General features: G+C 43.5%; 9 protein-coding genes across 30 annotated transcripts; 2 read left to right on the forward strand and 7 right to left on the reverse strand.

Annotated features, from left to right (window-relative positions):
• Nucleotides 1–82,865: 82,865 nt before the first annotated feature.
• On the forward strand, nucleotides 82,866–112,852 carry ERGIC3 (ERGIC and golgi 3). 4 transcript variants are annotated; one of them, XM_042800769.1, is made up of 14 exons: nucleotides 82,866–83,000; nucleotides 83,179–83,249; nucleotides 83,832–83,919; nucleotides 85,150–85,269; nucleotides 88,056–88,149; nucleotides 89,316–89,481; nucleotides 90,810–90,867; nucleotides 100,033–100,047; nucleotides 103,730–103,761; nucleotides 104,394–104,490; nucleotides 106,192–106,256; nucleotides 108,808–108,944; nucleotides 109,918–109,973; nucleotides 111,845–112,852. In XM_042800769.1, the coding sequence occupies exons 1-14, from the start codon at nucleotides 82,913–82,915 to the stop codon at nucleotides 111,922–111,924; spliced, it is 1,167 nt and encodes a 388-aa protein (XP_042656703.1). In that variant the 5' UTR covers nucleotides 82,866–82,912; the 3' UTR covers nucleotides 111,925–112,852. The 4 variants fall into 4 exon arrangements, with proteins under 4 accessions (XP_042656703.1, XP_042656704.1, XP_042656705.1 ...); XM_042800770.1 differs by lacking the exon at nucleotides 100,033–100,047 and having other exon boundaries at nucleotides 82,867–83,000; XM_042800771.1 differs by lacking the exon at nucleotides 83,179–83,249 and having other exon boundaries at nucleotides 82,882–83,000.
• Nucleotides 112,853–113,843: 991 nt separating this feature from the next.
• Nucleotides 113,844–118,854, reverse strand: LOC104368326 (CMP-N-acetylneuraminate-beta-galactosamide-alpha-2,3-sialyltransferase 2-like). 5 transcript variants are annotated; one of them, XM_032992915.2, is made up of 8 exons: nucleotides 118,769–118,854; nucleotides 116,886–117,028; nucleotides 116,506–116,769; nucleotides 116,034–116,224; nucleotides 115,595–115,774; nucleotides 115,098–115,143; nucleotides 114,753–114,872; nucleotides 113,844–114,634 (listed from the first exon to the last, which is right to left on the reverse strand). In XM_032992915.2, exons 3-8 carry the CDS (start codon nucleotides 116,755–116,757, stop codon nucleotides 114,467–114,469), a joined length of 957 nt encoding a protein of 318 aa, XP_032848806.1. In that variant the 5' UTR covers nucleotides 116,758–116,769; nucleotides 116,886–117,028; nucleotides 118,769–118,854; the 3' UTR covers nucleotides 113,844–114,466. The 5 variants fall into 5 exon arrangements, with proteins under 5 accessions (XP_032848806.1, XP_032848807.1, XP_042656700.1 ...); XM_032992916.2 differs by lacking the exon at nucleotides 115,595–115,774; XM_042800766.1 differs by having other exon boundaries at nucleotides 114,753–115,143.
• A 2,238-nt stretch (nucleotides 118,855–121,092) lies between these two features.
• Nucleotides 121,093–128,272, reverse strand: LOC116961554 (arf-GAP with SH3 domain, ANK repeat and PH domain-containing protein 1-like). The gene is given in 8 exon segments (XM_032992961.2): nucleotides 121,093–121,167; nucleotides 122,512–122,619; nucleotides 123,128–123,195; nucleotides 126,205–126,320; nucleotides 126,657–126,712; nucleotides 126,714–126,743; nucleotides 127,648–127,839; nucleotides 127,920–128,272. Coding segments are annotated over 8 exon segments (669 nt in total). The 5' UTR covers nucleotides 127,944–128,272.
• A 5,118-nt stretch (nucleotides 128,273–133,390) lies between these two features.
• On the reverse strand, nucleotides 133,391–175,489 carry LOC104368264 (fer-1-like protein 4). The gene is made up of 45 exons (XM_042801072.1): nucleotides 175,376–175,489; nucleotides 175,193–175,248; nucleotides 174,379–174,467; nucleotides 172,178–172,277; nucleotides 169,873–169,964; nucleotides 169,222–169,263; nucleotides 168,955–169,116; nucleotides 168,627–168,687; nucleotides 167,263–167,394; nucleotides 167,038–167,100; nucleotides 165,943–166,024; nucleotides 165,425–165,584; nucleotides 165,023–165,206; nucleotides 164,051–164,237; nucleotides 163,479–163,843; nucleotides 162,735–162,843; nucleotides 161,767–161,965; nucleotides 160,882–161,002; nucleotides 160,136–160,236; nucleotides 159,480–159,567; nucleotides 158,078–158,194; nucleotides 155,902–156,054; nucleotides 155,465–155,648; nucleotides 154,788–154,912; nucleotides 154,264–154,398; nucleotides 152,874–153,047; nucleotides 152,518–152,634; nucleotides 152,001–152,162; nucleotides 151,522–151,681; nucleotides 150,338–150,441; nucleotides 149,818–149,949; nucleotides 149,161–149,209; nucleotides 147,979–148,085; nucleotides 147,491–147,622; nucleotides 146,652–146,762; nucleotides 146,072–146,199; nucleotides 145,396–145,566; nucleotides 143,407–143,561; nucleotides 141,483–141,661; nucleotides 140,337–140,422; nucleotides 139,270–139,368; nucleotides 138,769–139,010; nucleotides 136,578–136,858; nucleotides 135,770–135,870; nucleotides 133,391–135,249 (listed from the first exon to the last, which is right to left on the reverse strand). Exons 1-45 carry the CDS (start codon nucleotides 175,452–175,454, stop codon nucleotides 135,069–135,071), a joined length of 6,057 nt encoding a protein of 2,018 aa, XP_042657006.1. The 5' UTR covers nucleotides 175,455–175,489; the 3' UTR covers nucleotides 133,391–135,068.
• A 3,558-nt stretch (nucleotides 175,490–179,047) lies between these two features.
• CPNE1 (copine 1) lies at nucleotides 179,048–222,351 on the reverse strand. Of its 3 annotated transcripts, XM_042800919.1 has the most exons (17): nucleotides 222,245–222,290; nucleotides 219,294–219,344; nucleotides 194,499–194,627; nucleotides 193,761–193,940; nucleotides 192,918–192,992; nucleotides 192,623–192,694; nucleotides 191,885–191,968; nucleotides 191,323–191,412; nucleotides 187,295–187,393; nucleotides 186,033–186,119; nucleotides 185,874–185,933; nucleotides 185,302–185,435; nucleotides 184,610–184,664; nucleotides 184,480–184,531; nucleotides 182,975–183,108; nucleotides 180,989–181,225; nucleotides 179,048–180,243 (listed from the first exon to the last, which is right to left on the reverse strand). In XM_042800919.1, exons 3-17 carry the CDS (start codon nucleotides 194,625–194,627, stop codon nucleotides 180,127–180,129), a joined length of 1,605 nt encoding a protein of 534 aa, XP_042656853.1. In that variant the 5' UTR covers nucleotides 219,294–219,344; nucleotides 222,245–222,290; the 3' UTR covers nucleotides 179,048–180,126. The 3 variants fall into 3 exon arrangements, with proteins under 3 accessions (XP_042656853.1, XP_042656852.1, XP_032848828.2); XM_042800918.1 differs by lacking the exon at nucleotides 219,294–219,344 and having other exon boundaries at nucleotides 222,245–222,351; XM_032992937.2 differs by lacking the exons at nucleotides 219,294–219,344; nucleotides 222,245–222,290 and adding an exon at nucleotides 214,627–214,727.
• On the reverse strand, nucleotides 210,141–222,303 carry RBM12 (RNA binding motif protein 12). Of its 5 annotated transcripts, XM_042800916.1 has the most exons (4): nucleotides 222,245–222,288; nucleotides 219,294–219,344; nucleotides 216,534–216,639; nucleotides 210,141–214,769 (listed from the first exon to the last, which is right to left on the reverse strand). In XM_042800916.1, exon 4 carries the CDS (start codon nucleotides 214,745–214,747, stop codon nucleotides 212,105–212,107), a length of 2,643 nt encoding a protein of 880 aa, XP_042656850.1. In that variant the 5' UTR covers nucleotides 214,748–214,769; nucleotides 216,534–216,639; nucleotides 219,294–219,344; nucleotides 222,245–222,288; the 3' UTR covers nucleotides 210,141–212,104. The 5 variants fall into 5 exon arrangements, with proteins under 5 accessions (XP_042656850.1, XP_042656849.1, XP_042656848.1 ...); XM_042800915.1 differs by lacking the exon at nucleotides 216,534–216,639 and having other exon boundaries at nucleotides 222,245–222,303; XM_042800914.1 differs by lacking the exon at nucleotides 216,534–216,639 and having other exon boundaries at nucleotides 219,294–219,376; nucleotides 222,245–222,279.
• Nucleotides 222,352–224,399: 2,048 nt separating the features above from the next.
• On the reverse strand, nucleotides 224,400–241,008 carry NFS1 (NFS1 cysteine desulfurase). The gene is made up of 13 exons (XM_032992934.2): nucleotides 240,859–241,008; nucleotides 240,655–240,722; nucleotides 239,745–239,861; nucleotides 237,974–238,057; nucleotides 237,164–237,316; nucleotides 236,033–236,126; nucleotides 233,925–234,059; nucleotides 232,351–232,508; nucleotides 230,815–230,920; nucleotides 230,551–230,632; nucleotides 229,011–229,094; nucleotides 228,795–228,884; nucleotides 224,400–228,171 (listed from the first exon to the last, which is right to left on the reverse strand). The coding sequence occupies exons 1-13, from the start codon at nucleotides 240,965–240,967 to the stop codon at nucleotides 228,108–228,110; spliced, it is 1,344 nt and encodes a 447-aa protein (XP_032848825.2). The 5' UTR covers nucleotides 240,968–241,008; the 3' UTR covers nucleotides 224,400–228,107.
• A 25-nt stretch (nucleotides 241,009–241,033) lies between these two features.
• Nucleotides 241,034–243,558, forward strand: ROMO1 (reactive oxygen species modulator 1). Its single transcript, XM_032992935.2, has 3 exons — nucleotides 241,034–241,084; nucleotides 241,549–241,679; nucleotides 243,367–243,558. Exons 2-3 carry the CDS (start codon nucleotides 241,549–241,551, stop codon nucleotides 243,473–243,475), a joined length of 240 nt encoding a protein of 79 aa, XP_032848826.1. The 5' UTR covers nucleotides 241,034–241,084; the 3' UTR covers nucleotides 243,476–243,558.
• A 2,073-nt stretch (nucleotides 243,559–245,631) lies between these two features.
• Nucleotides 245,632–276,872, reverse strand: RBM39 (RNA binding motif protein 39). 9 transcript variants are annotated; one of them, XM_042800775.1, is made up of 20 exons: nucleotides 276,537–276,871; nucleotides 273,251–273,313; nucleotides 272,956–273,028; nucleotides 272,449–272,519; nucleotides 271,566–271,936; nucleotides 271,264–271,313; nucleotides 267,824–268,018; nucleotides 262,303–262,368; nucleotides 262,143–262,196; nucleotides 260,661–260,778; nucleotides 259,902–260,054; nucleotides 259,209–259,346; nucleotides 257,922–257,987; nucleotides 256,800–257,004; nucleotides 256,624–256,701; nucleotides 251,073–251,105; nucleotides 249,860–249,935; nucleotides 249,594–249,699; nucleotides 246,720–246,798; nucleotides 245,632–246,629 (listed from the first exon to the last, which is right to left on the reverse strand). In XM_042800775.1, exons 10-20 carry the CDS (start codon nucleotides 260,721–260,723, stop codon nucleotides 246,529–246,531), a joined length of 1,098 nt encoding a protein of 365 aa, XP_042656709.1. In that variant the 5' UTR covers nucleotides 260,724–260,778; nucleotides 262,143–262,196; nucleotides 262,303–262,368; nucleotides 267,824–268,018; nucleotides 271,264–271,313; nucleotides 271,566–271,936; nucleotides 272,449–272,519; nucleotides 272,956–273,028; nucleotides 273,251–273,313; nucleotides 276,537–276,871; the 3' UTR covers nucleotides 245,632–246,528. The 9 variants fall into 9 exon arrangements, 8 of the variants coding, with proteins under 8 accessions (XP_042656709.1, XP_042656710.1, XP_042656708.1 ...); XM_042800776.1 differs by lacking the exon at nucleotides 272,449–272,519 and having other exon boundaries at nucleotides 271,566–271,837; XM_042800774.1 differs by lacking the exon at nucleotides 272,449–272,519.
• Nucleotides 276,873–277,740: the final 868 nt, after the last annotated feature.

The raw sequence follows: 277,740 nt of genomic DNA on the forward strand, positions 1-277,740 counted from the left end.
GTGCACAAGCAAAGAGCGAGAGAGAAGAAAAATACAGCTGCAGTGACAATCTACACGAAAGCTGGCAGACAAAAAATACAGCTGAAGTGAACAACTCTCTCTGTAGCTGGGAGGCAGAGAAAATGCAACCAAGATGTGCTGGTGGATAAGCAGCAGAAGAAACAACAATAAGATGGAAAGGGACATCAGAGAGGTATGAAGGAGGTGATGAATTTATTCAAGAAAACAGTAAAGAGCGTTACCTATTTCTACCCATAAGAATTTGCTGTGGGCCCATCACTTTGAATCTGTGTGCTTCTCCCCACCCTTTGAATCAAGAACTACCTCCCTCATCATGGGCCCACAGCAGGGCTCTGACTTCCTGTGGGCCTGCAATGTTTTGATAACACTGAGTAAAAAATAAAGAAATTCTGGCATATACAATGCAAGTCCAGAGTTATGATCCAAAGTGATAGCACAGAATAACACCATTTTAGTCAGTGGAAGGACAGTTAGGGAGCTAAACCATCACATAATGTAAAACCCCATGAGCATGAAATCAGTTGAGTTCATTAGAAACATCGTGTTTCACCAGTCTTTTCTGATGATAAATTATCTGCTGCCTGTCAATAGCCAGAGACCAAGCTGGATAACAGAATCCATGACAGAGTAATTTTTCTTATCACCTGACAGTTCATCTAGATTTGAGGAAACAATTCCAATAATATGTGGATCTTCATACATACTGAAATATTCAGTTAAGGGTTTCAATCTTTAGCCATCATGGAGAATTCTTTTATTTTCTACCCTACAGCCAATAGTTACATTTATATCACATGAGACAGAATATCAAAATCAGTCTAGCTTAAAATTATAAGATTCACAGTTAGGATTATCACAAACCAGACTCTTCCCTGATCAAAAAAAAAATCCATTTATTTAAAAAAACAGGTTCACACCATGTCAGGATGTTCACTGGTGATTATTTTTATGTTACTTGAAACCCTGAAAATATCACTGAAAACATTCTCAGAAAGGATGTTTTGGTGTCTTCAGGAAAAGACAATTTATGTTAGAGGAGACTGAATTGGTCAGAAAATTGATTTATTTTTCCTACAATGTTGAGATTATTTTTTTACATTTCCCATAGCACAGTGATTTTTTTTGTATAAACTATCCCAAAAGGATTTCAGTCTTCTAAGAGAAAAGAAAAACTTCTTAAATGAAATATGTGCATTCTGAAAACACATCATATTTTTTAAAAAACTTCTTCCCCTTAAAAAAGTTTATAAGAATTTTTCAAACCAATCCTACTACTATGTAAAGAGAGCTAGTATTTGGTAGCTTCTTAGAGTTTTTTCTATAAACAGTGCAGTATGTAAATGATCAAAAAGAATTGTAAGAGGGATGCAATTCATGATTAGCTTACTGTAACACAAATTGATGATAGATGAAAGAAGGAAGAAGTATGGTATAAGTAATAGGGGCCATAAAAAGAGTAAAAAAATAATAATAAATAAAGACACTGAATTTCAGCAGAGATAATTTGTGTAGACATGCAAGAAGTGTTCACTGAAATCAGTGGAATGAGGCAATAGAGGTAAAGGACTCAGAGGAAAAATGGAAACTGTTCCTCTGTAAATTAAAGTATACCCAAAAGGCTGTGAGCTACCTAGCAATAAATATGTTTGGAGGGGGGGGGGGGGAAAGCAAATGGATGACCTATGTAGTGAAAAGAGTAATCAAATGTAAAGAAGAGGCACATGCAAAGAGTAAAATAACAGGTCCAGAGGAAGGAGATGATTATAAATGTTCAGGACTTCTTCTCACTAAGATTATTAAAAGATGCTGGGAAGGTGCTGACTGTTACATATGCATAGTCAGGTAGGAAAGGGGAAACAGGGAAGAGGAGGAGGAGAAAAGCATTGATCTGAGTGAGAAAAATGGTGTCAAGTGACTGAAATGTGCCCAGGGTTTGCTGCCAGCTTATTACTGCTGCAGTATTTTGCTTTATAATACTGCTGATGGTGTAAAAGCCAGAATTCAATCCCTACTGAAACTGAACTTGCTTAGAACAGATTTAAAGTGATAAACTGTTATTTCATCCTCTAAGATATTAAAGATCCTGAAGAACATACCACAGACATAGGCATGCTGTTAGCAACAATTTAAGCAGGAGGACATTTCTACACATCCCTTTTCTGCTCTCGCATTCCTGTGCTGTTTCAGCAATGACAGCAAGGCAAGGCTGCAAGGGAAATCAATGGGAAAAGTCATAACATTTTCAGTGAGGTCAAGGGTTGTAAACACCAACAACTAGTAACTTCTAGTCATGCCAGACTATGCTAAGGTTTTTGATGCTAAAATTGTAAAGACGTTTCTGCATAGAAAAGATCTGCTATACCAAATGTATGGGCTGTGGGAGCCATATAGCTCTCACGTGAGGACAGGAGTCTTAGCTTAGTTGGATGGTACCTTAGAGGGATATATTTTCTATCTCTGTTAGCAGGTTAACTGAGCTTGCAGGCCCAGAAGCAGAGCAGAAACTCATCTGAAAGGCATTTCTGTAAGCAGCTTGATGTCAGTGTTTATGAAATGTGTTATTTTTTTTCTTTAGCACCTTAGGAATCTAAGCTTTCTGTGTTAGGAACTAAAAAAAGAAAACAAAAACAAACAAACAAAAAACAAACAAACAAACAAAAAACACAAAAACAAACAAACCCCCAAAAAATTCTAAGCCCTTTAGGAGAAATTAAATTATGGGAAATAAAAAAAAAAAAATAAAATAATTTCTGGATGTGTTAAGAGATACAAATAATTTGGGACCAAAAAGAATCAGTAGAAATTATTCTACTTCTTTGTTAAAAATTAATACCATGTTAAGGTTACATTGTGAAGAGCTGGATAGCTTATTACAGAAAAAGAGTACTGGTAGACAAAGAGGAAGTGACATTAATAGGAATCAAAATGAAAGGAGATCAAGCCTTTTATTTATTTTACAAAAAGTTAGGCAAATATTATCTGAATTCTCCTGTCAAGTCACAAGTGTTTGGCGGTTTTATTCAGAAAACAAATGATAGCAGAGATTATAACTTAGATAAATGATAGAAGTTTACCAAACTGAACATGATTCAGAATTAGAGAGGACATTTCTGAGCTAAACAAATAAGTGTGAGATTGAACACCATGTGTGTTCATAACAAATGATGTTTAATTCAACTAAGTACAGTCTCTAAAAGCTGGGTATACACTGCAGGTTTTGTGATATATCTAATAAGTTTGCACAAACTATCAGTGGTATAACAGCAAACATTCTCCTTCTCTGCATCCTGTTAGCCACGGGTCCAACAAGCAGCTTACACAGCTTTTGGGTCACCCTCTTACCAGTATCACACACATCCCAGAGCATTTCAAGGCACAGTATGTGACCTGCTACCCTATGAACAACTCTCCTGCTCTGACTTCACCTATCCAGCAAGCCTTTGCTTTTTTTCTCATCTGCTCACTCTCATTGTTCCTGGTCACTCAGTGCTATGGAGGAGATGATAGATATCTACTCCACAGATCCTGCCCTTAAAACCAGATTTTTAATGTCACTTTCACATCTCCCACCTCATCTTTTCCATAATGGTATCTGAAACCACTCATCCCTCTGATTGGATCCCAGGCTGTTCATCCATCTGTGTTTATTTCAATATTTTTAAAGTTGTAGGGTATTTAGTGATGATTTTTAGAAGTTGTTTGCAGTTTCACAGAGTTTCTTTCTTTCTTTCTCACATTTAAATCAATGTTTTGGATTGTCTCCCAAGGGGAATTTGTCTACATTGTTTATTTATTTATTTATTTCCTCATTTATCTTTTAGGAAAAAAATAAATAGCTTTGGCTTTTAGGGGAAGAATAATCCCTTGATTTATGACCTGGATTAAGAGATATCTTGTAAGCAATATGTGTTGCATAAAGTCATAAGGGAGAAAAAAAGTGTGAATACTTGCAAATATATATTAACAATGCTCTTCAAAGCATTGAATACTTTGATTTTTGCAGGCTCCAGTGTCCAATGGCTTGAAGAAAGGATTGAAGAAGGTAATAAAATGAGAGGAAGGAAATAGATCCAACTGCCACTTTGGCAATTATTTTCAATCTTCATTAGAAAACAAAAAGAAAATAAACCAAAAAAAAAGCAAAATTATTAAAAGGTCAAAAGTCTCCAACGTGCCAAGTGAAGGTAACCACAACCCAGGTTAGCTTGCAGAAAGACAGATACCATATCTTGAAGATAAAAATATTCCCGTTCAGTTAAGTGGAAGATTCCAGAAATCAGTGATAATATCTACTAATCCTTCCTTCATCAAAGCAGGGACAGAAAGAGAGGTTGTTTCATATCATTTAAATTAATGTTTTCCTATGTTTCTCAAAGTTGAGAGTAAGAAGATGGAAATTAGACATGTTAGAGTACAACCGACCGGTAAAGCAGGATGTGAAAGCTCATAAGAAACTGCACTGTAGCTAAAGGAAAATCAACTTAGATTTCATACTCCTAAGCAAGATATTTAATTTGAATAAAGTGTTGTGCACCCTGATTCTGTTTCACACAAAAGATCATGTATTCATACCTATTGCCCTACTGCAGAAGGCCTTGCTATGTAGCTCTCATCGTGCCATAAGACCTCTCTCTTATATGGAAAATTAGTTTTGCCCCCTCTGTTGATAATAAGGAATATAATACTTACATTATTTAATTCATGTTTTTGGAGGAATTTAATGTCTTGCTGAAGAGTTCCCTAGAACTTCATAATTGTATGAAGAGATCAATCATTCATTCTTTTCAAGCTCTGGGTAGGGTTCAGGGGGGAAAAAAAGAAAATAAAAGACAAAATCAACATTCACTGATTCAACAGCTGGGAAAAATATTGATCAGTTGGGTCATTCTCTAAGCTCATTTCATTCTCTGTGTGAAAGAAAACAGCAGTCCTCTAGGAAAAAAAGATACTCTAAAAGCAGCATCTTAATGCATTTCCACAAAGGGGCATGCTTTAAATCCTTAAGGAGCACATTAAGTCTTCATTTTTTAAGCCATCATTTTAATACAGCTTTTGCATGGGCACATAATTATTGCTTTATACTGCAGTAACAGCTAGAAGCAAGAAATATAGTTCATCTGGGATAGGCGCTGTGCTAAAATTAAGCCACATCCTGGCTTCCCACTGAGGGGTTGTCAGTCTAAATAGACAAAACAGGATAAAAAGAGAGAACATACTTGGGAAGCCATTTCACAGACATGGAGCAATCCCACTGAGAGGCTGAATGACCTCCCCAGGGTAACACTAGGGACTTGATTCTAGAAAAGAATATAGTGCAGATTTCCCAAGACAATGTCTAACACAGAAAATATCCCTCCTTTCCATTGCAGCTATGCTCACTTTTCCAGTAACACCTCAAAAAATGCAAAGTTTTAGTGGCAGGCACTTCTGTTTCTCAGGAGTCAGTGGCAAGTTAGAATTATAAATACCAGGCTGGGCCATAAAAGTCCTGTGTCTCCTACATTTCTCAGAAAAACCAGACATCGTTAGTCCAGCTGTAATGTGTCATTTTGTCAGATTGTGTCACTTGGCACTCTGGAGCAGGCAGAGACTGCGTGACTCAGCATTGAAGCAAAGAGCATCCATCTGGCAGCTCATGAGAAGAGAGGAATCTGGAGAGGAGACACTTCACTTGAAAAGGACTTTAATACAAGCTTTTGCCTCTGGAAGAACACATCACATCCACAAAAGCCATCCAACTCCTTCCATCCCCACCAAAGCACCCTTCTGTGCAGCTGGAGTGCTAATTAGCTTAGTGCTTTCAGGTCCTAACTAACCACATGTGCCCCAGGAATGAGATATAATCAAGAGCTAACTAATGCTTTTGAAATGTTACAGACTAAATTAACAAGACTGAGCCATTAAGCATAAGCAAGAAGAGTAAGATTTAGCTTTGGGTCATGAAGTTGCTTTCAGAGGAAAGCTTTCCTGGCCTTCAGGCAAATCCTGACCTGCTTGATCATTTTGGCCTGGGAACATGAATGGGGAAACGTGACAGTGAGATATCTCTATTTCCAGTGGTGCCTCACAGAGTTTTTAGCGGCACCATGGTATAATATAAGTGATGAACTGGAACATGAGCTCTGTGGTCATACTGTGCACACTTTTAATGTGGAAAGACAGGAAGCAACATTTGTTAATAGTGTGTGGGAGGAAACCCTTCCTGACAGTAATGGGCTCTCAGCTCTTCCTATTAAAAGCTGAGCAGTGTATGAAATAAACTTCAAAGCACCAAGTGCAGGGAAGGACATCCACTTCACAGAAGAGGAGAGGAAACAGGAGGAAACAGAACAAATGTGAAATTCCCCTTCCCTCTCAAGCTCTTCTCTTGTTGGTGCTCCATACAGCCATTAGTAGGGACAGGAACTTGAAACCAATCTCTCTTTCACATCCTTTTTAGGCAAGATCACTGCTCCTTGCTTGACTTTGAGAAACTATCTTTTAAAATCACAGCTAGAGAGAAAATCCTTTATGTGATCTGTCCATCATAACAAATCACTCAAGAAAGAACTGCAGCTTTTCACATTTCAACCACTGGTTACATATTCTTCTGCCTTGTGGCTCATGCTGGTTGGTCAAAAGATTTCGAGATAGTACATTTTGGGTGGGTTTCTTGGCTATTCAGTCCATCCACAACCCTAAATGTCTGGTTCTTACTGAAATAGAGGAATGCCATCACTCATAGGCTCTGACAGGGAGAGAGAGAAGTAGGTGTCTACCTATGCTGCACTTAATAATTGCAATAAGCATTGCAATTACAGGAGACATAAGTTTTCATCATTTAGTTTGTAGCAGTAGCTATGACAATACCTCAGTGCAGGCTGTGGTGTGGTAGCAAGCCAAGAGGGTACCCAGAATCCCAGTGTTGACTTTCAGACTCTGCAGTTCTTTCATTTTTGTTGCTACCTGCACTTGCTAAATTAGATCTAGAGCAAATATAACTACATGATCTGCAAACATACCTTGGGAATGTGGAACGAGCATACCCTCAGGCAGGAGAATGTTGGGAATGAGAACAACCTTTGGTAGCAATGTTCATTTCTAAAAATAAGTGCATCACAGCTGACAATAAGCATTTTTGTAAAGTATTGCTTTCAGAACTTAGATTGGAACAGCTGGATGCTCACTCTTTTCACTTGCAGAGTAAGTCTTTGGATTTCCAGAAACACCTAACCCAAAACTTATCAGCTACTGGAAAACTGACTGTTAAAGTTTTTAATGTTTGGAAGAAATGTTTGCAAATTCATTCATTTCAAAAGATTTTTATCCCTCCAAACAGAAATAGGTAAACATTATTTGGAATGCTTTTGTGGACATCTATTCTGATTAAACCTGTGAAATCTTGCAAATCTGGCATTTTTTGCTTGCTTGTTTCCTTTTGAGGTTTTCAGTGTTTGCTGCTTTTTTTTTCCTGAACCACTTGGAAATATAGAAAAAGTGAGAAAACATAAGAAACTTTTCCAGCCATGGATAATAATGCATTTCAGGCCTGGGGTGAAAATTTAGGTCAGTTCTAATTTCACCCGAACCAGTTCACCCACCTCTATCACCAACCAAGGGCATGATAAGCTGCAATAGCCAGTATACACAGGAAAGGGAAATGACTATTGTTACAAATAAGGATTGTATCACAGAAACCCTGGATTTATAGCTAAGAGAGTGACAGTGTTTCTCTGTCTATGTGCTTGCACAGATGCACTTCTGATTGGGAAGAGAATTACGTCTATAGTCCTTGTTTACGTGGTGCTGGATTGTGGGTTTCTTATTATTTCTCCAGCTTTGCTTGCACTCACAGACCACAGTTCAGATTCCAGTGATGATTAGCCTTATCCACTTACAGGAGAGCTAAAGTGTTACAGACAAAACTAAAATCTGTGTTACGAAGTAAAGAAAACTATGATTCTTGTTACTGCTATGAGTTGGCTTATCTCTTTCAGTTCATTTACCTTTTTATTTTGGTGAGAAAAAGAATGTTTAAGAAGTTAAAAACAAGAGGAAAAAAAATAAGTAAAAAATTTAAAATAAAAACTGAAATTCTGTGCTTATAGATAAACATAACTAGAGGCACACATATATTTCTTAAATATGCAAATATCCTTGGCATGCCTACATATGGTATTTTGGAGATACTATCTTTATACATTCAGAAATAGAAGGAAATTAATTTTTCTGGCTATTCTTTTTTAATCTGTGGTGTTAACTAAGATACTTTACTTACATTTTTCTAAAATCCTTTGTTTCTCTGTTCTCACACCAATTCTACATGTAGCAATACTAGGCAGAGATTTTCAACAGTGGTCTCAGAGCAAAGCCCCAGCACAGCTAATGAACTAAGACTTTGTTTCTATGTAGAGGTTGCTGCTGGGGCAAGCCATGCAGGCTGAGCCATCACTTCTGTAGGCAGAGAAGTTCTACTCCCTAGTAGGATAGGAAGGATTTCAACAACACAGTCTGTGGAAAGCATGTCCTCTGTTGTGGTTCAGACTTTGATCTGCAATGCTGACAGCTGAGAGTTTGTGTAAACAATAGTCTATAATTTAAAATCCTAATTTTTGTGCAGTGGTGGAAATGTGATAATCTGTGATAGCCCACCATGCTAGCACTTTGCCAGACATCAGACACATGTTCTGGTACATGTGTAATGTCTGCAGAACAAAGAGGTTTCAACCTGGAATCCTACAGTTTGATTTCAAGCAGTGTGCATGTGTATACCTGTATAATTAACCTTGTTATTGTTCTTATTAGGGGGCAATTTTTCTTTGAGCAAAACAAACTAAAAAGCAACATCCTTGCACAAAATTTCACTGCTGCTTTCAAGCCAAGAGGTTTTCCTTGACATATTGTGTATCTACCTCAGAAATAAAATTTTCTTTGATTTTAAGAAGCACAGATTATGCCACTATAGATTCACTATAGATGGGTGAGAAGAATCTGGTCCTTGATTTGTTCAAGTTTGGCTGCAGGTAAGATGATACACTACTTTGGATGAGTGGTGTTGATAGAAGAAAAAAAGATTTCACATTGTGCATGATGCATGTGAGTGCTGGAAGAGCACTCACAGTCCATTTGTCACAGAATAGAACAAGACAGGCAGTGTCTGGATCTGTGACTCCAGCCCTTACTGTGGCCACCGCATCTACAGCATGGAAGGAATCAGAAAGATTTTCACAGCCATTAAAAGCATGTACAAACCTCCGCTTTCTCCTAAGCTTCCAGCAGTTACTGAAGGAATTTTGCTTAGTGTCTCCATGTTCTTCATAAGAAAGCACAGTTCTTGCGATAAAATTATTTTTCTTAAAGATCTAGTGTGCTGTTCATACCTTCAGTTCTCAGCACATCAATGTCAGGGAGATAATACAGGAAATTATTAAGGTTTTCCATAGGATCAGAATGATAAAGCAAGACAATGCCCATTTATTTTGATAATTATCTCTTGATTGGTGTCCAAATATTTATAAAGCATCTGAATTTTCGTAGGCAGAGGTCCCTGACAAAGCTTACTTCCATGAGTCAAACCAATGTTGTGCTCATGTCTTCTGTCACTTTTTTGTTGTTTTGATTGACAGCTCTGAATCTTTGAGTCACTGCACAATTATTCAACTATGTCTGACAACAACAAGATGTCTACTACTCCCATGCCATCTTAGTTCTCCAGTAACAGTTGGATGTTCAAATGGTGCAGTGGGTGAAACACGTATCCAGTGAGTCCATTCTGACTATATACATATATTTTCTGAAATAAAAATTTCTGAAAAAGCATACATGGCATTACTTTATTCTGCTTTCTTTACATTGTCACGATGCAGTTTAATACTTCAAGGATAGGAAATTGCAATAATGACGCGTCATGATTTCTGCGTTAAATAAATTGGCATCCCAATTGTAGTAATTTAAAACATGCATATATCACCCAGTAGGACTCACTTATGATACTAAACTTTTGTTGTCCTTTTGTTTCAAGTTATCAATTTTGAAAGAAGACTGCGTTTCTGTACAACTTAAAGACATCCCAGGCTTATGAATTTGTGAAGGTTGATGCATGGACATGTGGACTGAAAGCCCAATAGAAATAGTAAGAACTTCTTTATTGTTATTCATGGACTTTGGATCAGTTACAACTTGGGTTTCACAGGATGTTCTTTTGTTCAGAAACATTCTAGTGCAATACACAGTTAGAGGCAAAAATGTCCATTATGAACCAATGTAAAGTCACCAAATTGATTTCCTGCTGTATTTTTAATGACATCTTTTGCAATTGCAGTCGGTAACCTGAGTCACAGGGGCCATTGGTGTCCTACGTATTAAGCAGAGGCACGGAAACAGCATATGCTAAAATACTCAAGCTCTAAATAAACAAGGCAGACATAAAGCGAGGAAGCTTAAAAAGTATATTCTGGGTTCTTTAACCTCAAGCAATGAATACATAATAGCGACTCAATGATTTCAGACCCTGAACATTCTTACTGTGAAAGTGGATTCTTAAATTCTATTAATGTCTTAAATGCTTTTTCAAAGTTTTACTCTAGCAGGTTTGTATAAATTCACATTAAAATTTAGCTCCAGATGGGAGCTGTAAACAGACCTAGAGACAATATCCTTGATAATTTCAAAAAGCTACTGGGATACTGGTAAAACAAAATACGGGTCCTGTGTCTTAGAGCACAAACAATAAATTAATTCAGGAAAGGTGCCACTATTTTATAAACTATGTATGTATGTATTTGAGGTCTTTCAGTATTAACTTGTACCTAACACTAGCACAGAGACCTGTAAAACTTCCTCTCAAATAACAATTGAAAGACATTTTAATTCAAAACAATTTTTAAAAGATCATTACTGCCTTAATAATGTTATTTATATACACTAGATTTTTTAAACATGGGTTTGTATTTAAGATTTAAAAACATTAGAGTGCACTATACAAATAAATATATATTTACCTCTACCTTGAAATAATGGGTCATTTTGTTTTAGTATAAAGCACCATGAAAGTGCTAGGAGAACAACATGAATAAAATTGCTATTTGCACTTCTTTGGCTATCATGATAATTTATTTTAGCAAGTTTTCATGTGAGATGTAGATTAGACTACTCCCCATCCCTTGCTAGATCAGTAAAATGAAATATAGTGATATGTAGTTACTATGAAGAAGGATATCACAACCAAACTGAACTGTTTCCTGGTAGAGTTCTGTCTTAGGCATCTCTCTATCATGGTGACTGACTCAACAGTCCAGATTCCCTTTAGGAAAGGGGTTGGTGTGCCATTACTGTGACTGACCAAATGTAGTGACCAAAGAATTTTCCTGAAAAAATGCAGGAATTTTTTAAATCATTATTTTCTTCTCAAAAGGAAAAAGTCAGTATCAAATATACATACGCACACGTATATATATGCATATTCACATAATTATATGTATGTTAAATGTGAAAACCTGAGACTAAAATTAAATCTTTCAAATTATGTTTTGAAATGTTGAAAGTATAGCTATTTCAAAATGAAATATTTGTTCTTCATTTCAGCATTTGTGAAGAAATATTACCATGACAATTGCTGATATATAAATCTTTCTCATCTCATTTTAGGAAGAATACGTATGTCAAAATATCAACATTACCCATGGGACAGGGATCTTGAACAGCTCTAATCAGTGTCCTTTTCAGTAGCTTTTGCTCTGATGCTTATACCTGTCTTCAAAACAACTGCTGTTGGTTTTCTGTCATTCAGTAAAAAACAAAAAAAAAAGCATGGAATCAGGAGATAAAGAAAGGACCTCATGAGTTGATCTAATCTGTTCTCAGCGTCATGTAAACCTGATATATGTGTTTTGTTATCAAAAATTACTCTTCATAACAATCTGTTTTTTCTGAGACTAGGAATAGTCATAGTGTATAATCCTAAATTTATACTTACTCTTTCATCACCAAGGAAGGATTCACCTCACCTAATCTGTCATTATCCGAAAGTTAGGCACCTAGTTAAAACTAATCAGTCATTCTCGGTCAATAACCGCAACAGAGAAAGAGTTGTATATCTTCCCTCAGTGTCAACAGCCACTGACAGAGAAAGATTTATCCATTGCAGAACACACAGGACTCATCTTCCCAATGCTAGTTCTCTGATTATCATGGGAAAAGTAGATGTGATTTGGTGCTTACCTTGAGACTAATTCTCACTTAGTTCTTCACCTGGACATGCTCATTTTATGTACTAAAGAATTATGTGACTTTTGCTGTGGGGTTCAGTATTAGCATCTTTTACCTTTCTGTATGTCCTTTCACCTGAGAACATCTTAGTGCTTCTTAACCCCTAACAGAGAGTAAAATAAGACTTATTTTATAGTTAGTCAGACCAAATAATAAATATAAATGGCATCACAAAATTTAACATTCAGCCTTTTGCTACTGATGTTATCAGACTAAGGGATAATTAAGGGAGAAGGACACAACAAAATTAATATATCTTGCATCACCTTTTGCATAAGAAGATATTAGTAGGATGTCCATCCACAAGCAAGTGTCCTCAAATAATAGAATTAACACTTTAAAAGCGAATGTTCATGAAAGCTAAAGGCAAACAAGTGAGCAGGATCAGTCAATATTAAACAGTGAAAATCAGTACTTTAGGACATGTATTTTCAGTATACTACAGAAGAGTCTGAACTGTAGGAAAAGCATGAATTAATCAACCTTTTTTTTCAGATGAAGCAGAAGAAAGAAAGGAAAAAAAAAAAAAAAGTGGAGACATTCCAGAGCACTGAATTATATGAGTAGACAGTTTAGTGAGATTCAGTGTCAAGGACCTGTATAAGAAGGATCAATCCTTGTTTACCACGTGGATCCAAAATTCCAGCTACACTAGCTATAGCATATGAGAAAGCATGAAGAACAGAGTACTGTAATTTTATAAAGAAGTGGTGCAGATTCACCTCTGAATCTGAGAATCATTGCAGTTGCTGTATCTCTCAAGCAAAATATTAATTTCTAGATACTGGCAGTGAAGATTCCTAAATGTTTTATTTTATCAGGGAAAGATGGACAAAGTGACTACTGGAAAGCTAAAGATAAGAGGAAAAGACAGAACAGATTTCTATGTCCTAATAAGTGGTGTGCCCAGATTTCATTGAGCTGGTTTTTTTTTTTTTTTTTTTCCTTTTTAGTATCATAAACATGAGTGGAAAATGAGTAAATATGAGAAATTACATATTTTAAAACTGTTAAATTTGGGTTAATCCTCCATGCTAAAATTAATCTGCATACACTTCTGCAGTATGAAAACATCTGTGTACATGATTTTTTTCAAGATTCAGGCAACATTTGGTCATTTATTTGGTCAATGAAACAGCAACAGTTAGAGATGTTGAGAGAAACAAAGATCTGTGTTTCATGGCCTAAGTCAAACACTAATGAAGTCTTAAAGGAAAAAAGAAAAGAATGATATTTTAAAACAGTTGGAGATGCTTAGATTCCTATATATGTTACACATGTACCACCCTATAATATTTGAATAAGTATCTTGATGATGGTGAATTTATAAATTTATTCTCTATGTCAACCTGAAAGTTAGGAGAAAATGTTTAAGAGGAACTCTATTTAAGAGTACACCCCTTTGAAGAATTTCACTCAAGTGCTGTTGATGGAAAGACTTGCACTTTGTTTTTTCTGGGAAGTCAAGATGCTTTTTGTTTGTTTGTATCTTTTTTAAGCCAGCAAATTTAATTGTTTGCTTCCCTGGCTGTAATGAAATAAGCAGATAATTAGTTTTTCATTGTTCACTAATTGTATACTAAAGATGAGGCACAGTCAGCCAACTGTAAATTGCTGCTTTACTGTAATGTTTGGATATTTCAGTGCAAATAGTCACAAATACATCTGTTCCTGCATAAAGTAAAATGTCTGTGTTATGAAAACAAGCTGATGTAGAGAGCAATCAAAAAATAACTATGATGACTTCTGTTGATTAGGATTTGGTATAGTTTGAGTTGCTTTTGACATCTCAGAAACATGCTTGTCTGTTTCAGCACCATAAAGACAGGCGATATTTCATCAGCTTTTCTTGCTGTATAGTATTTAGAATTGCAAACCTGGAACTGATATTCACAGATAATATAAATCCTAAGACCTAAGTAACTTTGCAATGCAAAATGAAAACCTGTTAGGGCTCAACAGGCACCATCTTCTCCTTATCTTGGTTGTTTCTAAAAATCAAGTTTCCCAAGGTGAGTTAAGCATCCAAGTTATGTTAACTTTGAATTTCCTGGAATGTGTGTCTTCTCATTTTTTTTCTGTCTGTTTTGGGAATGGGACAGATTTAAAATTCTAATCTGATCCAAAGTTCCCTGAAGGATCCAGATAGAAATTTTAACCCTATTGAGTTTAATGGCAGCTTTAGTATTGATATAAAAGTGACTAGGATTTCATGTTAAAACTTTCAATCAGATCATCCATAATGTATAAGTTTCAGTTCAGAGGAAAAAATGACTGCTTAATCAGTAAGCCCATTTCTCTGTGGAACAGGAAGGTGTCAGTAGACAATGTTTCATAATGGACTTGATCCAAAACTCACAGAAGAAAAATAACAGACTCATGTAAGAAAAATGACAGGCTCTTGTAGACTTTTGGTGACTTTGACAGTATTCAGTGTGACCACTGTTCAGAATTATAGCACTTCTTGCTAACAGCTCATCTCCCTTTAATAAAATACACAACCTACTTCATTCTACAGATAAACAAGTTTAGTAGTTATTTAATGACCACAAGATATTGTAGCATGATTTCATAGTTATAAAAAAAGGTATCTCATTTTAATTATGAACTTTTCAGACATTATTCGCTCTGTCCAGCTTCTTCCTTGGGAAATAATAAAAAGGACTGAATTTAAAAATTATAAATTCTGCATATATTGTACCATGGGAAGGCATTAATCTTGGCTCCAGAGGTGCGTACATCTATATACAGCAGTTGCATTTGTCTTGCCATTAACCATGCTGCAACGCAGCCCAGCACGGCTGGTGACGCAGCCTGGCAGCTCGCGAGGCTGGAGGCAGAACTGACACCTGGCTGCCCCACGCCCAAGATAAACCACCCCATGTGCTCTCTGCCTTCAGCTGTGAGCTTGGGTCTGCTCCCAGAGCCTCTGAGACCAGCAGAACAATTACTGGGGAACACCTTGTGAGGATGTGGTCAAAAAGCTGATTTAAAAAACAAATTGTTTTAGGGAAACTGGAAGTATAGTACATTTCACTCAAATTGGGCTGTGAACATTTTGGCTTGGCTGATTTTTAAAATTATTATGATTTAACTGTATTTTGAGTTCTGGCTATCTAACCTCATGCAGATCAATGCGGGCTTTTTATGGGTCTCAAAATTTGCACAAAACTCTGGGTGATTTGGCAATGCCTTACATGTTGTTTTTTATATATTTGCTGAGCCCTTCCAACATTTTTCCATTTCATTAAGAAGAAAAAGGAAAGCAGAGATAGTTCACAGTTTGGAAACAACCATGTGATAAGTCCATGCTGGCAGGACCATTTTTATATTTATTATTATTTTATATTTGTATATATTCATAGACATTTTCTATATATATGTATCTTTTATATACGTATTTATAGGCCAAATTTGTAGTCACTGGCATCTAGTGCATTGCATTGGTGAAGAAGGGACTCATGAAGGTCCAACTGACAAGGAAGGCTAACTAGTTGACTGAGAATTAGAAATCTGCATAAAGAGCAGGTGCCTAAATGTTTTTAAGAATCAGAACAAGCTAGGGGAGCAGGTGATCACTGCTGTGTTTATTACTATCCCCAACTTACTAGTTCATCAAGGCCTTTCCTTTGAGACCTTTTGAACTAATGAACATTCAGCTTATAGCAGTCCTTTTTGACTTAAGTCCACAGTTGCAGGTCTTATCCTCAGCATTGAGGAAGCAAAGCTTCTCCAGCAGAAGCACCAAACAGAACAGATCCCGGTTCCAGAACCAAACGCCCCAGTTCTCTGAGAGAGGCTGCCTGTGACTGAAGAAAGAGTGAACAAAATATTGTATTGGTGCTGATGATTATAACTTTGGAGCAGGCAGAAAAATTAAATTAATAAGCTCAACACCATGAAGAAGGAAAACAAACATAAAGTCTCAAGAAAAAAAAAAAATGGAAGTGACATTAATTCCAAATCCACACCCACGTAACTCTCTTTCTTGTGCTTGGCGTGGGGGCTGAGAGGAAGAACACACATCCATCCATATTTCTCCCTAAATGAAAGCTTTACAAAGACCATTCCAAATAATACAGGAATCTCCAGAATATAGAATACATGTTACAGAGGGTAAAGCTCAAGAAGCTCTCAGAAGGAAACTTCTCAGAATTAAACTGCACAACTATTTTAGTTGCTTCCTTATTATTTGTGGCTTTAATAAGTGGTGCTTATGCATTGTGTTTCTTCTAAATATGTGTGCATTTGGTACTTGTAGTGGTTATTCCAGTTGCTCATAGTAAAACAGATCAACACTTTTTATTCACCAGTTTTCATCTAGCTTATATGCATTTCTTGTTAAGATTCTTCAGTGACTAGAACTAGTATTTTCTGAATTCCTTCTACAGAGAACCTATAACACAATCAGTGAGTTAAACTCTTCCAATGACTTTGTCACTTGTCTACTTGAAAAATGCAATGAGAAGAATACCAGGATAAACGTGGATGTGTGTAGGTGGGCATTACTATTTGCCTAATGGTGAATAGTCTATTTGAGTTTATGCTCAGAACTTATTACCAGGTAAACACTACTAGTCATGATAGTGTTTTCTGTCTGGCTCAAATAGGAAACCCACTAAGACAAATCCTTGCTAAACTTGGTAAAATTCAGCTATCTTCAGCCTTGTGGTGAAATAGAATTTTTTGCCATTGATTTCACAATAGAAAGGACTGCTTCACTACCAAGATCTAGTTGCTTCCAGAGGATCTGGTTGTGTTTGCTGTCAAGGCTCGATCTTTTCTATCTCATCTTGTCTGGGCTGTTTGCAGCTCTGTGGAGATTCTAATTTTAAGGCCCACCAAAGGAGCACCACAGCAGCCCTACTAGCAGAGGCTGCTGGAGGCATGTTTTGAATTAATATATCTCTATCAACAAACCACAAGCCCTACCCAACTACTGCCAGTGAAGATCTCAGCAAAATTCCAGGACACTCTTCTAATTATAGTTTTTTGTGTCCTGCATCTTGAGTTAAATTTAACTTAGACTAATTAATTCCTGAAGGTGACTTCTTAGAAAATAACAAAAGAAAATAAATACTAAACAAATCAGAAAAGCTGTAATTAGATTTCTTCATATAAGGTAAGAGAAAAAAATTCAATTCGCTATGAAAAAACATATAATGTTGTTTCTTCTAACCCTTTTCATTCCCTCTGGGACCTTTATTTATTGCATATTTCAGCAGTTACTATCAGGTGATGAGTCTATCAATTGATAATGTAACTGCTGACTTCATCTATTAAACTTCACAAGGGCCAGGCATGAAGTGTAAATAGAAAAATCACTATCTCTGGATGCCAACAATGATAATTGCAGCTACAGTTACTGTGAAGGCAGTAGAGTGCTTTGCAGAGTAAAGGAGAGGCAGGTTTTTCTTCATTAGATAAATGTCCTGTTATAGTTCTGAGCGAGTGGAGAGATAACACAAACAACACAACTGTTAAGCTAATGCACTGCTTATTATCATTTGGCTAGGTGAAGGGAAAAGATAGGAATGATAAAGTCAAGTAAAAATATAAGAATGAGTACTGAACCCTGATCAAGAGAGAGATATATGGCCTAACATATCTCCAGGTCAACACTATAGAAAGAATGAATTTTCAAATTACATCTCTGCATTATTCAAATAATAACTACCTGTTTCCAGCACAGCATTCTCCTTCTGCCTCCCCAGGGGCATCTTCAGTGTGTTCCCAGTGGTATCATCCAGCAGTTACGACTCTCATATATCACTCTGCTTTGAAGGGCTAAACTCAATGCAACACAATATTTAGCAGTGTTTCAGCAGGGAATGATAGAGGGAAGATGGGCAATTCACTACAAAGAAAACAGCTTTGGGCACAAGCTGTAGAGGTCTTGTTTTCATGCACAAAGACAAGGCTCAGATGCAAGCTTTGAGGGATTTATTATGAGAACACTGAATGACTAAAAATGCAAAGTTTGGGGTGTTACCAAGGTAGCAGAAAGGAAATTGCACCCCCCGTTTGCAGGCTCATTCGTGGGTATCTCTTTCATTTCGTAAGAGTGAACATTCCTGTCATTATGCCATGAGCTGGAAAGTCAGGAGGCACAGTGTCTCAGTTCACCACTCCACTCAAGGTCAGTGCTAGGAAGAGATAAGTGAAATAGCCAGTGATGGGTTCTCCAGACCTTTCTCAGCATGTTCTTTCTTGGTTTTGCAGGAGAGACAAAGGAGGTAGTGAGTTCAACCAGCAGTAGAGAAAGCGTCAGAGAGGGCAGGGTTCAATGACTGGCTATGCTTTGTCTCTGAATGACTTCTGCAGCCCCAAAGATTAAGAAGAAAGTTTAATTCTTTCTCTAACATCAATGATAAGCTTGGAAGCAGTCTTAATTTTACCACCATCCTTTTGACTAACGTCAGCTGAATCAGACTGTTCATCTGCACTTCCATTTCTGAAGCAACAACATGGCAATAGTACTATTTCCCCATTGTGTATCTCAGAAAACATTTTAGTAGCACACAGATGCTGTTTTGTTATTATACACCTTATGGTAGGAAGAAAGGCTGGAAGAGTTGTTACTTCTGAGTATATTTAAAGGCAGAAATTATTACTATTTTTTTTTACCAGCAGTGAAAAAAACAAGAGCAGATTTCAGGGCAGGTGGTAAAGAACCAGATGCCATTGACAAATTAATAAATCTTCAAATAATAACAAGAGTAACTTCTCAAGTGAACTCAGACTGAAGTTTTTTTGGTAGTGGGTCAAGCTAACATAAGGTCGGCTTAGACAGTGAGATGACAGACAGAATCTGAAAAGAAGCAATCAAAACAAAATCTGTTAAGGAACAGACAGCAAAAATATGATCAGTGGAGGCAGGAAAATTAGACTGACAGCTGAGAGAAGCAGATAAATGATAAATAAGCAATTTGGCCTTTTTTTGGTAACAAGAGTTCAAGCAATTGTCCCCTCTGCTATATTATTTCATAAACTTTGGATATCTTAACAGGTTGAAAATATGAAAGTCATTTACAAGTAAATAACCTGTTTTCATAGGGAGTGAAACACAAATCATCACTGATCCTGCTTCCAAAATGGGCATACTTTCCTAGTTGCCTGAACTTAATCTCTTATTTGCATGGATACAAAGTAGATCTAGATACACTTCTATGCCCACTTCTGCCAGAGTTTCAGCCATGTTAGACATTACTGAACATATGGAGGAACTGAAAAATCCAGACAAACCACCGACAGGCAACTGCAGCAAGAAGGTCTCAGCTTTGGCTTTCTTGGTTTGTTAATTGCTCCTGCAACACAGTTTCGGAAAAGGTCAGACAAGATATCTGAAGCAACACAGGTGTTATCCTTCACCGTCCATTCCCCTGGTGCTGTCCACTGCAACCTCTCAAACCAAAACACACCAAGCAGAACTGAAATAGCAAAATAGATCTTATTAGCACTTTTCATTTGCTCCAGTGCAAACTCAGCCAGCTATGTTCAAACACCCTTTTGAAGCAAATCATCTGCACAAGTCCATTGTCTAGATCTGGCAATATGTAGCAAAACATGGGTAAAAACTATAGCTCCAACAGAATCAATGGAAAACTTTCATCTGCCAGTAGAATTAAAATATGTAGCAAACACAAAAACTGAAAAACCTGTTTTTGCCATGAGTAAATTACAGCCAATGCATAATCTTACTTCAGACTCCTCTTGAATCCTTGAATTCTTATCTAGAACAGTCAGTGTGTGGAAGGGGAAGATTTAGTTGAAGAACTAGTTAAAGTTTCAGTTTTGAGATATCCGTGCTTGCACAGGTGGATATATATATTTATTTAGCATCATGCCATGAACTCAAAGAATTTTGACAGAGTTCCTAGCAATTGGCCAAAGTAACTATGAAATCTCTTCATCCCATTTTGCTTTCTACCTTCTAATTCATAAAAGAATAATAAACCCTTGTGAGATATTTAGCTAACTGATGTGACCACTCCACAGTTGCCAGCTACAGCATGGTTTCATTAGTTGCATTTACCGAATAGCAGAGTTTCTATGAGCTCACACGCATGATTTCAGAACTGCAAGAGTAATAATAAAAAACAAAAAAAAAAAAGTTAATCTTTGCTGATTACACTCTAAGCAGTTGCATATTCATGTTTTACAGGAATTGTAAATTTCTTTATGGACAAATATTTATTTATAACTATATATTATATGTAAAACTTATAATTTACCTTTAAGTGTCTATCAGAAAAGCCTAAAACAAATTGGCAATGCAAGAAAGTCAGAGGAGATTGAGAGGCTATGTAAAAAAATATATCTATTCCAGAAAGTTAACTAAAAGCTGACCATGTCCAGGGGAGTTGAAAACTCAGTGTTCAGTAAAAGGAGCTGCACCAGGACTATGACTTTACAGGTGACACTTCAGCACTGCTGATTTCCTGACTGACAGTAGATAAGACGAGGTCAGCCCTGGGTCCTGGCTCTTAAATGAGAAAAGTATGTCTTGTGTTTGGTGTGCTGAGCCAGAACTAGAACCAAATCCCACTCTCTAAGCGAGCATCCCTCTCACAGCCTCTCCTGTGGCTCAGCAAGGCTTGATTTCCTTCTTTGCACAGTGTCACAGTCTGAACGTGAGGGACAGAAAATGTATCTGCTTGAGACTGGTTTGCACTCAGGTGCTTAGGGTCCTTCCTGCAGATGCAGTTTTTTAAAGGAAGTCTTTAGCTGTGCAGGTGCAGCGGTGTCTTTTGAGCCATATATCCTCACATGATTTAGGTGCCTAATCCCCACAAAGGGAACAGGCTTTAGGATTCTCCATCCTTTCCAACATTTGTTTGGCTATTCAAGCTGACTTCCTAGTACAAAGGAATCAGACTGTCATGCTGTGATCAGTCCATGCCATTGTCCTCACCAGGACAGAGTTCCCACTCATTGACCAACAGCTGGGGAGTCACAGCTAGATTCCTGGGGATCCATCAATGAAACACTGGAAATGGAAGTGCCAACAATGAGCAGTGTAACAGGGAAACCCCTTAGTGAACAGAACCCTCTATTGGTAAAAAAGGGATACTACTCTCTGTTCTTATAAGGATGCATTCATTGCTATGACTAAGTGCTCAAATTAACTAGACTGGTGATAGTTATTCAAAAATTAGTACAAAAATTAGCCCAATACACAATGGGAAGGGGATGCATCTAATGAAGGCTTTTCTCCCTCAGTGAACAAACTTGTTTGCCAGATAAAGTCTTATAAAAGATTACATTAATAAAACCTCTCTCTATTTTGTATTCTGCAGGCAATTCCAAGTTGTATATTTGAATTTCAACTTAATTTCTATTTGTGGGTTTCTACACTTTTATCAATAAGAAGTTGGATTCCAGAAAGAGAATGCTGGGCTATTATCCAAGGCATGAAATGTCAGGATGTATATATTTACATTTCCTAAAAAACAAACTACCTATTCGCAAAAAGATAATAGAGAAAATATAATGCATGTGAAAGATGATCGTATGAAATGCACAGAATTTTTAAGCCCTCTGAAACACCAATAGAAAAGATTTTCTGCCTAGGGATACAGAAAACAATTTGTAAAATAGTAGAACAGTGGGATGTGATGAAGTCTGTATTGAGTCATCTTCAAGTGTTATCAAATGGATGAAAAAATCCATAAAATCCACACAGATTGAATGAGTTAACTATGTTCAGATTATGATTTGCACTGCAAAGAGGATTATCCCTGCATTGCTACTGTGGATCGTACAATCAAGGCAGGAGTTGCTTTTCAACCAGCTGAAATGAAAACAACTTAGACTGGACAGACTGGTTCATGTAAGGTAGAGGTGAAATTAGAAAAAGGCTGAGCTGAAAGACAGAAGCTCTAAGGTCTGTGAAATAGTGTTTTTCAGACTGATGACTGTAATGTTATGTTTCTAGTATGTCACACTATAATATGATCCAAGATACATTAGATTGTTTCCTTTTGTGGAACCACAATGTTAGGAGATGTTTCTGATTTGGAACTTGAAACATACACCTCACTTAAATATGTCACTCTGATGAGGTTCAAGAGCTTCACTGAATCAAAGCCTTTTCTAGTAAAATATATGCTTTGTGATAAGCACACAGAAATATAAGGTTGCCATTCCTCATCTGAGCTGCAATAAGCATACATCTATAGATGTCTGCTACAATATAAAGTCAAATAGCTGAAACTTTCTGTTGATCACTTTTTTTTTTAATACTGCTTCAATTAGATCATTTGCAGCTATCAAAACATACACTTAGCCTCTCACCCAAGTTGACAAAAAAAAAAAACCACATTTGTTTGACTTCTTTGGAGTTATGGTAGATACCAAAAGTCCCAATTGCAGTGATGCAGGGAAAGGTATAAGATTTCTATTAGTCCTCACAGCACGCTGGCTAAGAAGTCCATTTCTTTCAGTGGCAACCTCCTTGGGACTCAAGCTGTCTTTCTGCAGAAGTGAGACACTATACAATTCAATTTTTGCCATTTGAGAACTGCAAAGCACTTGTAAATATTTTACTATCCATTTTATGATTTTTTGTAAATGAAGTGCATAAAGGAGCTAAAGAGATTATAGCATTTTCTGTATTTCTGTTCGTTCTTTACGACCCCCCAAACGTTAGGTGAAAATCTGTAAGTTTATCCATAATGTGCAATGACATAGCACATAGATTCTAATAGATGGTATTACAGTGCATAGATCTCCCAAAGCAGAGGCTGATGAAAATGGATTTCACTGCATGTGGAGTTGGAAACATACTTGTCAGCTAAGCATTTCAACAATATTAAATTCATAATAAAGAACAAATAGTCATTATTATTCTTGGTGTAGTTCCATGCGATTGCTAACATATCCAGCTGTCAGTCTGATACAAAAGGCATCTTTAAATATGATGGTTTGTCCAGACCACGGACTGCATAGAAAGAACTGCAGTGCTGCTCTACTGACAGTTAACTTTAACACTATATTCATTAACATGAACATTTGACAGAGGGATTTTTAAAACAATTGATAAATGCCCATTCCATGTTGAGCGAATATAAAAAGATACTTTATGGAATTATTTTTTAAATCCTTTTTTTTTAATCACTTCTTGTATCTCTTTGTCCTCCCTAATTAGTTAGCCAATACCTATGGTGTTGAACTGTTTTTGCCAGAGAAAGCAATCAATGATATGACTAGAATGATGCTCAATCTGACCTTACTTGCTTGGATTTAGATTTCAGGTTGGCTAAGCCACTCTCTAGAAGTAAGGTGGCTGTTATTTTCAGTTCACCTTAGAGACAGTCACGGGAAAATTCAATAATGAAATATGATGAAGCATTGTTTTCAAATAACTTCAGCAGCAGTAAGGATATCATAGCTCAGAAATGACCGCAAATAATATTTTTGAGCTATTTGATTACATTAAAAAAGTAATTTTCAACAGAATTAAACCATAAAATTTGTGCCACAGAAAAAAGACAAGAAATCAAAATACTTGCCTTGCTGATAAACACACCATATATTTAGGAAGTCTTGGCTCTTGTGTTGGAATTAGCAAAGCATGATTAAGACACCATCAGATGACCTGGCCACCACAATCTTTCAGAAAATCCTAGGATTGTAAAACATTGAGCTAATGAAATTTCAGACTGTTGGGGGGTTAAGTGAATAATGGGGAAATGGCTTCTTAGGAAGTTGAGACATGACACAGTCTGGACTAAATTTCAGTTTGCCATTTCACTAAGGCTGATTTTGGGGTGAGCACAGTGGCTATATCACTCAGATACTAGTAGTTCTCTAGTGACTTCTTACAGATCTGCTATCAAGCTTGGAGAACCAAGCGAGATCACCCAAAATATAGTGAGGAAAAAAAATAGCAGTTTAAGTAACTGTGTTGTTTCTCTCCTCTCTTCAAAGTCCCTGAAAGACCTAGGAGTACTACTAGCAAAACCTGAGTGGCCCAGAGCAGGCATTAGAGTCTGCCTAATCTACACCAAAAATATATATTGCATGTCTTATTTTTCTTTAAGTTCCTTTACCCTGGACTGAGTATTGCAGTAGCAAAGCCACAGTGGCTGATGCAGACACGTAGGATCCTATAACCATAGGGTAGGATCACAGGACCTTGGAATGATCATCTGGAATGAAGAGAACCTCAGGAGGTCTCAAAGCAGGATCAGCTATGTAACCTCTCCTTTCACCCTCTCTTTTCCTCTGGTGCTTTAGAATTTGATATCTGTCCTCCTCTAGCTCAGTTTAATATTTTATTTGGGTGGTAAAAGGAAAATATACAGATTTTAAATAAGAAAAGCTGTCTACAGGCTTTAGACTTCCTTTGATTTCCAAGCAGTACTGCATAAAGCAATGAAGCTTACTGAAAATATAAAACACCCTTTGCCTTGGACATATCACTTCCATTTAAAGTAGTTCTGCACCTGGCAATGAGGTCACGATTAAAAGCGTATTCAAACTGGCTTTTACAGAGTGCTGTCACAACTCAGTAATAATTCTCCCCAGTCAAGCAAATAAATTCATATGATGATTCCTTTTTTTTTAAGTAGAAATTTTGAAATGGTGTAATAGGTTACGTTATTTAATCTCTCAGACTTGCAGCTCATTACCACCCAAAATATCTTCATTGTTTTTCCATTATTTTTCCATTCCATTTATTGCACCTTCTGAGACTTAGGTAATAAACATGTCCCTCTAAGAATTTGTTGAATGCTTATCAGATATCACGTAAAGTTGCAGCTCTACCCTTTCTATCTCAGACGTCTGATCCAGACCTTTTGGAAGACAGTAGGAGGAAAACATACCTGGGGGTTTTAAAGGTGGGACACAGTAGAGGAAGGACCCTTAACTCTCTGACAAGACACTTTGAGCATAGCCATAGCTAAACAGTCTCATTTGTTTGGTATACTTAGAAGTATTGGACTACAGATCTCTCATCCTGAAGAACTGACCCCGCCCTGTGAAAGGGAGAACAGTGATGTACCACATCATTCCACAAAAAACTGGTCTCATAAGTGGAAACAAGCATCTCTGTCCTTTTGACAGGCTGGAGGGCCTTTGGATAATTATCAGTATCCTCCCATGAAAAATGGAAATAAATGAACTGATGAATAAGGACATTTGCAGTAGAAGAATTTTAACAGGCTTTCTATTTCTTATCATCATATCAGATGATTCCTTTTCTTTACTGAAAACATGCATACATAATTTTTCACCTGACCAGCACATTTTCCTTTTCTAGCCTCTGGTAAACATAATTGTGAACCTGTAAAATCCCTCTTCCTTTGTCTTTTATGGGGATGCAGCAGTAGTTTGAGCAGCTCTGCACATTTTCAAATCAGTAAAAACAGCACTTATTCTAATGTAGTAATCTTAGAAACTGCATTTATTTAAGCAGTTAATGACTCTTGCTACAGTAAGTTTTCATTAGCTAGTTTTTTATTTTCACTTTATTTTCAAGTCCCCTCTTGTGCAGGGAATAATGAAACTTGGTATCACGGCAGAAGTTTTTGCTTCACTTTCAAGCAGCAGCAGTTCTCTGAACCTCTGATTCAGTGGATCTTCTGCACCACACTCCATTTTCCATAATACCGTGAATACCTCTGATATTAACTAGGCACATCCAACATAAAGAACCCAGTGGACTCACATAAAGTCACTCACTTTGCAGTTCTTTGGGAGATGTTCACATTCAAAAGCTTTGCCCATTGAAGCATGCCCTTTCCCTTCATCACAAATGTATGGCACTGCAAATAAAATTTGATCTTTTTGCTCTTTGTTACTCAAATTACTTTAGCTGTAATACTTAGAGATTTCAAGTGTCTTCTGCAAAGGCTGTTTTGGTGACCCCCCTTTTCAGTTGTCTTCTTATGCTTGGCAGTGGCAGGCTGTAAATCAGTCATATGACAGTTGTCTATGTCACCTTTCTTACCAACAATTTTAGATGACTTTTGTGCCATTGGTTTGAAGGCATGTTTATCACCAATAGGTAAAACAAGGAAATAAAATACAGCAAATATATAACTAGATAGATGTATCACCAAGGATACATCTTTTTTTTATGAGATGTACAAGTCAGCTGACTGTGACTCTTCTGCATCTACATTACCCTCCCATTCCCTGGAAAAGGATTTCAACCAGTCTTTTTCTACATGACTGCAACAATTACTATAATGTCACTTTCCACTTTCTATGCAAGTATATCTTTAGTTGCTACTTTTCTATATGAAACTCCATATACTTCAGGACATTCTGACAATTCAAAACAAGGCATTCTTCATTAACTACTCTCTGCACTGAAACTATCTTCCAAGCCACTTGGATTTTGTGTTTTTCAGAAATGTTTATGCATTTCTCTGTGCCTTTGTGAGGTTAGAAAGCCCAGCTAGCATAGACTACAGGATATAACTATGTAACATTAAACATTTAAAAATATTTAGAATGGTTTGGGTTGGAAGGGACCATAAAGACCAACTAGTTCCAAAGCCCCTGCCATGGGCAGGGAGACCTTCCACTGAACCAGGTTGCTCAAAGCCCCGTCCAACATGTCCTGGAATGCTTCCGAGGAGGACACAGCCACCACTGCTCTGGGAAACCTGTACCAGTGCCTCACCAGCCTCACAGGGAAGAATTTCTTATATCTAATCTAAACCTACCTTCTTTCAGTTCAAAACTGTTACCATTCATCCTATCCCTAAACCCACTGATAAAGATTCCCTCCCCATCTTTCCTGTAGCCCCCTTTAAGCACTGGAAGGCTTCTAGAAGGTCTCCCTGGAGCCTTCTCTTCCCCAGGCTGAACCCCCCCAACTCTCTCAGCCTGGCCTCCCAGGGGACCTGCTCCAGACCCCCAGCATCTTCGTGGCCTCCTCTGGCCCCGCTCGAGCAGCTTCGTGTCCTTCTGTTGTTGGGGGCCCCCGAGCTGGATGCAGCACTGCAGGTGGGGTCTCATGAGAGTGGAGTAGAGGGGGAGAACCCCCCTCCCTTGGACAGCTGGCCATCCTTCTCTTGATGCACCCTAGGACACAGTTGGCTTTCTAGGCTGTGAGCTCACATTGCTGGGTCACAGTCAGTTTTCCATTCACTAACACCTCTAAGTCCACCTCCACAGGGCTGCTCTCAATCCACTCATCGTCCAGCCTGGATTTGTGCTTGGGATTGGCCTGACCCATGTGCAGGACCTTGCACTTGGCCTTGTTGAACTCCATGAGGTTTGCAGGGGCTCACCTCTCCAGCCTTGTCTAGGTCCCTCTGGATGCCATCCCTGCCCTCCAGTGTGTTGAATGTGTCACATAGCTTGGTGTTGTCAATGAATATGCTGAGGGTGCAATCAATACCACTGTCCATGTCTTTGACAAAGATGTTAAAGAGCACCGGTCCCAACACCAACCCCTGAGGAACGCCACTTGTCACTTCTCTCCACTTGGACATTCTGCCATTGACCACAACTCTTTGAGTATGACCATTCTTATACATCAAGTGATCCACCCATCAAATCCATGTCTCTCCAATTTCAAAACAAAGATGTTGTGTGGGACATTATCAAAAGCTTTGCATGAGTCCAGGTAGATGATGTCAGTTGCTCTTCCTTTATCCATCAATGCTGTAACCCACTCGTAGAAGGCCACCAACTTTGTCAGGCATGATTTGCCCTTAATGAAGCCATGTTCACTGTTACCAATCATCTCCTTCTTTTCCATATACCCTAGCGTAATTTCCAGGAGGATCAACTCCATGATCTTGCTAGGCACAGAGGTGAGACTGACTGACCTGTAGTTCCACTGTTCCTCTTTATTTCCCTTTTTAAAAATAGGGGCTATATTTCCTCCTTTCCAGTCAGTGGGAACTTCCCTGGACTGGCATGACTTCTCAAATACGATGGATAGTGGCTTAGCCACTCCATCCGTCAGTTCCCTCAGGACCTGTGGATGCATCTCAGCATGTGCCATGGACTTGTGCACCTTCAGTTTCCTTAGGCGTTCCCTAACATTCATCTTCCTCTACAGTGGGCAGTTCTCCCATCTCCCGGTCCCTGCCTTTGCCTTCTACATCTTCTTTAGTTCCCAGATGTAACAGCAGGGTATTTTTTTTTAACAAAATAGGTAATGAACAGTAGATATAATAAGAAATCAAAGCCTGTTTTCTGCAGTTATAGCCAGTAATCATATAAATGTATCTACTCTTAGAAAATATTATGTGAGATGCAGTGCAAGGCCTCACTTTCAATTTAAGCCATACTGTGTTTTCTCATTAAAACAAAGGGCAAGAAGTAAGTTCTGAACCAAAGACAGTGTTTCCTGAGTTCACCTCGTCTTTGGTGTCAGAATAGAACTTGTTATTAAACCACTGAGTGTCATTTCTCTTAACATGCCCAGCTGGGCCATGTCTTTTTAGGCACTTATGCTATTTGCATCACCATGGCAGGACATATGAAAAAAGTCCTGGGGCCACGCAGCTGCCATTTCTTTAAACTATTGCCGCTCAAGCACACTTAAGAAGTTAAACAAAATGTGTTTTAATAACTTCCCCCTGTGTTCAGATCAAGGAATGTAAGCTGAGACATTAGACTCAAGCGTAGAAGGCCCCTGTGTACCTGCTGAGATGGAAGCATTCGAAATGGAAGCAGCAAAGGAAGCACTGACTGCCTGGGCAAAGGGCAGCCGAGCTGTGGCTCCAGGGGAAAGTGTGCAGCCTGCACAGCCCGTGGCTCCTGTGTGCCAGCAGGGAGGACCTGCTCCCTGAAGGGCAGAAGAAAGGGTCATTGTTTTTCTTGGAGAGAAAATGTAATCTCTAGTGGGCTAGATGCTCTGAAGAAAACTGCTGTCTGAGGCACCAGAAATTTGTTACAAATCTGTACAATTCAGCATCTCACTCAGTGTGGGCTGGTGAATAAAGTTACCAATAAGCCAAATTACAGCAGCATGGTTGGTACAAATCAATAGGATTGAACTATTGCTCTAATAGTTGTGAACACTTCAGTCATTTCTTATTATATAGAGAAAAAGTGTTTATATCGTTGAAAAAAACCCATCTATAGAAATAATCACACATGACTGGGAGACATACGACCCATAATCTGTTCTAGTGTCTTGGCCAAAAGGCCAAGAATTGTTAAAGGAAAGGGAATTGAGGCCCAAAGCCTGGATCACTTCCCATTCATGAAGTTTGTTTTCCTTTCAACTTTAGATGGAGAAACGATTCTTCAGTTCCTTCCCTGTGTCTGACTGTGCTGCCATGAACTGTTAAATGCCTCTCATATTTCACATCAGCAGTAGTTCCACTCCAGTAGTGGATGAAGTGATTCATCTGTGGAGCCTGTATATATGTTAAAGTTTGCCTAAGAGCTTAATGCTATTTTGGAGTTAAAAAGGCACTACATAAATGAAAATTGTCATTCCATATTAATCAAAGTCAAAACGTTTCTTTAGTTGCTTTATTCTCAGTGGAGGAAAACAGAAAGTCAAACAGTGAAACCTTTGAATAATGTCCTTTCTGAGTCAAAATAATAGTGGCTGTGTCAAGGTGTTCTTTTTTTCTTTTTGTCTCTTTTCTTCACATTTCAGTGTACCATCCCATAATAGCATCATCACTGCCTGTGTCATTAAATTAGCTTGAGTCAAAACCAGGCAATCAGTAAAGGATGGTTCCCTCCCCCTTCCTAGTACATTAAGAAAAAACATTAGGAAAAAAAAAAATGCTGATTGTATTAAAAAATAAAAATGAAAATCATTTTAGTTTGTAGTATAGATTAACTAAGATAGTAACAGGGTTATAAGCTTAAATTGTCCCTAGTATGAAAAGGGAGAGAAGAAGCTTTTGATACTTCAAATTAACAAAGCAGAGAGAGATGTATTTTTCCTTTTTTTTAGGCATTAGACTGGAGACTTTTCCTCCTTTTCCTTTTCCTTTTCCTTTCATTTTCATTTTTTCCTCTTCCTCTTCCTCTTCCTTTTCCTTTTCCTTTTTCTTTCCTTTTTCCCTTTTCCCTTTTAATGTCAACACAGGACAAAATGTTGTATCTTGGGTGTTGTTATAGTATTTGCAGTATAGCTTGTAGTATGTGAAGAATATCTCATTATTCAGGTTAAAGAAGACCACACAAGCCAAGAAATGAATGCATGGCTTCCATGGACTACCTCACGCCCTATGATAAACTCACCTCAGAGATCAAAATATTCATTAACAGCAAAGAAGTAAATGCTTTTTATTGTTATTATTCAAACATACATCAGAAAAGAGGTCAGGTTTATAATTTATCCAAGCTAATAAAAGAAAATTAGTCCCAGAGGAAGAATAGGAAAAGAGAAGGAAATCAGGTGAGTGCTCTGGCTCCTGCTGCCCTGGTAAATGACACACTGAGCTGCAGCAGTGAGGCACTGGGCTCCACGCTGGATAGGCCAAAATTGTTGATGAAGGATGCTGACTAACCTGCTGAAAGAAATATTTTTGCCCTACCTTTCTGCTCCACAGTTGCACTTCTGCTGCTTGCTCTGTATGATTTGAGCAGTTCTGCAATGTCACAGTCAGCCACACTAAGCAGGAGAAGCCAAGGCATCCCTTCCCCCTTTTCTGGAAACAACCTAAGCTTAACCAGTCTCACTCAGTCTCAGCAAAGATTTCTAGATGTTCCTGCAATGAAAACAAATAAAATGTTTGCATTTATTCAGTAGGAAAGAGTGCCTATGAATGTTTGGTCTGGCTTCCTGGGTAATACAGTCATTCAATAATTTCTGCACTGATCCCTTAGATACTTCAGATATTTTCAGTGATGCCACATGACAGCATATGTTCATCCAGCTGTGGATACCAGTTTCAGTGGGATCAGGGAATTTACAAGAATATTTTGGAATATCTGTTTTTTAAGCACCTACCTGAGGATATTCTCAGGAGTATTTTGTGTGGTCCTGCAGTATTTCAGAAAACTTGGGACTTATCTTTATGCAAATGAGTATCTTTGGCTTATTGGCTGAACTTTCAAATGGTTGGTTGTTTTTCTTTTTCTAAAAGGAAATTCAGTCAGGTGCTTCCAAAATTCTATATTAACACATTTTATGTTGACTTCAAGACAGCAACAATTTCAATACTTGTTAATATTGATAGTTTTGTTCCTTCTGGTATCATCTTTCTATAACAACCACTACCAGCACAGTTCAACTATAGGTAGGAGAAGTGTCCATTATTTACTTGAAATAAAACACCTTTAGAAGACCGAACTTACAAAAACTGTACATGATTTTATTAAAATAAAGGACATTGTTATACATGTTTGTTCAATATTTAGGTTCATTCAATTTCATCAAAATAAGAACTCTGTTGGTCTGTGAAACTAATATATACCACACACAATTAATTATAAAACTTTCCGCTGTTTTATTCAATTCAGAGAAAAATTAATTTCAGGGACAAAGTATTAAACCTAATGTTATTGATCAGCAGATGTATTTTCCTTCTTGGTTTTGGTTTAGAAACTGGTTTTGATTTAGGTATATTAAAAAAAGAAGAAAACACATCTTTTTCCTCTTTATTGTTCCAGTAAAATCACCATACCTGAATATGACATTGTATACTACTGTAGGACAAATTGTAGCTGTGACAAAACCATATGATTGCAGTGACAACTCTTCATAGGAATGGAAATTTTTTTAGATAAAAGGAGGTTGAAGAAATGGTATAATATACACCTATAGTATACTATACAAAATGTATTCCTGTAATATAAAACAAAGGATAGAAATTAGTGAACAATGGACAGTAGGAATATGAAATACAAAAACTGGAGAGACTGTTTCACCTTTTTCATTTAATTGCATTGTATTTTTAATCCCTTCATCCTCTGTTATATTTCTGTTATTTTTATGGTTTAATCTCTCTCCCTATAGTAATTAATGGCTGATATTATTGAACTAGAGTATTTAACAAAAAAAACCATAGGTTTATTATTTAAAATGTGCTCATAAGAGAAAACAATTAGGTTTTTTTATGAAACAAATTCAAAAGCTTCTGGGTTTGGTGTTTATGGATATATAGATGTTACAACTTGGAAAGAGATTTAGCAGTCAGAAAACCTATGCAAAAAATTCATTATCAGCTAAATCCATGTTATTGAAAATAATTATATTTTAATTGTACTCTCCTTGGTGAAGTAATTTTTTATTTGCAGAAAATAAATTATATTCTTTGAAGTATAATCTTTAAATATCCAGTATTGGTACTGGTGCAAAACAAGTTTTTGACATGTTATGGTAGTCTTTGGGGCAACATTTTTTGATACAAATGTCTTTCCACAGTTTGTGTGACCTTAGTAATAAACTCACGGAGCTTAACTAAATTTTGAAATCATAGCAGATACTATTCTATACACCATGTTGCGTAGCCTGTCATTTGCACTGGATGAAAGATAACTCCTTGTTTTGGTACTGAAGACCTCTGAAAATTAGCTGAATTACACCTTTGGAAATGAAGAGCCTGTGCTAGCATTTTTGGACTAATTACAGCAACATATTTCTATTAAGGGAAATTAAGGTACAGCAGAATACAGTAAAAATGGAATTAGATTTGGAAATGTCTTGGGGCTTCAGGGAGGGAAGGGCTGGAAGTGGTGACACATCAAGTCCTCCTGTACCAGACATCTGAATCGTACTTTGTCTTTGCCAATAAATGTCTGAGCTATGTTTGGTTCTCTGTGGTAGAAAGGTATGAAACACACATAGTAGTTCTCTGTAGCAGCGAACCTCTTCTGCCACATGCTATTATGTGGTGTTGTAGCACTATGCATTAAAGTGATATTTGATGAACTCATTAGGACTGAATTCAACTTCTAGAACCTGTACTGTAGAAGCAGTGAATGCCTCAGAGTACAAGCATTTTGTTTGAGTGAATTATAGAGGAGTTTTCAGGGAACAGAACAAAGTCAGAAATGCTTTCATCAGAAAAACCTCTGGTAACAAATATTCTCTTCCTCTGAAATACTAGGCTTTGGTTAGGGAGAACTAATGGATTAATTTTGAAGGGCTTTCCTTCCTTCTGCTTTTGGACTGCTGTGTAAAACCTCCAGCACAGTAATCAGTGATGAGTGCTAGCACTGAGACTGCACAGCTCATCACCACGGGTTCGATTTTTGTGCACTCAGGTGACAACATAAACTTGAGTGGTGTTCCGTTAATACAGAAGTCCTTCTTGAATGCATATTATATTTTCCATGAGCCAAGCATAGTAATTACCATACCATCTAAAAAGCCAATGTTTCTCAATGAATATTTTTATATTTAGAAACAGGACTTTCTCATACACTTCTCTGCATTAATGCTTGTGTCGTGGTTTAGGCCTGATTGACAGCCAACCACAATGCAGCACCTCTCTCTCCCTTCCCCTCCGGCAATGAGAAGGGACAGAGAGCCAGGCTTGGGGTTCAAGATAGGACTGGGATGGGGGAAAATCCCCCTTTTATGATCACGAGCAAAAGGCAGACTCGTTAGGGGAAGAAAAAAAGAACATACATTTATTACAGACACTAACAACACATAACAGAGTAGGACAGTGAGAAGCATTGCCACATCTTGAGAACACCTTCCCCCCACCCCTCCCTTCTTCCCGGGCTCAGCTCTGCTTCCGATATCTCTACCTCCTCCCCCAGTGGCGCAGGGGCAGGGAATGGGGGGTGCAGGCAGCTGCTGCCACTTCCTTCATGTTCGGTGAGGGGAGTGTCCAAAACCTGTTCCCCCCTGCTCCATCGTGGTCCCCCTCTCACAGGAGACAGTCCTCCACAAACTTTCTCCGACTTGAATTCCTCCCATGGCCCGCAGCGTTCCCCACACTGCTCCGTCATGGGTCACTAACTTCCTCCAACTGTATTCTCTCCCACAGCTGCAGCCCTTCCCGAGCTGCTCCGGCGTGGGACTCCCCCGCATGCTGCAATCCTCCCAGCACTGAATTACAGCAGCGGGGCTGCCTTTTCCCATGAGACCCCGGCCTTCTTCGGGCACAGAACCTTGATTATACCGAGCAGGAAGCAACAGGCTGTAAATCAATGTCTGCTCCACCGTAGATCTCCATGGGTGGCAGGGGGAGGCCGCCCTGCTGTCTCACCACAGGATACAGGGGGGTCTCTGCTCTGGCACACCTCCCCCCTCCTTTCTTCCTCCGTTCCTCCACTGACCTTGGTGTTCATGCAGCTGCAGCAACTCCTCCTCACCAGTCCCACTGCTCATCACCACGTCCCTTCTTAAATACGTTATCGCAGAGGCGCAGCCGATTGGCTCAATTTCCCAAACAGAAGTGGAGCTGACTTGGAGCTGGGGGAGCTTCGAGAAGCTTCTCACAGGGGCCGCCCCAATAGCCCCCTTCCCTGCCACCAAAAAACTCCACCACTCACTCAACCCGGGACAGCTTGATTACAAATTTCTTTGGTATGCCTTTAGATTTCCAATGATACATTAAAACACATTTTGGATATTTTAGTGTGAAGATTAATTCTAAAGATTTTATTATTATTATTTTTGAGATAGATTTCAATGTTTTCTTTTACTAGGGGCTATCATGTTTTATTTTTAAAGTCCAGAGTCCATAAGATCATGTTGGTGATTCAGGTCAAGAATAATTAATACTACTGTTATTTCTAGAAAGAATATTATTAAGTAACTTTCCTATCTACCTTTTTTTTTTTTCTTAATTAGGAAACTTTTTTCTATACATGAATACTGTGTTTCATGCTGCTGCACCTGTAAGTAGAATGACATCTGGTGTCTATGAATGATAGCCAAGACTAAGCTCTTCCTAATGGCTCCTGATGATGATGATTATTTTTCTTTTGTTTTATTCCCACCTCCTCTCTTTGTGTTATGCTTTTATAAAAGAAAAAATGAGATGAATCCTTAGGGGTGAGAAAGCTAGGGCAGAGTTGCTTTCAGAGGGAGAAAACAAGTGAGTTAGAGTGGGAATCTAGAAGCACGAAGGAGATAATCAGACTGTGGAGATGAGGGAGATCCCTTGTATGTCCTGGGAAATTTCTGAAGGGGTAGGCTCAGGACTTCAATGTATACCTGTTGAACTGGTAAAATTGAAGCCAGGAGCAGACAGATAGAAAACAATACATTAATTAATTTTAAATTTCTATCTTACCTTTTCCAATTGCTTTGAGTTTTGTGTATTTTAAAAGTTGGAGGGGTTAATGTTATTTACTAATTTCTTAAGTCTTTATCTGTCTATTAGGAGCAGAACTTTGGGTCTTTTGGGGTAGTTCATATGAAGACGAAGTCAATGCAGATCAAACTCAAATATCTGTTCAGCTTCAGGTCTCATGATGCTCAATTAATACCTCAAGCAACTGCTTAGTCTCCTGCATTGCAGGGATTCTGTTTTGTTGGCAAGTGGAGCTAACATTGCTTTTTCAATTTGAACAATATCACAATGTGTACTTGTGTAGGCTGGACTGACATGGTATTCTTAATGCTAAAATAATAAAAAGTGCAAAGCCATCCTGTAGGAAATTCAGTCAGAAGATAGATAAGCACTATTCAACTATTTCCAAGGTTTTAAAGTAGTACCCAATCTACTTGTGTCATAGTGCAATAAAGAGGAGGATTCTCAATGAATGGACATTAGTCTCATTATTTAAACTAGTTATCTTTTTCTGCATATACTTCTCCTGGTTGCCAGACAACAAACTAATTTTTCACAAGAAGCATTGATGGTAGTAAGCTTTTATTTCAACATCAGGACCTGTACTAGCTCCTTATCACTTTTTAAAGTAATTTTTGTTTTGATAAATTAATAAACACTAGTCCCCCAGTAGTTAATTTTCATCTCTTTGAGGGAGGTATTGCAGATAACTGCAGCTTAGCAGGTTCTCTCTCTCCTTTTCTGTGTCTGTAATGACACAGTGGTACTTTCCAGTGCTTATCATGAAAAGTTTTAATTTTTTCTATGAATACAAGATCTGTGGATATTTATTGCTGTTAAATAGTTTTTGGAGGACATTCCTCTCTTTTTGCTTTCTGCCTGCATGAACTGTAAATATACTTAGCAGAGCTGAAGCTCTCTAGAGCCCTTGTTTTCCCTAAGTATTTATTTATTTACAGCAGCTGATCTACTTTTAGAACATACTTTTCATTTTTATAACTTAATCTGATAGTTATATAGTTTCACAAACATTTCCAATGATTTTGCTGACCACTCTTCATAACAAATAATTATTCTTTTTCATGGACTCATTTGGAAAGAATTTCTTACTTTCTATAAATTTTTCACTGGATAATTATTTCAGTTATTAAGATAATGTCTCTGGCTACAACAAGTAGGACCACTGAATTCTTTTGATTCATCATATGACTGGAAATTTGTCTGGAAAAAATGGTTTTCTTCACAGCCTTGCAATAATTCAGGAATCTTAAAGCAGATAAAACTGTTATCTCCATTCTTGATGTTTTTCACCACTCATCTGGATAATGGTCTGACTAGCCTGGTCTGACCCCAGGGCTGCCCCTGTTTTGGGCAGGAGTTTGGACTAGAGATATCCTGACGTCCCTTATAGCCTGTGATCCTATCATCCTACCAACACAGTCAGCATCTGTTCATAAAAAAATATTGTGGGTTTATTTTTTATTTTTTTTATTTTTTGTTAATACACTATCCTCTCAGGAAAAAAAAAAAAAAAAAAAAAAAAGAAAAAAAAAGAAATCATAAACACTTAGCAAGAGTTTAACACTTTATGTTAGTTTTCAGTAGTGAAGTCTCTGAATATTTTCACATTTATTTAATATTGCCAATTATTTCTATTTTTTTTTTTGTAGGTATATACTTTCTTTCCAATTTTTGTAGACTGCACATCAGGTCCTTAATTTTTCTCAGGTATTTTCTTCAGTCTTTCATTCATGGACTATCCGCAGTGCTGGTCACACCTCTATAGAAGGAGGGAAGCCTCTCTGATTCACCTATATGTAATGAATTTTGCATTAAGCTTTCATGACAAATATGTTAGCGGGTGCATAGTTTGTTGCTGACCTCCCATTAGGTTTTCATATTCAAAATGGTGGCCAACTCTTGAAAAATCTTTCAACTGAAAAAATTTACATTACACAGAGAAATTAAAACTGACTTAATTGAAAAAATAAAATATTGATTGCAAATATCACTGTAAAGGCAGTGTTGTCATGTACCAACACTGTATTCGTTTAGAGGTTTTGTCATCAGAAGATGGCTTGAAGTGTCCCAGAGTCTTGGACAGGGTAGTCTCAGGTAGTCTCTGAAGCTTGGGTAAGCTAGTCGGGATTTTCCTTTCATAGCTTGTCCACCTACAGTTGATTGTTTGGAGGTAGGATTCAGAATTTAAGTGTAAAATAGCTTTTGCTTTACAAGGTTCAGAAGTTTTATAATGTGCTTATCAATTACTTTTTAAATGTTTGTATTTTGTTTTTTGGTTTTGTTTTTTTTTTCCATTAATAGAATTTATTTTAAAAATTTAGTTCTTGTGTTTTATGCTTAGTATTTTGGATATATCTTTTTCCATCTGGGCTTCTGAGTGTCTGGTTCCTCAAATTCTCTGTTTCCCTCTTATGGTTGCGTGGTAAGGGTCTGAGCACCTGGCAGCCACGTGGTGTCCTGTTGTTAGAAATGCTTTTGTATCCTGGTTTGAAAAGTGTAACTTTCAGTATCATTAAATATACATGCCATTTATCTGCATGAAATTTTAAAGAAATCTACCATTTGAGAAACATGTACTTATCTCCTGTGACACTGCCATTTCAAGATATTCATTAAGAGGAGATATATCTCTGGAAGAAATTGCATTTTCTCAGCTGCGTCTACCATCTTTGATGCTCAAGCCATGACCAGTGTGTAATTCAGAGTCAGAAAACAAGTTCTATCAGATGATGATTTACTTCCCAGCACCTACCTTAGTAAGACTGCTGTGGCTTTGTGTTTGAACATGTCTACATTTCACAACTGGAATATGGAGGAAAGACAACTATTTATTTACACCTAGCTAAAAAAAGTGGAACTCAGATTTACAGTATGAAAGGCTCGAACTTGGGAAAAGTCAAATGTTGAGTTCCTCAGTTTGGGATGTGACTCAAATAGAATTACACTTATGTTCTCAAGCTTCTGCTGTTTGTGTTTTGTTGTGGAAAAAAGACTTCAGCAAATAGACAAGCATTACAATAGCATCAGGCTTACACAGGATGTATTACATTTTCATAAATAAGATAATATTTAAAACACTTGTAGCTAAGTGCCATTGTATAAAAAGTACCAAAGATCACTTAAAATGGATGAACCTGCAACCATCATGTCCTAAACATTCTAAAAATCCACTGTGGTCTAGAGTGTAGTTATATACACTATGAATGTATCTTGCTGCTTCATTTCCAAAGGGACAAATATACCATCTAATACTTTGTTAAAAGTCAGACATCCAGAAAGAAATAGAATGACTCTAAGTCATTTCTTAGAATTGTTTAAAAACCCCTGTGCACAGATTTAAAGTGTTTCATTAAGGTATCATTCGAGCATACATTTCCCATTTGAATGGTTTCAGAGTTTATTAATTACAACACATTTATTTTTTAAACAAAATTAATAAATATATTATTTTAGAAAATATTTTTTGAGCCATAAGGTGATTAGGTAACTGATGTTATAATAATAAGCTTACAAAAAATCCAAACTTTATAATGTAATATATAACATAAGTCAAGTTATGAGATAGATCAAATGAAAGACAACAAGAGACAAATAAAAGACAGATAAATCCAAGACAATGGGGCACCAAAGTCTGGATCATTGTCTTCAATGTAGCTGTCTGAAGAAGTTCATGCCACCATGAAAAATAGAAAACAGAAAAATAGTCAGTCCACTTTTATGAAACAGCTGAGGCTGTTAGTGAGAAACCATTTTCCTTGTTTCCCACATGTCAAAGTGGAAACAATTATCTCAATTAATAGTCCTTTAGACTTGAATGTCCATACAATTACTGTTACTCTCTTTTTGCTTTTGATGATGAGCTGAGAAATCAGTCTCGTCTATCACCTAAAACAGGTGATACTGTTCACAAATGTGACTGTATGATTTAAGTAATTAAGGCTAGCTAGATACTTGCCAGATGGACTTGCAAGAACAACCATTTCAGAACATGAAGCACAACATTATGTGTAATATATGTAAATTGCTGTTAGATAGTAAGTCTGACTAGGTTTTCACATAAAAAAAAAACCGATTCCAAGTAGAACTAAGGTGGTTAAGTTGATGAAAGCTGAAGCAGCAACCATTAGGAGGGCTGGGCTCGTAGTTTTTAGCTGATCTCTGCTTCTTAATATGCTTCTAGTTAGTACTTTAACCATCATCCATCACTCTGATACAGCAGGTAAATACTGTTTTATTACCTCTGAAATTAAAGAATTGTAACTTTTGATCCATATTTTACCAAAGCAGCAGATTGCATGTTCAGGATTTTTTTTTACCGTCAATTTTATATACTTTCTAGTATCTGGGGATTTAATATAATGAGTTTGAGAATCTGTTATTATAAATACAACAAATTATCCATGGGATAATGGATGGAAAGTGACCAGAACATAAATCTGTAACATTCACTCATGGTTAGTAGTAACAGAAGAATGGCAAGGCTGATTTATTACTTGCTACTGTATCTATTCCTATTCGTGACTTTTTAAATTATATTACATAGAAAAATTTAATTCAAGTTATTAAAATGAGAAAACTATTTTCTGTTTTCTATTCTGTAACAACCAGGTTTTCCATTTTCTCATAAATTTAAGAGTAACCATAACATTCATCAAAGTGTAAAGAACAATGGTAGACATATTAGTTTGTTTTAAATCTCATATTTCATCAATAGAAAGGATACCATGTGTCAGAGAGTCCAAGAAGTCTGAGCTTTAGAAAGACTACCATTGAAAGAAATACTTTCATAAATATCTGAAAATGCTCATACAGCAAAACAGATTAAATACATTTAGATGTCAAAATAATACATATAATATTCGTGTAATGGTTTTATTTCCTGTTTGAGCCATGCCTCTTCAGTACATTGGAGAAGTCTCCTTGTGATAAATTGCAGAACCTCTGTCTCTACTGTGCTTTAAATTCTCCCCAAAAGGAAGAAAAACAGTGTTTACTGCTGGTCACAGTCCTGTAAGTAACCATACCTGAGAGGGAACAAGATATCAGAAAAAAAAAAAAAGATCAACTTTTAGTCTTACTCTCCTACTGTTGACAGCTTTTTCTAGTTATGGAAACATTGATTGCTAGCCAGAAGCTAGAAACCAGTGATCTGCAGCATAGAATGACAAACATCATTAGAAAATTGATGAGACTTGGGATATTCCCTCATCAGTGGTTAGAAATTACTGGGGGATTGTTGCCTTCAGCTGTGTGTCTGTGTGTGTTCCCAGGCAAAACAAGCACAGAGTCATAGTTTGATTAGTGCACTGAAGTAGTTGCAAAGGGAGAATGATGTCCAGCAACCAGCTTCTATGCTAGCCCTTCTGTGTGATGTTCCCACATGCTGCATTTCAGAATGTGCATAAATCCCATCCGATTAATAAAGCTTGATAATTTTTAAAATAGTATGGTTCGTCCCATATCAAAGACCATCCATTTCCCTGTGCTATCTCAGATATAGTAAGTGAATAGTAAACTTAATATTTGCAATAGAATGTATATCAGGACTATTTTGACCTGAGTATTGTCTGGACATCTGTACCATTCACCTAAACTTACAGCACAAGAGAGAAAATGGGAGAAAGTGAAAAACAAAACACACACACAGAAAAAAATCCTGCCTAGAAAGTGCATGCTATATGATTTAAAAAAAAAAAATCTTTGCCCTGAAGGTTTGAATCAGTACTTGAGACAAATGGTAATACCCCAAACCTTTGATTTCCCCCCATCTATATAAGAAACTATCAGAGTATTAACATTTTCCTTAATACTGATCATCAATTTAACAGCATCAAGCAGGATATATGACAGTCTCAAAAGTGGTTAGTAGTTTTGTCACTGAGATCTTGTTAGTTTAACTGGGCTGGACAGATGGGGCTCTCTGCAAACAGGCTCTCATACCAACTTCTACTTGATCTAGTGTTATTTCAGTTTTTATATTCTTCTTCCTCTCGAAGTTCTCCTCTGTGGCTGTGATCCAAACTCTAGTGCTAGAAACACTAGAACACTTAGCTCCTCCCACCACTCTCCTAGACAGAGACAAAACCATGAATAACCTTGTCCTGTCAAAACAGGTCCCCAGTCATGTTTTAGAGAGATCCCAAGCCAACAACTTTTGAAAGCCATGGAAATCCCTCTCTAAACATTACAGTGATTTACACTAGCCCTCAAATCTAAAAGATGTTAAGAAAGAATTAAGGTTGGAAAACTTTGGCACCCTGATTAAGAAGTTACACATTAACAACACGCTGAAGAGCTGACATGGAGGCAATTAAAAAAGCTCATTTAGGAAGCTACGATGCTGAAGAGCAGCTAGGTGGACAACTGACAGTGGATACCTCTGTTGCTTTAAGACTTTCACAATCAATCAGCTGCTGCCTCCATATTGAGTCAGAACCCCTGGTATGTCTAAGTTAGCTGAGCCTTGAAGCATCCTGTTATTAGAAGATTATTTATAAGCAACAACTCCTTACTCCAACTTCTGTCTAGGCTTTCTTTGGCTCTAAACTATGCCTCCTGATCACTTTATGCAGCTATTATGAAATTCTGCAGTAATACAGCACATCCTAATCTTGTCTAGTTAAGGGAAATTGTGGCTAATAAACAGCAGTATTTTTTATAAAAAATTACTAATTAATTTTTCCTTTTAATAACAAAATGTTATTGATGCGAACAACAAAACAGGTGAACAAAAAGGCAGCCAGGCTTTTGTGCTTCAGATACATGCAGTATTAGAATACAATACAGAAGGGCAAGATGGACTAACAGGTTCATTTTGATCCACTGCATCTCTGAGAGATAATACCCCACACCTCTCCATCTGCGACCCTCCCACATCATATCATCACCATGACAGCATGGACAACACTGGAATCAGGGTACTCATTCCCACCTCTCAGCTTGCAAACAGAAGGGAAAAACCCTTTTACAAGTGTCCTGCAACTGTAGCTCCCTTTGGAAACTCCTTTGAAAAGGATTCAGGGCCTACTGCTTTTCAAGTTAATTCACCTCAGAGTAATACCATCTGGAAGTAAAAAGCCTCAGTTGTTATGAATTGAGAAGGCTCTTTGTACCAAAGAGCACCTATGGCAATACTTCATGGGTGGAGCTGACCCTTTAGCAGATAGTCTGTGCAGAGCCGCATGTATCCTCACTACAGAGAGTGGAACCACCAGGATTTCCATGTGCATCTCTATGTAGCTATCAGGCATTCTGGATTAGCCGAGGCAGGCAGATACAGGCTGCACTGATCCCAGCAAATGAGACCATTGTTTTGGGAAAGGTTATACCTTCTCTTCATTGCTGATGATCCAGGTGGAAGTTCTCCAAGTGATGGAAGGGATTGGGTCCCCAGATGCCTCATAGGTCAGTGTAATCTGATCTTCCAGCTCCATGGTTGTTTTGCTCTCCACATAGGTGATTTTGGGTTTTGCTGAAAAGAAAATGCAACCTTCACACAGCTGGTGCTCAGAATAAAGCTTGGCTCTCAACAGCAATGTTTGAAACATGCAACACTGTGGGGAAAAGGCTTCTGAACTGGCACAAATTTACTGCTATATGGGGAAGAGAGTAGAATGACATTTGAGAAGAGGGTACCTCCTGGCAGAACTAGATCTTTTCTACACACGCTTACAAGCTGAGGCTTGTAAGAGAGAACTAGAAGAGAGTATATCTGTAGTAGAACACATTTAATAGTGTACAAATGATCAGTTCCTGGGATTATCAGCTAAGTCTTCCACTTGATGTCTCATTTCTCTGCCCCAAATTAGCCTTTTGATAAGCAGCTTTGTCGAGTGGCTGAAGAGGGATGAGGCAGGGAGTATTATACTCCTTAATACTCACAGATTCATAGAAGGTAGGAAAGCTGCCAATTCATTCCTGTAAGCTTGAGGCCATTCACACAGTGGTGAGGTGGAGTTCATCTCCCTGTCCAGGTTACAGCAAGTCCCACTAAAGTGCTAAAGCCCTTTTAATAGCAGCTTTGGTTGGATTAGGATTCAGCCCTCTGGGCCTGGAAGATATTTCAAGTAGCATGTGAATCTCACACCATCCCTGCACAGGACTGAATTTCTTTTATCAGAGAGGAAGCAGAAAGGAGTTGGCATCTGTTCGACACATACACAGAATCTGGTTTGCTGTGCATAACGGCAGATGTGCACAGCATTACTTGGGAAAGAAGCAGCTCTGGGTAAGCCACATCAGGCATTAACTGAGATAAGTAGGTTACTCCCAGCTTGCACTAGTGAGCTACCAATAGCCAGCTGGATTGGAAAGGAGGGACAGTAACAGCATGTTTGCCAAACACTTTGAGAGGAATGGTGGCATCCTGCTCACCGGCCTTGTTCTTAGCAATGCAGATGAATTCTGCTTCATCACTCTTACCCACCTTCTTGTTGATGAGCTTGAGCCACCACAATTAAAACTGTATTTTTCTTCATCATCGGCCTCTTCATTGGCTCTCCATCCCTACAGGGCACAAAGCACACTGGCTGTGTTGGGGAGCAGAAGCAGTCAAAGGCTATTTGTTTTAGCGTGCTTTTTAATGCTAGAACGGTGTTGCTACACTGAAACTCCTCAGGTTGAGAGGGACCACCACCTTTTCCTTTCCCTTTTCCTATGGGCTATCAAGCTTACATTTTGATCCATTCATAAACCCTCCTGCCTGAGGGCTCTTGGCAGATGAACTTTTCACCTCCTGACACACATCATAGCCTACATGCAAGAGCTATAAACACCACTGAAGGTGGCTCCTGTCCTTGCATATCAAGGCAGTATTCCAGGTTTTCATCAGCTTTTTCAACATTACAACCTGTCCTCATAATCTTCACCAAAGGCTACACAACTTCAAGAACAGTATACCTCAAGTCCATATCACTGCCTGAAGGTTAAACTTAGAAGTGATGAAATGAAGAGAAAGACTTTAGATGCAGATCTCGTGGCATGACAAATGCAAGTTACAGTATCCATTTTTGCCCAAGTTTCCTCACCAGTACAACAGATAATAACAAACTGACCCACAGGACAGATGTGCTCAGCATGAAGCTCCATCTCTATTTGCAGCTTGACAATGGATGGCAGCAGGACAGTGAAAAAAAATGCTATTTTTACTGCTATTCTTGTTTTTCCAAGAAGCTGTAGTGGTTTTGGCTGGGATAGAGTTAATTTTCTTCTTAGTACCTCATATAGTGCTACGTTCTGTGCTTTTGACCAAAGCACCATTGATAACACAATGATATTTTAGCTATTTCTGAACAGTGCACACACAATATCAAAGGGGTTTCTGTTTCTTACCCTGTCCTGCCAGCAAGTAGGCTGGGGGTGCACAAGAAGTTGGGAGGGGATATAGCTGGAACAGCCAACTGGCTAAACACCTGCCTGCCAACAGGAAGAAGTAAATTAATTCCTTATTTTGCTTTGCTTGCATGCACAGCTTTTGCTTTATCTATTAAACCATCTTTATCTCAAACAGTGAGTTTTTGGACTTTACCCTTCTGATTCTCTTCCTCATCCCACATGGGAGGCATGCAGTGAGTGGCTCTGCAGTACTTAGCTGCCTGCTGGGATTAACCCACAACAGAACCTAACTGCAACTCCATTATGAGGCCATTCTTTCTCTTGTGAGAAAAAAAGAATTAATCTTATTCCAGTTAAAATGTTGCTTTCCCTCCACCCTGGTTTTCCAGGCCTCGGTGAAAATATTAATGCTCACAGAGAAATAGGACACTGCACACAGCATCTTACTTTGTCCATGTCCTGGGTTGAGTGAGTGGTGGAGTTTTTTTGGTGGCAGGGAAGGGGGCTATCAGGGCGGCGCCCTGTGAGAAGCTTCTCGAAGCTCCCCCGGCTCTAAGTCAGCTCCACTTTTGTTTGGAAAACTGGTTCAATCAGCTGTGCCTCTGTGATAACGTATTTAAGAAGGGACGTGGTGACGGGCAGTGGGGTTTGTGAGGAGGAGTTGCTGCAGCTGCGTGAACACCAAGGTCAGTGGGGGAACGGAGGAAGAAAGGAGGGGGGAGGTGTGCCGGAGCAGAGACCCCCCTGTATCCTGTGGGGAGACAACAGGGCACACCCCCCCCACCACCCATGAAGATCTACGGTGGAGCAGACATTGATTTATGGCCTGTGGCTTCTGCTTGGTATAATCAAGGTGCTGTGCCCGAAGAAGGCCAGGGTCTTGTGGGAAAAGGCAGCCCCGCTGCTGTAATTCAGTGCTGGGAGGATTGCAGAATGCGGGGGCGTCCCACGCCGGAGCAGCTCGGGAAGGGCTGCAGCCGTGGGAGGGAATCCAGTCGGAGAAAGTTGGTGACCCATGACGGAGCAGTGTGGGGAACGCTGCGGGCCATGGGAGGAATTCAAGTCGGAGAAAGTTTGTGGAGGACTGTCTCCTGTGAGAGGGGGACCACGATGGAGCAGGGGGAATAAGTTCCGGACACTCCCCTCACTGAAGATAAGGGAAGTGGCGGCACTGCCTGCACCCCCCATTCCCTGCCCCTGCGCCACTGGGGGAGGAGGTAGAGATATCGGGAGCAGAGCTGAGCCCGGGAAGAAGGGGGGGGGGTGGGGGGAAGGTGTTCTCAAGATGTGGCAATGCTTCTCACTGTCCTACTCTGTTATGTGTTGTTAGTGTCTGTAATAAATGTATGTTCTTTTTTTTTCTTCCCCTATTGAGTCTGCCTTTTGCTCATGATCATAAAGGGGAATTTTTCCCCATCCAAGTCCTATCTCGAACCCCAAACCTGGCTCTCTGTCCCTTCTTATTGCTGGAGGAGAAGGGAGAGAGAGCTGCTGTGTTGTGGTTGGCTGCCAACCAGGCCCAAACCACAACAGTCCACATCATGGCTGGCTCAGGAAAGCCATCAGCATCACATGCTAAAGTGACAGACTGGTTGAGGTTGGCAGAGGCATTCATAGTGCTCTGTCTGGAGCACACAGAAGGAGGTACTAGAAAAGAAGGAATCTACATTCAGGTTAGAAAGGACAGAAGATGTGAGCAAGAGTGAGCCAGGGCTCACTGTAAGTCTTTGCAGTACACATAGATGTCACTAGTAATTCGAACCCTTATGCAGTGTCCTGCAGGTTTCAAACAACAGGTTTGATGCATGATATCTCCAAAGCAATCAGCACAGGGAAGGAAGGGCAGGGGGTGGGGAGAGGCACAGAAAATCAGTATTGTAGACAAAGCCACTTGAGTCCCAACAATATCAAGACCTCAGTCTTAAGTCATGAGGTTTCTCTTAAGGTTTCTCTTGACATGATAATTTCCTGTAAACACTTGGTAAACAGTCAATTTCATGGACATTTTTATTTGACACAGCAGAAAAGGTTAGTAAACTGATGGCAAATGCTGAGTGTGAATCTAAAGTAACATTGCCATCAGCAGCCTGGAGTGCAGATGCTATGTACCCTGTAAATCAAACTAGCAAAGACAAAAGGAAGGTTCATTCAAGGATCCTCAGGAAGGCTCACTGTAGGTAACAGGTTCTCCTCTCCTTGCTCTTTCTCAGCTGAGACAAGGCCTACTATAATACAGTTTCCCTTCCCATCATTTAATGGAGATGCTGCTGTAACTGGATCTGACATTGCCAAGAAAGAAACCAGATGTGGGTAGCAGGCAAACTGCTCTGGTGCTTTATACCGTAAGTACATACAAAGGGATAAACAGATAAATATACACACACAAACACAATTACATTTAATTAGTAGCAGACAACAAGCAATTTGAAACTTGCTCCTCTTGCCCGAGGGTGGCAGAGTTCAAGTCTTGCTACAGTTCCCTTGTGCCTGTAAAAAGCAGATGTGGGAAACACATCTGAAGCATGAATGCTCAAGTGGAGTCAGGGCTCTGGAGTTCCCTCTGCCAGTAAAATGCCCCTCTGGGCATGACAGTCTTCAGCATTTTGAAAGAAAGGGACAGGTTATCATCCAGGAGATTTTAGCTCCTTTTCCTTAGAAAGACTGAAGAGTATCACAAAATGCAGCATTTCTGTCTGATGGCATTTATTTTATCTGAAGATATTTTCCAGCATTCCTTGGCCTATTCCAGTGTCAAAGACTGATGGCCAATTCTGTGGAAACATTATTGTCCTGCCATTGCCAAACCACAGCTCCTTGAATAACTAACTTCACATCCTAAGATCTAGTGTTAGGTATAAACTGCTTCTCTGATCCCTTGTGACCACCACCATTTGGTTCTCCTGAACCCCTTGTATGAGCCTGATTTGAGTCCCGATGGGAGATGGATATCTGACCCCTGAGTGGACAAGCACGAAGACACCTCTTGTGCCTTACCAACTTTTTTAGGATAACATCCCTGCCTTTGTGCTTCCAGGTGATGGCAGGAGGCAGTGAGCTGACCATATCACACACAATCACAGCATCATCCCCTTCCTTGAATTCCTGAGGAGCGGGAGCATTCTTGGTGGCATCATTTGAGCCTGTGCTCAGCAGCTAAATGCCACGTAGTCACTCACCCACCCTACCCCCCACGTGGGAATGGGGAGGAAATCGGAGGGGCAAAGGGAGACTCGCGGGCTGAGATAAAAACAGTTTAATAACAGTAACAGAATAATACGGTGTCAGCAGTATAAACGGGTAATGTACAATACAGCTGCTCACCTCCAGCCGACCAACACCCGCCTGCTCCACGTTAGCGATCCTGAATACAAAGGCACCATGGCCACACTCCCAGAAGTGAGAGCCCCTCCCACCTCACTCCTTCCTTTATACAGTGATCATAATGTCACATGACATGGAATATCAGCCAATCCCAGCTCAGCCCTCCAGCTGTGCTCCCCCCCGCCACCACACACAGGCAAGGGCTCTCGGACCTAGAGAGCCTCTGGAATCTCAGTGTGCTTCAGCACTCCTCCAGCTACCAAAACGAACATGAACTCTATTCCAGCCCGAACCAGGACACTTGGACATCAGCTTTTCTGAAAACAATGGAAGGAGAAAGTCACTGCTGCTTTCTCGGCACACCTTAAGCTGTGCTCCTAACTCAAGCCTGAGGAAAGCAAAGAAACCCCAGAGGTCATGTTCTCTAGAAATCTTCTTGTTCCCAAGGGGAGGATAAAGGTGTGCTTGACTCAGCGCACTGCAACACAGGAACCCCATTTTCCAGCATGCCTCCCAGGCATATCAGTGGGCCAAACCAATACTCTACTTAGCTCACCAATTTGTCCACACTGCAGAGAGAAAATGTGAACCCAGAAGTGCTCAGCTTCCCATCAGGAAGGGGAGGAGCAGCTATCATGGCTCTGCAGGACAACATTCTAATGGCTTATTATAGCCCTTCTGGATGCATGATCCTCTCTACTGACTGCTAGACTAATCTTGAGGAGACATTTTACATCAGTGAAGGCCATGATGCTCTTGAAGGCTTTTGAATAACAGAAAGATAAGGTCACAACAGACCTTGAAGGTTTGTGAATAACAGAAAAATAAGGTTTGGGGATAACAGAAAAATCAGAACGTTATCAGTGAACAACAGAGGACTTTGGAAGAATGCCTGGAGCAAAAAAGTTATTGTGACAAAGGAAAAAAAAAGACATGCATAGTTAAGCTAGCCAATTAAATGTTAGAATAGGTGTGTGAGTAATGTATGTTAACCAATAAGCACTTATGTTGGGGATATTGACAACTTCGTAGGGGGATAAAAATGCAGCTTTCTGAATAATAAAGGGTCTTTGATTTTAACATTGGAGTCCGTGTTGTCAAACTCCTCATAATCTCATAGCATGTCTGCCATCCACAAAAGCTGCTCTCTCTGCTTACTCCTCCAAGACATTTATGATGCCCTAGAATATTCTCCTTCTACCCCTTTCTCTCCTGTCTTTCAGAAGAATTTAAGCAGTAGACATGCTGGTAATGCCCTGAGAAGCCACAGTCCTTGTTCTCACTTACCCCTCAAAACCAAGAAAGGAGAAGGATGCATCTTCTTAACATCCCCTTCCTTTTCACCCTCCTTCTTCCCCTTTAAAAATACCCTTTTCTAGGAAGGTAAAAGAGTTGCCTCCCTAATCTTGCCTCATACATGTGCAAGGCAGACCAGGAAATAGCCTCAGAGCCACTCTCTTATGGAAAATTCTCACACTGATGGTGGCCTTGGAATCTCCCTCCTCCATGCTACTGACAACACATTTATAGATGCCAGCAATAATGCTGGCGTTGTAGATGGTGAGAGTGGAAGAGAACTCATCATTTCACACAACTGAGATGTGCTGTTGGTTTGGCACCAGCTTCTCACCGTTTGGGGAAAACTAGGAAATGTCTTTGTATTTGGCCTCCCCTACCACAAGGGACAACAAAAGAAAACAGAGCAAACTGAAATGTGTTCCCAACAAATCTGCACAGAAAGAATTAAATACAACTAGTAGCACTGATCCAGGGGAAAGGCTCCTGGTACCTGAGAAGCAAGCAAAGAAAATTCTCTTTCACAGCACTGTGAATGTTCAGCTGCTGTCCTGTAAAAACGATATTAGGTTGATTTTATAATCTAATGGGGTACAGTCTTTTTAGCCCAGAATGGCTTTCTATGCATCCTGGGATCCAGTGTCCCTGTCCCTCCACTATGCAGATCAGTCAGAGAAATAAAATGGTCTTCCTGCTTCAGGTCCATCATGTTTTCAATAAATACCTGTATTTGCAGGCTGGGCTACTTTGCATACCAAAATGATGACATTGCTTACCAGCATTTCTGCAGTGCTGGAACTGACCAGCTTAAATATCCTATCATATCCAGTGTAAATCAGAATTATGATTAATGGTTTCAGGATGTCTCTTTCTTGCAGCTCGCAACCACATCTCTCAGTGTGGCTTTGTTATTTGGGACAAACTTCTATTGTTGGAGGGGCTTTCATTAATCCCACAATCTTCTGAATGCAAATATCATCACAACAGCACTTGCTCAGAGTATTCCATTTTTTAAAAGCACTGACATTAACAAATTACTCTGCAGTTAAGCACTTCTGGATCAGACAGACCCATTACTTGTCCCAGTCAGTATGCTTCTGAGGAAGTGTGGTCCTCTGATGGCATTTTGCTCCCAGATCTCACTGCAGCACCTATTTGCTCTGTGTCATGTTTTAGGATGCTATCATGTTAGTGCTTCCACATTAGAAACATTCCTCCCATTAGAAACAAGGCCAGCTGCTTTCAGGAGAACCTCTGAGAAGGACACATAGAGGCTAATCTGGAAAATGCCATAAAATTGTAACACCTGCTTTGGGGCCTGTGAATTGTGTCAGCACTGCGCCACATTGTGCAGAACAGCCTGGGGCAGTCTGGGGGCCTGAACAAACAGTAACGTGTCACAAAAAGTGCAGGTTTTCAGCAACGTTAAAATCCTTAGTTGCAGAGATAACAACTCTCAAGTTGCCTAGCACTTAAATTACTGCTGTTAGTAGTTGTCTAGAGAAATAACTTTCAAAAATAACAGGCTTAATTCTAAATTCAAAAGATCAAAGAGCTGTAGAATGATGCTATGGCATGATGCAAGGTGCCATTGTTGTGGCTATTGCTCAAGCTTAGAGACAACACTTCAGTACCTGGTTTTTCATTTTAAAATCTGTTTGTTGGAGCTGTTTTCTGTTGCTAGACCTCAAGGTAGAATGTATTTACTGTAGAATGCATTTACTATTTACAGCTTATGTTGCTTTTTGCTACTCAGACTTGAGAAAGAAAGAGGCCTATGAGAAAGAAAGAGCAAGATATCCTGCAGCTAGACCTGGCACTGGAGATTTTATCCCAGAGTAAATACACTGATTGACCTTCCCAGCAAATCCAGATAGAGACAACTGATGCCATAAGCCATCATTCACCTTGACATAAGAAGAAGAAAGATTCTCCAGCGCTGATCTCCCCCTGGCTTGGAACAATGTACACTTGCGGGGAGGCTGGAAAAGAAATGAACATGCAGAAGATGGTTAGAAAATAGGAATGGTCTTCAGCAAAAAAGCTTTTCCAGCCTTTCAATCCCCATGGCTCCTTTACTTGTTCAGTGGAAGAACATAGGGTAGAGCATTCTTAGCTTCATAAGTGTTGCTCTTTATCAGTATTTATCTGAATGTACAGTGCCATGGACCTCTGAGGACCCAAAAGAAGCTGCTAACATCGAATTTCTTCCAATCCTTTATAAAACTACATGGAATGATATAGAAAGGGCTGATTTATGTTCATATCTCTTACCATACTGCAATACTAGGGAGCACGTTTTGTGTGCACAGCAGAACATCAAGCAGGCTGTAAGGACTCCTCTGAATTCAAACTGGAACAAGCTCAAAGGCCTATCCTGGCAGCAAATACAAATTATGTTTGTTTTGGAGACTTCTTGCTGCTCTATATGATGCCATATTCATACAAGCCCCAGTTACCAATCCTCACAAATGCAGAGTGGAAGTCACTGGCATACTCTGGGTCCTTGATCTTCCTTGATCTCCTACTCTGATCTTCCAGTCAGAAACCTAGTCCAAACAGCCAGAAAACTGCAGATATTTATGGTAGACAGAGCATACCTGGATTAGGAAAGACATTTCCTCCAGTATATAAGGACTACTGACATTTTGTGATTTCTGCCTTCACAGTACTGGCTGAGACTTGCTTCCAAGTTCATCCAAACACTTTCCACCTAAATTGTTCCTACTGCAGAAACAAAAAGATTAGCAATATTTTAGTCTCTTCCACAGTCTTCTCATGGAATATCATCATTGCTTTGGCTTTGCTGTTAGTGGTTATTAGTTGTTGTTTTCTTGATTTTTTGTTTATTTTATTTTATTTTTAAATAAAAGACTAAAGGTGCTTTGGCAGCAGAGATGGAGTGGATGTTCCACAGACCTGAGTGAAGCATCTATTACATGCTTGTCTGGAATTGAGGGAGCCTAGAGTCAGTGAAAGATACTGTACCTTCTGTGCTCCCTACCACTGAATCCACCACAGCCTCAAAATGAATTATTTAAAAATAATCCAAGTTAGATAATAATTCCAGAGACAATATTTGAGGATACTGTTGCTGAAAGAAAACAAAATGATTCTCAGATGTTTTCAATCTCCCTTTGGACATCTTGATTTAACTCACGTGTCTCGTCTGAGGTACCCTCTAGCCATCCTTGTAATTTTCAATGAAGTACACACTGCCCTTCTAGCGCCTGCATTCAGCCTGTTTTATTTCTGGGTTATCTGATTTCTCTTAACTTTACTTCTTTAATGTCATTCAATCCCAAACAGAACTGCAAGTACAAAGAGCCAAATATAATAAAAGGCTAAAGGTTTATTAGATTCAGTGCAGCAAGGACTAAATAGCCTACTTTTATATGCACATTTTAGTTGTTGCTTTTCTACAAATCTTTCCAACATCTGAATTTTACATTTGGAATCATATTCTGGGGTGGTCTTCCTGGGAAAGTCTCTGCTGTATGGAAGGAGAGATCTTAAATCCTCAATTCCAGATCTCTGAGTTCCTCTGGACAAGATTTCTGCTTTGCAGTACTATCTAAAACATTTACCCTTCTGCATTACAATGGAACTAGATTTGAGCATACACAACATTACAAGCTCAGTTAATGTATTTGGGCAGAAGCTGCAGCAATGTGCAGTGATACAAATACTCCAGAATGACCTTACAGTGGTTTCCAGTATGAACACTCCAGAAGCTGGGTGCATCAGCAACAGACAGGCACTTTTTAATAGTGGGACCTTGTAGGAGACTGTGTAGGACTTTGTCTCAACATCGCTGCTGCACCACTACCACTTTCTGGCCCCCGCATCCTGTTGGTGCGACAGAGTACGCCTTGAAGGAGATGGGTAGTCCCCGAAGAAACCACGACGTCTGCCCGAAGCACAAATAACAACGTCCCTGGCAGTGCCAGCCAGACTGCACCTGCGCGCGAGCCGGGTCGGGAGGAAATCGAGGCAAGGAAGATGTGCAGAGGCTGAAGGCACCGCGGGCCGACCCTTGCCAGCGACACCACCATGAACACCTGGGCATGCGCGCATGGAGGTCCACGGGGCGGCACATATTACAACGAGCTCCGTGGAAATGGGCGGACTTTTCCGGGAAATCGTGGGGACTGAGGCGATAAAAGGACTGCGTACTCTGTACTGGTGTGCGTGTGCATCGTTGTGAGTTGTTGTGTGCTGTCGCTGCGTACATGTGTGTTGGTGAGTGCAGTGTGTTGCTGTGTGCGCGTGCATGTGTGTGCGTGCGGGCTCCCAAAACATCTCTCTTGTGGACTTCGGCGGAGCTTGGAGCTTGGACCATCATCAATTGCACCGAGACTGAACCAACGGGACATCGCGGGCTCGTGGTGGTGGTGATTAATCTTGCCGCATCTCTACCGCTTTCTAGCTTAGGGATTCTGACTTTCTCTTCCTTTTTCTCCCTGTCCTATCGCTCTTATCAGCTGCTTGTTTAATAAAGATCACAAGGTTGTCCGGCATCTGACCTCGTTTGTGTCTTAATCTCACTCTTGGGATCATTTAAGAACCCTCCCTGATGTCAGATCGGAACATCCCCGATACCGGATCAGGACAGACCTTTCTACAGTGTTTTCAAATTATCAATTAAACTGTCTTTTAGGATCTTGACTTTAGCATGTGAGTGACAGCTCCTGTTTAGAAATTAATTTTACAGAACCAGGAATCCTTAGTCTCACCCAAATGAGAACAATTTCTTAAGGAACATTTAGAGCTCTCGGGTGAACAGCTAAATGTCTGTTAAAGTTCAGAGGCTCCCATAATTGCTGCTGTAAAAGTCTTATCACCTTCACTCAAAAAGTGAAAAAGAAAGGCCAGCACTGACAACAGAAGTCCAAAGTTCGGGTTTTTAAATCTGTATTCAGATATTTAAATTAAAAGTTGGGCTTTCAAGAATAACCAACCTCTCTGAGCAGCTCTCTAAGAAGCAGGGCAAGTCTCCTACCTCTATACCTCAGCACATCTTAGGAGCCTACATTTGGAGTCCCACTACTGAAAAAAAAAAAAAAAAAACAACACTTTTTTTCCTCATTTATTTATGAAAGTGAAACTGATTGGCATTTAATGGACAAAGGAGAAGAAATATACCATTTTGGAAAGCTCACCAGAAACCAAAAGCAAAAAGTCAAAAATGCTGACTTCATTAAACTATCTTGTTTCAGTACAGTAGGGGACAATGAACAATCCCAGCAAAGCAAGTTAGCCAAGATGAAAGCTAAGGAGGTTTCTGGCCTGTGCTGTGTATAGACCAGTATGACTGCTTATTTTCTGATTTGAATTACATTGGTACTAAACAAGTGAGAAAGTAAAGCACACCTCTCAATTTTCATGTTCATATACAGCCTTCCACAATGCATATCCAAGCATGCCCAATGCCTTTTTCTCCTAGCAACACCACTGCCTTCTTCATAGCATAAATTATGACCCATTAGACAGAAAACATAATTGGAATCCAGCTTTCCTCCAGCTATAGCTTAATGCTGCAGCAGGTCTGGAGACTAACAAGTCCAGGTCAAGTATGAATTTCAAGAGGCCAACAGAAATAGGTTTTATTTTGAAACTGCAGCCATTAGCTTACAGAAAACAATCGTCCTGGTCTATTCCTCTACCCCATGTAGCCAGAGCACTTCTCAGCAACTGCAAATGCTTCATCTGTCACCCTCTGTGTTTTCATGCTGTAGTGCATGAAAATCCTTCTCCCACAGCAGCTAATTCTACCTCCAGACCACAGAGGCATTAGTCTTAGTTGTCAAACACACCTGGGTTTTTAAGAAACATGCATTACTTCAGAAATCAAAACCTAGTTTGTATGCACCAATGGCAACATTCCTTACAGTACTTTGGAAACAGACATATGGACTACGCAGGTTAGACATGAATTATATAGCTAGACACAGCATGAAGGAGTGCTGCCTGTTATCATTAAAAAGGACATAAGCAGTAGGATTTCTCATAAGATGTCTGAGCACATTTCTTTAGCCAACAACCATTCTGACACAGCACTTCATAAGTAAACTGGAAGCAATTAACTGGAGCCAGTGGAGCTCCACAAAGGATATAGAGCAAGGTCCATGCCACTTTCCTAGTTTTACTCACACCAGATTTTAGCAGGCTGTGCTGATAATTGCTAGTATTCCATCTCAAAAGACTGGGATACAGCAGTAAACAGAAACACCCAGCCAAGATTAAATTGAAATCAGAGCTTGCAAGAACTCTGTGCTCTAGTTCTGGCTAACATTTGTATGTATGGCTATGTATCTCGCCTAGCCAAGAGGGTTTCAGAAGCAGGGGACATTAAAGCATCCTTTGACCTCTTGAGTAACATCAAAGAGCTTATTACAGCCCCTCCTGACCTGTCCAAGACACTCTTGTGAGCCCTGTGCTTTTTATCAACTGGGAACACGATGAAGTTGTGATTGAATTCCCCCACAGCACTGCCTTAGAAAACCAGACCAGACCAAGGAAGGCCGTTTAGATTTGTCATCAATTTTCTTTCTACTCATCCAAGCACCATTAGCAAACATTGGGGTGCTAGTAAAATGGCTTTGAGCTAATTGAGATCTAATACAAATTCATACCTTTTTATTTTTCCCTTTTTTTTTTTTTTGCCACACTACACCATATAAATATATAAATGGACCTCTTCAACACTTTTGAAAGTTGCTGCATGCTGGGAAGGCAGTGGCAAAGGCGGGGATTATCATGCCTTTCATTCCATTCTCAGGTGCTTTCTGTTATAGCTAGAAATGAGAAAAAAGGCTCTGTGTAAAGCATTGAACTTTTCATCACCCCAGAATGCAGCATCTGTGCTCTACCCTACATCTTTTTTATGTACATCAGTGCCACAGCAGATGCAAAGAATAGGAGGAAATCACACAACCGGGAAACATCTTACTGTAAATATAGCTGACAGGACCAGCAAGAGATCTGAGCCCAGGCAACCATGTCCAGATCTCAAGAATCTCCTTTATTTTTTTTATAAGGGCTCAACTCCTGTGCAATTAAATGATAGGAAAGTTTTCAAGAGAATGAAACCTAGAAACCACCCTTGGGACACAGGAAGGCAAAACTCTTTGGAGTCTTAGAAATGAGAGAAGAAATTACATCCTTGCCTATGCCTCATTCAGTCAGTGCTCCCTCTGCTCTACCAGGTGCAAAGTTATCATCAAGTCTCCTAATTACTGGCTTAGGTAATAGAATTTCTGGAAAGGGCAGTAATTCCTTCACCAATAGTCCTGTGTGTCAGCACAGTCCCTTCAACCATGACATGAAGAAGGCAGAAAAGAAACCTCCTGGTATAATTACTAATACTGTAAATGCACTTTTCAAACCTAGCAATTACCATGACACAGAAACTGTGACCTTGTGAGTAGTAGAAATGAGAGAGCCACTATTAACTAATCTACTTCACACTACACTTCAGGTTTTTTTAATCTAATACCAGGAACAAGATGCTGAAGTACCATGTGAGAGGATCAGGTAAGTCAGATGTGCACTGTGTATCTTGTGACTTTTCTTGAAGAAGACTGCTGAAACATATAGCAATGTCTCTGCATCACTGACAGCTTAACACCTAATTAATCTTTTTTACAAGAAAATACTAACCTAAGAACAGACACTTCCTACTAAGCAGACCTCATGAGCCAACTTGAGCAGGTTTCATCACAGAAACCTCTGACACAAACAGAAAAGTGGTGTGATTGGTGCCTCTGTACTAAACACAGTAGATTCATCATTGCCTTGTTCAGGTACTAGCAATCCATATGCACTGTTACATACTCTTTCATCATATTTAAAACATGTTACCTCTGTGCAGCATAGAAAACAGCTGGGATACCCCTCAGGTACCTCTTTTCAAGAGGCTCAGTAGTGTACTCTTCATACTGCTTGAAGAAAACCAACAGAACCTAGTCATCTACTGCATATTAGGAAATGGGACTCATCTGGAAGGTGCACATAGGTAGCTGTGTGGCAGATTCCGTGCTACAGTCTTGTATCCCAGTGGTACTTTCCTCACATGATCATGGTTCTGGGTCACTATCATATTGCTGGGACAATCTGGGTATTTTTATTTTAAGATGCTCTCCCTGCTTTCACCTCTCCTCTAGCATTCATTTACTTCCCTCCAAGGAGAAGCTATAAAAACAAACATAAGAAGACCTCCCCTCCAATGCTTATTCTAAGGGAGAGTGAGCTGACACACATGACTCCACACCCTTTATACTTGATTTACCTTACCCCAGAAGAAATGCATAAGACCAGTATCATTCAAAAAACTGCTGTTGTCAGAAGCACTGATTTGGTCTTTTGAAATGTCAGTGTCCTGTTGAATGCTGCTATTAAACAAGGTGACAGTCACTGCCAGGTGGTGCTATAGCACTAACCTGGTTTGGGAAATAATTCAGAATATCAGTAACAGTGCTAGGCTGGGCCTGGAGTGGCAGATTGGTGTTACTAGAGTATGCTCTACTTTTGAGGGTACTTGCTGCTCTTGTCTATACTGCTCATTCAGTGTCCTGTACAGAAGGTTAATTACAGATCTTCTATTCAAGCATGGAATACTTTCTCTTTATTTCTTTCAACCCAACAGGGACACTCCACAGAGTTTGTATCATCTCCATATCTACATTGGATGTAACTGAAAACACACAGGCACAGCTTTAAATGTACATACTGATACTATGTGAGCATTCTAGACCAATACAAAAACCATTTATCTCCCACTGCTAAGCTGACAAAAATGGGGGATCCTTAGCAGCAGCAGCTTCCAAAATAGTATCCAATACTTGCATTAACCTCTGTTAATGCTGGGCTGGGCCAAATCGAGTGTCTGTGTGTTCATGTATGGATAGTGCAGTGAGCGTGAGAGAGAGTGTGAGTTTGAGTGTGCCATACTGGGGCTCTGTGCTTGCTTTCCCTTTGAACAAACACACTCGACAGCCAGAACTAACATTGAAACATAGCATGTGTGAATGCCACTTAGAAGGTGATAAAACAGAAGGCTGTTGCTTGGTATAACTATCCTCTTGCAACTTGGTTAGAGCCCTAGCCAAACTGATTGTGATTGTGTTCACATGTGCTCCCTCCATGGATGGTATGGGGAGTGGGAGTATGAATGTGTGTGTTTGTATCTTCCTGTATGGATGGTGTGTTGACTGTGAATGTGAGTGTGTGTGAGTTTGCATTCATGTACGTATGTTCGTTCTTAAATGTCCTCCTCTTAGGTGTCTTTTAGAAGACTCCTGAACTTGCAGAGCTGTACAGATTATGTTTTAGAGATTGTTTGTCATGCTTCTTGACTTTTACACTTTACTACTCCAGAGTATGTTGTTAGCAAGGCTGATCACCATTTTGACTCAGTGTGTTTCTTGAGAGCTGCTGCTCCTTCTGAGCTTTGGCTTCCCTTATTTGATCCAGCTGAATTATGTTTTGTCAAAAACTATTCTTGCCAGATGTTGCTCTCAAGAGCTTTTTGTTGTCACAGTTTTGGACTCTTCTGTTCTATTTTAGAGTCTGACTTTGATTTATCCTTAAAATGGAGCATATTTATTTTGGACTGCCAGCAATTGGCATAATCAGAAATATATGCTTGTTCTCCTTCTTGAAGATACATACTCCATGTCCATCAAAGTAGTGAAATCCTACTGTTGTGGGTTTTGTTGTTGCTCCAGTCAGTGTCACAGATTAAAGTATTAGCACAGTGATAATTTAACAACAAAACAAAATTTATTAATAACTAACAGCACTTGATCATTAACTGGTTTAAATACATACAAAATAATTCAGGAAAATGTTATAATTAAAAATAGTGACTTATCTACACATTCTAAGATGACAAGATTCACTCTAACTTACTTTATGGTATCTTAAATCAATACATATATACATACACAAACACAAAACATGCAAACACACACACGAGACAAAAGTATTCAGATCCAGTAGAATATGTACCCATACACACTAATAGGCAGAGAGTTGGAGAAACTAGCTCATAGTAAAAGTTCCCTCCTCGAGTTTAGAGCAAATACTCACAACGCCTTGGCATTCCTCCATGGGCGATAGTTGAGACTCAAGCAGGTTGACTTCGCCCTGGCCTTCTATCAGCTCTGACAGCAGACAACACCTTATGGTTTTTGATACCTGAGAGGCATCCCAGCTCAGGGGAGATGCTGGTCACAGGCTCACTGCAATCCAGGAGAGCTCAATGGGCCTCACTTGGAGTCGCAATTTATAGGGCCCAAGATAACTGACTTTTGTCACATATTTTCACTCAGGCCCAGCTCAAACAATGAAACATTCTGGTATCTTCCAGCAGTTGCACAAGAATTTGATGAATGTGCAACTCTGTTATTGTTCTCATTTGATCACATCCCAGGTACAGGTATGCCAAGCTGTTAGATGATGGACTGTTATAACCATTTTTGAGAGATAGGGAGGGACAGGAGCCAGGCTCATTAAAGGGGCACCTTAATGTTCTGATTCACTGCCATTAGCAGTCCTTATCTCTCCAGGTTGACATATAGCCCGGGGGAGGTGGGTAGAATTACACTTAGCATGAAGCAGCCCAGGGAGTGAGAATTGCACCAGCACACTCGAGTGCCCCTTTACCCTGAAGGTATCCTGATTGCATCCCTGTACTAGTGAGGCAGTGCTGTGTATTGGAGGAACCTGGCACACAGGACACCGTGTTAGATCACGGAGGTAACTTCATCTCCTGGTTCCAGAATCCTGAGTGTCATATGCAGCAGTTGGTTGAAGTCTATGGATGTAACAATTTGCCTTTGCAGTACTACAGCTTCCGTTTTAAAGAGAGACAACTCATTTGGGCAACTGCCTAGTTATGCAGCAATGCTTAGGGAAAAGTAGCAAGTTTTTCTCTTGAACTTCCAACAGCTTAAACTGAAGGCTACATGTCCCTCCTTTCAGGTAGTCCTTGTTCAGATAAAATCTAGTTCAGATTTCTTACAAATGCTGCTACAAGCATGAGATTTTACTATATGATCTGATACATTTCTTTAGTCCCCTTCAAATATAGGGAGTCTGGAAAATTACCTACCTATACTTACACCATAAACAGCATTCAAAAAGCCATGAGTTGGCAAGGGAAATACTCTTAGTCAGACCCTCTGAGAGCAACTTGGAAATGCTGATGAGCTAAGGGTAAGGGCTGTGAGCAAAAGCTGGACTTTTGCTTGTTGACACAGATGTTGTGGGCATAGCTACCCGTGTGTCATAGGTCAGACAATAGCAATTTAAGATTTGGCTACTGAGATCAAATTTAGCTGGGCTTTCTGTGATATGCTAGCGGTAGTGGTCGCAATCGCGAATAGAACTTATCTACACAAAGCAGAGAAGCAGGCACTTCTTTATTCCAGCGCTGGGGAACACGGGGGATAGCTCCGCCAAAGTCGTGTTCACCAACAGGTACAAAGCACAACATATTTATACACTTTTTCAGCAGAGCCATGGTTACATAAGATCAGCAAAATTCATAAAGTTTAATTTGACCTTAATAATGATTGGCTCTCAGTTACCTCACCTTACCCGTATTCCTATTCTACAGAAATCTTTGGTGACCTTTACTGATTGATTTGAATAGAATGGGGGGAGGATAATGATTAGCATATTCATGTTATTTCCTGGAAATCACTATCATATGCAAATGTCTCTAATGCATGCATAGCTATATTGGACAGGGGTCCTCTGGTGGTCCTCGATAGTCATCCTCACTGTGTCCGCTGATTGAACTTTATTCTTGCATATGCTCGTTTCTTCTTTGGCCCATCTTCCCAACCAAATCCAGTCTCTTCTGGTACCTATTGTTTCAACTCAAGGTCCATAACCAGTACCCATTGTTCTGATTCAGAACCCATGACAATTTCTGTAATCAAGGCACATACCATACTAGTTACCTATTCCTAAGAGCCTTAGCATACCTTATATTCTCATAGCTGCTATAACTTCATTTTAAAATAAAAATCATATTTTAAACTAAAATCCAAATAATATTCTAAGATTCAAACTATTTCATTAGCGTAACTGCAACACTAGGTCGTACGTAACGCCTGGGCATTCCCTTGGAGGGGCCTGTATTGCTATTTTAAATGGCAGAAATATGCTTTCTGTATACAAGTTTCTATACAACCCATTTTCTGTCCTCAGAGGTAGGGATGTTGAACCACTTCTTACTGGAATAACTCCCTGTGGGTGTCAGGAGCAAGAAACTAATTTTCTCTGTATTTTCAACTTGTAGGTCAGTGAAGGAGATTCTGGAATCCAGCCTCTTCGAGGCTCAGCAGCACTTATCTCAGTTGGAGGTCACCAGGAATCAGCTTGAAATCCAACTTCACACAGTCATGCAGGCCAAGGAGGTGATACAAGGTGAGAGCATCATGTACTTTGTTTCTGGTGATCCCTTTGCCTAGGGAAGATGGTATAAAAATAGCTCTCTGTCCACAGTGCCTCTGAGAAGTGAAGGAGCTGGAGACAGATCCCTCATATGCTGAAATGAAAATAGCTTAAGGTTAGTAAAGTCAGAACCACTGTGTAGGCACTGAATCTTGCCATTTGTCATGTTTGCAGGGGAACTGAAGTGCTTTCTATGTGAGCTGGAATCAGAGAGATCTCTAATGAGGCAGGAATGGGAAAACATGGCACAACAGCTCTTGTGGACAGAACAGCAGTATAACAATACCCTCAGACTTTGGCAAGCTGATCATGAAGTGGGAATAAGCAAGCTCCTGAAAGACCTGGTAGGAAACAATACGCTTTTGAATTCTTCAAGCCAGCTTTGTGGGCTGGTTTTGGAAGAATAATAGCCTGAGTGTGTGAAATGGCAGCAATCATCTGTTGTAGGCCACATATTGCTGGGCCAGGCAGCAGAGCCAATGGGCTCATGCTTGAAGACATGTGAAGACCCACAGGACTCTGCTAGGACAGTAAATTCAGGCACAGATTCAGTGTGGGCCTAAGACAAGTTCAATCAAAGGTTGGGTGGTCCCCACTCAAAGCATGACAGCAAAGGGGTAGGATCTTATCAGACTCCTGCCTATCATGAAGTAGACTCCTATCATTGCTGTCAACTGCTGTCACAGGAACTTTGTTTCTTTCCTTCTGTTGTTTCATGGTTGACAGAGGTATTCTCTTTGGGCTTAAAGCTTATGGAACAGGACTCTTCCTGGTACTTCAGTTCACGGGCTGTCTTGTGACTAGGGCATCATGGTACTGGCCTTTTTCTCACCCTGTAGTCCATCTGCATTTTTTCATCGATGAGAATGGAGTTGAGCTTTGAAAATAGAGATTGAGAATAGAGAGATATCCCAAGGCAAGAGGTGCCAAAAACCAATAAACCATCAGAGAGGGGAAGGTAACATCTCCTTTTCTTTCACCTGCTGATCCTCCTTGATTTAGGGAGGGCACAAAGCCACTAATGTGCACTGTTCAGGTTTGTGGGAGGGATGAAGTTTCGCATTTTTTTGAAGAGTTTGGCTGGGACTCCATCTTGGAAGTCTTTTTGTCCCCTCATCAGGCAAGTGAGTGGGAAGGACACCATTCAGAGCTACAGGAGATGCTGGAGCAATGGGAAAAGAAGACAGAGACAGAAAGGGAGCACAAGAAGCTGCTTGATATGAAGCAGAAAGTTTCTACCATGCAAGCTCAACAAAAGGAGAACTAGAGTCAAAAATGCCAAGCAAGATGTAAAAAGAATTGTGAAAGGAGAATTTGTGTGTTTTTTTCACTATTCGGGGCTCCTTATTGGTAGTGCTTCTCTGGACAGTGTCCATCTGGGTAGAAGTGTCTCTTAGATGCATCTGTAAGCAGGAGTGATGCCTTAGCAACCATGAGACCTTTGTGCCATGAGGCACAGGGCCTCTAATGTGAGAGGCTACCAGTGTAGGTTTAAGACAGGCAAAAAGAGTGTTACAGTCCTGAAGGGAACATAAACACCAAAAATGTGTCTCACAATAAGTGAGCTCATCAAGGAAGCCAACTGCACGGCAAGGATAGGGCTGTGGGAGATGGCTGGGTATAATGTTGCTAACTAGGTGCGAAAGTCACTGTTGAAAGAGAAACAGGGCACAGCAGAAGACAAGGGATACCCCCACCATCCAGGTGAGACACTTGAGAAATGCCACACATTTTCCTGTTAGATGACTAAAAGTTTGTTGAAGATTCAATCACAGTTGGACCATGTTTATACTGCCAATCTCACTTAGGAACCTGTGCCACCAAGTGGGCAGATAATGACCTAGAAAACCAGGAGCACAGTGCTTTGAGAATGTGTGAGCCCACCAGTCTTATCACACAATTTTTTTCTAGAAAGTTTAAACCCATCTTCTCTTTATTTCTGTGCAGGTCCTTCTAGAAAAGGAGCATGAGAAGAATGCATTATTACAGATGCTTCTCCAAACTCAGGGAGAGCTAAGAGAAGCCCGCTAGCAGCCAGAGCAGCTCAGGCAGGAGGTGGAAAAGAAGCAAAGGAATGGACAGGTAAGTCTGACTAGTAGGGTGGGTCAAAGAAACAGGCCATTGGCAATTGGACATAAGATGAGAGATCCAGGTAAGAGAGTGAGGGGCAGTAACAAGGACATAAAACATAAGCCCTGTGACTGAGAAGGCAATGGCTACTGCAGGAACTGAAAGCACAGAGCCTGGTAAGCTCCAGAGATCAGCAACAGGAAGGAAGGGTTACAATGGAAGCAGAGCTGCTTAGAAGAGCAGAAAGAAGTGGCTGAATGAATGTGATTTTGAGATAGAAAGAGAAAAAAGTTCGACCTGATGGCAGGTCCCAGTAGCTTGCTCTCCATTTGTATTTACAGAACATCACAGAAAAGCTGCAAGCAGAGCTGCAGGAAACTCAGTAAGATCAATGCAGTGGAGAATGGGCACAAGGAAGAAATCTAAAGAGTCAAAGAGGAAATTAATACCCTTCTCCAGCAGAGGGATACTCTACAAAAACAGGTAACTAAAACAGCAATAGCTACTCCAGTCATCAAACACGTGGTCTCTCCACTTCTTGCTTTTCTATAGCAGAGCAGCAGGCTGATGGGCTAATCCCTCTGCCTGCCATCATACTGTCGTCTCTATCTCAGCTGGGCTGAAGGAGACTTATTGGCCAGCTGAAACTCAGCTGCTGCCCTGGACAGATGGGCTAGTCCTTTTGCCTATTTTCCAGTAATCATCAGAATGGATTTCTGCTGGTCTTGATTTTTAAGGTGTTTTTTCAATTGAACATAGTAATCCACTTAGATTTTTAAACAAGTCGTCAGTATCTCTTCTGAATTTGGTACCGTCGTGATAGGGTGAAATTTAAAGTCATACTTTCTCTTTCCTCAGAGTATATAATATAGCTGACAGTGACAAGGTATAGTCTTTGACTGCTTTGTTATGTTTTACTTGAGGTGGAAGAGTCAACATCACAGCTAGCAGCCTCCAAAGAGCTGCTAAAGAACAAGGCTGTGACTCTACATCAGGAGTTGGTGTCTTTGGAAAGGAAACTCAAGAGCACTTAGAAGCAAAGAAAAGATGTCTTGGTGAGGCTGTCAGATGCTGTAAAGGGCCATTTCCTACATATTTTTTGTCCTTCTGTTAATAATTCTAAGAAGCAACTTCCTGTAGTGGAGAGCTGATTTTGGGTTGTCCAAATGTGAGAAGATGCAGAGAAGATACTGGTCCAGCCCAAATCTGAGAAGATACAGAGTATGTAAATGATGACCAAGTTTCTTCGTTTTCCCCTTCCTTCCACTCATCATTCCTTGTTTCCCAGACCTTTGCTTTCCTGCCAGGCCATGTAGCTGAATTAACAGGTTCATCACCTTGGGTAAGAGAAGATGGTCCAGAAAGGAGAGATCATTAAGATGACCGATGTCACAAACTGTGTGGAGAGACCACTACAGGAGCAAGAGTATTATTAATATCAGTTTGTTTTTTGGTTTAACTTTTCCAGTTGCGTTCTTCTGAATAAGCAGGAAAAGATGCTGTAGTGATATAAAACTCAGTTATGATTCAGGATGTTTATTAGCCTCAATTCTGAAGATTTCTGCTCTTAAAGCTTTAGTCAAAGTAATTTTCAAACTTGTCTCTATTTAGACTGCATGGTTTGGGTAATTTGTACCCAAATCTGTATTTAGATTTCTAAATATCTGGATCTGGAAAAAAGGGTGAGAAGACAAATCTTGCTAATAATAGCAAGCAGTTCAACATTGCCTATCTGAGTGGGGAAAAAATAGAGAAATTTGAGAAACAAAAGTGGTGATCCAGATAAGTATGTATGCCTGCAAGGGGAAAACTAGTCCTATTTTCAAACACAGAATGCTAGACTGTGATCTGACCATTATTCCTTCAAGAAGACACAGTGGGGTTCTGGAGTATGGTACCATGAAAACTCTACACAGTAGAGGTCCAAAAAAACCCCCAACCCTGAAAATGGGAAATGAAATGTTGAGGTTGTTCTCTCTTCCATTCCTCCCTAATAGAAAGAACATCATCATGCCACTGTCTAAATCATGCTTAGTCTGGGCTTTAAATCCTGGCTGCAGTTCTGGTGGCTCCTCCCGAAAAGAACACACTAGAGCTAAAAGAGGTTCAGAGAAGGGCAAAAAGGAAGATAGGACTGGTTGAGTAAGCTGGGAAAGACATAAACTGAAGGGTGGCACAGGAAAGGTCTACAATATCCCAAGAGACGGGGAGAGAGGAGACAGCCCTTGGCTATCTAGTACAAATCTAGTAAGAAAAGCAAACATATATAGATGGAATTATTGAATCTTTTTCTCACTGTTTTGCAGCAGGAATGGGACAGACTGCAAGCAGTGAAAGAAAAATTGGTATGGGAGATAAATTTCTTCAGGAATCAGTCACAGCCTCTGAAACTCAAGCAAAATCACCAAAAGATATGAATCACTGTCTGTAAAGGACTTTGTCAAGACTGTGGTTGCCTTAACAGATGTCTGTCTCAGCATTGCAGGAACATCTTACCTCAATGGATGTCTGTCTTACCATCACTGCAGCGTTACGCTTCAGCATCTGTCTGACCACAAAAACACACATCTCCTGTTTATACCCTTACCCTGGCACATGCGCCCAGATCTGGGGACGGGCTGGAAATCCCTCATAGAGGCGGTATTGGGCATGTGCACCACTGCCGAGTGGTAGGTGAGGCTAAGCAGAATGATTCTTAGAATATGCTAAACAATTCTCGGAAGGAGCGATGACACCTCAATAAAAGAACCATGACGACCAGCATCCAATGGAATTCCCCACTTGACATGAAGTCGATTCAGACTGACGGGACGCCACAGCTCCATGGTGGTAGCTATTGCACTCTTACTCTCCTTTTTTTCCTTTTCCTTCTCTCTCTTTCCTGAATCTACGTGAATGTTTTTGAAACTATTAAGCTTCTTTGCTTTACGGCATCTGACCTCATTTGTGTCTTAATCTCACTCTGGGAATAAAAAAGAATCTCCCCAGACCGGACCATTCTGGGTCTGGATATTTAATTGGTGTCATGGACAGGATTCCCTGAAGTGAGAGTGCCGCGTTTTCACTCACTTTCCTCTACGTGTGTACCTCTCAGGGACGTAAGGAGTGGACCCTTTTTTGAAATTTGTGCGTATTCTTTGTTGAAACTTACATGTGTGACTCTCTGAGATGACCACTCCACCTTGTTGACACGAGTGAAAATGTTTTGTACAATCTCTTGGAAAACATTGCTCGCCCTTCCGTACCAGGCATGGATTGGGAGCAGAAAAATTGGTATCATTTTCAGAGTCTGGTGGACCAAATCAGTGCTTTATAAAAGGATGCCAAATCACGGTCCGGAAAGGGAAAATCAATCATTTGTGCCACGTTGGGTGCAAGCCTGGTTGCAGCCATAGAGATTTTAAAAGAATAATTGGCAGGGGAAAGAACTCAGGTAAATTACTTGCAGTCTGTTTTGAAAGAACACCTCCTTGCGGGTGAGAAGAATGTTAGACCTCCTCAGAAAAAGAACGAATAACCCAGTCAGGAATTAGAGGAGGCGAAACTAAGATTGGACAAAGTGGATGTTCCCACTAGTTTTTTGAGACCCTTGGTCAAAACTGAATTCAAGTATGAGGACAATTGGGATGAACTTCCTCAAATTACTACCAAAGAGATTCCATATTCAGCTACTGCACTAGCTAAATTGAAAAAAGATTTTGTCCTTACTTCTAAGGAGTCAGAGACAGAATATGTTTGGAGAGTGTCATTGTCTGGAGGGGACCAGATACTGTTAAGTGAAAAAAAAGCCGAGGGCTATTGGGGGCCTGGAGTGTTTCTAACCACCAGCAACCATAGTGCACCCTGGTCCCTAACCCAGAGGGCAGCCTATTGGGCTGGAGGACTAAATCCATTGGAAAGGGGAGATCCCCTTGCAATCGTGGGAACGATTGATCAACTAGTAGAAAGTGTAAAAAAGGCAGCATGTTTGGAAATGATGTATGACCGGGAACTTAGACCTAGACCTGAATCCCCAGTGATGATACTGGTCGATTCTGAATGAATGACTCCTCTTATAAGAGGACTCCTTGATTCCTTGAAACCTATTGGCATTCAATTGCAAGGAAAAATACAGGTGATGTCCCAGGGGGATAGGGCTATCGCCACATTAGAAGAAATCGTGATACCTAAATTGTCAACCTCAGGAAAAGAAAGTAGGACTTGGGGAGAGGTTGCTCAATAATTGATTTATTATTGGAGAAAATATGGCCCTGTGGCCACTTCTCTCACCAAACCAGAATCAAAAGTTTTAAGACACACAGAAATGAAATTTCCCCGGAATAAAAATAAAGAGACATTCCCTATAACACCATCCAGTGGCAAAGATGTAGGGAACAAACGCAATAATTTGTGGACCATGGGATGGTGAAAAGGCATTCCCCGAGAACTTATGAATGGGTTGCTGACAGAAAAATTGGAAAAATTAGTGCTAGGATGGCCTGAAAAATCCACAAATCAAGGTTGAGAATCTTACCCCTAGTGCTCCTTTATTGGATCTAACCACCTCCCACAAGCTGCCGGGAAACTAATCCCTTCACCCCCTTGTAGTGAGCGGGGAGGCTAAGGGTGGATATACATTAGAAGGCTCACTGAAAATCACAAAGGTGATTTATTGATTATTTGCTTTGTAGAACCTAGGTTAGTACCCATAACATTTTTGGTAGACACTGGGGCCCAAATTTCAGCCCTTAGAATGGAAGGTGCTATACAAAGCGGCATCACCTTGTCTAAACGACAGATGTTTGTTGCAGATGCTTTTGGTACTGTCCAAGCACAAACATTGTCAATTGTTGGTTTATGGTTGCCTGGGGAGGATGAAGCCACTTCAGTAACAATGGTTGTGGGACCGTTTCCACTTAATCATTTAGGACTTGATGTTCTGAGGTATAAAGTGTAGATGGATTATAAGGGGAGAAATTGGACATTTGGTGTCCCATAAATTGACATACGGCTATTACATACCACACCTTCACTTCCTCCTTCACAACTGATGAATGTCAAACCTTATCCATTGCCTTTAGGGGCATGAGAGAGAATTACCCCAGTATTGGAGGAACTGAAGGAACAGGGAACTGTAGTGCCGGCCCATTCCCCTTTCAACTCTCCCATGTGGCCAGTTCGTAAACCGAATGGAAAATGGAGATTGACTGTAGACTATCGAAAACTTAATCCTAATTCAGGACCACTAACAGCTGCTCTACCCAAACATTGCTGAACTCATAACATCCATCCAGGAGCAAGCCCACCCCATTATGGCAACTATTGACGTCAAAGATATGTTTTTTATGGCTCCCCTGCAACCCGAGGACCAGGAACGCTTTGCATTCACTTGGGAAAGAGAACAGTTCACTTTTACATGCCTTCCTCAGGGATATAAGCCTTCCCCTACCCTAGCTCACCATGCTCTAGCGCGAGAATTGGAACTGATTCCTTTGGAGAAAGGAGTAAAAGTTTACCAGTATACTGATGATGTCCTTAAAGGAGGAAATCAGATAGACAGGGTTCGAACAATGCAGGACAAAATTATTTCACAGTTAGAAGGCTTAGGACTGAAAATTCCTCTTGAAAAGATTCAGGCACTAGCAAATGAAGTCAAATTCTTAGGGATATGGTGGAAAGGAGGGATGACGTATTCCTCAAGACACCCTTTCTACATTGGACCAGATAAAAATGCCTGAAACAAAGAAAGAACTACAACGTGCATTATGATTGCTTGTTTTTTGGAGAAAACACATTCCTGATTTTTCTGTCATTGCAAGACCTTTGTACGACCTGTTGCAAAAGGGAGTGTTGTGGTACTGGTCCCCACTCCACGACAAAGCCCTGCAATTACTAGTGTTTGAAGCTAAAAACTATCAAGCTATGGGTCCAATCCATCTGTTTTACCTAATCCAAATTGAATGGGGACTTGCCCTGTCAGGTTCATCTTTGACAAAAGGGGCCCAGAGGACCCACTCAACCTATAGGGTTTCATTCTCGAAGCTTTAAGGATGCTGAGAAACAGTATTCTACCTGGGAAAAAAGTTTGTTTGTGGTTAGCCTAGCCTTGCGAGAAGCTGAACGCACCATATGTAAACAACCAATTGTGCTTAGGCGTCCCTTTAAAGTAATAAAACCTGTACTGGCTGGGACACCACCCCCTGACAGGGTGGCACAAAGAGCTTCAGTGAGAAAATGGTATGCTCAGATAGAACATTACTGTAATATCTTTGGAGTTTCAGAGGGAGCAGCCAAAACCCTAGCTATTCAGGAAAGAACTGCGTTAGATACTGAAAGTAGTACAACTTCACCTGTGGTGAAAGTTGCCCCCCGTTTTCAGAACAGCTACAGAATGTATGGTTTACAGATGCCTCTGCTGAAAGAGAGGGCAAAACATGGAAATATCAAGCTGTTGCCTTGCAAATAAAGACCAAACAAAAAATCATCACTGATGGGGAGGGTAGTGCTCAGGAAGGAGAACTGGTAGCAGTATGGAGTGTGTTTCAACATGAGGCAAAATCTACTTCTCCTGTCTATATCTATACTGACTCTTTTGCTGTCTTCAAGGGATGTACTGAATGCCTTCCATTTTGGGAACAGAAAGGGTGGGAAGTCAATCGAGTACCTGTATGGCAAAAGGAAAAATGGCAAGATTTATTAACTATTGCAAAATAAGGAAATTTTGCAGTAGCATGGGTAGCCTCCCACCAAAACAATCAAACCCCAGCCAGCCGATGGAACAACAAGGCAGATGAGTTAGCCAGACTTGCTCCCCTTTGAAGTGATCCTAGATCAGAAGACTGGGAAAGATTATTAGAATGGTTACACCTTAAAAGGGGGCATGCTGGAGCTAAGGATCTCTATCAAGAGGCCCAAACTAGAGGCTGTCCAGTTACTCAAGAGGACTACTACACCTGCATCTCTGCTTGTGAACAATGTCAGTCGTTTAGAGAGACACCCATTGGTAGAGGCCCCCCTTTCATTTAAGGCAAGGGAAGAGACTTTAGGAAGCTTGGCAGGTAGATTATATTGGTCCATCCCAGAGATCAGAGGGTAAACATTATGTCTTGGTAGGAGTAGAAATAATATCAGGTCTGGTTCAAGCAGAAGCATTTGGACAAGCTACAGCAGAAAACACAGTGAAAGCCTTGAAAATGTGGTTCAGTCAATTCAGTCAATAAGCCGCAGTCAATTCAGTCAGATAATGGTTCCCACATTACAGCCAAAGTAGTTCAAGACGGGGTGTCAGGAGAAGGAATTACATGGGTTTTTCACACACCCTATTATCCCTAAGCAAATGGGATAGTGGAAAGAACAAATGGACTTCTCAAGCGTTTTCTCAAACCCCACAAATCAGGGTGGACAGAAAGACTATGGGATGCTGTAGCTCATGTCAATAACCGCCGGGGAGTAAATGGATGCCCTAAAATCACAGCATTCTGCCCGAAGGCTCCAAGCCTGATCCCAAGTCCCAATGGCTCCGACCATTCCCAGAATCCCTCTAATTTCCCTGGCCAACCAGTGTTGGTGAAATTACCCACTACTGGGACTGTACCACTGGTACTTGAAACTCCCATGAACAAGTACGCTTGGAAAACGAAAGATGCCCATGGGAAGGAACACAGAATCAATGCTAGATGGATTGTTCCATCCTTTTAATAACCACCCACTGCCAGTTCCTTAAAACAAACTGAGGTTTTTTTCCTTTCCTTTCTTTTCTTTCAGATAAAATCTCTGATGCCTGCTTGAAGAAATATATGAAGCTATTAATTGTCTGTATAGTTCTTATGGTAATCACTTTGGTAATATTCATAGGATGTTTAGCATATCATCGCAAACATTGTTTTGGTCAACCATTATCACTGTCTTTAACGTTAAGAGAAACTCCTGTGCCCCCCTCCTCAAACTGGGGTGGCGAAAGGGATTTATAACTTTAGGCCAGCAGGTGGCCAATGCTTTTAATTTGACAATTTGCTGGGTATGTGGGAGTCCTTTAGGATTTAAAGTAAAGACTGGCCATGGACTTCAAAACCAATATCCCCAAAATGGCTTGTAAGTGATCTAAGTGATATAACGGTTGGTAATGACTCACTATATTGGGATGAGGAAACAAAGCCATGGAAAATCCAGGTTCCAGAAAAGGGATAATATTGTCTTAATCAGAATGACAGCAATGGAGTTTTTGTGGGTCATAGTGTATGTAATTGGACCTTTAGGTATGGAAATCATTGTATCACCCCTGGGTGTCGACCCATCAATTGTTCAACTTACAATCACTCCTTTCCTGTCGAAGACGACATGTTATAGTGTATGTTGATCAACACCACTGACGAAAATCTCATCCCTCGAAGGTTAAATTGGGCATGGGTCAATGAAACCGGACATAAGAAATTACCTGATAGCTTTTGGTCTAACACCTATCTTACGGGAGTCGTGATATTGAGGGAATCTAACCCTTTTGACTTGTGCGATAAGTGGTATAACCAATCAAGCAGTAACCATTAGGTGCAACTACAGCGGTCGGGTAGGAGCATGGAAATGTGATCTTTGGATTAATGGAGTAAAATCAAATAGTCGAATTAAACACCCTTTGGGCTTAAAAAACACCACTTATTTTGAAACTCCTTGTAATTCCGATTTAAGATGCAGAGGGAAAGGACCATTCGTAAATGGAACCTGGGATTTAAAAGGTCATTACTGGATCTGTGGCCATCATGCATATTGAAAATTACTAAATAATTGGAGCAGAACGTGTTATGTAGGTTATATACACCCCTTCTTCTTTTTATTACCAGGCCAAAATGGAAACTATTTGGGAATTAAGGTATATGATGACCTTAATCAGTATCAACAGTTCATTGATACTTCTGTGTCAGGTGGAAGTAGCCAATCCTGGGGTAAAGATGAGTGGACACTCCAACATATCATACAACATTATGGACCTGCAACTTGGAATCCTAATGAACCCATTAGCGGTGCTCAAGAACCTATTTATAATCTGAATCGTATCATTCATCTACAGGTTGTCTTGGAAATTATTACTAATCAAACAGCTAAAGCCCCTGACCTATTGGCAGACCAAGCAACTCAAATGCGAAATGCAATGTGTCAACATTGGATAGTTCTAGACTACCCGGTAGCCAAAGAAGGAGGTGTTTGTGGTTCTGTGGGTTGTATGGGTGCCAAGGACCCAGAGGGCTGGGGCCAAAGTTGTAGCTGAGGAAACCTGGCACCAGGGACCCAGAGAGCATGCGACAGAGTTGTAGCTGGGGAAATCTGGCACCAGGAGCTAGGAGAGCATGCGCCAGAGATAAAAGTTGAAAAGTTCATGAAGAAGAGGGAGCATTACTTCATCTTTGAGACTCTGGCCCATGACCACCACGAAGAACTGTGCAGGTGCGAAGAGAAGAGACGAAGGCAGGGTATATGGAAATTATTTCTCAGAAACTCTATGAATATGTATAAGCGTCTTATGAATAAGTATCATTTGGGGCATAAAGGCAGTAGCCCCGGGTCATATGGGTGTGCCTGTTTGTGGTGGAGGATCCCCCACACACCCGCTACCGAATAAACATACCTACTGTGATAAATAATAGAAGACTTTTGCTTTCACTAAAAGTAATTAAACAATTACTTTTATTGAGTTAGGCTAAAGCTATTATTAGTACAACGATCCAAATTTTAAGAAAAGTAAAGGAATTTACTACTGGGAAAAGAAAAGGGGGGAATTGATCTTGGTATATATACTTGGGTACCCGGAGTGTGAGTGACTGAGATGTCCACCGGACTTAGGAGTCCAATGGGCAAAGCGAGTGTGGACCTCCCATTAGTGCGGTTCCCATTGCCCGTGAGGGCGTGGGCCACGGACGGCGGAAAGCGAGTGACTCGTGTGACAGAAGGCACTGCCGGAAGATGGGCCAGAGGAAAAGTAAGGCTTCTGGCACCATACAGAATAAGCAGGGTGGGGGTGGTGAACTCCCTAAAATACCTCCAGATAGTTCGTTAGGGCTTATGATTCCGCATTGGGATAGTTCCCCCTCCTGAAGGAGAAAAAATCTAGGGAAAAGATGATCCATTATTGTATGGAAGTATGGGGGGGAAGGAGATAAGAAGGGATTTATATTGGCCAGTTTATGGTTCTTTCGAAGATTGGATATGTCAACAATTAAATATTTATGTAAATGACAAACAGCCATTTGTCGTGGTTTGGGCTGAAATAGAGTTAATATTCCTTTTCAGGGACTAGATGAGTGCTGTGCTTTGGATTTAGCTTTGGGTTTGGTAGGAGAAGAATGCTGATAGCACACTGATGTTTTCAGCTGCTGCTGAGACTTCAAGGACTCTCCAGCTCCCCATGTTCTGCCCGTGCACAAGGGCACAGGGAGCAGGGAGGGAGCACGGCCAGAGCACCTGACCCTAACTGGACAGTGAAATATTCCATATCATGGAACATCATGCTCACTATAGAGAGGAGGGGTGGTTGGGAAGGAGCTCTCTCGCTTCCGGGATTGCGATTGTGGGATCTTGGTATCTCGGGGTCGCTGGCCGGAAACGGGCTGGATATTGGTTAGCGGGTGGTGAGCTATTACGCTGTACATTGCCTGTTTATATATTTCTTTTTTTTTCCCCATCATCGTTATTGTTCTCGTTTTATTGCCATTATTAAACTGTTCCTATCTCAGCCTGCGAGTCTCCCTTCACCCCTCTAACTCCCTCCCCCATTCCCAGGTGGGGAGGGGGAAGGAAGGGTGACCAGCTGCGGTGGTTGGCTGCTGACCAGGTTCAAACCACGACAGCCCTTTTGGCGCCCAACGTGGGGCTCGCAGGATTGAGATAACAACAGGTTGATTTGTGTGCTCTACTGAACTTGTTAAAATGCCAACTGCTCATCCTGCTATAATGTCGATCGAATGGTTCCTGGAATCGTGGTCTTCGTTTTTACAGTTGTGTTATACATCACCTTACTTGCCATATATATTCCCCATGCTGCTGCGTTGTGGTTGGCTGCCAACCAGGCCCAAACCACAACAGCCTTTTTAGCGCCCAATGTGGGGCTCGAGGGTTGCAATTTGATAAGGATATTAATTGGGAGAGGTAATGAGCAAAATACAGACTGAACTCCATTAGTGGAATGACCTTTGCAATGTCTGTAGCTGTAATTGTGAGGAAGTTTTTTTTCAGGTGTGGTGAAGGGACTATGGGTGTATGTTCTGTATTGTGTCTCAGTATTTTGTCAGTTATTTTTTATTTGGGTGTGGGGAAGTTCTTTTCAGTCTGGTTTTGCTTTCTCTTTGTTCTGATGTTGATGTGTATACTATTTTCTGTACTGAATGTTGGATTTCTTAATTCTTAAATATGTGATTCACAGAGGCGAGGGGTGGAATGTTCTGGGTTGAGTGAGTGGTGGAGTTTTTTGGTGGCAGGGGAGGGGGCTATCGGGGCGGCCCCCTGTGAGAAGCTTCTCGAAGCTCTCCCAGCTCCAAGTCAGCTCCACTTCTGTTTGGGAAATTGGGCTAATCGGCTGTGCCTCTGCGATAACGTATTTCAGAAGGGACGTGGTGACGGGCAGTGGGACTGGTGAGGGGGAGTTGGGGCAGCTGCGTGAACACCAAGGTCAGTGGAGGAACGGAGGAAGAAAGGAGGGGGGAGGTGTGCCGGAGCAGAGACCCCCCTGTATCCTGTGGGGAGACGGCAGGGCGGCCCCTCCCTGCCACCCATGGAGATCTACGGTGGAACAGACATTGATTTATGGCCTGTGGCTTCTGCTTGGTATAATCAAGGTGCTGTGCCTGAAAAAGGCCAGGGTCTTGTGGGAAAAGGCAGCCCCCGCTGTTATAGCTCGGCACTGGGAGGATTGCAGCATGCGGGGGAGTCCCACGCCGGAGCAGCTCGGGAAGGGCTGCAGCCGTGGGAGGGAATCCAGTCGGAGGAAGTTAGTGACCCATGACGGAGCAGTGTGGGGAACGCTGCGGCCCGTGGGAAGGACTCATGTTGGAGGAAGTTTGTGGAGGACTGTCTGCTGTGAGAGGGGGACCACGACAGAGCAGGGGGAAGAAGTTCTGGAAACTCCCCTCACTGAAGATAAGGGACGTGGCAGTGCTGACTGCACCCCCCATTCCCTGCCCCTGCGCCACTGGGGGAGGAGGTAGAGATATCGGGAGCAGAGCTGAGCCCGGGAAGAAAGGAGGGGTGGAGGTAAGGTATTCTCAAGATGTGGCAATGCTTCTCACTGTCCTACTCTGTTATGTGTTGTTAGTGTCTGTAATAAATGTATGTTCTTTTTTTCTTCCCCTAACAAGTCTGCCTCTTGCTCGTGATCATAAAGGGGAATTTTTCCCCATCATCATCATTGTTCTCGGTTTATTGCCATTATTAAACTGTTCTTATCTCAGCCTGCGAGTCTCCCTTCATGGGCAGAACATGGGGAGTCGGAGAGTCCTTGAAGTCTCGGTAGCAGCTGAAAACATCAGTGTGCTATCAGCATTCTTCCCATACCAAACCCAAAGCTAAATCCAAAACACAGCACTCATCTAGTCCCTAAAAAGGAATATTAACTCTATTTCAGCACAAACCAAGACAGCATTTAATAAGGAGGAGAGTGAATACGCCTTCTTATGGATTCCAAGTACAACACGAACCGCAAATTTATTTCCGCTAAAGGAAAACAACAAGAAAAAGAAGGATATAGACAATACTCCACCTCCTCCTCCTCCTCCCTATGTTTCCCCTTTTAATCCGCCCCAAGACTCTGGGCGGGATTCTTCTCCCTCCGCTTCCTCAGAGTCTCCGTTAATTAAAAAAAAAAATTAAATTCTGAGTCTGATGAGGAAGTAATTCCTCCTCCACCTAGGAGGACGACTAGAAGCCAGACTCGGGAAAGGAGAAGGGAAACATTATTATATCCATTAAGGGAAACAGCAATGGGAGGACCCCAGCCTGGAGTTGGTTTTGTATCGATCCCACTCAGCTCCGGGGATGTGAGAGAATTTAAGAAAGAAATGGGACACTTATTGGAGGACCCTCTAGGGGTGGCAGAATGGTTTGATCAGTTCCTTGGCCCAAATATTTACACCTGGGATGAGATGGAATCCATCTTGAGAATCTTATTTACTGGTGAGGAACGAGGAATGATCAGAACCACTGGTATGAGACATTGGGACCAAAGACATCAACAAGGACCCACTGGGGATACAAAGTGCCCCCCCCCCCCACAGACCTAATTGGGATAATCAAAACCCGGTCCATAGAAATAATATGATCGACCTCCAAAACATGATAATTCAAGGAATTAGAGATATCAGTACCGAGGGGACGGAATATTAATAAGGCCTTTAATGAACAACAAAAGAAGGACGAGACCCCCACTGAATGGTTACAGCATCTAAGGAAGGGCTTGCAATTATATTCGGGTCTGGACCCTGATAGTGGGTCAGGCCCCACTTAAGACCCAGTTTGTGGCTAGATCCTGGACGGATATAAGATTTTATCCTGGATGGATATAAGAAAACTAGGAGCTAGATAGTTGAGTTCCCAGGGTAATAGGGAGCCAAGGATTGCCATTTCCCACACAGTCCATTAGGGAAAGGCTGGGAGGAAAAGAAAAGAAAAAAAAAAAAAAAAAAAAAACAAAAACGACAGGGGCGGGAAAGCCTAGCGCCGGAAAAAAAAAAAAAAAGGAACAAGAAATTACCAGGTGGTATTCCATCAGACAGTCCATTAGGAAAGAAATTAGCAAATTGGGATTACAGCCCATATAACAGAGGAAAGAGTAAAATCAAGATGGTAAATTATTGTATATTTAAATGGATTAAAGGACCTATCAGGAAAGATTCGGTGTATTGGCCAAAATATGGATCAGAAGAGGATTGGATTTGTTAAACTCTTAATATTTGTTAATTCAAAGGAACCATTTAATCAAGAAGAAAGTGAATATGCCTCATGTTGGAAGGGGTTGCAGAGATTTGGGATTTTTTTTTAAATTGAAGCAGGGGGAGCAGGTTGAAGAAGGTGAAAGGGAAAGGAAGGGTAGGAGATGGGACCCTTTGGATAATTTACCACCCCCCCCCCCCATATAACCCGGCACACCTAGAAAATCAAGGGTTGCAGCAGGAAGATGTGAGTGAGGAGGAAGATGCAGGTGAGGAGGCCCCTGTTGTTAATATCAGACCTGAAACCGGGCAGCAATGGGGAGGGGGGGGGGGGGGGGGGGAATCGTTTAAGGGAGCACGGGGAGGCTAGGGTTAATCCCTTGCCGGGGGGGGGGGAGTCCCAGCGGCAGGAATTCAAGGGGGGATGGGATTTGTGGATGTGCCGATCACTAATGTAGAAGTGAGGGCGTATAAGAAAGAAATGAGGAAGTTATTAGAGGACGCTGTGGGGCTGTCGGAGGAGATAGATCAATTTTTGGGACCCAGTATATACACATGGGAGGAGATGCAGTCGGTTATGGGGATCCTTTTTTCCCCTGAAGAGAGACAGTTGATCAGAACGGCTGGAATGTGGATTTGGGAGAGAGAAAATCAGCAGGGGATACCCGGGGAACAGAAACTCCCTGTAACCCCTCTGCAGTGGAATCAGAATGAACAAGAGGGGAGGAGAGATATGAGTGACTCTAGGTCATTATAATAAGAGTCTGGATGAACTCCTGAGAGAAGCACAGAAAGTATATGTTAGGAAGGATGAAGAAAAGGCTAAAACTAAAGCTAAAATTATGATAACTGCACAAGAGGCTGTTAGAAATAAACACAGGGAATCTCAGAAGGGAAATTACAAATTTGAAAAAAAAAATAAGGGAATTAAAGGGAAAGTGGGACCAAGAGAAGAGGCACCACTGGCTAGGGAAATCACAAGGGCATGTTTTTATTGTGGGAAAGGGGGGGGCATTATAAACAAGAATGCCCCCAGAAAATACGGGACCTGTTGGTGTTTGAAGTAACCCAACAGAATGAGGGTGGTAATCACTAGGGGTGTCAGGGACTCTACCTCCTGGGGGGTATACCAACAGAAGAGCCCTTGATAAATTTGAAATTAAGACCCCAGGAGGAAGATTATGTAAAAGATACAGCCTGGGCTGTAGGGCTAAAGGCAAAGGGGTTTCAGTCCCAGTTATAAAGAATGTGTTAATACAAGGGGAAGAACAATATGCTGTTAATGATTTGTTGTTAATACCAGGGGTAGGATGTAATTTGCTAGGTAGAGATTTACAAGTGCAATTAGGAATAGGTGTGGTGCTGGATGAAGGAAAACTGGTGGTTAAATTACTAGAATTATGGGGGGAGAATTAGGGAGGATATTCAGGAACCAGAGCATAACTGTTTGGATTTTATAAGTTATCAAACGAAAATAAGAGAAGATCTGTTAGATGAACCTTTGCTCTATAGGGAAAAACTATTTATTGATGGGTCCTCTCGATGCCTAGAAGGGAAAAGAATATTGGGTTATGCAATTATCGAGGGGCAGAAGATGGAAGTGTTTGAAAAGGGGAAATTACCTGCTGGGTGGTCAGCACAAGTCTGTGAATTCTATGCCCTAAAACAGGCATTGATATATTTGAGAGATAAGGAAGGGACAGTGTACACAGACTCAAAGTATGCATTTGGAGTGGTCCACACATTTGGAAAAATATGGAAAGGAAGAGGGCTTATAAATACAAAAGGGAAGGAGCTAGTACACGAGTAGCTGATCAGAGAAGTCTTAGAAGCCCTGAAGCTCCCTACAGAAATTGCAATTGTGCATGTGAAAGGACATCAGAGGGGAGCATCAATGGAAATATGGGGGAATAATTTAGCAGATTAAGTAGCCAGAGAAGCAGCTACAGAATCATCATCAGCAGTTTTATTGGTAGTAACACCGGGGGATTATGAGAATTTAGCCCCGAATTTCACAAACAAGAGAAGGTTATGGGAGGGGGGGGAAGATCCAGAAGGAAAATGGACTTTACCAGATGGAAGGTAGATGTTAAATAAAACATTATCATGAGAAATTCTGTCATTAATACATCAGAAAATACATTGGGGAACGCAATCACTTTGTGATCATTTTCTTAGACAATATGGGTGTATAGGAATATATACGGAGGCTAAACAACTAGTTGATCGATGTCTGATTTGTTTAAAAGTGAACAAAAAGGTAATGAGAAAAAGGTGGCTGGGGAACAGGAGCTAGCCATACAAAGCCTCCAGGTAGACTTAAGAGAGCTACCTCAAATACAAGGGTGGAAGTATTTGTTGGTATTAGTGGCTCACTTAACTCATTGGGTGGAAGCAATCCCCCACACCAAGGGCAATGGCAACCATGGTATCCAAGGTGTTACTGGAAAACATTATCCCCAGATATGGATTCATAGAAAGAATAGACTTGGACAGAGGAACACATTTAATTTTAAAAATTATGCAACAACTATCTGAAGCCTTAGGGATCGAATGGGCGTGGCACACCCCATGGCATCCTCAGAGTTCTGGAAGAGGAGAAAGAAAGAATCAAACTTCAAAACAAACCTTGACTAAGTTAATGATTGAGACTCAGATGTCTTGGATTAAATGCCTGCCATTGGCCTTATTAAGGATCAATACTCAGCCACGAACAGACCCGGGAATTTTTCCCTATTAAATGATGTTTGGATTGCCATATATTAGTAATGACAGGGATATTGTCACCCCTGAAGTAGGAGATCAGTATGTAAGAAAGTATGTAATAAGAATAGCTAACACTTTAATGGAACTAAGAAGGAAAGGGCTTCTGCCTCAAACACTACCATTGGATTTTAATATCCACAATGTAAACCCAGGTGATTGGGTATTGATAAAAGTGTGGAAAGATTAATCATTAACTCCAGAGTGGGAAGGTCCATTTCAGGTGCTGCTGACCACCGAGACAGCGATCCGAAGAAAAGAAAAGGGGTGGGCTCATGCCTCCCGAGTAAAAGGACTGGTGGAAAAGCCTCAGGAGTGGACTGTGGTACCATCAACTGATCAGCTATGAGTCACCCTCAAAGGACTAAGTAAATTCATCGGGAGGGGATTGAATGACTCTTAACCAATGGTTTGACTGGGTTTTTGACTGGGTTCAGAGGTAACACTGTGAAAATTTAATTCTTCATTTACTTACTTGCTGTATAGGGAACCACAAAAAAAAAAATGTTAGGGAAAAGCTGGCGTTTACTGAGCATTAACTGGCAGACAAGTGTCAGAGTGGCTTTTGGTAATAGATTATGAGCATTTTGGGTTCGATCAGGCATTGCTAAAAAATCAACCTAATAGGGTAATACATTGTCTTGAGTGTATATACGGATGTCATGAAGCGTGGGTTTTGTGTGAATGTGAAATGTGTCACCGGAGGTGGTATTTCTCACAGATGGATAAAATTGTGTTATAACTGTAATAGGAACTGTGAGTATAGGGAAGGGGCACGAACTGTAACCTTGATTTACGGGAAAAAGAGGTTAGTCCCCAGAATTTGGGATGTCCCTGAGAGTTGATGGAAGGCCACTATCAGAAAGTGCCAAAAGTTTGCTTTGCTTAGAAACAAAGGAAGTGGCTACACAGGAGCTGCACTTGAATTGACTAACTGTTAAAACACGGATTCGTTAAACAGTAGAGGGCAAGCATGGGTTAACCTCTGTGCTCGCCACCAGGAAGACCTTTATCTCAGCTGTGGGCTGCAACCCCATAGGCATGACAGTATATATGTTATACTGGACCTTTGCTAATCATCCTGATACGGTTTGCTCTAATAGCGGCAAATCCGTGCAACAAGTGCTTTACTGTTATGTCCAACATCAGAGTGTGGAAAAAGGTTGGATTTTTCTTACTTTGTGCTATGGCAGGCTTACTGTTCTTACCATGTTTAATACCCTGCTTTATGTGGCTAATACCTCATGTTATTGAGGGGATGCAAGTAACAGCAATGTCAATAAACCCTGAAATGGCTGCATTGGCTGATGCCCACAAAGTTATGGTATTAAGAAAAGAACGAGACTAAGTGTTAGTAAGCTCAAGCAAAATATGGTATTAAAAAGGGGTGGTTTCTGATAAATAACAGAATAATTTTGCTTTCGCTAAAATTAAACAATTACTTTTATTGAGTTAGGCTAAAGCTATTATTAGTACAATGATCCAAATTTTAAGAAAAGTAAAAGAATTTAATACTGGGAAAAGAGGGGAATTGATCTGAGGAAACACCAACCCAACAGCCCCCCTTCTTGGGATGCTCACCAGATGGTCCATATCTCAGGGAGATAACTCCTTTGCAGTGGAATGAGAAAGAACAGGATGGGCCATCCCTGGTATCTCTTGTCCCTGAGGTAAGAGAGGAACTGAAACCACTGAGCCAGAAAGACAAAGGAGCTGCAAATTGGGCCCAGACTTGAAGGACAAGGTGTACGTGACCACAGGACTGAGTTGGCGCAGAAGTAAGCGTCAGCTAGCGAGCACAGTGAAGAAGACTACGAGCCTTCATCTGCAGACCCCTGCCCATGACCTCCAGGGAGCACTGTGCAAGCGCGACAGGAGGCTGGAGCGAGGAGAAGAAGATAAGATTGCAGAAGAAGCCAAGAGGCGTGCCGAAGATGTTGAAACCGGCAGCTGTGTAGATAAAGGGGGGTTTGAAACTTAAACAATTCGGTGAGCCTGGACGGAGCTGCGACTCCTCGGCCACCCCAGCGCTGCATTTGCTCTCTTACCTTAATAAAGACTCATTAATCCATATTTGGATGTAGATTTGCCTTAATCTACCTATAGCACCTACTTTACAACCTTAAAGGTTGTGGAGTCTTGATTCCGCGAGTCAAGTGTCCTTCGGAGGCCCGGGGGCCAGCGGCAGGGAGAACCGTCCCACCCGGCAGGTGCCCGGGAGCGCTACCGCCGCCCCCAGCCCCCCGCCCGGCTGCGCCGCGTTGCCTGGCGGGGCGGGGCGGGGCGGGGCTGGGCTGGCCCCGCCCCGCCCCGGAAGGCGGGTTTGGTTCCGGGTCACGCGGAGCGATGGATTCGCTGTGGCGGCTGAAGCGGTTCGATGCCTTCCCGAAGACCCTGGAAGACTTTCGGGTCAAGACGTGCGGGGGCGCGCTGGGTGAGCGGGCGGGGTAAGGGAGGCCGGCGGACGGGCCCGGGCGTGGCGGGGGGGTGGCGGGGGGTGGCGCTGGCCGGCGCTCAGCGGTGGGAGGCAGCGGCTCGGGGCGGCGGCGAGCGCGCTGAGGCGGAGCGGGCGCGGCCGGCCGGCCTGACGGCAGTTCTCGTCTCCCCGGCAGTGACGGTTGTCAGCGGGCTCATTATGGTGCTGCTTTTCTTCTCGGAGCTGCAGTACTACCTCACCAAGGAGGTGAGTAGGGGCGGCGGGAGCCCGGCCCAGTGGCGCTGCCTCCTGCCCGCGGTGCCCCGGTGGAGAGGCGGCTCGGCTCGGCCTGCCATGCCGCCGCACTCCTGCCGAGCCATCGCCTTCTCCGCGCTGCTCACGCTGCAGCTTCACCCGCTGCCCATCTGTTTAGGGCTTTTTCTTTCCCCACGCTGGTCGCCGTGATGATGGGAGCGGGCTGCTCTTCCCCCAAAAGCCACCTGGTGCAAAGCTTGGCTTGTGGCTTCCAGTAATGTTGTCCCAGGAGAGCATCTCAAAATATCTTCTCACTGTCTCTCCTGCTTACAAGCAGGCAATGCAAAAAGAAATCAAGTGTGGGAACCCCTGTCCACACCCCAAATTCTAAGATTCCCAAGTTACTATTTTTTTAAAAAGCATTATGAATGGCAAGGGTTTAGCTACCTTGGAAAGTGTGGGAGACAGCAGCTCGGGTGTCTCACCAATCCCATATCTTAAAAATCAGCTCCTGAGTCAAAGAAGTCAAGGGAAAGAGGCCTTTTAGTTTGCTTCCAAGTGAAACAGGACTCTTTGTTTTTCCTTTGTTCCTAGGTTCATCCGGAATTGTACGTTGACAAATCAAGGGGAGATAAACTGAAGATCAATCTAGATGTTGTTTTTCCACATATGCCTTGTGCTTGTGAGTCAGACTAATGAATATTGGAGATAATTTTCATACTTGCCAGGGGCCCAAGGGGGTCAGTGTGCCTGGTGCTTCTGAGTGCTGCACCGCTGCTTGGGCCATGGACAGGGAGGAATTGGTGATCCCATCTGGCTACACAGTGATTCCAGCCAGGCCCACTGGGCGCTTAAAGCAGCACTTCCAGTCAGGCAGTATTATTTTTCTAGCTCATAAATGAGGCAAAGGTATAAACCCACTTATACTTCTGCATGGTGGTGCACTTTGTCAGAGAGCTTAATAATACTGAAAAAGCTGGCATAGAGTTCACTTGGGACTAAAGATTTGACTGTATCGTTGCTGAAAAACTTAGTGTCTCCTTTGGCAGTTCCTTGACAAGGCACAACTTTTCTGATTTTTGTACTTAAATTCTGACTATAATGCCAATGCCACATGATAGCCTTTCTCCAGAATGTTTAAAATCAGAATGAACATTCATAACCTAGTTACATTTTAACAAAACTGAAAGTTGCAGGGTGAAGCGACAGAAGATTTTGCAAGTATTACTGCTGTGCACGTTATCCAACTGTCTGCTAATCTTCTGTTGTAGTAATCTTTGGGTAATGCATTGGACTCTAGTGAGTCTGACTTCCTTCTGACCCAAGACATTATGGGTTTTTACGTTCCTCATATAAAAGGGCATGGGAAGGCCAGAGAGACTGGAAGCCACTGCCATTTTGTGCAGAGAAGCTGTCAGTCTTACAAGAGAGCATGTAGCCAGCAAGTGCGTCATGGTGCTTCAATACCAGGCGGAGACCACAGACCTGCATCTGCTTTGTTAAAAGGGATCCCAAGAAAATGTGCTGATGTTGAATGCGGGAGGGTGAAGGGGTAGAGATAGGAGGCGGGTTTCCACCAATTGTAGGCTGAACTTGTGGAAATGGTTAGGGACTTTGAGAGGTTTGATTCTGTTTTTTTGCCTTTTGGTAATGCTTTCTGTGGCAGTTGAAAACAATCCTTGTACGCCAAACCAAACCCGGTATTTGGAAGGGTTATTTAGGGTGCTGCAATGTGCATTTTATTCCCTGTATGTCACTTGGCCTCAGCCATACACACTCGTCCAGTTTGGCACATCCTCATCCCCCCTTGCTGAAAGATTCTGTATATTCACTGGTTGAATGCTTCTTCAGCCTGCCACTGGCAATAACAAATGTGTGTTTATAGACCACTTTCCTTGCACACTGGTTTCAGATTTGAGCATTGATGCCATGGATGTAGCAGGAGAGCAGCAGCTGGATGTCGAGCACAATCTGTTTAAACAACGTTTGGATAAAGCTGGCAATCGTGTGACTCCAGAGGCCGAGAAACACGGTAAGATGCTATTGTGCCTTTCCTGGATGAATGCTCTCATAGTCTTTCCCTCACTGTATGCCTGTTTTGAGATTCATGGGAACAAGTGACAGCTGAAAAGCATTTAAACACCACAAGCTTTTGAAGAGTTTATAAGCATACAAATCTACTGAACTGGCAGATCAGACAAACTCCTATTATACTCACTACTTTTGCAAGGCAAATCTTTGCCTTGTCCCTTTGAAATTACGACAAAGACTCATGGATGCATTTCAGGAATAAAGTTGCTGAGTTAATCATCTTTTGCAGCTAGGAATCAAGCAGCTGTTCTGGCAAAATTTGATTTTGGTTGTATCTTTAAATCACAGTGGGCTGACAAATGCGATGACCTGGTTAGAGAAGAGAGCTTCTCTCTAGGCAAGGCTCCGGTGACTTGACCCTTAAGCCTAAACTTGCACCTTACAGCATTTACTTTGTGTGTGTTAATGCATACCTGATTAATATATTTTAGCTGATTTATCAGTTACAAATTGTAGTAAGTGATCCTTGGCTACATAAACCTCTCCTGTACATTTTTTTACATCTTATGGCTCATCGTTGTACTTCGACACAAAACAGAGACAGTTCTAGCAGTGTTGCAATCTAACAGTAATACTGTCCTGACTTTTCCCTTCCAAAACATGAGCTCCTTATTACCTTTTCTGGGAGATGGTGTAGTTCTACATATCAGCATGAACTGAATTTGTTGATTTGTATCACTCAGATTTAACTTTTCTGTTCTTGAAGCTGAAAGGCTAAACTAAGCCAAGACCTGAACAATTGGTAGGTGTGAGTTTCTCCCATTGTCACAGGAATGTGGTGATAGTATTCTTACTATTGTGTCACTTAGCAGCCTATATGTATGTATTCAGAGGTTGCAGCATTACAAATGTAATGTCTTGGGACAAGAACATCTTTTCTCTGTCTAATTCTGTGTTAACACATGCAGGCCTCCTGCCTTACTTGTATTGCCAATCTGCATTAGGATTACTCTGAACTGATTGCTACAAATTCCTTATATAATCAGACGACAGGAAGATAAACTTGTAGGGAGCAAACCATCTCAGCTAGAAGAGGCATTTAAGAGATCAGATGAATTGCATGCAATTTCTGCCATCTGGAAAAAGTACACAGCTGGTTTGGTTTCCAACATCTTTATTGCAAGTTAGATCAGAAATATCCACCCATCTTCATTAAACTCTATGATTATCAGTTTCTGTTACTAACACTGATGTTCAGTCAGTTATTTAAATGGCAGCCATAACTGTATTGACCTTAAATTATTAAAGCATGCCCAAATTTTATGCAGTAGTATCTGGAGGCTTTTCCTAATCATAGTTACTTTAAAATAGTTAATAGCATAATGATTTCTGTGGTAGGTCGCATTCTGTGCTTCGATGTCATCTTACTCATTTCCATTGAATGACAATAAGTGATTGAATTCTTTACTGGTGGTTTTTATAGTTTCCTTCCTTTTAACGTGGACAGAGTTTTCCAATTTCACATATCATATCTGCATGCAAGTTGAGGACCGTGTTAATGGCAAGAAAACCTGCACGTAGAGTTTTACGTACTACAGTTTCTTTATAGTATCTAAACTGTGTGCATTACCTCTGGATGCTGTCTCTGAGACAACTCAACAGGCAGCTGTTGATTACATTTAAAAAGCTGTTACTGGTTGCTGTAGCTTGAAAGATTCCATATATTGTTACAGGTGTTCTTGTTGAAATGTTGGGAATCATGGCTTTGACAAAGTGTAGCAATTACTAAGCTGTATTCTTCCTGACACGGTTTTAGTGTAATTACAAGATTAAAAGCCATACCACTTTTTAAACAATCAATTCTAAAGTATACTTTCAACTACTTTGAATGTTGTAAGCTTTAAACAACTGTGTGAGACTTTTTTTCTAATGATGGGTATATTTTCCTGAAAGTCTATTTGCTTGGTCCTAACTGCCATAAAGTATGTGACTAAAGAAACAAGGTTAATGATTGATTTTCATGCATATTTCATACTTTCTATTTAAAAATCTTTTTTTCTGTGGTTAATATGAAATACAGACATCTTTAATACTTCCTTACATCCACCTGCTATACTTCCCAATCTCAACAAACAGGGCCCTGATAATGTTTTTTCTCCTTAGTGTCTGACTGTGTACCTTACCACCTTCCCCAGCATTAGTTATCCAAGGAGCTACCTTTTCAAATCTTACAGAGGGTAGTGAAGCAGTGCCTAGATAGTGAGCCTTAGAGGGCTTTTGTAACCTAAGAGATTTGGTCCTGTCCTTCAGGGTTTGTGAGTTAAAACAGCCTGATTTTGAGGGAGCCTCTTATAATAGGAGACAATGTTTTTGAAAATTTTAGTCACAAAATTCCTTGTGTGTTATGCATTGTTGACTGCTATGTAAAAATTTCTTTGTGTAACAGGTCCTGTATCAGTCGCAGTTTACTGATTGGTTTACTTTAGACAATGTTTTAACAAACCCAATAGGCAAATAACATCTGATCAGCACTCCAGCAAGGCTTACAGACAGTTCTTTCTATAGAGAGTGTTCTTGAGATGACAGATGCTACTCTGCTTCTTGGTTTTACTTCACAACTCAAGCTCTGTGCGTACCATTTCAGGTGGGCTTTGGGTACAGGATGCACAGCTTCTGACGTGAAATCATTGCATTCATGTGTAGAACAGTTATTGTGTGTAGAACAGAACAATAGTACAAAATAGCGTTTCTAGACGTGCCTCATCAGTGAATCCTCTTTTGTCTTAGAACTGGGGAAAGAAGAAGAAAAAATGTTTGATCCAAATTCTTTGGATGCCGATCGCTGCGAGAGCTGTTACGGGGCAGAGTCAGAGGACATTCGGTAACATTTACACCTTTTCATACCTTCTTAGCACTTGACTTAATACAGTTATGTTGCATACATGGGATTTTTTTCAAAATGTCTATGAAGGTCTGTGCAATGAAATCTTCCTGGTCATGTATTCAGAGAATGATAATTGTTGTGGTTTTGTCATGCCTTTGGAAGCTGTACTCATGATTGTTAAGAACATGAAGAGTTAGGTTGTTTAGTTTGTGTACATGCATGTTTAAGGGCAGTGCAAATTACACTACCTTTGCAGTAGCACAAAGATTGTATCTCAGCAAACAGAATCTTTTCTGATATTATCTGATGTCCAGAGGGGAGCTGCGTAAATTATTTCACCATTATGTGAACTGTCTTGCAATAAAACCTGGTTATGACCTTGCCTTCTCACTTCTGCTGCAGGCTTTGCATCCTTATGGGAGCAAAGATCAGACATCACTCACACAGACAATGGATGTCCTTTGGTGTTTCTCATTCTTCCTACCTGCAAATTTGTGTAAAAATGGATCTGTGATAATCCATAGGATCTGGTCTATTCTAATCCTTCACTATCACTGTCTCTGTAGTAACTTGGTTTGTCCCATGTGTCAAGTTGCATCCTTCCCCAGAGATGTTTCCATCTTAAGGGATTCATGATTCCAGCCTTCAACTTCTTCTTTGGCTCAGCAAAACATGGAACCAAGAAAGAAAATTGTTTTTTCCAGTGACCAAGATGTTATCCAGAGGTAGAACAGTAATGAAGAAAGGTTGCCATTAACCCTCCCTCCAATGCTGATGGTCTTGCCTTAAAGACAGGAGGAATAGAAACAGGCAGATACTTTGTTCACCTAGGGAAGTTCCAGACTGCTCAGAGCTGTGGCACACTGATGGCATTTTTGTAGCAAATTTCTTTGCCAAGGAGTGACTTAGCTGTCTAAACGGACAGGCAAAGCTCTCTACAGACTCAGGCACTGCATTGAAACAGCTTGCATTCTCATGCCAGAATCTCAAAAAGTATATCAAGAAGCTCAAACTGCTTCAGGAACATTAGGCCACCTCTCAAGGTCCAATCCTTGATGTTTGCTTTATTGCTTTGTTGAAGAAAACCTACTAAGGATTCAAGTCCTGAGCTGGAGCATCTCTCTAGCTGTAACGGTGGTAAGATGGTGCTTGTGCTTTTGCAGGTGTTGTAATACTTGTGATGATGTCAGAGAAGCATACAGGCGGCGAGGCTGGGCCTTCAAGAATCCGGATAGCATAGAGCAGTGCAAGAGGGAAGGGTTTAGCCAGAAAATGCAAGAGCAGAAGAACGAGGGCTGCCAAGTGTATGGTTTCCTAGAGGTCAACAAGGTGAGAAATGGGTTTTGCTGTGAACCTGCTGCATGTTGGTGATGACTGTGAAGAGGCAGAGTCGGGGTGTTCCTTTCCTTTTCCAGCTTTGGGTGTTCACAGGACTGTGCCCTGGGCTCAACAAGGAACTTGTGCCAGGGTTCAGTAGGAGAGTCAGGAAGAGTGGTGGGAAGGGACTAATTCTCTGTTTCATTGTGTGGGCTGGTAGGATGCATGCTGGCTGGAGAAGCTTAGCTTTTCCTACTGTCTAGCTAGCGAGTCCTTTTGCCAAGAGTTCTGGAGGAGAAGAGGCAGCCTCTCTGAGGTTAGATTGACCCACCTGCCCTTCTAGTCTTAAAACAGAGATCACCAGTAACCAACAACTTGCCAGCAGAGATGCTGGAGAGAGTGAAATGTTATCTTCTTTAGAAAAACAATGGAAGCAAGACTACTGGAGTTGGTTGTCAAAGCTGAAAATTATCAGAAAGATGTTTTTTGCAACTGGTGTATGAAAATGCAATACGAGATATACCATGTAACTAACTACCCTGTCATTTGGTGGGTTACCAAGGATTTGAAGGGGAATGCTGGAGGTCACAAGGATCCAAGGGTGGGTGTTACGGGGGAAAATTCTGCGTGCTGTTGTTATGCATTTGGAATTTTTCAAATCTCCATTCTCAACAGGTCTGCAGTTAAGCAATAGATTTGCACAGAAATCAAAGGTGTAACGTAGCATGTGAGCTGGGGACATTAGGCTCTTTCAGGGGAGAGTGTGTATTATTGCTAGTAAGTGTCAGGGAGGATTGGCCCTTAATATCCTTATCCCTTTCAGATTTCAGGATGAAATTTTAACAATTTTTGTCTTTTAGGGGGTGGCTTTTGGTTTATTTTTGTGGGCTTTTTGGTAGGTTTTATGCATTATTTTTACATGCAGCTTATTTTCATGGATGCATACATAGGATCACTGTTTATTGTATTAAGGGGTTTCTTCTCAGTTAGTTTCTCCACTCCTTTTCTGTGATACTTTTTTGTATTTCTTGCAGCAGCAGTTAGTTCTCTCCCAATAGACTTAATTCATCCTTTTTCCCATTATGTCCACTAAAATAATCTTCACAGAACAATTATTATCAACATGAGTATATAATTATGGCTTTCCACATGACTGCCTGTTAGGAAGAGGGGAAATTCATATCTCTCTTAGGACAAGATCTGCTGATACTGTCACCTTTGAAAATCAGTTGTTTGGTGTACATCTTGCTTAGATAAAAATCTAAAAACCCAAGCTCCAGTATGACTGCTTTATTTATATAGCTTCAGACCTTTTAATGGAAGATTACTGTCTTCTGCAGGTAGCTGGAAATTTCCACTTTGCACCAGGAAAAAGTTTCCAACAGTCTCATGTACATGGTAAAGTATTTTCCTTTCCTGTCTATTGCAACTGTTAGCTTCGGAGTATATCTGACTGTTTTCTTTTAATATCTTTGCATTGCTATCCATAATAACAGCAGCACTGATACAGTGGAGAGGATGTTGCTGAAGTTTTGTTACAGAGGTTTAGAACCATCATGAACAAAGAAGAGTGTTTTCCGGAGGTGCTGCCACATGGATGTGGAAGAACTTGGAGGAGAATGTTTCTGGGCAGTTTCACTTGTTCTGTTGTTTGCTGCTCTGCTGTAAAACATCCTCAAGTAAGGTGTTCATTCTAGGACCTGAATATCGGTATCTCTGGAAGGGATATTTTGGAGGATACCGCAGGAGAATTTTAAAGCAATTCAGAAATTTTAGAGTAAAATTTTAAGTTGTAAAGGACTTCCTCAAGTATATATATAAATACACCATGGCCAGAATAATAGTGGTACTTTATAGAATGACAGAATGGTTTGAGGTGGAAGGGACCTTTAAAGGCCATCTAGTCCAACCCCACCCTGCAATGAGCAGGGTCATCTTCAACTAGATCAGGTGGCTCAGAGTCCTGTCCAGCCTGACCTTCAATGTTTCTGGGGATGGGGCACCTACCACCTCTCTGGGCAGCCTGTGCCAGTGTTTCATCACCAACATTGTAAAAAATTTCTTCCTTATATCTAGTCTAAATCTACTCTCAGTTTAAAACCGTTACCCCTTGTCCTATCACTGTAGGCCCTATTAAAAAGTCTGTCCCCACATTTCTTATAATCCCCCTTTAAGTACTGAAAGGCCACAGTAAGGTCTCCCCAGAGCTTCTCTGCTGCAGGCTGAATAACCCCAACTCAGCATTTCCTCATAGGAGAGGTGTTCCCTGATCATTTTTGTGGCCTCCTCTGTACCCGCTCCAGCAAGTCCATGTCTGTCTTGTACTGAGGACTCCAGAGCTGGACACAGCACTGCAGGGGATTCTACCAGTGCAGAATAGAGGGGCAGAATCACCTCCCTTGACCTGCTGGTCATGCTTCTTTTGATGCAGCCCAGGGTACAGTTGGGTTTCTGGGCTGTGAGTGCACATTGTCAGCTCATGTCCAGCTTTTCATCCATCCTATCCCCGAGTCCCTCTCTGGTGCAGGACCTTGCACTTGGCTGTTTTGAACCTCATGAGGTTCACATGAGCCCACTTCTTGAACTTGTCCAGGTCCCTCTGGAGGGCATCAACTGCACCGCTCAGCCTGGTGTCATTTGCAAACTTGCCAAAGGTGCACTCGATCCTACTGTCGATGTTGTTGACAAAGGTATTAAACGGTATTTGTCCCAGCACAGACACCTGAGGGACACCACTTGTCACTGATCTCCATCCAGACATTGAGCCATTGACCACTACTCTCTGGATGCAACCATCCAGCCAATTCCTTATCCACTGAATAGTCCACCCATCAAATCCATATCTCTACAATTTAGAAGGATGTTGTGGAAGACCATGTCAGAGGCCGTACAGAAGTCCAGCAGCTCTTCCCTGATCCACTGATGTAGTCACTCCATCATAGAAGGCTAGTAGGTTGGTCAAACAGGACTTGCCCTTGGTGAAGCTATGCTGGCCGTGTTGAATCACCTCCCTGTCTTCCATGTGCCTTAACATAACTTCTAGGAGGATCTGTTCCATCATCTTCCCAGGCACAGCAGTAAGGCGACTACATCAGCCAATTCCCTCAGGACTGTGGGGTGCATCTCATCAGATTCCATAGACTTGTGTATGTTCACGTTCCTCAGGTGGTCTTGAATCTGATCTTCTCTTACAGTGGGAGGGACTTTGCTCCCCCAGTCTCTGCCATATATCTTTAACAGAAACTTGATTAAAAATATTTGTGGTTTAATGGAACGTTTGTAGTTCCCTTGATCAAGTTTTTGAAGTGTGAAGTTTCACAAAGAGCTTTAATTTCATCCTGATTTTTTTCCCCTTCCTATCGCTCACCACAGTTTAACCTGTACCACTGAGGTAAAGATGGGGGGAAAATGTGCTCTGTGAGAGTAACTGGTGTATTTTGAGAAAAGCAAGCAAACATTTGAGCACAGTTTCTACAAATGAAGAAGCACTTCTGTGCAAAAAAAAAAATAAAAGCCTATTTTCCCCTACAATATTATTAATAATAAAATGTTTCACTTCTACCTGCAGAACTTGCTTTGTGTGCTTAAACTAGCATAACATCAATCTTACTACAGCCAGTATTTACAAGTTCACCACATGTATCTAACTTAACAGGAAGCATCTTTGCATTGCATCTATTCTCTGTAATAGGCATGAATGCAAGCTGGCTGTCCTGAGAGCAAGTACTTCGTGTACATAGAGGAGGGGGTGAGGCCAGGATAGGTCTTTAATTACGTGTGACCCAGAAGTCTTGCACAACGGAATTGAAAATTCAGTGGAAAAATATAGTTGAAAACTAGAAAGGACCAGCAGTTACTGCAGGCCTTTTGGAGGCAGAGTTAGGGATGTTGGTGTTTTGACAATGAAAGGCACTTGGAGGAGGGATGATGGACAGACGAACTTTCCACTTTCTAGGTGTTCTGTCACATTAAATAATGAGGAAAAACGGCCCCGAATACTTTTCTTCATGTGCAACTGTTCAGATCTCAGGATGTCCTGAATGCTACGATCTATTGAGATCCCTCAGTGGCTCTCTTTCAGGCACTCTTCCCATCTCATCGTGAACCCATGTAAACATGTTGCATTTACAACACCCTCTTGCAAGGCGTTCAGCACATCTGCACTGCTGTAAGAAAAAACATCTTCACATCTCCCTTCACTTGTTTGCTCCCACTAGCTGTGTCTGAAGGCCCTTGTTCGTCTGTTGGTAAAGAGTGAATGGTCTCTGCCCACTCTTTCCGTGCCTCTTGGGATGTCATAGACCTTTCCCGTGCCGTGCCAGCCATGTCTTTCCCCTGCTGAAGAGTTCCAGCTTACTCAGATGGTCCTTTGTGGAAACCATTTGACCTGTGAGCTTCCTTGCTGGATTTCTCTTAACCTGTTTCAGTTCAGTTCTGTCTGATGTTACAGGACTGCACCCAGGATTAAGATCCTGGCTAAGCATGATGTAGGCAGTGGTGTAATGATTTTCTTCCTTTTGTTCTCTCTTGCCTTCCTAGTTGTTTGTAGCGTGTGATTTCCCTTTTTTGCCAGCTCAGAGCCTGATCTTTTTCTTGTATATGAAGCTGAGACTGTTTTCTGCCTCAGGATAATCTTTCTTCATAACACTTTTTTTTTTTTTTTTTTTTTAAGTTTAGAGAAAGATGGAAAGTTTTTTCCCCTTTAATTTCAGATAAAAACGTGACTAGTATTAGTCAGAGGACAGAGCTCTGTGAGAGATTTCCAGAGCTCCCCAGGAAATACCTTGTTTGGATCATAATTCCACACAAGAACTTAAGAGCATGTGATTTTTGATCCATTTAAGAAGGTCTTCATTAATGCTCAGTCCTATTAATAGACTTAACAGAATGTCACATAAGATGAAGTTGAACGTCTAAGGGAAGTCTGAATATTCCAAACTGATATCATCAAAAAACATATTAACAATCAAAATAAAAATAATAATTTTACTAGACCTGTTTGATACAAAACTGTGATGACTAGCAATATTTTTGCCCTTGCTCTCTATTCCCTACTGATTTGAATCAGTAGAGAATGGTGGGGGTGTGAACAAGAGTGTCAGTACTATGGAAAGTTTGTTCCATTGTACTGCTCTCCTTGCCCCATGGCAGAGTAGCTATACCACGTTTCTACAGCTGATGGTTAGACCTAACTCTATACTTTTATTTTTTGGTGCTACTCAAATACTGAAGCTAGCATACCGGCTTTTGTTTCTCGCGCTGTTACTCTCTCCTCCTGAGGGTTACTGTTGTTTAATAGATACCCTGATAGGGTATCTGCACAGTGCAAAGGGTCTGATTCAGAAGCACTTTGTAATCTGACTGTAAATATAATTCTGATCTGAGGTTTTGTCGTGTGCTTGGTGCTAACATCTTCAAAATTGTAAATTCTCTCCTGGGTAGAAGCAAGTTGAAATTGCTTTTTTTGGAAAGTAGGATAAGAAGAAAGGAGACATGGGGCTGACACGCATGCAAACCAGAAGCAGCACTGAAAAAAGTGCAATTTTATGTCCGTTCAGTTATGTTAATTTTAGTTGTGTGTAGTTCAGTCTTTTATGTGCTTTTATTTTGTTTGAGTAGCTGCCCTTGGATAGATGTGACCCAGAAAAAGACATTTTTTTCAGGGATTCTCTCTCCTTGCCCATGTTTTTGTTCTTGCATACTCATTTTTTGTCCCCAGAAATCATTTGCCTGAAATAGTGCTTTATAGATTCTAAAAGTCAACATAAGGGGAGGTTTGACGGCACCAGCTGAATGTGAGAGGAATATAGGTAAAAGGCAGGGAGCGGCCTTGCCCAGAGGAGCTCATCCCATTTTTCACATCTGTGAACCTTGATTCTTTGCCTTTGACTTGGCAGAAGTCCTTCCATTAAGACAGAGAAGATCAGGGATCCTTGTTTAGACTAGGAAGACATATTGAAGTTGCATTTAAGTTAACATTAGCTAAGTACAACAGCCTAATTTCAGCTAATTTCATACTCGGGAGAATGCTAATGAGTAGCCACCAAAATCAAATTATTAGCAATTACTCTCCAATTTTTTCCATTTTTAAATACTGTGTGACTGGGTAAGCCTTATGAAAGCCACCCTTCTTAAGAGTTTACTGAATATCAGGTTTTATTAGTTACAATCACATTTAGTGATTCTGAGTTATTTATTGACAATATGGTATGTATATGTGTTTTAGTGAAGACATGTATATTGACTGACAGGAATCAAAGTTTTGAGGTAGGTAGCCCATGAATCTCATGCTCTTAAGAGATGCAAGTGCATTATCTCATTATAGGGTAACCTCTGCTGAAATAGATTCAAACCATGTTTCACTTGTTTTTGTCATCCTAAATGTCCTGGGGGGTTTTCATAAAAAATCAAGCCCCTAATGTCTCAAACATTCTGAGAAAAATGCATTACCTGAATCTTACATAACTCCACACTTATTTCTTAAATATCCTTATACCTTGGCAATCTTTATGCCCCAAGGACCTCTGATGATATCCTGAGAATCTTTGTTTTGCAAAGTAAGTGTTTGACATTTCACTTGTCTTAACACAAGTTCTCCTAGGAAGGACAATATTGCATATTGTCTTTATGCGATAGTCATGTGTCTGAAGGAACCAGAGACAATAGAAATGCTGACAAATTAAAACTGTGTTAAGAAAAGAAAAAAAAAAGTTTGTCTACTTGTAAGAAATAAATTATTTTGTCCTTTTTATTTTGTTTTGTTTCTGCTTGCATGAATGCTAAAATCCAGGTGAACTGATTTTGCTTCCCTTGTTGTTTGCATGGATGTTTATCTGTGCTTGTATGTAACCTTTGTTCTCATGTTCTTTTGATGTTGGTCCTATATTTATACATATGCACCCAAACTAGGTGAAAGTTGTTCTGCTCAGTCAATAAACACAACTTTGCATTCCTTTTGGTTTCTCATAATCTCCAGGCCCTGGAGGAAATGTAATTTGGAAGTTGAGGGAGGGTGTGTTTCTGTCTTTAGATAACTGAAGAGAACAGTCTGGCTCTGCTGCAGTAATGCAATTTTTATCCATCCATATTCACATTTCCAGTACACCAAACTGAAAGACTCAAGAATTCATAGAGTTTTATCCCTATCATATCTATAAAAGATAGACTTCTACTGTGTATTCCATCTTTCCTGCTTCGTGAGTCCTATGTTTTTCTCCGCTGACCATTGCAGGCTGAGCACTTTATTACTAGAGGTATTTCTTCAGCATAGACTTTGTTCATGTTGTATCTCAGTTTTTATCATTACTAGATGTTTTAGTGTATGTTGCTATTCATTCCTCATCTCAGGGCATTGACATTTTTCTCTCTAGGAGAATTCACATGACTGATAAGCCTTTGTGCTGTCTATAATGATCAATTACCTTTTAGCTAGTGTGTAAATACACTGCTTGTGCTTTTTGGGCAGGTGCTCTGTCTGTCTGTCCTTTGCATGCTGTGTTCCTAAAGAATCTGAGCTGAAACTTTGGAAATTTGCTTTTGAAGCAAACAGTGACTCTGATTTTCATCCCAAGTTACTGGAAGCATTGAAAACTGGTCACTTTAAGCCTGCACCGTGATGCTCTATCCTCTGTGTCAGAGAAGACCCCCAACTCCTCAATGTCATACCAGCTGCAAATGGTCTTGTCTTGTTCCTCAGCTCATCTGTGGTTCAGTTGCACCGAGTAATCCCAGGTCATTAGGAGGAGGACCGAAGAAGGTTGTGGAGGACTGAAGCACTTCCAAGCAGAGTTTTTGGCACTGAAACTAATGGTCCTGGCTCTCCTGCATCAAGGGAAAACCAGAGTCAAATATTAGTGATAGTAAACAGTCTTCTGTTCCAAGCAGCATAGCCTCGAGTCTTACCGATTCATTTGGTACTATCTGAGCTTGGGCTTGCTTCACTGTTGTCTGTTCCACGTGCTTTGAATCCTAAACTGAGATTTTATGTTTGGTTTGTGCAGGGTGCTGCAGGTTTTGGTGAAGTTAATGTCTTTCATTTATGCCTCTGTAAGGACAGCCTACAGCACCAGCTGTGTCTGTTTGTGATTCTGGATATCATAGCTGTTTTCTTTGCAGCAGTTCACACCTCTCTTTCCTTCCTGTCTCAGAGAAAAGAGGAATCATTGAATGATCTGTCTTTTTAACCTCCTGAGATTTGTTCAGGCTCTGCCTCCATTTCTATCCATGCCTGTACAGTAGCAGTCATCTTCTGCTTCAGCTGTGATGGTGGGCAGTGAGTTTCCAGCATGCAGGAGAGTTGTTAGTGATAGGTTCCTCAGGAGAGAGATGATTTTCATATAATTTCCTCTTTCTTGCCATATTTCTTCTAGTCAAGGGGAAGCTGAGGCTTCTCATTCATCCTTTAGGTTATCTTTGGACCGTTCTGTTGTTGAGGTGACATCATCACTATTTTTTAGGGAAGACATTGCCCATCATGCTTTATTGACAGCCAGATAGCTTTTCAGGATTCATTAAAATATATAATTAGATTCCTTTAATTCCCTAGAAAAGAAGTTGATGCTGATGACAACATTCAGGACATTCTCTGTCCTGAAGACACTCTCGATGACCGTGACAGTTTCTGTGGGTGAAGCAATTCTGTATGCAGTCCAAATGTTGTTGTTTTCTTACCTCTTACGTGGTCAACTGGAGGAACAAATTTACCTCTGGAGACACTATTTTTGTGATTATAATTTGTTTTCCTCCTTGTTTGTGGTGATGATTATAGAAGGAAAAAACCCAAGCAAGCTGCTTGTTGAAATGATCATTTTGGAAAAGGAGCTGCCTAATCAGAGTCACTGAGCTTTGCCTAGAAATGTGTGAAGCTTTATTAGCTCTCTTAACTGACCAGTGAATTTGTGATGTTGTATATCTTCATTCTGCCTGTGTATTTAAGGGAGGACTTATTCCCTTCTCTACTAGAGATTTGTTGGATAGCCAGAACTTATTTGAAAGCATCCTTGGACACTATGGATGACCCCTAATAGCCTCTCTTATTTTACATACTTTTTAATGCTTGAATACTGAATTGCAAAAAGACATATGGTCTTTGACTGAAGACTGGTTGTCATTTTTTAGGTCCCTTGTCAACCAAGAGCAAGTGACACTAATTCTTTCTTCTGCAGAGACTACAGGATCTTTCTCTGTTCCTTTCCTGGAGCCCTACTAGTTGGGGGGCTGTTATTATTGCACAGGCCTTCTACAGATACCAGTTCCTCTTATGCGCTCTTCTGCCCATCAACATTCTTGGAAAAAAAAAAATGTCACTCTATCAGTCGAGGACACTGTTTCGGTGTGGAGGAGATCCAAATCCTCTGGTTGATCACCTGTACAGTATTCTTTCCATAGAGGGTTTTTGTGCAACCTCATTCTAATTTCTGTCCCAAAGTAGTGTCTGCCAGGGAATTAACAATTTTCATCCCCAAACTGAATGTTGGAAGCTGAGATTCTTATTTCATCCTCAGCATTGCTAAAGATTTTTCTTTTTACACTGGTAAACTCCTTTCAGAGTTTGTTTGTCTTAGTGCTGAAAGACACAAGGTCTCACCCATTTCTGTGCAGATGGACAAGCTGTTTTCAAATTATACCAAGTCTGTTTTGGAGACAACAAACATTTCCAATTGTCACTGGACTATAATCCATCAGACCTCAAGTCCTATCAGTTGTTGGGAATGCATAACATTTGTCAAGCAGCCATCTGGAAGCTCTCCATACCTTACATAACTTCTCCATGCCAAAAAACATGCTGCTGTAGAAGCACCACCAGGGATGTAGCATGTGGCAGAGTGGATTGAAATTACTGTGTGAAGGATTCAGAGGCCCATCTCTGAGGAGGTGTAAGTCCATGACTGTTAGTGGTTAGTCATGCATTGAATGTATATGAACAGTTTTTCAAAACAGAAAAGGAAGTTACTTTAACCTCCTCTGAGGTATGCCATCCAAACATGCATTTCCGCTGCCCCCCATCCTTCCAGGTATTCCCCTTTGTTGGGATCATGCAACAGAACGAACAAAAACAATCTCATGGTTTGCTACCTTCTCTGTGCATCAGGTGTGGTGAAAGAAGCACAGGACTGATTAAGAACAAAAAATTGTTACCTAGCTTTGAATATTAATATGTTGTGAATGTAAACCTTGAGTGCACTTCTGCATAGCTTTGGTTGCTCCTAAAATGAGCTTTCTGTTACCTTAAGACTGAAAAATAATCTAAATATAACCAGCGTTGTTATCTGGCATGCTGCCTTAGAGCTCACTTAACATATATGGGCGTCCCGCTGTATTTTTCCTTTTAGTGATTAATTCCTGCATTTTTGTTTCTCTGTTATGCTTTAAATTATTGTGTGTCCATATATCAGTCCTTTGGCTAGTTAAGGTGTCATTTTATATGGCCCAGAAAGCACACTGGCAAAGCTGTTGCTCTTCCTTTTTTTGGTATGAGTTTTAAATGCTGCTCTATCTGAATATCTTTTCATTGTAAGGATCTGAATATTTCTCTTTTCTCTCCTATTCTGCTCATTTTTGCAGTGCACGCTGTTGAGAGTAAGTGTTGCTGTATCTTTGTGGGTTTTTGTTTGGTTCCCCCCCCACCCAAAAAAAAAAAAAAAACCTGTTTACTACAGAACTAATGTAATTTCTATTATTTGCTGTGTCCATAAATCTCCTTTGGGAGGACCTGTTGGTCTAGGCCAGGATTTGAGAAGATTTCCTGAAAGCTAAAAGGAGAGCCATCCCAGGTCATTCTTCTGTGGTAAACGAGGTCACCAGGTGGAAAAGGTTGAGAATCTTTGTCTTAAATGATTTAAATGTATCACTGTTGGAGATAATGTGTTGGTGGATTATTAGTTGCTCTGTGCAGATAATGTAATTGATGGGGGCATGATGACATGTCAGAGAGACCTCTGCATTTTGAAGTCAGATGGAATGATTATCTCATTTAATCTTACTCGTACAACAGTCTGGAGAGTTTCTCGTGGGAATTCATGCACCAAGCCTGCTAATCTCAGAATACTTAGTAGGAGGTTTTACGAGGGTTTGTAAGACACTGTATTTTTTTAAGGATAATCGTGGTGATTACAGGTTGAGATGTGATGTTTTGACTTCGTAACATCTGGTAGAAGGCTCAGGCTCTTGGCTTTGTTCACTCCCTAGCCATGCTGCAACATTTTCTGTCTTGCTCCCTATCCCTTCTTCACTACCACTGTGCTCCTGTAAGGTATTTTCCTCCAGAAAATTCAGCCCAGTTTAAAAATTGATGGCCTGACACACCTTGGAGCAATGTGTTTGGGTAGTTGTGTCTTGGGTTTCTTGCAGTCTTAATGTGTTTCTTGACAGTCCTGAGTGGCCAGAAGTGCTGTTTAACCCTGTTTTACAAGTAAAGGACTGACTTTCCGAGTCTAAGGAGTCTTTGTGGTTTTTCAGGTCAGAAATGCAAGATGGGCAGAATTCTTCAGACAGAAAGCAGTTCTTAAAACTGTGTTACTAGAACAGTGAAGAAAACTAGGTTATATAAAACCAGACAGACTTCCTGACAAAATGTTTTACAGATCTCTATTTTACCAAGCTAGGCACTTAGCTGCAGTTATGGAAAAGAATGAATGTGGTTTCTTTTTCAGAAATAAGTCTCTGGTCCTAGCTGACAGTCTTAAGATCTTCTGTTCTGTTTCCTCATTCTGTTTCTTCTCTACACAGGCTAAATAGCCTGTTGTTTTATGTTAAGCAAACTGTGGCTAGCTAAACATTTCTCTACAACCTAGAGTGTATACACATGTGCTTTAGCATAATCGTCAGTGATCAGAGAAACATAAACCAGTGGTCTGGTGGAAGACTGTTTTAGAAACTGAATATATAAATCATGCTTTTTTTGCAGAGTTGCACGTTTATTGGAGAGAAGTTTTATAAAAACTAATTAATTGGCATTTTATCTGTGGAAGGCATAGTAAAACAGTGTGGGGAAATTTTGGATAGCCATAACTGTTAGAATGGGTCACACACAATGTGAATCTAGTATAACAGGTTAGTTAATGACTGGTCTTTCTCAGGTGCTGCCCTTGAATTACTCTGGTACTGCGCTATTACTGTAAGATTTGTCCACGTTACTAGTACTCAGCTCCCACTTCACATTCTAACGAATATGACTGCCCAAGAGTTAAAGCTGATAAACACCATAATCCTGTGTAGGGTTCTAGGAGCACAGCTACCAAGAGGAGCGCTCCTCTCACTCTCTGTGCATTGCTGCACTGATCCAGCCCAAGTGTTTGTGCAGCTCTGTGATTAACCCTCCTTTGGAGCTGCTCTGTTTGGAAGAATAGCCTCACATAAAGCAATACCTAGATTTCAGCCTGCTGTGTTCTCTCATGACCGAAAGGGTGGGACACCAGTGAGCCGTCAACAGAAAGATGTGGGGCCAGAGACTGTTTTCTTCCTTTGGCAGTAGGTTTAAATGCAGATCAACCAGAGCCAGGATCTTTGTAAAACCTTGTTAATTGAAGGTTAGCCTGCTGGTGTCTGTACAAAAAGCAGTGGGACTTGACACTTAACTGACGGCCTCAGGCATTTAACAAGTACAAATAATACTGCAGCATGAAAGAGGATGTTGCTTGTAACTGTTACAAAAAACACCCTAGCATAACCCAGAGCCCACTTCCCCCTTCGTTCCTTACCCTGCCCACCATTGCACATCTATTTCCAAATTCTTAATAGGGGTTTCTTTTCTAAAGCCAGATGAGTTCTTTGATCCACTTGCCAGCACAGGCACACAAGCCGCTCTAATAGCAGCAGTGACAGGTCTGCACACTTGTTAGAGACAGCAACAGATCTGAAGCTGGTGCAGCTCTGAGATCTTTGTAATGCGGAACCGTTGCCTTAATTCCAATGCCTGCAGCCTTAGTTTCTGAGTATTGAACATTTTAACTGTGAAATGCAAGGGCCTCTCCCTAGGTCAGTGTTAGGAGGAGTATAGTTTAGGCTTAGACTTAGCGTTTTCTTTTCTCTGTTTTGCATGTATATCTCTTTGGGTTTAGTAAGAGTTTTATATAAACACAGGTAACGCTTCTGGTGTTTTATTGGAAGGTGCTAATGGAAAAAAAATAGTTCACAGCATACTAATGTTAAATAAATGTTTTAAACGAGAGGCTAGTTCCAATCAGTTCTTTAGCTTTGCAGCCTGTCTTGTGCTGGGCTGTATATCAGAAACCCTTCAAGGCATCAGCTTCCTAATTTTTGTTAATAGTGTAGCAGCACTTGGTGATCTGACTCCATCAGCTCCTAAAAGAATAGCCTTCGATTTTTGAAGTGTTTTTCTTTGCTAAGGCGAAAGGTGAGGCCTGACTTCCTGAGAATGTGAGTTTACCTATTAAGTTATGCCACAGCCTCTGGCTACTTTAAGATGAATGTGTGACTTTGGATAAACCTGGTAGGAGCAGTGCTGAAATCGAGTTGTAAGTTATATTTTTCATCCTGAGACTTCAGATGTTTCTGGCATTTCATAAAGTCATTTAAGTAGCCAACCAAAAGATATCCATTGCTTATATCTTTGCCAAATCCCTTCTGGGGGTGTGTGGTGCTGCCAGTGGCATCATATTGCTCTGTGCAGGAAGGACAGAGAGAGGGTAGGCCAAATTCCCCAGTCACCTTGGCCCCACCAGTGGTTTGCAAATACCCTGCTCAGGCCATCCCTCCAAAGACTTTTCCTTTGTGTGTGTGTTCTCTGGGCAGCAGTAACAAGGCTGATGGGCAGACCACTGAATGTTGCTAAGGTGATGATGATTTCTTTAGGGCACTTCCATGTGATAGGAAGGCACATGGTCTCCTCAGTTGTTTAGGTCTGTTGTGCTTCTGTGTTTTGCAGTAGTTAGAGGAGTTACGTGTATCAGGTGGTGACTGAGACGACAGTGAAGTTTTCCTTGCTTGCTCCTGGGATCTTGTTTTTGCCCTAGATTAAGAATACATTCAGGTGAGGACTGAAATACCTAATGTGAAGTAACTCCAAATTAAAGTTATTTTCCTTCACTCTAGCAGTGGTTAGTCTATGTCAGGAGAGGAATTGCAGCAGTTCTGTCTATCACATGTCCTCCTGCAAGCAAGAGAGAAACCCAGGCAATTTTCTTGCCATTATAGATCACAGTGGAAATGAGAGGAGCTCCCGTATAGGCTAGCATAAGGTAAATAGATATGCTTGTTATCACAGTTTGAACTATATTGTTAAACTATTTTTTTATTACAGTTCACGATCTGCAGAGCTTCGGACTTGATAATGTAAGTGTTCCAAAGATAGTGTTCTAGTTCTTTTGGTCTATTTTCCTTCTGGATTTCCCTCCCTTGCTGTATTGAGATACTAGTGTACTGATCCTGGCCAGATTTGGCTTTATGAGTCTGAGCAGAACCTGGGACCTGCTTTCACAAAGGGCTCTGAATTATGTTCTGGGACATCTGCATGTTGCTTGACAAGCCTGTTCCCCTCTTCCCAAGACTACATTGCTTCTTAATCTGTGCTTCCCAGTTTTCTAAGGTTGACATTTTCACAACTGCTTCTGGACCTGTTGGAGTTTACTTTGTGCTAGGAGGAAAGCAGATGATGCCCATACCTATGCCACAGAGGCAGCTCCTATGGCAGGGAAAGGAGTGGGTGGGAGAGCCTGCTCTGTAGATGGCAGGGAAGGGCACCAGAATCTGGGGATTTCCAGCAGGAAAATTCCACATCTTGGAATCTCCCATGAATAAAAAAGAAGAGCAAGCACCTTGGAGTTTATTTTGAGGACATGCAGAGTAAGGGAGGACCTGTCTCTGTTCCAGAGCCAGAAAAATATACAGTTAATTAACTTTAGGCCCCTTTACCTTGCCCCTCAGATGCTGTGCAGTTGTTTGACTTATTAGCATTTCCATTTCAGATAAACATGACGCACTATATTAAACATCTCTCATTTGGAAGGGATTATCCAGGCATTGTGAACCCTCTGGATGGGACAGACGTCACTGCACAGCAAGGTAAAAGCTAGCTGAGAGAAATTGCTTTTTTAACTGTATGTATTAATAAGTGTTAGAAGAGAACAGGAGTGAAGTTCCCAGTCTTTAACAGGAACCCTGACAGCGTTTCATAAAATATGGACTCCTCCACCTTGTGCTCTTTATGCAACAGCTGCTTCCATTCATGTGGAACAAATCTGCCAACATGTCTTGGTTCTGTGACCTTTCTGAAAGATCTCTCTTTTCAGTGTTCATGGATGCACAACAGCAGGTACAGCATATCATTATGAAGCATTTACATCAGGTGTAGTTCAGGGAGCTGCAGTAGCTACTGTGTGCAGTAGGTGATAACCAGAAGATCCAGGATAGAGAAAAAAGACCTAATAGATAGTTGCTGGAGAGCCGTGGTATCTGCCTGACCTTGATCTATCCAACAGTAACAGCTGAACAGCTGCAGTGAAGTTGAAATATTGATGATGTTTTCTAGACAGCTTCAGTTTGCTGGCGTGAGAAAGGCAATTCCCTCCTCATGCTACTGCTACTCAAACTATAATCTCAGTTTATTCACAGAAACCTGCTTGTGTGCATTTTGCATGAAAGATCCTGACAATACCACTTTATATGCCACTGCAGAGATTAGTTATACTTTTTAGATCCACTGAAGTCTGCAAAGTTTGTCTTTGCAGATACTTGGGGTGCTGCTATATAATAAAGCTTGGAGAAAGAAATAATTTGCTTTCAGGTGGTGGTTAATCCTACATGAATCCATTCTCTTAAATTTTCCACCATTGATTTTAATTCTTGTACCCAAATGGTGCTTAAAATAAAATACAGAATAATTAAAAGGTGTCATAATGCTCAATACAGTTGTGATGCCATAGTTTTTCTGTGGAGTAACACACTCTCTGAGGGGGCCCATAACTGGCTGGTAAATTCTCTCTGTAGGCTGAAGCTTTCCATCCTGGGCCTCAGAGAACCAGCTGGCAAATTCTTGAGGAATTAAAACTGAAGATGTGTTCCGGAAAAGAAGTGGGAGAAGTAGATTGCAGGTCAAATTTATGTTTATTGCAGACCAGCTAAAGATACTATATATGAGAATTACTACTTCTGTAGAAATGGATGAATAATCTTCTCCTCTAGGGAATTTCACAGAAAATAGGTTTTCAAAGTGTATTCCTGCCTTCTGTTATCCTTCAGAGAACTGAAGTAACAGGCTGGTCTGAGGCAGCAAGAGGAGTTCTATTTTTTATTTCACTGTTCCAGATCTTCTTTATCATTTCCTAATATGATAAAAACCATGCTTCTACAGGAATAAACTAGTGTTAATTGAAGTTGATATAGAGTACACGTTTAGAGTTGAGCATATCTTCTTCGGGCTATGCTGTTAAATACAAAGGCTTTCATGTGCTATAATAAGACTTTTCAAGAAGTTGTACTGGTGAAACTGTAGCAAGATAACTGGTTTCTAGAAAGTTTTCCATTTAGTCAAGGCCAAAATGCTGGTAGTTTTGGTTTGATTGGAACACAAATGAGATTCACTTCGGCAAAAATATAACTCATGTCAGACATTAAGTTTACTGTCCTTGAAAACCTCCAGTAGCATCGTGCAGAAAGATGTTCCCTGACAAGTTGAACAAAACCAATTTATGGTCTACCCAGCCTGTCGGTTGAGCTTTCCAGTTCTTTGCCTGTTACTGATTGTGTCTCTGTCTTTGCTTATAGCTTCCATGATGTTTCAGTATTTTGTCAAAGTGGTCCCCACGGTGTATATGAAAGTAGATGGTGAAGTAAGTACCTTTTTTCCCTATTGCTTTGGCAAGTGAAAGCCTTCAGACATTCTTCTCATATTCTGACACTGACCTTATATGACCTCTGGTGGAAGCAACACAATCTGTTCAACTTTCTTCATAGCACCACCGCAGCAAGAATAACAATTTCTATGGTGTGATGTTATCTGTAATGTTGAAGCAGTGATGAAGCATATTTCAGCCTCCTCCATCCCACCTAGATCAAAGTGACCATGCCATTTTCATCATGTTCCCTCATGAATCCCTCATTGTCAGGAGAAGTGAAAGCAGCAAGGACATCCTAAAACTGTTCTTTGAAGAATAACTCAAGATCAGCTTGTCTCCAATTTAAAAATCCCTTTAACCTCCAAAAGAGCGTGGCTAGATTTCTAGCCCTGCTCTCAGAATATGTCCTTTTGGGACAGGTAGGATAAACAAATTACTGATGAGATACCAAGGTGAGACAAAGATCCTGAGAACAGGGACAAACTTACTCTTCCTTCTGAAGCTAACCTGAGGGAGCAGAAGGAACTGTGATTTCTTTCATTCTTTTGGATATGTTTATTTTAGTTGCCATAATTCTGCAGGGGATCTCAAGAGCTATGGAGAACCTCTTTAAAAAACAACCAAACCAAACCTGTCAGTTATTATTATTCGGGCCCCCCGTAGACTTAGCACAGCAGAATGATGTAAGCTGTTACGTTTCTTCTGCAAAGAAGACACCAGTAGAGGGGGCAGCCCTACTGTTGTACAGACTTCACCACCAGTGCTATCCAGTGTACTTACTTAACACTGTGAGGAAGAGATAGGTGCCACATGCCCCAGTACCTCTGTGAACATTCATGTACAAGATGGCTTAGCTCCCTAGCTGTCTCCCAGGTTTTGGGTTTGTATCTTCTATGCTGCATGTGTGGTCCATGCCCAGCTTCACTTTAACACCAAACCAGTTTCCTCTGAAGTGAAACCCAAGTGTGGTTCTGGGGCTTGTTCAGTGCAAGGACATGGGGACAAAACTACACCAGAATTTGACTCCCTTGTTCTATTCAGTTTTATAATGCTATGCAAGCGCCACAGCACTGTGAACCCTTACCACCTCAGGCTTTTCACCCAAACTCATGTCACTCTTGGGCATGTACCACATATCCTTGCAATCAGAACAACCTACTACTGCACGCCCACATAACCTTCATGTTGCTTTAGGCACTTTGAAGTGTAAATCACTGGCAGGTTATTAGTTATATCAGAGGCTGCATAGGAACCACAAATCTGAGGAGCCACACAGCCAAGTAGACACAATGCAGACATTCAAGTGAAGCTATCCTAGAGCAGTGTGGGCAGAGCAATCTAACAGAATTCATCGGAAAGGTAGACCTAGTTTGTATTTCTTCATCTGCTGTGAAGATTGAAATTGTTTGTGAGACTTGGTTCTTGTGATAAATCCTTTTCTGGATCACTCTTTCTTCAATCCCCTGCCTAGAAAGAACACATCTGTTCTTTCCTGAAATTTGGGTGGAAGTTACCTGCTATGAGGTGATACTGGGAGAACCTTCAGACCATGTTTGAAGTTCATTCTGTTTGGATTCAGGATGCTTCTGCAGTTTCTATGGATGATTGAAATTCCGGAAGTACAAAGGATTTGTTAATTGGAGCTCTCTTCTTATGGCCACCTCACAGCCTTCTGTTTCTCTTGATGAAATCTCACGTTCTACTGTAGAGCTGTTGTTCAGTTTTCAACAGGCTTCTCCTGTCAAAATAATTGTTTTTTATTAGTTACCAGGAGAGGAATCCATGCAGTTCATGGTGCTCATACTTACGGTAACTGTGGATCCAAGTGTGCTGTCAGATGTATACCAGAGGCTGTGTTATGCATTCAGTACTTGGAACCCCCAAATGTGGAATTTGGTAAAGAAACTGGATAGTATCTTTCTCAGCATGGATTGTAATTTGTGTCACATAGCTTATTAGGGTTGATAGGACATAATTTTATTTTACAGAAACCAAATTTATTTGCTCCAAGAATAGGACTGGTATTAACAATATATAGAAGGTGTGCAGAGCACAGAAGAATGCTGCAGGGTGATCTTCATTTATATAAAGATGGGCAGTCTGTGTCCTTCTGCAGCCCTGTCATTCTCCTGCCTTTATGTATTATTTACTTTCTTCTCACCCTTGAATATATATAGTTTTCTCACATTGGTGCTGTCTCCTGAAGTATGCTTAAGCGACTGCATTTTGGTAGAGGATGCCATGGACTTGGGGTTCAGGTCAAGAGGGACAGCTTATGCCATTACTTGTCAGCAGAGACCAAAACAGTCCAGCCTGGGGACTGATGCATCACTCATTCTTTGGGTTAGCCAGGGCTTTAACTGATAGTCTGTAGTAAAAAGACTGGATCCTGATGGTGCTCTTTATGACCCTTTGTAACCACTGTCAGTCCTCCCGCAAGTGAATGGGCTGGGCTACATTGATGTGGTTCACTGGACACATATTTTAATAGCCTTTCCTATTCCTCCTTAACAAAATAACTTTTGCTGTGTTTGCTTCCTGCTAGGTGGTAAGGTCTAACCAGTTTTCAGTTACACGACATGAGAAGATAGCCAATGGGCTACTAGGAGACCAGGGTCTGCCTGGTGTATTTGTGCTGTATGAGCTTTCACCCATGATGGTGAAGCTGACAGAGAAACACAGGTAAGAGACACTTCAATCTATTTAATTCACCCTCCACTGATTTTTGTCATTTTGCATAGCTTAAAACTCTCCTCACTTAGACACAACAGTGCTAATGCCTGAAAGTCATGCAAGCCCCTTCTTAGTCAGTGGAGAGGAAGAGGCATTCCCAGATGCCTTTCCTTGACGTGTGAACACCTGAAAGGGATTGGGGTTTTTCTGATATTATCTGAAGCATTTTAATCCAGTATCAAGATGGAGAAGGTAGTTGCTGCAGCAAGCAGTAGTCTGATATGATGGTTCTCGGTTCAGATTAATTTCCTCAAAGTCATATTTAACGGGAAGACTAGGTTTATATAGCATACCCATCTTACCAGCACCTACAGCAGCACACACAGTGATCCAATCTGGTTACCTACTCTGCATTTGCTAGAGTTTTTCTGCATGTCATAGTCAGTGTGGAACCTATTTCTTCTTTCAGGGTCCTCTGTTAAGACATATGCATGTAGTTGCAGGGGAATGGAGGGGTTTGTAGCTGTCCAGTCTTTTAGGATCATAATGAGGTACAACTAATGTCTGTACCTTAAAAGGTATTAGCATGTGCTTAGGGATTTTGTTTTTGTGTTACAGCAGCCTGCTGCTCATTTTCTGGGTAGGAATGGATAAAATCTTAGGGATTAAATGTCCATCCTTTAGGTTTATAAATTCAGTACTTGCTTCTTAGTGTTGCCATTGAGCTTGTTAGAGTGCACCGCTCTAATGCTACTTAATGCTGCTTATTAAAAGTATCAGTGACAAACTCCTCTCTGTAGTCCGTAGGGGTCATTTAATTGTTAAACCTGTTAATTGTCAGCTATTAGTATTTATATAATGCATATTTATGTGCTATGATAAACATTATAATTATGAATTAGTTTTTATTAGTTAATTGTTACTTGTCTGACATTGGTATCTGAGCTCTCAATGGTTGTTCAAATTATTTTCCTCATCCTAGGTCCTTTACACACTTTCTCACGGGAGTTTGTGCCATCATTGGAGGCATATTTACAGGTATTACACCTTCCAATCTTTTTTTTCTTTCTAACATCTTCATGGCTGGTAATAAATCCCTGACTGATGAGGAGATACAACTTCAGCCTTCAGAAGGGGCTGTAGCATGTTCCACAGAGCCATGGGAGTGGCATCAGATTGTTATTAGCACCGCAGACTTTCAAGATGCTGTAGATGGTGTAGGCCTATCATTTCATTTTTATGCTTTACAGGAAAATTTGTTTTCAAACAATGCAGTCTTTCACTTGCTATATCAGTGTGTGTATATTGCTTTCTTGGCCAGCTTGGGTCTGTAAGCAGATAGTTGCTTTCATGTGGAACCAAAGCCAGTAAAATCTGCGAACCCAGGTTGCCCTGGGCATAGGCATCTTGGGGGTCCCAGACTGTGTTCCCAGACATAGGAATTCCAGTGAGTGCTCTGCATGGACTAAAAGTAGCCCTCACAGCTAGACAAGGTCCTGGAAGGCTGTTCCTGGAGAGCCACTTGAATGTCTGGACTTTATTCTCAGTACTGGCTTCTAGAATAGCTAATCAGTATCTGCTCAGTTCCATGTGTGTGACAGAGCCCAGCTTTGGTCCAGCCTTGCACACTCCAGCTAATAACCCAGGGAGCTCTGAAACGTAGTCAGAGATGTTCATATGGTTGTGAAGGGCCAGCTTGGAGATCTGGTCAGCAGACCTTACTGAACCTGAGAAGTCAGCTACTCTATCACCTAATACCTTTATCTGCACAGTTTTCCCATCACCTCAGGTGTCAAAGTGCTCAGTTAACCTGATACTATTCAACAGGATTTCTGTCTGTAAAAAATTTCAGCATTCATATTCATTTCTGTGGTTGACTCAGGGAAAGGCTTTCAGAAATTATTTTCATGACAAATGCAAGTGCCCTCTAGCACTGATTAGGTTTGACAGCCAGTTCATAGTATTTGCTGCCATACACCATGTTTAGACTCTTTATATTCTAGATTACAGGCAAATCAGCTGTGTAACAGTTTTTGTGTTACAGCATCAAATTGATTCCACAAGTAGAGATAATTTCAGGGCAAAGCAACCACAAAAGACAGACATCTGAAGCGTTACTCGAAGACCAGACATTAAGGCAAATAATTCCGTATTCTACAGTAATAAACAGAAGACTCAGATCCCAGTTTAGCTGCTACTTTATATACAGTATTGTAATATCATGTAATATTGTAATATGAGGTGCTAAATAAAAAAAAAAAAAAAATTAACATGCAGTTTCATAAAGGCACTGAAAATACCTTCTCTCTCTTGTACCCTGTGTTCCCACCGTGGCTGTAGCTCAGGGTTTTCTGGGTTTTGTGATGCAGTAGACACATTCTGAGATTTTTCTGTGGTCCCAAACAAGCACTAAATTAATAAGCTCCTTCAGTGCTGGAGAGATTTGGGGAAAATACTGTAGAAAGAATTAAAGGCATCAGTTTGTTTTGCTTTCTGTCCTTGGTGGGGTAAACATTGCAATCTTTGATAAAGGTCATTCATCAAGGGCAGCATTGGGTAGAGTAGCTTACCTTTACAGGTTACTGTGAAATGAGCAAGAAATGGGAAACATGCCCTGGGCAAGCTAGGTTAGGGCAGGTCTCATGGCAAAAGCTCTCGGCATCAGCTTCCCTTCCAAACTCTTCTCACTCATCAGTAACTACGTGTGACTTGTCCTGTCTCATCCTCTGTAAGAGAGATCTTTCTGTCCTGATGAGATGAGGACCTTATTCTTCTGAGCAGCAGCAACTGTTTTGTCTGGGGGAGCTAGAATTCCTTTCCACTGACAGAAGGGTTTGTGTTTTCTTTCTCTGGGAGTCATTCTCTTTTTGAGGCACGTCTGACTTGATCCATCTCTTTTTTCCTTTTAGTTGCAGGATTCATTGACTCCTTGGTCTATCACTCAGCACGTGCCATCCAGAAGAAAATTGAACTTGGGAAGACAACATAAAGAAGCAACAACCTCACCCCGCCAAAAAAACTCTTAAAGAGAACTAAACAGATTTCTCAAAACCCAAGTGATCTTCTGAGTGCACAAGAGAAGAGGTTTGGAGTTACCAGAGCGCTCTTATTTTACTGTCCCAATAATTCTTTGTTTGGCATTGATTTGTGGATGGAACTGCTTGAACTTTGTTGCCATAAACATTAGCCATCTTGTCTGTCTATGCAGACCCTACTGTTAAAACCCTTTTGTCCATGTTCATCCAGCTCTGCCCCCCACCCCAAAAGAGATGCTGAATGGAGATACCACATTCTCCAGTTTGCCTCCAGGAATAATGTACTGTACTATCATGATACCTGGAATAGATTGAAGTTGCCATCAAATAATCTTTCTAGCAACACCATCTAGCTTTTTAATTTTTCATAACCATGTTTGAGTGTGCTGATGCTGTATGCCAGATATCTGTGAAAATGTGCTGAATACCATGCACTTTCCTTCCGGCTGTCCTGGGCAACATGGTGAGACCTAGCACTTAGGATCTTCTTACTGTACTGTGGGGCATTGCAGTTGCTCCAGATTGCTGCTCTTACAAAAGATGCAAGTTAATATTTCAGCAGAAGAAATATATGGAGTTTAATTTTTAAATTGGACTGTGTTTATCACTTCCCCCCTGAAATAAAGTCCATCCTCTTGTGTTTTGATAAAGTACTTGGAAGAAAAATCAAATTATTTGAACTAATCCTGGTACTGATTTGGAAATCGTAATTAAAAAACACACCTGCATTCTGGCAAAGTTTGTAGATATCATGATGATGGGTTTGTTTTTTTTTTCTTTTTAATGATCTACACAAGTGAGTAAAGCACATAGTATGTGAAGTTATATTGGGAGAAATGTGAAAATAACAAGGAAAAATAAAACATTGTGGATTCCTGTCTCTTTCTGAAGCAAAACAGACTCATTACTCTTAAATCTCAGCTCTGAATTTGCTTTGATATAGACTCTAAACTTGGTCCAATCAATTGGTCCAACAGTACAGAGTGAGTGTAACAGGCACAGGATCAGATGTCAATCAGAGAGAGAAGCAATTTGAGGTGTGGGGAAGGAGACTGATTAATCTCCAGGCTAGAATATTGAAAAAAAAACGGGTTTGTAAAAAACCCAAACGTTTCAAACAAGGATATTTAATAAAACTCTCAGGTCAGGATCATACAGTACTACTGCAACATGAAAAAGGGGACATAGTGTCTATATGTTTTATCAGGAACAAAATGTAATGTGAACACCTTCAGTTGCTCAACAGCTTTGTAACTAATAATCGTGAGGGGGAAGATGAATGGAAATATTGCAGCAACAGTTTAATCCACAGTTTAAACAATTCCCAGCTAATTGCTTGTCTTGATAAGAAAGCTGGTTACTTGTAAACCTCAAAAAAACATTGGAGAGCATTGCACAGAGCACTGCTTAGCACCTAGAGAAAATAGAGGGAACATGAAGGGACAGGAAAGTGCAAGACTTGTACTCAGTGTGGGAAACTGGATATAATGGAGATGGGAAACAGAAGACATACAGAAATGGAGATTCTACCTGGAGAGGTAGAAAATCAAAGAAGCTAATAGTTAAGTAATACCAGGCTTCTACTATAAAGTGGAAGCTTATGAGTAGGAGAGATTTGGTGATTTTAATAGACTGGAAGACCACGTGACTAATAGCCATGGAAAAGCTGAATCTGATTCAGGGATGTGTGTTTGTGATTAGAAGTGGGAAAAGACATCCTGCTAACCCTGTGCTGGAGGATGAAACCTCCTCTGGGGAGCTCAGTGTCCAGGGTCTGCAATCTTGTTCTGCTGGGTGAGGCTGAGATAGATTGTGCTGTCATTTCTAAGCAGCAAGGACTCAAAAAGTAAAGAAAATATTAATAATATTCACATGTGTTTTCAAAGTTTATTCAGCGTAAGATAATTTCAGCTGTACTTGAGTTTGTTGTCTACCGACTTGGCATGCTTGTTTTTTTTTCCTTTCTTACTCTTCTTTGATACAATTTTTAAAATCTTTCCTTAGTTATAAAAAGACAGGAAGGGAAGATGCCTCCTGCCCAAACAACAACTACGAACCTCCCCCCAAAAGCCATCAGTGAAGTATCAGTTCTGTCATGCAGCCAGCTATGTTTGAAGAGCTGCTGTCACCACCACTGCTGTCACCCAGCAGTTTCTTGGCCACTGCAGGGGTAGGCACAGGCAGCTCACAGGCTCCACACCCACCGTCAGCCCCACTGTCTCTGCTTTCTCTCTCCCAGCCAGCATGGGTAGGGCCATGCGCTCCCTGTTTCCTGTGAAATCCAATGTCTTTGGTGCCACAGGAGCATGTCACCTCCTGGCACCCACAGTGCCCAGCACCAAGAACCTGGGGATCACAGGGTCTGTGGGCCGGGGCTTGTGGCAGCTCTGGCAGAGGAGTGGGACAAGCAAGCTAAAGAGCTGTGGCAGCTGCCAGCGGTGCAGGGGACTGCCAGTTTCTGCACTGACAGCCTGGCTTCAGCTTCTTGGAAATGCATCATTTGTAGAATAAAATTCTCCCTTCAGCTGCCAGTCTCTCAATGATGCTGAATTCCATGTCAGCATCATGGACCCTCGTCCTCCGGAATGCTCCGGACCAGCGGTTTTTCTCCCAGTAGTGGTGCCAGTTCCCTTCACTGTCTGCTCCAAAGCCAAACACAGAGACCTGCGCACATGCCAGGAAGAGCCGTTGCTGTGCTGGCACTCAGTCGGCCTGAGAGCACACAGGCAAGTGGTGCGGTGCTGATGTGGTGGCAGTGCTCAGTCCTGCTGGTGACACTCACCTGCTGGCAGATGTGCAAGGCAAAAAGCAGGGCTGTGAAGCCCGTGGAGGGGTACCGCCCCTGGCGCTGCATCCAGTTGTCATGGATGTACTTGAGGAAAGCTGGGCTCAGGATCAGCACCTGCAGGGGGAGAGGAGGAGCCATCAGCTGCTCACTGTGCTGAATGGGACAGACAGCTCCCTCCACCAGTGCAACCATCAGCCCTCTCCCCCTCTTGGCTCTGCCCACATTCTGCCGAAAAAAAAAAAAAAAAAACAAACAAAAAAAAACAACACACACCAGTCCAGTCTCTGCCCAGAGGAGCCCTGCCTGTCCAGGAGGAGCTGAAGCACGCGGAGCCCTTACCTTGTTTCTGTCAGCTTTGATGAATTGTTTCACTCTCACGTATGTGCTACAAAAGCCAAAGGACAGTAGTGAGCATGGGGCACTCCCACTCCCAGGGCCTCTCCCTTGGAGGTGGGTGGTTTGCAGAGGGTGGCTGTATCTGCCAGCACCTGGCCCCATGGCATGCCCAGCCCCTTGGCTGGCCCAGCAGCATCCCTTGGCCTGACTCTGGGAAGGGGCACATCAAGCCCATGGTCCCACAGTGGGGACATCCGCCACCACCCCACTCATGGGCATTAGGGGACTGCAGAATGCCCAAGCCCTGTGGGGTCAAGTCAAGTGCCCACTTTCTGAAACAGTGGTGGAGACAGATGCCAGGACCCTCACCCAGGGGCCCTTCGTCCCACCACAGCCATGGTGCCAGGACCCCAGTGAGGCACCCGAGTCCCTGGGACCACCCCCTGCCATTCCTAGTGTCTCCAGCACAAGAGATGCCACCCCCTCCAAAGCTGACGCACTGTGTGAGCTCTCCAGTAGAGAAAGCGCTGGCCACCCACTGCAGGTCCAGTGGCTTGAAGGGGACAAGGACGAGGTGGACACTGGGCCCAAGGTTCACTGCGCTCTCTGGGTACATGAAATGATGGGTTGTTCTCCTGCCAACATCCAGCTCAAAGCCGGTGATTTTTGCTCTGTTCATCCTAGGGGATAGTGGGGAAGGGATGTACCGAAATGAAGGTGCGTGCTGCACCAGTCGCAGGCTGCTGGTCCCATTGGGCAGGGACACCAGCTCGCTCTGGCCAGCAGCAAAGAGGGGACATGACTGACACAGGGCTAGTGTGTGCCCCAGGGTAGGGGGCTCCATTGCAGGGCTTGTGGTGGCAGATTTCACAGAGTGGCCAGGGGCATGACAGTATCCCAGGGAGACAGGGAGGGGCCAAGCCCGTTCAGGTCACCCACCTCAGCACCCAGTCATGGGCATCAATCCGCAGCCCATGGCTGGAGCCCTTCAGCCGCCCTGAGTTCCCCACCACCGCACAAGTCCTGCAGCGAGATGAGTCCCACACATCACTGGTCGGGGTTCGGAGGACAGTGAAGAGCTGCTGAATTATGGCCTGGAGCTGGCCCCCACGCTGGGGACCTTGCAGGGTCTGCAGGAGAAAGGGCAGCAACAGGCAGCATCAGGGCCCTCAGACTAGTACCCCTAAAGGGGGACGGAGCCCTGGTCCTCCCAGTGGAGCCCTAAGTCACGGAAAACCTGATGGACTATTAGGAAAAGCGTGCAGGACAGCACAAGGTCAGGGGGTGTGATGAGCTGGGGTCCCTGCACCCCCTATCACATCCATCCAACTTGACCTTGGACCTGCCCCACCGCAAACAGATTTGGGGAGCCCAAGAAGAGCCCCAAGCTCCCACCCACACCCCCACTCACCAGCCACCACTGAACCACATCAGAGGAGAGCTCATGGGCTGCGCTTGTCAGCAGAGGCCCCATAGCCATATTGTAGCGGGCATTGAACCATGCAGAGCTGTTGGTGCTGACAGTGCAATGGGCAGCAGGAGTGTCGAAGGAGGGAGCCCAAGGAGAGGAGCCAAGGCCATCCGTGGGGGCTCGGAAACTTTGCCACAGGACCAGCAGCAGGCACAGGGCCAGCACCACCCATGTGCGCCTCTGGCACAGCATCCCTCATGCCACCTGCAGTGAGATGTCACAGGGACCAGTGGCAGTGACACCAAAGGATCCCTTCCCACCCACTTTCCCTGCCCAGTCTCCTGGGACACCCCTTGGCTGCTCACCAACCCTGCAGGTACCTGAAATAGCCTGTTAGATGTTTCCTTTTCAAACCGTTCAATGTCTTTATTACTGTGCTCTGCTTCTGGTAGGGCTGCAGTCAGCATGTCCTGCACGACGGTCTGATCTCTGCCTGCAACACTTCTAAGGTCTGCAAACTGACCTGTGAGCAAGCAGCACAGCATTGTCACCAAACTCTAGCTCCCTTAGACAGTAGCAGCTACCCACCCGCAATGCTGTGCTGGCAGCGAGCCCTGCTGCCTGCTCGCCATGCACACTGGTAGGGTGGAGCAGATGCTGGGCACAGAAGTCCCCTGACCTCCCCTTCACCACAGAGCCCGCAGACACATTGCAGCTGGCAAGGCACTCCCTCCCCAGTGACCCTGGGGTTTTGCAGCTTCAAGGGCACTGAATCATTGCCAGGAGGAAGGAGCAGGAGGTACTAACTGCCATCTGTGTGCATGAACCTTTCTTAAATACCCATATTTAAGTGACATTTATATTCTCCATCTACAAGCACTCAGGTAAACCTAAAATCAGGGGGAAAAAGGTTTTCTCATCCTCAGGGAATTCACAAAGTGCTTAGGCTCTCTGGACATGACTCCTGTGGGCCAAGGCAAGAGTGAGGAGCAAGGATGCAGGGACAGCTTCCATCCCAGGATCAGAAGTTACTGCAGCAGGTTTGGCAAGGGGGGGGCAGAGGATAGAGGGGCAGGGAAAGGTCCCCTCTGTACTGGAAAAGCTGCTCCGGTTCACTCAGGAGCACCCTGTGCTTCCCCGGGTCCCCCAGGTGCTCTTGTGGGGCCACAGATCAGCACAGGCTTTGTTTCTCCACATTAACCATTTTCTGCAGCTCCTGCAGCACAGACGTACCTGCTTGCTGTGATATCCAACCAGCTACACTCAAATCTGACCTACAGGACATACACCTGACAGCAAAACTGCTGCTCCTGGGGGTCCAAGCCAATGATTAGAGCTGGGAGATGGGGAGTGTGGGGGCATGTGGTGGTGTTCGGATGATCCCAGGTGGTCACAGCAGGTCACACTCCCCTGCAAGCCTGCCCTTCCAAAATGCAACTGAACCATCACTTCTTCTTGAAGAGAAGCACAAACAAGCCACCACCACTGCACAGGAAACGCAGCTGTGGGTGTTACCAAGCAGGAAGGGGCCATGAAATGGCAGGCTTTTGTCTCGCAGGCTCAGGGTTACCTGGAAGGCCCCCAACATTCTCCCTGCCAGCTGCTGCAGATCCCCATGACTTAGTCTTTTGCCCTTCTGCAGCAGCCACGAGCATTTGCCACGGTGGAGGCAAAGAGCATCCATCTGATGTGCTGACTGGGCCAGGATCCAGCAGTCTCTCAGACCTCGTGGAGACTCAGAGGTTATTAAGCTGCAGCCCGTGGAGGGGGATGAGCTGGCTGGTGGCTACATGGCCAGTGCCAGCAACTCCATTAGGTCCAGAGCCAGTGGATTCAGGCAGTGCAGTGAATATTTCATGAAGCCTTTTGCAGTCGTCTCTTGCTAGGGAGGGCAGGGCTCTGGACAGGCAGGGTTGAGCAGTCCTGTCTCCCTGCCTGTGCCCATGTGCAGCCCCTGCTCCACGGACAGGACTTCTTCACCCGCACCCACACCCCCATAGTGGCTGAAATGCCCGCCCCCAGCCTGGTGCCCAGAGGTGCCCTCACCTTGGGGTTCCCCAGCTCAGCGCCTTTGGCCACAAGGTACTGGGCACAGCCATGCAGCTGATGCATCAGGCTGCGCCCAGTGGCCACAGACCTGTCCCCATCCCTTCTTAGCTCCAAGGGACACCGTCAGGAGCTGCCCAGCCCCGCACCCAGGAAAGAGGCTCCCATGGCATCACAACACCCTGGTCCCCAGTCAGCCGTCCCCAGGGCCCCTCACCTCCTCGGAGGAATCTCCACTGAACAGGGCCAGGCGAAGGCGATGCTCCCGGGCTCAGCAGCCTTGCCAGTGCTTGCTGTAAGCTGCAACAACCACCACAGGAAGAGGAAGTGTTTCACCATGACGTGGGGGAGAACAGAGCCTTGCAGCAAGTGGCACAGTGAGGTCAGGGCTGCTGTCCCTCCTCCGGCAGTGCCCACCATGCTGGTGTCCTGGTACAGCCCTCCCACACAGCCCAGCACTGCGGTGGCCACCAGTCCCACTGGAGCTGGATGCCAAGTCCATGTTCCCAGGGCTGAATCAGGAAATTAATCATTAAAATGTTCTTCTGAGGGTGGAAGAAACTGCCTGAAGTGGAATTACCCTCCTGCCCCTATAGGTCCTGCTGGGATCACTCAACTTTTACCAACACTGACACCAGCAACACTGAGGTCTCAACAGCCTCAAGCATCCAGCACCTTACCAGCCGATTTCTTTTGCTCATCTGGATGGGATTTTTTTTCTCAGAGTGGACAGAGGAAGGCCGTGAAATGTGCCTCAGCAACTGGAAAAACACAGCCAGTAAAGAAAGGCCATGCAAGATGAATTGCGATTAATTTTATCCAAGGGGCAGTCACATCTCTTTACTCTGATGCCTGCAAGGAGATTTGGTGCCTGAGGGAGAAAAGAAAAGAGGAAGGAACTATAAATTCAGACTAGAACAGCCCTGCAAAATACAGAGCAACAAAGAGCCAGTGATTCTTGACAGTGGGTTCAAAGGGCCTGTCCACCATTGCTGGGAGGCCAGGCAGCAAAAGAGCAATACCCTGAGCTGTCACAGAGCACATTTTCTGGAGCACAAACAGTGAAACCTGGGTGGGAGGAATGAGGGGACGGCACAGGCTTGCGGTGCTGCTGACTCCACAGCACTTGTTTGCATTTCCAAGCTCACTGCATGCTCAGCACTCAGCAGAAGCCCCTTTTCACAGGGTTTGCGTGCCAGCACTGGTCTAGAGCCATGCAGGGCACTGTGCTGCTCTACCATTGTTTCCATTAGCACTGTCAGAGCAGGGGGTACCACGGGACAGGCAGCATGGTCAGGGCAAGGCAGGAACTGGGCATTTGGCAACAGAGTGGCCCAGGCCTGTTTCCCACATGGGGAGGTGTCTGGGGCAGGAGCATGTGTGGAGAATTTAGGTTGCTGTGTTCTCTCCATTTTCCTGGTGAAGGGATCCTCTGGGACATCCCGGCACTGCTGGCAGCCTATGGGAGGAGTGGGCAGTGGGGACAGGGATGCTGGGGCAACAGAGGTGAGGGAGCCAGCAGCCAGTGAGGCCATCGGTGCAGATGGGAGCTTGGGGAATTGCATTTTAAGCAGCTGATCAGATCTTCCTTCTTGAATTGAAACAACTCCCAGTCATTGAGCACATGAGTAAATGAAGCAGGGAAGACGAAGACACCTTGCCTGTGAGGCTGTACTTCATTCCACCCTTTCTGCTGGGGGAAATAAAAGGGAGTGGTGAGCATGGCACAGGGGCATTCAGGGAGATGAGGAACTGGCCCCGTAACAGCTACCTTTGGTTGCCAAGGAAAAGATGGAGAATGGAGAAACATGCAGAGCAGCTGATGACAACAGGTGCCACAGTCATGGGACAGAGGCAAAAGAGGGATGGAAAGGGGATCATGTGCATCTCAGCGCTGGTCAGCATACACAGGTTCATTCACCCACCAGCTGCTGTCCTTTTCAGTCTGGTAGCTGGAAAGGGGAGGGACTGGGGACAGGGTGAAGAGGGACAGTAGGGGGGAAGGGAATGTGGCCAGGAAGCAGAAAAACATAGAATGGAGGCTGGGGTGTGAAGTGAGTTATCCAGAGGTGGAAGATGGGCTGTGCAGCTCCAAAGTGCCCCGAGAACTGCCAGCACTAGGGGAAGGATACAGCTGCCATGGGTCATGCACTTGGCACCTTCTGTCTGCCCACATTCCCCATACTGCTGAGCTCTGCTGCTATGAGGCTAGTGCCTACAGGTGCCTGGAGGCCCCAGAAGACCTCCATCCTGGAGCACCTAGGGCTGCTCCTGGCAGCGCTCACCCCTTTGTCAAAGTGTTGTGCTGTGCAAGTCACTGCCTCAGTCCCCAGCCTGCCACCCTTGCCTGGGTGTGGAGAGGGGGGCATCTTCCTACCATGGGGCATGCACAGAAACAAATCTACTGCCTGAAAGATAGCGACAGGGTCATTCCCTTCTCTGAATTCAGCATCCAACAGCCCAGCAAACCCCAGAATAACCCTACCCTGGAGGCACCAGTGTCTAATAGCCATGGCGTGGGGAGCCCTGCCTCGTGCTCAGCTATGGGTATGCCACCCAGTGCTGCAGTTCCCACAGCTCTCCCAGGCCCACATCCAAGCAGAAGGCCTTGCAGGCCTGATCCACAAACAAGGGTTGGCCAGTCAAAGCCACAGACAACCTGACGTAGTGTGGGTGCTGGACTGCAGACCTCCAGAAGGTTCTTCCCACCAGCATGGTCTAGATCCTTGCCCCTCCTGACCTGTCCTTTCGTTACCTGAAGCCAGGCTGGTTGTGATGGGCTGGTCAGGGCTGAGCAGTACCCAAGGCACTGACTCTGAGGATATGTGCTTTTAGTTGATGCTCATAGGTGAGGGTGGGCTCCTCCTGCTTTTTGTGTCCTCAGCAAAGATGGACGAACTGGTAAGGGAGGGTGGATATGCCCCCTGGGAAGCTAAACACAGAGCAAGAACAGATCAGGGGTCAGCAGCAAGCCAGCTCTGAGCAGAGCTCCTGGGGCAACCTTCCAAGGGAGAATGAGCACAAATACATGGGCAGGGGTTTTTCTTTTCTCTGCTTGCAGGTCTGACTTGAGAAATGAATCAGGTTGGAAGCAGAGCTGGGACTGGCAGAGGGGAAGTCAGGCAGGAATTTCTGAGTCTCCCAGAAAGCAAGGCAGACTCTTAGAGGTGGGTCATGCCATGGGAAGGCTGGGCAAGGATGATGGGAGTCAGTCTTGCTAAGGAGCAGAACCACGATGATGCTGCTTTTTCTGCCAGCAGTTTTGTCTTCCTAGCCTTGTCTCTACAGATGTGCTCCTTTGCCTATTCCAACAGCAGCAGCATCTGGGAGGAGCCAGCACATTATAATGGCACCAGCATAGGAGCACCAAGGGTGAGCATATGTTGCACTGCACTTCAAAGCAGGGATCAGTGCTAGGACAGACCAGCCAGCACAAGCCAGCCTTGGTGCCTCAAAGAGCAGAGAACCAAAGGATGCCCTAGGGCACCAGACAACCATTCACACCCCATCAGGGGCCCAGCTCCCTCCCAGACCATCCTCTGCCAATGGAGCTAGGCTGCAGCAGCAGTAAGGTCACCCTGCCAGCCTCTGCAGCACCCTGCCACAGGTTCTCATCTGGCTTTTCCCACTGGCATGGAAATGGAGGCACATATGAGGGGGCCAGCAGCACATGCAGGCTACAGAGGTGGGCAGATGGGGGGGACAGGTGTCTGGCCACCCCCCCCACAGGGCACTGCCCCTGCTGCCTCCAGCATGAGGGCAGTGTAAAGGGGTGGTAGCCACGCTGGGGATGGTCAGACCTCCTCTTCACAGGACCCAGCTGGGAAAGTGAAAGGGATATTTGCTGATAAAATGGAGCAGGTATGGCTGAGTAGGTACAGGAGTGCCCACCCCAGCACAGTGGGGTCGGGGGCAGCAGCAGCACGTGTGGCCCTAAGCCAGAGCCTGTCAGGACCTCACCTTCCCATCTAGGTCTTCATCACTCTCAAACATGTCATCTTCGCCCAGGTACCACTTATATTCCACATAGACATGGGGGTTGAACTGATTGCTCTTGGCCTGCAACAGCTAAGGCACAGAGGAGGTCCCTGAGGACCCACCAGACTTGTCCTGCCCTACCAGCCCCACATGCAGCTGCTGGCCCCATCTCTACCCACCCACCCATCAAAGCAATATCTGTGAGCTGTGAGCAGTGCTTCCCATCAGCAAGGAGGTTTTGTGAAGGTCTCCAAACACACAAATCAGGACTTGGCAGAAGCAAGACTTGGACTTGCCAAGGGGATGCACTCACCCCATGCAGCCTCAGTACAGATCCAGGTCCCCCTGCCCAGGCACATTGTGACCCCTGCCTGGCCTGTCCCAAACTGCTCTGCCCTAAGTGACCCAACGCCAGTAGGGCCAGTGTCCACTGGCCTCCTTTGCACCCTCCTCTGCATCCCACACTGGCACTGGAGATACTGAGGGGTGAGGGTGGCCCTGCAGGACATGGACACATGGGTGCAGGTTCCCTGCCTCTCTCTGCCTGCCACTGGGATGAGTTCCAAAACTAGAGGGTTGATGAGACACAGTGTCTTACCAACTCTTCACACAGGGGATGTCTCAGCCTCCTGGCAACATCCAGGGCCATCTCTCCGGATTTGTTAGCTGTGGGGTGGAGATGGCAGCCTTGAACATTGTTGTGCTCAGCAAATGGAAGAGCAGTGCTGTGTTCAGGGCATCTGGGGCAAATAAGCCTAAAAGAAGGGACAGCCTAACACAGGAGACAGTCCTCCACAAACTTTCTCTGACACGAGTCCCTCCCATGGGCCGCAGCGTTCCCCACACTGCTCCAGCGTGGGTCACCAACTTTCTCCGACTGGATTCCCTCCCACGGCTGCAGCCCTTCCCGAGCTGCTCCCGTGTTGGACACCCCCGCATGCTGCAATCCTCCCAGCACTGAATTACAGCAGCGGGGCTACCTTTTCCCACAAGATCCCAGCCTTCTTCAGGCACAATCACCTTGGTCACTCAGGCAAAGCCCTTCACAGGCCATAAATCAATGTCTGCTCCACCGTAGATCTCCATGGGTGGCAGGGGGGGCCGCCCTGCCGTCTCCCCACAGGATACAGGGGGGTCTCTGCTCCGGCACACCTCCCCCCTCCTTTCTTCCTCCGTTCCTCCACTGACCTTGGTGTTCACGCAGATGCTGCAACTCCCCCTCACCAGTCCTACTGCCCGTCACCACGTCCCTTCTGAAATACGTTATCGCAGAGGCGCAGCTGATGGGCTCAGCCTTGGTGCAGAGGTGGAGCTGACTTGGAGCTGGGGGAGCTTTGAGAAGCTTCTCACAGGGGCCACCCCTATAGCCCCCTCCCCTGCCACCAAAAAACCCCACCACTCACTCAAACCAAGGACACCCAGACCAAAACAAAGGCTCAGGCCACTAAGGGATGGTGGCTGAGACCCATATAAGGAGAGAAAGGAGCATGAGTGAATCCTGGTGATGTGCAAAGATGGCAGAGGACAGAGGGACAGAAGCATTTGGTCACTGTCAGAGCCTAAAGGCTATAAAATCAGAAGAGGACTCCATATCTGGCACCCTGTGTCCTCTGTGTCACCTCAGGGAGCCTTGGGCAGCCCCAGTATGTGTGTCCTGATGCCCAGTGGACACACAGACCCCAGTGCTTGCAAGCAGGGGTATGAGTGCAAGTCTGAACAAGTGATAACCATTTTACTTCTGTTTCCTGGAAGGTCTGAGGATGGGGCCTGTGATGGTGGTGTAGTATCTCTGCAACATTATTATTTCTGCAAAACCCCTCCTTGCAGAGCTGCAGCACAGTCTGGCTGGGGAAGGGGGAGGACAGGAGAAGGGAACAGCAGGAGGTCTGCACCCTTAGGGACTGCAGAGTATCAGGATCTCAGCAAGGTCTGCACTGTGGACTCAAACTGCTCAAGGTAATTGGTAAAGACAGGTCAGGCACAGATGTGCCCAGCACAGCCAAGGCAGTGATAAATTTGGCTGCCAAATCACTGTGACTAGGGGACATGCACCCAGCTCCTCCTGCCTTGCTACAGTCTCTCTGCCCTCCAAGGGTCTGCCACCACACTGCCCAATGCACCTACATTTGTGCCGTCCAATTTCACCCGGGATCCTAGTTTTAAAGTTCACTTCCGTGCTGGGCAGTATAAATTGTTGGACCTGTAATCTGGACTGCAGAGCACCAGCACACACCACCTCTGAACCAGCGTTTTGGCAGTCCTCCTACTTGCTCTACAGCATTGCAGCCCTGACTTTGAAAATACGTGCCTGTTTTGGTTCCTGCTATGCATGTGCTGCATGTGGAAGAGCAGCTCAGGCAGTGTTTGCGTTGCTGGGCTCTGCCAGCAAAATGAGCTCACCTCAGCACAATCCCATCACAGAGCTGCCTGTCAGAGGCAGGCCTGTGGCTGCCCACCTGGGAGTGAAGTGGGGCAGAGGCATGAGCTCCCTGGGATCAGGAGTATCATAGAGCAAGCTGGTTCCTCCCTAGGAAGCAGAGAGGAGCATCCACTGCTCCGAGCTGGAGAGCAAAGCCACTGCTTTGGTCCCAGGCTGTTGAGAGCAGGAACTTGTGAGGTGTGGTCACCCCACTCACAGAGGGACATGTGCACCCCAGTCCTGCTTGTGAATGCTGCTGAGCCTGGAGAGCCAACTGTGAGAAACAAGCCCACGTATATATAAAAAAAAGGTTTTATTGGGGACAAAGTCAGTGGAGCAAAGAATACAGCGCTGGGTGCAATGGTGTGCCCTGGAGCCAAAGGGGCTCCCTTTTATTGTATAAAAGGTTACATATTCATCTACTCTAATACATATGCATCACTACTCCAAGGATAGGGAGGGAATATTACAATTAGTTCCAAGAAATCATTAACAAATCCCCCCACCCCAAATGCCTCCCATCGCGCTTGCACAGTGCTCCCTGGAGGTCATGGGCAGGGGTCTGCAGATGAAGGCTCGTAGTCTTCTTCACTGTGCTCGCTAGCTGACGCTTACTTCTGCGCCAACTCAGTCCTGTGGTCACGTACACCTTGTCCTTCAAGTCTGGGCCCAATTTGCAGCTCCTTTGTCTTTCTGGCTCAGTGGTTTCAGTTCCTCTCTTACCTCAGGGACAAGAGATACCAGGGATGGCCCATCCTGTTCTTTCTCTTTCCATTGCAAAGGAGTTACCGCCCTGTGATAGGGACCATCTGGTGAGCATCCCAAGGAGGGGGGGCTGTTGGGTTGGTGTTTCCTCAGATCAATTCTCCCCTTTTCTTTTCCCAGTAGTAAATTCTTTTACTTTTCTTAAAATTTGGATCATTGTACTAATAATAGCTTTAGCCTAACTCAATAAAAGTAATTGTTTAATTACTTTTAGCGAAAGCAAAATTCTTCTATTATTTATCACACAACCAAGAGTAGTGTCAGAGCAGGGCACCTTGCTGGACATACTGAGAAGAGCCTGGGATTGAGGTTGTCACCCTGTGGGCAGGGTCCCCACGCAATGCTTTCATCAATCCACCTCTCCCCAGCCTCTCCCCAGCCACAGGCAAGCAGTGCTGAGCACTTAAGTGAGGCTAAGGAGGTATTTCCAGAGAGCGCTGAGAAGACTCAGTTTAGTGTGTGCATGGGGTGGGGGAGCCACAGCCACTCACTGATGGTGATGTTGGCTTTGGCCTTCAGCAGCAGTTTGACACACTTGGGCTTGTTATGAGAGCAGCAGTAGTGAAGCAGCATGTCATCCTCTGCTATCTGCTTTGCCAGGTTCCTGCTGCAGAAGAGGGTGAATAATGTCAGAAACCCCAGGAAGAACCATTGGCCCCAGCCACAGCAAATACTGCATGGTGCTGGTACACGAATCCTTCTTCCCACCTCGCCTGGAGAAGAGGTGGCCACCACCTCTTATCACCTCAACCCAGAGGAGACAAGGGAAACCAAGGCCCCCTGATCTAGGGGTAGTTACCCCCAGCCCAAGGCATGTTTGATGGGAGGCCTGCCCTGGTGATTTTTTGTCTTTTTTGGGAGCATTTTGGAGAAGATCATCAGTCTTACACCTTTCACTAGCACAGCTTAGCCATGAAAAGCTGAATGGGTGTCATAAGCTTACCTGTTCTGAACAAGAAAATCAACAATATGCGAAGAGGTTTGATCAGACAAGAGCACTGGCCAGATGAAGAATGGTCTCCCCACGTTCCTGTAACCAAGAAAAATACAGCAAGGATGAGACTGTGTCTGCCTGCACCATCACCACAGATAGGAACGCTGTCCTTTAGGGACTGTCCTTACACATTTTAAATTCCTGAGAGATGAAGAGTTTTGACTGTCTCTTCAGAGCCCACCAAGGCTGATGAGAACCTAGTTAACATGAATAGAGTCATGGCCCATGGCTTCATGATGAATGAACCATTCCCTTTTCACGTTTAGAAATTGAGGCAAACAAAGGTGACTTTTTTCCCCAGGCCATTGGCTAAACTTTGCCAAGTCCATGTTCTCAGCAGAGCCCCAGGGTGTGCAAGAGCTGCTCCTGGCAGAGCTGATTCTTGCTTGCCATTTTGTCCCAAGGTACCCCATACTGATGGTGCTTCTTGAAGCATTTTGCTCCTTTGCTTTTATTCTGAAGGACACCCACCAGCGCCCTTGATGGCAAAGGGGGTGGCAGAGCAGCATGTCTCTAGCTCCAAGGGTTAGAGTTGTCCTCTGCTCTTGCACTTACAGCAAGGACCTATGCTGCTGTTTTGAAGGAAAAAACGCTGCCCTGATAATTCAATCCACAGTGAGACTTGGGTGTGCTGCTGAAATCTGCTCAGAAGTTTACAAGTGAATCTCAGTTACAAATTGGCCTTTGGAAAGCCTTGGGCTTGTGGTTATAACTTCTGACCCCCCCACACACAGCATGGGGAAGGCTGTGGGGCCAGAGAGTCTCCCTCTGCCATGATGTTCCTCATCCTGCCTGAGTCTGCCTGTTGCTCCTGGCTCACAGAAAGCAGTTGTTTAATCAGAAAACTCTCCCCTCCCAGGCATAGGCACCCTTATAGACAGGCTGGAGAGGCAGCAGCAAAACTGTTTGCCATACAATCCCATGGGATAGGTAGCCATACCTGCAGAGGTGCCAGCACAGGCTCACTCAAATCCACGTTCTCCTCATACGCTTGGAGGAAAGAAAATATGTCCTTGTCCTTCACAGCTTCTGGGAGGCCAGAGCACTGAGAATCAGGGCTCCTCTTGACATATTTCTTCTCGATATACTTGGAAATGATGAACATTTTCCAAAAATCCCTGGCAGAGACCAGCTGAATGAGAGTTAGGGGCCACAGAGCAACCCAGTGAGCATCCCAAGGCCACATTCCTCTTCTCCCATTGCCCCACTCACCTTCCCTCTCTCTCCTTCAAACATGCCAGGCAGTTAAGCAACTTTCCTCTGTTGCATTCCCCAAACTCCTCTGCAGCAGCATTCATAACTGCTTTTACAAAACAATGTGGTTTTCTTAAAGCTTTCTCTCCTGCAGTTACATAATTAAACATTAACTGGACTTTCATGGATTTAAAGTGCAAGTATTGCCATGGCTGGGGAGAGGACCCCTGCACCCACCACAGAAAGCAGGAAACAGCTCCCCATCTTTCTTTCCTTCCAGTGGGGATCCCACTGCCTTCATCCAACACCCTAAGGTCTTGTGCTGGGAGGGATGGGGAAGGGTTGGTGCTTCTGCCCCTTTCCCAGGCACTCATTGCTTCCCACAGCCCTCTCCATCCCCTCTGCTGCAGGATGAGGAGTCCTGACCACCCTCCCTGGGTGAAGCATGCTCAGAGGTGCACTGGGGGATGTATACACTGTCCTGGTGATGTTCTCTGCTCTCTTCTCCCTTCCCTTCCTCCCCAGCCCTGACCCGTCCTTTGCTGTTTGGACCCCTCTGCCCTCACAGTTCAGTACTGGGCTCAGCTCCCTGATGAAAAGAATTAGGGGAATGAGCAGAAATATGGGTGAATTAGACACAGTATGTGTCAGTGCTGCCTTTGTGATGGTGCCATGGGCCAGAGCAGAAAGCCAGCAGCCGTCTTGTACCCCTCTCCCAGGAGCCAGACTCTGAGCTTCTGGAAAGCGGATCATCTCCCACCAGTGTGTGGGAGTATGCTTGCTGGGAATCACAGGGGTCCTGTGCTGGGAGAGTTGCATACCTGGAAAGGACTGTGAAGAGTCTTAGAAAAACCTGAAACTGGACAGAAAATAATGAACTGGGGCTGAGGAGTCTTCTTCACTGCAGACTAAGGTTAAGTCTCACTCCCCTTTTGGATGCATCTCTTCCACCTTTTCCCTCTGTTATGGTCTGCCCTGATTGGCAGACACAGGAAAGCTGGCTTGGAAGCAGTTTGGAGATGATGGTCTTGGATGTTTGCTGAAGGCTTCTGCAAAAGGCTTCATGCTCTGCACCTCTATCACCTCCACAGCAGCTGTGCTGTCTGGCTGTACAAGCTAAAATGGTAAAAACATCCATTCCAACACATGGAGAGGATCTTCCCATTCCTGGTTCCATTGGGCAAGCATGGCAAAAGGTGTCATACCATCAATAAACACAAGCGCTTGTAATGATGCAGACAAATCAATGCGCCAAACGTTTTTCTTGGATGACTTGCTCTACCATTTCAATTACATGTTTGGCATCTGGAGTCAAAATCCTGGGTGCTGCAATATTTACATCCCCTTTTAGCAAATCTGCTAAAGTCTGTAATTTTGATGATGACAGACCTAAATAAGGTCTCATCCAATTTATGACACCAATTAGCTTCTGAACATCATTGAGTGTTTTGACATTAGTCACCAATTTACTTGCTTGGGGTTGTGTGGTAGCATTTTCTGGGGATCAGGGACATGCACTGATCCTACAGGGTTTGGACAATCCAGACTGGGTCTCTGAGCAGAAAACTGCCTCGTGGTAATCCTGCCCTTGAGGTCACCTGGAAGGGCAAGAATGAGCAAGTCAAGTTAGGGCTTCCTTCCTGTTTGAATGCCCAGATACACTGACCACAAAGTAGATTTAGTTTGTTCACGCGTGCTAACGATGCAGACCTATCACAGCACTTCTGGGTGTGTGATAAGTGCCTTTAGCCAATAGATTGTAAAGCAGAGAGCGGGCGACTGTCTGGCTCTGTATATCTTGGGGCTATTCGGGTAAATAAAGGAGAACGACTTTCATCCCGTTGGGGTGAGGTCGTCACTCGGGTCTTGTCCCCGTACGTGGTCCCTCCTACAGGGTTGTACTGTTCTATCAAGTATTTTCATTCCCAAGTAAAGCCAAGGCTGGGTAAGTTGCACCTTTTCATGAGCAATAACTAGGTCGTAATATTCTAATGCTTGCTTAGCTTCATGTTCCATTTGGTCCAAGAGTGTAGGTGTTGCAGCAGCCAACAGAATATCACCCATAAAATGGTAACAACAACATTCAGGATATTTTTGCCGAACAGGGCTCAAAGCTTGGGCTACAAACCATTGACATACAGTAGGTGAATTTTTCATCCCCTAAGGTAACGATTTCCAATGATATCTTTTGGTAGGTTCTGCATGATTAATTGATGGGACTGTGAAAGCAAATTTCTCCATGTCCTTTTTATCCAATGGGATCGTAAAAAAACAGACTTTCAGATCCATTACTACTATGCTCCATTGCATGGGAATCATTGTAGGGGAAAGCAAACCTGGTTGTAAAGCTCCCATTGCTGCCATTACCTCATTAATTTTTCACAGGTCATGCAGTAATCGCCATTTCCCCAATTTCTTTTGTATAACAAAAACTGGGGTATTCCAAGGGCTATGTGATTCCTCAATATGTTCCGCTATTAACTGTTCCTCTACTAACATTCACAGGGCCATAAGTTTCTCATTTTTGAGGGGCCACTGATCCACCCACACCGGCTTATCCACAAGCCATTGTAATGCTGTTGTGGGTCTTTGACACCCTGCAAGACAGTGACCCCTATGGAAAATGCGTGGTTATACGGACTCCCCATTGCCCCAAACAGTCTCATCCCCACAAGTTCAGGGGGGCAGCAGTGACATAGGGTCAGACAGTGGCCTTTTGTCCTTCAGGATTAGTAACGAGTACAGGTTTAGCAGCCATAAAGCTGGTTGCCGTGCCTCCCAACCCCACCAGCCCAGAGGTGGTGGATACCACAGGCCAGGAATTAGGCCAGTCCCGTTGAGCGATAATTGTGACATCCACTCCTGTATCCGACAACCCAGATACCTGGAACATATTTGGTGAGGCACTGTCCATGGCAAGAGTGCACTTCATTTGTGATCTTGTATCCAATAAAGTCTGTGACCAGAAGACTTGAGGTGTACCAGTAGATCCAAAGCCTCCAGACCCATGAATCACTTGTTCTGTCCTGGGAACACAACTCTTAAAAGGCACAAGTTGAGCAATTCAAGTATTTTTTTCTATTGTTACCGGGGGTATTGCAGTAGAAACCATTGCACAAATTTGTCCTTCATAATCTGCATCTATGACTCCCACATGAACCATAATTCCTTGCAGTGTGATGCTAGAGCGCCCAATTAATAATGCACTCAGTCCATGTCCAATGGGCCCCCAAGCATTTAAAGGGACTTTGTGTGCACACCTTGTGTACTTACAGTTACGGTGCCGGCAGTGGATACATCCATCCCTGCTGATCCGCTAGTTTTTCCCAAGAGGTCGCATAAATTTGTGGCTGTTGGGTCACCAGATGGAGCTGTTGTGCAAGAAATGGGCTGTTCCCGGGGTTGGCAGGTATTTGTGCCTGCACCCACCCTTTCGAGCTCCTTTTCCCGTTTCCCTGTGGCAGGGGTTGCCCACTCAGGTGAAATTTAGATGGGCAATGTTTAGCAAAATAACCATTCTTGCCGCACCTGTGGCAAGTGACTACAGCTGAAGCGGCAGCACCACTGTTGTTACTACGTCCATCCCCTTTTTGTTTATTTGGACAAGCTGCTTTCACATGGCCAGCCTGGCCCACAACCATAGCATTTCTGATCCTTAGATCTCATAGCTGCCATGGCAGTAGCTAAAGCAGCCACCTTACGCTCCACTGATCCTACCTTGGCACAGGCAATGATCATTGTCTTGAGATTCTGCTCGCCTGGCAATGCTTCAGTTACCTTTTGGCAGTCTGAATTGGTATTATCCCTCTCTAATTGTGTAACTAGCATCATTCTCAAATTCCTATCAAAGACCTATCGCTCAACAGCCGCTTGCAGTTTTTCCATGAACTGCAAGAATGGTTCTTGAGATCCCTGTTTAATGGCAGTATATCTTGCTTTGGGCTCTGACATTTCCGCTGTTCTTATCAAGGCTTCGATGCCAACGGCCTTAACCTGTTCAAACACAAGAGGATGCCATTGGGCTTGATGCTGTGGATTATTAAACCTTCCCGTACTCGTTAAAACGTCCGAGCCGTTGCCGTAGAGCGGATCATCTTGGGGAAACTGCAAATTTCATACCGCCTGGGAGTCTGCTTTTTGTGTCCAGATACTGCTGAACACAGCACACTGAACGGGCTGAAACACGATCTGCACAAGCTGTGCTATATCATAGTGTCATTTCCTCGGTTGTTAACAATCTGATCAGCTGCATGGTTGCTGGGAAATTAGGACCATATTGTGCAACACATTTTTGGAGGTCTTGAATGAATTTCCAGGTATAGGACCTATGCTCATCCATTATCCCCTGCCCTGGGTCCCCTCTAATTACAGGGAATGCCATAGCCATTGAGGGATCTGAACTCTGTCATGGGCTTATCTATGACTTCTGATAAATCCCATTGTCCCTACTCAATGGCTCCTGCCTTTACCTTCTGCCAGAATGATAAAGAATGATAAAAAAAATGGTTTTACAGTAATTCGTGCAGGGGGCAAATCCCAGGCTCAGGGACTAGGTTTACAAGAGGAGCCCCCAAGGTTCATTCAATTATCAGTTCTCTCCCTTTGTTCGACTCACTGTCCTTGCTTGAGGCATCCACTCTGTCCCCCTCTCCTCTCACAGGATCATCCCCATCGTCTGAGTCATCAAGGCAAATATAAAAACAGATTAGTTGTTTCTGGTGACTCTTTCTCCCCTGAAGGAAGCGGTGGGGCAGATGGCGTAATAGGATTTTGATGCCGTCTGCTTCACTCAAGTAGGGGACGATTAGGGTCCGTTTCCTCATCCGAATCATCAGACAAGAGATTTTGACGCCGGAGCTGTGGAGGCTTTACCTTTGGGCCGACCACAGGCTCTGCCACAGGTTCAGTAGGGCACTCCTCCTGGGGTTTGCATTGGGATACAGGCATTATCCCTGACCCCTGTTCCTCTGGGGATGCCACTGCTGTAAGACTGGGGGCCGAAACATTATTTTCTGCTTGGTCCCTCTGTTCCTTAAAGTCCTCTGAAGTATCATACAGCAGAAGCCATGTAGTTAGGAGTTCCATAGCCTCTTTTGTCCCATGGGAGGCACTATCAAACAACTTATCGCCTATCTCCAGCCAATTCAAGACGCTAAATGATGTTACCATATTTGCTTCATATCCTTGTCTTTTGCTCCATAATAGCACCTTTTGTAACATTAGCTCATCCATCTTAATGCCCCTCTTTTTCACTATTAGTTTCCGCATTGTGACTATCATATTTTCCTCTTTTGTTAATGAGGCACCCATGTTCCCAGCAGCTCACCTTTTCAGTGTCTCTTTCCAGATCCGAATCTAGCAGCTCTTCCTGCCACTCTCCACTATGCCGGGCTCCATCTCCGTGGCTCTTCCCACCGTCACGTAGCAGCAAGTCTGACAGGAATCACATCGGGGTCACCAGATGCCGATGTTGAGACAGACGCAACACATTCCCAAAAGCCTAACTTTATTGTCTTACAAGCATTAGATATATTTCTTAAGCATATGTGTTCTTAGATTATTGGTTCAACCCAAGCCCAACAGTTCATGATTGGATGACCTTATCCTTATTGCCACATCTGCTGTTTTTCTTGCCAGGTTTCTGCTGCTCTCATGTTCCTTTAAGTTGTTTACATCTGCAGTCCCAGCCACCTCTTCTTTCTCACGGGTTCACGGCTGTCTTATCAAGCTGCAGTCTCAGCCTCCTCTTCTTTCTCACAGATACACGGCTGTCTTATCCAGGTCAGTGTCAGTTGTCTCCATCTCGGGGTCCTCAGGCCAGCTGTGGACCCCCACACTCCCCCCCTTTGCCATTCTGGCACCCAGCAGCTGAACTCTGGCCCACCTGGGTGAGCACCATGTCTGCCCCACACTTGCACCTGGCTTCAGGGCCAGCCAGATTCCTCACCTGCTCCTTACCTGCCTACCTGACTCTGCCCAACTAGTTTTCTCCCCAAAACTTACTCTATTCCTGTACCATTCAAAAGACAATGAGGCAGCCATCTTCACTATGAAACCCTGTTGTCAGTTAATTTCTTTGGAATTACAATGGTCCCTCTGAGCATCATCTCCTGCACCAGGATAAGACCCCTCAGAATAAATCTGTCTTGTCAAAACTCAGGGTGAAGCATCTCCACTTGAGATCAGATCATGTCAGGACTTGTCTGTGCAGAAGACAGGAACCCTGGGGTGACAGAAACCATGCTGAGAACAAGTCTCATTTAATTTACATCAGCCCAACACCACAATACAGATTGATGCTGATGACCCCATGCCAATGACCTGGCTATCTGGGAGGAAGGGCAAAGGGGCATCAGCAAGGATTGCCTGCAGCAGGCTGGCCCCCAGCTCCAGAAAGCAGCTGCAAAGCACAAGCAGCAGCAGAGAGAGCAGCCAAGACGCTTTCATTGCTGTGGAAATGAAAAGCCAAAATGAAGTTTTAAGCAAGTCTGAATCCAATCCAGCACATACATGCAGGAAAAGCTGTTAAGCAGCTTGTAAGGAGTGACAACCAGAAAGTCTGTGTCCTGGGGAGTGCTACTATGTCCAGAGCTGACTCCAAGACCTGTTCCTGTGCTCTTGGCATGGCAGGAAGCTCATGACTAATTTGGATCTGTCATTCTTCTCCCTGGGGAGCCCCATTCAAAGGTCTTCCAGGTCCTACCTCCAACAGGACCCTACACCTGCCTCCCCCGCATACAGTGTGTTTTGAACTCTTCAGTTAACTTTGGAAGTGCCAAGTGTTGTCAAGCTGGGGCATGGATGGCTCTGTTTGTCCCCATCTCTGTCTGAATCACTGTCAATGGCAAGCTGTTTTCAGCTGCCATGTCTCTGGGGACAGCCCCAGCAGACTCTGTTTTCCCACCCTCCCATGCCAGTCCCACATAGAACAATTTTTTCCAAAAGCTGTAACTGTCCTTCAAGGAGTCTGACTTATTTCGTAGGTTGGTTTCTTAGCATTTCATGGCTACTTAGCATGAAACATGACTCTCCAGAGAGAGGCAATTTCTGCAGGTCTCTCATTCTGAAGGTTGCCTCTGCACCTGCAGGATTTTCTTAAACTTTCTGGTTCAGTCTCAGTTCCTGCAATAGTCACCCATCTTTGAGTAGTCCTGAGCTGGAGAACATTTATCCATTGATGATCTTCTCACTGATATATCCAGGCATCGTATAGATCAAAAGAATGAGGAAGATGGTCAGAACAGCGACAATGAACAGCACGATGATGTATGTCTTGTACCGCTTCCAGATAAAGAACACAAAGGTTTTAATGGGATTCACAAACCAGTTGAAAGAAGTTTTTGGCCGGCTGGAACATGAAGGGAAGAATAGGTAAGCACAGGCTCAATCCACAGAGCAGCACACTGGCCCCTTTGCTTTGGTGCCTTGCCACCCTCATGGGTTGCCAGCTCTTCCTGCTGCTTCCAGAAAAGATCACCCTAAGGGCTGCAAGAACTACAGTGCCTGTGAAAGCACTGAGTACAACAGGACCTGAGCTTCAGGACAAGCCCTGCAGAGCTGTTCTCCACCCACGTGGCTAACGGGTACATTCACATGGTTAAACCAGAGCTGCCCTTTTTGTACATGCAATGTTATGGCATAGCTGCATAGCTTCCCTGGCCCAGATGCTGCAGCCGCAAGTCCTGCTGGACCCAGTCAAGCTCTGGGAAGCCCTGGCAGCCCCAGTCCTGCAGACCCTACCACCCAGGGCCTCAGAGATTGCTCTCAGCTTCCTGACAAGCAGGTGCTTGCTCCCTGTCCCCTTGCAAAGAGCTGCTGAAAACATGGCACTGTCCATCCACGTTAAAGGTGATAACACAGATACTCACTTGGGCTTTTCCAGAGGTTCAGGCTCTTTTCGGCCCAAACCAACAGGATTTTTCTCAGCCTCCTCCACAGTCAGCAGCTGGAACTCCGCTTCCACCTTACCCTGGAGGGGGAACATGTCTGAGCCACAGCTGCATATGCTGCTTCACAGACCAGCCTGCTGACCACATACCCTGTCAGGACTGGGTATTTTTCTCCCAGTTACATTTACAGATGCTCAGAACAATTAATTTTTACTCACCAGGCACTATCTATAGAGTCTCTCACTTCACAGCCAGTGGAAGCTGTGGCCTGGCCAGAAACTAACTGTTTTGTAGACAAGGCACTGTATTGTAATCCACTGCCCAGCCATCTGGATTTGTCTGCAGCCTCCCACACTGGCACTGAGGAAAACTTACCCTTGGGGATAAACAATGGTCCGATAGCAGGGCCATCAGCAGCAAATCTGCCCTGAGACAGTTGGCACCTGCCTGTCTGGGGTAGGCAGAGACCCTAGGACAAGTTTTTGCTGCTCTCCTGTCTAGTTGATGGGGAGCCATGTGCCTCTTGCTTTCCTCCCCTCACTGAGCACCCCTCTATGGGAAGCTTAGAGGAAGATATGAAGTTGGACCCCCAACTGCATGCCACCACATTTGGCACTTCTGGGCAAATGAAGTGCTGGATTTGCAGCAGATGGGACAAGTCTCCAGCACCCTGAACAAAGTCCTGGGCAGCTGCATCATTGCTGCCTTTGTAGGTTATGTGCATGCAGGATAGGTTGCAGAGGCAAACAGTGGCTCTCTGCTCACCTGTGCCATCACCCTGCCTTACCGTCAGGAGGTACTTGTTCCCACTGGGGTCTGTGAACTCTATGTCCTCTGGTTTGACGGAGCGACTCCACTTCTTTTTCTTCTTCTTTTGCTTGTTTTCCCTTTCTTCTCTCTCCTCATCTTCTTGATCTTTGAGTTTGATGAAGGGCCACCACCCTCTCATGCGCTTGTTTCGGAAGATGGAAAAGCGAGGTGTTGCGTTCTCCTTGGCCATCTTGATGGTGCAATGCTCTGAGCTCTTGGCTGCCCTCACCATGTCATGCAGCTTCAGTTCGATGGAGCCTGCAGGTACAGTGAAGAGGAGAGCTCACAGTGAAATCCTGCGGTCAGCCCCACATACCATTTGGATTTCTGTCTCAGCCACACTCCTACCACCATGAGTAGGTCCCAGCTGCTGCAATGATCTAGCAGAGTCCTGCACATTTACAGGTGGAGAACTTAAAGCTCAGCATAAGAAAGGATCAGCCCAAGAGGTAAAGACTAAGAAGCAGAAGCCACAGGTCTTGTCTCTGATGTGGCCAGTTTGGTTTGCATATGGTACAGTGGATTATTTTCACTCCTTTACCATGTCCCACCCTGCTCTCCTCACATGTCCAAGCTCCTCTCATTCCTGCAAACATCAGTAAAAAATCATAAAATCTGGGAAACTCTGTAAGGGTTTCAAGTCTGGTTTACATCTGAAACAGCCTCAGTTCATTTCCCTATTTGGCCTTGCGCCCCTGTCCTCCTTGGAAGGAGCTCCTCTCCCACTGTGGCACCGAGCCCTTGCAACAAATCAGTCTTATCACATACTGGTCTGTGTTGGCAAAAGCATAGCCAGCAACCAAGGGATATGGGTGTTCTCCTCTGTTCAGCTCTGGTGAGACTGCATCTGGATATAGCATCCAGTTTTGGGTCCCCAACACAAGAAAGGTGTCAACTAACTAGAGAGAGCCCAGTGGCTAAGATGGTCAAGGGTAGAGTATGTGCCATACATAGCAGGATGGATTGAGAGACTCATGCATGTTCATCCCAGAGAAGAGAGGTCAAGGGAGAGATCTTACTGCATCCCCTACAGCCTAAAAGAAGCTATAGAGCAGATGGAGCTAGATTCTTCTTAGAAGTGGATGAAAGCACATGAGGCAACAGACACAAGTTGTTGGAAGTAAAAAAATTTGAGAATTATGAGAATGGTGCAGCCAGAAGGGGTCCAGAAGTGTGCTGGGATCTCCATCCTCAGAGAAACTCAAAACTCACCCAGACAAGGCCCTGAGCAACCTAACCTACATTGCATCTAGCCCTGCTTGGAGCAGAAGGTTGCAATAAAGACTGTAGAAGCACCTTCCTGACTAGAAGTTCCTGAGATTGTACATGACAGGAATCATTGGGATTGCTGTTTAATGATTTCTTCAATGCCTGAGTAGCATGGCTGAACCAGTCATGATTGGAAGTGCCTCATGGAAGTAAATCCCTTTAAATACACCATGAAAGGTTGATGAATAAAGAGTTTTAACCTGCCTAAGAGACAGCAGGGCAAAGGGGATGCTTTTTAATGGGGAGACAAAAGTTTGAAGAAGGGAGGGACAACTGAACAGAGCACTACAAATTTGGGGATGGCAGCAGAAGCAGGAGAGAAGCAGCAGTGTTTGTGCTAGCATAGTGTGGGCAGAACCACCACCAGCCAAGCTTCATTTCTAGGCCCTGCTGCACACCCAGCTCAGCAGGTCTGGTTACTGGGAAGTAGCAGAGCAGCCAGGGAGCTCCAAGGCCTGAGTGATGGGATGCCACAACTCAAGTGCAAATGGTCTCACAAAGGTTGCCAATCCCTGGGCCCACAATGTAAGCTCCTAGGAAAGCTGCTCTTTGGCCAAGTCTTTGGGATTTGCAGATCTAAGCAAGAGCAGGGAAAATTATCAAGTTTACCAGCGAGGCAGCAGAAACTGGAAGTCCTGTGGTGTGACAGACCCTGTAAAAGGACACCAAGGCCCTGGACCAAACATGCAAGCTCAACATGTCTGTGTAGAAGAGGTGCATATCTCCAGGCTCTGTCTATAGCTCACACAAAAAAACAGCTCGGGTGACTGCTGAGCCAAAGAGCTTGATCTGGTGCTCCTGGTGTCCCTTTCTCAGAGAGCTGGGCCCTGAGGGAAATGCTGTAATACTCCAGCAAGGTGAGGGACAGATCACCCCACTTCCAGCAGGTCACACCATACCTAGAAAGTCATTAGCTGAAATCCGGTCATAATCCCAGACCTGTAGGACCAGAACAGCTGGTTCCCGAAACTCTGATTCCTCCACGGAGAAGACAGAGTCCTTCTTCTTGTAGGTGATCTCCTTCTCAGTTGGGAGATAGTTGAAGCGGAAGATGAACCTCCAGTTGAAATTGCCCTCCCCGGTCAAGGAGTTAAAGTGAACGTCTGTCTCCTGTTTGTCGTGGTCAAGACCCTTTATCCAGCTGCAGAAGAAACTCAGTTATCTCCTACCTCTGTCAGCCAGCCCCAAAAGCAGAGCAGAAGGATGGAGGGGCTGAACCCCATGGGGTAACAAGAAAGGAAAAGTTGAGGAGCAAAACCAGACCAACACTTGACTATGCAAGTGGGACACCGAGTGCTGAGGCAGGGAGGAGCAGGGGTTCAGAGGAGGCAGTGAGGGAGTGGGGCAGGGCAGGGAACAGGACAGGACAGGCTCTGGCCTCCCTCTGGCTCCCATCAGACCTTTTCACGTAGATGTCACTGGAAGGCTCGCCTGTTATTGGGTTGACATCGTCAAGGATCACGTCGTCCGTGTTCCAGATAATCACACGCAGCTCATAGCTGTATGAAGGACACAGAGGTGCGTGAGACACACGTTCTCGCCCCTGGTGCCTGGGAGGGCAGGTCAAGCCCACATTGGCAGAGCAGGAGGACTTGAACCCTCCTAGCACTGTGGTTTCCCCTGCCAGGGCTCCTGTGGCCAAGCACAGCCCGGCAGTCTTGCTGCTGTGCACAAAGTCTTTCCTGGGGGGCTACAAACCCCCAAAAGACAAACATCCACAGTTGAAACAGGCAGCTTTTGCAATGCAAATCCCTGGTGCATGAGAAACCCACCCAACACCACTTAGCCACAGGAGCACAGAAAGGCTTAGGCAGGAAGAGACCTCTGCAGCATCTGCTCCAACCTCTTGCTCTAACTTCACAGTAGATCAAATTGCCCAGGGCCTTGTCTGCACGAGTTTTGAGTATCTACAAGGATGGATATCCTAGCACCTCTCTGGGTCATTCTGTCACTATCCCAGAGTAGTTCCACTCTCACTGTGAAAATATTTTCCCTATATCCAGGGAGTTTCCCTTGCTGCAATCTGTGTCCATTATCTCTTGTCCTTTCACGTGCACCTCTAAGAATCTGGACCCTCCAACTCAATAGCACCATTAGATCATTGAAAACAGCAGGTGTCCTCCTTCAGCCTTACCTCTCCAGGCATCCAGAGGACATCCATCCACTAGCCAAAATAGAGGTAGATGAGTAGCCCTGACCTGGATTTCTATCATCTTCATGTCCAACCTTAGGGAGATTAACCCCGCCCTTCACAAACACTTGTGCAGCTGAAGTGCTTACCCCCCATGCTGATACACCCAAGAGACCATCCCATGACCAGAGCTGAAGCAGAGAGGAGGGCTGCATGCCAGGCTAGTACAGACTGTCAGCCTGTGCAGGACAACATGGCACATCCCATAGGCATGGTGAGAGACAGTGACCCTCCACGCTGGCTCACCAGCCCCAGCCCTGCTTGCATGGGTGCTACCTGACAGGCAGTCGTGGCTTGATATTGACAGGTGGCGGTGCAGGGACGTCGTTTGGAAACATGTCAATCCACATGTGCAAGGAGCCCTGACAAGAGAATACAGCAGAGAAACTTCAAAAGACAGGCTACCCTTCAAGGAGCAAGGGGGCTTGGTCCTGCAAGGAAAGTTCTCACCAGAAAGCCACTGCTTGGCTCTCTCCATCCCCAGCACTTCAGAGTGACATGTGACTGGATTTTACATAAGTAAAAAAATTAAACTACCAAAAATTGTTTATTTCCCTCCCCACTCTGCTCCCAAGAAAGTCCATTTCAGCTGAACTGAGTCTGTTTCAAACAGAGGCAAATGTGTCCCTCTGTCTTAACGAGACACATACGATGATGCAACGCTTCAGCATAACCAAGAAAACTAAGAAGTGATGGTTCTGACCCTCCCCTCCCCACACATGCTTCAAGGGCTGACCACAGCCAGAGTGACTGCAGAGCTCTGCTTTGCTACAGACCTCTGGTACCTGAGGGAACAGATGTTCAGTGCAGGACATTGAAATGGTTGAGCTCAGATCACTGCACTGCATAAAACTGAGGATTAATGTTTCTCTTCCAGCCAGCAGTTACACCATGCCCCCAGGGAGAAGCCAAGGGGGCAGAACAGGGCTCTTGCAGAGGAGCAAAGCAGCAGTGACAGGGGACAAAGCAGAGGAAGAGGCAAAGATAGGCAACGACACTACCACCCACTGTGGTGCATGGTGGCAAGGCTCAAAAGGCAGAGCAGGTCTCTTGCCACCCACACAGCATCCTCATCAGAGCAGTTCTACATGGCCTGAAGAGACAGGAAGGACTCTGGGCCACCAGCATTGTGACCAAAATATCAATGGACAGAGGTCCCTTGAGAAAAGGATTGTTCAGAAGCACCATGAGAGGTCAGAGGGTGAATCTAAGCAAAGGACATCCAAGGCCAACAGTCCTCACTTCATATCAGGAGCAGCCATCCACAGACATAGCTCACCCGGGAAGGGGCAACACATGGGATTCATGCCATGATGAGGAAACAAAGGGACAACAGGGGACCAGCCGGGGGGATAGGAACCAGCTGCCCTGAAGGCCCTGTCCCAGAGCAATGTCTAAACTGGCCAAGGAAACGTATCTCACCTGCACAAGCCCAGGGTTCTCCGGGTTGTACAGGGACCGGATTTCCACATGCTCTGGTACCAGCTTGTATCCATATCCTGGCATCTCTTCCCAGTGCTGCAGGACGTACAAAGCCTTATGTTCATCATTCACTGACCAGTTCTCATCTGCCACTCCTTTCTTGTTCATCACAGAGACCTCTGCAGAAGGACACAGCCAGGTAGAAGATGAAGGCATCTGGCTGGCAAGAGCCATGTCAGGATGTTAGTCACAGGCACAAGTAAGGGAAGCTGATGGACTGGGCAAACAAGCACCTCACCACAAAAACAAAATGGGGATAAGCAGGAGGGTGAGTATGAAAGGAATGAGTTCAATATGTTGCAGTGATGAGGAAAACTGTAGGCAGGAAGACAAACAAGCTAAGAAAAATAAGAGGAAAAGGGCAACAAACAATTTACTATGGTCCTGAGAAAAGGATCTAAGGGACACCAAGGAGGATGTGACCCTCTGGGGCAGTTTAAGTCCCCATGGCTCTGTGGTAGTGCCAACAGATCCATGGATGAGAGGTTTTTGTCCTAGAAGTGCTCCAGGAAAGCACCACTTGTCACTTGGCAGTGACACACAGTTGTGCTTGCCATTAATTAACAGCTCATTTGGCACAGTGAAGCCTGGGTTTATGGAGAACATCTGCCCACTGGAGATCAGTCTGAGACTGAAACCATCCCAAGCAGTCCCTAAGCACATCAGAGGTTCACGGGGCACCAATTGCAGCCATATTTGAAACAGAGCTGGCTCTCAGGGGTCCACCAGGAGAGCACTTCATTTCTCACTTCCCAGATACTCAGTGACCTGAGAAAAGGGGGAAAGGGCTTTTGGAGGCTCCTTGCCCTCTCCTGAGTAGGATTACTTTCCCCTTCATGACATAAGACACAGAGGCCAGCAGAAAGCTGAGGAACAGCAGCACTGAAACAAGCAGAAGGTAAAGTTGGCCATACACGTGGCAACCCCCCTCTCTTGGCAGGTCGGGCACAGGGATCATCCTTCTTACAGGCTACATAGCATTGCCTTGCAGGACCCAGTCATCTGCAAGCAGACCACATCTGCTCCATCCTTTCCTCCAGGCTGGAATCGATTGCACAAGTGTTGGCCACTGGAGGTAATGTATCTAGCAGGGACAGGCCTGTGCTCAAGGAAGTTCTCCATCACTGCTGATGGAGGGCATGAAATATTGCTGTGTTCTTGGACATCCATGGCCCTGGCTCAGGGTTTGTAGCGGCACTGAGAAAGAAAGAAAGAAAAACAGCAGAGGAGAAGCAGAAGCTGCCCACAAAGAAGAAAACAGTAGTGAGGAGCAGTGGGGAATCACCCAAGGCACCCAAAGCCACCAGAAGCAGAGAGCATCCATGCCACAAAGCCAGCTAAAAACAGGAAAGGAGACTGAAAAAGCCCTTTACCCCCACCCAAAAAAAACAAAACAAAACAAAACAAAAACAAAACAAAAAAATATACAAACCCTCCCCCCCCAAAAAAAGGACATCAGTGTCTTGCTGATGGCGGTCACAAGCAGATGGAAGTACAGCTTTGTGCCAGTGCCAGCCCCCAGAATAAACTATGCCTTCTCTGGCTGCACAAGCCATCAAACCCTTATGCACATCACTGCCATGCAAGTGGGGTTTTTTTGCTCCACTCACTGCCTGGGAAGCCACTTTGGGACCTAGTGGCTTGGATCACATCTTCCCCCAGTGCAACACCATCATCCACTGAAACCAAAGATGCTTCCCATGGTGACCCAGGAAGCTGGGCTGTGCAGGGCACAAAGTGGAGGCAGACAGTCTGGACACTTTAGGGAAGAGAGGCTGGTGCCCTCCCAGACCTCTCACCGACACATGCACTGCTGAGCACAGGAAGATGTTTAAGGGAGCAGTCATCTCCAAGCCCTCTGTACCTTCAGGAAAAGCTTCTGGAGGGACCTTGAATATTTTATTGTCCACTTTGACCTCTTCCCATCTGTACTCTGCTGCAGGGAGTGAGTTTTTCTTGCATAAACTATCCAAAACTTGTGTGGGCTTGAAAGCATCTCGCCACATGTTGTAGCCATTTCTGCATGGAAGGGAAAACATTGAGAACATCTTCAGCTTAGACACAACAGGTTTTTCTCCTAGGCAGTGAAATTCCCTGCCTTCCCTACAGCACAGATTCCCCCTGCTCAGATTTTCACTGGGAAAAACACAGGCACACAAAAGCTTAATGAGTGAAAAGATTAACAAGCTCTCCTCTCCCAGAAAAAGCCAGGCTTGCATCCTACAGAACCATTAGCTTCAGAGCAGCAATAGGAGCAATTCCAGCTGCAGTTTGCAAGTGCAAGAGAGGTTTTAGCAGTGCTGGGGACTTCATGCCCATAGCTAATCCTCCAATAGCAGGGTAGGAGAAGAGAAATTTACAGAAAACTGGCCAAAGACATCAGACAATCCATGCTGAATGAGGCCAAAGGAAAACAGAGGTCAAGTCTTGCTGTTCACAGAGTTAGATATTGCCAGAGAAACCACTCTACTTTCTGAAAGCAGTCAAAATCCCAACAATGTCAAGTGAGCACTTTTCTCACAGAACACCATTATGAAAGTATGTCCTGAGTGGTGGGATATTTTTGGTAGCAGGGGAGGGGGGCTATAGGGGTGGCCCCTGTGAGAAGCTTCTCAAAGCTCCTCCGGCTCCACCTCTGCACCAAGGCTGAGCTCATCAGCTCCACCTCTGCGATAACGTATTTCAGAAGGGACGTGGTGAGGAGCAGTGGGACTGGTGAGGAGGAGTTGGGGCAGCTGCGTGAACACCAAGGTCAGTGGAGAAACGGAGGAAGAAAGGAGGGGGGAGGTGTGCCGGAGCAGAGACCCCCCTGTATCCTGTGGGGAGACGGCAGGGCGGCCCCTCCTGCCACCCATGGAGATCTACGGGGGAGCAGACATTGATTTATGGCCTGTGAGGGGCTTCTCATGGATGACCAAGTTGACTGTGCCTGAAGAAGGCCGGGGTCCTGTGGGAAAAGGCGGCCCCCACTGTTATAGCTCGGCACTGGGAGGATTGCAGCATGCGGGGGAGTCCCACGCCGGAGCAGCTCGGGAAGGGCTGCAGCCGTGGGAGGGAATCCAGTCGGAGGAAGTTAGTGACCCATGACGGAGCAGTGTGGGGAACGCTGCGGCCCGTGGGAAGGACTCATGTTGGAGGAAGTTTGTGGAGGACTGTCTGCTGTGAGAGGGGGACCACGCTGGAGCAGAGGGAACAAGTTCCAGAAGCTCCCCCACTGAAGATGGAGAAAGTGGCAGCACTGACTGCACCCCCCATTCCCTGTCCCTGCGCCCCTGGGGGAGGAGGTGGAGATATCGGGAGCAGAGCTGAGCCCGGGAAGAAGGGAGGGGTGGGGGGAAGGTGTTCTCAAGATGTGGCAATGCTTCTCACTGTCCTACTCTGTTATGTGTTGTTGTGTCTGTAAGAAATCTATGTCCTTTTTTTCCTTCCCCTAACGAGTCTGCCTTTTGCCTGTGACCATAATGGGTGATTTGCCCCTCCCTGCCCTATCTCAAATCCCAAGCCTGGATTACTTTTCCCTTCTCATCGCTGGTAGAGAAGGGAGGATTGAGTGGCTGGGTGGTGCTCAGTTGCCCTCTGAGCTCAAACCACGACAAAGCATTAAAGAATTTTTTCTACTATATGCAATATTTATTCATCCACAGTAGGAATTAGAGCTCTCACAGGAAGATGGCAGGAGTCTAAAGGAGGTAGAGTTATCCACGTAACTTGGAGCAAACCTATGGGGTGCCTGCTCAAAGGCTACTGTGGATGCAAGCTCCATCCTGCAAAACTAGAAGTGCTCTCTTACCCACACAAACAGTAGGTGAGAAGAATGCATCTCACGGTGCTAGTGTGTCACACCAGTACCTACGTGTCGTACTGAGAAGCCACTCCACAGTTGGCCCTGTGCTTGCTGTAGAATCTATTCTCCAAGTCAATCTTGGTCTCCCCAATCAGATCATCAGATCCAACCAAATCATGGTCAAATATTGCCACAGTGAGTTCTGATTCCATGGGAAAGGAGACTGTCAGCTCCACAACTCTGGACAAAAACAGACAGGGAGAGTGCAATTAGCAAAAAGGGTGGAAATGAAACACATGCTCTGCTTTGATCATCCTACACTTTTAAGAACTGTATTTGACAACTCAAAGACCTCTGATACAGTTTGGTTCTACATAAGTTCAGTGTACACAGTCTTCAATGCACGCAGTTTTCAGTGTGCATGTTCAACCAAAGAAGTTACTTTTCCAAGAATGTATGAGCTTGGTTAGAGGTCCTGGAGCTAGCAAAAAAGCTCTTCAGAGCTCTGTTGCTGCTTGGCTTGCTACTTTGTCTGTTAAATCAAGCTCTTGGGAGTGCTCCCCTCCTAACCCAGAACACTTATGGCTCCTGTGTCAGCCAGTGGCAAGAGACATGCCTGGGACCTTTGTGTTACAGCACAAGGTTCTCCAGCAGAAAGGAACAGACTACACATGCTGGGCCACAGCCCGAGCCCCAGATTTGCACTATTCCTATTAAACCTGCTAGATGAAAACTTCCTGCATACTCTCCAAACACGGGATTGAGCTGCTTTGGGATGTATCGCTCCTTTGTGTCCTTCTGCTCCTGCCCCACAGTCACCACCACATAGGGGTCTGCCTTGCCATTGGGGTCTGCTGGAGACAGGTTTGTAGCCTGGAATATACAAGAGGTACAGCCATACATCAGCTGCAGAGAGCAACCTGCACAAGGAACACTGCACTTGCCTGACAACCCAAGCCCACTGGTCAGGTCCCTTCAGCAGCTGCCCCAGCAGTGAAACAGGCATTTGTTCCCATGCAAATCCCCACTCAACAAGCCACCAATGTCTCCATCTGTCAGCCCACCTACTTGCTCACTGTCTCAAAGCAGATGAGAAGAGCCAAGAAATGCCCATCTGGACTTTAAGCACGTCCTGAAGCTACAAAGCATGGAAGGCTCCCCATGGACAAGATGTAGCTGACTTCCACTGGGCTGGCAGAGCCTTCAAGTCAGCATCAAGCTTTTCACGAGTACCACTGCTCATATTTACTAAGCAGAACATGGCAGGAGGTCCATAGGGAAAGACAGACCCCCAAGCATTACTGCAACCACCACCAGAGACTTACCTTAACAATGTAAACTCTTACAAGAACCTTGATGGGTCTGTTCCTTGGAATGCCCTGGGAGACCCTGGGCTCCATGACAGCTTCTTCAGTGGGGTAGACATAGAAAGAACCCTGCAGAAAAGACATTGCAAGTAACAACTAGATACAAAAGAGAACATCTCAGATTTGATTGGAGCCATCAAGACCAGCTTCACCTATCAACTGGAAAATCAGAGCCATTGCCCCATGCAGACCACAGACACCCTTTGGCCATGGGGAGAGTCCTTTCCAAAGACACTGTCATGTCCACATGGCCCAGGTCCCTGCTTGCAAGTTAGGCTACAGGCTGTCAGACCCCTGCCAATGCCAGATCTGAACATCTCCTGGCACTTTGGACTGTCAAAGGCATGGGGCACCAAAGGTTTCCTAGGGACCTTTTTAAATCAACTTCTGTGGTTGATATTTCAGAGTCTTCAAGAGCTCCTGGGTGAGAGAATTCTGCCTCTTTTCAACAAGTTTTACTAATTTTAAAACCAGTGAAGCTCACTGATTCTTACTTGCATGCTGAACATATCCAGAGTCCCCAACCAGAACAAGAGTCCTTTATGCTTCATGCTTTCTCCTTACAAGAGCTAAAAAATCTAAATCAGGTGCATTTATCAACTAACCAAAGACCACAATACACAACTGCTTCAACAAACACCAACAGTACCCTGGCCATGCCACACTGTGGCCTCACATCACCTTGCACACACATGCACTCTCCGAGGTTTTGCTGCTGTTGGCATGCTCTAAAACACAGGTTGTCCTAAGGGTTTTCTTTCACATACAATATAAATGTCATTCAAATTCTATAGTACCTTGTACTTCCCCACAAAATGTTCATCCTCGTTTCCATCTTCATCCTCATTTGCTTTGCCACGATGAAGGGGGAAAATACACAGCCAGTCTTCAAAATTACCAAACTCATTTTCCAGCTCGGAGTTGTAGATCTGAAATAAGCAGAAAGTAATTTGGGGCCTTTTCCTGCCATCTTACAGGGGTGGATATTCAGAAACACCATCCTTTTCTTGCTTCAAACATTTCACCCAGTCCTACCTTAACCCTGTATTACTCAGTGCAGGGTGTTATGGCTTTTCCTTATCCCCTCAGGTCCATCCTCAGATGTGCACACACATCCCAGCTTGGCTCTGAGGTCTCACTAGCTGTATCAAAGCCCAGCAATGATGGGGGCCCAGTGCACACTGCAGATTCTTCTCCCAGTCTAACCTCCACTGCAGAGAGGTGAGCAGGACATAGACAAAGGGCCGGGGTTGAAAGGGGCCAGATCTGTCACCCCAATAATCACCTGAAGGGTGGCGATGAGCTTCCTCTTGGGTTGAGCAGGTTCAGCTTCAATTACTGCCTCATCTTCTGCTTCCATGTCAATGGAGGATGCATTTAAATTCCCTCCATCTAGAAACAGCAATAAGACATTAAGAAATGCTCTGATCTCTCCCCATCATCATAAGTGTCTGTCCATGAAATGACCCCAGCAGCAACTTTCACCCAGGGCTTTGACCTGTGCCAGGGTAACTGGAGCTATTGCTGTCTGTAACAGGTATCCTTACAGCATCTCAGGTTTCCCAGCAAGACATGGCTGGATGGGTGGGGGGACAAAAGTCAGCACAGACTTGCCTGCCTGCATGGCTACTGTTCAGCAAGGAAGTGGGCAGAGACAAAATGGAGGAAGGTGGCTGGACCAGCCCACAGGTATTGTTAGGGAAGGCACAAATGAGTTAACCCTCTTCTTTGGATGGATGCTTATTTGATGAAATGCTGTTTTGAGTGGATGCCTAACTGAAGCACCACTACCACTCTGGGCACAGGCAGCTGGACCTGGAGAGAGCATAGCTAGACCTTTCACTGGGGCACTAGCAACCCAAGGACAGAGAGGGTGCATCCTTGCCCCGTTTCCCAAAGATCCCAGATCCCTTGAGCACTAATAGCATGCAGGTACCCTCCAGCCCTCTCCTTAAATAGGATTTACATAAGTCACTGCTTATACCTCCACATACCTGAGCCTACAGCTCTAACATTGTTCTCAGATCACCTGTTTATTATTACTGTCTTCTTGTTACCTCATAGTGAATCATGTACCCCAGGTGAGTACCCCACATGCACAGAGTGATGCCCAGCTCCTGGACAGTTTTGACTCCCACATCCCACTTTTGCTTCCTGTTCACACCCTAACAATCCCATGATCCTTGCAGCTGATATGTTCTGCAGGTTTTTCCTCACACCAGAAGGCTCTTGCTTCAACACAATTTTCCAAACTTTTCTGAAGGAAGTTTGGTGTTCTCAACTTGAAATAGCATTTCTTAGCCCTTGACAATATTTCCCATCTCTCTGTACCTTTTTGTGGCTTTTTTGCTGAATGCTGCAAAGTCGTTGCCTGCTCAGTCCTCATTCCCACAAATCCAGCACCCTCTGGGATGGTGTAAGTCCTAGCTCTCCCCACAGAAGAGCTGGGTATTGCTAGAGGACTCACCTGCATCATTCAGGTCATCATTCTCAGCATCTTCCTCATCACTGCGTGTCTGAAACACATACAGTCACCCCACATCCCTGACAGCAAAGGCTTCTCCATTCAAGCATAAGACACTGTCAAAACTTTCCTGCCAGCAGTCAGTAATACCTAGCACTGATATCATTTAGCATTAACATCATTGCAGGAGAGTATCCAATGAGTGACAATGACTTCTTATTCTCCTCAGATCCTTCTTCTGCTGGCTTTTTGATTAGGATTTAAGGAACGCAGGACAAGGAAGGAAATCTGGGGCAGACCTGCTCCCATAGCACATCCTGGCAAGACAGCCAGGACAGAGATTAAGCAGCATGAAAGCCCCTGTATTGCTAGTAAAATTAGCAATGTCACATTTTCAGGAGTACCTCAACAAAAGCCCAGTCACATTCTCAAAATCACTTGGGCACTTAGCCTCAGGGATGTTTCAACATCCATTTCCTGCTGACATCAGTCTGCCCTGTGGATGCTTGATACCTGGCTACCTTAAGTGTGCTTGACACACAAAAGCCCTGCGTATCCATGCCAGGAAGGCTCCTATGACACTCAGTGCTGTTGAAAACATCTTCCTCAAGGCAGTGCAGCCACTTTTCCTCTCTGCTGGCAGCTGTCACAAAAGATTACCTGGTTATACAGCTCCTTCAGGGACTCGTAGTACTTGGACCACCAATCCAATTCTTCCAGTTCTGGTTTTTCCTCTTCATATTCATCTTCCTTCTTTACAAACTTATTGATAGGAATCTTCTGCAATGGAGCCTTAAAAGAACAGAGAAAAGGGTTCAGAGGGAGGAAATGACCACCCAGGACACCCACACAACCCTACTCTAGTGCCCTGGGAGCCTCTGCCAGAGGCTCAGCTTTCAGGCAGAGCACAGGAAGTGCAAAACTAGCTGTAACCTCAGGTTTGTGCTTTCCTACAAAAGCAGCAGTTTTCAAGGCACAAGGCAACACAACTCTCATCCCTACACCAGAGCCCAGAAATGCAGCAGAGCCAATGAACGGGGAGGAGGAAGGAGTGTTTGAGTCCAGAGCAAAAACTGATGGTTGAAAACTAACCCTGAACTTCTGAACTTTCTTTTTTGCTTGTAACCTTCAGTTTGGCTTTCCAAACTTCAAAATTTGCTGGGTCCAACACATCACTCACCTTCACAAGACTCAGGGGGTGAGTGCTAGGACCTCGGTTGCCAGCTTCCAGGCCAATGTTTACCACAGTCTGAGAGGGAAGACGCTGGGATGAGACTTTCCGAGCTGAGATGAAGAGAGGGAGCTTCATGTTTCCATGTCTTTATTTCTACCCACTGCTTCCTAATTTTTGGCCAGTTGTTACTCCACATGAAAGCCCTCCCTGTTACCCTACCATAATGTGATTGCTTTTAAAGCTTTTGATAGCAGATCCTACAAAAATATTATTGGAAATCCAAGTACAGTGCTGAGACTGGTCACTGTCATCAACATGCTTGTTGAGGACTTCCAGGAATTCAGATTTATGAGACACATCTTCCCTACTCAGAAACAACCACAGATCTATCAATTCTTTGCTCTCCCCTTTTGTGCTGTATATATTTACACACTTCCAGATCAGGAGCTCTGGCTGCTGCTATTACAGAGCCATTTAGTGAATCCATTACCCAACAAACAGACGTTGGCCCGCTGATGTGAGAGAAGCGTAAACCTTTCAATCCTTGGTCCTAGTGGACCAACTCCCTAAAGCTTGATGAAGGTCTCACTGGGGACAGCTTTCCAGCCCAACTACACAGAGGGTTGAAATAGGTAAATACAGTAGTCCTTCCCAGGCTAAGCATCTCTGATTCTAGGCAAAAAGTTTCCACAGGGATAAGTTACTGTCTAGTATCTAGCCCCAGCTAAATGTCCTACTGGACTAAAATGTCTTCATAAGCCATTCTCTCTCCTCTACTTTGTACAAATGTAAGGCAAACAGTGCCTGGGAAAGAGACCCCAAGGAGATACCACATCCACAGACAAACAGTCCTGCCTGTGTGGTGGGGAGGCAAATGTTAAGCTAACCTTGGAGAAAAGAGTCTGTAAATTGCCCTTTGCCATCTCCAAAGAGGAATGCCAGCCCTTACACGGCACTCTCTCGCTTGGCTGCTGCTGCTTCCCAAACACCAATCTGGAGCCAAGTGCTACAGATCAGGATCACAACCTGCCTCGAACCCTAACCTGCCCCATGCTGTGCTTTTGCCAGGCATGTTACGGCTCTTGGGAGAGGACCTTGCTCCTGGCTAGGAGGGAATGGAAGGGCCAGGGATCTCTGCCACTGGAAGAACCTACCCGCTGCCTCCATGGGAACCTCACCAAGCAGCTCACCTTTGGGCACATCTTCTGGTTCCTCCTCCAGCTCTCTGGGAGAGAATTTCATCACATCGGATACAACGTGGGTACCCACCAGCACCATGCGCCCAAATGCCCTCTTTTCCACCACAAAGATGCTGAGGGGAGGGTGCAGATAGACCTGCTCTGGGAGCTCCTGCAAAAGAACCATACACAGGGTTCGCAGGAGCAAGGGTGATACCTGCAGCAGCCCCACCATACATGGGGAATTCCAACGGCACCTTGCAGCTCTGCTTAAAAACCAAAGCCTTGTAGTGACATGCAATGGTTGAGACTGCTCTCGGTGAGCAATTTCACAAAGGTTTTGATCTGCAGCTGAATCATGTATCCACATGAGAGCAAAACCGTGGGGGGCAGCTCCCCTCCTGTTACTTTGCCCCATGCAGACAGGCAGTGCATGTGTGCAGGACAGCTATGGTGCACCCTAACATGGCAGGACTCCTCTTCCCACTCACCACATCCATGTATTTGACCAGCTCAGTGAAGTTGGGGTTTGCTTTGTAGGCCACAATCACCTCCGACTCCACCTTCTTGCCAGCACATTCAATGATCACCTGGGGCTGATCCACCTCAAACAAATTCACCCGCTTCAGGTCCCGCAGGCCCCAGAACAGGATCTGAAGCACAACACAAAGCCGCTGGGCTGTTCAAGACATGCAAGGCATGGCATGGCCACGCAGCCTCCAACCTGGCCTGGGGCTGCCACCTGCCTCACCCCACAATACACAGACCCCAAGAGAGGCATGAGACCACTCTCCCACCCCAGCCACCCAACAGCTCCGGCTGTTAAACTGCTGAGACTGTTTCTCCCTTGTACAAAGCACCTCCATTTCTGGCATCTGCTCAGGCCTCAAAGGCGCACTTGAACTCCAGATCTGACTCCCTCCCCAAGCCCTGCACTCTACACAGCCCAGCTGTGTTGTCTGCTTGGGGCAACCTGGTGGGGAGGCAACTCAGTAGGAGGCAGCGCACCTCTATGCGAAACTCCTTCAGCACTGGGCGGATGCCCTCAGGGATGATGAACCGTCCAGCACGGGGGTCTCCCAGGTAGTCAGGCTCCTTGGGCTCCACGTCCTCAGGCACTGATGGCTGAGCAGGTGGAACCAGGACACACCAAGTGATGAAAGCCATTTCTACTCCATGCCATGCTGCCTCTCCCTCCCCTCTTGATCTGTGCTCACAGGCTCAGTTCCTGCAGCCCCCCTTTAGTTGAAAACCAGCTGTGGCTTTCAAAAGGGAATCCTATGGTGGGCCCCATCCAGTCACTCACCCACACAGCTCTCTCCAGAGAGCTGGCAACCACATGTAGCTTCCTACAAGCCTGTTACCTCCAAATAGCCACTGTAATCCAGCTCAATCAACTCAAAAGTGGCAATGAGCTCTCCCGCTGCTTTGGTGCCTTTGTAGAATTCGAAGAACTGCAGGGTAGGTTTGATGTACGGCTCACCAACCAGCTTCACCTGCGGGATGGCAAAGGCCTGGCCGAGGAACTCAGGGGAGCCCTATGGGAAAGGGAGGAATGGGTCAAAGCATTCCTGTGTTATCTCACTACCTTATAGAAAAGACCACCACTAACTCCAGCCAATCTGGGACAGCACAAGACCGCTATTCCACCCTTTTTACCCTCCGCTTTGATATCCTCTGCTCCATCCAGAGCTAGAAGCAGATGAGATGTGCCTGCAGCAGCTTCTCTTAACTCCCAGTCCATCTCCATGCAGAACCAGGCAAACAGCCTGGAACCATGCACCAGAGGACATCAAAGGTAGATCAGGTTGCTCAGAGTCTCCTCCAACCAGGGTCCCTTCTCCAAAGAAGAGATCCCACAAGCTCTCTGAGCTCCAGGCCCAGCATTTGAACTCCCTCTGTGCGAAAATTGCTTTCTTACATCAAGTTGGATTTTTTCTTGTTCCAACTCGTGTCCATTGCCTGCCATCCTGCTCCTGGGTACCTCCAAGAGAAGTCTGACTCCGTCTTTTCTACTCTCTCCCATAAGGCAGCAATAAGACATTGTCTTTGCCTCATCTTCTCCAGGCTGAATATACCCTGGTCTCTACCTCTGTTCACTCAGTCCTGTGCTCCAACCCCAGCCATCTTGGTGGCCTCTTCTGGACTCACTCCAGTATGTCAGTGTCTGTCTTGTATGGGGAACCAGGAAAGCTGCTGAGCTACACAGAAGAATCCAGTGCAAGTTATGTCATTCTCCTTACAGCAACAAAGAGGCCCCAGGAGCAGAGTGTGACTTCAAATTAATAATGAAGAGAAAAAAGGGAGGACTGAGGAAGGATGGAAGATGACACCTGGGGGACAGAGGGGAAGGAACAGCCCCAAGAATTACATTGTCTTCCCCTGACTATGACCCCTCTGCAACATGAGCCTACCAAGGAAGCGGGGCAAGGCAGCTGCAAGAGGGACAGTGCTTCTCCAAAGAGAAGAGATCCTGGGTCCACTGAGTACTTGCCAGGCCCTGGCTCGGGGAATCTCTGCACCATCTGCATGCTGCAGACAGCAGCTTCACCCCAGCTTATAGCAGAAGTCTGCACGAGGTCTTAACCTCAGCCACAGTCCCCAGGACACACCTCCACCAGTGGACCAGGATCAAGCTGAATCATGGAAGCCAGAGATGTGGCTCCTAATTGCCTGTTCACAGCACCCACAGGGAACTCCTCTGCCTTCCCTGTCCTGGAAACAATAGCAGAAAGGCAGCACAGGCATACTTACAAATTTACTGTGGCTGAAAAGGTTGATTATAACGATGGGGGTCTCTGTTTTCAACTCTTCTTTTTTCCCATCAATAATGAGCTGGTCAAATAGAAGTAGCTCATTCCACATGGGGCTCAGTGTCTCCTCCAGCATCTGCAAAGACAGGAGGCCTGAGCGTACCACAGCCAGTGGAAACAAACAACATGCACTTTGTAAAGTGAGTAAGGAAGCATGGGCTGATGCCCCCTCCCATGCAGCTGGCACCTGGCAGGGGGAGAGATGGTAAAAGCATGAAATCAGCACTTGGGGCTAACTAGCACATGCCAATCAACCTTTGAGACCATGCTCAGTGATATATATGTTCTGTCAAATGTTCCCTGAAGACAGCCACACTGCCCAGAGCACACAAATAATTCATGCCTGGAGTTAGAAAATTTCCAGGAGGACTGCTACAGCACTGGCCTTCAACGTGTCAGTGAGAACATGATTTTTCTCTCCCCAAGTCCCCAAGAAATCCCAGGCAAGAGTTTAAGTGGTCTCACCCTGGTGGTCTGGCAATGAGTCGAAAACACCACTCTCGCAAATGGATCTGAAAGGCCATTGTCATCTACAGGGAGAATCCCTCGAGCCTGATACAGATGGGCTCGGAGCTGGAAATAGCTGAAATCTGGTAAAAAAAAAGAAGCCCAGTTCCCCAGTCCAGACCTGCATGAGGCCAAAAAATGCATGAAGAAGAGATCCAGCCAGGTAGGAGTGGGCGCATTGTGCAAGGAATGGGTATTTCTAGGGGCACTCACTGTGGCTCTCCGAAGGCCAGCACATATCATAAGGTTTGACCAAGCCAGTACAAGACCAGCAGGCTCCCCAGACACCTCTGGGAAGGACATGACATGTGAAATGTGCAATGATCTGCTGGGAACACCTGCTGTGGGGGAGCGCCAGCAGGCCTCAGCAAAGGGGCAGACTTCATGCTCATTGCTAGTTTGGCAGCACATTCAGTGCCTATGAAGCACCCATCCTGCCTGCTGCTCCAACTGTGAGTGTGCAAACACATCCTCACGAGAGCAAAATGGACGTGCCTGTCCCAGTCATGCCTTGGAAATGATGTGGAGATGATAAATCAGATCTTACTCCTCAGACACTGACCTGGGACAGGCCCTCTCAACTCTCTGCTCTCCTGTTCATGCTTAAGCCGTGGAAAAATGTCATCTGCACTCACCATCCCTGCTGAGCCGGCTGGGAGGACTGTGTGCTGAGAGCTGGGCTATCTCCTGTCCACTTTCAGAGAGGTACCTGAACTCCTCAGGCAGCTCCGCCAAACAGTTCTTTGCATATTTGGTTACCCCAAGCCACATGTAGATTTCTAGTTTGGCAAAGATCTCACCAGTGTGTAAGCCAGGGACCTGAAAGTACAGGAGGTTTAGCAGGTTTCCGATCTCAGCCATGCCCCCTCCAGATCAAGATGATCACCATCAGCCAGTGGACAACTGAAGAGCACAGAAGACGGAGAACCACACTGGCAGAGGCAAAAGGCAGAGGTGGAGGAAGAGCTGTATTTACTCATGAACTCCAGGACTTCAGGAAGGAGGGCTAAAGCAAGGAGGGAAAAGCGGCATGAAGCAGGCAAGAGCACACAGGTTTTGTTATAAACCTTACCTTCATAAAGACTGTCTGGATCTTTGCACAGTCCTTGCCTTTCTCCTCTTCAACTACTGAGTAGAGGATGTTCTGTGCAGGAACTCTTGCATATGCCACTCGTCTGTTGTTGCTGACCATCCAGACAAGTACATCGGGAAGGGTACACTGGGGCTGGAGGGAGGAAAGAGAGGAATGTCACAGTAGAGGAACAGCACATATCTTGTCTTCCCTGCACTGACATGGTGAGAGCTTCATCTCCACACAGGAGGGACCGCTGGCTGCATGGTGATTTGGAGATCCAGAAGCAAATGAAGGGCCTAACGCTGGGCACACACCTACTGAAAGCCTCCACCCTGCAGTATGGCTCTGCAGGTGTCATGGTTTAACCCCAGCCAGCAACTAAGCCTCACATAGCCCATACAGCTCATTCCCCACAGTGTGATCGGGGAGAGAATCAGAAAAGTGACAAAACTCATGGGTTGAGATAAAGACAGTTTAATAGGTAAAGCAAAAGCTGCACACACAAGCAAAGTAAAACAAGGAATTAATTCACCTCTTCCTGTCGGCGGGCAGGTGCTCAGCCACCTCTAGGACAGCTGGGCTCCATCATGCTTAATGGTTACTTGGGAAGACAAACACCATAACTTCAAACATCCCCCCATTCCTTCCTCCTCCAGCTTTATATGCTGAGCATGACACCATGTGGTATGGAATATCCCTTGGGTTAGTTGGGGTCAGCTGTCCTGGCTGTGTCCCCTCCCAGTTCCTTGTGCATTCCCAGCCTGCTCACCGGTGGGGTGGTGTGACAAGCAGAAAAGGCCTTGACAGCAGTAACTAAAACATCTCTGCGTTATCAACACTGTTTTAAGCACAGATCCAAAACTGAGCCCCAGAGTAGCTCCTGTGAATAAAATTGACTCTATCCCAGCCAAAACCAGCACAGCAGGTTTCTTGGAGGGATCTGTGATCCACCTTGTTTTTCACTGAGAACACCAGCAGGATGCACTCAGCTCCATGCCATGTTGGAGAAAGGGAGCACCCATGAGACTGAAGAAGTGGCATTTTACCCCACACCTGTGACAGGAGCCCAAGTGCTGATCCACGGGAAGGCACCACATTAGCTGGCACCCCAGCAACATGAGTGCCCAGTGTAAAGCTGCGGTTCAGGTTGAGGGCAGGATTTGCAATAAAGCAAAGGCACAGATGGAAGCAATGATTTCTTTTAAACTCTAACCTAAGTTCTCTTCCATATCTCCGGTTCCCTGCCATTAGTCTTTGCACTTGTACTTGGTACTTGTAGTTACAATTTTTTAGTACACTAGTAGCTAAAGCAATTTATTACTGAGCCAAATCAAGAACACCAGCCTCCAAGCAGGAACTAAAAGCGGCAGGTGTGTGTGCAGGGCTGACTCTATAGAGACAGAAACATTCCCACCCAATCGCAGGGAGCAAAATGGGAGGAGGTTCCTCTCAGTCTGGGGGATCCACTGCAGTCAGCCTGTGAGGTTGGAGCCTGAGGACAGATTCTCCTCCTGGTAACATGAGGGGTGACATCTTGTCCTTGCTAAACTCTACCCTCACATATCACTTAAGTGAATGACTTCTCCAAACTGCAACATCTGCCCACCTAACTCCAGCAAACATTGCATTCTGGTTTGCACTACATGAATGCACTGATTTTCTGGAATTATTTAAAATAGGGCCAGTGAAACTGTGAAAACGGAGAGTGTCTCATGTGGATGAGAGACTTTATTTCAATGCAAGTTTGAATTTGCAGAAAGTGTCCAGGATCAGTCCCTGGTGGGTATGCAGGCAACACAGGCAAGACTGTTTTCCCAGGCTGGCTGCCTGCAGTCCCACTGTATGCATGGCCTCAGGCTAGCCGGGCAGAGAGCTGGGAGGCACAGATAGCCTGGAGCTGGCGCAGCTCTACTTCCAACACACTGCTGAGCTGCTTGGACCCCTGCTCTGTCAACAAGAGCCCTGCAAAGCTGCCAAGCCTCATCCCTCCTATGAGCCGCTGCATGAAATATGGTAAATTCCAGCAGCTGGAACCTGGGATTTTATATAGAAAGGAAGGAGAGCAGAGGAAAAGTCCCAACTCAGGCTAGCAAGAGCCCCAGCAGCCAGCCCAGTGACCTCTCCTTGCCCACACCCACTCCTCAGAAATGGGGTGCTCCGGGAGCAGCTGTACCTCTTTAGCCATGAAGCGTAGCTTTGCCAGGACCTTCCTTGTCTCTTTAATCTTCTCCTTGACATTGGCTCGAGTCAGCCGCCGCCTCACACGGAGCCCCTGCTTGGCATACAGGATCTGAACAGAGAGCACAGCTGTCATGTGCCCAGCTGTGACCCAGGCACGCCACACTGGCACCCGTCACAGGGGCTCTGCAGGGAAACACCCACATGCTGATTGCATCCATCCTTCGCCATCACACCCTGACCTCCACCACAGCTCACTCCCCAGCTACCGAAAGCAAACCTCCATGAACCTGTCATGAGACATTTAGTGAAGGGTGCCAAGAACTCAAGCCTCCAGTAACTCATCAGCTCTGCCGATACCTGCCAGTAACAGAAGTCCATGAGCTTTCACATCATTTCGGGCAGAAAGATGTATAAGGAATAAACATTTCAGGACCTGGTAGTCTAAGGCTCCAGACAGTGCCTGAGGGAGGCTTTGTACAAGGAGCAACTTGGGGCCACAGAAGTATGGGAGTATGAGGATGTAGGAAACTGGAGGACAGGGCTGGGCTTTCATGTCCATTAGTTGATAGCGTACACAACTCAGGAGAGAATTTGTGATGAACCAAAATTTATAATGAAATCCAGAAGGAATTTAGGGTGCAAACCCAGTATGAACTGACAAGCCAGAAACCTCATGTCTTGGGCTGGTTCTCTCAGAGAGTCTCAGACTTAGCAGAGTACCTTCACCACAGCTCAGGTGATGATGTGTGAGGAGGCAGAGGGAAGGGAGCTGGGACCCAGACATACCTAGATTTTATTTCCTGCTGCTGTCATTGCATTTTGTTCAGTCTTTCAAAGCTTTGTAGTCTGATGGGGACTGTGACTACAGCCATGCTCTGCTGTGCTCTCACTCAGCTAACTGGCACTGTCTGCAGGATTATGAGTGCCTAGATGATGCCCTCTCCAGGGACCGGCAGATGGATGGCTGTTGCAGATCTGCTGGTTGGGTACCCAGCCTATGGGCTGAGTTTCCAGGGCCAGTGGGTCTCAGCGAGCTCCCCCAAAACTGCCTGCAGGAATAGCCTGTACCAAAAGGCCTCCAGCAACCTGCTGGGCAGCAACATACATGTGCTCAGCCACTTGTACCCCAGAGGAGAGGAAGGGTGGCATCAGGGCACAGCATCTGCATAAAGCTGGAGGCAGCCACAGCCAGTCCCTGTCTCTGTTCCCTGTTCTGGAAGCTGTATTGCTCTGAGCAAAAGTGGGAGGGGCTGCAGTAAAAGCCTATGACTGATACCATGAGTCTTAGCCCCAGGTTTCCTTCTTAGCATCAATTCTGGGTGGTCCTCTAGAAGCATCCCCCAGAGCAGGGATCACATAGGGTCCCACCACCACCACCAAGTCCCACAGCTTACGATGTTGCGCATCAGGTATTTTGTCCGACATCTGTCAAGGTTGTTTGGATGTGCCATTGTTTTTCTCTCTGCACTGAGTGAATATTGCCTGCAACGAGAAAAGCAGCACAGGCTCTACATCCTCTGCACCCAGCTGGCAGAGCACAGCTCACAGAGGAGAAGCACAAGCTCCAATTCCCTGGTACTAATTCAGATGCATCACAACCCCCCGCACCCCATCCCTGCAATACACTCTCTTATGCAAGCTTTTTGATTCAGAAGGTACACTGGGGATTGCTCAGCACCTGAGGCTCCCTCTCTACTGTCACCATCACAAGGCTGGGAACTGAATTGCGTATCGGCCCCCATGGGGCAGTGGCAGTTACTAAAACACTAGTTTCTTGTCTGCGTGATTGAAGAGAGTGAAGAAAACGTCCTAACATTTAGGAGACACCCAGGAGTCCAGGAACATTAAGACTGCAGTCTGTGACCCCTATGCTTCCCAGGGTCTCCTCTCCAAGGCTGGAACTACAGGGTCTTTTCTCCAAGTCATCCTGGTTTCCTTCCATTCATCTGCCTCAAGAGGACAAGGGAGCAGGCTACACAGCACAGGCAGAACACGATACAGCCTCTTAACCTGAAATCAAGAAACCTTAGGAAGTCAGGGACATGCTAACCTGCATCCAGCTACAAATTCCTCCAGTACCTCTCTGAGCCTCTCTTCTGCTTTAGCCTTTGGCCTTCTTACAAGCTTCTCCACGTTGTCCAGCCCCTGTTCCTGTAGGGAAAGCACAATGTTCAGGGAGCTCACACCTGGCTGTGGGGTCAGAGTGAAACATTGCAAGGATTTGTTTGCCATAAATGGCTTGTACCCTTCTGCAAAACTGGGGATCATGAGAGTGCTGAACATCAGCACTGTGCTGCCACAGACTCTCTGGAGCCTGGGGATAACCTTAACACAGGTTGTTAAAACACCTTGTGTCTCAGTCCTTGAGCAGCCACTGAAACACACCAGCAAGCTCAGCTTTCAGATTTCTAAGCCCAAAAGGGAAAGATGAGGCCCTGAGAAGAGACTGCACCCCCCTGATGACAGCCCAAGATTGAGAGTCTGCTTGCTGCAGCATCTCCCCAGTGTACACGCAGCTCAGGACTGGCAGCAGAGGAGCTTTTTAGCACAGATGTCACAGCACTCACCTCCAGGAGCTACTGCCAGGCTGCATGACAGCACAGGCAGGGGCTCTGCACTCACTGCCCTGTCCCACACCTGTAAAGGGCAGGTGGGACTGAGCCCTGCGAGAGACACAGACTGGCATAGGGGGTGACAATGTTTTTAAGGCAAATGTCACACAAAGCAATTGCACATGCTACAACGAAAGCACACCAGGAAGGACCATGCTGCAGACAGACACCCTGAACATGCTACCAGGCGCTCTGCCAGCTTGACAATCCAGTTGGAAATGCAGAGTCTCCAGGTGTGATCCTCCCAGTAGCTCCACACGTACACGCAGGGTTTCTCATGTGTCATGGGCAGGCAGCTGTATGACCTAAGGACAGCAGGCACAGGAGGTTACGGCTGCTTGTTTGCAGAGAGTACATGTCACAACGCAGCGCTCGCACACCCAGCACATGGAGCAGCATCTGGGCTCTGTCCTCCTCATAGAGAACTGGCTGTTTTGGCCCCTGCACCACAGACATGGATGCAAGCTGCTGGATCTGCTCTTTGCCATCCCAAACTAGCTCGCAGGGTTTCTAGAAGAGAAAGCAGCACATGCCCAGATGAATGAGGCTGATGTGAGCACGGGATGATGCTGAGATTTCTTGCTGCTATGGGACTGAGTAGTAGCAGGCACAGGGATCTCAATGCAAACACCAAGACATTGCCAAGCCTGTGGGACAAACCAGGAAGTATTCCCAGAACAAACATACCATCAGAAGAGCTTGTGTATGTGCCTTGCCTGCCCAACATACGGCAGCATGTGCCAGAGTACTCCTCTCCTCCCTCCTCACTGGAATCAAGCCCTTAGGACGCTGCTTGTCAACCAGAGAAGGGAGTGCTGTTACTGATGGGTCACAGCTTCCCTTGGACCTATCCTTGGTCACCTGCACACATCAAGCAGCCACCATAGGGCCTCTAAGGCTAATGGACAATGGCAGACAGCTAGGCCATGGCAAGCTGCAGGGTTGCAAAAAGAAACACCTGCACAGCACTCGCTTTGCTGAGCAGACCTCTAGTAACATCTGGAATAAACAACCTGGGAATCTGGGGCAGGACCAGGGCAGGTGGGAAAGAAGGATGAAGAAGACTCACCTGTCATATTCCATGGGCTCTGGTCTCTGGCTCTTTGTCACTGACTTGTTCAGCGCTGCTGAAGCTGGGGCCAGGACTTCAACATCCAGCTCACCATCTGAACCAGAGTCCAGCAAAGGCTGCTTTTCTTCTTTCACTTCTCCCTTTTCTACTTTTCTCCCTACTTTGGTCACAGCCTCTTCAGCTTTCCCATAGTTTCCTTGAAGTTAAGCATTAAACAGTAAACAGATAAGTGGGATCACTGTTAAGCAAGTTTGCTAGCTTGCAAAATCAGAGTGCAATCACCCTGACAAGAGAAGCACATGTGCATGCACTGCTTTTGGAACTAGCAGTTCAGTAACATCCAATCATCAAGCATCACATGGACAACCAGGAGGTCTTGAGAGGGAGATGGGCAATTGCAAGGAAGTCTTTGTGTATGCCTCCAAGTTCCACCAGCTCCACCAAGTGCTTGCTAACTGCTATCTACACTCCTATACTGGTGTCAGCAGCAGTCACTCAGGAAGACTTCTCAGCATCAAGCATCTCCACCCACCCAGCTTAGCAGGTGGGGGCTTGGACCTGCTCTCCTACCAGTTTCCCCATCACCCGCTGTCACAGCCTCAGCACCACATGGCCAACCCCATTATCCCAGCTTCCCCTCCTTTGCTTCCCTTTCTTGCTTCCAAACCCTTCTACCTCTTCTCACACCCGCTTCCCAGGAGAGCTTTAACCACTCTCCCCAAACAGGCAGTTCATACAAATACTGCAAATCTCCAATCCCACAGGAGAGCATCCAGAATTTTAAGGTAATTAGTGCACTGTGTACACTCCCTGGCCTCCTCACCCATCCTTCCCAAGTTTCTGTTTCAGAGTCATGAGTTGTGCAAGGACTGGCACCTTAGGACTGCAGTGCTGACTTGGGCTGTCAGAGGGAGATTCACACTCTTCCCATAGTTTCTGGACACAGGGCTCTGGAGAATACCCACCTATAGAGACTTCAAAGCTGACAGGCTTGGAACTGAGAGAGGAGTCCATCATAGTGGCTTCAAAGAAGGCAGCAAAGAGGAGGAATTCCTCCTTCCTCCCCAGTGCATTCTGAGAAAGGAGACAGAAATCAGCCTGAAAGCCTCCTGTGCCAAAACACTGCCACAGCAGAAGTTCAGAGCACACAAAGGCATGGCCAATGCCTCCCAAGCAATATCTGTGGGATGCTGCCGAGGTCACCACCACTGGGCTGCCGGACGTGGGACAAGTTTTCTTGGAAATCCTGGGGGGTTGGTGCAGAGCCTCCAGGCTTTGGCTGATGCTTGTATGAAGCCACTGAACAGGCCTGTAGGCTAAGGGATGGTTACTGTACCAACACAGCTGCATGTTGCCTGCCTTTCATTGGCCAAGTAGAGACCCAGAGCCAGCTAACAGCTCCATGGCTCCAGAGGAGAAAAAGTACATGCTCAAAGGCAGCTGTGCCCTGGGAATAACATCCATGTGAGAGTCATCCTTGTGCCAGCATGTGGGGACGCTCCAGCCTTACTGTGGGAGGCAGTTTGGGGGCTGTGGGTCTGGCCTCAGCCCTTTCAGAGGCTCAGAGAGCCCTGGATGGCCCAGCAATGGGCAGGCTGGGTTTGCTCCAGCACTTACACCAGCAAGTGATCCCACTGCCACTTCCCCATGAGGCCTCTGCATGCTGCCAGGCCAATGTGGGTCAGCCACACCAGCACAGCAGGACTCACCTCAGGGAGTGGATGAAGGTCTTCCACCTCCACAGTAACCTCCCCAGGCTGCTCAGCCTCCTGAGAGCCCCCAGCCTCCTCCTCTCCCTGCAGCTGGCTCAGCTCTTTGGCCTTCTCCTTGGACTTCTTACTCTTCTTCTTCAGTTTCAGTTTTCTTAGGGCACCTTTTGTCTTGTCCCCAATCTTCCTCTCTGCCACTCTGGGGCTGCTGAAGATGTCCACTGTAATGGCCATGAGGATGCGCCCGCGGTAGAAGATCCCCTCACCCATGCCCTCGTTGAGGTCCTTGTGGATGTCCCGTAGAGCCGAGTTCTGGGGGGAGCCATACAAGTTTACCCAGGCTGGACCAAATGTGGGGTTAAAGCCTGCAGCAACAGGGACAGGGTCTAATTACACCACAGAGTGCTTCTGCAGAAAGACCTTCCCCGAGAAAGACAGCCCAGGACACAGGGATGTATCCTCCAGCCACTACAGCTTCCCACTTCCAGGAGACCACCATGGCCAGGCAGAGGGTGCATGGCATGGGGATACCCAGGACACCCTGCCCTGGAGGCAGCCGTGCCAGGCCTCACCATTCCTGCCAGGGTCTGAGATCTGCTGCAGGTCAATGTAGTGTGTAGCGATGGCCACATCACCAACATTGGCATCATCTAGCACCTGAACTTTTATTTTCCTGGCCAGAGGCGGGAACATCTCAATGAAGCTGATCTGCTCATTCCACTCAGGCTCAGTGGTGTTGGTCTCCACCGACGTTTCCCCCTGGGAAGAAGGTATGAAAGCCATGCAATCCCAGCCAGCAGCCAGAACAAGAGTTGCCTCAGAGCCTCTCTGAGAACGGTATGTCCTCCTGTCCCACCTGCAGACAGTGCTGGGCAGGCTCTGGAGGTGGCAGTGTCCCTGCTCCTGCCATGTCCCAGCAATTGCTCTCTGTGGTTCATTGAGGGGGGATGTCCCAAGGCCCTGGCTGTGCCCTGCACAGCCAGGGGAAACACTGGAAGAAAGTAGGCAGCACCACCAGATCCAGGGGTGTCACAGGGTCCCCCTGGGAGCATCCCCAGGCCCACAAGACTGCCCAGGGACTGAGTATCATCTTAATGGATATGATAGGACCAGAAACCCTGGCCTTGGGTGCAAGACAAGGGCCATTAGCTCAGTTAACTCTCGCAAAGGTGTCAGGCTGAGTCCAGCTTGCCACAGAGGACTTTTCCTCCAGGATTTATTTGACCCTTGCCCTATGTTTAGGGATATGAAATCTCTGCCTGCACAGCCAGTAGCTCAGCCAGTGGCTGTGATCAGGGCTGGGGCTGTTCCTCATGCAGCTCTCTGAAGAGACAAATGTCACATAAAAGCCTTCTCATCCAGACACTGTGCATCCACATGGCTCAGGCCACTGCCAAAGACAGCAAGACATGGGCTCTCCCAGTCTGTCTCTGGTGGGATTGCTGTGTCCCATGGAGGCTCCTGGCAGCATCAGCCCGGTGCATGCTGCCACACAGACAAGGGAAGATCAGCCTGGACCCACACAGACCTGCTGGCAGACTCACCTGCTGCCCACAGAATGAGACCTGCACATATGGGTCGATAAAGACTTTTTTCTCCCCTATGATCCTGGAGAAACCACCCATGATGCCTGCGCTCATGCTGGGCAGGCCCTCGGCACGATACAGCTTAATGCAGACCCTGGCCCAGGGTCTCTCTGCAGGGACTCTCTTAGGCAGCAGCAGGTTCCTGAAAGACAAATTCATGTTCTGGCTCTCTTCTGGAGCCCAGGAAACACGAAACTGGGAAATGCCCTGACTGGCAGGAGGTTTGGATCCTGCCCCACCACAGGTCTCTTTCCCTGGGTCTTTTCCCATCAGAAGAGTGAAAAAGGGGGGCAAAAAAGGTGGTGTGAAGAGAGACATGACTATTTTCCCCAGGGCCATGCAAGAGCACACTACACTCACCTTTCAATGTCCTCATCCTGGCTGCTGGAGGAGGTGGGAAGGGAGCCCACAACATCCCCACGTGCGGTGACACAGATGTTGCACTTCACGAAGCCTTTCACACCTGCCCGGGTATCTGTGGGGTCACTAATAACAGCCCACTTCTGGAAAAACCTGTGATCTAAGAGGAAAGGAGTTCCCCGTGGAGAGCCCAGGTTACCATTTCACATCCCGACTACATCTGCACTGGAGGTGGTCCCTGCTCCTGCCCAGTCCCGGCAATTGTTCTCTGTGCTTCATCAAGGGGGGCTGTCCCAAGGCCTTGGACATCTGCAATCTATGCCCTGACCCTGTCTCTGAAGGTGCAGGAGGTGTCACCAGGCCTCAGACAGCTGGCGAGGAGAAGCAAGTGCTGGTCCTCATGTGAACTAAGTGCTTTAAAGACAGGGCCCTCACCAGACCCAGCAGAGCATGATGGAAACATCAGTTTCAGACAAATCCAGGGTCAGGGAGCAGGTATGCAGTGCAGTGGGTCATACCTGGCTGGCTGTACACTGTCATAACATCCATCTTGAATGTTCCTATGCATGTTCCCAGGAACGGTATCTTCGAGTGAAAAACCTGCAGACAGCACAAATCTCCCTGAGCACCAAGAGATGTAGGCAGCCAGGTGACACACCCAGTCATAGTTGAGGAAGACAGGACTGCTAAGAGATGACCATTCCAACACAGCTCAGGCAGAGGTTGCAAGCTCCTCATGCACACTGACCCATCTGAGTTAGCCTTGGGGCAAACCTGCCCAACCATTCCCACAAAGTCCACCAGCCCATAGCCCTCAAACTTGGGCCAAGGCAAATCCATGTGCAATCAAGTCAGCTTCTTCTGCCAGCCCCAGATAAGCCAAACCTCTACAGCAGAGCAAGGGCAAACCTGCTTTCCCACAGGGAGTCCTATGTCCATATGCTGCTGCATCAGGGCAGAGCCATGCCCCAACCAGGCTAACGTCCCTCCCAAAACCTGAGCTTTGCTCAGTGCTTGCTTAATCCACACCAGCAGAAGAGACATGCAGCCTTTCACAGGGAAAGCGCTGGAGATTGTGTGGTAAAGGAGGTGCTGTCTGGGTTTATCTATCTTCAGAAAAGTCCCATGTCTTGGGGAAGACCCTGTGCTTTGGAGAAGCCACTGCGCTTTGGGACAGGGGATTTCTGAAGACTGCTCCCTGCCTGCCTGGGCTTTTCTACAAGCACTGCTGAGCTCCCCTCACACCAGTCATTTGCCTCTACAACCTGCAGAAGGAGGCTCCAGGGTAAGGGGCAGCAAGAAATTGCCCCTAAAACAGCAAAGCAGCAAGGGAACAGGCAAGAAACTGCCTCAGAGACCTCACTTCAGCCACCGGATGCAGAGAAAACCTGACATGGAGGAGGTGGGAAGGCAGCACAGCCCAGTGCTGGCTCAGAGTGGGGCTGGGTCTCTGCCCCACTGCAGCCACACAAAGACCCTTTGGTGTCTCTGAAGGGCTGGGAAACCTGGCTGGTAATGGTACCCTTACTTTGCCCACCACTCCCAGCATCTACACACAGAAGTGCCGCTCTGTACTAGTTACCGATGAAGGATAAAGAGGAGGACATACTTACCGAGATCTCTATAAGTCTGTGGAATAAAATGTCCCTTGGCTCATGGAATTCGAACAAAAAATACTGAAAGAGAAAAGCATGACAGCTGAGTCCCAGGCTCCCAACATGGCCACACAAGCACCACTGTCTTAGAGCAGCTGCATCCCAAGCATCCCCTGCAAGGACGGCCCCAGCCACACGGGACATCAATGGGGCAAGGACAGAGCTTCTGTCCGTATCACATACTTCATTGTAGAAGGGGCAGTTCGTTGACTTCTGTGTTGCCGTGTGCCTCTTCTCCTCTCCAACCTTGACTACCACAAAGGGGTTAATGTTCACTCCCACCAGCTTCTGTGCTTCAATAATATTAATCCCAACCTGAGAAAATGTGGGAGAGAACCTTTGGATCAGCGCTCTTCTTGTTTCCAGCTCCATCTTGAGCTTGTTTCAGTAACACCAGTATGCAAATGTGCAGGGGCCTCTTGCCATAGGGGTGGACACTCGAGGCAGGCAAGAGCATGGCTGCTGAAATCTGCTATGGCCAGGACAAACCAAAATGGTATTTGAGATACGTTTCTTTCAGACAAGCAAGGAAATGAAGTGTTAGATCCATAGCATCTTTGACATGAGCAACCTCCCCAGTAGCACTGTCCCTGCAGCAGCACTATCCCCACTCAGTTCCTGATCCCAAGGGGATGCAAACCCACTGCTCCCACGTGGTGGGGTCTTTGTATCTTCTGCCAATACTTTTCTTTGAATCCTACCGAGATGGACACCATTGGAAAGACTGGAATGTGTCTTTCTCATTAGCTGCAACTGTTTACAAGTCTAAGATACAGGAGAAATGTTCTCACATTCGCTTTCAGTATAAGCAACTAGGAAGTTGTTAAGGTGAAGAATAATAGCTTCAAGAAAATGATGGTATGAAATTCCAACCCCACAAAAGCTTCCTGCCTGGTCAGTAGGACCCAGCCCTGAAAAGCAGGGAGACCCAAATGTAAGCCCATGTACACTTAGAACCAGTGAAGGATTTAAATCCATACCCAGGCTGGGAGATCTGCCCTGAAATCTACAGCGGAAAAAGATGGGACTGAACTCCATTTCCAAACTCCACACTGGTTTCAAATACACCTGATGTCAGAGCATCCGCCAGAGCCACAGCTTCTAACCACCTCCTGGCACCTCCAAGAAAGCCCCTGCAGCAGCCTGCCACATCCCATAGATGTCCCTGGGGGCTCAGGCAAGGCCCTGGGGAAGCTGGTAGACACCAGCCCTGTCTGGGTGCTCCCCAAGCTCTTCTCAGGCAGTGTTTTGCAGTGGCACATGTGGCTGTCAGGCTGATTCCTTTCTCTTGTACATCCATAACCAACTACACGGCCCAAAAAGAAATTGTGCTCTGGGCTGGCTGAAGTTAAAGCCAGCACTTACGGATGCAGTCCATTCAGGGAATCTCACATCTTGCTCAGGGAAGCCACACAAAGCAAGAAGGTGCTAGAGGTCTTGCCAGGGGATTTGGCAACTGTAGAAGCCCAGGCCTGCAAGCAAGGCAGTGAAGGACTGGCTGCAGGGCCAGAGGCAGCTGCAGGGACGCACACCCAACACTGCAGTACCTGGAAGCTCTGTGGGGTTGGGGTGGCAAAGAGGTCCCGTGTGGAGCAAAGTCTGGAGCGGCTGCACAGAAAAACAACACAGGTGATCACCTACATGAACCTGAGCAAGCCCCCACCAGGGGAAGCAATGGAAACCCTGGCAAATAATGGCCCATTGCCCCAGGAATGAGCAAATCCCCAACAGTCCCTGTTTGGGGCCACTGGATATTGAAGGTTTTTGACATTCTGCAGATGCAGAATGCCAAGACATGCAGGATTCCCCTGTGAGCTGGCACTTTCCACCCCAGGGCCCAAGCAAAGGCAAGAGAGAAGAGCATGTCATGGATACCTCTTCACAGGGCTGAAGACAATGCCCGAGACCTCCATCTCAGACACATCGTAGAAATCTTCTTCCTCCTCTTCCTCAGCAGTCTCCAGGCCTTTTGCCAGCTTCCTGCCCAGCGTGGCAGCCCTCCTGTCCAGTTCACTTATTCTCGGCCCCTCGGCTGCCCTGCAAACCCCCACCACATCCATGCCATATCAGCCCTGATGAGTGGGCTGTGCACTCCCCTCCACCAGGGAGGGTGAGTTGATACACTCAAGTAGGGCTACTTACTCCAGCTCCTCAAACCCAGGATTGCGGATTATTAGCTCCAAACTGTAAGAACAAAGAGATGCTTTGCTGAAAAAAACAAATGGGTTGCAGCTGTCCACTGATGCATTTAAGTAACAGTGCCAAAACCATGTTCCTGCTTGGCTCTTGGCAGGGACAGAAACACCCTCCTAAGCAATGTTTTTCCACTGACCACCCTGTGTGCCTGCTGCTCTGCCTCTGGCACTCCAGAGGTGACACTCCCCAGACCTTGCTGCTGCTTGTCATTCTGTCTGTCCAGACACCCACACCCCCCCTGGCTTTGGCTACCACCTGTGTGCAGGGTGCCTGGGGTCTCTACAGTCCAAAGCCATGCTCTCTGCAGCTTTGCAAATATAAAGTCATGCTCTCGTAAGCCAGGAAGGTTGCAGAAATTCTTTAAAATTTTAAAAGACTCCCAGGGTGTAGTGGGTTGTTGCAGTCATGGGCTCTTTCTGAGTACAAGGTATTTTCTTTCCAAGAGCCCTGCTCACTTATTACTGTTGTAGAGCAGACATGCATCAGCCTGGCCAAAGGTGGAGAGTAAATGAGGCTGGATTGCATCCCAAAGGCTGCCACTGGCAAAGGCAGCTGTATAAGCTTCCTGGAAATTTGCTCCTCCCAGGATTTCAATACCTGTCTTTCATCTGACAGACAAAGTCCTCTTCAACCCAGGTCCCAGCTGAGCCATCTGGAGGCTGGTAGCGCAAATCCAACTCAATGTGGATCTACAAACAGAAAATGAAACTGCCTGAGAGCTCAGCAGCCACAAAACAGCTACGGAAATGTCAAGTAAAAGGGGAAGGGGAGCATGGAAGAAAAAAAAGGAAGTGAGGTGCTGATGGAAAGAAGAGGGTCATGACCCCACAAGAAGTCTATTTATTCCAGACTCTCCTTGTCTGCCTCCATCAACAAGCTAAAGTTAACCAAACTCCCTCCCCTACAGCTTCTCAAACTCCAGGATCCACTGAATAAAAACTGCCTCAAGTTTCCAAATCTAAAATACACCATGGAGTGGCCCCTGAGAGCTGTCTTGGGGCACTTTTGACAAGAAAAGTGGCGAGAGTCCTGCAGCAGAGCAAACCAACATGCAGGGGTTTGGAGCGGTCTCTCTGTGGGAGGCACAAGACAGCTGGCAGGGCACCTCCAGGCATGACACCTTGGATTGAAACACCACAGAAGCCATAAGCATACCCAGAGACATCGACTTAGTGTTAGTGCTGAAGAAGGATGTCCAGAGAAGTATGGGGCATGCTGAGTATCGGCACAGCCAGTCTGAAAACACTTGGTCTGCAGGTGACTAGCCTGATCTCAAACCAACACAAACACACAAGAATTTCCCAGCAGAAGCCAAAATCACAGTGATGGAAGAGGTCACTTCTCAGTAAGCTGAAGGGCATGTACAAGCTGGGTTCATAGCTCAGTCCCCGGAAAACACCTGTTTCTGGGAAGAGAAATGCAGCCCAAGAAAGCAGTAGTACAGTGACCAGAAATGGTAGCAGCAAAGGTTGGGATGGATGCAGAAGTCTGAGATAAAGCTGGGTAAATAGCTGAGGCTCTGAAAAAAAAAAATCTTCAAACCATCAAGAGTAAAAAGGATGCAAATAACTCCAGTCCCAGAGAAGAACGGGACTTGGAATAGCAGGAAGGGCTTTGTTCCCACTTTGCTAAAGGAGCAGCAGTTGAAACAGCCTCTCTCCCTTGGGGATGTGTCTCTTCCCAGCTGAGCTGAAGGAGAGGGTCTCAGGCTACTCTTGGATGGGTGTCCAGTCTTGTCTGCCCTATTTCTGTCCTCCACTGCACGCTCAATAACCTGGCAAAACCAAACGCAGTTGGTTTTTGGTTGGAGCAGCTCATCAGCATGAGTGCTGCTGTCAGCACAAGGGAAGAGGCAGACAGGGCCAAAGAGTTGGGCCACAGAGCAGTTCTGACCTTACAGAGGTGTAAGTGCCCCTAGCTCAGTCTGTTCAAACCAGCAGCAGCATGGAGTGCTGCCAAAGGGTCAGTCTAGTCCCTGACCCTTTGCTGGCATGAACATTTCTGCAGTGAGCTTCATCAGGCTGAAAATCATCCCGGAAATGCTGTTTTCACCTGGACCTGCTTCCTGATCCAGCCAGCTCAGCAACATGGGGTAACTATATCTGTGCCACTTGGGCTCATGGTCTGGTGGCCACAGAGCTGCATCCCACATGCCACCGTGGGGTGAGTCAGGTTGCCTGTGGGAAGGGCAAACAGGGGCGCAAGCACATTGCAGGGCTGACTGCCTCTGCCTCTCCTCCTCCTCCTGGCCCTGCCCACAGCCCTGGCACAGAGCCCTGGTTGTCCAGCACTCACAGAACCGTGCCTGCACACCCAGTAGGCAGAAAATGGCTCATTTTTGGGTTGTGCTCATTTTCCACTGGCATGAAGGGCCCAGTGAGCCCCAGTGCCAGGGTTGGAGGAGAGCGGGACCCACAGTGCAGAGCAGAGGGGCAGGCAGGTGTCAGAACCACTCACACTGCCCCAGATCATGGTTAAGCCATCTGGTCAGCACTGGTGTTTAACCCAAATGCTCACTAGGGATCCAGAGACACCCTGTCACTTTCAGCCTCACCCTGCAGGAGCCCACACCCACACACTACGTGGTGCAGGAAGCAGATGAAATACCACCTCCTACATTGCCCAGACCTGGGGAGGTTTGTCTAAGCCTCTCTCTGCTCATTCAGGACTTCAGTAGGTTTCCAGCTCACCCCATACACTTCTGGATGCTTCTAGAACCACTTGATGGATGTGAAGTGGCAGCACCCCGCCACAGAGAGGGCACAAACACAGTAATGCTCCCAGGTTCAAAACAGCACCTTGGGTTCCCCCTCACCCCTAAATCCACCTGGGAGTCAACACAGATGCTTTCCCACAAAGCTCTCCTGCTTGCTGATGGTCAGGCCACCTGCAAAGGACTTACACCAGTGACTCTGTGGTTTCTGTCAACAAGGGCCTCCCGGAGGATCAGCCTCCCAGACGTCCTCAGGTGCTGAAGGCTGAGGACAAGGGTACCGAGAAGCCTGGAACAGAACCAGAGGTTGCAGCAATACTGTACATAGCATCAGTGCCTACATCCTGGGGGAAAAGAGTACCAGCATCTCCACTCCCCTGCTCACAGCCCCTTCAAGCTGCCGTGAACTGCTGCAGCGCTTTCCCTACAGAGTCTTGCAGTTGAAATACCCAAAACTTTCTGACCCTGCAGCAGGTCATGCCTCCACCCCAGACATGCCCAGGCAGCTGCTTGCAACCAAGCTGCCATCAGTGGTTAAATGCTTGTGCAGATCCGGTCCCACCAAGTGTGAGGGAGCTCTCCCCCTCAGTAGAGCTGGGCTTCATGGAAGCCAGCCCGTGTCTGGGCACTCAGCAGAACTGAGGTGACTCTTCCCAAACAAAACTGGGAAGCAGAGGCTCCACGCAAGGAAATACAGAAATAAGACATAAAGCCATGCCTGCAGGGATGTCTGCAGCAAGTTGGGCCAACATTTACCTACTCCAAAGGAGTGTCTCCCTGGGGAAGAGTCATCTGGCTCCCTGCAAATGGCAGTAACACACATGGTATGGCATTCAGCTGCTCCAAACTCCACCTTGTGTTACTGCTGTCTGAAGCCAGTTTGTATGTTGGCCTCCATCTCCCTGTGGCAGCTCTGCCAGCAGCTGAGATAAGCCCTGCGTGAAGCAGAGCTTCCTACTGCCTGCTGGAAACCATCATGGGAGCATTTCCCTGCCTGCCTGGGACCGAGACAGGAAGAATCATTCCTCAGTCACCTCCATTTCAGCTGCAAGCTGCTGATCTCTCATATCTCACCCCTCCCTTCTCTAAGACGTGGAGCCTGTCTAGTCTCCTACCCCCAAGGAAGAAGTCTCTCTGCTCATGCCCCTCCTCCCCAGCTTTTCCAGCTCGGTGCTGCTGCCACAGAAAGGCTGCAGACACAGAAGTCCAGAGACCACAGATCGATACAGCAGCATAACAGATTTTTCCCTTCTGTCCTTCCACACTCTCTATTTAGTTTTGATCATCCCAGTGTGCTGACCAACTGCTTTTAAATGTCCATCACCTGCCACTACTCTGCTCCCCAGCAGCGGAGGTGTGTGGATAGATGCTGTCAGTGCCAGCTCAGCCATTTACCATTGGAATTCTTTGTTCAGTGCCATCAGGCCCAGGTGATTTGTTACTGTTTTTATCTATTTGTCCTATAGAAGTTTCTATTGACCTTTTAGTCAGAGAAAAATCCTCTGATCCAGCTCCCACAAGGAAAGCAGACAGCAAACAGTGACACGAAGTTTAGCCACGTTTTCGATTCCGGATTTAAGTGTCTCACAATGTGCTGTGCACATCTGTTTCTTTCACACCCTCTCTGGCAGGCTTGTGATAGCTTTGAAAATGTTTGTATTATTAGCTGCCTCTAGAAAGTTGCTCCTGCTCATTTTCCTTCAGTTCTTACATTTCGCTTATCAGAGCCAGCACCTTTCCCTGCATCCTCATGTTTCACATGTCTTGAAAGGATGTGCCTCTGTTCCTTTGCTTGCCCCACCACCACTACTCAATCTGTCACCTCTACTCTTTGGTTTCCCCAGAGTGTTCTACAGCTGCTGAAATAGCCACTGAGTTCACAGTATTGTGTCTGTGCCACCTAGAAGCATTTTAAATTCTAGCTGACCCTTTACATTTAAATTGATGCATTCTTTTAAAGGTTAAAACATACTACCATGGGTTCGGGGCTTTTCCCCACTGATAGGCATTTGGGTGCAGCATGGTCACAGTCACCACACGGATCTACAGGGCGAGAGCAGGACCCCACTCTGCTGCAAGTCCTGCCCTTGTAGCTCTATTTTTTAGGGCCTTATTTTACCTTTGCCCCACCTGGGGATCTGATCTGGATCTTTAGATAATCTATGTTACTGCTGACAAAACTAAATCACTCCTCTTCTTTAACTCAATATATATTGCATTGGTGCCCCACCAGAAGAAACCAGCTCCACCCTTCTTCTATAACTTGTATCCTGCTCATCTTCCTTCTATCTAATTTCCAATAAATATTTTATACTCCTAGTAGAAAATTTAAAGCCCGGTACGTCTCTTCCCCCACCTCTGCTGGTCACCCCAACAACCCAAGGACCTACCTGTTACTGAACACCTTGCTGCAGTTGTAAACCTTAATGGACAGCATTTCTCCCATGACAAGCTTCCCATAGTGAGGCCAGCGAAAGAGCTACAAACAGAGCAGGAAGAAATGACAACTCATTCCCAGCCACACATTCCCGTGTTTGGTGGCTGATTGGTCTCCTCTGCAAGATGACTGAACCGATGAGCCAGACAAAAAGATCCTGCAGTGAGAAGTTACTTTCCTGCTGGCCAGGGCAGACCCTGCAGCTGGGAATGGAGGAAGGGTGGGAAGGGGCATGAGAGCCCCTCCAGCAGCACAGCAGCTAAAGAGGCCGGAGGATCCTCACCGTGGAAAGAGGAGGATGCTTGTGCCTGTTGAGGTTCCTGAGCTGGAAGGTTGTGGGGTGAGACAGGGCATGGGAAAGCACAGAGGTACTTGGGAAGAGATCACCCAGGGCTGGGAGCCATCAGGCTCAGGCACACGGCAAAGCTGTGCCTCGAAGGGGAGATTCACCTGACACCCAAAGGGCCGGCTGCCTTGCAGCTGGCGAGAGGGGAAGGTTCCTCCTGCCCCCGCGTCTTCCTCGCCCTTTCCCCGGACGGGCCGGGAGATGAGCGATGGGAGCCGCGCACCAGCCCGGTACGGCGGGGCTTTTACGGGCTTTTACAGGCTTTAGAGACGCGACGCTGAAGCCGGGCGCTAGGAGGAACGCTTCCCGCTTCTGCCCCACCAGGCATAGACCGAGATGCTGCCACGTCCTATCCCCGTCCCACGGACGACACCCGCGGAGGAGCCCCGCTGCTCTGCACGCCCTGTCGGTTTGTCCTCACCTCCCCGACGACGGCCTCGGGGCCGCAGCGGATCTTCCTCGTCTTCTGAGCGAAGCCTTGAGAAGGAGAGGGGAGGCGTGAGGCGCCGGTGGGGCAGCCCAGCGCGGCCCTGCCCCGGCCGCAGGGAAGCCAGACCCTGTCCCCCCCCCCCCCCCCGAGCCGCTCGGCGAGGCCGGGGCCCACCTCGGAAGCTGAGCTGCACCTGCCGCTCGCCGCGGCCCGGCAGGCGGGAGAGCCGCCGGACGCCGACCACGAGCGCCATGGAGCCGGCGGCGGGCGGGCGGCCCCGCTCGGCCCGGCCTGACTCAGCCGCGACCCGCCCGGCCGGTTCGGCCGCCCGCGCCCCGCCCCGGCGCCCCGCAGGCCGGCCGTGCCCAGCGAAACGGAGGCGGGGGGGGGGGGGGGGGGGGGGGCAGCCGCGGCCGCTCCGCCTCCCTCCGCCCGGGGGGGACGGCGCCTGCGGGGCGAGCGGCCTGACCCCCCCCGGGGCCACGGCCCGGCCGGGCGGGAGGGGCCGTTCGGCCATGGGGGGGTCGGGAGGCGCCTCGCAGGTGTCTGCCCCGGGCCGGGCCCCGACAGAGCCGTCCCCACACCCCGCGTCGGCACCGGCGCCCAAACCCAGGGGAGCGCAGCAGGGGGGTGCGCTCCCTGCCCGAGGCGAAGGAAGGAAGGAAGGAGGGACAATCCCCGGTGAGAGGCCGCCGCACAGCCACGCTTCAGCTCAGGGCGGGTGCCCTGGGGGCAGACAGGGGCTGCCGAAACTGGGGCTAGGGGACATGGGCCTGAGCACTGCGGGGAGGACGGGAGTCCAGCCCTGCAGCTTCTTCGGCACAAAAATCACGGCTTTTGTGGTTAAAACCCTCCAAAACAAACAGGGTGGGGAAGGGAAACCAGCCAGGACAGCTCACAGCTCTCAGATTAGGAGGGTTGGGCTCCCCTGGCATGAGGAAACTGGACTGGCACAGCCCAGCAGCTCCTGCGCACCTCCCACCGCCCAGTGCTAACACAAGGGATTAAACTGGTGCCAGAGCACTGCACAAGAACTGGTAAATGGGAGCCTTTCTGGAACACAGATTGAGGCCAGATTAAAGTGATCATATAATCATGAGCTCAGCAGAATTTGGAAATCATTTCTTCCTCCTGAGGGTCCAGCTCTCCCACTCAGCGCCCAGCACCAAACACCTGCACCCACACAAGACATACAGGGCACATTTGCAGCAGGCCAGGGTGGCTAATCCAGCTCTGCAAACACGGAGGAGTGAATCATGCCTGTGCAATGACAGGCTGCTTCAGAACAAGCCCTGCAGTTATTCCCTTTATCTCCCTCTTACACAAGTTTCCTGGAGTGCCAGGGAAGTGGCACTGGAAACAAGCCACAGTGGGGAGGATGCCACAACAAAACACGCAGCAACAGAACATGGCAGGCCAGCAGCATTTGGCACCACTTCTGTGAAATCAGATGACCAAACGCATCAGTTTAGGGCAGCACAGAAAGCTCCGTGCACTGACCGCACATACAGTCATGGCTGGAAGGGAGCAAAGGGTGCAATTTGGACTGTTTAATGAGACATTCAGACCACCAAAGTATACCGCTGATGGGTGGATCCAGTATTTGCTCAAAGCGGATCAAAAGCCATCATCTCCCAGTGGAGATTGTGTGGCTTCCTCAAATAGCAGGAGTGGTCCCATCACTTGCATTCACCTGAAGATGGTACGCTGGTTTTGGCGAAACAGTCCCTGTGGGAACCAAACATTTTAGACCCAAACTGGGGCCCTTAGCCCAACATGCTGTGTAGGCAAAGTAGGGGGATGGAGCATTATCTTGCACAGAGGAGGAAGCTCTGTCAGGTAGCATGGCATAATCTGGCATGAAATATCACCAGTATTTATTGCCAGGTGTCCTAGAAGCAAGAGGAACCCTCCCCAGTGAGCTGCCACATGTGGTAACTTTTGATTTACAGAAAGGCCTGAGGCTGAAATACCTTTGGGGACTGCAAATACAAGGGTGCTTGCTCAATCTCAGCCAAAGACAAGGTAAAGAGACTTCTGGGGTGTTCCCCATGCTTGCTGTGGAGATATAGCGAGAGCATCATCTGGGACAACAGAGAGCATGCACCAGCACTGGGTGAGATCAGCACATTCTCCTGAGGAAGAAAACCTGAGGTCAAATTTGAGTTCTAGTCTACCTCAAGCAACAACCATGCCATAAATCTGCATTCCACCTGCACCCAGAGGCAGCACCAGCTTCTCACCAAAGTGCCCAGCATCCATCTTAACTGCCTCTAAAAGCAGGAGCCCTGGGAAAAGTCAGGAGTGAGAGAAAAAGGGTAAAGTACTGTCCCAGTTCAGCAGCTTCCAAGCTTGACCATCCCAAGGCTTTTCACCTGGGCCCACACCTGTGCAGTTCTTGTTTTCAAGTGACAACCACAGGACTTGTGTCCTTTAGCTCATTTACATTTCAGCCACTGACCCGCAGGTAAACAGTGTCTCCTCCAAATTCTCCTCTGCTCCTGCAGGGGAAGAACTTCCTCAGTCTTGCCTCTATCGCATCTAGGCCTCTTCTTTCCCAAAACAGGGAGTGTTTCCTACCATCAATAAATCCAGCACCTGAAGACACCTCAGCTGTACGCAGAACAGTGACTCCACTCCTCATAGCCAGTGCAGAGAGACAGAAGATTCACTCTCTTCCTTTTGAGTGAGAACTGGCAGAGGTTTAAAAAGAAGTGGACTTCCCACTATGCATGCTGCTGTCTAAGAGCTCATCTTCTGCCCCTCAAGGCTGGAGCACAGGTAGGTCCCAGCATGCTTCTGACGTCTTGACAGAGAAACCACTCATTGAAGCCAAGCACTACATACTGCCATCAGTATTTTAGTCCAAACAAGGGATTGGTGAGCCTTCAGAACTACTGCTGTAAATATCCTTTAAAGAACATTTTATTAAAAAAAAAAAAAAAAAAAAAAATCACACATACAGAAAAAATAGCCTTAGGTTTCTTGTACACATAGTACAGGGAAGGAGAGAGCTCTGCCTACAGCTTGTAAGCAGCTGAAAACATGAGTAAAGGATGCTCTCAACCACAGTGCAGTTTCTCAGAGAAGACTTGGCAGTTTTCCTCCCTCTATTCCACACTTATAGCACATTTTAGTTCAGGCAGCCACTCAAGAAGACAGGTCGCTTGGTTTCCTTAAAGAATCTAAGTGCAAGAAAATTGGGTGCTGCAGGCTAGATGATGGGAGTATTTCAGGAGAGACAGCCCAGCTTTCTCTAGAGGAAGCTGTCCTGCTGCCTGTGGAACCTGGGAGAACACATCATGGTCAAAACTAGGTTTGACTAAAAACCCACACAAATTCATCTTTGCTCAGCAGTGGTCTTAGACCCACAGTCCTTTAAGCACTTGCTGTGTACTAGCTTGGTGGCAGATACCATCCAGAACGACTAGTCTAGTTGGGGAAGTGAATTCAAACCTAGGTTCTGCTTTCACACAGGTTTGTAACCTACCAGTGTCATAGCCTGAATCACCAGGGCAGTCTTCCAATATATTCTCACCATTTCCTGGTTCACCCGGTAGGACAGACAAGGTCTTTTATAATCTCACAGTAAAGAAACATCTCATCTTACTGCAGGATGGGGCTGCAGGGTATACATTCAGTAGTCTTAGTGATTAACAGGTAAGAAAACTATGATGATGGACAAATTGCTCTACTTTTGCAGCTCATGACACTCAACCTAGGCTAACTCAGGTGGTGAATCACCACCAGGCCAGTACTATAGCAAAGACCTTCCATAAATTAAAATATCCACATTGCTGGAAAACAAAAGGAAAATCCCAGAAAGGAAATAAGAGTTCAGACATGTTATGTAAATCAAAGCAGATTATTTATTTATGAAATGGAAAGTGATGACCACTTGTAGTGCAATGACAAGCCCAAGTTTTTTTCTATTTTGAAATGAACTATCAACTCCAGTCTCTCAAAATAATTGTGCTTTGCTATCATGTGCCTGTTCTACAGACATCAGACCACATAATACACACTTAACACTTCTGAGGACAAGGAAGCACCTTGCTGAAACTCCACATACAGTTACTTCTTCATTTTGTAACCTCTGTGACACAATGAAATCACCTCAAAGCAACTTTATTTCAATGTTTCCAGTTGCTGGATTTTGAAAGTCACATTAATGTCACTCATGAATCCCACCCCACCTCCAATTAACTAATGGTTAATCCTCATTAATGCACCCACAAATAAGCAAGGTGCAAGTGATCTGAAATTGCACCAATGGCTCCAAGCCAGAGGCCATCACAGAAGCAATTTTTACTAATAGAAAAATGTGATTAAGAAGAATCTTCCAACGTATGGTCACTGAAATTTAAAAATAAACCTCTACATATAAAAATATACTGGCACTTTATGAAGGCACAACAGGAACTACCTCAGGCATCCAACCAACAGACTTTGGCACCAACCAGGACAGAAGGGTCCCCATTCCCAAGGCAACTTGACAGAAGAAAGAAAACACCCATCAAGGAACACATTGTAAGTGCCATTACAGCAAACACAATTGCAATACTTCTCCTACCAAACTCAGCACTGAAGCAGTGCTGCATGAGCAGCTCAGTGCACATGCTCACTCTGATACCAAGCAGCAGATGGACCATGTCAAGCAATGATGTGTCACTGTTGCAAGATGGAAAACCAACAAAGTCTACTTTTCTGTGACAGAAACTGACAGCTGTTGTGGGTTTTTTTCCATATTTATATTTCTTCCAATTAGGAACAGGAAAGATCAAAGGTACAGAGCCCAAGCAGGTAAGAGAATTGGTGTGAAGTACAATCTCGAGGCACTGAGCATCCCACACTGTGCAAGGGAGAGCGTGGGTGCAGACAGCTCTTCAGCTCAGTGATACAGGTGGCCAGGGTCAGGCTGCAACCTACGTCATCTTTATTTCTGGCTGTTTCACAGGTGGCCATCCCTGCCATTTATAGTATGACACCAGCTGCTTAGGCACTTCAGCCAGAACCATCTGGGAAAGCACTTCCCGGGGAGCCTGCAAGGAGAACAGGGAGAATAAATCAGAAATACTGCAGAGAAAGGATTTATCAGCCCAGTGACAAACTCTCACAGAATACAGAGTGCAGCTCCCCGCCTGCCATGTCTCACTGTTTCAAGAGTTCCTTACTGCAGTTTTAGTGAGCACTGCTGATGAAAATCACTTGTTCCCACCCCTGCACTTGCTCCCACATCAAGGCTACACTCGCACAGCCTTTATATGGCCCTGATCTGAGCGAGAAACTGCACCAGCCACTAGTAATTTATCTTTGGGATCTCATTTGACTCCACTCTTCAACCCAATTCACTGTGCAATGTGCATGAATGCTACTGCCAACAGTGGAAGTAGGGAGGAGCTGGGAAATGACAAGACAAGACTTATCTCAACTTAAATCACTCATGGGACTCAACATCAGAGAATGACAGTATGATCTCAATTCCCTGCCTAAATGTTTGCATCTCAGGAGTGAAAATATCTCCTTTAGCTCTGCAACAACCAGGGGATAGTATACTAAATCAGTGATAGAAGAAGAGTTCTTTAAGAAAGAAGAAGCTGCAAGACAGCTGTGACAAGGCACATGGTTTTGAACACAGGAGCAAACAAGTCTCACCGGGAATAAGCAGCTTGGACAGCACTTTGAGCGTGCAGCTTGTTGCCTTGTCTGGACCCGTGCTCATTTTTTAGATGCAATAAGTGCATATATACTGATACCAGGACACTTCTGAAGTTAAAGGCAACTTACATTTTTGAACTGTCGGAAAGGCACAAAGTGGACAATGTCTCGTGCCGCTGGCTCTCCTGTCGGGGACTTCAGGACACCATTGTCTTGGTCAAGGAACTCCATTGCTTTGAAATCAGCTTCACCAACTCCAACAATAATGATGGACATGGGCAGCTTAGAAGCATTAACAATTGCTTGCCTAGTTTGGTCTAGATCAGTGATCTCTCCATCTGTGATGATCAGCAAAATAAAATATTGCTGAAAAACACCAGAAAGCACACAGTTAGGGAGTTCAACACCAAAGCTCACGTAATTGAAAGCAAATGGAGCAATTTCTTACTCTAAGAAAGAAATCAGATGGTGCTGTGGATGAGATAAAACCAGAACATGACAGAAACTTATGTTTATTCACATTTTTTCATATGCGTAACACCTTTCATTGTGCTCTTCAGACTTTTTCTGTACTAGAAAAAAAAGACAGGCTTAAACTAAATTTATAAAGAACGGTAACATAAACTGGCAGAAAGTACTAGAGATAAGCAAAGTACCACCAAATCAAAGCTGCATACAAAATTCACTGATGGATGCTACTTTACTCACTGACATTTGAAAAAGGCCAAAGTTTAATATTAAATATCCCTGAAGTGTAACTCAATAAGCCTTCTTTTTTAGCTACCAATAATTTAAATTATAAGTATTAGAAATCTCAAAACACAGCAGTGACAAATGACATGACACAAAGACACTCCAGAGATAACAAGAGGGAGAGAATACAGAAGCTCTTCTGGAAAGAAAAAAAATACCTTCAAGTGACAAAGTGTTTAAAATTTCCTTCCTTTTCTAGAGTCTAAGGTTTAGTACCTGGTTCTAAAATGAGCAACCACTGTTTTATAGCAGCTATCTACATACTTGAAATGAAAATAAAAAATGAGATATACAGAGAAAATAAAAGAAAAAATAATTTCCAATTCCAAAACCCAGTTAACACAAGTGTTGTATGGTTTTACCCCATTACTGACAGATTCTTTATTAAAATAGTTTTTCATCTGTAAGAAAAAGTACAAGATATTTAACATATAAAGAGAAATAAGATTCCTCCAAGTGTTGGGAAGGTTAAAAAACACTCTCAGACATATAAGAAATGGATCTCCCTAGACCAAGCACCTCACAGTGTGGGAAGTATTTGACATAAGCAGAACCAAAAACACTGACACAGCTAGACCATAAAGCAACTATCAGAGTGTACTTCAAAATTCCTTCTGATTGGTCTGTCAAAAAGGAATCAGTTAACTCTATCAGGAGATAGGAGTCCTTCATCCTTAGGCAAAAGGAATTAAGCTTAAAGAAATGGGAGCTGAATTTTAACAGCAGCCCTGGACATGCAAGCCCATGAATGAGACATGCAACACAACTGCAGTGTGGCATAGGTGCTCTGCAATGCAATTAGCATACTGATTTAACAGCTCTGACTCCTTCGTTAATCTGGCCCTCTAGATATCCTGATCCTGCACGCCACTGTGGTGGGATGGATAGTGAGCCCTCTGATATTCTTCTTGGAGGTGGTTTCTGTGTACATTCTTGAGAGAAAAAATGCTTGGAATAAAATATATATGGCCCCTCTATACAGTATGCATTCCCAACAGTGATGGAACCTGGCAAAAGAGGTTAGAGTGAAGCAACTGCTGACAGAGTTCAAATGGTTTAAAAGCCAACACAGTAACCCTGTATACTTCAACACTAAGTATAATGCCAGCAAACTGTGAAAAAGATAGATACTTATCACTTGAGCAATGGAAACCGCTGACAATGTCTACCAAGTATAGGTTCATATCAATATGTACCAGGAGAGTACCAAGAGCCTCTCTGTAGGGTGCTAAGAGAGTACCAAACTGGGGATCCTGAGAGAGGAAGACAACATCACTTTACCATTCCATTCTATCCCATCATGAACATGGAAAACAGAAACATCAACCCAATGCAGATCCACAGGAAAGGACATGCACTCACTGAAGCAGTTCCTCCATGTGCCGAGTGCGCTGCAAACCTTGCCACATGGTTTATAATAGGAGAGAAATTGGTTGGCCCATAGAGTCGGATCTGAGGCAGGATCTGGCGGTAAGCATCTACTATTCCTTGGATCCCTGTAACATAAGGAAGGCAAGGTGCCACAAGAGTGTCACAACTTCTCCAGTAATTATTTTACGAGCATTACTAAATAGCATGGCAAAAGGATAATAGCTCTCACACAGCTGTGAACTAAAGGGCATATAAGCAGCAGGATGACAGCAAATATACAAAGCAGAGGGCTGAAACCAGCGGACATCTGCAGAGATAGTATTTGCAGATTTTTCTCCCATTTGACATCCTTCACATCGTTCTTTGTGCCTCTAACATCACAAAGCTCATGGAAGTTGTGGGAAAAATAATCCAGTGAAGGCACACTGATGACTGTTTCCTTTCTACCTTGTTATCCAATTTGAGTTGTTTAACTGCTTATAGTCTAATTAGACAACAAGGTCAGAAGCTCTCTGGAACAGTAACTTTTCATTTTCCTGGTGTGAAAGTTAGACAATGATCTCTGATTCAGGATTCAAACACTTCTGTAACAGAAATAGCAATACCTGAGGTTTTTCCTATGCAAGAAGTTTTTCTGAGGTTAAATAATTTTTTTTTTTAAAAAGTCCGATTTTAAATGGTTCATATTCTTCTGTGGATCCATCTAAATTGGCCTATTCTTGGCTTGTATCAATGTAGCTTCATTTGCCACTGCTGCTTGCATTTTCCACCGTGCAGGTTTTACTGTGGTACTTCTCAAAACTACTGTACAGGGACCCTTAAAGAACACAGATCCCAGTGAGGCAGACTATGCTGAGCTGACCATGGAAATGCTTGCATTTTAACACTGAATCTCAGATTCCATTTTTTGTTGGCCTTAGACCAGAGAGAAAAACTGAACTGAATTAAAAATGCTTGCTGAAGAACAATTTTGTGTCACTGCATGCTGTATGAATACTTAGTCCTAGGAGGTCATAATCCATCTCAGAGAGCAGCCATTAAAACCAGCTGAAACAACCTCCACTAAAGAAGATGGCTATAAAGAAAATAAGCTTTTAAGACAATCTTTTGAAAGATAACATGCAAACATATACACATTGCTGATGAAGTAACTATGGTCTCTAACAGCCTGAGCAGATGGCCACTCTGCAATCATGACTAGCACAGGGCACATTGCTGATTTGAATCTACTGCCACCTATAACATACCAGAAGTAACCAAGCTGCAGCAAACAAAAATTTCAGCAGAGCCTAACAATCAAATTAAATTTAGACCCCTTCACTGGAGCTTATGTAGACTGCATAGAAGTCTGCATCAACACACATCCAAATCTTGTCAGCATCCACAGTTTGCTGCATGTCTTGGTGCTGCATCTGTTTTTCACCAGTTATGAAAGAAATAAAACACTTCAAACATCTGTTCCTCTCAGTGAAACACTAATAAAGAGGTGTCCTCACCTTGACAATAAGGGTTGTTGGGGTTGAAGTTCAAAGCAAACTCATGGGATACCTAGGAAAGGGGACACTACAAACAGTTAGGGAATGCAGACATGGACAGAGCAACTGCCCAGGGTTGTGAAGGCCCTACCTGCCAGCTAGGAGGAACCTGAGCTCCAAACCCGAATGCAGGAAACAGCTTGTCCCTGGAGAGAAAGGGCAACAACAAGAAACAGAAAAGAACAATTCTTTAATAGCTCACTATTCTGTTTTATTCCCAGAAAGCCATGGAGACCAAGATTCAATTCCTGCCATAAGGAACGGGTACATGTAGCTCCCCATGGCCAATCACCAGTTACCCAAGGGTTTCAGGCTTGGGCTTGACAGTTTCAGGTTTCAGTGCAGCACCCCAAAGGACTCTCAGGAGATTTCAAAGTAGCAAGAGAAAAATCAACCTAACCACAAACTGGCTAAAGGACAGAGCAGACCAGCATGTTGCCACTGAATCAAACAAGGCACTCATGTTTGAAATGCAACATCAGCAACAAAGGATTAGTGACCAGCTAAAGCAACATTACAGAGTAACCCAGGGCCATAAAAGGGCAGACCTGGAGGGACAAACCAAGCAAATATGCCAAATGACAAAGGGCTGCCACTGCCCTCCCTGGCAACAACAGAAGCGGGAGGAAGCAGTAGCAGATCCAGAAGGGATCTCCCAAGGAAAGGTAGCTCCTTGGTCATTCAAACACTACAGCTCTGGAATAAGCCATCAGCCTTGACCACTGACACCTGCTGTGACACAATTCTGATGTGGTGGTTAGATCAGTTAAGATCATTACATACGTGTCATAATCCTGGACTACACTTCCCACAGTCCAGATGGCAATCAGGTACTCATTTATCCCATCTGGGCTGATGTAGTGAAGAGAATCTGGTGACTTGGGATCTCCATTGGAGCCAGTGAAGTCCACACCCACCTAATCAGTCAAGATAATCACAGCAAGTCACTGACATGTCACCATAAGCAAATGAGAACTATCCATATGCAGAAACAGAATGTTAGACCAGGCCCATATAGCTCCCTTCCTCCCAGGCACACAGGCATCCCTATATGGGAATAGGCAAACAAGCCTATGTACCTTTTCTTACCAGAGTACATGCATGTTTTAGTAGTAATCCTTTCCACTGACAGACTGAACCAATTTCTCAAAAGAAGTTTAAAAACCCTAGTGCCATTAAAGTCGCTACTTGATCACAAAAAGTAAATATATAACATCGCTTGTTTTTTGCAGTCTTCATCACTGCAAATTCACACTGCATTTGAAGTCATTCATACCACAAATAAAAGTATTAATCGCAACTTCATTGCTCTTGTCCTGTCATACACCAAGATGCGCAGTGGAGAAACAACTCACCGTAAAGTTAATCTGGCAGCCTCCCATGACGTAGTCCAGAAACGAATATTCTGTCTCAACCTAGAAGAAGACAGACAGTGTTACACCTCCTCCCCCCAAGAGCAGATTTCATTATGAACAGAAAATAAAAAAGTCAAAACCCAACAAAAATCTTCCTACCTTGCAGGATTTTACCCTAATAATGCCAGAGTTTTTGTAGTTCTTTTTCTTTTGCTTTTTCTCAGGATGAATGCATTCAAATTCCACCTAGAGAAATCAAGCATGCAAGAAGTTCCAAAACATCTGCATTTACAGCAGGACAAATTATTGAAAGAGAAACGTGTTAGACATCACACAATTTCAGAGTTACCCAAACACCTGGCAGAATTCTGAAACTTAATTTTTAAAAGGTTTGCAACCACTTTGGCTGCTGATGAGTTAAATGGGATGCTTTTGCTACCAGCACTGGTCAAAACATGAGAAAAGACCTCAGAAAAGTCTCTCTCCTCAGCAACATAATTGTTATTCTGTATGCAATCATGGAACAGTGTCATTGTATCAGAGGGAAAAAAAGTCCATCACAAAACCAAGCATTTCTCTTAATGTCATCAGGTTCTTTTTAATTAAGGGACAGGAATGCACTCAAACAGAAAGATGCGGAGGCAAAATCTCAGGCTTGGAGAGGCCAAAAAAGCTTAGGTTGAAGGTTCCCAATAGCAGAGTTTCACTGTTTTGTTTCACTTGCATTAGTTCTGATTTCACATGGGCTAGGGAAAAAGGCAAGAAACTTCCACCTGCTTTAGGATTACAACCACAGAAATCAAGTTGGCTGGCAACTCGAAGCAGTCATAGGCTACATCCTGTGTGCAGATTCATCTGTCCAAGTTCAGATGAGACATTTCCGTAAGAATGAGAGTTCAGGTTTTCACTGTAGATAACAGAGAGAAACCAGCACCACCAGCAAACGATTCAACTTGTTCTAAACTGGATGCCCAAGACAAGGTAAGAAGAGTGCTCCATGGAAGCACTGCTTCTCTCCATCAGCGAGAAAGGCAACCAGAGTGCTCAGGAGAGCGACCAGAGCAAGCACAAATGTTATCTAAGGCAAGCCCTACCTCTGGACCCATCTGTTAAAGCATGAACAAGCCCTTTCATTTCCACTTGACTTAGAGGCAAAAGCAAGCTGAACTGCTGGGAAAAGTAGCTAGCAGCCAGCAGACAACAGGCTGGATGTCTTTAGCATTAGGAATGGTAACAGTACCCAAAGAAAACAGAGCAATGTAATTCCCACAAGAGGTTTTTTCTTACTAGATGTTGGCTTGGTAATATAAAGATACAGGCAGAAAAATTAACTTTTGAAGGCAATAACTAAAAATATATATCTGAGGTCAATGTTAAAAAGGATTTGTGAAAGACTGAATTAGGGGTTTGAGAAAACTCACCGGAGAGCCATCACCTGCTTTCTGCAGCTGAGTCAGGTTAGTTTCAAAAGCGCCTATCAAGTCATTCGACCCGTCGCTGTCATAATCCGCACACTGTACCTGAAAGGGAAGAGAGCAAGCCATGGGCAGGCATACTGCCCTAGGAAGAATAGCAGCTGCTCACCACATGAACTCATGTTTCCGACAGCTTTGCAGCAATGCTAGTGAACTCCCCCCTATCACATTTAAGCTGGTGGTGTCATACATATCACTAACTGAAACCTGATAGTAAGAGAGACACCCAGAGTAAAGCTCAGAAAACAGAAGATGTTCAATTGCTCATCCATTTAAGTATGCACAGTGAAAGTTTTAATTAAAAGCTTTCCCCAGTTTAAACACAATAGTTTAACAAAAAAAAAAAAAAAAAAAAAAAACAGAAACAAAAACACAAAAGAAACTCCAACATTTCACAGCCCGGCCATATCAATGCAAGATCACCCAGGACAAGATATGCAACTGGGGTAATGGGAAAAGGCAAATAAAAGTTTGTTATCTAAGCACTTCCTGAATATACTCTTTTCTTCTGCCCAGCAACAGCATCTATTTAGGAAGAAACTGCTACTTCCACAGAGCACTAACTTTGTCTTTTTCTGCATCTTATACCAATCAAATTATAAATACTTAATAACCAGTCATGTTTAAATCAGCATGAAAGCTTCAGAACTAGATAAAGCAAAAGAACAATGCATTTAAAAATAAAAATATGCTAATAACTATGACTTAGAGCAAACACAGTAAGATGTATGTTGTCAATAGTTCCCCACAAAATCAACTATGAGGAGCATTTATAACATGCACAATACACATGACTGCAGAACACAAGTAATTCCAGAAGCAGTCAACCAAGAAACTGTTTGGGAACAGCTGCTTCCTCCACGTTGAAGTTCACACGCTACACAAATTCAAAACCTCTCTCTGAGATTTGCCTTTAGTAATCAAGAAATGGATGTTACTCCAGTATAAATCACAGTGACATCTTTCTCCTCAGGACAAAGGGGGAAGATGAACCCATGGGTAACACCTCAATAAGGATGTCAAATTCAGTGGCTAGATACTAGAATTTGAGATGGGGCTCTTTTAGGATGACTTGGATCCATTAGGGATCTCCCACTGGTATCAGTGGGAAACCTATATAACAAGCCAGGTGAATCATGGTCTAACCTGGCCCCCTAAATGGGAAGAACCATGTCATCCTTCAGTCCCTTAATGGGAAAACATCACCTTAGAGACTGTGTCCCTCTTCTCTCCCTTTATCCTTTCCAAGCCACCATATTTCCACTCGTCTCTTCTGCATGCTCCACCATAAAGCAACTCCCATCCTCCTGCCTGAACTCTGTTCTGCCTCTCTCAACAATTTTTATGTTTAAACATCACCTGAAGGCAACTGAATTATGCCAGGGAGGCAAACTGGCTCTCATGCAGAAGCCCCGGTGCAGACTCTCTCCTCCATGTAAATACACCTGGAGAGCTGCAGAGAATTCAGCAGCTGCCACCTCCACACACATCCTCACCACTCCTGCTTGCTCCCGCCCCCTCTCAGCCATGCCAATAGAATTGTAATTAGGACCAGTTTCCTTATTCGTTCACAGCATGATACAGTTTAAAACAAATCTCTTTTTGCAAGCGTCTTCTAAAACTGGCCAAGAATCACTGCATGTAGCCCAAAGCATGGTGCTGCTGCATACAAAATCCTGCTAGCAATACTGAAGAACACTGTATATATCTACCAATTCATTATTTCTTCACAAATTAACTATCCAATATTCATTATGAGCCTTGGAATACAGTCAGTGGGTAAAAGGCCCTTTTCATCTAGAGGAATAACTTTCAAAATTAGCAGAAAATGCATTTGCCTTTACGTATATGCCATTAAACATGTAGACTGGCAGCTTTAGTCCCAATACCAACACCCACAAATTTCACATTTGCTATCTCCATTTAAATAACTATGGGAGAGAGACTAATTTAATTCGCTTATTTTTAACGAAACTGTCCAAGATTAGGCTGTGTCACAAATCTGAGCAGTTCTTAACACAGAGCAAGGAGAACACCACTCTGCATCACAATGAAGAAAGAATTACCAAAATATTAGGTAGCACCACTAATTTGATCAAAATATTTATGTTCACACACATATTCAGTACATAATCTTCATACATAGCTGGCAAAGCTGATATTTAGGGGACACATCAAAATGACTGTTTCCACTGTGCTGAAGTACAAGGAGTTCTCCCTTCACTGACTCCCTTTCAGTTCCTTCTTCCATCACTGACTCCCTTCACTCACATTATTTCACTCAAAATTGTTCCTACGTAAATTTTTGGAAGCCTCAAACAAGAGGTTCAGAGCAGCAAATACCAGATGAAAAAATTAAACACCACTGCAGTATCATATTCTTTAGTGCTGCTAGTGAAACTCCTGCCTGTCAGCCTGGATTACCTTTTCTGACTGACTTCCCTAACCTGTTAAGTACAAGAACAGAATTTCTTTTTCATAGCTTCACTGCGAAACTTAATAGTTTATTGGATATGCATTGAGAATTTTGACTGAAATGAACTAACAAGAAAAATCTATCCTTTTTAAAAAACGGGTCATTCAAAAGCGTATAGAGCTTCTGGAAAACAAACAAACAAAATCCCTCAAAATAAAACACAAAACAAGCCAAACCAACCAACCAATCCAAAATAATAATAATAAATAAATAAATAATAATAATAATAATAATAAAAAAAACAACACAAAAAAAAAATCCAAAAACAAACAAACAAACAAAAAAAACCTAAAGAAAATCCCCAAACAAACAGAAAAACCCCACCAGCCACACAATTTTTTTTGGATTATAGCAAATACAGCTTCATGTAATAGAATGTGTAAGCCATGCCATCTCGTATCAGTTTTGACAAATGATAATATGCATCTCTGCCATCTCCTTTCCAGATTTGCTACTCGCTTTTGGACCAACAGGACTTCCTTCTGACCTAAGACTGTCAATTCTCCAACAATAAAAGCTCATGAGCACCACTTAGAACATTGTCATGTATCAACAAGCCCAGCACACCTGAACATCTATTTCCAGGTTAGTAATGTCAGTAATTCTTTGCACTTGCCATGCTGCACAAATAAAAACATTAGCATGCATGCTTTTTGCTAAACCTTTCAGATCAAACTTCCAACATGAGACTTATTCACAGACGTGATGAGGCAGGAAAATTCAGCATATGGCAAGTGCTTAGGAGTTGGATAAGCAGAGAGAGACCATACTCACATAGAACTATCTATGTATTTAAATGCCTTCACATTAGCAACACGTTGCTTAGAGCAGAAATTAACAAATTAATTTGCTATCAGATTTTCTTTTATAGAAACTGATTAAAAGATGTAACTGTTCTGCTACCACTTCCATAAACCAGGACCAGAGAGAATTAGTCAACATATACAAGACCACAAGGAACTGCTGTTCTGATTCAAAAACAGATTTTCTAGTTGCAATAGACTGAAAAAGAGTTGGGACAAGCCTGTCAGTCTCTTGAATGGATGAATCTGTCAGATGCATTAAGGTCCTCTCCATATCAGTATCCTAAGGCACTCAAGCTTGTCTAACATACATGAGCTTCTCAGTTAACTTAGAAACAGTACTAGAAAGCCACAATTTAAAAAACAAACAAACAACTGGAAAACCCCACCAAAACCCAATCTGAAACTGTGGCCAGAATAGTGAAAAAAATCAGTTATAATTCTTCTTATGACTAAGCATTAGAAAGTGTGTCACTTCTGCATTTCCTGAATTCTCAGTTTGACAACTCAGTGTTTTAATGCAGACTTCATACTTAATAGACATATAATCACTTATCTGCCTACTATCTGCCACTACTACTCTAGAAAGGCAATCTAAAATTTAAATATGACTAGACAACCTGATAATTCATAGTTAACATCAACAGATTGGATTACTTATGACAACAAACAAGGAGAATTTCTGAAGGCTGTACCTTGATAGGTTTATTAAAATCTCCACCACAGAACGTCTGCAAAGGAACACTGCACTTCCTCCAGCATGGATTTAAGTTGTTTTTAATCACCTTAAAAAAAATCACAGCATAACATCATGAGGGACACAGCATGCAAGTCATTAAAAAACATAACATGGGGGTTCTGCATGGCTATCTAAGAACAACCTCAGTCAGTTCAACCCTGACATGCATGGACGGCCAAGCAAAAGCTCTGTAAGAAATAAAATCTTGAATTTCAGGGAAAAGTTGAATTTTAGAGCCAAGCCAGCCTAACAGCTCATCACCATTGAAAGGGAGGAGAGTCCTGCCACTCTTCTCACTTGGTGCATGGCTGGACTCCTCACTGAGCCAGGTTAATCCAGTCACCAGGCAGCAAATAAACAATTTTCTGCCAGGTCAGTGAGCAGAATCCCTTTTTTAAGATACAAGACAACTTTCCCTGCAGAGCTGGTGCAAAGCATGACCAGGAGTGGGACTCCCACTTTCAGTAGGAATAAGCTGTCTGATTAACTCAAGAAAAACATCCGCGTAGAAATACTACCTCTGATCTGTACACCAGCTGCCACGTTCCAGCATCACTCTGCTTGTAAAACTCAAAAAATGGATCCGATTTACCTAAGAAATCCTGCAAACAAAATCCCAACAGAAGTAATCAGCCTCCTGTATTTTTTACTCAGATGACAGAAGAGCTGGCTAATCAGTACACAATACTTCAAACAAAGCACAAAGTGAAACAAACTATACATTTGTTTTCCTTTCTTTTAAACTGCTGCACTTTAAGCCATCAGAATTTATCAACTCTGATCCCAAGACCACCTCCTCAGACCATTTTTGTCACTAAAAATCACGTCATTCTGCTGACTGAGCAGTGAGTTCACTAAATCCCTGGATTGGCTTTTGGCTTAAAATAGCACAGAGGCAGCATACATAAAATTTCCACCTTTTCTTCCTTAATAACATCACAGAAAGCTCAGTTCACACCTACAGTATCCATTGGAGACTATTATGTAATTGAACTGTATTACTATACAGAATATTCCCAAACCAAATCCCCCCCCAAGCCTAAACCTTGCAGTTGAGTTTCTGGTTTGACATTGCGGTTTTCAACATGAAATCATGTCTCCAGTTTACTTCATTATAAGTAATGAAACAGTGAGCCTGTTTTCATACATGGATTATCTAGCTTAGTTGAAAGTCTGCAAATACAGAGATTCCTGGCCAAAATACACTAACTGTAAATATTGCAGAAGAATGCAATATAATTTTAAAAAATCAGTACCTTTTTGTCCAAGTTTTGGGCTTCAATTTCCAAGTACACAACCCTGGTATCTTTAATCTCCTCTGCTGAAATCTGTGCCACAGAAATGTAAGGAAAAAAAAAAATTAGACACGAAATGGCACAGAGTTTTGCCTGTACTTTCTTCATAAAAGGAACTATAGTTACAAATATCTGTATTTCCTGTACACATGTAGCATTTTAAGATATACTGACAGAAAACTAGAAATGTTAGTTTGTCCCAGAGAACATATGAAAGAATGAGAAAACATTTTTTCCACACAAAAACCTTATTTACCGTAATGGTGCCCTTTCCTGCTGGCTTTCCCTGCTTCAATTCCAGCGGTCGGGTGAACACTGAGCTGGACACAATCTAAAGTTAAAAGACGGCTAATATAAATATCAAGTTAGACAGAGAGCAAAGCATTACTCTTCAGGATCAAAATTTGCAAGCTCTCCTAAAAATCTAAAAGGATTTAAATCCGTTTCCAACAGTGATAGCCACCACAGTTTGTGCTCCTGAATGACTGAACAGTCTGAAAACTATCTTCCCTCACTATCCAAAAAACAGTACCCACTAACCTGTCTCTAAACTTAACCTTAGCCTCCTATTTTTGCTCCCCTGAGACACAAAAGGCATTTGCATCACAAGTAGCCAAAAAGCTAACAAAAATCAGAAAAAAAAATATTTAATTTTTCAAGTCTTTCTTTAACAACATGAACCTCACTTTTCTTCTCCGCTCTAGCTGTACAAACCCCTCTTCAGGAAATTAATACAGAATCTCAAATAGCTTTATTTCCCCAAATTTACTGCCCGGTGATCACTTTGTGCAAAGGAAAACTCCATCAGAGCTCTCCAAGCACCATGTCTTCCTTACTCCCAGACTGGCTTTAGCTTTAGTGCTACAAGCACCTCCTAAGTTAAGCAATTAATCGCAAACCATGTATATTTCTAACCTTCACTTTGTGACTGACAGTTATTTTTCTATGTTCAACAGTAACGCAAAGCAACCTGTTCAACAAGATGTTTTCAAATTTCAATGTTGAAACCTTTGATAAAGCAGTCTTTCACTCCATTTTTCATAATAAACCCAATGCTTGCTGCTGCTTTGTAGATCACTTAACACAGCCCTGCGCATACCTGTCCCAGTGTACACTCAATCCCTCCAAGGTAGTCATTGTCATTTAAATCAAAGGACTTGTTATCGATATCATACACGCTGAATTTCAGCTTCTGCACTTTCTCAAAATAGTAGTTCACAACCAGCTTCTTGCAGAATTCAGGGTTTTGGCAGTTCTTGATCCTCTCTGTGCGATCCAGCTGCACAAACACAGAAGCAAAACTGCTGCTGATGAGTAAACAGCATGCTTTCTCCAACAAAGCTTTTCATCTGCACCCCTGGGCCTCTGTGCTGGTCAAACACAGGCAGCAACTGGGCTACACACCCTGGACCGTGCTTTGTGCTCAGTGACAAAACAGGCCACTGCCGCCAGGCTGAGCAACAGCTCACTAAGAAAAGACATTGCATTGGGTAATAAACACTACCGTACATGAAAATGCTGAAAATCAGGGGGGAAAAGGCTGATGAAACACTATTCTGGCCTGCGTGCTCCAGGTTAAAGGAAAGAGGACAGGCCATATTGTAACAGGCAAATGAACACCCCGGTGCAACTCTGAGCAAATAAATGAGCAACTAATGAAACCAATGAATGTAAAACTCCAAACAGAGTACGAGTGCGGGCAACAGGGACGGCTCACTGAATGCAAATCTGAATTAAACGTATCATGCACCCACTAGGAAAATGAGCCGGGTGGAAACGGGGAAAGCCTCGTGCATTTGCACCCCCCGGCGAAGCAGGGAAGGAGAGCTGCCCTTACCTCAGCCCAGCGGCCACCGCCCACCTCCTGGAGCAAGACGCAGAGGGGATCAGACCTGGAGGCCAGGTCCCTGTCGAGGAGGCTCCGGCAGGACACCGACAGCTCCACCCTGGACACGCAGCCGGCCATCTGCGGGCAGAGCAGAGGGTCAGACCGCCCGCCCGGTGCTCGCCGAGGCGGCGGCGCGCGCGGCCGGTGGGCGGGCCCGGCCCGGGCCAGGTGCCGCAGCGACGAGGCCGCGCCTGCTCAGCGCGCGCCCGCAGCGCCGCCACCGGCGGGAGCGGGAACGGCGGGAGCGGGAACGGCGGGAGCGGGAACGGCGGGAGCGGGAACGGCGGGAGCGGGAACGGCGGGAGCGGGAACGGCGGGAGCGGGAACGAACAACGGCGGGAGCGGGAACGAACAACGGCGGGAGCGGGAACGAACAACGGCGGGAGCGGGAACGAACAACGGCGGGAGCGGGCACGAACAACGGCGGGAGCGGGAACGAACAACGGCGGGAGCGGGAACGAACAACGGCGGGAGCGGGAACGAACAACGGCGGGAGCGGGAACGGGCCCCGGCTCCGTCCCCCCCTCGCGGCCGCGCAGCGCCGCCAGCCCGCTCCCGGCGGCGGGGAGGAGCGCAGCCCGCCCCCGCGCCTTCCCCGCCGCCGCCTCTTCGCGGGTCGGCCCGGGGCTCTGCCCGGGGCTCTGCCCGGGGCTCCGGCTCCCCAGAGCCGGGCTGCAGGGAGGCAGGCGCGGGAGCGAAGGGCCCTTCCCTCTACCGGGGTGCGCGCCCCTCCCTACCGCCCTGCGCTCCCCCCGGGGAAAAGGGATTTTTAAACACTCGCGCGTGTCGGCACTTGATCCGGGCAGCTGTTGATTAAATAATCCCTGAAGGGTAAGGCCTGCCCGGGCAGATGCCTTCGCAGCCTTCCACTTCGCAGGGAAAGGAAACCTTGGCTAGACAGCGTCTGCAGACAGCGCAGCAGCAGCACTGAACTGAAGAGGCCGAAATTTGCTCAACGCAGTGGAAGAGGTGTAAAAGCCACCCCAGCCTGCAAAGCCCTCCCTTCGATCCTTACTCCCTGGGTCACCCGAGCTACAGAGCCCCCTTTCTTCAGGAAAAATAAATGTAATGTAATCTTCTAACAAGGTGATAACTAAGTTTTATTATGTATCAAACTGCAGACATTTTTGTTCAAGGAACAACTGCAATCCTCAAAACTGAATTTAGAAGATAAGCCTTCAAGCATCAAAACACTTAAGAGACTGAACAGCTTGAGAGATCTAACAAGTACTTTAAATGTGAATATTTCATGGAGAAGCTCCTTCAGAGTTTGAAAAGTAAAGAAATAATCAGTCTTTCTAGTATCTGAGAGTCCACATGGCTTTCTCACACTTGCAGGGTGTAAGTATCTCAATGAAGAGATGAGCTTTATTAGACAGCACTTGATCCCTCAAACCTCCCAGTCTGCAGTCTACCCCGGACAGATGTTAACGATGTCACTTAATACACTATTGCACGGCACTCAGATGCTCCAGTGATGGTGGCTGGACAAAACCGGTGCCCAGTAAGAATTAGCAAATCTTTAGGCAAAGAGGATTGTAGTTCAGCTTTCTACTAAGGTCATCATCACCATCATCTGCTTTAACGCCAGCATTTTCAAAGAGGCTAGTTTGAAGTAGTCTCTTGTCAACTGTTCAGACTACTGGTTGGAGCCATCCATCTTCCACTTCAGTTGCCTTCAACCCCAAATAAGATTCACAAAGAAGCCATTACTTTTAATCAATACGTTTCTCCTAAAATCACAAGTCACAGGTATCAGGTTTTTTCTCTGCCTACATATATCATTCCACCAGACCAGCTTACATCTCACATAGTCTCACGTCTGTGCAGTCTGCAGTTCTACAACCATCCACATTTGTATGACACCAGATGTTTAACAACAAGGAAAATCAGGACAGCCAGCCCTGGCTCTCATGCCAGCATTTCTCCTCTGTTTTCCTCTACTGCAACAGAGATTTCTGTACCAACAGGAGACGGATCCAGGAGCCACCTTTCCTCCCCACTAGAGCACAAAAGATTAGGAGTAAAGTTAACCTCAGAGAAAGAGGTCCTTGTAAGCTTTAGCATCCCAAAACAGCAGCAGTATCTTTCTGGGAAGAAACCATTATTACTACCGGTATTAAGCTGCGCTCCGAAAAAGTCCGTAGATATTTATTCCATGTTACAAAGGCACCAGTAACTTAAAAGTTTGAGATGGGAACTGTTAAACCACACAATGAGGCCAGGAGGTGAAGTGACACGAGTCCTCAAACCCAACCACCTCCCATCTGTTATGTGAATCTCCTCTCCAGATCTGCAGCAATTAAATTATTAAAATACTCCACTGTTTCAAGGTTTTATCTTTCAACATATCATTAGGCAGAAGGCTGTCTCATCCTACTGCTCTGGATTTAGTAACGGCATAGGATTTTCCTTGAAACACAGCCCAGACGTTCTGTTGAACTCCTGGGAAGTTACAAACCACAAGGGATCCTTTCCTGCTATGTCCTCCTGCTCCATCCAGAGATCACAGGGCACCAGCTGATGCATGACAACCAGGATGCAACAGAGTACAGCCAGGCCAGTTGTTCGGAGCAGCTGAGCAGGAACTGTTCTTACAACAGCCTGTACTCCCTCCTCACCAACTCAGGAGGTAACAAGAAAGTGGGTTTAACAACTACAGACAGAACCCTTGTGGAAAGAAGAGGGACAGCTCCTTAACAGATTCAGATAAAAAAATCATATTTAATCTAAAAACATCAGCCAGCAATTGTTTATAAATCCGTGCCTATGAACATCCTTGAAGAGTCCACACAAAGCTTTTTCACCTCACAGCTTTCCAAATACACTGCGTTGTGTTCTCCAGTCTCAGTACATTCCTTGAATAGCAGCAGCAGAAAATCCTGATCATAGACCAGCCTCAGTATCTCAGCAGCAAGTGCAAGGAGTAGGTGGTCTGTTTAGACACAATATCCATTTCAGTCAAGCCTGAAGATCTGCTTAGCCTCTAGGTAAGCACCTTCACCCAGTTACCCTGCTCACACAGTTCGTGGGAGAAGCACAAATCTCTCAAAACCTGTCTGCATTTGAAAAGCTTAATACATTTTTATTCCCAAACACACATATACAAAAATACTGAATGGGGAAAACAAGTCCATCCTGTGGAGTTCCTCAGCAAACTAGCCTCAACTTCAGTTATCAGCTATTTTTAAACAGGATTTAATGTTGATAGGCACTGGCTCAAATATTCTCTTTTCTCCCCTAAAGCAACGATTCTGGAATTTACTTTAATTCTTCGTAGTAAACTGTATTTTACTACAGTAATTGCATCTAGTTTCCCATAAAAAAAAATTAACTGTTTATGTGAAAGTATCAGTTGAGCTTCATCTCCACCTCTCTCCACAAAGGCTCTGTTCACTTCCTCTGAGAGAAATGACCACCCTGAAAGCTTTGAAAATGCCAGCAATCATCACATGTACTTAGAACCACCCCATGACTAATGCATCTGCCCATCCTGCTTCTCTTTAAGCAGAAGCATGCGACACTTCCTTTTCTCTTCAGCTTCTGTGTTCTGAACTTCCATACAACCCTGCAAGGTCTTCTTGATATTTCATCACTTTGAAAACTGCTCAGCTGGCACCTGCCAGCCTACTCCCAAGGAATAAACACTGCACCATCAGCAGAGTTTTGAACATCAACCAGCACTTGTTATACAGCACTGGTAATTGAGGAGGCACATGAGAGAAGAATGTTCTAGTGGTTACTATGCTCAAACAGTGCACAAAGGCTCTGATCTCAGGCTAAGTATACAGTTTGGAGTAATCAAACTGAAAGAACTTGGGGTTTTATTACTTTTATTTATAGCTTTCCTTTTTAACTTGGTATGCACTCAAAGAACACCAATCTCATTCAGCTTGCAGATTCCAGTCAACATTTCAAAAAGAAATGTCACGTTGCTTCACCAAGTTTTCATAGAGCACATTTGTATTTATATCCATTCATACACACAAAATAAATTTAGCTTTTAGATTTGCAAAAATTAATCTCTGACAGAGTATTATTTACATTTGTTCCAACAGTCAAATTTTTCTATTCTCCACCAGTTCAAGAAATTCTAAAATTCACTGATTTCTTGTTTTCCCCATCACCCTTGATAACCAATACTAATGTCTATTATTTGAAACTTCTGGTTTACAGAAGACAACGAATAATTTCAAAGCAAAAACAGCAGCTAAAGCAAACTGCTTTCCATAAAGGTATTAAAACACATTCAACCGATAAAGGATTTATTACAGATTTATCCTTAAGAGCTTGCAACAACAACAATTTGACAATCTTTCCAATTTACTCATCACTAGCAGATTAAGGTACAGCATAGTTTGGAAGTCACAAAACTATTCTAGCAGCAGAAATTCAGTTTGTCAAGTAAAAGTGAACTCCAAACATTATAATAAATTCAAACTCTATTTAAAATTATAAAACAGAGCCACTGGGTGCATCTCAGCATAGCAGGTTCAGAAGAAAAGCAATGTAAGCTACTGGGTAAGTGGTGGTAGAAATAGCCTGTAAAATCCCAACTGATGTTATGGTATACCCCCACAATCAACAATTTATATTTACTAGAACCACATACATCTGATCCAATGCTCTCACAACTCTGGGATCTCACTGCTGAGAGGAAATGTCTGTGAAGTTTCATCCTGAGCTGAATTCTGCACATTCCCTTCTCAAGGGAAGTTTCCAACACTTAGCTTCAGATCCATCAGGCACCTGTATTTTTTGCCTTTTTAGAATTGCACATGACTGTAACACCACATTTTGAGGAAAAATAATACATCACCCATGCTATCCCTCAAACTCTAGAGAAAAATACTATCCACGGAAGTATGTAAGATCCTGAGCATATACTCCAGAGAAGTCTTTCACTGCTCAACCAGACATTTCCAGTTATTCTAGTAAAGCACAGAATGGCTCCAGACTAAGTACTTTAAAAAGTGCTCAGACAACCAAACTGAGGTCCAGTTTAAAAAGTGAAAATTATTTTTACTACACATACCATCTCTTCCCTGTAAAGAAGATCATGAACTCCAACAGTTGTGTAATACACATGGAAAGATAAATACTGTATTTCCAATAAAGCTGTTTGACACTGAATTGAAGCACACCAGTGAAGTAGGTGGTCCTAAATAATCAAACCGAGACCAAAAAGCACTACATTCTAAAATAATCATGTAGGAGATATATGTTACACATTCAAAAGAATAAGGAATTACCTGGTACTTCCTGAAGTGTTATATAAGCATTTCAGAAATTCCAACCCTTTCCACATGTTTCTACAGAAAAATCAACTTCCCTTCATACAGAAAAGAACATTCTCTAGGGTAAACAGTATTCACATACAAATCTAATATTATTCTTCCAGTGATTCTGTTTAACCAAAGGTTAAAAGCTAATCAAATATAAAAGATGAAAGCACTGTCCACCTATGCTTGAAGCAAGCTTAGAAGAGTGCTGAAAATATTTTAACTGTTCCAATTCAGAGCTTTTGAGGTTCCCACATTTTGCCTTACATTCTACTTACAAACACAACAGAAATGCCAGCAATCCTGCCAGCAGTATGTACCAACTGCAATTTTCACCATCTTGGCCTTATGCTACCCAACAACTCAAGAAATACACCTGACACATGTAACAGACCACCCCAGTTAATAAATCTTGCACTTCCCAACAACCTAAAGTAGTCCCCTACTAGTTCATTGCTTAGTTTAATCTCATAACTTGCAGTTACCACCCTACTTTCTTCAAAACAGCTTCCCTCTGTGTTCTCATCCCTGAATGAGCAGACCATCAGAAGCAATACTTTCTCAGATTACTAGTTCAATTTTCAGGGGGCAGCCTCTTACACTTCGGGTTTTGATATTACAAAGCTGACACTGGGCCAAGGTACTGTCAGCATTGCCTTCTAAATATATTATCAAAATACAAATTCTGATGTGATCCTGAACTGCATATGGCTCTAAAAGAAATCATAAAGCTAAGTTTGTCTCACTAGATGTAGTAAAAAGCATCTTTATTTTATACTGAGATTAAGAAAATCTCATGAGAAAGACCACAATCCACAAAAATTGCTAGTAAATACAGCCTTTTTCCAGGACACCAGCTCTTCCAAGGGCCACAGAGCTTCATCTCCCAGCCCAAAAGCTCTGCAGAATATATAAACAGCTACAAATTTTTTCTACCATTTCATTATTCCTGGGGATTTGAAGCAGGGACAATAAGATCAGCATTACTACAGGAAAATAAGAAATCAGTATTCTCTACACTGTGTTCCAAGTTATATGTCACCATACATTCTGACTGATCAAAATTTTGTCGGAAGGACGTTAATTAACTGTTACTACAAATTTGACATAAAACCAAAAACAAAAGGTGTCAGTCCTAATTGTTATAAAAAAATAAAATATTGAAGACTTAAGAATGCCTTTCTAACCAAATTGCTCTGGCAGCTTAATTCAGTCCTGGTAAGGTGTGCCCAGTCCATCAGATAGCCTCAATTTCAGGGATGAGTGCTCCCAGGGAGGACAGACACACAGCAGAAAGCTGACAGGGTGCAGCAGCAAAGTGTTGAGGCTGTGTCAGCATTGAACTACTCCAAGCCACAACCAGAGGTAAGCAGCAGTACAGCTGCCAGCCCAGACAAGCCTTTCTGAGCTCTGAATGTGACTACAGGCCTCATGCAAAATGGTTATTGACTATTGAGCACCTAAGGCACCTGAATAAACATGGAAGTTATGACCTAGTTCTACTTACTGAGTTGTTTCCATATGAACCCTGAAGCTCCAGCATCACCACGAGAATTTGGGTTCTTCTGTATATGAAGGCAGACCACGGGTACAAGTGCAAGCTGTGGCAACCCAACTTCCAAGACATTTGCAGAAACTGACTAAGGCGAAGCTCCAATTTATGATAATAAAAGCAAGTTTAGGACAGGGTTGGTTTTGTTTTTTTTTTTTAAAAAAATTGAATAAAGCACAAAAATCACAAATGGGATTATAATTTCCAGCAGAAAATGCTAACAAGAAGTTCAGTAATTTAATCTTCTTTCTGCAGCTTTCCCCCTGCAACAAACAAGAGCCAAGTCCCAACTCTAAAGAAACACCACCTTCTTCTTCAAGTTCACCTTTATACCATTCAACATTCACCTTTAACTTATACACCACCAATATCCCCCTTAATCACAACAAACAAGCTCAAAGAAAGGCCTGTACATGCCTTTACTATATATATTATATATATTCTCCACCTTTCTGAGAAGTAAGTAAACAGACTTAGGTCAGCATTGATTCTATTTCAAATATTAGTTTGTAATACATTAAATTACAACAGTGTTCAAATTAACATCTGAACTTAAACAAAACCTAAGTTACTTTTCCAAGCTCTCCATGCAAAAGAAAACATATTTCTGACTTCTTCATGGCATTTAGTAGCATAATATCAAAAATAATTTTCTTGAAAAACTAATTTTAAGCAGGTTGGGGCTTTGGAATCAATCTTTCATGTGGCTTAAGTTGAAACAGGAACTGCAATCCTAGAAGCACTCACTGACTTCTCCCACCAAGTAAGATTTTTTTTTTATTCCTTTCATATTCTTTTATTCAGCTGCTTCCCCCCACTCTGTGATTCTCAATTATTTATTAGTGAAATATAAAGAACAATTTAACTGAAAAACAGACTTAAAAGCTCAACCGTGCTGACCTTTGTAACAACCCCAAACGTGCCACTTTACATTGCAAATCGTGTTTTCCTTTATCAAGGCAGGCCTCATTCTTTCCCTTAAAGCTCCAGCCATTCCCATTTCAGGCACAAATAGCTAAACATTCTGTCCCATGCCCCAGATTAAATCAAGCTGGCTATGGCTCAATCCTCCACTCCTCAGTTCAAACACCTTAAACTGAAATTGAAGACTACAGCACATTCCTCCTCTTTGTTTCTTCAACTACACTGCAGATTCAGCTGCAAGTGATATTACACATCAATATATTACTACTTACTTGCACCCACGATTTTTGAGGCAATGTCTCGGTGTCTACTGTGCATCCTCTAGCGATCTCTACCCTTCCCAAAGGCTGGAAATCTAAACCATCCTGTACTTGCTCTAGAGCCCACATGATTTTACCTATTCCCCCAAACAGTCATGATATTATGCAGGTGACATCAACGCAAAAACTCATTAAGGTCCATCTGTCTAGACTAGTACATACTGTATGAACAGCATGCATTCAAAATAAGACCTTATTTGCCAATCTTTACTGTTTTATCAAACAAATGGACACTGAAGAATTTTGGTGACCACGCAGTACCAGTAGCCACTTAGTTAATGAAAGGTTTGCCATATTTCCTGTTTGTGTTGCATTGCTGAATGATCACCAAAAAAAAAAGTTGAGATACACCAGATGGATTCTGTAGACAAGTCTCAGTTGCCCTGGAGTTATTACTGCACAGTGACAACTCTTTCCTAAAAAATTAGTAAGGACATAAAGCAGAAACATCCTTTCAAGTTCTCATGCATTACAGATTCATATTATCACTCAGATTATATAATTCAGGCTTTCTTCTTTATGGACTTTAATCCTGAATCTAGCTCCTCATGAAAAACGATCTGGAAAAAAATCCCGTAATACTGCTTCTGCAGTACTCATAAGAAATTGCTTTTGATTTCTTCATTCCAAGTTCAGCCTTTCTTATGCCAACATTGTCTTTCAGTTCTTTCTCCTTTTGAGTATATGCTTCTTTTTAAGAGATTCACAAACCCGTAATACTTTTCTGCCACTTAATTATTACCATCTGTAGCATGAACATCTTTGCTTCTTCATCCTAATCTGTTGCAGAATGATGCTGCTTCAAAACAGAAAAATCTACAAAAAAGCCACCACCATAAAAACCTGACATCAAGGAAGTAGAACAAAGGAAAGGTTATGGCAAGGGATTTGAAAAGGTTTTTTTTTTTTTCCCTCTCCCCCATCTAGACTAACAACAGAAGTATTTAAAGGCTATGAAACACCACACTGACCTCAAGTCCCTTTTCTGCTCTCCAGATCCAACCTCTCCTGCCAGCATACCTTCCTAAAAGCACAAACCCATTACAGCAATGGATTCACACTGTTACACTTGTCTTGTTGCTAAGTAGGCCAAAATGACCACAGTCTCCCTGAATAAAGGGAGCAGAGATTCCACAACTGCAAACACGCATTTCCTCAATTGCTTCTTCCATGTCAGCTATCCATAGTATATGTACTGCAATGCTTTTCAACCTGTACCCTCTAGAAGTCTGTTGTTATTAAGTTTGAATTTGCTACAAAGATGCTCCACACCCTTTAGAAAACATGCTTCTGCAAGTTAAGAACCTGAAAATCCCTATAACCCAATACTGGTGTTGGATTCTCCCACAAGTGAGCATCTTTATTTTCTATAAGTCAAACGAATAGTTCCAACAAATTTTAATAAATCTAATGGAACTAGGGCAGAGATAAATTCTCTGAGCAAAAACCTCTCTGATGAAAAACCTTGAGTAAATTTCACAGCTGTAAAAGCAAGAATTACTCTAAGTAGGGAAACTTGGGAGGTATCGCCATTAGGTGGAACCTGAAAATTCTGGTTACAAATGCACATTTTCTGGGCAGCAGAGCACTGTCTGTATAGTAAAATGGTCAAGTTACTGTAACAAGCAGCAGCCACAACAATATATCAGACAGGCTCGGCACATTACCAGTTTGTTCATCACAGATTCTTCACCAACATTTTATATGTACCTAATGCAGTAACAGAGAGATTTGAAGACCACAAAAAGATTAAAACAGTATCTGTTTTCATGTCATACATGTAAGCAACCTTGGAGTGTGGGCTGACTACAAACAAATTCAAAGTAACAGGTTCTTATTACTTTTCAAGACTAAACAAGAGGAAGAAGAAGGTTACATAGTACACCACCACACCCTGGCTAGCACAGTACTGAATTACAGGGATTCCTCTCATCTTTCACAATGGAATTAAATGATGATACTACCACTGTATTCAGTCAAGTCACTGCACTGAAAATAGATTATATTTCATAGAGACGTAACATTATCTGCAGACTCATATCAGGATTTACATTACAGTGATTTATTATTGTTTCTGTTTAAACCAAAGTATTTCTGTTTTCAGAAAGCTCTTACTTCTGCTTGAAGTTATTTTTACAGGAACAACTAAGGACAAGCTTTAGCATAAAAAGTAGCAAAAGCCATCCAGCCAAAGGAAAATGTTTGCACACTCTCCTTTCTGCTCCTGAAGTAATTAGGGTAGCTAGATACTACCTTCTCATTCAAAGAAATGGCATGACATATTGCTTGCCTTGCAAGGAAGAAATGCCATCTGGATTATCATCTTAATAAAAATGTGGTGTCAAGTTACTCAAAAGGAGCAATGAGTGTCCCCTTGACAAAAAGAGCCTTCAAAAAATCCAGGGTATTTGTGTAGTATGTCATGGTGTTGTGTATGTAATCTTTCAGATATACTTGAAAGGCTTTTTTTCTTGAAGAGATGCATCCAGTTTACTCAAAATGCTTTTATATACATGTAAGGGTTATCACTGACTAAATTGATAACAACTACAGTCGTCTTTTCAAAAAACCTTACAACAGACTTGACCATCAAAACCAATTCTGATTTACAACCTCAAAATATGTAAGTGTGCAGGGCTCAGGTTTAAGAGCAAACCATTCAGATCAATTAACATACCTCACATATTCTATCATTAACAACTGAATTTATATTTCAGGGTAGTTTAAGAATATAACTATCTATTCACTGTTTTGTTCTGTTCTTTTTCACACAAGCTCAGTGCTGAAGTTTCCGAACCACAAACATTCATCATTAGATTAGGGCATTACTTGGTTGTTTTTACCACAGCTAGAGTGAAAGTTTGGCCTCAACTTCAATCTTAATGCCACTTCACTAATGTTAATGCTGATGTGCCTTTAATGTGAGGATGAAAATGTTCTGCCACTGGCTTACTGGTTACTCGGAGACAAAACAGCTATACACCACCACCCTGCATACACACTTACCTCACCTCCTAAAAGCATTCAAGTCCATGGATGAAAAGAGCTCTGAGTGCTATAAAACCTACTCCATTTATTTGTATGAGACTGGACCTATAACACAGAAGACTGGCTCTGTGACAATGCTGGAACATAGTGGGGGAATCCTAGGCAAGTGAATTAGTAATATTTAACAACTCCACCTCCCCTCCTTAAAGAAGGGGGTTTCCCCTACATTCAGTCAATGAACTGCCAGGCAATAATTTTAATTAGCCTCTTCACCTTCATAGCTGGTTGCATTAGTGTTCCTCAAGAACACAGGATTTATAAATATTGCCCTTTTATTAGAAACATTTGGCTAATAATGAAATGGTATTGGCAACCATCATTTTCACTTTCAAGTTGAGCTTCCTGTTCAGATAAGCAAGGACTTCCACATTTCATATCCATCCTCCCATCAAAACAAGCAGCAATGCTTTGGTTATACTGCTGAAAACAAAAGTTTCATAAAAAGCTCATATTACGGAGCACATTCTGGCAAATGCCACCACAGCAAAAAGGTCTCTAATCAAGTAAGTGCTACACAGAGACTTGAAATCCTAGTGACAGTGGTCCTATGAATTTTATGATAAAGGCACTCAATCAAAAATACCTAAAAGGAATTCTGGAAGTAGTTTAGCTTCTGACTATATTACTGTTTTCCTCCCAAAATTTGACTTAATTTCTAAGTGACTAGAAAGCATTTCTAAGCTTTCTACTGTCACAAAGAACAATGCTACATCCATATAGTCACAGCTAATGGGAAATGACCAAAATTAAATTAACTGTTCAAAACTATGAAATAAAAACTAGCTGGAAGTACCACCTACCTTCAGAGGGTCAGAAATCAGTGATACCATCCTACTGATGTGTTTGTTACCAATACTGTAACTACAATATGAAGATTTCAGAAAGTCACCAGCCTTCTAGAAGCAGTGACTGGACCAAAAAGCCAGACTATTCCAACCAAGAGTTTTAGGCAAGATGAATCCCTGTTTTCCCCATGCAAGCCTTTCAAATCCGAAGTTTTCAGTTTTGAACTTTACAGGGAAACTGCTTGCCCTCAACTGTGTACTATAAAGGCAATCCCCACTCTGCCTCTTGAAGTTATCCTGGCTACCAATTACCAACTGAATGAGGAACTAGGGTACAGTTCACTAGTAACTCTAACAAAAGACCTCCCAAAAGTTGGGGAAAAACAGCGAAGCTGGTGTGAGAGCAGTAAATACAGAGTTACAAAACTGATTTTGAGCAAATTGGTCTAATGTTAAAAGGAAATATATTCACGGTTTCCAAAAGCTTACTTTCATGTATTTGGGAAGCAACTTAATACAATTTGAACTTAAGGCTGTAAACATGACAGTATACAAAAAAAAAAACAGCCACAAAGGAATAAGCTTCGACTCTGCAGAAGCAGTAACGGAACCAAGGTCAGACTTCATCTGGTTGTTTCTCTCCTAAGCTGCTATGCTATGAACATGTATATAGAAACAGAAGAATAACAAAGGAAGCTGCACAGAAGTGAGCACCAGTGAGTGAAAAGAGTCACAGCTAAACTATCCAACACCTGCGTTCAGTCTGGAGCTATGGTCAAGGCACACTTTTCTTACATATGGTATTTATACCCATGAGTGCAAAGCATCCAAGTCAGGAAGGTGGCAAGCACTGCCTGCACAAACACCACCGAAGGATTCCATGTAGTAGCAAAGCTCCTGAAAAATTACTGACAACGTCATCTGTATAGAAAATAAGGTACAGCATACCCACCTGATTGTAAGATAGGGAAAGAGGAGCGGAGTTCAGTACACAGCCACAAACCTTAAGTTGAATGCATACTACCAACCAACATGTTTTCATTCTGTGGGAAAGCCAAATCTTTCAACTACAATCAAGTTCTCACTGCCAAAAACAGATCAGAAGAGAGCCCCTTGAGGTTACTGTTCCTGCAGAAGTATTTAACAGACCATTTCACTTCCTTTTCCACCAGGAGGAAGAGTCATTTGCTCTGTACACAAACTCTAGCTCTGTTTTCCCAAAACCATGAAAGAATATACAACCACAGAACAGAAGGGAGCAACAGCAAACCTGCAAAAGGGCAAAGATGAGCAAATATATTTGTCAGCACTGCCTCCAAGACCAAGGCACTGTTTCTGAAAAACCTCTTAAGCAACAGAATTTAGCACCTTTATTTCTTTTCTTTTTAAAGACCTGCAAGTATCTAAAGAAGCAAACTGACACAGAACTAATTTGTGTATGTCTCTAGACTCAAACTAAATGTTTCCAATTATACCAGTCCAGTTTCAAAACTGCTTCCTTCCAACCAATTATCTTGTCTAAGATATAAATTAGTCTTTTGCTTGCACTGGAGTCTGTATTAAACAGGAATTGCAATCTTTTGATTTAGGGTCTAATCCATATATCCAGGTAATCATCCTAAAGCAACTGCTCTGAGAGTGGTCTGTTGTCCAACCAGAGGCTTTAAGTGGTCCGTAATAAGTAGTAGCTTCAATTTTGCATATCAGAAGGCCAACACGGTTCAGAGGTACATACTGCTGAACAGCACGCTGAGGACTGACAGCATTAGCTATGGGAAGCAGCAGATTTGGACCCACCACACCAAGAGACTGAGAAGGAACAAAATACAGAAACTGTAATCGTTTACAGTTAACACACCACTGGTGTGCCTAGGTAACTGGAAAATTTATTTTTTTTTTTTTTCTAGTCTGCAGTCTTTAGTGCGCCAAAACACACTCGGCAAAACAAGCTGCTAATTTCACACAGTATAGGCAACAATTTCTTTAAGGACAGTCGAAGCACTTTAGCAGGACTGACCAGCATGTACATTCTTTAGAAGACAGACCCTTCAATGTTAACTGGCATGTGACTATAACTCTTCGTTTTTGCATTCATCTTCCTCTCCGCTCACAAGAAATTCAAGGAAAACATTAAATGCTATGAAAGTAACACAGAATAAAAAGAAGTGGCCCCTTCAGTTTTCTTTAAACCTAAAGCCTCAATCCTCTCATAAATCTACATTTAGAATGCGGTAACAACCCAACAATAAAGAACTGTCTTTAATGTTGTCTGTGATATTACAGGATTGACTTGCGTTAAAAAGAAAATCCAACTGCAACATTTACAGGTAACTGTTTGAAAACTTGGTAACTTTAAAAATCACATTTTTATCTAACCATTGCAGTTCTTCCATGTAAGTCACAAGTTTATCATTTAACAATTTAATATATTCCTACATTCTCTTCTGAATGGGAGGACAAAAATATGTATGTTTAACAGACATCATGTCATGAATATAATTCATGAATATAATTTTACCACTTTTTTTTTTTTTTAGAAGTAGTACTTAAACACTAACACTTATGGAACTGCTAAGAACACCGACTTAGTTCTATAAACACAAGTACATTCTTTCCATAACTTTAAGAAATTTGAATATCAATGTCACCAACTATACTGTTCCAACAAGGCTAAGCAGGATGTCATTTCCTGACACTCAAAACACCTAGGCCAAAACAACTGCAAATCTGAGCAGTGTCCATCAGCTGATTCTTTTTGTTGCTACCTCTTGTTAGCAGCCAGCCTTGAAGTGTATATGCAAGGGCAGTTACATACCTTCCACACTGGAAACGGGACCTCAGAGGTCCTATCCCTTATTTTTAAGGCTGCTCATAAGTATAACCATGCACAAAGTAAGCAATTTTATCAAATCTAGCCATGTAGACTGTTAATATGAGGGTATCACTCATAATGCACAACATGCAGTTTAAGGCTGCTTTTAACATGAAAGCATTGTTACAAAAAACTAATATTTGCAAGTGACACTTGATAATAAACTTTTCTCTATATATGCTTTAAAGGATCAACCATAACTATTTGGAACAGCAGCTGTATTGTTTTCTGTAAATTTGAAATATGCTACGACTTCCTATTTTTCCCAAGAGCCTACTCTCAAGGAAGAGAGGATATTTACTAACTAATTTACACTAAAAGATATGGAGCATCAACTGCTTGACAAGATGAAAAGCAGCCCCCTCCATACCCCAAACTTAAGCATTCCATCCATGTCAATGCTCCCAACATCAACAGATACTTGGTTTGCACTTTTTTTTTTTAAGATAAGCATTTAAACTTATTTAGACCATACAAAAAAAAAAAATCAAGAATCAGAAAATTAAATATTTCCAAAATAAACCTGCACTTTTAGAAATGAACAGGTACACAAGCATGTTTCACAGTATATGCCATGTCTAACACAAACACTAATAACCCTGTATCCATTACCAAGAGGATCAAGACATGAAATCAAAAGACAGTAACACAGAACTGTGTATCTAATTCCAGACACCTGTAGTTTAATTACACTTCACAACAAGGCAAACATTGTTGTGATTCACTTGAACTTTAAAAAAGTTATCATCAGTTTCCACAAGTCAACACACTAATATCTTAAATCAATTCTGTGAACAATGAAGCCAAGTTTTCCTTTTCAGTAATTTTATTCTAATGTGAAACATGAAGAAACAATCACCCAAATAACTCCAATATAGTATGAAACTTTAATAAAAGTTGTTTAAAAAACAAAGAGCAAAATTTTAAAAATAAACTGAAAGGCTTAACTCCTAATCACACATCTTTCTGACATCAGCAAGAGTACTTTCAGACTTTCAAAGGAGGAAAAAAAAAAAAAAATCTGCTGTTGAAACATTACTCCCAAAGACTGTTGAAATGCATAACATGAAGCTTCAGAGACAGACAATTTTATTAACAGGAGGCTTAATTTTAAACAGTATATACAAATCACATGACTTCTCCAAAGTTGGGACCACCTAGTAATCTGTCAAAACAAAATTATGCTAATGAATTACAGAAGCATCCGTATAATGCGACCGCCTCTTTATTGAAGTACACCTTTATACAATCCTTCCACATATTCCTGTACTGTGAAATCCTCTCAGGATGCAGCGCTGCACAGGTTTTCGAATCTCTCCTACACACCACATGAATAAAACTGTTGCCACTTGCACCTCTCAATTTTGCCTGACCATATACTTCAGTGTTCCATAATATGCAACACCAAAAGGCACTGTTTTCCTTTGTCCAAAAACCAAAACAGTTTAGAGTTTACTATGTTTAAGTACAATGATTTGCAGGGAATAGCAGGATTTTTCAGGCAATGCCCAAGTCTTATAATTTATCATAAGCCAAGCAAGGATGAGCCAAAATAATTCTCATTCTCACTTGTGTAATTACTTCCTTTCCAATTCTGTTTTTCCATGGAAGGTTTCACTGCACAGCAAAAAAAATGGCAACTCTTTACAGACTTTGAATACAACAGCACAACTTTATTGCAAAAATATATAGTAAACTCAGTATTTTAAATTTTTGGAGAAAAATAAATTTTATCTCTGAATTCACCCATAGCAGTAATTCACAACAGAGTTGCTGAAGATAGAAGTTTCTTTCATATATAAACTAATTAAAAACTTTAGCTGGTCTCCAATCTTCTTCTAATAATCACCACTTTGGTTCTCTTAGCAGAGACTTTATGTAAGGAGTTCAAGAGACACATGAGAAATACAACATCAATATCCAACTAGGTCAAAGATCCTATCCCAACTGATTCATGTAATCCTAACAAATCAAGCTACTTAAACAATAATGAGTATTTTCAAGTTGTTACTTCTACTGCAAATGTTTTATAAGTGTACTATAAAACTCATACGATAATGTTTGAGGTTAGCTATACTTGTGGCAAAAGTCTTATTCTGCACAGTTATAATTGCAATATATAAATAACTAAAGGTTATTCCACAAAGAACAGCTTGAATTTTACAGAACGATTCTGCTCATATTTATAGGAATTAGTTTGGTAGACACATCAGCAATGGGCATAATTCAACTGTTCATACAGTGAGAATCTTGGAAAAAATAAAGATACATACACAAAACAATTAATCTGTGTACACTGAGAATTCGTTCAGTTGCAGAGTAAAATTAGGACTTTAAACAAAGCTTTGACCTGTAAACAAAGCAAATTCAGCCAGCTTTTAACCAAATCTAGAAATACCTATTTTACAATGGCTTGCAAGAGCACCCACGGAAGAGCTTCACTGACTTCATCTACTTCCTTTATCCGAAACTACATAAAACCGACCTAGATTCCTTGATAAGCACTGTGTCCAGTATATCTTACCAAACTTCTATGATGAGTAAGAATCTGTCTAGCTTCTCCACATATTTGTATGGGAAAATCCACTGCATATCTATCCTTGCAGTGTTTCTTATGTAACGGCTAACCCAGTGCTCTGTCTTATCAAAACCAACCTGTTTTACAATTTAAACAATCCACAGGTTCTATCCTGGAAATACTATAAAAAACAATCCAGATGCATTTATCACAGCACTATGAATATCTATTCTACAACTACTTCATATTAACAGCTACCCTAAAACAAGTTTTACTTTTCTGGAGCCTATAGGCCTGTCATTTAAATCAACAACAGCTGCCATAGCTTCATCACGAGACTCGAATGCAACCATTGCTTCTCCAGTGGGCATGCCTTTTTCATTGTATTTTAAGCACACTGAACCAGGTATCACTTGGTAACCATAAAAGAAATCCAAAATTTCATCCACAGACACAGTAAAGGGCATATTTTGCACTTTAATGACAGTTGGTCCTGGCTTCCCAGACCCTGTTCCAAAACCTGGGGGTCCACTAATATGTAGATTTCCTGGTCCAGGTCCAAACCCTGGAGGTCCACTTAAATGTCCAAGACCACTAGCAATTCCTGGAGGACCAGCACCAAAGGCAGGGGGTCCACTTAAACTGCCAGGACCATTACCAAAAGTCTGAGGACCCCCTGCAAAACCTGCCGGTCCACTCAAATTACCAGGACCGCCTGCAAAACCTGGGACCTCAATACCTGCACCGGGTAAACCACTAGTTGCAACTGTAGGTATTCCTGGTCTAGAATCAGGAAAGCCACCAATTCCAGGCGGTGGTAGCGGGGGACCAAATGTGCCAGACCCGCTGAAATTACCAGGGAAATTAAATGGAGGACCATTGTTTGCATCTTTAGAATTTCCCCCCAAGAAGGCATGCTCATCCCCACCAGCACCCTGTGCTCCTGGAACAGTCACATTTCCCTGTATTGGTATTTTCAGTATCTTTTTCCCTTGAGATGGTGGGTTTCTCTCAATATCTCTCATTTCTTCTGCAGTTATCAAACGCAAAACAACATCTCTTCCATTCAGTTTTTTACGGTGCAAACGTTCTGCCTTACGAGCATCATCTTCAGCTTTAAACTGAACCAGTGCTTGTCCTAAACCTTGCCCATTATTATCAACAAGAATTTGCACAGAATTTTCTTCTACTGCCAGTCCCTCTAAAAACTGAAGGATTTCCATTTTTGATATATTGTATGGAATATTAGATATATGTGCACACAATTTTGGCAATCCTGGTTCTCCCTCAGCATTCATGAGGATTTCTCTCTGGTCATAGTTGAAGTTCTGCAATCTTTTACGAATCATATCTATCTTTTCTAACATTGCCTTTTTAGTAATTGGATGAACTTGAATAAAACGGTTCCCTATGTACTGCTTATGATGACACAAAGCTGCTTTATAATCAGCTTCATTTCTGAACTCAACAAAACCCTCTCCAATTGCCTTCCCATTCGGTCCATAAGCTATATAAATGCTGTCTTCAACTATATCCAGCTTTTTAAAAAAATCTATCACATGTTTGTTCTCTGATTCAAAGGGAAGACCTTTCAAATAAACACAGAAACCCTGCTCATGGGGAGATCTAGACCGTGACCTTTTCTGTCCACTAGGAGATTTGGCCCTAGAATGAGCCTGGGGAGGAGGAGGGTGTGACTGCCCAGAGGGACCCATGGTTTGCTTGAAAGTTATGTGGCCTCCAGCAGCCACCCACTGTCTCTCTGTTGCTGGACTAACTTCAACATAGCGCTGAATCATCAGCATTCTGTTTCGCTTCAGTGCTTCAAATGTATCTTGAGGAGAAAAAAATTTAACTAGTCCATTTCCATTATTTCGACCTACATGATCCTTCAGCATATGGACTGCATCCACACGGAGCCCAAGGAAAAAGTCTTTCACATCAGATTCTGTTGCAGAAAAGGGCATTCCATGAACGCTGACATACAAATCGTCTGGATTGACTGGAATTGGCTTGACACTACTTTGAGAATTCATCTGGATAGGATTTACAGGATTCATGGGACCAATAAACAATGGATTCAAGCCGCTGTTCATATTCACTGCTGCTCCAGACCCATTCATTCCAGCGGGTAAAGGTGCTACGGGTGGAGGATTCATAGGAGGCATTCCTGATATGGGAGGCATAGGTGTCATTGGAGGTACGGGGGGCACAGGGGGAATCGGAGGAACGGGAGGAACAGGAGGCAGTGTGGGTACAGGAGGTGGAACAGGTATTGGAGGAATGGAAGGCATTGGTGGCAAAGATGGCATAGCTGGGATAGGAGGGATTGGTGGAGGAGGTACTGTGTTCATTGGGGATGCTGTGCTAGGTATAGTAGAGCTAAATGTTGGGCTACCAAAGGTACTCCCAAGATTTGGAGGTGCAGTCCCCATACTGGCAGTAGAAAATGTGGATATGTTTTTATTGCTTTCATGGACAGTAGTAGAAGCAGTTACTACACTAGGAGAAGGATTATTAAAGTTAGGTACAGTAGTAGGCAAGTTAACCCTTCCACTCATTCCAGAACTAGGTGGTGGTCCTGACCTGCTAGCATTTGCTGGTGCCATATCTAGATTGGCAGTTTCAAAACGCCTACGACTGAGTTCTATCATGTTCTGCATTTCAGTTTTACTGCTCAGCAATAACGTTACTTTTGACCCTTTAATTGTACCACCTGTGCGCATCATACCAAGCCTTGCATCTTCATCAGTGGCAAAAACGATGAAAGCCTCACCCAGTTCACCCCCTACAATATGCACGCCCCCATCAGGAATGGTCAATCCAGAGAAGAAGTGGCGAATGTCCATGGTCCCCGCCACAATCGGGAGACCTTGCAAGCGGATGACCACAGCCATGCTGCGCTGAAACAACACACACCTGCAGATGAGAAAAGGCAACGGCTATGTCAGACTACTGTTTAAGACACCATGCAATTACCTACAGACACCATCTACTATATTTGTTTACATACACCTAACAACATCTTGCAAAGATTAAGCATGTTTATATTCCAAATTCCTTATTCATGTTTACTTCATACAGATTGAAGCATTAAACATTTACCAACGCAATCAATATACATTTTGCACTAGAAATTCCAAAATAACTGTTAAACTAAAACCCACAAGTGTCAGTAAAAGAAACCAAAAACCTAAGTAACAGCAAAAATCAGAACTATTATATCAGTAGTTGAATACTTAATGAAATGTAAGCAAAATGAGTATTTTACAGCCAAGCAAATCAAATTAATTTACCATACCCTGATATGGTAATCACTGTACCTGGCAAAATAACTGTGAAGAATTCTGCTAACCTATGGGAAATAAACAGTTCTCTTGCATTTGGGGGGCAGGGGGGTGGTGCAGGATTTTATCCCCTGCCAGGTGAAGACAACTAAGAACATAACAGTGTGTTGGTAATGAACAAAAACCCATTGTAGACAACCAGCAACAGTGAGATTCACACAACATCCTGACAGGGACCATCTTGATTATACTGATCTTAGATTTTTCTCCTAGCAAAAGGTTTAGGTGACCATGAAGCTAGCTAACCATTATAAACTAGCCCCAGACATTTTGTGACTATGCAGACCTCGCCTAAACTAGAGTAACACCTGTGCATGTCCTAGCAAGATATTTGGCCTTTACAACTTTCAGAAACAAGGCATAATTTTGTAATAGTTGCAGATGTTCTGTCTAGTATTATACCTTCCATCTCAAGCACAAGTATATGACTTTTACCTCCACAGCTGAGGTTAGTGGAAGCTTAAAATCAATTCTGAATAGCAAGATCTTGACAGTTACCTTGTACACATTCTATGGAAGACCCTACGGTCATATTAGAAGTTCAAGATAAATGGGAAACTAGGTAATTCTCACTTATTTTTGACAAACCTTCAATAAAGACTGAAAGCATCATATTAATACTAGTACAATTCACCAGCTGAGAAGCCAACCCTCTCATCCTAAACCATCTGAAGTAGTACCTTGTTTCACCTGAACCACTTAATCCCTTAAACATTTTGACTTCTTAGTACAAGCCAGTTCAGTATCTGTATGGAAGACCTCCAAGGCTCCTGTTAGCCACATACAATAACTAAACATTTGAAATTAAGGATGAACCAGATGATACAATGCAACACCAGGAGGCAGCGTACCGAAGACTTCTGGCTGTATACCAAAGCTATGACCAACTACAACTAGCAACTATCTCCCAACATTTCACGTTCGGTTAAGTATTGTATCCCAGCATACAGTCAAATCTTTAAGTCAGATGCGTTTGCCTGTCCAGGTCTTCCATTCACTTTAGAGTAGGCATGCTTTGAATACATCCTTAATTACTATGTAAAGTCACTATCCAGCAATTGAACCACAGCAGCTAAGGTTGAATTGAATACTTAATGAAAACAAGAGTAACAATTCTTCTACATGGAAAAAAGCAGCAATTCTTTTGTTTGCATTATGGAGCACTTAAGTTTTTTGTTTTGTTGCCCAACAAACCAGAGCTAGCCATTTCCATACACTAATGAACTCAAGCAACATGCTGTGGTATTACAGGGCACTGGCCATTGGCCCACATCCAGCTGACAGGAGAAAAATGCAGAGGACCCTTCTCCCTCAGGGAAATAGCACACAAACCTACCGGCACAAAGGCAGCTCTGCTGCTCTAGTCACCGTGAACGAACACCCGATTCCTTACTATACCATCTTGAAAGGCAGACTGGAACTTGCGGAGACAGACATGAGGTCTTGAAAAAAAAAAAAATCTAGCTGTACATACTGCTAAGAAACCCCTATTCCACCAAGGGATGGTAGCAACTGAAAGGGGAATATATACTAAGCCTCAGGGATTTATTTTTTTTGAAGTGCAACTTTCACGCCTCCAAGGTGAGGTAACAAAAGCAACATCCTTGCATTTATCTCTTATGGTGACACTTTTAACTTGAGAAAAGTTCACTGCCCAGTCTTTTTCCAACAGCAAAATAACTGGTCCATGTGAAGAAAAAACAGATCAAAGTAAGAATTATCTATGTTATGTAGCATTAAGAAAGCACATAAGACTTTTTGCACTGATATAAAACAGCAGTATTTTTCAATTATTCTGTAGTTTTACTTTAAATTTGCCTAACATTGATAGCAATCTCTGAAACCAAAGTTAAAGTTGGCAGAATTTTCATTTTAAGGAAGCCATACTAAAGGATATCATAAAACCACAAAGTTTACTACATTATGCTTAAGGATTGCTTTTGACTTGGATGATCCTGAGGCAAGCAAGCACTATAAACGCATCCCTGGTTTTGCACCTATGCTTTGAAAACTAATATTGCTAATAGCACATCTTGCTAGAAGGTTTACATTTTCTCTATTACCTATTATACAAATAAATTAGTTTTGGAAATTTTTATGCATCAGAAGTTAAGACATTTGAAATTTCTTGTGTTAAATGGGAGATTACTTTCAATTATTTCCTCACTAACGTGAAAAGGACAACAATCTGACATGGCCATTTGCTGGACAAAGGCAGCTTAGGAAGGTTTTTCTGCTCAGATCTGCTGGTTTAGAGCATAATATATTCTCTATCAGAACTGACACCTGCTAGATAATTGCATTTACTAATGATTCCATGAAGACAAATTAACAGGTAAGGTCACAGAAGAATTCTTAAGAGTTCAAGCATGTGATCATTTACATAACTTCTGGGATGATGCAAGTGTTTCAATCTTGTACTAAATTCGAAACTTCATTATAAATGCTAAGCAGTATCCTGTATTTTTGTTACTAAGTATTCTATCTAGGTCCACTAAATCACTATTGACAGGTTAAAAAAAAATAACAAAACAAACTAGCAACTCTTTAAGTATAGAGTTGCTAGAAAAACTAGCTACAATTACTTCAGCATAGTTAATTTCATGCATGATATTAAGCAAATGCTTGCTATTAATTAAGAGCTAACAGTAACATGGTATGAACAAAAAGAATCTTAGGGACTTCAAATATTTTTGGCAAAAGACTATTCTGTCAACTCAAAACATAAATGCTTCAAATTTGTCAGGATTTTAGTGCTTTAACAAAGTCTTAAGTTTCGCTGCTATGATTAAAAAAAAAATCACAAGGATCAAATGGGCCAACTTTCACATTTCTAAATACAAGTCTGATTTTTTCTAAAATGCACTCAGGAGACAATAACCCACCCAAATTCTCCAACTAATGAAAAAGCAAAGCCTGCTCAATTATTTCACTGTTCACTTGTAAAGATCAACATACATAGAGAGGCAACATTAACTTCGGACACAGAACTGGCTGCACACCTGTTAAGCATGCATTAAATGCTTTTTGTAAGGCTGTCAGAGGTCTTCCGCAGGCTGTCTGCTTTACCCCCTGTACAAAAGGGTACTTTAAGGCAAAAGTGGTTTTCATTGTCATTTTGTGTGTTTGGTATATTTATGGAGAGACCAGAAACACAAAATCCTGAAGTTGTACTATGGACAATCCATCTCAATTAGCAAGCTGCAATCAAAAATGTACTGAAGGTCTGCTGAGAATCAATCTGATTCACCACATTCGATGAGCAGTAACAGCATGTTTATGCCTTGACAGTAACATCTTTAAAAACGTTGATGTTACACTGGAAAAAGGTATTCAAGATAACAATATTACTCTTCCATCTATGTGCTAGCCAGTAAATTAAGAATTTGAGTTATATGCATAAAATGATAAAAACAGTTGACTAGCCTTTTAAGATGTATGCATTTTTCAAATTAATAAAAGTTTAGAAGATTCAACCTAGTCCCTGGGGAGTATTAAACTACAATACCCACACTGTACACACACACACAACGTATTTGGCAGTTCTTGGATGAAAACTAAGAACTGGAATAACATTGGTATTGTAGGAGGAATTTTAAGTATCCAGGCTGAGGCTGTCTAGCAAAAGCTAAAGCTGCAGACTACAGTTTTGCCTTTTTATTTTTAAAAAAAATGGCTAAAATCAACCTGTTTAAAATTAGCTCAGAGATTAATATCTTTAATCTATCTGATCCCTTTAAATGCTGCAAAACCTGATTAGAACCAATTGCTGTATACTCCTGAAGTCCAGTAGTTAGAAACATGCAGACATGTAGCCTGCAGCAAAGTAGCTACATTTTCCAACAGTGCAAAATAGCTGGGAGAGTGTTCCAGACTACCACATGCTGATGAAACAACAAAACATTAGTTTGGCAGAAAATTCTGTTTACAAGAACAACATTGCCAGAACCACCATCACTGTGGGAGTCAAAGTAAAGAGACTAGCTATAGATTATTTGACCCAAGCATTTTGATACCAATTCACAGATTCCAAAACTTCAAATATTTCTTAAGATATACTCATATATAAAGAATTCTTCAATTCAAAGGCTCTTACCTGCAAAGACAGATGTTTTTTTCTTAACAAGTAGCAGAAGCCAAGCCAATCCTGTGGGCAACCAATTAAAACCAACTTTTAGACTGCAATAAAGAATAAATGGAGGCAAAAATCAATGCAGGCAACAACAGCAGTAACAGTCCACAAAGAACTGTACATATAGAAAGTTTAAACCTGCAACCACCACAAGGCACTGCGACATACAACAACCACAAGAGCTCATTTTCTAATATCTTATCCCTATATGACTTGTTGGCAACTGCACTGCACAGTTTTTGTATGGGTTAGAGACAGGAATATGCCTTCCACAAAGAATATAAAAAGAATCATGAAACATTCAAAGAATCTTTCAAATTTTCCCATCATGAATAGGTGAACAAATCACTCTTTCAAAGGCAAAGAGAATTAAATACTTGTAACCCCTGAATTTTAACAAACCCTTGCTCCATCAATAATTATATTCCTTTCTCCAACTGCATATCTTCTCACTTGGAACAAAGCAACATAAACTGCTCCTCAGAAAACCTCCCTATAGCTGCATGTGAAGAATTCTTCAGGAGTCACACAAACTGGTGAAAACTAAGTGACATTTCACAGCCACCTCTAGGCAGTCACCTCTGCAGAGCACAGTAAGAACTCCCCACTGAGATACTGTATTTTCAGCTGTAATCTGTCATTTCATTATCCAAATCCTGATCAAACGCCCATTTTTTTCATTCCTGTATAAAATTTGTCTTCCTGGGATTACACCTCAACAAGACAGACAAACATTTTACGTGGCAACATATGTATTTTGTACTTAAAGAAGGGATGGAAAACATTTGCTCATTCATTGCTTAGTCAACCATCTCATAGTAAAATTGTGATTCTCTGGAAAACTATCCAGGAATGAATCACATTAAAAACAGGTAACTGCTTCCTCCTCACACAACCCAAACAAGCCATTTTCAGTTATAAGCATCATTACCAAAGTGAACTTGGGAAAAAAAAAAAAAAAAAAAAGTACTACCAAACCATCCACAAACTCCCTAACAGAGGTAATTAAAACAAGCACAGAAATTCACAGATCTTCCAGGGCATTAACAGCAGACTTACAAGTGAGAAGAATACAACTAGGTTCTTCAGACTTATATTAAAACGGCAAATGCATTCAGGAAAAGACCTTTGGTTTTTTCAGACCTTTGAGAGAAACAAGCAATCCTATATTAGGAGGATTCAACTATACACTTTCATATCTAGCAGTATCAAACAGTAGTTTTACAATGCAGAAAAGAATGTAATCACCTGAAAAACAGTTTAATGCAAAAACACACCTCCTTCAAGAAGCAGATAAATCTTTCAGGCACAAGGAACTTTCCATTTGGAAGAAACACCCAAATCATTTGATGTATTTCCAGTATAGCAACCACAGCGTTGCATATGTTCCACTTCACAGCACTGAAAACAAGCTGAAGATTTGCAGTGGACTAAGTCAACATGCTACAATGTGAAAATACATAAACAAAACCAAGCAGCATTCTTTAGAAAAGGTGCAAAACTCCACTTTCCTGTATTTAACCTTTCCACCAAACACCATCTGTTTTTGCTTGCAACTCTCAATTCTCTCAACTTTAAAGAAAACCATCCATCACTCATAGGTAATGACATCCTTTCCAATCAACGTGATACAAAAGAGCATATCAACTAGGTAGGTAAACGTCGACTAGAGCACTGGTACTCCCACACAATACTAACACCACACCTCTGGGTCTTCATGGAGGAGACTCCCCACAACATCCTAGCAGCTATAAAGAAGGAACCATCACCCACAAAACAGCCAATGAAACAACCTTAAGAGGAGTCCACCGAGGAACAACCTGACAATTTTTCTATCTAATCCCAGCAGATCAAGGTGGGTAAGAAAATCCCTAAGAAGAATGGATAAGTTTAAGACTAAGTAAAACCAGAGACAAGAGTTTTTTTTCAAAAGAAAGCTCATACAGACTCCTAGTGCACTTCTGGGACCCACTTCAACGCTAGTTTGGTTTTGGGTTTTTTAGGTTTTGTTTGTTGTTTTAGAAGTTTTCGCTGTTGTTTAGTTTGTGTATTTCTTTTTTTTTTTCTCCACAAAACTGATGCTTATTCGCAGAGAAAAGAGTTACGTTACTACACGGTAACTTCGCTGGTGTTTACAGGGTAACCCCGAGGAGCAGGGGCAGCGCCGCAGGCACAAGGGACCTTTTTCCCGCAAAGTGCTAAGCGCGAGGTGCCTCCCCGCTTCATCCCCCGGGGCCGGGCGAGGAGCAGCCAAGCCCCGCCGGGACCGGGACCGGGACCGGGACCAGCCCCGCGCCGACAACACGACCGCACCGCCGCGCCCGCAGCCCCCTCGGCCCCGCCGCTCCCCCGCAGCTCGGGGCCCGCGAGGCGCCGCTCCCGGCCCGCGCAACCCCCAGATCGCCCCGGCCGCCGCCGCCAGAGCCCCCGCGCTCCGGCCCGGCCCCCGGCCCCGGCCCCGGCGCCGCCGCAAGGTCACGCGGCCGCCCCCGCCGGACGGGCCCTCGGCGCCTGCGCTCGGCCCGCACATACTCACCTGCCCGCGCCGGCCGGGCAGCTCCGCGGGCCACCGGGCGCGGGCGGCGGAGCTGCAAAAGGGAGGGAGGGAGGGAGGGATGGAGGGAGGGAGGGAGGGAGGGAGAGGGCGGGCGGGCGAGGGCCGGCCCGGGGAGCCCGGCCTCGGCGCGCCAGGCCGCGGCGAGGCGGAAGCGGCCCCGGCTCCGCGCCCCGGGCCCGCAGCGGAGGAGGCGCCGCCCGGCCCGGCCCGGCCCGGCCCGGCCCTTTGTGCGCGGGGACGCGTGCCAGCCGCGCCGCGCCCGGCCTCCCTCCCCTCGCCTCGCCTCGCCTCGCCGCGGGCCCGCAGCGCGGGGCAGGGCAGGCAGCCCGGCCTCGCCCGGGCGCCACCGCGCTCTTACCGAGGGATCTGTACGGGGAAAAAGGGTTAGAACGGAGCCGAACACGCCGCGGGCCACGCTCCGCTCCGCGCCGAGCCCAGCCCAGCGCCACCGCCTGCGCGCCGCCACAAAATGGCCGCCTCGCTGCGGCGCCGCCACCCGCCGCCGGGGAGGGGCGGGGCTGAGGCCGTGCGGCGCGCGCAGGGCGTCCGGCTGCCCGTCCCGCCCGGGGCGGGTCCACGCACAGGGGCAGGCGGCGCATGCGCCGTGCGGGCGGGGGAGGGTGAGGAAGGGGGTGGGGGCGGCGCGGCGTGGCGTGGCGTGGGAAAGCGTCTTTGTCTGCCCGGCCCGCGTAGCGCTTGCTTAAGGCAACGCCACGGCTGGAAAGCTGGCAGGAGCGATGTCGGACCCACGGCATACCGTTCGTACAGCTGCCTCTGGTACAACCGTGACACGGTGACAGCGTGACACATTTTCTGGAAATTAATAATGGTGTGTAGCTGAGGGTTATTGCTGAGGAAACGGGGACTCAAAAGGAGGCGTCAAACTTCCAGCGAACAAAAGAACCCTAAGGACCATGGTTGATTCTGACTTTAACTTAGGACCGGGTTGCAGAATTAAAACCGAAAGTCAGATCACCCTGGGTCGATGGCCTTGCGAGTGTAACTGCCCCATGCTGTATTTGTCCTCTGCTTGAGTAAATACAAATACCTAGACAGTGTCCTGAGCTGAAGAACAGCCCGACACTCAGGAGAAGCTCTATCACTGCGTCTCAGTAGACACGGGTACAGCAGCATCCATATTCAATTAAAAAAACATGCATAGTCTGCTGCAAGAAATGACTGAAAATAAATCATTCCCCCGTGTTACAAACACTTTTCCATAGAATTTAGGAGTTCAACAATTCAGTCAACTTAGATGTTTTTCACCACTTAACACAAACCAGGGCCAAAACATGCAATGGGGGTGTTGTCCTGAGGTGATGGGATCAGGCCTGGGGCTGATCATTGCCACAGTAACTCCTGTTATTTCCCTGCATAACCCTTCTTTGCCACCCACATCCCCTCCCAATAAACAGCCCACACTTGTTTATCTTCTCCCTATTATCCCTGGGGTTTCAGATTTTGTACTTTATTTGGTAGTTATAATAGCTGCCCTGAAAATGTATCAAGCTAACATCTCCTTTTCGTCTTGCTACGTGTGCCTTCTGCTTACACATCACTCCTTGTCTGCTCCATGTAGCATCCAGTAATTTGGTTTTTCATAGCGTTAGTGACACGAGGCAGTCATCACGCACCCCTTGACACAGCTGGTAATAGCCAGCGATTGAAGTTCACCAGAAGTACCCACAGCCAGGTTTGCAATACACCCTGGAGAGCTGCTTGCCCAAGATATGCAAAGGGCAGCGGGAGCAACTGCAGCTCTGGGCCTCACTGCAGCACTGCTGCATTTCTGGGGCTGCATCAGCCACCCTACAGCAAGTAGGTGTAGGATAATAAAATGGCAGCACTGGAATATTCCAGGTCAGAAGAAAACTAAGACTCTTCAACTTCTGTACAGTGTGATGAGTCACCACATTGCTTTTTGTTGTTGAATTAAAGTCTGGTGGAGAGATTTGTGATCTTTGCTGTGCAGACCAGCAGAAAAACCAGGACCAAACTACATAATCCTCAGTAGGATTCTAGACTGTGTCTGTACTAATTCCACAAAGGTGCACTGGAGAGCAAGTCCTGTTGCCCTGGACAGCTGCTACAGACCAGCACATGTCCTTGCACCTCAACAGCTCTGATCTGTGCTGTAGCTCGGCTGGAATGAAGTATTGGACTTTGTTCCTGTGACACAGATTACCTCCACAGGTCTCCAATTGTCTTCTCAGCCATGCCCACATTTTCATGGGGAGAGAATATTTACTTCATTCAAGATTAACAGAAGCGGATTTATTTTTAGAGTGGATGAGAGGGAACAAAAGCGTGGACTAGTATTAGGAACATGCCAAGTGACCAAGGGTACCAAAGAGAGGTTAGCAGCATGATGCAGTTAGGTACCAACAGCAGTGGGAAGTGTCTCTGGAAAGTAGAGCACTGGTAGGCAAAAAGTTAAAGGAAGGGATCTTTAGTAACCATGTCCAATACGCTCCCCTGTACCACGCATGTGATGGAAGGCAGGAAGAGAAAAATGGTGTTAGAAAGAATGGGATTTGCCTTTATTAGGTATGATGAAACTAGTGAGAGAGAGCTGATTTATCTGTACTGTCCACCTAAACCAAAACTGAAGTAAGATGTTAGGTATGCAACTAAGGAAAAATAAATTTACACAGGACGTTTTAAAGTAAAGCTTGAAGGAACCAGCACCCCTTGTGCTGATTCCTTATCTGAAATAAAAATGTCTTCCTCCTTGCATTACACTTTTGCTGCACCATTAGTCTGAAAGCGTTACCCCAAATCCCAGACTCCTTACTTCTCCAGCACCCTTGAGATACCATTCTGTAAACACAACCTCTGATCTTCTTCCTTCATCTGTACAAGGATGCGGTTTGGATGAAAGAACCCAGTTTACTGAATAAATAATTCATATCACTTTGTGTCTTTCTTTCCAATTACTATGTGTCAACTGCAAGTCTTAACTGTTTTCAGATCATTTAGAAAAATGTTCAACAGAAAAAATCCTCACAGACGCCTCACAGAAATACTCTCTTCATTCCTGTTTATACTTAAAATCTGTCAGTCAATTATGATGTGCCTTATTCATCTTGTATAGTTACATTTAAAATTATACGTCTTGTTGGTTTTACTATGCCTACTCAGCACAAAACTACTTTGATTGCTCATTAGTATGAGCTTTTCTTATAAGAGCATCTTCTACCAGCCTTTTTTTATTACTCTCTTTCAGACAGATAGGAGGAACATGAGCTGTCAGAGCGCTCAGCTCTCCCAAGCACTCAGCTTATCCATTTTAAAAAATGGCAAAAATGGCATCTGCTTTCTTCCAGTGCAGGACTGTATTCACCATCCTGAAATTTAATCAAAACTATCTTTAGTGGAGAAGAGATGTCTTAAGACAACTTTGGGAAACTATAATTTCAAAGCATGGGACAAACCTGTTCTTAGCAGAAACAATTTGACTGAAAACAGTTTGACCATGACTGATGCCACACCAGACAGAGAACAGCAAGCCAATCAATCAGGGAGATGTAAGATCAAAGATAAGAGGTGGTATTTTGTTTAGAGCAATAGCATTTATGTTAATTTATATTTTCAAAAAATCCTCATTAAGTTTATGGCTGGTTGCATAACACTGTAAACAAATCTGTTAACTGACTCTCTTTCTCTCTGTCTTCTCAAGTCCTGAATAGGTAACTAATTCTGTATTATCATTCCTGGAGAAATATTCAGTATTTTTTGTAGTTAGGTGATATGCTCTATCAGCATTTAGAAACACTAAAATCCATCAAGTAGAATTTTTTGCTTCCCTTGTGTATTTCCTAACCATCTTGCACTACTGGAAGTTTATTTTATTCCTATTTGTCACACAGGTTCAATTATTATGACACTTACAAAATGCTGACACTAAATCCCCACTTTTGTGGTATCCTCACATAGTATCAATGGCTCTTGCTAATCACCAAAGAAACCCCCACAAAACCCCACAGCTCCCTCACTTCTGAGTTACAGGCAGTTTCACTTGTAAATATTCTCCTCCAAAAGAAATTTACTTCCCCATACAAAATGCTTCAGCTGCATTCAGTGGTCTACAACTAGATGTTCATCCTTGGCATTACTTCTTTCTGTCATGGGGAAAAGCATCTCCACTTTTTCCTCATCTTGTCCTATAATCAAACAAACATTTGTTAACAGTGTGAAAGTTTCCCAAACCTTTACATATAGAATTTAAATCTTAGCACATAAGAGATGGTCGGAATCTTCAAGATTTGGGGATCCCTTTTCTCAAAATAATCACAATTTCAATTATTTGAGTTAAAAAAAAAAAATCAGGCACTGACTTTGGTAAGAATGACTTATCAAGAGTCAAATGTCAACCTGATGACAGAAAGAGCATCACAGAAAATACTGGAGTTTATTTTTCCCTGTTCTCTAATCCTGCAATTTAGCAACTTACTGATTGCGCTGCATAGTTCAGCCACAAAGGTGGATCCAAAAAGACTGAAAGTAGCCAGGTTTAAGTGTTATCTATAATTTGTTACCATCCATGAAACAGAAAGAACAGTTTCATAAACATAGTTCTAAAACATGTTGGTAAAGTGTTATCACATGCTTAATCCAGAAAACATATATGGCCCAAGGATAAAACATAGTACATACAACACCTCTAAAACCTATTTATGCTTACGGCAGTTTTAAAAATGTTGTGATGAAATATAAGGTGCCAGCCCTACAATATTAAAACTGCTAAAGCTAGTAATTTGAACAATTGAGGATTAGCTTTGCATTACACACAACCAAATCTGTCCCGGGTAAAAAACAAAAACCACAAGCTTCTGTGACACAAACCACCTTGTGAGACTTAGCTTCAGCTTTTATATTACATGGTTCATCCTCGAGGTAGATACCATCCAGAACTGAACACATGCTGTCTATAGGGTATATTAAATTTAGCAGCTAATACAGCATCTATCAATCAACAAAACTAATTTGAGAGCTGTGTGCTTATGCAACAGAAACAAAGGCACTTGGTAATACAGGCTTAAGTTTCCTACTGGGAAGATCAACAAAGGTAAGAAAGGAGAAACACTGATGCCATCAAACACTTTTTAACAGACACTTTCCCCCAGCATTTGCAGGGAACAGATTCCCATGTAAGTCTCTAGTCAGACAGAAGTATAGTCTGTCACACAGAGAAAACTCCAGAGCCCGATGTTCTTATTTCCAGACAAAACATCTAGGCTCAGCTGGGAAAGACTCCCTAAAGTGACAGAAACCAATAGCCCATAGGCAAACTCTGAGTAACAGCAAAGGACACATCACAAGAGGACGAAAAAAAAATCCAAACCAACAAAAAACCCAGACTGCCCTAAGACACTGTACTTTATCTGCTCTCCCCACCACCTCCACCACTCACGTTCCAACTAAACTGGTACTGCAACTGAAGATGACATATTCCGCCTATCCCTCTTCCCCAGTCATTCAAGTTTTCTTTCCCTAGAAAAAAAAATTCCATGGGAAAAACACAATGGAGGCGACAGCAAAGTGCATCATCTTTGTATCATAAATGCTAATGCAGAAGGATGTTTTGGATTACTGCACACTGGTCTACACAAGCATCACACAAAAAGAGATAAAACCAAAGGAGATAAAAATACTCAGCTTCAGAAACAAAAAAGTTAACTGCACATACTTAACTGTGAAGGCACATAGCCACACTGAGGCATCCTTTTCCTCTAGAAATGCCAAGCTTCTTCCTTTCTGAGACCTTCATGCAGTACAGTGCATCTGAGCAGCACAAAACCAGATGCTGTTGCAGGATGCCCACCTCAGAATGAACAGGAGGCTTGGCAATAGGTCTGTACTGCAAACAGAACCACTACACAGAATGTTTTACACTCAGAAGTAACAACCTCTTGCCAGGATTCCACTGGCCCAGGAGTAACATGCTTAATAGAAAAGAAAATACATTTCCAAATAAATTACATTTTAGCACAAATTTCTGTGTGTCAATATAAATGCAATGGGTATTATACTATCCTGCCTTTCTCCAGCAAAAAGGCTAGTTTAATTTTTGGCTTCTTAGACTTTGTGATCAGAAAGGGTAGTCTTTCAGTGAAATTACAAGTATCAGAAAACAGAAGCACTGCAGTATTTGTCCAGGAATGTACAGAAAATGCATTTTAATCCACATCCACATCTAGTCCATGGATAGCAGTGTTTTCTCAGTGCTGAGTCCATTTAATGCTTTTGAGGTCAATTCCATCCTGCACCATTTCCCAGAGGGGGCTGTAAAGAAATGAGAAAAATGAGGGCTATCTAAAATGCACAGGATGACATCATCAATAACCAAACCAACAACTTCATCAACAACAGAAGGAATTCAGAGATACCTATCTTCCCCTTCTGGAGGTCAGTAAGAGAGCTTCAGATGGTCAGTCCTCAACTGTGTCCTCAGCCCAAAATACAAGAGGTGAGGGTAGGTGCACCCTCATTTCCTGCTCCCACTTTTGGCATGAAGTACTCCTGTCTATTAGAGACTTGAGCCCCTGCATTTGACACTGTCCAGATGAGTCAGGAGTCTTTCAGTTTCACCAAAATAAAACAGTTTATCATTACATAAACTCAGTAATACCATCTCTGGCTTAGAAACTTCTAGGTACTGCCCTGCATGCTTGCCCTACTCCTATTCTTTCCCTGACAAAGGCAGGATCTGGGAGGAGCTTTGTTTCCTTAAAAATTTGTCACTACTGTTAAGATCAGGCCCACCACCCACTCTGGCAACACTGTTTGCTTATATACAGAGACAACACCAGATTTTAGGGAGCAAACAATTACTTTCAACTAAATCCAAATCCTCAAATGATTATCATACCTAAGAAATCTTTATGTTCAATAAGAAGATGGCTCACCTCATTTCCCTCAGCCTCTTAACATGCTGTATGCACTTTTGCACTGTATAATCCACTTCTTCTTCTGTAGTGAAACGACCAATACCAAATCTAAACCAAAAGAAAACTATTAAGGACTAGAATAACATGCATATAGAGTGGTGGAACAAATCCACCACCTGCTTTTAGCAGAAAAGAAAAATATTTGGAAACATTAAGGAAGACCATTCCATGCACCTTATAGATGAGTGAGCCAAGTCTTCGTCTGTTCCAATTGCCCGCAAAACATAGGAAGGCTCCAGAGAAGCTGATGTACAAGCACTAGGGAAAGGGAAGGCAGGCAAATTTCAAACTTCTGTTCATATGCAGATGCTACACTGAGGTAACACTTCATTAATTTCCTCCAACAAAGAATAAGTCACTTAGACATTTAATGTTACTACAACTCTTTACAACAGTCTGTATCAGCTTCCCCAGCCTCAGAGAAACCACCAGTGAATACAAGCAAGAGTGGTATTTCTGCTGCTCAGAAAAAGAATGGCAGAGGCAGGAATTAGAGGGGAATGAGGGTAACAAATCAGGAGCATGGAGTAAAAAGAAAGAACACAGATAATGCAGTAAGAATAAACACACTGCCAAACAGAAGCAGTGGGAATGCAGACTAAGAGGTAGCTGAAGTGAAGGCCATGAAAAAAAGACAAAAGAGCCAAGACAGAATTAGCCAGAGAAGGTAACATACCAACGGGAACATTAAAAAAAAAGATAAAAAGACTTCACAAGCTGCTGTTTGGCATCAGAACAAATAAGTGAAGAACAGTACACAGAGGAATCCAGAGCAAGACAATCTAGTTATAGTCGTCAGCAGAGAGAACTTTCATCTTGAAGCAGTAGGCAAAACTGGTTACATGTTGTTACTCAATTTTTACAGGTAGCAACATGCAGCACAAACCAGAGAGAGATGTTTACAATCTTTACTGGTGCACAAAGCAGAGCCTCAGAAGAGATTTTCAAATTACAGAAGCGTTTGGCTTCAGAGACAGTCATGTGGAGACTTGTTCTTCCTGTTCATAGTGCCAACATATTTCTAATTAAGATATGCCAACTGCATTTTTTCTCAAAGGTGAGGAAAGGAGGGCAGATATCTTTACACTCCATTAACTTCATCATAAGCATCAAGTTTGTCTTAGTAACAGAAATGTTACTTGTCACTCCCGTAGAGTCACAGCTCCATAAAAGTGTATTTAATTTTCTTTCTGCCTTTGCATTAAACACAGGCACTGTGAGCTAATTTAGTTCAGATATTTGTCCAGCCTCGGTAGATTCTAGTCACAATCTGCCGCTTGTGTGAAATCCTGCTGAAGGACAGAAGCTGCTCAAATGTTGGTAGCCTACAGAATGAAAGTGTCACCGGCAGTTACAAGTCAAGGCTACTCAGATTCCAGGTAACGAGCCTGCAAGGCTGGCAGGTAGTAATTTCTAGGTTGGGTTTTCTGTTTGTGGGGGTTTGTTGTTGTTGCTTGTTTTGTTTAGGTTTTTTTGGTTGGTTGGTTGATTTTTTTCTTTTTTCCTCTTTCAGGATGAAGTAAATTTGACCTTAATTTGAAACGTGCCACTTCAGAGAAACACCATTTTAGAATGCAATCAATGCCAGGCTGATTCATTAACCCAATACACAAATATGGGCACAGAGGAGACCATTCCTTAGTTTGTACCCTCCACTAGCAGATGTTATTTTCTCTCCAAATATACTGCTATCCCTCCCACACATTCCACCTACCTTCCTGAAGACAGAGCCACATCTTTCAGAGCCATCAGAAGACTCTCCCCTTCCACATAAGCAAAAGATAAATTGATGCATCCTACATACAAATAAATGAAATAGGAAAAAAAAAAAAACCTTCCATCAACTGAAATCTCAGGCAAATCCTACCCCACCTGGCAGTATTTGAATAATGTGTAGCTAGAGTGCATTACTCAGTCATGGCCATAAACAATGAGGAGCTAGATGGTTTCAACAGGCTCAGGATTTTGCTAATGTTACCTGGATAGCGATGCTCTCTGTCTCCATTCATAACCACATCAGGAACTTCATTCATTATTTTTGTAACCAGTCGTTCTGCCAGTTGTGAGATTCGCTTATGGTCATACTAGCAAAGAGACCAGGAAAGACATCAAAATAATAAACAGTGTACAGTTTGACCTCACTCAAACTGCTTTGTGTCACCAACCATGAGCAGACTGAAGGAGCTGGGTTCGGTTAGACTAGGGAAAGAACACATCTGAAACTTAAAAATAAACTGTCAAACTTTGCCTACTCTAGAGACTCTTTTAAAAGAGAATTACCAGATTAGTCCTAGCTAGCTCAGCCTTCAAAAATATTCCAAACTATTCAGAAAGATCTATGTATACAAGCTGGCAAATTGGTTTTCATAAAAGCACCAAGTTCTTTGTGTTTAAAGACCAGTTAAGTAATGCATGAGATGTTGCATTTTGCAACACTGGAAAGGGCATCTATTATGGTAAGTGCCCCTTATTTCCCTAGGAGCTCTCAAACTGTACTACATAAAGACATGGGCTCACAAGTTACTGTGAACTCAGCTTTTACAACACATAACCTACACAATGAGAACTGCCCATGTGCAGTGTCTTGTTCTAGACTAGAAAAAATGAGGTCACTTACACTAAAAAAACCAGTAAGGTATGGCATCAACTTTGGTGCACAGAAACAGCCAGACGCACACATGCAATTCATGCTTGTTCAGACGCTCGAAAAAGCTTTAGAAGAAAACAAGGCTATCTCAAATATTACTTGGTTTAGCAATGCCAAAACTCTGCCAGGCAAGGAAGAGAATGCAGATCTGAGGCTTGTGCAGGTTCAGGCACTGCAGGCTCTCCAGCCTCTAACAAGGCTTCCATAACCACCCAGCCCAGATGGCAGATCTCTGCCCGTCTCCCAGAAAGAAGCTTGATCCTATGTGTACAGATACATGGCTTATGCATTGCACTGGTGTTACATTAAGGGATTTTTACATTCCAGCTGTAAGGAATGCACTGGTGCCCACAGATATAGCAGCACACAGAGGCTTAGACACCACACCTAGCAAATAAACTTTACTGTCCAAGCTGGGAAAAAAATAAATTCTTAGTTGCAAAGCTGCAGTAAACTTGAACTTACATACATTTAACAGGTATGACAATGGACTAGGAAGTCTTAATTTTTCTTAATATACATAATGATATATTCATTTTGGAGTTGCTACTAATACATGCATGCAGAATGGAGAGATGAGTACAAGCGCTTAAGGCTGTATTTCACTAAAACTGTCAACTATAAACCTGTTGTAGAAAATCACGATTCAAATCACTTAAAGAAAAAAGAAACTTAAGCCAGATAAAAATCAGCTTCGAATTGCCCAAAACCATCCCTGAAGATCTCAAAACATTTACTTAGTGTTATAACATGAGAATCAGGTTTAGTTCAGGCACATGGACACAAAAAGACCTAAGGAACCCAAGACCTACCTGGCACTGTTATGTTATTTTCTGGAATCCAGGACAAATATCTTTTCCCACATACCTCCATCTCTTGCTGTGCCACTTCACACGCTGCCCCCAGGCCTACTGCTAAAGGAGTGGGAACAGTCCCAGACCGCAGTCCTCTCTCCTGGCCTCCCCCACTTTGCAGGGGTTCTAGCCTGACGCGTGGTCGACGACGAACATAGACAGCACCAACCCCTTGAAAACAAGGAAACCTGTTTTAGTATACACTCACAGTTCTGAAATGATGAAAAGGGACTCCAAGGTTTGGTAACATTCCTTATTTCCACAGCAAACACATATCTGGACCCCTCACAGTAGAAAAAAGTAGTGAACACATACAGAAGCCCAGTATTTCCTAGGAAATGGCATTTGTTCACACTGTTCATGTTCCTCTTTTTTCAGGCTCCCAGAGCTTCAGCCATGGGAGAAGCTCAGTTCTTCCGTGTGCTTCAGCTACCTAAAGATTCAGTACTTCCCTTACTTCTCACAGTTCCTGTGCACAGCTGAAGTTCTTCCCTTTGCACTGGAGTTTTCACGTGTGCATATTTCATTCACTGATGCTCCCTTACTGACTTCCAACTGAAAGCTCTAGAATTCCTCTCCCTGGATTACCAGGCTAGCACGAGTCCCAGGAGTCCTATTCCTTTCTTCTCATTAGGGACCCTCAGCAGCAGCACCAGTTTCCAAGGGGCAGATTAGATGAGCCAGTTCTGACTGGCAGCCAATTTTACTCTATAGTCTTCTCACCTGGAAACTTGATTTCTGTGTCTTCATGTGCATTGGCACACCTAACCGAGTGACTGTCACCACAGGAAGAATGGTTCCAACTTCTGGTCATCATTAAGTTGTGAAAATTTATGTCTGTCACCTACTCAAAGTTACTGGTTGGAAACTTAGATATGTCTTCAGCTCTCAGGAGAGCTTGTACAGAAAAAGAAGACATTGAAAAATAGTATTTTTGCCTTTTATTTCTGAATAGCACAGAAAATACAGCAAATGTGATTTCTGTCTTTCTACATCCAGTGTTACAAACTAAATGGACCATGATAGTGATAGTAGCTGAACTTTTACTACCTGGGAGTCAACTAGAAAATGCATAGCCAGATTTTAAACCCCATTCTGCCAACTAGATGCATGAATGGGGTTGGGGGGAAGAAGTCATTGGAAGTAGAAGACAACCAAAATCACTAAGAATTTAAAGCTTCCAGTTACCTTTTGATCTCCTTGTTGAAAGTTACACTTAGATCTAAACTTTTCCCTATAACCCAGTGTTTTCACTTCAACTGTTTCAGCATCAATGCTGCTACACACCAAGCAGATGACCCCTGAAAAGCCACTCCTCCTAATGCTGCCACCATTATAAGATACTGTTTCTTCCTTTGGTGAAGCCACCTCACAACTGGTCACCAATGAAGACTCACTTACAGCAGCTCTAAGTCTGGCAGCAGTGCCTGAACTACTCCAAAGTCAGTACAATAACAGTCCTAGAATAGTTTTCTATGGTTTAAGTAACAGTCACTACGACAGAGAGGCTTGACTTCACACCTTGTGTAGTTACCTTAAGGTTGGCATGGAAACAACAATTCTCTAGAAAAACACCTCTGTAAGTACCTTTGGGCCCATATATTTTATGGCCACTGATGCTCATTAGATCAATTTTCATGCCATTGACATCCATAGGAATTTTACCAATTGCTTGTGCAGCATCTGTGTGGAAGAAAACCTTATGTGCACGGCAGATCTCACCTGTAATAAAAACACAAAAGGAAAAAAAACCCACATTATCTCATCTAATTGTTATGATTCCAGTGATTCCAACAATGAATATAAAGCATCAGTTTATAGCAGGCACCAGTTATGAGCTGAAAAAGGAAGAAATAGGTGCTGTCATGTTTCTCGTACAGTCTAAAGCTGTGTAGGAGCTATTCTACGTGATGACTAGTTGGGCACAGGTTTAGGCAGGTCAGCAAGCAAGACTACGGAGAATTTCTTCCATTGAGAAGTTAAAAAGTCTTCTGCTGTTAAGAAGTTAGATTGTTTCCAAACACACATCTACCAAGTTTAAGTACAAATGGCTGCATGGGACATCCAAGTTTCCCCACAGGAATGACTCCACAGCTGGACAAAATTAAATTTTTTTTCTTGATTATTTTCCTTCTCAACACCAGTCCAATACAAGCCAGTTTTATTTCAAGTTTATACCTGCCATGTATTTTTATGCCCTTTCCTCTATTTTCCAAGTATTGCAATAGTCAGCTTCAAAAACGTTCTTGAATTGTCACTAGTCCTCACATGCACTGATTACTCCCACCTAAAGTCACTCAAGCCTACAATTAATGTTTCTGCATCCAGAGACAAAATATACTAAGGAACAAAATAATGTAATGTTAACGGGCAGATAACTGAAATATAATTTATTTTTGTCATCAAGAAACTCACAACTCATCTTCCACAGAATCTGTATCTAGCACAGTTGCATCCCAGACCTCTCCTCCGCACAAGTTTCGCAATACCTTTCACAGAAGCTGTCCTCCTGCGGTCCAGAAGGAACAGCATTGCTTCTGCTAATCACAGGCCACAGGCCTCACACAAACAGGATCTGAGGTTAACTCTGAAAGGTCTCAGTCCTGGCCTATCAGACTGGTTATCAAGGTGTTACGAGAATTTACTGTGGGAACCAGAGCTTCGTACCAGCTATCTCTGGCACTCAAGTGTGGGACCACAGTAACAGCCTTGACAAGATAAAGACAGGAGGAAAAGAGAGTCCTCGGGCCTGTGAGCAACTCACTGATGGTCAGTTACTTGTCAATGAAGAAATATAACCTTAAAGATCCTTGGGGGAAATGTTGCTTTGAGCACAATAAAGGAAAAAAAAAATGCAGATAAGCAAGAGGAAATTTAGCTGCACAACGGGCTAAGAAACCACAGCCTGGGAAAACAATACCCTCCAGAACCATGCAGTATGAACTCCAGGGCATAGAGCAATGCCTAAAAACTGTCTAAAAACTCAAACATCTTTTGAAAGGTCATCTTGAATATGAAGGGGGGTGGGGTGTTTTGTCACTGTCATGGAAAACATTATCAGGGAATCACCATGGGACCCCAGGAGCTGCATATGTGGGCCACCCGCTCACTCTGCCTGCTCCAACAACCCTGGTTCTCCAGACTGTTTTGAGGTCCCTATCTCTCCATCTGCCTGCTCAGAGCCTGGTTCACCCTCTCCCTGCCTCCTGTTCCAGAAATCTGGCTCTGAAGCGGCCTTTTGACCTCCAAACCAATTGCTCATTACTGTATATGGCAATATTGGGGGTGAAGAGGTATTTAAGTGTGGTGCTCATCATCCCCTGCCACCCCAAATTCTGCACATTTATCCTCTTAAACACTACAAGTGCTCAATAAACGATTACAGTATGCAAACTCAATTTGGCCAGTTATTCTGTGCAATTTTTTCATCCATTGTACAATTCAGAATGAAACTAGAAACGCTGCAGCTGATCTGTACTACAAGGCTATCGTTGCTGCAATACTCACTGTAAAAGTACTGAATTTCATCCTTTTTTCGCTTTTAAAATAAGTTTTTATTTGGGACAGCATTGTTATTTATTCCTTAACTAAACTACACCTAATCTTTTGCATCAGTAGCACTTGGCTATGAAAATATTAAGTAATATTAAGCAGAAGAGACATTAGCCGGCCTCTGGCAACCATGGTGTACTTACCAATGTCGTGAATTGGCTGCTTTACTCCTATTTCATTATTCACAGTCATTACAGAAACCAAACTGGTATCTGGTTGGAATGCACCCTCCAAATCCTAGTGAAATATTCAAACAGACAGAAGTTGTGACTAACAGCAGAAGCAAGACTGCTGTGCACACCATCAATTTGCTAGCAAATCTGAACCACCAGCCCCCAAACTAGCACATTACCAACAAACCACTTGGGTTATGACAAACAGTCCTGGTGAGAGCACTAATCCATGTGAACACAAAATTCCTGTAGGAAGAGGGGCGTGATCAATTGCATTTCTGCATATCCTAACCCTGGTATGCACTGTGCCACCTGACTTGATTTAATGGAGTCAGAACAGGCTTTTCCTATGTCTCATACATTCCTCTGAACTATTTTCTTTAGTGAATTAACCACTCACAAAACAGATTAAGCCACATGTAGACAAAGTGACGTTGGCTGTAAAGGAACTGCACTGTGTAAAAGAAAGTGTCATGCAAAGATGGGGTCTGTCAGCAAAATTTTCAGAGAATATGACTAACACTTCTGCACCTGCAGGCCTGATCCCTCTACTCCACCACATACACACATCATCTCTCCAAGCCAGATGACAGGGCTAGAAATAAAATGGATGCTGTCCTGTATTACAGGACATAAATGATGAAATGGGCATATACACCAGCTTCTAAGTCCCAGGACTGTGGCCAGCACACCCAGAAGGGTCAGTTCATGGACAGCAATGGGAAGGGAGTATTGTAATCGCTGTTGCTGATGCCTAGGGTAGCTCAGGTCATGAAATTTCACCACTAAACCCTGTATCAAAGCCAGGTCCATCCGAGTCATATACTGGGCTCTCTGCAGGGTACACAACAGCTCCACCTCCACAGGCAGGCGAATGGTGGGATAAGAAATGGATGTTTTGGTTGAGAAAAAGTCTAGAGCACCAGAACAGAAAATCCTTCTCCAACTGTGACGGAGATTTGACTGTGACTCTCATTCTACGTTGCGATATTTAGCATCCTTTCCTCTTTATCATCAAGAGAACACAAAGCTCTCCTCAGCATCAATTTGAAGCAAAAAACTCTTTTATTTTCACTTTCTTTCTGTCAGTAAACAACCTACCTTCAAATCTATGAGCCCATTTTTTTTGACAGGTAGATACGTGACCCGAAAGCCTTCTGTCTCCAAGGAACGGCAAGAATCCAACACACACTTATGCTCTGTTTGCGTAGTAATAATGTGCTTTTTTCTGGATTTATAGAACCTTGCAACACCCTGTGAGGTACAATCCATGAACAAGAAATTTGCTGTCAGGCCACTGAAGAAAGAAAGCTTTACGCAAAATGATCAGAAACAAGGAATTACTATATAGATATAACTCATTTGGGTCTTCCCTGTTCGCCCCAAAGTCATTGATTTAAAAGGTACTGACATGTAATTCACACTATATATTTCCATCAGCACTCATATTTCAAAGCATCCCAGTTTTCAGAAAAGCCTGTGAAAACGTCAGCTGATGTAAGTTCCAGACAATATTAACAGAAATATTTTTTAAAAAACATTTGCAATGGAGTCATACACAATGACAAGTCTGAACAACCACAACGTAAAGGTTAAAACACTACCTAGTCTTACTCAGAAAAAAAGTCTGTAATCAGAATATCCACTATATTTCATGATAAAAATTTTAATGACACAAACATAAGGACTGTATTTGGTGCATGTAAGATAAACATTGAGTATTATACTCTGTCCACAAAACATCCCCGTGTTTCTTTCAGGTATGTAGCAGAATACCAAAAGGAATAAATACAGGAATGCAAATATTTGCTATCTAGGCCAACATATTAACATTTAAACTGCTGAAAGATGCATATAATTATTAAGAGCATAATTTTAACATAATAACTAACTACCAGTATAACCTTTTACCTTGATTGCCATATTATTTGATTCTGTTGCACCACTGGTAAATATAATTTCCCTTGAATCAGCTCCTATTAAATCTGCAACTTGCTGTTTAAAAAGAAACAAAATATGATTTGTTTAGATAAAATGCAATGAATTCACCATAGCAAAACACATGCTAAATGTTTTCAAGAATACCCCCTTGATCCTCTGTCGTGGTTTCAGCCTGGTCGGCAGCCAACCACCATGCAGCCACTCACTCCCCCTTCTCTTCTGGCAATGAGAGGGGACAAATAAACCAGGCTTGGGGTTTGAGATAGGGCAGGGAGGGGCAAATCACCCATTATGGTCACAGGCAAAAGGCAGACTCGTTAGGGGAAGGAAAAAACCATACATTTATTACGGACACTAACAACACATAACAGAGTAGGACAGTGAGAAGCATTGCCACATCTTGAGAACACCTTCCCCCCTCCCCTCCCTTCTTCCCGGGCTCAGCTCTGCTCCCCATATCTCTACCTCCTCCCCCAGTGGCACAGGGACAGGGAATGGGGGGTGCAGGCAATGCTGCCTCCTCTTCCATCTTCAGTGGGGGAGCTTCTGGAACTTCTTCCCCCTGCTCCAGCGTGGTCCCCCTCTCACAGCAGACAGTCCTCCACAAACCCTCTCCGATGCGAGTCCTTCCCACGGGCCGCAGCGTTCCCCACACTGCTCTGTTGTGGGTCACCAACTTTCTCCGACTGGATTCCCTCCCACGGCTGCAGCCCTTCCCAAGCTGCTCCGGCGTGGGACTCCCCCGCATGCTGCAATCCTCCCAGCGCCGAACTATAACAGTGGGGGCCGCCTTTTCCCACAGGACCCTGACTTTCTTCGGGCACAGTCAACTTGGTCAGCCATGCGAAGCCCCTCACAGGCCATAAATCAATGTCTGCTCCCCCGTAGATCTCCACGGGTGGCAGGGGGGGCCGCCCTGCCGTCTCACCACAGGATACAGGGGGGTCTCTGCTCCGGCACACCTCCCCCCTCCTTTCTTCCTCCGTTCCTCCACTGACCTTGGTGTTCACGCAGCTGCCCCAACTCCCCCTCACCAGTCCCACTGCTCCTCACCACGTCCCTTCTGAAATACGTTATCGCAGAGGCGCAGCTGATGGGCTCAGTTTTGGTGCAGAGGTGGAGCTGACATGGAGCTGGGGGAGCTTTGAGAAGCTTCTCACAGGGGGCCGCCCCGATAGCCCCCTCCCCTGCCACCAAAAAACTCCACCACTCACTCAAACCCAGGACTGCCTCAAAATGATTACAGCGAGTATCTAACAAAGTTATGGCACAGGTACAGTAGTCTAAATGTCTGCATTAATACAAAATACATAAGGAACTCATAGTCATTAGCAGTAGTGGTATTAAGCATTAGTATGTCGTAAAAGAACATAAAAGTCAAGTGGACAAAAGCTCAGTACATACGACTTCAGAAAAAAGTTACAAAGACCCATACCTAAGATTAGGAGAATATTAAAATATGAAGCTAGCCCAATTACTGCAGCAGCACACTTCTGACCTCAGGAAACCAAAACTCCTGAGGCATCTTTGCCTAAAGTACTGGTTTCTGCCATTTCCGTTGCCCTAATCTCACTGTTTTTTCTTGCAATCAATCTGCTGAAGTACAGCTAAACAAAGAGGATGCTGCTAAATCCAGGCCACAAAGAACTAACGGGTTTATCATTGCTTTTGATTTTATTTTGACACTGCATTTCCTCACCAGCAGAAACCCAACAACGGCTGCAGAGAGCCAAAGACCCACCTGCCTCGCTTTCTCCATCGCAGCCTCGCTCTCCCAGCCGTAGGCATGAGTCCTGGAGTGGGGGTTGCCGTAGTAGGCCGTCAGGTACGGGAGCATGCTGTCCAGGACCCTGGGATCCTGTGGGACACAAACCACCCAGCCTCAAAAACAGAGATGGAAAAGCATCTCTGTCCCCCCGACACATGCCCCAGGATTAGTAACACTTCTGCTTCAGTGTCTCGGTTTAGCTCAAGCCAGATCTCAAAAACTTGAGGTTATTGTACATGATATACAACATAGCCTCCAGCAAATATGAATATCTGGCAATTATGTTCTGTGTCCTTGCATGTAACCTTGATCTGCACCAAGACGATCGCAGGGGAATGGAATTTTCTAAGCAAAAAATACAAGGTCTTAAAAAGTCAGGAAAAATTACACAGGTCAGTACTTTGGATAAATAAATTTCTTGCTGCCCGTCAAAGCAGTACCCATCCCTGCCGATGTCGGTGTAAGCTCCAAGGCAGCTCTACCACTGCTCCCACCCTGCAGCGCACCTGCAGGCGCCAAACCCCTGCACACCCTGGGGTGTGGTGGGAGTCACCGGCAACCAGACTGTCACGGCAGGGTTGAAAAGCCTTTTGGAGGATGTCCTAGACCTCCCTAGTGCCCCAGACAAAGGCGTCTGTCGTTCCAGCTAACTTTCAGTGCCGCTCCGTTACCCACGGGCCATCCCCAGGAGCGCCGGGAAAGCCTTAAACTCGGAGAACACGCGACCGCTCCAGAAAAAAAAGAGAACAGGCACAAAGTTTCTTTAGGGGGAACCCCGCGGATCTGGGGGGCGAGGCAGCGGCTGCAGGAGTACGGGCAGCCGGGAGGCTGCGACACGGCGACGTGGGGCCAGACCGCAGCCCCTGCGAGGCCCGGCCCTTACCAGCGGGGTGGTGGCCTGGACGTCCATGTAGAGCGGCCGCGGGGCGCCGCCTCCATCGCCGCTTCGCCCTGAGGGGAGGAAGAACGAGCTGCTGTCAGGCGCCTGCGGGAGCGACGCCGCCGCGGGGCGCCGGCCGGGCCGAGCCTCGGGCTGCGCCACCGCCCCCCGACCCCGACAGCGGCTCCGCCCCCACCGCGGCCTTACCCGGCGCCTGTCGCGACACCGGCCCCGGCCCCGGCCCCGGCCCGGCCGCCGAGAGCCGCCGGGAGGCGGGGGGAGCCCGCAGGGCTGCGAGGCGCCGCCAGAGCAGCATGGCCGCAGCACCGGGCGTGGCGGCCGCCCGCCCCTTCCGGCCGCGGCGCGGCGCGCGCCGGAAGCGGAGGCCGGAGCGGGCGGCGGCGGAGGGAGCGGCGGGGACGGGGCGAGCGAGGTGCGGGCGGGCCCGGGGGGGGGGGGGGGGGGCGGCCGCGGGGCGAAGCGGGTCCCGGGCGGGAGGCGGAGCCGGCGGCGGCGCGGGCCTCGGGCGGGAGGGCGGTGGGAGCCCGGAGGGCCCGGCCGGGCCCGGCGGCGGGGGCTTCGCCAGGCGACGTCGTGCGCTGCTCCCGTGGAGCTGCGAGCGGAGAGTGGGGTCCTGAAACGGCTCTCGGAGACACAGTGGCGCTCCCAGGGGCTCGCTGAGGGCGGAGCGGGGCCGTCGTCAGGGCCCTGGGACACCCTTCATGTCTCTTCCTACTTGACAGGCGAGAAAACAAGTCTGAAAGCCTGCAAAGCCTCCGGCACTACGCTGACGAGAAGCTCTGAAATGTGTGGGCCTGCTCTCCATCCCGGTTTGGTCATAGAAATGTGTTAGACAAAGCAGTAAATCCGTGTGGGGTTTTATGCTTTCTTTTCTAGATGCCTGTGACCGTGGGCCCATATGGGCAATCGCAGCCCAGCTGCTTTGACAGAGTGAAGATGGGTTTCATGATGGGCTTTGCAGTGGGCATGGCAGCAGGAGCGCTGTTTGGCACATTTTCCTGCCTCAGGTATGCCTACGAAATGACTTCCATGGACACGTCGTGACAGAGCCGTAGCCAGACAGAAGTGCTTCTGCTCTGGGGTTGGGAAGGGAGGTGCAGGTCTGGTTCTGTGCTGTCACATTGGTGAAACTTTGCCGGTGGCTCTGAATCAGCCACAGTTTGAGAGCCTGCTGTCAGCCCCAGCCTCACATGGGAACGTCTGGTGATGGCAGCGCATGGCCCCTGGGTCAGCCACGTGCGAGGGGGTCGCAGTTCTGCAGACCTTTTGCTGCTGCTCCTGAGGGAGGTTTGCACTGGGAAGCTGAGGCTGTGCAAGATCAGCTCCAGGAGGAGCTGGATGAATTGTCTATCCAGATACCTGTGCAGCCCTCTCCTCTATTTAAAGCTTCCTGAGCTATTCTGCAAGCTCTCGGGTATCGGCAGTGTTGCTTTGGGTGTCCCATCCGCCTGCATAGAGGCAATTACTGTATTGACCCAGAGTCTTAATTACAAGAGTGTAGGCAGAGCTGTGGCTGGCACTGTCACGATCCCCTTGTGAATCAGAGGGACAATATTCCACCTTCCCCTTGCATGCCAGCATGGAAACAAACAATGCCCGCTGTTCCAAGTTATCTCTTGTGATGCTTACTGACTGGTTTTGCCACACATCATCCATGAAGAGGAATTACTGAAATAAGCTCTTGTATATTTTGCACAACTCTTTCTGCTTGAGGTTTTTTAATCTGTAAACATGGGCAACGATTTGGTAGTGAAACTAAAAGGAGGAAAGGGGACAAAGCCTAACCTGATATGAGTTTAAAAAGTTTTCTGAACTCTTTCAGCTCATGGAGACTATTTTTAAGTGGTACAATGCTAGCAGAAAAAAAAAAAAAAAAAAGATTTAGGGTATTTAGAAGTAGTAACAGCAGTTCTGTCATACATGAATGACACAGCTACGTTACTTCTGCTATACCATTCTTGAGATAAAATCTCCCCATGTTTTAAAAACCAAGTGCATTAAATTCCTTAGACCCTACAGTTACTACAGTACTTAAAAGCCAACTATTACGAGAGCTTCCTTAGAAGGAACAGTTCTTTGGTTTCAGCCTGACTTCGAGTAAATGGGAACCGGAGAACAAATGTCTCTGAACACTTCTAAGCCTGTTAAGTTTCTCTTGTTAAAAATACAGTGTCACTGGTCAGTAGGAAGTTAGTTTACTGCATTCTTTTAAGTTGGTGCTGCTAAAAATACTGCCACTGCAGCCAGACATGATGCTAATACACCGCCTCAGGCCCTTTTTATTCTCTGTAAAATCAAATACTTGGGACAGCATAATTTTCTTTCTCCAAATTAAAGATATTTGGAGAACTAGCAGGTGAAGCTGTTACTGCTAGTGGTGTGGCAGGAGGGTACAGCATCAGCTGGTACTGCTGCAGGAAAACATTTGTGGGCCATGGCAAGGGACACTCATGTGCCCCAAAGAGAACAGTTCCAATTTCTTTTTTTTTTTACAGTAGCTCAGGCATGGGGCACCAAAGTCAGTCTCACTTTGGAGGCAGGAGATACCATTTTAAATTGAAACTGAAGAGGAGGTGTTTGATTTGGGCACTCAGGCAGCCATTAGCTGGATGTATCGGGTGTTTCCTGCTGCCTGTCTGTTACCTGCCAGGCTTCAGCTTTTATTTAATTACCTGTGTTTTTTCTTTATTTCAGGATTGGCATGAGAGGACGAGAGCTGATGGGTGGAGTTGGCAAAACGATGATGCAAAGTGGTGGGACGTTTGGGACATTCATGGCTATTGGTATGGGAATCCGCTGCTAACCTGGAGTTTGGGTTTTATCCCAGAGTGCCCCCATCCAGCCCTTCCCCCTGTGTACCTTAATAAAAGCTGTAGATACCTGAAAGCGAGAGCTCTTCATGAAAGGGTGAAGCACCATCCTCCCTGCTCTGTTGATTGTAAATATACATTTTACCAAATTTCTACTTTCTTCCCATGTCTTACACCCATGACAATGAGAACTAATAATCCTTTGTTCTACCTTAAAGTTCCTATTTGACAGGCCCAAGTACAGCACACATTTCTCCCTTTGGGACCTGGGCAACTCACATTCTTTCTGCGTTGATGCAGAGCTGCTCCACTGCATTTGTGTATTCCCAAGTCTAGGAGAGTTAGTCTGTGGCTGTCAAATCTCCTCCTGCAAAAATAGGTGGATTGAAGCTGGCCCTACTTCTCAGTTCCAGAGAAACTGGAGATACGGGGCAAACACCCTCATGGAGTAAGGGACCTCAGGATTTGGGCAAGTCCATCTGCAGTTGAGGGCAAACGACAGCAGCTCAGGCACTTTCAGCCAGCCTGGCAGCATGTGGGTGCAAGAAGCAGTCAGGGAACTGCACAGAACAGGTACAGCTATGCTGTTGGGCTGGAAATTGTTAAATTGATGGAAAATGAAAAACTCCTGCTGTCTAACAGGTAAAGGTACTTTGTGATGAGCCACAAGGATGACTTTGACACCAGACATGGGAAATGCAACCTCCTTGACAGGCCTTGAGTACTGCCTTTCCTAAAGCTCTCCCCTCAGCTGTTACTGACTAGTTACTAGCAAATTATTGTGTGAGCAGCACAGCTTTCCACAGCTCTGAGAGGGCAGTTTTACACCCTTGGTGAGGGGCAGTCTGCTGTACAGCCCTGCCAGAGAAGGGAAGGACAGAAGCAGTGCTTGTGGCTGCCTCCAGCAATAGGAACCTGCAGTGGCTTTTTTCATTCCCTTGGCAAGGTAAGGGGGCTCCAGGTGTAGGAACTATGCTACCAGGAACAGTCTTTTCCCAAGTGGGGCTAGAAGGTGCCAAATGCCTCCCAGGGAGAACAGGGGGTTACTCCCTGCCCTTCAGCAGCCTCAGTGGCACTGCCTGCAGCTGAACTATGGAATGTTTAGTTTAGTGTTGCAATTTCCTGGTATTTGCCTTTTGAAACAAGGTTTATCTTTCCTTCTCCTTTATTTCTGTTTAAAGCACCTGAACCAGCACCTATACAACTTTTTCCTAGTACAAGTGGAGTTTTCCCAGTTTTCAAGGGAGAAACAAACATGACACTAAAACCCTGCTGTCTGCTGTCACACAGCTCAGTAGCCTGAGAAACTGTGCCACTGACAAGCAAGTCAAGCAGCACAGCTGCTCTGGAACAGATCATGTTTTATTTAAACTGGCACTGGTGGATTAAAAATGGCAACTAAAAATATGTCAAGTAAAACTAGAGCAGCTTTGCTTGGCTTTCTTCAGCTGTGTCACATACCTCTAAGCCACCCTCCTGTAGTGTAATCCTGGCTCCTCCCCACCTTTGCCTTTGTACTACCCCCCAGCTCCCCTCCTGGATTGCCAACAGTAGATGCCACAGCTCAGGCACAGCTGCCTACACCCCAGAGGCTGGAGATGAGGTCACCACATTTTGTCTCGGAGCACTGGCACCATCTCTGCCTAGCCTATTTTCACCCACGTGGATAGAACACACTCTCTACCCCTTTGTCAAACAGCTTTTATGAGCCCGTGGTTACAAATGACAGGGAGGTGGGACAGGGCACCAAGAAGGCAGTCAACTTGGGCAGGCTTCCCTACAGAAACCAGACTGGCAGACAACATAAAGTACTCCTACACCCCCCAGTTCACAGACATTTGTGAAAGATGGGGGTAGAAATGGGCAGGGGGGAAGTTACCTCTAAAATGAATCCGCAGCAGGCCTGAGAAAGAGACACCACTGAGAAAGCGCCATCCACGTGGGCACTGAGAAAACCCACAGGTCCTTAACAACCACAACTGCAGTACACACAGGGTTCACAGCAGCAAGAACCAGCTCCTGCATTTTTTCCTGGAGGAGTGGTATTCCAAACATCTACCATTTCAAAGCACACCCATCATTCACTTCCAGTCTTCAGCACACACTTGTTAAAAGTCACATGAGAGCAGAGAAATAAAGCTTCATGAAGGCCTTTTTAAGAGAATTTTATTTGAGTGGTTCTTACAAAGATTGTTGCAATATGAAAGTCTTTGATAGAAATATCAAGCTGTCTTGTCAAACACACTGAAGTAACCCAAAAATATATTTCAGAGCTCACAGAGCTTAAAAAGAGCAAAGATTATACGCAACCAGAACAAAACATGTTTCTGTATTTCCTACCAATTTTCAGACTTGGCTGAGATCCTTCAACTGTGCCACACTGCATACATAGAAACTTACGTGGAAATGCAGAGATGGTTTTGTTTGGAAACTTACACACACCTCACACAGTATTTACAAAGAAACTTTTACAGATACATTACTCAAAAGTTACCATCAAGAAATAAAACCCTTCAATCCTTCTATTCTTACCAGCTATTCAGCACAAAGCAAGCTGAGTGGCTGTCTAGAGTCAGCTTTCAGTAGCCTTTTGAATTTTCCATTTATACAAAACACTAAATATGCCCCTTCATAAAGTCTATCTCCGGTATTAACCTTTAGCAGATCACCTACATTTAGTGAAATGTAAAATGTAATTGCTGCGTTAAAAGAAAGGCTTGTGAAACATTAAAAATGTCATCATGTTTCATCTGCCTTTTACAGAGAACTTGTTTTCTATGAGCTACTTCTCAGTTCCTACAGATCACCTTAGTAAATGTACAAGAATTACAAGGCAGAACAAGAAGTCAACAGCTTTGTATACAGTGGAAATGCTAGTTAGGGAGAATGAACACACTGCATTTCTGCTTACTTCATTTTATTTTTAAAGGTAGCAGGAAGTGTACACAAAGTGACATTAAATCCTTTCCTTTAGTTTTATCTAAATAAAAGATAACTCAATCTTCCTCCAAAAAATAACTATGTACAAAACTGACTAAATCCATCTTCATCGTCGAACAGGAACCAGTAGTTGGGTTGCAGTCATAGAATCTGGAAAAAGGCTATGATATGTTGGAAGAGGTACATATGCTGCTGTAATCATTTTACCTAATCAGAAGATTTAAAAATAAATAAAATCAGTATTCGGTCATTTCTGTAATTAGTGACTAAATGTAAGTCTACACAAAATCCACTCACCTGCAAACCACCTCCCATGCAATGCATTTACAGCTGCAATGGCAGCAGCAATGGAAGGACATTTGACATACACATTGCCCTGTAATACAAGAGTGTTACAGTCCATTAGAAGCTTGAGAAACTTCCCACATCACCTATTTTCAAGACACTTCCTTGGCATGGCTGTGACTCAAACCTGCCTATGTTCCTACTGGTATTAACCAATAATGCAGAACAAGCATGAGCAAACGTAGTATGACAGTTTTTATACTGACATGAATTATCATACTGTAACAGTTATCCTGGCATGAAACTTTTCTAAATAGGATTTGCAAAACAGACCAAACGTGAGGTTGGTTTGAAATCAACAAGTAACCGATTGCTTACTTGCTCATAACCACCCTGCAAGGAGAGTATCTATTGGCTCCTCATTACCAATCTCATGCAAAACAGAAAAGTACAGGAAGTTTGGCTACCTCTCCTGCAGGCTAGCCATAAAGTTCTGCAAACCCCCAACTTAAACCACAAATGCTTAACTAGATATGCAAGTTCAGTCTTGTTTTCAAAGGGGTTAAGTACTCCCCATTCTCCTGGGCAGGAGGGATGTCCAGCATTTCAAGCAAGACTGGTACTGTAAAAATTACCCTACATGAACTTCAGCATCTGTCTGTCTTTATTGAACAAAGGGAGACAAAGGGAAAACACCCCATCACAGCAGGACAAGAAGAGCCGTATCTAATGTGAATTAGACTGACCTTTTAACTTTGCCAGATACCTGAAGTTTTCTATCTGCAAATTAAGAGTACTGCAATATTCACATTCAACAACTGCAAGACATACAGACACCCACAGTAAGGTGCATGCATTGTTCTGGCTGCCTACTTAAAAACAGAATACCACCAGTAATTCTTGAACCAGATCAGATTCTAGCTGAATCAAATTTTACAGGGAAAAAAATATATTAAGAAACAGAACCCAGCCTTCCCTTTAGCAGACTTTGCCAGCCTGTAGTAGTTCTTCCCACTGTGATCTAAGTCATTCCTTCTCAGGGAGGGGGAGGAACTTGAGATCAGGGGCTGATGCTTAAGATACTAAGTAATTAACACACACAGTTCTGTTCTCAGCCTCCCCCTGCATAGGCATCCAAGCTGCTTAAACCATGAAATGAGATACAGAAACATAAAGCTTTAGTTTTCCTTAACACACCACAGTGTAGACTGGTGTGATACATTAGACCACATGTTCAGTTGAGACTGCAATCTTTTCACCCACAACAAATCACATCTTCACGGCTGGTTACTGACAGCCCTTAGTGTGGGAAGTCTGGCTGTCTGGGAAAGAACCCTAAAAAGAGGGGAAATGACAACACTTAAAAGATAACGTGACCAGAATCTAAGCCTGGAAAACGGAATAGCACAGTGGAAACTTATGTTCAAATACAGTATTTTTAAGTATCAGGGAGTATTTTGTATCTGGGTCATTGCTGTGCTACTGTGACAAAATTGATTTCACATGACAAACAGCTAACTCATGATATAGTAGCTGTAGTTTTTTCTTTTAAATCCACTTGCTAATGTGAACCAGATTTGCAGCTCTATGTGCTCAGAACTTATGTGAGGTGTATGTTGTGGGCTGCTGTGTTTTTGGGAAGGGTGGTGTTCTAGTAGTTTGTGTTATTTTTTGTTGTTGGGGTTTGTGTTTTGTTTGTTTTTTTTTTTTTTTTTTTTTCCCCCCATGTGGATACTGTTTCCTCTAAAACAGTAACACACTAATATACTGTAGAAAAGGCTTCTACCTCCCATCAGCCCAGCAGTCCAACACAGCAGTGACCTTAAAGATTAAAAAATACCAGAAAAGAGCATGTTGTTTTATGTATTAGACTGCAGTTCATCTCCAATCTAACATCTCAGTAAACCCTGTGAAAGGGTGACAAGACTCTTGTGTAGAAGCAGCACAATAACAACAAAGGTTTGTGACTGCTAAATGCATTACCAGGGCAGAATAATCCCATGTAAACAATACTGACAGTGGCAATAGTGTAGATTTCAGCCTCGCACAACAACATAACGAACAGGCCACTTCCAGGGTCTGGTGGTTAGAAATTAATCTGACTATGAGAGCATCTGAAAACTGTACTTCAGTTTACGCTGTGAATTCTATGCAAAACACGTTCAAGAATGCCAGATCTTTTTACAGACCTTCCACACTAAGAGCTGAAATACGGGGGAAGAGGCAACCAGTCTGGGGATTGTGTAAACAAAGTGAATACAGAAGAAAAATGTATTAGCCGTTTTAAGATGCAGGCTGAGGGTCCCTCAGACAGGCATTATTAACCTGTAATTAAGCCTGTATCAGTAGCCCTTTTTCTTCTCCTTCCTGTTATAAATCCAGGTGCTCCTACTGTCCACTAAAAGACTTCAGCATTACCAGTGAACACAACTGTTTCCAAGCATGCAATTAGGCACACATTTACCTGCACATCTCAAATCTGCTGGAGCGGGGTGTCCTTTGTGCTAAAGCCTGTACTCTCTAGAAACAGAAGAAACTGCCAGTCTCCAGCTTTTGGGAAATGCATAGCTTAAAGGAAAAGCCAAATGCCAGAACTGAAGAGGTCACTACTCTTCAGCCTGTATTTCCACAGGAACTTCAGCCATATAAATCTGTAAGAGCGGACTGCAGCACCAGAAAACTGCTCTCATACCTGTGTTCAAGTTACACACAATGACTTGAAACAGGAGGGAACCACCTACATTCTGCAGAAACTGTGAAGTAACTTCAAGAAATTTAGATTTGGTTTGGGAAAAAAGCCAGTAGTATTCGTAATGCTCCCTCTATACACTATAAAAGAACAAAACTCCTAAAACTTGCTCTGTGTCTTCTTGGAACCAGGCATACCTGAGCTGAGTTTTTGTCTACATAGATGTGGATAACTCCTCCATGTTTGTTACATTCCTCAATCACATCATCCTTAATTTCTGTATCCCAGCCAGCTTCTTCTTCACTGTAGGGAGGGGAAGAACAGGACAGAAATGGAATCGTTATCACTTAAGACAAAATCGATCCTGAAACCCATCAAAAAAACTTCTGCAACACTGATTCCTTTTCCCAGATGTTAAACTCAATAAATGCCAAACAGAAACAGCCAAAGATAAATCACTTACGTCTGAGGATTAAACATGTTGGAAAGCTGGAAGCACTGTGTTGCAAGTGGTTGTACAGAAGCAGCTGCAGCCAGAACTGTTGTAATAGAAAAAAGCAGTAACAAAGCTAAGAACCCACTATGCATTGCTCCAATTTAAGTTAGTATCTTCTATATATTCTTTAAAATCCCCATATTCAGCATTAAGAGCAACAGTTCTAACTAAACAAAAACTTGAAGGCAGGAAAGCAAAACTTGTGATTACACACCATCTATTATAGATAAAATTTAAATTGATTGATAGAGAAAATTGCACAGGTGAACTACAGCTGAAGCTGAAAAGTAAAAAGATAACCCCATACATTGGTTTTGGCAGATTGACTATCCAAACATTTAAATGCAGATACATACATCTTCACATGCATCTAAAAATTCTGCCCCAGTTGTATGCCAGCAGCACCTTTTAATTTTTTTCTCCTCATGGAAGCCAAGCAGCAGCATAGGATGGAGCGGCACCACCCCATCTGACTTCACAGGAAGTGACAAAAATCTATTTTAAGCATGTTGAATTATCTTTCAAAAATGCGTATCTGTACTTTTGTCTCTTGGAAACACGTAACATAAGAAATAACTGACAACTGAAATTATAAACGTTTTAACTGTAGAATAGACTTAGACTCATTCCCAGTAACTATGAAATCATCACTTGCCATTTATTTTTGCTCATCATCACAGTACACCTTATTAAAGATAAGCACTGTCATATAGGCTGCAAGCTTCTGTTAGTTTAACTGAAATAACAGCGACATTCTCTCTACATGCACAGACATTAAGGGTTATGCAGTCAGAGTAAGACAATGACTAAACTCAGCGGCAATAACCCCGAACTCCTGATTCTCAAATGACGACTCTAGTCCCTACCTCTAAGGCAGGAAAAAACCCCACACCCAACTGCACCTGAACCCACAAACACACACAAGCTTACACGTTTTCTAGGACTAACATATGGCAGGACAATGTTACCAGCACTGAGAAAATGCTACAAAGAAAAGGCGAAGTGTTTAACATATATTCTGTTAATTTTCAGTCTATAATCAATACACAGTATGATTCCTACAGATAATAATACGATTTCCTTTCTCAGGCTGTTGTCAAACCCTACACCAGATGCATTTCACTTATAGATATTTGCAACAAAACCTGCTGGTGACAAGTTATATCAAATGCAAGTTTACCTTCATTCTGCTGAGATAGTCTCGTTTGCAAATCTAAAAAAAAATATACGAAGTTAATTAGTATGCTTGTCAACATTACTGTAACATTACCTGCCAGCCAGGCTGTTTAGCTTGTATATTTGTGGTTAAGAGCTTGTTCAAGTACCTCAACCCACTCTCACTGTTCCTCTCTAGTTGTGAGTAGTTACACTAATTTCAGCTTCTCAGCTGGAATATTCTGTACTTGATAGAGATTCCACAAAGGTAAGCATATTTCAAAGAGAAACAATACCTTAAAAGGAAAGACATGACCATGTCCTTAAATTCACTGCATCATTTCCACTTTGCCTTTGCTGTGCTTGAACTCTTTGTGAGACATTATTTTGTTCCATGAGAAAATAATTACAGCAATTCTTACAGGCATTAGAAGTTTGACACCTTTACTAACAGAAAGCAGTGTTATCCAAATGTGACATTCTGAAAGCAGTTATCCAATTTAATTTCAAGTAGAATAAGGTGATTTCACCTATTCTCTTTTTGTGTCAGAATGACAAAAGTCACTTTGCTATTTTTCCAAATTCAAAACATTTTCAAACGTTCAGAACATTTTCCAAGAAAACACTCATTACTTGTTTAATAACATATAGTTGTCCCAATCTGAAGTAACAGGAACATACAAATGCAGACTTTCTAACCATTTCCAAGTATATGACTCCAATACTTGACATCTTTAAACCAACATCAGAATGCAAGAAACATAAGCATAAGCCTTTCACGTTTGAATTTAAGTCACACAAACACAAGGAGTTAGAATAAAGTTAACAGTCATCTTAAATCATTTGTTTAGACAGCAGTGAAGCAATGGATCCCAAGTTAGCCTGGAAGCTTGAAGATACCAGGTATCAAACATACTTTTTCCCCTTCTAATAACCTCTCCTCCACAACACGGGGGGACCAACAGGAATGAATTTTTTTTCTCTAAGTATTCAGCAGTGAGAGCCCTGAAGAAAGTCTTCAAGTGCTTTCAAGTGACTTCTGTAGGCAAACACATACTGGGAACTGTAGTGAAAAATAAAAGATTGCAGGAGCAAGCTCTGAAGGCTGAGCTATAACAAGAATTGGCTATATTAGCATGTCTTCCATCTGGATCTGAATACAAAGAAATCATCAGCTCCATAGAGTGAGAAATACCATTAGCAGGGAAGGACTGTCTTAGCCTGTATTCCCTGCAGAAACTTGCACAGATTTGGCCAAATCTATAACTAATTACTACACAGGTTTTTTGTAAATAAATGTGTTAAAAAAAAAAGTAAACCTCCAAATCTCCTAAATCTCTCCAGGGACAGAGACAGACGCTTCTCCCTCTGCAATTCTGACACAACTGCACATATACATCATGTACAGCTGAATTCACCAAGTTATCATTCAGCCTGAGGCTCTACAGCCAAATGCTCCAGGTCACCTCCGTCAAATGTGCAAATCTACACAAATCACCAGTTCAAATTCTCTCTAGGGCCAAGAGTCAACTCTGTTTTAAACACAGAAGATCAACTCACAGTATCTTGTGACAACAAGTTTCATACGTTAATTACCTAACGCCTCTGAAACACGACCCCCATCCACCAAATCCTGCATGAACTAACTGAATTTTCCTGGTGCTCATGAGCAAAGAATCGTCCTCTCCTCTCACTTCTAAATTCACTGAGAATTTAGGAATTCACTGTCAGTCTTCCCTGTCAACTCTTATTCTTCCCTACATGCAGTTTTAAATAATATGTGAAAACAATTAATACATTTGTCAAGTTACGATCAAAGTAACTTTTTCACTACGTTCTCTACATACAACCTACAAGAGTAGCGGGTTTAACATGGTTAAGTAGTATATGCTTAGTACAGAGAAAGCAGAAATACAGAAATATCTATCAAAGCATTTTTTATCTTAAGACAAAACGAAGTTGCATATTTATTCTGAAACGTAGCTAGCTTGAATTAAACAAAAGCCTGTCAAGTACTCCCCAGTTTTCTAAGTAATTATTTACAACAGAAGAACAGAAGATCAAATAGAAGTACTGAATGATAACACCTATTCATCCCTCTGCAGCACATTATCTCAATCTTTTTCATGAATGTATAGTTCCTTCCCAAAAGTAAGGGATGTTTTGTCCCACAAAGCATTAGAAGTATGTTCTATAGCCTCATGGTTATTTTAAGTTTTGGATTTCCAGATGGAATTTACTGGAGAACAGAAAAGTACACAGCTGCAACTGCTTAGATTCAATTTTTTCCTGCTTGAATTTTCTGCATGAGAATAGCATCCAAGTTCTCAGGCCTTCCATAAAACAAATTCTTTAGCTTCTCTATTTTAGTTTGATTCAAACCATCTTTAACATGGGTGACCAGAACTCTTCATAAATGTGTTACATCTCATGCTCAGATATGCTACTTCTAGGAACACAGCTGCCCTTTCAAAAATGCATCATGCTGACAGTTCATATTCACTCACTGATGAAGTAGAGTATTTAAGTATTTTCCTCCTCCTTGCCTATCTTTCACTGCTAAACTCCCAGGCTATATAACTAGAATTTGTTTCAATCGTGAACAGGTGAACTACGTACAACACCCCAAGAATCCCTTATTGACAGCACCTCTGTATTTACTCGCCTTACTCCTACTCTTGTTGACTAATGTTATTTGTGTAAATATTAAACAAGATCAGCTCAACACCTGAACTTTGGCTTCAACAACGGCCTCTAACCTTCCCTGCTTTCACCTGAAAAAAATTCCTCGTCCTGAGCCAGCTTCTTTACACATCTTGTACTTCTGTACTTATCCATTTCACAAGTCAAAAGTTCAGAGAGAAGAGTTCTACTATTGCTCCTCTATCTAAGAAAGTTAGTTTTATCAAAGATTGTTCATCTTTAAATGTAGTTTCTCTGAAAGTGTGTTACATTTTAACTTCTCCAGTTTACCCATCTTTAGTACAACTTCTGAAGGAGCCAAGTGAAGTCAGAGTAACAGGACTGGAAACCATCCAGATCTTCCTTCAAGTGCATGTAATTTAGAATTAGATGTTCCAGCTATATATACTGTACCACAGACTTAAAATATTTAGTACCTATTTTCTTTTTTGAAATCCATAGTCCTATCTTACCGTCCCCAAATTAAAGATTTGGACCGCTGTCCCCACTACAAACGGAGGCAATGAGATTATTTTGAAACATCTTTGGGGTAATTTTGCATTCAACCTCAGCCCCACTTCCTTATTTCCTCTTCAAGAGCTGGTAAATCTTCATCTATGTTTTGTCTTACAAGTTCTAATTCAATCTGACTGTTGTCAAGTTAATTCTCATTTTATCTATTTTCCAAATTGAAAATACTGTTTTGTTATCAGTCCTTTTTCCTATTCATCATAGGGTCTGTGCTTATCTTCTATTTCTTTTGAGGTAGTTAATCACCTAGGTCAGTGTGGAGCCCATTTCTAAACAGGACTGTTTCTTCTTTCTGCAGAATACAGATCCAATATAGCATCAGCAATGTGGAGCTGAAGAAACTTGCATCCTGCCTGTTCAAAGACCCAAGCTGCTTAGAACAGATGACGATTGCCTTGTTTCTTCAATCACTGCTTTTGAAATCAGAAGCCTTGGTTTCAGACCTGTTTTGTTTATCCTTCCACTTAAACTTGAGCAACTAAAAGATCCCTCAAGTCAATGGACATTTCTATTCTCACCCATAATGTCTTCATTACTTACCAAATTGAGTTTAAAATAGCATCCCCTCTTCATGAGTCAATGAGTGTTTGATGAAGAAATTTGTCGGATATCACATCCAGGAATATCTGGGCCCCACCATTATTACTAGCAATTCTTCTCCAATCTGTATCAGGGAAGTTAAAGTCTCCCATAATGACATAATTCCCGGTAGTAATTTTCTCTAACAAGAGTAAAGAGATCTTTAATCCATAACCAAATCTCACTCTGGGGATAGCTCATGACTCTACAGTAGTAAAGAGCTTTATCTTTTTCCAAAGTTACTTAAATTGCATATGTCTGCATTATTCCTTTTGTACAATACAAGTGGAATAAACAATGCTACTCCTACCACTTTTATTTCTACGGTTATTAAACATGCACATTCTTCAAAAACCTGTATTCAGCCTTATCATTTATTTCTCCACAGCCATGTTGTCTCACACTGAGTCCATGCTATCCTAACAGTTCAGCTGTCAGACATTTCTGGCCATGTTTCTGATGTGGGGAGTTTGACTTGTTTCAAATACGGGGTGGGGAAAAAACTGGTATTTAGAAACAAATATTTCTCTCATTTCTCTTTGACTACACCTGTTTCCAAGCACAACTGTCACACCGCTATCACCTACATTAAACATGACCTAATTTAAATGTCATTTACCTTTGCTTCTCTTTCTGGACTAGATACGCTTTTGATACGCTTTTTCCTTCCCACTGTATCTTTTTCATCATCATCATCTCAAATAAGAAAAAAACCCTATTCCTCAATTCACATTTTTCTTTCACTAGCCAGTTCCTTTTCCTTCCAGGGGTGTATCTATAGAGACATCCTATTATATTCTTTTAGCAATTGTCTATAGTTTCACACGTATGCTCTTCTCAAAACTGAACTTCAGTAGCATGATTCAGGTGTATCTCAAGTCTGAATCACCTCAGTCACAAAGCCTGCTGGAAGACAAACCAATCAAGGCCACCTATTCTTTGCTGATTTCCTGACATTTCTCACACATTCCAGCATCTAGTTATTTGTGACATTCAAGGCTTTTCTACCACTGTGACAATTTCATGCCCTTTGTTTTTGTAGTAATAGAAAAATAAAAAGAAAAAATACCACTCTGTAAATTCCTCATCTGCTGCAGGGAGTTAGTCATTGCTCTATTTCTGAAGCTCTCTTGAACAGTTTGTTGCTTAGGCCAGCTACAAACTAGCAGCAGCAATATATCCTCAGCCTCATTTGCTCTCACAACAACATAAAGTCTCAGTAACACTTCAACATACACACTTGCTGAACACATGAACTACAGCCAATTCCAAGCAACACACAAGTTGCCTGACATAGTGTCCTTCCTCACGAGGACATACACTGTATCAACCTAATGCTACTGTAGTCTTGGTTGCCATGTTCCCCATAAAGTCCTAATAACCTTCTTGGCCCAGGCACAGTTCTGATTTTTCAGAAATGTCAATCCACTTTCAATTATGAGATTGCTCTTTTTAACAGTCAACATTTACACAGCATTAGAACATAGATGTCCCCATTAGCACAAGGAATAGTAAAAGTGAAGAGATGAAGGCCTGGGATGAATTAGGTGAACTACAACAGATTTGCCAAAAATAATGCAAAGTGAATCACACCCATCAAAGCTGTCATAGACTGTCATTGTTTATTTGCTCATGGATTTGCAGCGTTTTGCAGTTTGTAAAACATGCTGTAATGCTTATGTTCTCATTTTAAAAGATCACAAAAATGTAGTTAAGTACCTCTTGTCTCAAAATTATAAAGCATAAAAGTACTTTTGAAAAATAAGTATGTTGTCATTTCTTACCTGCCACAGCTCCAAATGCCAAAGATCCACTCATCTGCAGAGCCTGCTGTGCAGCTGGGGGAATCTGCAAACCAGTACCTGGAACAGGATATGAATGTACCTTGTAGCAAGCCCTTTTCACTCAGTTGGCTATGCAGTAACATTTTCACGCATTTCCTGTTAATCACTACACATACCTTCTGCAAGTCTTGCCATCAACTGAAGGCGACCAGTTGTTCCCAAGTCAATTCCAGTCCGTTCCAACTCATCGCTGTCCAAAAACGAACTAGCACTGGAGGCATCAGTGCGCTCAGTTACATGTCCAACCTTCATTGGCCTACCAGCCAGCTCAAATCCATTGAGTTGTTCCAAGGCCTTTTTGGCACACTCAGAGTCTGAGAACTATAGATGGGAAAAATATGAATTCAGTAATACTGCCTACAGGATTCAGCAACACTTCTACTCTATGTAATATCCACAGTTACATAAACATGAGAAACACTAAATTTAAGATAACAATAGCTACAAGCTAACTTACACGCACTCCGTATTTTCCATTTAAACTGAACACACAAGATTGGATATTTACTCCCTCATATTTAGAAAAGAATGTATTTAAGTATAAATTACAGTTGAAGATAGAGCATCTAGATATTGCAATGACAAGACACTGCTCCAGTTCTCTTCCAACGCTTTTCAAGAATGACAATCACTGCCTTTGTAACTTTGTAACTGCCATGCATTTACTGGCTATTCCCAACAGGCATTCTGCTTAGATCAAACTGAATATACGAATATTCTGTCAATGTTAAAAACATCAAATATTAGCTATATAGTTAACCTGGTTTCATTTGCCTCCAAGAGCCAGAGATCCCAGCTGAGACTTTTCCCCCCTCCATGACAAATTACCAGGTCAATCAAGAAACCCAAGTTCACAAAATAATGTGTCCAAGGGTAAAGAAGAAAGACGTTTTCAAGTGAAAGTTTTAGCTTCTAAAAATGTTATTTTTCCTAAAAAATCTCAAATACAATAGTTTTCACAGCACTGTAAAAATGCCATTTTTCACTAGCACCTTTGCCTGCAGAAGACAGCATTGCTTCACCAGCCACTGACCATAAAGTGTACTATTTTAAACGTGTGTGTTGCTCAACCACCATACCCACAGAGAACTGGCACAAAGAAAAAGGCCATTGTTGCATGTCCTGAAACATGACATTTCTAAGATGAAGCTTTACAGAGACTGCCGAGTAAGCAATACTACTACATGGGAAGGTTACACTCAGCAATCATCTAAGAAGTCTGGCAACTCTAGGCATACCGTAATAAATCCATATCCTTTTGAGCGTCCAGTTTCACTATCCATCATCAGCTGAATGCTTTCAATCTAAAAATAAGAACAAAACTATTTATTATCAGACATTTTGGAACAAACCGCAAGATCGCAAAACAAAACCTCAATACAACCCTGACAAGTATACATATAGGAATCTTTTCAAAATCAGTTACTCATTCCTTCAAGTCAAAATTAGTGTACAGGCAGCCAGACATGTACTTTGATACTAAACCATAAGCAGGTAAACATAAGGGTGATGTAAAATTTATCCTTTAAGTTTAGTTCAGATAAAAGGGAGAGGCTTGGTCCTGATGCAACATTCTAGGAGACAATGAGCATGCAGACATCATCAAATCTTAACTGAAACATTACAGGCATGGCATCTCATATGCTGAGAAACTCCAATTTACATGGTAAGAAAGGCAAGTTTGCATGACCGTCCAGCGGCTTTAAGAAAAAGGTACGTATTTTAAGTAATTCTTGGGATATGGGAACTCCTAGAAGTTTACAGTTACTGAATTTAGAACATAAAATAGGTCATCCATGAGCCATAAAACAGTGTTGGGAAGAAAGAGCAACACAGAAGTAAGAGAAAGAATTGAGTTTAAGGCTTGAGTATATAAAATCAGGAGAATGCAAAGCCTTCACAGCTCTACACGTAAGCCTCCTAAACTACATTAATCCTACTGCCAGACCTTAAGAGAAAAAAATTAAGAACAGCTATGTGGATTATAATTTAATAAATCACTGCAATTTTCCAGGCTTTTGCTTAACAGAATTAAAGGATACCCATACTGCATCTGAATAAAGCACCTGAAAAGCACTATTATGGTATGTATGAGGCAGGGTTAATACCCAAAGATAGTATGAAAAAACATCACTGGACTTTTTTTTCCCCATTAAGCAGCATATTGAGTATATTACTTTTGCCCTATCTAATTATGACATACCCTTGATACCTTAGTTAGGACAGTAGGGCTAATATTTATTAGGACTCCACTGGTAACTTCCGATTCAATCTGTTCACTTCCATAAGTCTACAAAAATACATTAACATGATTTGAACTGGAGCCCAATGATCAGGAGTGAAATTGGGCCTGTGGCAGAGCTGTGCAGGACACACCACTAGTTTGTGCAGGCACAGAAGAGTAAGAAAGAAACAAATGTTTTGCAGGTGTGAAGCTGAATTATTTCCAGCAGCTGTGAGTGCTCTACAACTAAGCTGTTTGTCAGATAAACTACCATAACACAATATGCAAAATTAAAATTTACCCTGCCAAATGGCTCAAAAATTCCTCGAAGCATATCTTCAGTTATATTGAAGTGTAATGATCCCACATAGAGCCTCATAGGACCAGCACTGCCCTTCTGCAAATTGTTTGCCATTGCTGCTGCTCTGTTTTTCTCTGCCTAAGGAAAAAAGACAAACTCAATTTCTGTAAGAATTTAATTAAAAACCCTAACATAAACCAGTATATAACTACCAGATTAAAACTAGCAGATTCACCAAAAAATACATGATGTTTTATAATCTGCATGCTATCCATCAGACTAACTTAAAATCTAAAAAACAATACAATGACCAAGTATAGACACACAAGCTTCCAGAAGCCCTCAAAATTCATCAACCTCATGCAGGATTGTGGCTTGTATCTAATAAATGAATGCTCTTTATATATGCTGGAAAGCATATATAATATATAGTACAGTTCTGTAACACCATTACAGTTTCGTTATTACTACTTTCTTAACATCTGTATTTTCAGAATGCATTTATATCACTTTGATTTGCTTTAATTTGCCTGTCCACTATGGAAAACATAGGTCCATCTATAATTAGCTTAAATAATCATTCTTAGTAAGGTTTTCCAAATGTTCAACGGTAACCACATTTTCAAACAGTAATTTTTTCAGCAAGGTAAGAGGCACTAAGCGTGAACAAAAATGAGATTTACAACTCCTTACCTGTGATGCTTGTACTATGATTGGTACACCCAAGACTCTCTGCCCAGTTAGTCCTATTGCCAGAGGCACCGAACTAACATCAACAAATTCTACATAAGCAATTCCCTTTGAGCGCCTAGAATTTCTATCTGAAATCATTCGCACATCACGAACCTGAAAGACAAGTACAGAAATGCTGTTAAAGGAAAAAAACTAATGCAGTCCATTTCTCAGAAAGGTATTAATAGCCAGACAATTATTTACCAAGCCAATGGCTTTGTAATTATGCTGCAAAGCTAGAGTACCACAAAACTATCTTAAACGTATCTCAGCTGCAGGCTAGCATTAAAAGCTGCCATTCAAAGTCAAATGTAGTATGCTACACGAACAGGGGCAACAGAATACTTGCAAAACTGCAATGTTTTAAGCCAGAACCCTAGAGCTGATGGGAAAGTTTTTCAAAACTAAAAGTTAAATGAATTTTTAAATTACACTGTAATGGGCAAACCTATCTGCAAAAGACTGAAATTTCTGAGAAGTTGTTTCAATCAGAATTGCAGTGCCATGTTTTGCATCACATCATATGCTGAACAATTAACTCCTGATAAATCATGTTTTCATGTTCAGGGCCTTTAAGAATTAGTGGTCATTCATACCCCCCCTTTCATCTCTATCAGAAGCTCCAAAAAGCCACTTGCTTACATTTTTGCAGAATATTAATACTCTACGAGGACTGCTTGAGGAAGTACTCACAATGATTTTAAACTCCCTAATAATTACCTTCCCTACTGTGGAGAAAAATTCTTCCAGGTCTCTTGGTCGAATTCTGGCAGCCAGCTGCATGCAGAATACTGTTCTAGCATCCCTCTCTTCAGGGGTAAGATTATCAATAGGTTCTCTGGAAAGAGGAAAGTTCACTTAAAAAATAGACCAAAATAAGGTAACTCATCTCTGGACCATGTGTGGAACTTAAAAATCAGTACTTCAAAGTCTGATGGGGAAAGAAACATCTGCCATATTAAAAAAGGTAGGGTCAAGAACTGAAGGGAACACCTAACAATAATATATCTACTACTTTAACATGACTAAACATCCTGTTTCAACTGTAATTATTAAACATGACTGTAAAATTGTATTTTAAGTACAGAAGCCCCACATAAACACGGGTGCCATTCTGCTACTGTCCAGAACAGGTAGTAATACCACTTTGGAGCTTGCAGTCAAAAAGATTAAAGGGCAGGAAAACAAGGGAAAATTAGATTAATTACCACAGACTAGCTGTCTGAACTCTCAGACAAGCAGTACAAACTTTTTTTTATTACTTTGCAAACTAAAATCTTACATCTGCCCAGTCACTTTGAGGTCACTAAAGCCGTTGTGTAAACAATACTGACATCTATACAAACAAAATTCTCAGACTTCATTTTATAGTTTTAGCTTGCTAAGCCATAAAGAAGTATGAAGAGTGAATAATTACTCTCATCTTTGACACCAGAAGCACTAGGTTAATTTTATTTCATTACTGATCACTAGCTGAAATTAGATGTACCTCTGGACAGAATTAGGATGCTGGAGCCTGGATTGAGTTTCCAGACATGTAGTAAGTATTTGTATTTATAAAAAAAAAATATTTAAAAAATATCACTGAGAACACACAAGAAAAAAAATTCAACTAAATTATCTCAGTAAGAGCATGCTAATAATTAAAAAAGAAAAACAAAACAGGATCGGTTACATTATTCTCTAAATTAATGCAGTTAAATCCCAGTAGCAGATATATAAATCCAATTCCCTTACATGAGAAGACTGAGAATGGATATGGACCTCCAGCATTTCAAAGGTACTTTGCTTCACTACAGATAACATCAATATATACTGAATAGAAAAAAGCACTTCAACAGTACTTTTCCATTCTGTATTTAAGATTATTAAGATTTAGCAGAAAAGCTAGCCAATTTAAATCACAATTAACAGGAGAAGTATTTGAGAATACAGAAACATAAAAAGCAAAGCGAGACATATTATGTAAACTGACATTATTTACAATTGTACACTGCCTTGGCAGGGAGGAGATATAGTTTAGGACATAAGAAGACAGTATCATATTTTCAGTGCTCTCCTGTTGTGGGCTTTCTGAATGAATTCCAGCATTACTTGTAAGAATAAGCTGGAGAGCAAGTAGTCATGCATGATTTCACCATTCCTCTTCCAACTTCAGTTGGAGAAAAAACAAAACAAATAAATGTGTGTAAACATTCCTACCTAACAGGGCTCTTGTCTTTTCTGAAGGGACTTTTGCTTCTGGAACGTCGTCTGCTATGAAGAGGGATCAAAAGATTATAAGAAAATGTTCAAATATAACAGTCTGGTTTTAATCAAAACCTATTAATGATGCAATAAAAAGTAGAGAAAACTCAGAAACCTTAATTTGATGCTGTGAGGCAGACCAATCTTCCCTCTGATGGCACTGTTGAATTTTGGTCCAGAACTATGGCAAAAGCAAAAACAGACACATTACTCAGAGTACCCAAATTCAAGATTTCATGTCTGCACTCACATTACATTGCAACTGCTCACCCACCCTTGCACATGAACATACAGACATTTCCCATTAGCAGCATTCACAGCATGCATAAGCTACATGCAACACTCCAAACCGTAAGGCACAGAGTATGTTCCCTGCTCAGTTTCACCTGCCTCACAAAATCCCAGATTATGCAGGACTCCAAGGGAAGACTGAATCATGAGCCAGCCAGACACGGAACATTTGTATGTGCAAAGCAGTCTGAACTACAGTTACTGTTGTAACATTTACATGTTTTTTTTTCCCACGTGAATATTCTACCTACTGATGACTGTAAAGCAGTACCCTAATTGCCTGGAAATCAGCCTCAGTTTTGGACAAACTGGTGCTGGCAGGACTGTGTGCTTAAGTATTTTAAAACTGAAAGTTTAATTAAATTTAAGGTGCAATTAGAAACCACAGTAGCTCCCTGCAGACCTCTGCCCCCTGCACGGGACACATTCACTGATGCTGTCTCAGCTCTAGCCATTAAAGTGCTATTAATATGTAAACGCAGCTTCCTTTAAGTAAAGTTCTTAATGGACATCAAAACACAGACCCATTTAAACCAGCAGTTAACCTTACATAGACGTGTCACCACACAAGGAATCCAATCTCTTGGCTGAATCTAATTTTAGTTCTGCAGGCTTCACAGAGACTATCAAAACAAATTACAATCTGCCCATTGCTTCCATGTTAACGGAAGTCCTATTACTAGTTATTGTGGCACAGGGTAACAGACTGTGACATGAACAGTAAGATGCATCCTATGTTTTCCCTGGACTTGATCTCCTTGTAGATACAAGACAAAGAACATCACCTGTTAACGTTCTTCCTGTATATCCAGGCATATGAATGGCAGAGACACTGCTGTACAGACTGAATGCCAAACCCTGTCTTTCCATCTGCACAGAATTGATTCTTTCTGTTGTGGCTATAAACTGATATGAAAACACCCTGAAATACACAGCAGTTTGAAGACATTAAGTAGTCTTTCACTAAATCCATTTGGCCAAACAATTTGTCTGATAAAAGTCTTCTTGCTACTCAGTGAAGCAGTAATGCTTATAGTTAAACACAGCATCCACAGCAAGGAAGAGGCTGCCTGTTTCTGAATATGTTATGACAGAGGTGGAAGTAGCGGGCCAAGAACAAAAACCATGCTGTTTAGGTTAAATCAAGGGAAATATAGCCCTGTGTAACACTGGGGGAGGGGGGGGAAGGAATAATAAAAAAAATACCATTTAGAAACTACTTAAGAGAAAATAACTACTTAAGAGAAAAATAAGACATTAAAAATAGGCACATGTTGAGATGTCACCACCAGAGATCAAAACCAGACAATTTTTCTAAGATAAATTACTCCACTTCCTACTCAAGTTCAGACAAACAACTGCTGAGAGCATTCATTCAGGTTCTCAAATGTCTGTGACACATACTGCCAAAAGCTGCATCTGGAAATGCTGGTACTAATTCCAGAGGCTGGCTTATCAGAGATGGGATTGCCTTGCATCTTCACACCTCCTGATGTAAAACATGGTCTTCTCCATTTCAATTCAAATTCAGCAAGACAAACCAATTACAGTGACTCCAGAATATTAACATGAAGACCAACTAAATGATGGTCAATAATCAAGTCCATGAGTTTTTAAGGAAACAGGGAAAGAAATGTTTTAAGTGTTTGTCTAAACCTAATGAAAAAAACCTAAGACACATAGCAACAGTTATCAAATACACATCAGGAAAAAAACACCACAAACAACAGCAACAAAAAACCAACCAACCACCCACAACTCCAAAAATGTCTTTTCCATTTTCACTCTTGACAAGTAAATAGTATCTTATTTATACAACTACATGGAAGAAATAGTTAAAAACCCCAAACTAAAGCCATAGTTTACTATGGAACAACCAAGCAGAAAGCTGCCTGGGGCAAGGTGATGGCCCAAGTTACCTTCTGAAGATCCTTTTTCAACAGTGTTCTGCGGGATGCATTTCTTTGGATTTTTCTAAGGAGATTTGCTTGTAAATCTGTAGCTCCCAAGGGAATTTTCTTCTTTCCTCCTACTGCCTAAGAACTCCTTGCAATCATTGCCCAGTTCCCACTATCCTGTATAGAAGCACTGAGTCACAAGCTATTTATGTCCAGGTGTTACCCCCTTCATCAGCCAAATGCACCAAGTGTTGTGTATAGCTGAAGCACAACTAAGTACATGTCATCCCAAACCTACATGATGCCACGTGGCCCAAGAACAAGTCAGGTCAGAAGACAGTCAATAAAGCATCTGCTTTCACCTGCTCAGTCATATGCAAGACTTGAACAAAAGAATCTCAGACAAAGCAAGCTTCAGCTAACAGTCCAGGAGAACCACAATGTATTTTCAGTCCTCATTTAATAGCCCTATTTTCCCAGCGGCTTTGCCTTAATCCTTGGGTTTCAGAATATCAACAGGACAGTCTAAGTGACTCATACTGTACGCTAGCAATACCTGGGATTTTTCAGATGCATGTCTAAGCAAGTAGTTCTTTCTCTAAGTGACTTAATGTATCTGCAGAACACTTAAGGGGTAATACAAGAATAACATTTAAAAACCTTCTGAACACTAACCAGTGCAAGCCAGTTACCTGATTTTTAAAAATTAAAACATTTAATCACTATCTCATGCTTAAAGATGACAAATTCAAAACCCTCAGGTGCTCTGTGTCACACTCCTCTCCTTCAGAATTACCTATACTAGACTTTCTCTTCTCACTGTTGCAGAGATGCTTCCACATCACCCCCAGCAGTAAAAATACCTTGGTTTAGAGATACTAGCTTGAAAAGGGGCTTTTTATAAAGCAAGTAAGATCACAATGAAGAGGAAGGATAAAAAAAAAATACAGCCACAAAGCATTTTGAACTCAATGTTTCAGTCACCTACAACACTGCCTGCAGTAACACCAACTCAGAACTGCCAGAACAACTCCACAAGGTGAGGTTCCAGATTCAAATTCCCCAGCCAATGAGCGCATTCTGGTAGCCACTTCTGAAACGCTGAGCTGGTGGCACTGCTACAGAGATGGTGTCTTCTTATGGAAGCACCATTTTTGGTAAATTCAAAGGGTACCTTGATCCAAAGGAGGCTGGTGATGCAGGAGGCTTTATCTCCAGAACTTTTGCCTCCCTGAAAGTCAGCATCTGTTATACAGCTTTTAAAGGTGTCTGCATTGAAGAATCCTGAACAAGAAATGAAGAGTTCTTCCCTCTCTTGTCTTCTAAGATCCTTCTTTCTCACACCTCCTAAGCCCAAACTACATTTTTGGAATCGCATTAGCGTATGTATCACTTCAAAAGCATCATCCATGACCTACAAGTGAATAACAGCCAACTGCTGACTATGCAACAGTCCGTACCAATACTGCTGGGATGCATGCAGTTGCCCTGTACCACTTTTCCACTGAGCTATTTTAGATGCTCAAACTCTACTTGGTTAAATGAAAGCAACAATTCAGCAACTGAAGCAGAGAACACAAAACTGCCAAGCCTCGTATTCTCAGGGGATACTAGATCATCTCACCTTTTTGTTCACTGCCTCTCGATACCAGAGAAGTCACCCAGAACAGTTATGGAAGAGTATCAGAACTATAAAAAAGACCTCTTGCAATCATTTACCTTCCTGGCACAACCTATCAATGCTTTAAAACAAGCATGAGTTATTGTAGTAACGTCCATACCTTCAACCTCTACATGAGGAAATTATTTTGGAAGACCGGAACACTGAAATTCCCACATTTTTCCAGGTAAAGAACCTTCACAACCAGTGATGACAGGAAAAACAAAGAGCAAAACCCTCCAACACAACTAGGAGAACACAGCAACTCCCAACCAAGTGAAAAGATGAAGGACATGCTCTCCATGCAACATGACACTGGAGGCAAGAAGAGTGGCAGACTTCACATGCAGAAGACTCATGATCTTGATCAATGTCTTCTGTTTATGAGGCAGTCTGGAGCCACAACGGTGGGCACTGGCACAACCTAACTAGGTACTGTAATCTTAGAGGTGCAAAACAGCTTTAGAAAACGTGCCAACTGTGCACAGCTGAAGCCCAGAGCAGCTTTAGGGAGTCTCTGACAGACTTGATACTTCAGACCAAGTAAAAGAAGGGCTGTTATACTCCATCATCCCCGAGTACACAGGACTGATGAAACCATTATGTCACTGCACCTTAGCAGAGCCAGGAGTTGCCGCATGTTTTCAATATGAAAATGCCAACACCCAGGTGACTTAGCACAAAATCGAGACCCTGAGACCTCAGGCATTTTTCATCTGTGTTCCAAGAGTACCAAAATTAATGAGTTCCCTGGATTGGGACCCAGCCACCTAGAAAAATATTTATGTGCACAAAACTGTACAAGCCTGCAATTTATCAGAGGTAAACACTGTCTTCTCAAACATCTGAGAGAGATTTCTCCAGCATGGATGATGTTACATGTCACGATTAAAAACAAAATACATCTTTTTCAAAAGCCTGCTTCTGACATGATCTTGTGTTCTGACAACAGTTGAGATGGAACACAGACAAAAGCAGGTAAAACAAGCAGCCTCAAGTAATCAATGAAAGCCAAGCATTTAGCCCAGTTCTCATTGTTTTTCTGCTTCTTTGAAGGCAGAAAGAGGTGATGGGGAGCAAAGGGGAGGGCAGGAATACAAAACAGCAGAACCACCGAATAAATACCGATGTAAAAATGATTATTGAGGAATGATTTACAGCTGTCAGAAACTAGCTATAGCAGAAGTTCTATCAAGTCAAATATCTGAGAGAACTGAAGAATTCTTCCACAGCATCTAAACAAGTTTGAGAAAAAGCAGGGCAAATATGCAACGAATGGACATTACTAAGACAAAAATAATTCCAGCTTGTATGACTAAACAGAGGAAGCGTTTATGTAGTAAGTGTTTAAGAGCAGTAATCCAGTAAAAATCTTTCATAATACAAAAGCAAAAGGTTTTATGAGCCTGTAACCAAATTCATAGACTACTATTCATTATCTGACAGCTAAACTACCAGATTCATATACTGAAGATAGTTAGGGACGAGTAAGAAACTTGTTCGTTATTTTAACTGTGTGATAAACTTTGTCTTCCAGTCAGTTGTACACATTCTTTCACTTGCTTTTACATTCTTCTGTGTTCAGATAAAAATAAAAACTAGTAGAAAGAACTGGATACATTACTGTCCTTTTTTTCTCTCCATGTTTATTGGCACTTTCCAACCTTAACCTTTTACCTTCTTGTTTGAGAAGATTAGTGACTGATTTAGAAAGCAGAGTGTGAAACTTCATGCTTCCACATCATACCCTGAAGCAGCACACATGCAACTCTGTATAAATAACCTACTAGGGACTTCTATAGCGGCCTCTGAATCTGCGATCTCTACTTCTCGAACGGCTGCGTCTGCGTTCTTTGCTTCTGCTCCTTTTCCTTTCCCGGCTTCTGCTCTTTTTCCTTTCCCGATCTCGGCTCCGTTTGCGTTCCTTACTTCTGCTCCTCTTCCTGTCATGGCTTCGACTTCGGCTCTTGCTCTTTTTTCTCCTGAGAGAGAGAAATACAACTTTGATTACACATATAGCTCAGTGTTGTAATTTACCTCACATTCCACAGTTCCTCTAACCTGACGTCCCACAAGTCTTAACACACTGCCTAGGAATTTTACTTCCTACTTGCTACTCCTACTCATAAGCTACTCGCTTTTCTAAGTCTGCTGCTCTTACAGGTCTGGAGAAACCTGCAGATATTCATAATTAAAGTAAATGGTTAAAAACCTTTATAATCTGTAAGTCAATTATACCTCATATTTGATGACCAGTGAGCCACTGCTTTATTCTTCTCAGATTACTTTTGGGTTATTTGCGTTTTTTGTTTTTTTTTTCCTCAGTCTTGACCCATAAAATAAACTTAAGTCTACTAGTTTTTAAAATATATACATATGTACATGTAAAATACACATTGAACAGATGCTCAAGACAGTAATTTAAGACTGTATTATTTAAGACAGTAATTCACCTCAAACTAATTTAGGAATAATCAACTTCACTGCTACACTTAAAATTCAAAACATCCTTCACTACTGAAGTTTTCCTCTCCTCCTTTTGGGCATTCTGATTACACACACCATCTTTCTTCAAAGTCATCACTCATACACTTAATGTTGTATGCCACCACCTGCCCACCCTTTCTAAAAAAGTTCAGCCCTGTTAGTTCATACATAGCCATAGAAGGTAAGACTTGCAGTTAGTTTCAATTACTAAAGTAAAAATCTATCAACTACCACATCTAACTGAGCCTAATCATCATTAGCAGCTTTTGTTTTCCAATCTCCACCTCAGACAACCCACTAAAACTATCTTAGTATTTACCTCTCAAGAGAAACATTTTGTGATTTTAAAAACTCGAATATTTCATTTTTAACTGATTATTTATTAACAACACCCCATCAGTTTCTCTAATATCTTTGTAGGGACAGAGACCCTGTTGCATCAAAAGCCGATACTCGGAAGCTTCACAAACTCTGATAAGATGATACCACCCAGAAATCCACAATGAGCTTCACATACCTCACCTAACCACACTTCCTACCGTAACGCACTTTGTGACAGGCACGCATAGTCTCTCTCCTAGGATCCATCACTTAACAGTATCTCCGTGAGTTAAAACTCTCAAACACTCACAATCGTAATAGCTCCAAAAAATGCTACCTGTGACCAGTACCAGTAACTAATAACTGCAACTGATCTTCAATAAAGATAGCACTTATTCACTACCCAACTGTCCGAAGACTCGTAACAGTTAAGATTCACATTCTGCCTTCCAATCATTATTAACCAGACATACAGTACAGACAAGTAGTAAAATTCCAGATTCTTAATCCTTCCAATTTCTAAAACAGAAACCTAGTACAATCTGACAATTATTGAAAGCTGCACACTAAACCTAACATTATTTCTTAGCTGCCTATGTTTACTGCAGATTATGGTTTTCCTGACAGTTTGAATCTTCTTTCAGTATTGTCCAACTGAGGTAGATCAAGAATATCCTCTAGATACTGACACTCCGAACAGTTTGATTGATAAGCAAAGTGAGAAGTCTTGTAAAGCCTATATACACCTCCATCTTCAGCAGATCACACTGTCACGAGTCACATACAAAACGATGCAGTTTTCTAAAGATTTAGGGGAACAACAGCTATATCAAATCAAAATTCTGTGACAAAAAGCTTCATATTATCACAGAACTGCAGTATGACTAACCTTCTAGAAATTGCTAACTCAAAAACTGAAATGGGCAGATACCACAGGAGCAACATTTCTAAACAGACACGAGGGTACAATTACGAAAGCAGAGGTGAAACTCCACACAACATAACACTGCAAGACTAACAGCAGCAAAACACCTTGTCTGTCTTCTATTTTACAATAATGTATTTTTTTCCAAAACTTAAGTTTACTGTTTTTCAGAATTAGAAATACTAACTCAGCGCATGCAGGTCCCTACCTGAAAATGGGACTGTGGACAGAAAGGTAACAAACATTATCACTGTGTTCTTGGAGAGGTTACAGCAACTAAGGAAATTAACTGAAATATATTATAGTATTTTCACCATTCTACCATAAACCAAGGTCAGAACCAAACCTAAAATTTAAAATCCACTGCTTTTCTTTCCAAGCCCGGTTTATATTTTGAGACTAGTCATTCAGAAAAAAGCAGGGCTTTATATGTCATGTATATATACTTTAAAGCAATAAAAATTCAGAACTTAAAAATACTAGGAACAGCTGCTTTTGACAGCATTTTAGGAGTCTCAGTATTTAGCACGAGAATGATATTCACAGTATTGTTTTAGAACACAGATAAAAGGTATAATCAATATTAGATTATTAGATTCCAAAATATGTCTGATGTTGGAACTGGACTTCCCATTTCCTGAATATTTATACAGCTGGGAAGAAGTGCTCTCTGGATCCTCAGCATCTCATCTATATGATTTCAAAAGATGACAACAGCATGCATGCTGACTTAAGTTAGCTGTATACTATAAAAACACAGTGGTTACTGTTTACTCAACTATCAGATTCATAATTATTCTTCCTACATCAACTAACAAGCATCATTTGGTGATAAAGGTAAGGAATCTATTTTACTTAATTAAAAACCTTCCACTTAAGAGACTCTCATGCAAGGCATTTTTCTTCAAGTTTCTGATTTGATTCCTGAGCGTTTGGGTCATCAGCAGATGTTCAGACCCTGGAATTATGCTTCCTGAAAAAGGTGGGCTTGTACTCTGGTTCTTTAAAAAGGTTACAGCATAGTTTTATAAAGTTTAGATTAGAACCAAAAAATGTAGAAATTTTTGAATCGAATGGTCAGTGGAGGAATACAGGAAGGGGAATCTTAACACCCTAAACCTTTTCAGGAAAGCACTGGTATCTTTTAATGCTTTGAACTGTTCCAAATTGCATAAAATTCTACACCAAATAAGATTTTTAACATTAAAAATCCATTACATTGCTAAAGCAACAAAAAATAAATTAAATATGCTGAACCTACCAACTCTATATCTCTATCTAATGCTAACATCAAATGTTTCCTCAACTTTTATGACACTCGTGACAAGGATGTAACTACATTCGTAAACAAAAAAATTTCCTAATTGCTGCAGTTGCAGCAATTGCAAATAGCAAGCTTTTCCATCTTACTTCCCTAAATACTGCTGATGCATTCACAAGTTTACAAAAATCAGCAGCCTCCTCCAAAGTGTAGAGAATTAAGAAACTACTTACTTCTTGCTGCGTTCTTCATGGCCATTGGCACTGCTCAATTTGTTCTCATCCTAAGCAGGGTTGATAGAAGAACATCGTGAGGACGAAGCGGAAACATTTCAAGTGGTCAAAGGGTAATGGGAATAGGAATAAGAAAATACAAAACAAAAATTTTAATACTAAATTACTTGTTAAGTTTAATGTGGAAAGCTTTAGAAAATTTAGGTAAGCATGTTTAACCACTTTGCTGCTTAAATTTAAATCATACAATTACAAAATACAAGACTTACATCATTTAAAAGTATATATTAAATTGTAGATACCTCCTTACATGGTTTAGAGAGCAAGTTATCCTGTAGAATTCAGCACTCAAGTGGTTAAATGTTATTTCTATAAAATGTAAGAGGAAGTTTCATGTTTGTGTTTGTGTGCCCCTCTGATCAGTACCAAGGCTATATCTCTGCCTAAGCCCCAGTGGCTATGCTAGCAGCCAGCCACTATGGATTTCCTGTGACCGATGCCATTCCCGAGATCTTCACTCATTTTCGTTGGAGGGTTGTAAGAGCTTGATGTCACCTCTGTCACACATCTCGCCCTGAAGCAAACAGGGATTCACACTGCTTTAGTAACGTCGACTCCCAAGAAAGTCATCAATAATCCACCAGTCCAGCCTAAACATTCCCTATTTCCATACCTGTTTACATGGAAAATATCCATGTTAAACCAGGACACAAGAATTTTAACATAACAATTTACAAATTTCTCTTCAAGATTTTAACGTAACTGCTACATATTACATAAACTAAATATACCACTTAAAACTTACAAATGCTCATCCAAAATTCATGACATGGTTGTAATAAACACTGCAGAATAGACTAACAATAGCTGCTATATAACTTATATCCTTGATTTACAGTTTAATCACATCAGTTACATCAATAGTACAAATCCTAAGCAACTTAATATACATTTCTTGCGAAACCAGTATTAAAGCATGCATAATGTTAACACTTCACCACCATTTGGTGAAAAACAAAAAAAGACAGTATTCATTTGCTGCTGGTTTAGGTAAAAGACATCACTATACTAATTAATAAAATTTTGCATAAAAATTGACATTTCCTAATTAAACGACTAGGATAGAAGAATACAAGAGCTTATTTTAGAATAACACCGCAGACTGTGATACTGTCTTTTACTCACTAAGAACATTCTATTCAGGGATCCAAGAATTTCCATAAATTCGTTCACTCAGCAATAGATTTCCATCTGCCCTGTTAAAAGATTAACTGCCACCAGTCTTCTGCATTAAAAGCAAGTCTCACTCTTCTTGCACTGAGCAGACTGTTCAAATATTTACTTGCCATGGGACTGGTGAAAAGGTTATTCTTGGAACCCTGCTGTTTTCCCAAACCACTGCATTCACCTTGTTGCTATACCAAACTGGACCTGGCAATTTTAGGAGAGATTTTTGTTTGGTTTTGTTTTGGTTTTTTTTTTTTTCCCTCTTTGGTTGTTGGTTTTGGTTCTTTTTTTGTATTTTTTTTTTTGTTTATTTGGGGGTTTTGGGGTGTTTTTTTTGGGAGGTAGGGGTTTAAGTTTTTTTTTTTTTTTGTAGTTGGTTGGTTGGTTTTGGGTCGGGTTTCTGCATTTATTTTTTTTTTTAAACCTAGGGGACCACGGTACAGCGATACGTCACTCAATTACTACCTTATGATTGACAGTTCACACTGGAATCAAAGGTGAATTCATGGGAGTAGAGGTGAGATATCGTTAGGCAAGTCTACAAAGAGAGATAGATGGGCATTTATTCATCACGCTGAAGTGAAACTACTGCACAATATAATCACATTAACAGTATATATTTACTTGTAAGTTACATGTAATGCATCTCCAATAAGATAAATCACGAGGGCTCCAGGGATGTTAGTTTACAGTTCAGCAGTAGTTTCATGAATAATGCTAAATTAAGGTAAACAGGACCTCACTGCCACATTTTTCTCACCTTCTTGTAAGGAGCTTCAAGCATTGCTTCAATATCAATATCATCAGCCATTTTTCAGGACACCTGAAAGAAGAAACAAAATCCACCTGAGACAGGAAACACCCTCATGGCTTTATATTCCAAAGGGTTTTTTTCCTTAAGAGATGATCACTGTATTGGCTCAAATTCCCAGAGCAGTGTCTCAGAAGACATTTCCAACAACAAGAACTGGAATGAAGTCCTGCCGAGTGAGATGACAAAGAATGCCACACAAAGCAATTATAACTGTGAACAACAAAATGCTATTGAACACAATTAGCCAATGGAAACCCCAGAGGTATTCAACCTACTTCTTTCAAAACAAAGAGCACAAAATATTTATGATACAGAAACACAGATCTGGTGGCCATCTTGAGAAGTACTAGAGCTTGACCAAAGGAACCAAGTGAGACACGTACATAACACAAACATTCAGGCAAACCTCTTCCCAGCTTCCTAGCATTTACTACCATCACATTTAGTAATCTGAAGACTTAAGCTATGGCCTTTAAAGAAACCGGAGCTCCTGAATAACGAGGGCCACAGAAGAAACAGTTGTGATTCAAGCATTAAAAGCTATTAAAGCATACACAAGATTCATCCAGTCTGGAACTTCATGTTTCAGACAAAAAAGAGCCACCATGACACGTAACACTAGTCACCACAAACTTTTTTCTTTTAAAAATTGTTCCTCTTATTTTTCAACTTCAACTCCCTAATGTAATTTTGTGTTTATTATGCTCTGAATGACTTTTGATATTTGATTTCCTTTCCCTGTACAAGTAAGTTATTAAGAACCTCTCCAGACTCTGCATTAAAGTACAGAAACTTAACTCCCTCAAATCCCTTTGTAACAGCTTCTCTCCTTTTTCTTTCTTAAGCTCAAAAATGGCCAGGCCTCTAGATCCAAGTCAGAGAGCCCCAGAATTAAGATTTTCCTACATGTGTGCCATAAAATGGATTTTTAATTATACAGGTTAATTCTCACACCTTGGTTAGAGGTAGGGCTGGAGGAACTGGGCTGTCCAAAGACTTGGCGAGCGTAATGAAATCACTCCAACATTTCAAGATCTCTTTAACTGAGATTATACCAGAGCTGCACCACACATAAGAATGAAGTCACACCCCCACCCACATCTGACCACTGCCCATTAATACAATCAAAAATAAAACATAATACTTTAGCAAACAGAGCACCAGAAGTTCATACTCAGTTACTTAACCAAGGCACACCAACCTTGTTTTCAAGTTAGTACTATAGCCCAAGAAGTAACATCACTTACAAATACGATCCTTAATTCATGTGTAATGGTTACTACACCATTTACGTTTAAGCTTTTCAAGTCATCCACATACATAGGTATGATTAATTCATGACTGCTCTACCAGTATTTGGTATGAACAAATACATCGGAATGATCAAGGTCCATGAAAAAAACAGGACAAACCCAGTATTCTACAAGGAAGTTCCCACTGGTGACAACTCCCACCCACAACTGTATTTTCAAATGTGTAGTTTAGCCAACATATCCAACTGCATCTGGGGTAGGATTCTTCTTCCAGAAGAGCGGTGGCCGGAGGGGGGCAGGAAGCCACAACAAGAACTGCCAAATCATGAGTGGCATGGAAAAGTGAATAACAGAATGACTATTACTGCATTCACCCAAATAATAAGAGTGAATGAACTACCATCCCGTGAGTTCAAAACAAAAGGTCCTTATTCACACAGAATTTAGCCATTGGATACCCTGTTACAGAGCACTGTGGATGATAACAAAGGAAAAAAAAAAAAAAAAAAAAAAACACACACACACCTACAGTGTTCAAAAAAAAAACCAAAGTAAAAAAAGCCCTAAAGTTTACAAAAAAAGCTTTTCATTAAACGAAGTCATGCCTTGTGGCCCTGAATCACAACTAGCTGACAACTAAGAGCACACAGAAAGAACTGTCACTGTATGACTACCCTGTGTTTTGTTAAGCCATTTACCGTTGGCCACCATCACAGACAAGATCCTGAGTTACATGAACCTTAGGTCTCCCCCATGCAATCTGTGCCCTTTGGACTCTGTACAAAACACTTTCATTGGTGTATTATGTTTTTATCAGAATACCTTCTATTCACACGACACAGGCCTACTATTGGCTTTTAAATTCATTTAATGTATATAACGATGATACACATCAAATTATTCTTTAAAAAAACATACAAAAGTCCTTATTTATTTCAGATTAATTGAAAACCTGTCATGATTTTCTACTATCCTTCATTAAACACTGAAAAAACACAAATTAGTTTTCATAAGTCTTTCAGTTTTATCAAAAAAGTTGCATATACCTAGCACCTCTGTAGAGACAAAAAAAAAAAAAAAAGAAAAAACAACCTAAACAGAAAAAACAACAACAGGAAAAACCCCAAAACAAGCAAGAAATTAATGACATTGGAAACCCTGTGAATCTACAGAAAACTTAAAGGGACACGAACTTTACTTCTACTGATCTACTAAGCATTCTGAAGGCACATTCCAACTTTCTGCTGTATTATATTACACAAAAGAAGTTTAAAAAGGTCCTCTCCTCGAGATTACTTGCTTTTGAAATTCCAAGAAATTACAGTTCCGCTCTCGCTTTCCAAGGAGCCTCCTGCACAAGCACCAGGAAAGTCCAAGTAGAACATCAGATGCTTGGGAAGCTCGGCTCCCAGCAGGACACGCACCTCTGCCCTGCACCCTCCCTGCGCGATCAGAACGTAACGGCTCCAGGTTCCCCAACGCGCCGCCGCGCTAGGACCCCGCTCCGAGCCCCGCGCCCACCACCGGCCCCCGGTCCCCGCGGCGGCAGCAGCCCCAGAGCCGCTCCCCGCCGCTCCGCCCGGGCCCCGGCCGCCGCAGCGGCGCGCCAGGGCCGGAGCCCCGCGGCCCGGGCTGGCCGCTCCGCACAGCGCCATCGCGGGGGGGAGCCAGGGAGGGGCAGCGCCGCGCCGGGGCCCGGCGGGGCCGCCCGCTACGTGGCCAAAGGAACACCCAGAGCCTACGCGGCCGGGCCGCGACCTCGGGGCGCGGGCAACCCGCCGGGCGCTACGGCCGCGGAAAGGCGCGGGACGGACGCCAGCGGGGACGAGGGACGGGGCCGTGAGCGAGCAGGAGGCGACCGCGGCGGCGGGAGGGGCGCGGGCCTCCCGGGCCGCCCGCAGGCTGGGCGCCACGGCGCTGCGCGGGCCCGGCCCGCGGCTCGCCCAGCGGCGGGGCCCGCCCCCCCCGCCCGGCAGTACCTGCGCCACGGGCGGGTGCTGTCTGTCCTCCTCCGAGCGCCGGCGGCCCCGCGGCGGCGACGGCGGCTCCCGGCCGCGGCGCGGACTGCGCTGGCGGTGGGGGATGGGCCCGAGGGCTCAGGAACCCTTCCTCGGGCGCCTAAACCTCGGGTGGCAGGCGGCCGCTCGGGCAGCCCCGGTGCGGCAGGCCGGCGAGGGGCAGCGCGACCGTGGCGAGGGGTCCCCGGACCCGGGCTGCGCCCCGGCGCTGGCGCCGCTGGCTGCTCCCCGAAATGGCGCCCGCCGCGTCGGGCTGCTCGCGAGCTCGGCGCACGACACGGGGGCGCCCAGCGCCCCGGCGCAGGGGCTCTCGCGAGACGCAGGGCCAGACGAGGCACCAGCGCCGATCGCCTCTCGCGAGACGCCGCGCCCGTCAACGGCGGGTCGAACGCTCGCGAGACTTGGGCAGGCGGGCGGGGCCGTCACGTGCCCTCCGGCTCTCGCGACAGCCCGCGCGCACGTCTGGGGCTGGGCGGGAGGTCAAAGGTGACCCGCGGGGAGGGGGCGAGTCCCTGCCCCGCCATGGCTGAGGGGCGCTTGGCGGGGAGCAGCCGTAACCCCGGGCCGGCCGGGATTTCCTGGGGGCTAGCGCCCCAGCGCCCAGCCCCGTCACGGCCTCTTGCCTTCTGGCAAACTTGCGGCAACTCCTCCGCTCCGCAGGTCCTATTCTCTTGCATGCCACAACCTGTGTCTTGGCTCCGCACAGGTGTCCTGTCCAGATTAGGTGTGTTTGCTAGGGAAAGTGTTATTTTTTTCCCCTGTTTGAGCACCGTGTAGCCAAAAGTGGTTTTACAGTCTCATGGCTCCAAAAGCCGTGTAAGGTGTTCAGATGCTTATTGTGCTATACAGTTGCTGGAACAAGTGTGTATCCCATTTAGGCAGGCCATTTGACAGGTGTCCCAATTTATACCCACATCTGTTACATCAAATAACTAAGTGCTTGATGTAAAAGAAAACTAACACCTTTCCTCAGATCCCAGTTGTCCCTTGTGTTAACATCTCCAGTGTAAGCATCGCATCCTGGGTGGCAGCTCCAAGTGAGAAGGGTGTTGGGGATCTCGTATCAGAGGGAGGAAAGCCCCTTACCTTTTTGACAGGTGGAAAGAACTGATTTGTTGTGACAAATACACAATGTGTGTAAGTCATGTCCAGGTCAGGAAGCCCC

The sequence above is a fragment of the Tyto alba genome, unplaced genomic scaffold (genome assembly GCF_018691265.1).
Source record: "Tyto alba isolate M040663 unplaced genomic scaffold, T.alba_DEE_v4.0 Super-Scaffold_33, whole genome shotgun sequence".
NCBI lineage: Eukaryota > Metazoa > Chordata > Aves > Strigiformes > Tytonidae > Tyto > Tyto alba.

Bases quoted from the DNA above. Each gene is read 5' to 3' on its own strand.
- ERGIC3 (XM_042800769.1), top strand. From the start codon at position 82,913: ATGGATTCGCTGTGGCGGCTGAAGCGGTTCGATGCCTTCCCGAAGACC. The intron at 108,945-109,917 runs GTAAGAGACACT...TCCTCATCCTAG, and splicing joins AAGCTGACAGAGAAACACAG to GTCCTTTACACACTTTCTCA. The intron at 109,974-111,844 runs GTATTACACCTT...TTTTCCTTTTAG, and splicing joins CATTGGAGGCATATTTACAG to TTGCAGGATTCATTGACTCC.
- LOC104368326 (XM_042800766.1), bottom strand. From the start codon at position 116,757: ATGCTGTGCCAGAGGCGCACATGGGTGGTGCTGGCCCTGTGCCTGCTG. The intron at 116,225-116,505 runs GTGAGTGGGGGT...TTTCTCCTGCAG, and splicing joins ATGTGGTTCAGTGGTGGCTG to ACCCTGCAAGGTCCCCAGCG. The intron at 115,775-116,033 runs GTGGGTGACCTG...ACTATCCCCTAG, and splicing joins GCCCATGACTGGGTGCTGAG to GATGAACAGAGCAAAAATCA.
- LOC104368264 (XM_042801072.1), bottom strand. From the start codon at position 175,454: ATGGCGCTCGTGGTCGGCGTCCGGCGGCTCTCCCGCCTGCCGGGCCGC. The intron at 165,207-165,424 runs GTGAGTGTAGTG...TTTGTCTTTCAG, and splicing joins CAGGATGAGGACATTGAAAG to GAACCTGCTGCTGCCTAAGA. The intron at 156,055-158,077 runs GTACAGCTGCTC...TCCTCCCTCCAG, and splicing joins TACGCTTCATGGCTAAAGAG to CCCCAGTGTACCCTTCCCGA.
- CPNE1 (XM_042800918.1), bottom strand. From the start codon at position 194,627: ATGGCCGGCTGCGTGTCCAGGGTGGAGCTGTCGGTGTCCTGCCGGAGC. The intron at 193,941-194,498 runs GTAAGGGCAGCT...GTGTTTGTGCAG, and splicing joins GCGGTGGCCGCTGGGCTGAG to CTGGATCGCACAGAGAGGAT. The intron at 180,244-180,988 runs GTAAGTTGCCTT...TTCTCCTTGCAG, and splicing joins CTTTCCGACAGTTCAAAAAT to GCTCCCCGGGAAGTGCTTTC.
- RBM12 (XM_042800915.1), bottom strand. From the start codon at position 214,747: ATGGCTGTGGTCATCCGCTTGCAAGGTCTCCCGATTGTGGCGGGGACC.
- NFS1 (XM_032992934.2), bottom strand. From the start codon at position 240,967: ATGCTGCTCTGGCGGCGCCTCGCAGCCCTGCGGGCTCCCCCCGCCTCC. The intron at 229,095-230,550 runs GTAGGTGGAATG...CCCTTTCCCTAG, and splicing joins GTGGCTCTGTCTTCAGGAAG to TGCTTGTACATCAGCTTCTC. The intron at 228,885-229,010 runs GTGCATGGAATG...CTTTTGGTTTAG, and splicing joins TTGGCTCACTCATCTATAAG to ATTTGGTATTGGTCGTTTCA.
- ROMO1 (XM_032992935.2), top strand. From the start codon at position 241,549: ATGCCTGTGACCGTGGGCCCATATGGGCAATCGCAGCCCAGCTGCTTT. The intron at 241,680-243,366 runs GTATGCCTACGA...TCTTTATTTCAG, and splicing joins GGCACATTTTCCTGCCTCAG to GATTGGCATGAGAGGACGAG.
- RBM39 (XM_032992928.2), bottom strand. From the start codon at position 273,301: ATGGCTGATGATATTGATATTGAAGCAATGCTTGAAGCTCCTTACAAG. The intron at 271,314-273,250 runs GTGAGAAAAATG...AACCCTGCTTAG, and splicing joins TTGAAGCTCCTTACAAGAAG to GATGAGAACAAATTGAGCAG. The intron at 262,197-262,302 runs GTTTCTGAGTTT...CCCTCTTCATAG, and splicing joins CCTCACAGCATCAAATTAAG to CAGACGACGTTCCAGAAGCA.